The sequence below is a fragment of the Colossoma macropomum genome, unplaced genomic scaffold (assembly GCF_904425465.1).
Source record: "Colossoma macropomum unplaced genomic scaffold, Colossoma_macropomum, whole genome shotgun sequence".
NCBI lineage: Eukaryota > Metazoa > Chordata > Actinopteri > Characiformes > Serrasalmidae > Colossoma > Colossoma macropomum.
In genome coordinates, this window is record NW_023494788.1 from 9669262 (window position 1) to 9957619 (window position 288358).

The following is a 288358-nucleotide window of genomic DNA, read 5'->3' on the forward strand; positions in this document are numbered from 1 at the left end:
CTCAAGTTTGACACAGTGCTGCCAGAAACAGAGAAGGAGAATTAGAAGAGAAGTAGGGGATTTTTCTCTCCTCTACTTGACAGGAATAGGCTTTCACAAGAAAAAGAGTCTACATACATCACCCCAGTAAAACTGAGCAAATTTAATGGAAATATTCCTGATTTATGCATGAAATGTTCAGTCTCAAAAGGTACACCGTTGCATTGCATGTGGGGTTGCAGTGTAGTCCGGAAGTGCTGGAAAGAAGTATCTCAATCTGTTTTTCACATGGTGCCTGTAGATCTACCTCTGAAACCTGAACTTTTTATTTTGGGTAATGTCCTTGACAATCTTCTTATTGGAAGCAGCACTCGTACGTTTATTTGATGTATGTATTCAGTATTCTAGAGCCTCCATTATGCAATGGATAAAGAATATTTCCCATTGTTTATCGATGGAAAAAAGGCAAACATATATATTAAAAGGCAAACAGTTTAAATTTAAAAAGGTATGGAATCCCTTCCTATCCTATTTATCACATGTAGACATTAACAAGTTGTTGTAAGAAGAAGATGTGTCCTAAATCAGTGTTTATCTTTCCTTTAACTTGTCATTTTTTTTTTAAATGAGATCATATGTGTACTTGTTTACCTTCACAGGTCTGACCCTGCCTAAGGGCTTCTTTTTACTCATTGCTAATTAATTAATTTACTTATTTAGGGCAGCACGGTGGCGCTTCACAGCAAGAAGAGCCTGGGTTTGATTCCCGGCCAGGCGACCAGGGTCCTTTCTGTGTGGAGTTTGCATGTTCCCCCCGTGTCTGGTGGGTTTCCTCCCACAGTCCAAAGACATGCAGTCAGGCCAACTGAACATGCTGAATTGCCCTTAGGTGTGAATCAGCATGTGTATGAATGTATATGTCTGTGTGTCTGCCCTGCAAAGGACCTGTCCAGGGTGCTTCCCACCTTCTGCCCAATGACCGCTGGGATAGGCTCCAGCTCCCCCCTGTGACCCAGAAGGATAAGCGGCTTAGAAAGTGTGTGTGTATCTACTTATTTAATTCTTTACATAGTTATTTATTTTATGTGTGTTTGCTTAATACTTGTTTGCTCTTCAATAATTGTAATAGTTTAATTGCAAAACTTGTAAAACTCAATAAATATAATGTTTAAAAAACAAAACAAAAGAAAAAAGTCTGATGGATACACCCATTTCCTTATTTACATTTTTTGCCATATAGTGTTTACACCGCACACACATTCAAGGGTTCTCCCTTTAGGTGTGGACTGTTTGTTGTATTTATTGCAGGACCCCAAGCAATCCGTCCTTCTGTAGCATCTAATGAAATTCAGTGTGTTGAACAGCTATTATCCCAAACAGCCCTTTCACTTCAGGAATACATCAACAGATCTGATAATAGCTGATTAAAGCTCTGTCATCTGTACTCCAGATCACCACCTGACACAACGTTTCTCACATCTTCACTGCTAGTACTCTGTTTTGCCTGACACCTAATTCAGACACACAGTAAATGTAGAGGATTATCCAGACACCTCTTCTAATTTATGAAATCAGCAACCTGAAGGTACGCCCGTTGTTGACACAGGTGTTCAGTTGCTCCCTCACAGCTTATATATAGAAAAGCACTGACCAATAGAATAGGGTGCTCTGGAGCAGCCACAGATGAGTGCAAGGTTATCATGCCCGACGCCAAGCGTCAGTTGGAGTGGCGCATTGGATTTGCATTCTCTGGAGTCACGGAGCTCCATCCAATACCTTTGAGCTGCAGTGCCATTTGTACCAGTAACTGACCTCACTAATGCTCTTGTGGCTGAATGCAATCAAATTCTCACAGCAATGTCCCAAAATCTAGAAGAATAGAGGCTGTTAGTGCAGCAAAGGGGGGCTCCCTATTAATACCCTTGATTTCAGACAAAGTGCTGGATGAGCAAACTTTTAGACAAATTCAAATGAGCTCCATGTTCACTGCAGCATTTTATAAAGAATGAGCTCAAGCTGTCCTGTGATCACAGACTTAAAGTCATAAGTAAATGTTGCCTAAATAGAAAAGTAGGTCTTGCCCGTGAGGCTGGAACATCATGTATTATATTTGTTTAAACACACTGTGATGACGCTCTTTTGAATGTGACAATTCATACAAAAATAGCGTCATAGAGTCACGAGTGAAATCCATCATCATAATGCCGACCCACAGCTCTGAGAGGACAGGCTGGTCGGCGTCTCCTCTGCTCCACTGTGGTTCTTTAGTAAAATACACCTGCCATTGGGCATATAGGAAAACTTCACTCCCTGGTTTGCATGCTTAACCCATTTAAAATGTAAATAGCATGTAAAATGATGAGGCCACGATGATGAGAATATTTCCACGGTCCTTGGACGAGGGGACCTTTTGATAGGGTTTATGGTTTTATGGCATCCGTGTGATTCTGCAGAATCTGAATGTATTTGAATTCGTTGGACTCGTTGTGACCAAAATGAGTAGGTGTCAGGCTTCCCTTTGCTCTGGGGTGGTGTCAACTGGAAAAGAGCTTTCCAGCAGCAATCTTTCTTACAAAGATTTTTTGTTGTGTGATACCAAGTGTATAGCGTGTTAGCAGAGACATGGCACACTTTATATATATATATATATATATATGTTATTTTTATCCATAATCTGCATATTCACCTTGTTGGGGCATCAACAATGCAGTTTATCAGCTGTATATGACCCTATTTATTCATCAAGTTAGAAAAGCTGAAAAAATATTTATAGAGATAAAAAACAATCACTGTAGAAAGATCACATAATGTTTCATGACACTTCACCAGTAGGAAGCCTACTTAAGCCTTGGTAATTACAGGTTTAGTTCTATTTACTTACAACCCCATTTCCAAAAAAGTTGGGACGCTGTGCAAAATGTAAATAAAAACAAAATTCAATGATGTGTAAATCATTTAAACCCAATATTTCATTGAAAATAGTACAAAGACAACAAATCAAATGTTGAAACTGAGAAATTTTATTGTTTTTTGAAAAATATTTGCCCATTTTGAATTTGATGCCAACAATATGTTCCAAAAAAGTTGGGATGAGGGCATGTTTACCACTGTGTTTCATCACCTCTTCTTTAACAACACTCTGTAAGCGTTTGGGAACTGAGGAGACCCACTGCTGTAGTTTTGAAAGTGAAATATTTTCCCGTTTTTGCTTAACAAAGGATTTCAGCTGCTCAACCGTTCAGGGTCTCCTTTGTCGTATTTTTCATTTTATAATGTGCAAAATGTTTTCAGTGGTGACCGGTCTGTACTGCAAGTAGGCCAGTTTAGCGCCAAGACTCTTTTAATAAAGAGCAATTCTGTTGTAATGCATGCAGAATGTGGTTTGACATTGTCTTGCTGAAATAAGCAAGACCTTCCCTGAAAAAGACGTCGTCTAGATGGCAGCATATGTTGCCAAAACATGTATATATCATTCCGCATTAATGGTGCCTTCACAGATGTGCCAGTCACCCATGCCATGTGCACTAATTCACCCCATACCATCATGAATACTGGCTTTTGAACTGGGTACTGATAACAAGCTGAGTGGTCTTTAGCCCAGAGGACACAGCGTCTATAATTTCCAAAAAGAAATTCAAATGTTGATTTGTCGGACCACAGAACACTTTTCCACTTCCCCTCAGTCTATTTTAAATGAGCTTGGGCCCAGAGAAGGTGGCAGCATTTCTGGATCCTGTTTATGCAGTTTCTTCTTTTGCATTTGTAGATGCAGTGATGAACTGTTTTCATAGACAGTATTTTTCAGAAGTGTTTCTTAGCCCATGCAGTGTTTTCCACCACAGAATCACGTCCATTTTTATGCAGTGCCATCTGAAGGGTCAAAGATAACTGCCACCAAATACTGGTTTTTGGCCTTGTCCCTTGCATACAGAGATTTCTCCATATTCTCTGAATCTCTTAATGTTATTATGTACCATAGATAATGAAAAGCAGAAACATAGCTATTTTATGTTGAGAAGCGTTATTCTTGAATTGTTGCACTTTTGTTTGCATTTGATCATGCAGTCTTTCACAGAGTGGTGAACCCCTCCTCATCTTTACTTCTGAAAGACTCTCTGGGATGCTCATTTTATATCCAATCATGTTATTGACCTGTTGCCAATCAATCACCAGGTGTTTTTTAAGCATTACACAACTTTAACAGTCTTTTGTTGCCCCCATCCCAACTTTTGAGGAATGTGTTGTTGGCATCAAATTTAAAATGGGCATTTATTAAAAAAAAACAAAAAAAACAATACAATTTATCTGTTTCATTTTCGATGAAATGTACGGTTTAAATGATTTGCACATCATTGCATTTTGTTTTTATTTACATTTTTCACAGCGTCCCAACTTTTTTGGAAATGGGGTTGTAGTTCCATATACAAAAGTACAACCCTCAATTCCAAAAAAGTTGAAAAAGTATGTGAAATGGAAATACAAACAGAAAGCATTGATTTGTATGAAAATTGTACAAATACAAGACCTGTAATGCTAATTTAAGGTTTTACCTTATCAACTTCATTGTTTTGTAAATCTATGCCCATTCTGAAACTGATGCCTGCAACATGTTCCAAGAAAGTTAGGACAAGGGCAAAAAATTACATCTTAAACAGGTGATGAAATCATACTTGGGTATACAAGGAGCATCCAAGGCCTAGTCCATTATGAACAAGTATGGGTCGAGGCCAAAGGTCAGTGAATAATCGAACAGTTTGAAAACAACGTTCCTCAAAAAGGAAATGCAAGCATTTTAGATATTTCAACCTCAATGTTACATGATATTGTCAAAAAACTGAGGCAATCCAGATCTTTCTCCACAATCTCTGTGCATAAAGGGCAAGGCTGAGATTTGATCTATGGATGTTGTGTTCTCTGGGCCAAAGAATCAAAAGACTACTTAGATTGTTACCAGCGTAAAGTTCAAAATCCAGGGTCTGTCATGGTATGGAGGTGTATTAGTGGATAACTTGTGAAGGCACTATTAACACTGAAGAATACATACACATTATGAAGCAAATATGCTGTCTTCCTGTCTTTTTCAGGGATGTCCATGCTTATTTCAACATGACAATGCCAAACCACCTTCTGCATGAGTTACAGCAACAGAGAGTATGGGTGCTCGATTGGCCTACCTGTCTCGCTTTAAAAACATAAAGCACGTTACGAAGCTCAAAATGTGATAGCGAAAGCCACATATGGATGCACAGCTGAAGACTTGCATGTCTGTATGATCTACAAATGATTATTAAGTGCTGTGAAAATGAAAGGAGATGTAAATGTGCTCCTGCCCCAATACTTTTTGATCTTTTTGTTGCAGCCATCAAATTTGAAGTGAGCGTATATTTATCAAAAAAACAAAACAAAACAGTATAACTCATAAAATCAAACACCAAATGTCATGTTTTCAATTAATACAGGTCAAACAGAATTTACTGTTTTCTGTTTTTATTAGCATTTCACACATACTCTCCAACTTTAGGTTTGAACACCTCTGATGGATTTGTACTTTTTTCAAATTCAAATACTTTTACTTCTGCTCTGGTATATTTGTGAGGAAATGAATTGACTGTTTCTCAGTTCCATTTTAAACCTTCACATTTATTGTTTGGGGTTTCATTTCATTCTGTTTTGTTGGTTCAGTGCCTGCACTGCTCTGGTGCTGCTCACACCTCTCACTTTCAAGCTTTTTGGCAATTTATTACAGACCAAATGGATCCTCAAAAGAGAAGAATAGAGGCTAACAAAATGCAGTTCTTATGCTGATAAATGCTGGATGCACTGAGTTCCATTACAGATCTATGGGGAACTCATTACTTGAGGAGTTTCTGGATGTGATACCTTTTGCTCAAGCTGTTTTTTACTCAGATTTGGTAGCTACTTTACTTCCCTAGTTTTTATTTAATTAAAGGAACTATACTTTTACTACAGCCTGGTTTTAGGCTTCTCCATTCACTTATGTATTACCCATATGAATTTGGAAAGGTAGTGTGGGTTGCCATTTTGAAGACCAGCTCACACATTTGGAGCAAAAGTGGACTTCCCAACCCTGGCCTGATCACGAGGACGATTTCCAAACAGCAAAGGGTACTGCCACAAACTGACCCATTTTAATCCACGACACAAGCTTAGGCATGCGTGGGCTTGTCCGGCACAGTGAAATCGCGAGTGGATCATGCACTCAAGCTGATTTTCCAGTTTATCTGCTGTAGAGCAAAGTATTTAGATGACTTTTCACCACAAAAAGTGAAACATGTATCATGTGCATGCTAGTCAGGAAGAATCTAACCAGTAAGTGGGTCATGCACAAGCTTTTTTCCCATCGGCTTCCCTGGTGCACATAAATACTTACAATGGATGCTTTTCTACAGGCAAAGGTTAAATATTGGTGTTTTGCATGCAGAGGGAAGCAATGCAACCACTGCACAAGCCAGTTCCCCACTTTGTAAAGGAAAACGTGAACTGGGATGAGTGCAATATGGAGTTTCCATGCAGCAACTTGGTAATAAACAGCAGAATTTTGGGCTTCCTAGTGAGTTACAAAGGAAACAATGGAAAATCTTCTATACACTTCAAAAAGGTTCTTCAGTAAAAGCAGTGGTTCTGTTTAGAACCATGAGTTCTATATAGAAGCATTGCATGCTTAAATGGTCTTTGCATTGTGAAAGGTTTCTTCAGATTGTTGATGGACAATATGTTATATATGGTTCTATATAGGACCAGGTTGAAAATGGTTCTATATAACACCAAAAACGGTTCTTCTACTGTTGCAATCTCACATCGTAACAATGGAAGAACACTGTTAGAGCTACACAGAGCCAATGACAAAAACCACATACAACACATTCTCTCCATCAATCTGAAGAACCATTTCACCATGCAAAGAACCATTTAAGCATGCCAATGGTTTTATATAGAACTCGTGGTTCTAAACAGAACCACTGCCTTTACTAAAGAACCCTAGAAAGAACCATCGTTCTAAGTCTGTACCAACAAACGTGTGTTGTCGAGTTTCAGAGGGAGAAAAGGCAACGAAAAAAGCAGAGAAGTGCATCAGGGAGGGAGCGTTGTGGTTTTTTTTTTTTGTGTTGCGCCCCCATCAGGACAGATTTGTGTATGAAAGAACAGGAAGCGGCGCAGAGTCACTCCTCACCACAGCAGCGGGGAGAGGAAAGCCCAGTTACCGTTTGGCTGGAAGTTTTCTTCGGCTTACTGTCCGTTTTATCGATTCGTTTTGGATCGAACATGAATAGAAAGGGGTAGAATTGATTTACAGTTCGGCTTCTTCGAGTTTGAGCACTTCAGCGCGGGGTTTTACCGTTAAAACAGCAGAGCAGCGGAGGGCTGTCGACACCACACTTTTGTGAAAGAGAGTTTGGGCGTGTGGCTCCTTCATTTGATCAACTTGTGCATGTTTGGTTTTTGAGAGTTTTTTCCCTCTTACGTCGTTTGAAAAGAAGGCCTGGTTGAAAATGGGGTGCACACTGAGCTCGGAGGATAAAGTGGCTCAGGAAAGGAGTAAAATGATCGACAGGAATTTGCGAGACGATGGAGAGAAAGCGGCGAGGGAGGTCAAGTTGCTTCTGCTCGGTGAGTTTAGCTCGTTAGCTAAAATACGTTACGCACAACGTAACGGCGCTAGCTAACTAACTTCACTAACTTACATTTCTGAGAGGTTTAATCGCTATAAAGCACAAATTTAGACTGTTCGTTCGTAGTAAAACTTTTTAAAACGACTCCAGAGGGTGTCTTCTTGCTTCAGAAATGCTATAATATCGATATATTGGCCGCCCAGTAAATACGCATACAGAAGTGCGGTTGTGAATAGTTTTTAAACTCTCATCGTCGAGTTTTGGTCAGTGAGCAACACCGTGGACCGCTGAATATTTGTATTCACTTTATTCTTCTCCCATATTTAGTGTGGGGAATATAGGAATCCACCATAACCAGCATATAGGAGTGTAGGTTACGTTGCGGCGTGTCTCGTTTTTAAATGAATACAGAAACCAAACCCAGTTAAAGGAGCCCAAGCTCTGATGTGATCATGGCTAAGGGGACAGGGGCTTCGCTGTAGGGACTCCATTTTAGAGGATAGAAAGCAGACTTAATACATAAAACCGCTTAGACTTTTGAAACTTAAGATATTTACGTTAGTCTGTTGGTAAATAATATTGTGATTACGTAACTCATTTTTAAGATCACTTAATCTCTTCTGTTCAGCGTTTAACTGATTTTTTAAAGGAAGTGGTGAAGAAGGTGCCGTGTCGTCACTCAGTTAATACTTGACAAAGCCAGCTTAGCCCACTGGTTTAAAAATACAGACACAGTTTAAACTTAAACTATCGAAAATAAGTGTGGATAGTTTGAAAACCGACGTACATCTCACTTCGTACTTTTTACCTTATAATAAGTCAATAAAGCAGCCAAACCAGTTCACCGCGTATTGATTAACATTTACTAAGGCACATTGAAGCTAAAGGGGGCTAACGATAACTAGCTAACCTAGCTAGCTGGCTAATTCAGTGCAAAGCTGGCTTGCTTTGGTTTTTTGACTAATGATTCTAAGACAAAAGCCATATTACATAGTTTTATATAGATAGAAACGCTGTGTTGGAACGATTGTGATATCAAATACCTTACATTTGCGTTAGCTAACGGGGCAGAGAAGCAGTTTTCTCCTCAGATTTGCTAAATATGAATTAGCCAGCTTTTAGCCAAGTAGTGTGTTTTCCGGCCTTGACCTAAAATGCTGTTCGGCGGTTTTTAAGCAAATGACTGGCAGTCGACAAACAAGAGTTTAGCTTGGATTAGTGAATTAGGGCCAGTAGATAACGGATACTGTAGAGTACGGCTTCTGGAGGACCCCTTCTCTTCACACTTCAGGGTCTTACCTGCGCCAATTCATCAGATACTTAAACACTACATGAACGTGTCAGTACAGAGAAAAAGTCAAATCTGCAGTTAAGGGTCCTCCATGAGGGGCCTTAGGAAACACTGCTGAAGTTACTGCTGACTTTGGCTGCATTCAGCATCAGGCCGGTTTGGTCATTTCGTTTTATTTAGGATCCCAAAGTGACTAAATGTAATTTAAACCACTTTTCTATTAAGTCACATCTGTACGCATACACCTTGACCAAGGGTGCTGAAACAGAGCGCAGTGTTTGTGGTGCGCTGATGGTCACCAGACATTGTACAAATGCTGTGGTAGATTTCAAAATGACCTTTAACAATAGATTTTTACACTACTTTAATACTAAAATTCTTCAAAAATACAGTTATAATAGAGACAGAATGTAATCAGTTGTATTTACTATAAAATGTTTGTTTTCTAATTGGGTGAGTGGGTGGGGTTAAGTTTTTTTTGGTGGGCTAAATCGAACGTCTCCATGGACCAGCTTTGGTCAGCCTTGACGTAAACCCTCTATCTGACATTTCACTACTGATACATCAGTAACTCAGCAATACACATCATAACATTAAAATGTTAGTAATGTAGTTTGATTTAGATAACACATAACAAAGCAGATACCAAATATAAGCTATGTTGATCATCTACAGGTATCTACATACCTCAAGTGATCTTTTTCTTTTCTTCCTGAAAATTTGTTTTTTGTGAGAATTTGTTTTCAGTGCAACTTTGACATGTGACTGCTGGATATAAAAAGTACATGTCTACGTTATATATTTTTTTAGAATAGTTATTTTCTTTCGATTTGCTTAATAAAGTGTCTGTACTCATGAATTTCACTTTAGTCATAGAAACGAAACAAATGTGGGCCAATAAATCATCTATACGTTTGTTTGTTCGTTTCTATTTATTGAAGTGTTCATTTATCCCATTGGAGTGCCAGTTTGTTCTGCCCTTACTGCAGCTGAACTGTGTAGGCTTTTGGCGGAAATGAGGCTGGTATGATGACTTTCTTTAGTAGAGATGCTCCAGTATGAGAACTGTGGCTTCATGCTAACATCCAGTATTGGTCTTGTTCGTATCTGCTGATGCTACATGTTTTTTGAGGTGTAGAAATTATAGCTAGATTCACCTGTATTAACATTATGGAGTAATATAACCTTTATTTCTATAGGGTTACAAGTGCAGTAAAAATGAATAAAATGCAAATAATGTATCATTGTTGATTTTGAGCCAGGCTGACACTAAATGACTTGCAACCTGTGCTTGTAAGACTCTTTATTTTTTGCAGTGCTTCACTGGTATCTTACTTATTATCAGCTGGAAGTTTGCTTTGTCAAGCTTTTGGGAATAAATCCGTTTACCCATTAGGCAGATACACACTCCCCATAGGAGCTGGTTAATTAGCCAACCACTGGGTAGATTAAAAACTGCTTTAATGGTTGTGTTTGTTGTGGAGATTCGTGTCTGTCAGCACACATATTTGGTTCTATGTGCGCAATAAAGAAAGAGTTAAGCGTGTCTGAGGCTGAGGAGGATTTGGTTTGAGCCAAAGTGAACCCTTACTGTATCTCAGACAGGCAGCCAAAGTATCAGATGGCTAATCAAAAGGGTCCCTGACAGCAGCCTAAAGGGCAGTAACATAGTGGCCTGTCTCATGAAGCAGTCTTTGCCAGAAAACCTTCAGCTTAGTTTGATCTAACGCTGGATATTCTGTCTCATGACAGTGGATCACTTTTTACAGAGTTACATCACCATGGTAACTTGTGTTGCACGCCTAACCTGGTCCAGTGCAGGTTAAGTTGAGGATTATGGATCTGAGACAGACGATCTTCTGACCAATCAAGAACAGCCTTCTGACGGAGGTGGACATCTCTGGTCCTTTTCATTTTTGGTGTTAGTCATGTGAAATATGTTGAATTTCAGTAGAGGAAACAAATCGTCCTGCACAGATATCAAGAATGTAAAGCAGTTATTACTCCAGCAAGCGCTCATGGTGGCAGTGGTGACAGTGTTACTTGTTTCATGTGTAATTGCTTCACTTTCTGCGTATTTACGTAGTGTGATTTCATTTTCCTTCCTTAAAAGGTAAGCTGCCCTTCCTCATGTTTGATGCTATTGACTGTGACAGGTCAGAGAACGTTGTTAACCACTTTCCTGTTTTGTGAAGCTCAAATTTGGACCCCTGTCTTAGTTGTATTTGCTTTACGAGAGGCCCGTGGTCAGTGTGTTCTGCGTTTCTATGTGAATTGGCTAATGAACAAGAGTAAATACCGGACTGCACAATGCGATGGCTCTCATTTAGCCCACTTAATGACAGTTATCTCAATACTTCAGCCGAACATTATAAAATGACAAGAAAGGACTAATGAATAGAGCTTGATAATGGAAATAAAATACCACTGATAGGAGTATGAGCAGCACATATACACAGCAAATACCAAAAACAGAGAAATAAAGATGTGCACCATCAAATAAAAAAGAAACGAAATAGAAAACTCGTAAAATACAGTCAGCAGTTGGTCACAGAGTGAAAAGCACAGGGGAAAAGAAACATCTTCAAAATGTTCTTGAACATCTGTTGATTTTACTTTCTCAGCAGGCTGTTGACACAGCTGGACCTTTTTGTTACATTGGTAATTGAGTGTTACAGAATTAAAGCGAAACGTGTTAAACCTTTTGGTCAGGATGTGCGCTGGCAGCTGTTGGTCAGTTTACCCTCAGACTGCCCTCATACGTCTCCCAGGCATCGGGTGGTTGCCTGGTAACTAAATAACCAGCTCAAATTACCAAGCTATAAAAGTGGCAGGTGAAGCAGGCCAAACAAAAGGTGAAACTAGCACTCCGGGAATCAAGTTCACATGGAGATACGACGTGCTGTTCAGCACTGTTTGTACCTTAAGGGTGCATGTGTAGTATGTAGTACTATTTCTTTTTTTGGCCTAAAAGTGTCTGTGAATTTTCTTTTTTATTATTATGTATTAATACATTCACATTCATGATGAAGAAGTACATGCAGGGCATCATGAGGCAAAGTGGCCCCCAGAGAAAACCTATTTTTTCAGATTTACCATCATCAGCATTTACATATAAAAGCTCATGTGTAGGTTTTTTATACATGGTAGTAGTAAATAAAATACACATTTTGCATAAAACCACTGTAAATTTTGTATTTGTTTTGTTTATCTCAGCATTTGAGCTATGTAGCAATATTGACAAATCGATGGTATTCCCCTTTAAGTGCCCTGCAACACTGCAAGAGTTAAACGTAACATCTGGTAGGCTTTGTGACCTTTCATAACCTACCACACATCACCACCAGCTACAGTGCTGTTAGTCGCGTTCTTTCTCATACAGATGACAGTAACAGAAATTAATTAAGGAAAGTATAAATGCAAGTAATTTTATGATCATTTGGTAATTTCTACATTCTTTTTTTCAGTCTTATCAGTTGCTTAGGCTAACATGAAGATGCAGTGTTATCACTGAATTTACAGGCCAGGCGCCTCTCAGTCTTCAGTTGTTGACTTTCGTTGATTACTGCATCATAAAGAAAGGACATGTGACATGAATGTATGCAGATTCCAATGTCTTAAATGTAAGCCGTATGAATATCAAAAGCAGCGATTAACTTCACCAAATCGTCGAGCCTCTCTTGATCGCAGCTGACCCTTCAATGTTTTTGTTAAAAATACTTTATATTATAACGTGGCTGTGAATTAAAGATATAAAAGGTCCCATAATGGTGTTTTTGTTTTTGTTGGTTTCCACTTGTGAAGTTTCTGTTGTTTTATGTACAGCTGCACATAACACACCTTTTAATTTTTTATGTGACCCATTTTCTGGCCTGTCTTTATTCCTTAGAATTTAAGAAAGCTGTTTTTGTCACATTTATATGCAAATGACCTCTGTTCTGATTGGCTGCTCTGAATTGTACCTCATTTAAAAAGCAGTTCAGGCTGAAACACTCATAACTTCAGTGTGAGTAGACGGCGCTAACCTGCTGTAGGCTGAATAGGAGGATGTGCGTAACTGCGTTGGTTTTTGTGGCATCACAACAGGCTGTTTTTGATGCGTATTTTCCATGAGAATATATGGAACATATTCTCCCATATTTTGTGTGTGTGTGTGTGTGTGTGTGTGTATGTGTGTATATATATGTGTATATATATATATGTGTGTATATATATATATATATATATATATATATATATATATATATATATATATATGTATATGTGTATATATATCTGTCTAGATAAGTGTCAGAGAAATCTAACATTTATTTCTGTAGTTACATGTACAGTAACAGTAAAAATGTATCCATATTTATTGAGAATCAGTGCAGTATGTGAAGGTTTGGTTAATAATCATTGTGTTTGTGGCACTACAAAAAAATGACACAGTGTTATATCTTGTATTGTGAACATATCTTTAAGTATCGGGTTACCCAGGCATCGGGTGGGGTAATACTAGGGAGTCAATGAAACATATTAATATTTATATGCTACACTAGAAATGAAAAAAAGTGTGATATTGTGTTCCATGAAAATGGTGCAATAATTCTAAGAAAAGTAATATGGATATTTACCTGTGCATTAATGTACATTTCTAAATCCTCTTTAATAGCACATAGTTTTGAAATAGTCGCTGATCAGTGAATGAGCAATAAGACCATTGATGAATCCAGTTGACTTTTCAAACTGCTTGTCACCAAATCACTGTTTACAAAATTGCATGCTTGCGTCTCGCTTTAGGTTTTCTGATTTGACTTTTGTTACTTCCCCCTGTTACCCAAGAGAGAAGATGACTGCAGGGTGTGAACAAATTAACATCCTGGGCCGTTGACGACAGTGGTTAATTTCTCAGCTGTGATCCGTACTCCTGTGGCCGCACCTCTGAGCCTTCTAGTTTGGAGCTGTTGTGTTTTGGGCCATATGTGCGAGGTGCTGAGTTTGCCTAATTGCTGTTGTTTGTGCTTAGGGACTCTCAGAGAAAGTGCAGCAGGCCCCCTCAGGCCATCCCAAAAAAGCCGCTTAGGGAGGAGCTGTGACTAATTGAAACACGCTCGGCTGAAGTCAGTTGGCTGGCTTAGAGATCTGCTGCAAGTAAAAAAGTGGGAAACATTTTGCTGCTGCCTTTTTTCATCAGTCATAAGCAGCGTTCCAGACTCGAAAAATTCTCAAAGGCAAAAATGTAGGCCTTTGTTTTTGACTAGCGCAGTGGAAAGTTTTATTTCTTTATAAAAAATTAGCCTTGAAAATATAACTTAGTTCCCTCCTCTGTGGCTGTGTAGCATTATGCCTGTCCTGCAGCATCTCACTGAAGGAAAGTTGAGCATAACTCATTCTTAAGCCTGGAAACTTTTCACAACAGTTGTGCTTTGCAGGTATCTTGAAGGCATGTGTCTGAATCGGGTGCAGCTAAGATTCACTCTGGTTTGGAAGAACTTGTGTCGACTGTTTTCGCAGCACGTACAAACGTTACTTCAACGTGATGCTTAAATGTCATTTGATAGACACAGAATGACCCACTGGATATGATCGCTGAGCATTACCTCAGTTTGTGACTCAGTGTAGTTCATACTACAGAACGTCAGTGACTGTGTTCACTTCAGTTCAAACTGCATGATAATAGTTATCATATTTGTGTCTCAGTATGCAGCTGAGGTTTGAAGCCAAAATATTTTTTTAATTTTATATATATTTTTTATATTTTATATTTAATTTTATATATATATATATACATAACACACACACACCCACACATGTTTATATAATATAATATAAAAAACACACACACACGTGTTTATAGCTAGGCCCTGACTGATGTGCAATATTGATCCCCATTTTAAGAAGCTAATTCTTATAACTGGATTGATTATAATTTTATATGCTCAAAGATTAAACAGTGCAATAGTTTTAGTTAAACTGTTCTTTATTGATTATCTTTATTAACTCAGTTTATAAGTCTTGGAAGCGAAATAGTGTCACATTCCTGAATGTGTTTTTTTTTGTATGTAACATTTAAAGCGACGGTATCTGAGCCCATAAATTTGTGTAATCTTTATCATGTTCTGTCATTTGGGCGTTAGTTAAAATGGTTCCAAAATGTTCTAGAACTTTAATTCATAGTGCATAAAACATCTCTAAAGTTTTCTAGCTGAACACACTCTTCCTTAGCTGAACGCATACCTTTTGCTTGTGATTAAACCTATAATCGAGGCATGCATAATCAGGTTACAGAGATTTGCCTGTAATCCCATTGTAGCCAGGTTGTGATTAATTAATCCAATCAAGCTGACACCCACTTGGCTTTACCCGTGTTGTGAGACCAGTGGTGTGCAGACTACTGTTGAAACAGTTTACTGTTCAAATTATCTGCATGTTGCACATTTTTTAAGTAGTCTCTTGATTTTGCAGAGCTGATATGCTCATGGGGGGCCTCCCAACTGCTTCCATATAATCACCATAAGATTCCCACTTCCCTTTATTTCTCTTCCTTAATTGCACTGCGTTCTGTTTGTGGATTTGCTTGTGTGGCCTGTCTTTAGACTGCAAACTTTGCTTTGTGAACTCTCTGGGTTTTTTAGGCGTTAACATTTTCCCTGCTATTTTTTTAATAATTTATTTCTTTATTTTGGTTAAGGATATCCCAAAATGGGAATTGTGGGCTGATGCTAATATCCAATATTTTTCATGTACATATCTGCACATGCAGATACATGAACGTGACTAAATCCACATAGATCAGTGTTTACAGAGCGTAAATGAATTTCAAATATCTAACGATACCACTGTAAATCCCTGATTTTTGTCAGTTTTGCTGAACACATGTAGATTTGTTTGTGCTCTCACATGGGTTGGGATAAAACAAATGTTCCTTTATTAGATAGATGAAGATTTTGCAGCATCTGACTGTGTGGGAGACTTGTAGTCTGAGCGTGCTTTCAGTAGTTGACCTGTGTCAGAAGTCCGGGGAGCGTTAATGTTTGTAACTTTTCTGTTCTCTTATTTTGCTAGGTGCTGGTGAGTCTGGGAAGAGTACAATTGTCAAACAGATGAAGTAAGTCTGCAAACCATCTCCCTTCAGCAATAACATTCTGAAAATCTGTTGTTTGTGCTTGATGCCAAGCGTAGCCTCACTTTATTTATTTATTTATTTTGTTTTCAGAATTATTCATGAGGCAGGCTACTCAGAGGAGGAGTGCAAGCAGTACAAGGCCGTGGTGTACAGCAACACCATCCAGTCCATCATTGCCATCATCAGGGCCATGGGCCGTCTGAAGATTGACTTCTCCGACCCTGCCCGTGCTGTAAGTGCTGCTGTTAGTGCTGATGAAGGGAGGGGACCTTTGTGTTCAACAGTAGCTGTTTTCCAGTCATTTTCATCTCGCCGGTTAGGTCTGAACAGATATGACGAGATGGCTTGATTGCTAACAAAAACAGAGCAAGAGCACTTGATGGAAAAATGTCCTCAGCACAAACTGTCTGTGGCTGTCGTCAGACTGGCTGATTGTGATTGGCGTTTGTGTGTGTGTGTCTGTATTGCAGGATGATGCGAGGCAGTTGTTTGTGCTGGCAGGCTCAGCTGAAGAGGGCTACATGACTGGAGAGCTGGCTGGCATCATCCAGCGCCTGTGGAAGGACGGAGGAGTGCAGGCCTGCTTTAGCCGCTCCAGGGAGTACCAGCTCAATGACTCTGCTTCATAGTGGGTGTCATTCTTTCTGTTTGTTTTACTTTGTGTTCTCTACTCGGGACCTAATTCCCAATGATAATTGTAGCTTAACATGGTATTTTCAGTCACTCGATTGCACTTGAACACAGCACAGTCCACAGAGCACCTACACAGCTTACACATATTCATCCGTGTTTATTTATAACAGTGTTGAATGTTTTCTTGTTGGGAATGTGACACACAAACACTTATTTTAAAAATCAAGTTCATATTTGAATTTGCACTCAAGGCGAAAGTAGTTAAATGTCCATTAACAGTGATAAAACTCTTCTGTTTTCAATGACTTTGAAACATTAAGGCTGTTCTCTGTGTGTCTCCTTTTGAGACTGTTTGGGACACAGTTCCTATGCAAAAAATGTTTAATGAAATCATTCTGCCGTTAATGCATAAATCCACCAAATAAACAGTACCAAAAATGCACCAGTATTTCAGAATTACTTTAGAGATGCAAGAATGTGAGCAAAGAAAGGAAAAACATGCTTAAGTCAAGTGAGTGAAGTTATCAAGTGAGTTGTGCTTTGGGCCAAACAGCTGCACGAATAACCTTAGCATGTCCCCATCGCTCTGCATGGTGTCAAAACAAAGCAAAAAAAAACATTTTAAATGTGCACATCTCTCTCTCTCTCTCTCTCTCTCTCTCTCTCTCTCTCTCTCTCTCTCTCTCTCTCTCTCTCTCTCTCATAAATCTACACATTTTAGACAGACACACAGAGAGATAGATAGCACTGCTAGTCACTCACTTCTCTCAGAAACAGAGAGGTCACCAGAAAAGACTGATATGTTGTCCAGGTTTCTGCAATCATTGACACAGGCTGCTGCTGTGTTTTTGTTTGCTTGTATTCGACACATCATACTTTGACCAATCCAGTAAGGCAGTGGGCAGGATATTAAGCCAGAAAGTTTACTTTTAGCTGTGGTTGTGTTATAGATGTACGTAGCTTCCATTTAAGCTAAAATACAGATTCTAATGATGGGCAAAATACTAAATATCTAGTGCGATTATTGCCTGGGCTGATTATTGGTCGACCCCAAAGATGTCTTCTGTAAGGCCACCCCGCCATTTGGAGTAGAGAAGCTGCTACTGATGTGCCCTCATCTTTGATTGTGTATTGCTCATTTGTTTGAGCGGATTGATTGCAAGCTTAAGGCTGTTTGGTTAGACAGTTCTATTGCCACAATAAATAATTCCTATCACTGGTCAAATCATATCCTTCTCCTTCCAAACGTCTTTATTACAGAGCTAAAATATCATCTGAGGTGGAGTGTGCTCTTAGTGGAAGGGGCAGTGGAGTGAGCAGTCTCTGGAGTTGAGAATGGCCTAAGTGGTCTTAGTTTGGCTTCATGCAACATCTCCATCATTTCATTCTTTCACTCCAACAGCTTCTTTCTCCTCTGGCTTTCCTACTGTCACTGAAGTTTTTCAATATCAAGTGTTGAGTTATTGATGTTTTTTTCCCTCTCTCTCACTTCAGTGATCTCAGATTCAAATATACTTCATGCAAATTCTCAAAAATGCAAATAACATGGATGTGTGTTCAAAAGTATGATGTGACAAAACCTCGCCTTTTGCATGTGATATGCAGGCACACAGGGATATGCAGGGTAGTTCCTCTCTTTAGGACTTTAAAGTTCAGGATTGTACAGGGTGGAAGCATGTTGTTTTTAGATCTAGCCTGTTCTCACCTTTACAGATACAGTCTAATCTGGCTTTGGATTTTTTTTTAAAAAGTGTTTTTGATAACATGGATATGTAATAAAATGAAACAACCAAGAAATGACCAATATGAGCACAACATGAGCAGAAATGTCTGCTGACATACAACAGGCCTGTGTGAAGATTAAGCACCCATTAACATTTTTACTTTTTTGAGATCGATATCTTTCTGCTCTTCTCCTGTTCTTAGCTACCTGAACGATCTGGACAGGATATCGAGCGCTGCTTATGTCCCCACTCAGCAGGACGTGCTAAGGACCAGGGTGAAGACCACCGGCATTGTGGAGACCCACTTCACCTTCAAGGATCTTCATTTCAAGTGAGCATCTACATTACATCAAATGAAGCACCAGCCCATGTAACAAACAGTGTGTATTTATCCAGCGACCTGTAACTCAAAAATGACACGAAATATTAAAATGCTGCGGTGGATGCTTTCGTTTGCATGTTGTGTCTAAGGGTTTTGTGTGTTATCTCTGTATGCTGATTGTGTGAGCAGAGAATGGGCCGTTTGTTTATGCTATGCATTTTTGTTGTGGAATTTGTTCCTTGCCTCCAGCACATGCCTGAGTGTCTGGTGTTAACTTCCCTTATGTTATGTCTCGACCTCACCATAATATCTAGTTAGTCATAGGTGTACAGGGCAAAGAAAGGACAAGCTTATTTCAGTCACTTGGGAGCCCTGAAGAGATTGACTAAAAGATTGCAAACTAAGTCTCCATACTACTACTACTACTACTACTACTAATAATAATAATAATGATAATCATAATTGCTGTAGTAGTTATGATAAGCATTTTTATATGGCACCTTCTTAACATAAGTTTAAAGTGCTTTGGAGGGAGATTATAACAAAACAAATACGTCTAACATAGAGGACATTAAAATGACCCTAAAATAATTAATAGTAGACTAAAGTAATTGTGAAAAATTGTCATTAAACTAATTATATCACATAAAGAATATGTACAGTACTGCACAAAAGTGATGGACCACTCTTCATTTACTTAATTTCCAGTCAAAATGGCATTTAAGTTATTCATTTTTCAGGAGATATTTCTATTTCACACATTTCCATAAATGGGAGTTAAAAAAATGGAGATACAGAGAATATGGGATTTCCAACTGCGCAAGACCTGGTAGACCACCAACACTGTTACCATCAGATAACCAGTGCTTATGGCTTTCATCTTTGAGAGAGAGGAGAAAAATCAACCCCCACACTTACTTCAGATCTGAAAAAATCTGTGTTTCTCTCCATCCTTCCACTGTGAGAAGACAACTCAATACTGTGGATCTGAAAAGACGTGTAGCTGTCAAGAGGCCAGTACTAAGATAATTAAATGGGGGAAAAACAAGAACATTTACAAATCGAACAAAAGCTGCTGTTGTTCTCAGAACAATGGACTGACCACTCCCAAGTCCAGACCTCACTGTCATTAAATATGTTTGTAATTACTTGGATCACAGAAAACACAACCAGCTTCTGAGACTGAGCTTTGGAGGTCAAAAAAGCAGAGTGGACACATTAAATACTGAACAATTTGGTATTATATTTAGTTGTTGAGGCTTTTGTGTAATTTTCTGTTAAATAGCTATACGCCTTTTTTCCTGGCAATGAAAAACGAATGACTTGTACTTGATGGCCATTTTGAAACTTGGAAAATTAAACAAATTAAGGGTCTCAAAGTCTCTGACCTTTGCACAGTACTGGAAAAAAAACTATTAGTAGTGTTTTTATTTTTTTTTTAAACGTACGAGCTTTCTTCACAAAATCTAGTTAAACAGACCTAAATATACTCTCTTTGTAATCAAACATGCCAACCCCTTATTAAAAACCTCTGGGTTATGATGACACAGACTTTTTTCCAGCAGTGTGACGGTGCAGTATGAAAACAAACAATCTATGCAGTAATGACACTGATTTTTAAAATTCCAGATGACGTGTTCATCACGATGTATAGCAGATAACCTTAATCCCACAACTTGTGGGTGTTACGGAATCCCCAATGTTATGGATTCCCCCTTCCTGTGGTATTTCTAGGAAGTCACTGTCCTTTCTGAGAGCTCCATTTAGTGTGTTTAAAGCAACATTGTGTGAATGCTGCAGTGTTTGTGTTTTTCTAATGGCACTGACTCTCCTCGCAGGATGTTTGACGTGGGTGGCCAGAGGTCAGAGAGGAAGAAATGGATCCACTGTTTCGAGGGGGTGACCGCCATCATCTTCTGTGTGTCTCTGAGTGACTATGACCTGGTCCTGGCTGAAGATGAGGAAATGGTACGTCACCAAAACTTGTGCCTACTTCCCCACAACTACATCAGCTCTACCTGCTGACTCCACCAGATCATAGGACAGAAACGTTTCCTTCCAGTTGCGCTACTGATTTCTGCTTTTATTTATTTTTTTTTCTTCTTTTTTTAATGTAATTTTTTTTTTTCTTTTTAGAACCGCATGCATGAGAGTATGAAGCTCTTTGACAGCATCTGCAACAATAAGTGGTTCACTGAGACATCCATCATCCTGTTCCTGAATAAGAAGGATCTGTTTGAGGAAAAGATCAAAAGAAGCCCTCTTACCATCTGCTATCCAGAATATGCCGGTATGCTCACCGTCAGTGTTTATAATGCTGTTTCTGTATGTAGTGAATGTTTATTTTACTCTTTCCCTGTCAGAAACTCGATTTAACAAATCATTAATATTTACCTTTTTCATAAATTGACATTGATTATGCAACATACAAAATGGCAAATAATGTCATGACAACAGAGCCTGATAAATACAACTATTTATACACTTTTTCACATAGTGTAGACATACGATAGCTTGCAGTGGATCATCGACTGCCATCACAGATTAACCTGTTTCTCCTGCTTAAACTGGAGAAAATAAACATGCTTTCTAGACAGAAACTTATAGGCTAACTTTGTATGATTTGGCAGTTTTTGATGTAATTTAATTAGGGGTGGGCGATATGGCAATATATCGTGATAATTCTAGAAATTTTCACAATACATTTTTCTTCAGTGTTCTTTAAGTACTGATGATATCCATGATAAAGTCAGAAAACCATGTTTATTTATTTATTCATATTATCATAATCAGCCTAGGCATAGGTTAAATAAATTGCATATTGCATTCACAGCCTATAAATCGCTTTTTGTTAAAATAATAAAACAGCGAAAGCTCAACCTTGTGAAGTAGCCTAAAAGCTACTGTTACTGTAGCTGTGTACTGTCTGTTTTTGTTTTTTATAACTGAAGTAATCACAGCATAAAAATCTTTTGAGTCTTGTTTTGTGAGGGAAGCCGTTCTGAGCATTGAAGGCTGCACAGCTTAATCAGTTTAACAAGCACAACAATGGGTTGGAAGAAAAAATCTACCTCAGCAGAATGTCAGTGCTACAGAATGTCATAAAGCCAAACCACATAACAAGGCTGATTCAGAACATGAACTAATGTTTAACGTTAAAAGAAAATGGGGTGCGCAACGTATAATTACTTTTGTGCATTTTAAAGTCACGAGAAAGTGTCCAACTTGTTGACAACCAAGATAGATGGAAACTAGATACATAGTATTGTCAGTCAACTCAAGCCTAACAGATTCGTTGCTGCCTGAACAAAATGTTGTGTTCAATGGTAACATTCCAGCAGAAGGAAAAAATATTTGAAACTTTTTAGCCAGAGGTAATTCCAGACAATCTCTCTTGGTCTATTCATTTTTCCATTTGTACAATAGCTGCGTTCCAAAAAATGGCTGCAATGTAACTGAACAGCATTTATTAAAATTATTAAAGCCAACAATTCTCATATTATCCCTAATTATAAGTGTGATTTGTTCAAGTGTCTGAGGCATCCTATTTTTCTCGTGCTAAGGCTCCAACACGTACGAGGAGGCAGCAGCCTACATCCAGTGTCAGTTTGAGGACCTGAATAAGAGGAAGGACACCAAGGAGATCTACACCCACTTCACTTGCGCCACAGATACCAAGAACGTGCAGTTCGTCTTTGACGCAGTCACTGATGTCATCATCAAGAACAACCTGAAGGACTGCGGACTGTTCTAGAGCGTGTCGTCACACGGTGAGTAAAAACCGATTATGACTGGTTTGTCTTGCGTGGAGCAGCCAAGCTTGAAGAGCTTCACAATCCTCTAAGTACGGCATGCAAATCTAAATATAGTAGCTCTATTCTGGTGTCACTATCAGCCATCAGTTTTTTACAGATGACTTATTTTTACCTTTATCGCTTTGTTTTTGTCTCTTGTTTACAGCGAGATGAGAATGGGACAACATGGCATCCTTGGGAGAAGCAGGGCTGGAGCGAGGTCAACCATGAACACGATGCGTTACGTAAACATTTTATTTATGTTCTCTGAACATTTTTAAATGATGTTTTAGGAAAAAGAAACCTTTGTGTAAAATATTTGTACAACTGTAATTGTTGCTGGACTTTTTCACTGTTTTTGAAATAATTTGCAGGTCCTATTTTGAAGGGTATTTTTTCACTCTTGAGGTTTTTGGGAACATCTTTCTTTTATTTTCTTTTTTCCCCCCTCTCTCTTTCTACTCTAGATATGAAGGTACACGTGCCTTGCATGTTTGCAGTTAAGTTGCTGTGCTTGAGTTTGTCATCTAAGTTGTTCAAGCTGTAGCCGTAGTCGTCGATATGTAATCACTCGCCTAGCGGGAGCGCATTTTTGTAGGCAGGACCCAGATCATGAAAGAGCTCTATTGTTAGACCAAATGCAAATTTAAAGCCGACTTAAAATTCCAAGGTGTATGTGTGAAGCCTGACTGACTAGAATAGGTTACAGAGATTCCTCCGTGTGCAGCCCTATCCGCTGGACGGGCTCTTCCAGAGCAGCTCTGGAATTTGCATGCAGCATGTGAAATTCGCCTGTAGTTGGTATGATGACCAATGATTAAGATACACATTCAGAATGAAAATAGCTAGAGGTAGTTGGAATGAGGAAATAGTTTCGCTTTGGACAGTCAGCACAGTTTCAAAGAGGAACTAAACTCAAGACGTTCTTTAGGGAGATGTTGACCAGTGAGATGGGCATTTGTTGATCAGAGGGAGTAGGTTTGTGTTTTAAATATGTCTGTCTTTCTCCTTTATTTGACTTTGAAAGGGACCAAATTTACTCTTATTCCATCATTTCTGTAGCAAACAAGCACCCATTCTCATATCAGACTATTGAACTGCCTGTACATGATAAATTTGGTAGAAAACATGAATGATGTGATATGCCAGACATTCTCACAGTTATTTATGACAAATTTGAATGGTTTTATGCATTATGTCCCTCACTCTGTTCTCATTGGTTGGGAACAAACATTGACTAATATCCACTATTTTGCTAATAAAACGTGCTGTGATTAAATCATGGCATCTTGAAATAGAAGTTGAAGTGTTTGTGTTGTTTGTCTTCTTGCTGTTGTGTGTTTTAAGTGTGCAGGTGATTTTTATTTATTTATTTATTGGAGGTAGTGAACCAGCGAGTCCCTGTCAATTTTTTGAAAGCTCTGCAGTCAGCAGGGTGAAGGGCCACTGGCTGGTCAGCATGTGGCACTCCATTCTTATAATGCGCTTTTATGCGCCGGCATTCTTTAGCGATCTGTTTAGTTCTCTGTATTGTTTTTTTTATCCAACTAGCAAATGATGGGAGAGCTTTAAAGCCTGATTCCACAGATTTTTGGAGAATTTTTTTAAATAATCAAGATGTGAAGTGGTGTTGTGTAATGCCTCATTCAAGAGAAATTTACCAAGTTAGAATTGTTCACAGTGGTGGTGATAGGAACCAGACGTCCTCAGTGTTTAATGACTCTAAAAGCTCCTCACAGAAGGTTTTTACAGGAAATGGTTACAAGTACACAGACTGATTACTGAGAGACTGTTTCACAACAGTTTTGGCCTGAAATATTTTTTTTTTAAATCTGTTCATGGTGGTGAGGTACATGCTGGGCCTTCTGAGGCCAAATAGTCCCCCTAAAATCTGATTTTCTGGGTTTTTACCATTACTGACCTTACATATAAAGGTTCACCTGTGATTTTGGATGGTAAATAAAATCACTATATTTGTGTTGCGACGCCTGTTTTCAATCATCACTGTAAAGAAACCTGAGTTAGTATGTTTTTCAACCGCTGAAATTATGGAGAAATTCTGAAAAAATTGGTGCACTTCCCCTTTGAATGTGCAAATGAATCTTTTGCTTCCAGTCAGTATTTTAAACCTGAGCTCTCAGCTGTTGGTGTGTTTCTGTTTAATCAGTTACATTAAATTATAGTTCTTTTCTTTCTAAATCAGAGTTTGTAGATCTGAAAACTCTAAAACTGACCTCTGGTTAGTATTTCTTCGGTGCGGGTGTCTGACCAACTATTGGACCATACTGCCCTCTGCTGGTGGTCATTGCTGTTAAAACAGTGTGACTACATGAAGTCTTTATTCTGCCCAGTGATGGTAAATTGAAATGCATTGAGGAAACTTCTTTCCTAAAGTAATTATTGAAACCAGCTGCTATAGATCAAATACTTAAACATTGTGTTCTGGTCATCCCTAAATGTAATGAAATCCTATGAACGTGTGGCGCTAGCACACAATTTGTGCTTGAAGTGTGTTAATCTGGGTAAATGAGTTCTAATTCATTCTGTACATCTCTAACACTTCAGAAAAACAACTAATCCTGTTTTTTCTGCTTGAATTTACATGGCAATATCTTTCTAGAAAAACGTGTTTTGTCGTACTTAAACACAGTTTAAATCTTTAGAAAATGATAATCATCCTGTAATTTGTTTTTATTCTTTTTCTGCAGTGAGAAGCACCAAAAAGCACAAAGAACTTCCAGTTGTTCAGCTATTGGTGAATAATATTTTAAAGCATTGTTTATTATAGTAAAATATTAATTTGTGATATCCATATGTGGTCTCACCTACACTAGAACGTTCATTCTATATATATGTATGTGTGTGTGTGTGTGTGTGTGTGTGTGTGTGTGTGTGTGTGTGTGTTATATATCTAATATATTAAAATGCAAGTATCTACAGTGTTGGCAGTAATAGATTACATGTAATCTGATTACAAAAAGCAAGTTATAGTCAGAATAGGGTGCCACTAAAAAAAGGTAATCAGATTATTTACTTTTTATGCATTTCTGTTTTTCAGGATTACATCAAATATAGAGTTGAATCCTAAATTGCGTTACGGCTGTTTCACTACGACTTGTGATTTTAGTGGAAAAACAACAAAGAATGGTGAAGGGGGCACTAGGACCGTATGTCCAGATGGTTTGAACTTTATGAAAACAATTTACCATTTGTGAAGCCAACTAAAGTAAATAAATGTCAGAAATAGTCCAACAGCAGTCAGATTAGATTATGCCTTTTAAGCAGTCTGAAAGATAACGTTGCTTATTACATTCTGAAGTGGTCTTCCAGCAGAAATGAGTCCCGCCTCATTTTTCTTGAGTTAGTTGATGTGACAGAGACCTTCCAGTCCACATCTGGATGATTAACCCTCCTCACAGTCATCACCGTATTATGAACATCCATCTGTTGAACTATGTACTTTTTTCCTTCAGTAATGTTGATGGAATATTTTGAAGCGAGCTGGTTTTTTGTCTCCACAGGTGAACTAACAAGTCAGCATTTATAGAAGTGCCTGTGTATTGTGTTCAAATGCTATTTTTATTGTAGCAGTTGATATAAAGAAATCTGCTGCTATGCTCTGTTTTATCAGTACAGCTGTCTTTGTGGAGAAGTGTGAATGTTTCCACAGCAGGGGGTTCTCGCCCTCCCCTTTCACCCTCATTGCTCACCAACAGCTCCACACAGTCACAGCATTTCACACACAGAGAGCCAACAGTGACCTAGTTAACCTTATAACAGAGCTGCAGGGAGAAATGTTTTCTTTGATTATATTAATTAAATATATTCACGTCAGTTTCCACTCCACCTGCAAAACGGCCACTAGAGGGCCTGCAGAAAGAGGTTAACGGTGTCCAAACATTTCTCCCAAGAGGGCTGGATTGTGCTGTGTTAAAACACCTGACGGCAGACATATTTTTCACAAATGATTCAAAATATGAAATTTTCTAAAATATCAGTGCATAGAATCTGAGCTTTCTGTGAGCTACCATGTTTCCTATCACTGTATAAAAGATGCACAAGGTTTCTTTCATTGTTGGATTGTTCATTCAGAACAGTTTGAATCAATAAGCGCTTATAATAAATAAATTGTTTAAGAGTAACAAAACAACATGTCTAATGTATTAATCATATTCCTATTCAAGTGTTTACTTGTTGAGAAATATAATTTGTGAGACAAACTAAACAAAAATCTATACATTTTTGGTTTTGTAATGTTTGGTAATGTTCTTTACGTGTCAAATAAACACAATGTAGCCATGTTTTTGTTGGACCCTAAAGGGTTAATTTTTACGGAACTGCTGAATTTGCTCTGATAAGAAGTTTTCCATCTTGCCAAAATCGGCAGTTTTCAGTGTTTAGTTTGAGCTTTATGTCTGTAGTTCTGACTAAATGTCGTTCAGTAAATGAAGCTGCAGGTCTGGTCAGCTGCCACCATCAGGTGAATGGGAGAACTGCAACACACTGGCTGGTGGCCACTTATAATACACTATTACACAGAAGCCGGGGGCCTCATTTGGCCCTGGGGCCAGACTGGACACTCCTGGGTTAAGAGGTCAAATTCTCACCTAACTTTATCTCCTATAATACTCCCACCCCATAAACTATATCTAGTGAAAAACTCTTTAATTCTGTCTGCTCAGTCTCCCATGTAGGTCCATAGAGCCGCCACTCTATTTTGAGGAAGGTTGGGATTTAAAGTCGAGTGATTAGACTAATCTCTCAGGCCTCCCAGGCAGATCAAACAAATGCTTAATGGAGCAATGTACAAAAGAAAAGGTACCAGGAAGGAGATGATACGCCTGATCAAAAGCCCCCCGGTGGTCCCGAACCGGGCAAATAGTGTCGAACACAGCCGTACAGCAGCCCCCAGTCTGATCAGTCATATGACCAGTTATGCTGCTGTAGTGCTGCGAGTGATTACTCAATGTATCTGAATCTTATGTATGCAGTAGCATTAGCATTAGCATTCACCTTATAATGAAGAAGACACTTCAAATTTGGACTTGCAGAGCAGTGTTACTTCACTGGTACTTCACAGTCAGGGTTGGTGCACAGTGGTGGGCACAATGTTCATGTATGGGACAGAGGGGGAAATCTTGCAAAAATGTAACATGCACTAACTGGACACTTCATTAAGTACACCTACCTTGTATCTATGTCCATTTTAAGAGCTCCACTTCCCAAGTAGGTGCACTTTGTAAGTTTACAATTACAAACAGTAGTCCATCTGTTTCTCTGTATACTCTGTTAGGCCCCTTTCACCCTGTTCTTCAAAGGTCAGGACCTCCACAGTACTGCCACAGAGCAGGTATGATTTGGATGGTGGATTGCAGTGACATTGACACAGTGGTGATGTATTAATGTGCATTGTGCTGGTGCAAGTGGATCAGACAACAGCGCAGATATATGGCAGAGGCAAAACTGTGCCAACCGACCCCTTTTTGTCTTTCCATGACCTGGAGAAAGTAATTCACTATACATTGGTTAGGGCAAAATGCTGCTGCCAGGTTGCTTACTGGCTCCAAGTAAGACCATATTACAGCAGTCCTTGCATCGCTTCATTTACAGCCAGTTCATTTTAGGACGCAGTTTCAGTGGTTTAAAGGATTCAGTGCTTTTGTTTTTAAAGCACTTAGTGGATTGGCTCCATCTATTTTTGAGTTACTCGCATCTTCCACTACTCACAGATTCTTGTGATCTTCACATAATTTGCTGGCTGTTTTTAAGTCACGGTGGGAACTTAAGGGCGACTGTGCTTTTGCAGTTTGCACCCCAGGACTGTGGAACAACCAACAAACACTTTGGTCAAAGAAAGTTCTTTTAAAATGTGCTTTATAAATATATCCTACGTACATACTTACAAATTAAGAGGTCATAATTAGCCAAATCAGATATACTGGAATATCAATGCTACTTCAGTCCTTCATCCTAACAATCTGCAAAATACTGGAAAAGAACGGTTCTATCTGAGACTAAAGCATTTATCCAAACTGTAACCCATTCATTAGTTCATTCATTCATTCATTCAACCATTAATTAAACCAGGCAAGTCATTAGGATCAAATTCTTATTTACAGCGGTGTCAAGTGCCAGAAGGCCTTTGTGGGAAAGGAGGAACAATGTATAAAAAAGGAAAACAGACATGCTAATTATAGCAATAAGGACATAGCAACACAGGACAAAAACAAGCTAAATATGGCAACATGTGAAAATTAGGAATTAGGAATAAAACAAGTGCAGGAATCACCAAAAATGTCTTTGATTACACCCTTAACAACAGGAAATGGAATACATTTACTTGGTTAGAATGTTTTTGTAATGTGTTCCAGTCTTTAGCAGCAGCAAATCACAGTAATGAAAGACCAAAGGCAGCACCGGATTTAGAAAACTTCAACTGCACATGAAAGGAGAACCAGACGCTAGTTGCGGTACACTCTGGTTCGGACTTTAATTGGTGTAGAAGCTTCACATTATGTAGAGTCTTTAAACCTTCTTCACTCTCACACATCATCTCCAAAATCCCTCTTTAAAGAACCATCAAATAAAGGTTTTAGAAGAAAGCAAAAGTGGTACTTCTATTGTACAGGCATCCAATCCTGGTCCTGAAGATCTACCATCCTGAGGAGCTCAGCGACAACCCTCATCTAACACACTTGATCCAGGTAGTGAAGACCTTCAGGGGCATCCAGGTGTGCTGGATCTGAACTCTCCAAGGTGGTAGACCACCAGGACCAGGACTGGGCAACCTTGTTTTATGGCATCTCTCCAAAGAGAATATTTCTTGGCATCTTTATTTTTAAGGAGGTTAGTGATGCCAAGTTTTGATCACAACTTATGCTTGGTTCTCCGGTACAGTGGCTGCAGCGGGATAATGTAGAGAGCACATTCCACTGTGCACACAAATTTGGAGGATATCAACTTGTGGGAAATCTAAATACTGCTGGTACCACGTAGCTTTGGTAATGATCCAGTTACTGTATTACCACCAGTTTGCTAATAACTGTGTAATCACATAATGACTACATAGCAATGTAAGTAATGTTTTGTCTATGTGTTACATTGTGTCCCACTGAAGGCTTTATTAAGCTATTTTTACCTGTTTCAGTGAATTCCGAGTTCCTATAATGAGCTCCATGAGCATGTCTGAAGTATGAAGGCACCGAAACTGGAAATCTGATACTGAGTTACAGAACAGGATCATGGAAAGTGTTACTGGAGGTGATGAATACTGGAAAAGCCTTCACTGTAGTAAGTTCCTTGTCAGACCTCTGTTGTCATTTACAGTATTGTGCAAAAGTCAGAGACCACCTTCATTCATTTAATTTATTCATTATTCATATAACTCATCATTTGTTATTTATTTTTCAGGAGACATTTCTGAATAGACACAAGATGATCCACTTGCATATAAGGAAGGGGAAAGTCAAAAGGCAAAGGGTGAACACAGTAAACGTTAATTATTTAATGTAGTTATGTTACAACTGATGTTTGGGGGAGGAACATGCCTGAAACCCCTCTTTCTTCCAATCTAACGCCCTATAAATTCATATCCTCACCTTCTGTTCCTGTGATAAAGGGTTCGCAATCCCCACCGTCACCCCATCTCCTCCGTGATATGTTCCTTAGTCCTACATCAGTCCTGCTACAGGTTGGGGGGGGGGGGGGGGTTGGGGGGGGGGCTGGCCTTCTAGCTACAGGCTGCCCAGAGCTTCAGCCCAAGTTCTCAGAGCAAACACCCCACCCCTCTCCGATGATATATATGTTTTCTGCTTTTTTCCCTGACACTGAAAAATGAATAACTTACTTAATACTTAAGTACTTAAAGGCCATTTTGACTGTAAATAAAATAAATGAAGGGTGGCCTCTGACTTTTACACAGTACTGTAGTTCTTTGGATAAGCTGACTGATTTATATTTGAAATATAAGAGGTCATGTTTGGGTTTTAAAAGTCATAGAGTCAGTCATAGAGTCATAGAGACATCCCTTCTCCATAGAAAAGCTTTGCCAATAGAACAGGACACTCTAGAGCAGTCGTACATAAGCGTTCAGGTCACCATTTCCTTTCGGCTAAAAAGGTATAAACCCCCCATCACTGGGCTGTGGAGCAGTGGAACTGCATTCCCAGGAGTGATGGAGCTCCACCCAATACCTTGAAGATGAGCTGGAGTGATCAAGAACTGATTACCCAACATCAGTACCTAACCTCACTAAAGCTCTTATGAATGGCTGGATGCAATCAAATCCTCACAGCTATGTTACATCATCCATTGTAAATCCTTTCCAGAACCTTTCCTACAGCAAGGGGATGAACTCTGTATTACTCTGTAATACTCTTGATTTCAGCAGAAACGTTGGAGGGGGAAGATGTCCACAAACTTTTGGACATATAGATATTTTCCCCCAAAGCTCTGCAACAGACTGAAAGACACTTATTATAGAAGTTTCGGACACAGATTTGGAAAAGAATGCTTTATAACTGTATTATAATCCCCCATATAAATCTATAAATAGTAAATATGCCTGCTAAACAGTAGGCCTGAACAACGATGAGGATTTAAGGCCATAACAACGTCCATATAATTGTGTTTAGGCTCACAGTAACACTAATGCAGGACCTAGTGCATGATCCCCGTAATCCTAATCCAGACAATTCAAGATTAAAGCAGCATCCACTTTAGTAAGGCACACTACCCTCTAATCTGCATATTATCTGCCAAATCTAATTAAAGTTTAACCTTAAATAGTCCTGGGTCACATCATATTTGCCAACAGCATAATGAGTAATAAAGCATAAACAGTGACTTTAACAATATATGGTCATATAAGATCAGGAAAAATGTATAAACATGTTTAAGCCTTTCACCAGGCTGAGAAAGAGATTAATAAAAAGGTTTTTGTGAAGCTAAAAAAGTGGGGCATCGGTTCAGGGTTATGACTAAAGAGGCCTGAGTGCATTTTCTCATTCACAGCAAATGTTTCCAAGCACTCAACAGCCTCTTCAATATTGAATGAAACTATCTCTTGTCACCCTTGTATGGATATTAAAAAGTAATGACAACAAAGAAATCTCTTGTTTTTTTCGGCTTCAGATAAACGGCAGGGTGAAAGTTTAACGAAGCTCAAGTCAGCTTCTCGTTCGTCAGCTTCTAGTTGGAATTGCCCCGTTCCACCTTAAATGGTGCAGCAGGCGCCAGAATGGAACTGCTGCACCATTTAAGGTGGAACGGGGAAATTCCAGCTAGATGCGAGCGAATAGCGCGCCAACTTCAGCCTCGTCAAAGTTTCTCCTCACACTGTGGTCAGAAAAAGCCCATAGGTTCTCTTTTCAAACAACTGGTCATCTCGAGTGTCCCTTAAAATCTAAAACCGTGTCTGCGTCAGCGTTACGGTGCGGAATGAAGTCCGAACCGAACCGTCTGGACCACGTTTTCATTCTCCTTTTAGCTCATTCCTCCTTTCGTACACATCACATCCGGGTCACTCGCCAGTCATTTTGTGTGTGTGTGTGTGTGTGTGTGTGTGTGTGTATGTGTTTGTGTGTGTGTGTCTGTCTGGTCCTCCGCTGCCTGCGTTCTTTCTTCCCCCACCCGTATTCCGACAAGCCCCGCCCCTCTGTGCCAGGATTGGCTAGGAGTTCATATTCCGAGGCAATGAGCCAGATTAGCCCTGTATAACCTTAAAAACGTTTAGGCAGCGTTACTTTTCTGTCTTGGGTGACCATTTAGCGCTTAAATCGGGCAGATTAACTTTGTAACATTTGCTGACAGATATTATAAAGACTATTTAAATGCAGGACCATACAGCAGTCTTCCTGGAGGCCCACTGCCCTGTGTTGCCCCTGCTCCCAACACACCCGGGGGATATTCAACAAAGGATTTCTCAGTTTAGCTAGATAATTTAAGCCCAAAATAAAGCCTGTCCAATAGGAAAAGAGCTGAGGGGCATTCCCATTGGACAGTCATCATCTTTGGGATTCAGTTATCTTGCAATCTGAGAAATCCTGCTTCTTGGAAACCCCCCTGATCCTATTAATCAGATAATTAGCAGCCCATTATTGAGTTAAAGTGGAAGGAAAAGCACTATAATGTGCAGGACAGTGGGCGTCCAGGAACAGGGCTGAGAAACACTGACATACAGGACCACCAGGACTATTTAAGGTTAAACATAATTAGATTTGGCAGATAATATGCAGATTAAAGGGTAGTGTGCCTTACTAGAGTGGATAGTGCAATAATCCCGAATTGTCTGGATTAGGATTACCCTGGCAGGTGCGCCAGGTCCTGCAGTTTACAGTTATAGGCCTGAAGGCAAGTGTATGGACGCTACAGTCATCATGTATTTGATTGGCGGATTTCTTGTAACCACTAACCTATCTGAGAGGAGAATAAGGGTTACAAATAACCAATCAGAGCGCAGGACGCAGAAGCGCCGATCCAGGCGTACGCATTGGGATACTACAGCGAATCCCAGTGCAGAATACATGAGCCAATCCAAACGCAGGACGCGAGGAGTGACTATACTGGCCAGTCCGAGCGAAGTGGGCGGGGCTTGTCCGAATACTGGTGCGTAAAAAAAAACCCAAACGCGCTGCGCAGCGCTGCAGCTTTCGGTGAACCGTGCTGCAGCTGCATGCACTACGATACAGGCGTCAGGAGCGAGCGGCGCTGGCGTGAAGAGCGAGCAGCAGCACGCAGGCTGGCAGGCAGGCAGGTATGAAGGGCCACCCGGCACACACACGTTGGTAGGCTAAGACCGGTCAGTCAGCGATGTCCAAGAGCCTGAAGAAGAAGAACCACTGGACGAACAAAGTCCACGAAGCGGTGCTCACCAGGAACAAGGAGGGCGAGCTGGGGTTCGAGCTGAAAGGCGGCGCCGAGAACGGCAACTTCCCCTATTTCGGGGAGGTGAGGCAGGGCAAGGTGGCCATCCAGACCGGCAAGCTGGCCCAGGACGAGCTGCTTCTGGAGGTCAACGACACGCCGGTGGCGGGGCTCACCACGAGGGACGTGCTGGCCGTCATTAAGCACTGCAAGGACCCGTTCAGGCTCAAGTGTGTGAAGCAAGGTGAGGCTAACGGTTTACGGGGTAAACATCAGGGCTGCGCGCGTGTGCGCGTGCGTGTGCATTCCCGTGCTCTGCGTGTGTGAGTGTGCACGGCTGTCTCGGCTGTAGACGCTGCTCCAGTGTGATTAGGCCACATTATGGGCTGTGTTTACGCACCGGACCGATTCTGCCTGCTCGTACAGTGTGTTATCGGTACAGTAGGTGGAGCTGCTGGTGTCAGTCTCAGACCATCGGGCCGCTTTCATTGGTCATTTTGGGTTGTGTCAGCATCAGTCCGGCTCGCTCTTATCTAACAGCCTTAATGAATTTTGCAGCCCAGGTTCCTCTCTCTCTCTCTCTCTCTCTCTCTCTCTCTGTCTCTCTCTCTCTCTTTCTTTCACACACACACACATACACACACACACACACACTCCATCTGTGCTGTGTGTTGTGCAGTGTGTCTCGATGGTCTGGTTTTCTCTGAGCTCTCTTGCCTTTGGCTGCTCAATAAGGACACAAAGCTGTGTGAGGGTGTGAGGGGCAGTGAAAGGGGCTGTGTTTGTGATGTGAGACAGTAAGGACTGGAGAGGGGTGGTCTCACACATTGGTTTCCACTTTGACACCTGGAGCCCCACATGGATGTGGAGAGAGTGATCAGGACGGATCTAAATATATCAGATTTCTCACTATTCAGTGTGTCCAGTCTTTGCCTTCATTACGGCTTCCATTCCGTTCAGGAGTCTTGCTTCAGTTTTCCAAAGAAATCTGCAGGGATATTTTTCCACACCTCACACCAGATCGGTCTTAGAAGTTGGTTGTAGTTTCTACTTCTTACAATTAAAGTAATCCCAAACACATTCAGTGATGTTGAGGTCTGGACGCTGGGGCGGGCAGTACTTTGTTTTGAGAACATTTGAGCAGTTGAGCTCTTCTGCTGCTGTAGCCCATCCACCTCAAGGTTTGATGTGTTGTGCTTTTCGGACCACCACTGTTGGTGTGGTTATTTGAGTTACTGTAGCCTTTCTGTCTGGTCAAATGAGTCTAGCCATTGTCTTCGGTCCTCTCTTATCAACAGGGAGTTTCTAGCAGTTCCACAAAACTTCCACTCATTGGATTTTTTGTTTTTCGCACCATTCTGTGTAAACTCTAGAGACCGTTGTGCATTATAAATCCCATGAGAGCAGGAGTTTCTGAAATGCTCAGCAAAACTGTGACTCTGCAGTTTTGTGAATCAACATTTTATTAATTATGCCATCTAATGCAGTTACATTATTTGAGCACCGGAGTTCACCAGTCAGCACCTTACTTCTGCACTCTTCCTGCATCTCAGCTCTAGTGTTATTAGTAAGTTGTGCAGCAAAGTGTTTATAGTCATCATGTTTCTGTTCAAATTTTGTTCAGTGTTGTGAGAATACAAAATTGTGAACCTGTAATCGTGAACTGAATCAAATCAAACTATGTACTAAGTATATCAATAGTCTGCTATTGGCCGATTGGATGGTTGCATGAATGTACTGGTGAACAGTACATGTATGATTGCATGACAAGCCACCTAATAATATGGCTGGGCATGCAGTCATACATACAGTGCTATAAAAAAAGAAATTGCCGCTTCACTTTCTAAAGAGACTCAAGTACAGATGCGAAACAAAGTCAATGAATCTAATCTGTAAAAGGTTGCAAAGCCATTGCTAAGGCAATTAAGGTTTTGGAGTGTCCGAAGTCCTGACTTGAATCCCATCTCAAGACCCAAGACGGACAGTTCATGCTCGAAAACCCCCCAAAGTAGCCAAATTAAAACACTTCTGCAAAGACACGTGGGCCAAAATGCCTGAACAATGATGTAGAAGACTCATCGCAAGTTATTGCAATCGTTTGATTGCAGTGGCACAACCGGTTGTTAGGTTTATGGGGGCAATTACTTTTTCACATGGGTGATAATCTTCATCTTCAATAAATGGAATGGAGTAATGGAATAAAAGCTGCATTTTGTGTTTGCGCTCATTGTCTTTATCTTCTATTAAAAATATTTGAATGATCTGAAACATTTAAGTGTGATAAATTAGCAAACAGAAGAAATCAGGTGAGGGGCAAATACTTTTTCACGGTCCTGTACAAGCTAAAATCTAGACATTTACACTGGATATTTTTCAAGTAATTTTTTACAAAAAATACAGAGGAAATGAAAAAAGAAGTTATGAGCTTTTGAAGTGACAGTAGCTTTATGTGTGTGTGTCTGTGTGTAAACCCTCGCTATGTATAGAAAGAAAGAAGAAAGCAGTGGAGTTCAGGGGTGCCAACTGAATATGCCGTCGGCTGCCAGTGTGAAAATCAAGCTCTTGAGGACTTGCTAGAACACTGTTATGTGGGCTGAATATAAGCATTCTAACAGATCTTAACCAGTCAGGTTCCGTGTGGTGCTGTAATGATCAGACTTTGATGTAATGGGGCCAGACTGCTGTGTGTTCAGTGCGCATGTGTTGTTGGCACTTGACCAGGACTCACTCTTGTGGCTGAGTGGTTATAGACAGTTACATGCCACAGTTGTCATAATGACCCAGTTCTGACAGGAACTATTTAAATGTCCGTGAGTGTACTCAACTAGGACTGCTTCAGTTTACAATGAACATGTTTACATATTGTTCATTCTGTGTGTTTTGGTAGAAAATATGTTCCCCTTTGCAGTTATAATTCATATATAGTCCTAGTCAGACCTTTTTCCTTGTAGTTAAAACATCCACATCTTCACAGCAGTGAGTATTCGTTTCGGTTGTATTATAACCTTCACGATTATCTGTTTCACAGAGTTCATGATTTTTTGTTTTCATATTTTTGTTCACCAGAGTTCTGTTACTACAGTACCCAGCATTCTTCATGCAAATACATCATACAACAAATACATCATCCCTGTGGTGTCAACTAGGTGTGGGCAATATGACAATATTTTATCGTCATCATCATTCATCTTCTAAGATGCTTATCCTCCTGGGTCGAAGGGGGGTGCCCGAGCCTATCGCAGTGGTCATTGGGCAGAAGGCAGGAAACACCCTGCACAGGCAGCCAGTCCATCGCAGAGCAGACACACAGACACACACATTCACAAATTGGTATCTCCAGTTTGCCTGACCGGAGGAAACCGGGTCACCTGGAGGAAACCCACGCAGACACTGAGAGAACTCCATACAGAAGGGACCCTGGATGCCTGGCCGGGGAATCGAACCCAGTGCTGCCCAATGGACCATCATGCTCCTTATCGTCATCATGATAAATTATATTACAGTACGCTTTTCTGAGCATATTGTGGATATCGTCGGTCCTTAAAAAACACGGACCAACTATGTTCCACTACAAAGTGAGCACAGTTAGGCCTGTTAAATTAGATTTAGTACAGTACGCTTAGCAAAACACTGAATAAAAATGATTGTAGTTTAAATCTATTATTATTATAGTATTTTTGTATGTAGCACTAAAGGTTCTGTTTTGTCTGTACCAACTTATTAAGTCTCAGAACAACTAAGTACAGTGATGCATATTGTGTATTGTGAAAATGTCTCAAAGTATCACAATGCAGTTTTCTTTGTTATATTGTCCACCCCTAGCATCAGCCAATCCTGACTACAAGCCTAACCACTTATAGGCTAATAAATACAACCAAGCCAGCATTAGTGTAAGTCTTACCTCCACTGATGAACAAAACTGGAAGAAAAAAAAACGTTTTTTTTACCATTTCAGTCAGATAAAAAAAGCCAAACTGAGAAAATGTATCTTTAAGGTACATCATTAGAAGGGGAGTCTCCTAGTCCCTAAACCGGAAAGGTTCACTCTAGAGACTAATATGCCATGAGTGGGCATTTTTACAATGACTGCAGTGTTGGCTACATTGTTTATCTTGGCCCTTCAGTGTGCTGTCCTCACTGGGACGGTCTTGTGACTTTTTGCCCTTGTTGTCCTTGAAAGACGTCCTTGTTGTCCTTTCTTCCCTGCTGTTTTTTCCCCTAATTGTTATCAGCATGGTCTGTAGCAGGTCTCAGTCATGAGCGATCTTTTCCTTTGTGATTATGTAATACATTTAATTTGTATGAATAGCTTTGTAAATTGATTATCACAAACATGACACTTATCAAATTTTACCAGCCGGAGGGTCAAAAAAATGTGTTTTGCTTTGAAGTGTAATTTTCCCTTGATATTTCAGATTATTATGCTATGCTATGACAAATTATCCTCAGAGATGTTTGATATTTCATTTTTAATTTCGCAGTCTTTTAATTACAGCGTTCCCCTTATTGCAATATATTTTTCAATCTTCATCTTTGAACTCAGCTCAGTCTGTATTGAGTCATGTGCTGCTAAAAATGCTCCAGCACAAGTTGTATACACATGGGCAGAATCAGTCATAGACCCCGTTTACGCCTGGTCACTTCATGCGTCTTCAGTGTCAGGATTATATCTGGATAAGGCCAAACCACATAAAAATGCAAGTGTAAACGCACCCAAGACGCATTTAAAACAGATATATCTGATCACTCAGACCGCTTCAGGAGGTGGTCTGAGATGAATCTGAGCCACGTTATAGCAGTGTAAATGCATCCGTCTCTCCAAGATACATCGACAACCAAAATTCCTCCCAGTACAACCGAAACTCTTCCCCGTGCAGTATGTCACTGGGCTCGTGCTTCGTGACTATGACTGGACGAAACTAAATGTTTAATAGCAGTATGGACAGACACTACTTTGCAAAACAAACTGCGGACGAACAGGCTGAACGATAATGATATGATAATGATAAACAATTGGTAACGAGTGGATTTACATATTCCATCCCACACAGTAATCGGATTTCAGTCTGACTAACCGGAGACACATTTGACTACACACTAAAAAATGAGAAGTCAGCTCAACTTAAGATGATATAGTAACTGATTACATGGCTTTTCTTGTGTTGACTCAACTTGGGGACATCAGAGTTCACACAACTCAAACTTCTTAGTTGAGTCAAAAATTCTCCCAGCTACTGTTTTTAGGTCTGCATCTCAGTTGGATAAAGAAAACTGAACTTGCATTTTTTCACTCAATTTCCCCACTAGCACTTCTTCTGTCACACATTCCCATCTGGCATATTTTCCTCTTGGGCTTCCAGATATGGACAGCTATGTTGCTGGGATTCAAACTCACAATCTCCTGATGTTGGGCTGAATTATTAGACAGTTGCATCACATGAAACAACGCCATGCTTTAAAGATAAATCAACAAATATTTTCTCCAGTGTATTAAACATTTGTAGACACAAAATGTGAGTTGCTTCATGGGTTCCTGAGTGGTGCGGTGGACTAAGCCCTCACCCCAACAGAATGTTGTGAGTTTGAACCCCAGCAACGCCATAGCTGTCCATAAGTGTGTACCTGAGAGGAGAAATGTCTAGCAGGATTGTGTGATGGAAAAAGTTCTGACTAGTGGGGAAGTTGAGTATAAAAACAAGTTCATTTATTTACCTAACTGAGAAAAATTATGAGAACTTTTGACTCAACTAAGAAGTCTGAGTTGTGTGAACTCTGGTGTCCTCAAGTTGAGTCAACTCGGGAGAAGCCATGAAATCAGTTACTGTATCGTTTTGAGTTGAGATGACAGTGCAAGTGTAAATGCATGTGGCTAAAATCTTTTCAAGATACAGTCCAGATACTAGTCACATGAAGTAATCTTTTCTAGAAATCTTTTGTGATCATTTTAGAAGTAATTTGTAACCTGCTGCATGGACGTGGTACCTCTGCTAAATGGCAGTGATGGTTTATAAGGCTTTATTACTCATATGCACTAATTCAGGTCCAGCTTGGACATTTCAGAATGAATTACATCTTAAAAACTTCCAAAACTTCCATAATCAACACAGCTTTGGTTCCTTTGTAGTTCTTTCTTTATCAGTGCTGGTAACCTCGACCAAGCAACACTGTGACTTGTCAGAAAAACCCAGATTCCTGCACTCATCGTTTTTCTCAGATGCGTGACTGCAGACTGTGTAAGACACAGCGAGAGCTGATTTGAACTGATTCGATACAGATAGGGGTTAAGAGTACGCTGACATACTTCAGAGTGAGAAGCGGACCGACTCAGGCTGTATCCAAGTAATGATCCTCCTCCGATCTACACATAATATCCACACAGTGCTATCAGGGGAGAAAGAAAATATCTGAGGATCAGTGAACGTGAAATCCGCAGTGCTTCAGTGTTCTTTAAACTGGCTTCAAACTGTGACAGTCTGAATAACCATTTTTGTTATTTATGGTGGGGACACTAGGGACACGTCCTCACCACTTTTTTGAAAAGCTGCATATTGTCCTCACCACTTCTTTGAAATGCCCCATTTTATTTCCACCTCTTTGAAGTGGGGACAAAATAGGGCTTTTCGAAAAGTGGCTCGGACAAAATGGGGCATTCCAGAAATGCAGTTTGTTTAAAATGTCCTGAAAAGCAGCAGATTCTCTAAAAACTGTGTAAAATTGCACTAAGACTGTGCAGAGTGAAGTCATGCCTGCCTGGTCATTCCCTACCATTAGACTCCTAGATGAGAATGGGCAGACTAGTATGTTAGGCCTTCATACTAAGTTACAGCTGAAATGTGTTTCCTCAGCCGAGTCTGTAGGGCTCTGTCTTAATGCTTTTTAAGGCTTTATGTGGCTGCAGTGGTATCAGTTGCTACCTCACTTTGCTGCAGCCTGCACTGATAAAAGTGTTGCTTTGAATTTGCTCAAATGTGTATATTGGATCCCCATGAATAAAAATGCATTACATCACAAAAAGTGAGGAGAATTAATGACAGTAATTGTGTTGGTGTAATACATTTCATTCATGTGGAACCAATCGGAATTAAGTATATTAAAAGCAAGATTTTTTTCAGTGTGTGCCCCCAATCACACTCTCATTTCACATTCAAAATTCAGCAAAAACTCAACGGATCATCACAAGCTCCTTATTCTTAGAATTAATATCCGCACCATTAACAGACTTACAGTAATCCATCCAGTCATTTTGATAATCAACTTCAGCTCTTGTTAATTTATCATGGCCTAATATTACTACTTTCTGCTGGTGCACTGTAAGTCAGTGAGGACAGTTAACACGAGTCGGCTGTGCTAGCATTACTCCACAGTAAGGCAGGTTCATTTTGATGGTTGTTTTTGTTTGAGGCAAAGTTGTGTGATAACAAGCACATAATAAGCAACGAGTAATGAGTTATAGTTTAGCTGCTAATGTGCCTTTGCTTGGCAACAGCTCATTCAGCTAACTTGTTAGCATTAGCCTGTGTCCGATGTTAAAAATGATAAGTAAGGCAGTAGCATGTGTGTATAGCCTGCTGTCTTTTTTTTTCAGTGTTTTACAGTGGTGTGATAGACCCTGATCCCAGATGAGCTACACTGCCATTTCTGTCCTGCTGAAAAATCCACCTAAGCCCAACTCTTGCTGGAAGCCAGTTTCAGATGGTCTAGGCTGGTCTTTGATGGTCAAGGTGGTTGACAAGCTGGAGATCGAGCTGGATTAGGTGAAAATATACCTTATCGTCGCTGTCAGAACAAGATTTTTTATCAAAATAATTTTGGTCCATTTCTATTAGTTATGACAGTTTAACACATTGCAAAGGGTAACTGGAGTTGGTCAATCAGTTTTGTTGGTTAAGCTGGTCATGTTGGTCATGATGATCACAAGGTCTTGCTTGACTTTCTGGTTGACCAACTTCATAGTTTTTTAAATTTAGAATATTTCAAGTGTCCATGTAATATTTCAAGGTCTACTACAAGTGTCTGTATTTTACTGTTGAAGTTTTTGCGTATTTTGAGTAAACAATGGCCAGTTCTGGTTACAGCACAACGTTAATTAAAATAAGGACAAGCTGTTTTTTCAGCAGGGGTAGAGCTATTCATGTTTTATTACGTAGTCGTTTGCTGTTGTTACAGATTTATTGACCAATGTTTGAAACAATATGCCAGATGTTGAGAAGTACAGTAGGTAAGGAAAATATGAATAATAAGTAGCTCGCAAAATATCTGGCAAAAATATGGGATAATATGTGGTGATAGGTCCATTTGGGCCCATATGGCAGAAATTTCTTGTTAGTGAAAATTGGATTATTTTTATAAGAAAACCACTTTAAAGTGAGGCCCATTCAGTCTCACATTAAATGTACAAAATCCCATTCTGCTTTTATTCCATTTCTGAAGTGAATTAAAATACAGTAATCAGATGCATTGCATGTAACATTTACCACCTTGCTTTCTCTTCTCAACTTGAGTACAGCTCATAAACTCACAGTTGCACTTCTTTTAGATGGTCAACTTTGTGGGTTAGGTTGGACCCCCATGCTGTTCTCCCTTTGTGTTTAGACAGAAGTGGGACGGTGTGAGAACCGAGGGGAAGGTTATGTTTTTTGTTGTCTTATGATTTTTCAGTTGTCTTAAGATTGTCCAGAAAAAGAATTGACAAGCCAAATGAACCAGACTGAATGAGGAAGAACATTGACGCAGAATGGCACACTAACCAAACGTTTCTATTTGTTTGTGTTTGCTGGTGTTTGTTTGTCCTTATTGAGCAAACTGGCTAATTGTCTTTCCGTCCGTCTCCCTCTAAGAGCTGATAGCGTTGAGTTTTGAGGAGGCTTATACTGTTTACAGAGTCCTTTTATTTGGGTAATCATGCGGAAAATAAATGCTTAAATGGTTAAGCAGTTAAATGGTTAAAGTGAAGTCTGGTTTGCAGTGGACCTCAGGGGTATTTATTACCTTTTGCTTTACCTTTTATGTTAATTTTCACAATTGGTATTGTACCTGCATAGCAACATAATACTGACAATAAAAACAACAACAAAATAGAAGAAATAATTGCAATAGGAACACATGGGAGCACACACAGTGATAGCATGTGAGTTAAAGCTTAACCGTGAAATAAAACAATGCAATAAAAGTGCAGTTCATTAAAAGATGTGGTTGTAGTATATTGTCATCCTTGATTTGGCCACAAAACTGTAAATAATCTAGTAATAAAAAACAGCACAAGCTCTATCGTCTGAGGCCAGTTAGCTTAGCCTGATCTCAGTTTCTCTAAAGCCATCTTACCTGAGGCTGTGTGGAACAACTCGTTTCGCCTGACGTACGAGAGCTGAGACGTGATTTTACTCGTGAATTTCTCGAGACCTGAAGCTGTTTTTTCTGATGTCTGAAACCTGATGTTGTGGTCTGAGAATGTACTAAAATGTACATTAGGGCAGAAACAACTGCAGTGAATCATGTTATTGGTCAGACTTGATGACATTTGTGCTTCCCCTTTACATCATGTGACTGAAAGAGGGAAACGGATAGTGGTGATGGAAAGAAAAGGGTTGTGCACAACGCAATAAAATAAAAACTATGAAAACACTTCACTTTAACGTGATCTAAAAAGATGTTTCCTGTACGATGTGTAAAACTGGGCTTGGCGGGCAGCAAGACCATCAGGCGCAAACATGCACAAGATTATACGCTGCATCCACAGCAGAAACTCAGCATGACACTGTGGTATCTTATTAAAACCGCAGTGAAGAGTTAAAAGCAGTGCATCACTGTCTGCTTTTCAGCTGATTGTAGTTCGGTTTAGCTGATAGAATACGCAGCGCTGGCTGAAGGGATGAGCTGCATTTGGAAACTGTTGGTCTAAACTGCTTGGCTGAACTGTACAGTCATAAGAGTTCTCCATAAGCTGATCTGTGTAGATTAGCTTGGATGTTTATAGCTTTTTCTCCTGGTTTTAGCCTCTGTTAAATGAAAACGGAGCCTTTGATCACTGAGATTGTTTAAAACTGTATTTAAACGTATATATATTTGAAAATGGGTAGCGCTGTTGCCTCACAGCAAGAATGGCCTGGGTTTGATTCCCGGCCGGGTGACCAGGGTCATTTCTGTGTGGAGTTTGCCTGTTCTCCCCGTGTCTGCGTGGGTTTCCTCCGGGTACTCCGGTTTCCTCCCACAGTCCAAAGACATGCAGTCAGGCTGATTGGACGTGCTAAATTGCCCCTAGGTGTGAGTGAGTGAATGCGTATGTCTGTCTGTCTGTCTGCCCTGCGATGGACTGGCGACCTGTCCAGGGTGTATCCTGCCTTCTGCCCAATGACAGCTGCGATAGGCTCCAGCACCCCACCGCGACCTAGAAGGATAAGTGGTTTAGATGATGCATGTGTGTATGTTTGAAAATGGTGATGTGGGGGCATGGTTACTGCTGTTTTACGTGTGAGGAGCTGTTGTAGGTGTCCTGTCTTACATGACTGGTCTGATGTCTGGATGGTATTTTAATTACATAATGTTGTCAACCTTTCAGAAGGTAATTTATTTTTGCTTTATCATAAGAGCAGAAAAACAGAAAACCAGCCTGTCTTGGAGTGCCTTGTAAAATGCGTTTGTGGTATGTTGTTATTTTTTCTGCACCTTTCAGGAGCGAAGCACAAAATCCATTGCTGTGCCTTTGATGAAAGCCCTTTTTATGAAATATGAATAAGAAGATAGGGTAGGTGTTTTATGTTATTTAATAAAGGAAGTACAACCTTGTATTTTTAATTTAAGTGTTTAGTGAAACAGTATTGTCAGACTAATATCTGCAGGTGTTCATTTCCCAACTAATACAGTAATCAAAGTCATAATGGGCCAATTAATCGATTATGAAAATAGTTATTTGTTGTAGCCCTAACGTACACGGTACCACATAGACGGCTTTTTGTACAGGCAACTGTTTTGGTAAGTGCAATTTAACAGCCTTGTTTCTACATCAGTCTCATCTATGTTATGCACAATAAATGTGCTACTAATGTAAGAAATCACTTGTTTAAAAGCTCAGTTATGTTCATGTGTAGGAATATTGCTGTCTTGTTGTAGTTTGTGTGAAATAAAGCAATAAATGAACAACAGATTTTTAAACTGGTGGGTGAGTTTTTACCATTACTGAGGGCTTTCGCTGCCGTACCTGTCACCAGGTAAAGGCTTCGTGTTGAGCATTCTGGTGCACATGGACTGCTGTGGCTCCATCCAGCTACACTTCTCATAGTTGAGGTGGGAACTTGTTACGTAGCGCCTTGTATATCTGGAAAACATTTATTAATTCTCCCGTTCTTTGAAAAGTTGTCTCACAGACATCCATTGCTTGGCTTGTGAGGAATCTCACCAAGTACAGACCTAATCAACAGAAGTCGTCTATAGCCGGGTGTCATGAGCAATTCGGTACAAAGTGCTGGGCCTTGGCTCCGAGCGCTGCGCTGTGCTCTAAAAGCGTTATCAGTCTGACAGCCGTTGGTTTCTGTTGGTGTGATGATTATAACCTGCCTACATGAGTAAGAGGAGAGGCTGATTGCAATCAACAGGACGAGTTTCTGCGAAGGGCAATTCAGCCAAGAGAGTAAAGCTGGGACTGATGTTAGTTGTGTGACTCCAATGTTAATATACTTGTAACCTATCAGGGCTGAGGCTATTGGGTTAGGCTTGTGGATCATTCACGGCAGTAGAAAGAGCAGCAGGGGGGGCTGACGTTCCCCAATCAAACCAGCGCCGCTCTTATTTCACAATTAAAACCTGTCAGGTGATTGTAATAATACATGGCTGATTACAGTAAGGCTTCAGAACACGCGTAGTGTAGTGTTTAACAAGCTAGAGTTCGCATTGTATTGTTTTATACATGAGACTTACTAATTATAATTAATTAGAATTATTGAAATAGTTATGTAGTTTATGACAGTTACATGTAATTTGCATTCTGTAGGGACAAGTTCTGTCAAAATTCTGCCAAAAATGACAAAAATATGACAAAAATGTAAAGAATTTTTGTTCATTTTATAAAACAAGACTGTAACCACAACTGTTTATTAATTTCAGCTAGGACTACAACTAGCAAATATTTTATCTTTTGAATATTCTGTCAAATATTACCTCAAATATTCATATGTGTTTAATGGTAATTATGTTATATTATACTATACTATACTATATTATATTATTAATATTAAAATATGAATATTGTTATGATGTATTGCTATTTACTGTTCATTTGTTTCGCATGATTGCTGTTAATATATATAATCTATTAATATATTTTTTTTATTTATGCTTTTTGATGGAACTGGCAATACTATAAGGCAGGGGTGCTCAATGCTGGTCCTGGAAAACTGCCACTCTGCACAGTTTATCTCCGTAGTGGTAGGAACAGTGAGCCATCAACCGGAAGGCTGCGGGTTCAAATCCTATGACTGACTATGTAAAAAAATGTGCAGAAGACCAGTGCTTCACATGGCACGCTCATGCAGAGGTAAACAATCAAAGTGGAATCAACAGTAACAGCTGCTGCTGCACTTCCAGAGGTTCTAGCTTCATCTTTGCCAGCATCACAGGGGCTAGTGAGAAGTTCCAGTGGCTGCCGGCTGGGCTCATCTCCCAGAACACGTTTGAGCTTGTTGTAAAAAGGGCACGTTATTCAGCCACCGTCATTTCTTTGGTTCACATCCTTGTTTTTTTTAAATAGACTTTTTCAGACTTTTTTTCTGACTCTCCTGCGGCCATTCGGCCATTTCTTTTGAAATCTCTTCAAACATGGTTTGAATAAGTGTCTTCTGATTTTACTTGTACAGAAACATCACCCCAAATGTTTATTTAGTCTCAGCAGTGTGAAATTATGACGAATGTCGGGTTGGATTGATGTAAAAGTCGCATGAATTCCGATCTGGCTGCTCAGACTGAGTCGCATTGCCGCAGATCGGGATACGTATCAGATTTCAGTACCACATATGAAAGCGTCTCAAATCGGAATAGAAAATGTCAGATTCTGTGTGTTTTTTGCTGTTTACATTGACACACAGACACACATCTCACGTCACGTGAAGAAAAAGATCGGATTTGGGTCACTTTTACCTGCTGTGTGAACAAAACCTAGCATATCTGATTCAGGTAATGAAGGCCTTTAGGGGCATCTGAACATTAGAGCCAGATGTGTTGGATCTGAACTCTCTCCAGGGTGGTAGAAGGGCAATTTGGCTGACATGAAAAGCCTTGAACACCATTTTTACATGATGTGCTCGAAGATTCTCTGTAGATGTGCTGTTACTGTGCTCTGCTGGTGACTTGCTAGCCTTTAGCGTCATGAACAAAACTTTGCTTTCTGTGAGACTAATAAAAATTGATGCATAGAAGAATGTGGCTTCATAAAAATGAGTAAAAACACTAGTTATTTGAACTGCTTTTCAGTTTTCAAATATTTTAATTATTGAATTCATCAAAAATTACATTTATCATTCACGTGCTCATGCAGTGTCACTGAGGCAAAATCACCAAAAGCTACTTGAGTGCTAATAGCTCCCCCTTGTGGAGAATCTTCAGCCTGCTAAACATGAAGGAGTGAGTAAGTTACAAGCCAGATCCATGAGGTGCTTCCTATCTAAATATTGTTGGCATTGAATCTTTTTTTTTTTTGCCGTGACAATGCTTTTGCTACCCATCTGACATTACGTCACTTCAGTAAAAGAAAATACAGATATAATTAGAGGGGAGAAAAATTGTTCCTTTATCTTTTTTGCACATTTGAATAAATAGTGTTTTTCAGAGCAGTGCTATGCTGTATACTGCCATGTTCTTTATACAATTCTGTAAATCTGATTAAGAGATAGGGTGGGTGTTTTTTTGAAAAGAAAGAGCTTTGTGCAAAAGGAGAAATAATGCTTGTTTTGTATGTAAAACACTGGGTACGATGTATTATTTACAATGTAGTATTATGTAATCTCCTACTGTATCTATTGATACACTGCACCTTTTCTTTTCCCAGTTAATTGATTAATTGGAATCATAATGGACTGATTATTCGGTTGTGGAAATATTCGTCATTTACAAATGTGGTATAGATTGAAGCTACGAGTGAGAAATGAATGATATTTAAAATGACAAAATGCTGTTTTGTTATTACAGGCGATAACTTTGACTTCTAAGGATGAACTTATTTAAGAATGTTCTGCTTTTGCTGTATCTAAACCCCACCGAGTCCTTTCCCCACCGTGAGCAGCATAAGCAGGCCAGCTGAGGGATTAATTATTCAGTAAGTTGTGTTTGTGTGTTCTAAGGATATGTAGGAAAACACGGCTTGTCATCTGCTGCGAAGGTCACCTTTAAGTTAATGACGTTCATACGTTTATGCAGCGCCGGCTGTCGGCTTTGATGGTTCGGTCTTTGAGCTCAGACTTCAGGGATCTGACGTTGAGCGTTTGTCATGCAATAAGAGGCTGTTTCATTTACTTTAGAGCGCAAGTCGAGATTGTCATGCAAAAAAGAGCCTGTTTCAATTACTTTAATGCAGAAGTGGAGAGGCACATGTGCCGCCTTGTCACTCAGCTGGACATTAATCCTGGTGAATACAGGCCAAGGAAGAGAGTGGGCACGTGCCAGAGCATTTCATACACACAGCTTTGGCTTTTTTTGATTACTATTAATACTCTGTTCGTGATGCTACAGGAATAGATTTCAGCTTACACATCTCAGTAGCTTCTGCTGCAGATCCTCTTCGTCTTTGAAATCTTTGAAACTGGGAGAGAAACGGCGCTCGGGAACTGAGATGGTCAGTAACAGAAGAGGTTTGGCTCTCTCTCATTACGGTTCATACACTCAAACCCAGACATATAGCATGCTCAAATTCATTGACCTCATTTTTGCTTCATTTTTTCAAAGGAATTCTTTGCACTTCACTGTCTCTGTAGTAGTTTTCTGTGGATTTCTATGATGTTATATTCCTCTGTTCAACATCGTGAGAAGAACTAAAATCCTTGAACACTAAAGTATAAGTGAAACCTTAAGAAGTGCTGGAGCAAAATTAATTGGTTTTAAAGGCTAAGCTAACAGTAACTGGGTTTGCTTGCTCACATCTCTAAAGAACATCATATTCTAGCTTAGCATAGCAGCAGTAAGTAATATTACAACTGACATTTAGTTTCACTAAATATTATGGTAGATTTAACACTGACTGAATATTAAGTGTAGTTATAGGCGATTTAATGTCACTATGCATGATAAGTAGCACAATATTTTGGTTGTATTTGGGGTTTGGCAACATGTCCATGAGCTGTATTTTTCTTTTTGAATGTGCTGCAGATGAGTAAAATGTTTACGTTGGAATTGGTGACTTATTGCTAATTTAAAGAGGTCTAACTTGTTTGTGAATTGCTAAAAGGCTTTGGTTGGGCTGGCATGGAAGGACTTTTCTGTGGCATTAAATCGCTCTGTCGCTTTAGGCTCCACTGCCTTGTTCAATACCCCAAAGCAAGTGCTTCGTCAGGGCGATCCTAAATTGATCCCTACAGCATATTTACTTAGAAATTCAGACAGTTTTTTCTTTTCTCTTTTTTTTTTGAGATGGTTGTTGCTGACTGTGATTGCTTTTTATTGTTGCTGACTGTGATTGCTCGTGTGTCTGGCACTGCTGGTGTAACTTAAAGAAAGCTGAACTAATGCTTAATTCTGCTTCAGCTCCACCTTCTGTGATGCTGAAAATGAAATATGTCCCTTGATTAGACATGTTTGCTTAAGATTAGCATGTGTAGTCCAGTCTATTTATGAAGTTTAATCTGTTTATGCCATTAAATACATGTCATTATTAATATTTGCGTATGTTCTTTAAATGCTTATTTAGCAGATGGACTAATCCAAAGAGGCTCCCCTTGAAACTGAATACCACAACGAAGTGATAAGTAGGATAAACAGTGGGGCTGCAGCTATCAGTTGTTTTGATTTTCAAATATATTATATTGAATATTTGAATATTATATAAAGACAAGAAAAGCTAAAGGCATGTTTTTCAGTTTAATAACTGAGTGAAAACACTGGTGCCATATATATGCTTACTTTACTTTCAATGTAAGTCAATGGAATTAGACTTTGTTCCAAGTAATTTTGAGTTGCTTTTTTGGTTAATAATTAAATCTAACTGCAGTATTGTAAGAAATAACTCATTATTTTCATAGGAAGTGGCATGCTAATTTAAAAAATAAAAATAACTTTGTAGTCAGCTCTTGCCAGTGAACGGGGGAGTGATTACATTTCATCATCATCATCATCATCATCACCATCACTTTTATTTATATAGCGCCTTTCCCATGTTCAAGGTCGCTTTACAATCAATACATAATCAACAATACATAACACAGAACACACATACACACTCCACAGTTCCCACAGCTAGCGGAAGAAGTTTCAGTGAGAGAGAGTCGTTAGCGGCGGGGGAAAGTCTCCCGCTGCAACTACGGTGCATCATACAGGAGGCCGGACCGGGAAGCCTCGAAGACTGAAGATGTCCTTCGCCACAAAGGGGTAGCATTTTCCTGCAGCTGAACAACACCAATCCAGGCAGCCCCACAGCTGCGATGCAGCGTTACCCAAGCGGCCGACCCGAGAGGCCTTGTGGCTGCAGCGTAGCGCTGCTCGTGCAGCCGAACACTACCGGTCCAGGCAGCCTCACAGCTGTAGTGCAGCATCAACCAAGCGCCCAGCCCAGGTCATGCGATGCCACGTTGATCAGGTCCCCAGTCCAGAGAGCCCCGCAGCCACGCCGCAGCATCACCCAAGCGGCCAGTCCAGGCCGCAAAATAGCCGCGATGCAGCATCACTCAAACAGCCAGTCCAATAAGCCCCCGAGCCACAGTTGGAAAACCGCTCTCAGCCACTATCTCAGTGGATATAATGGCAAACATCAAAACGAACAATACAAAGCTAACAGAAAACCGAAAACAGAAAACATTTCAGATTATATGCAGTCAATGTTTTTAACCCACTCAAAAACTACTTTCTACAGGAGCTGCGCTAAACTCTGCAGTATTGACCTTAAGTTTGGATGAATTTCATGCTGTTACCTAGCTGGCAAGTTCATGCTCTTGGAAGTAAATACAACTGAGAGTGTGCTAACTAGCAGTCCACTGGAAAACTAGCATCCAGACTACTATTGACAACTCAGATTAGAGCTCTAAAATGTATAGTTTATACACACACAAACACACACACACACATACAAACATATACATACATATATATACACTATATATACCCATAGTGTGACAAACAGTTGCTGTTTTGGACCACACTCATGTGACACCATGTGATATGACTATATCAGTGTGATTTTCTGACACAGTTTGCAAAGTTGCTTAGTTAGAACCCAATTTTATCAGTCGGCCTTCACCATAGTTTATTACAGTACAAGAGGTACCAAAATACATGAATCTGGAACTGTCCCCACTTTTTTATTTCATAGATAAAAACATTGGATATTTTATTGATATACTGACCACCAAACTGGAAACATCCCCAGATTTCATTTCAGAAATCTGGTCACCTTAGCCTGGCATTGTTCAGCTTGTTTGCTTGATAACAGGTCAGAGCTTTCATACGGGCTGCATGAGCAGAGCGGCGTAGCATCCCAGACATGACACAGAAGACTAGAGAATAGGTGAGGAGCCTATGTTTTCTGCATGTATGCAGCAAAATGCAGTGAAATAAGCTATGAAACTCAATGAAATTAAATCAGAAAATGAATACATGCTTCAAGAAAAGTAAATCTCCAATTCATGTTATTCATGGCATCACCTTGTTTACATTATCAAACAAAGCACTAGCTAACTATTACATGCTGCATACACATTTCCCCAGTATGTGTACAAGGCTCGAAATAAAAGCCTAATGCCCAATCCAGTGATATGCTGGGGGAAATTGTAATCAGGACAAAGTATATCAGACTTGGAACGTTACTGTTTACAACAGGGCGCAAGAGCAGTGATTTTTGAAAATGCCATTCATTTTTCCCATAGAGAATTCAGCTTAGACCTGGACTTCCTAATATGGGCATGAAACTGACTAAGGAATGACGCACTTAAGAGGTCTATAACACTTAAAAAAAGGTTCATCAGAGGGTTCAGGTTTTTTAGTTGTAGGCAACGGTTCTATAGAGAACCGTGAACACTCAAAGAACCATTTGAATGCTGAATGGTTCTTTGATGGTCATATGGTTCTTCTGTATGATGAGAAACTGGTTGTGTATTGTTCTTGGAAAAAACCCTTTAAAGAATGGTTCTATATAGCACCAAATAGGGTTCTGTTTTTGTTACGAGTGAAAGAACCTTCAGTGCTATATAGAGCCCTTTTTGCTAAGACTGTAAAGAAACCAGCTTGTCATGCCACAACACTCAAAAATAAATAAATAAATAAACAAGAAAGAGTGCACTTTAACTCAACTGGTTTCACTCAGTCACTTTTTTTCTTTAGCCAATAACAGCTTTAAAGCTAAAAGGAAAGTGACCATCAAAATGAGAAAATGACCACAAAAGAAGTAAAACAGGGAGAGGGAGGAAGATGACAGCTCAGATGATGAGGAAATGGACACTTAAAACAGAACCAGGGTCAGCAGGATGGTCGGCCTGGCAATAATAACGAGGGAAGTGAAAATTAGTGTAATGACAGAGATGGCAGCGCCAGTGGATCATCACTTATCAACACTAATAACTAATAATGTTGCTGGCTTAGCAGTAAAAAAATTGAGTTTGAATAGATGTGTACTGCACTGGTAGGGCCAACTACCCCCCGTTTGCCCACCCCCTGCTGTAAGAGCATAGCTCTGCCACTGGAATGACTTCACCATTTTTCAAATACTTTAATCAGTGAATTCATCACCAATTACTGTCACAGCCTTGAAACAGTTTCAGCAGTGAATGGAGTGAATCATAAGTCACAGAGTAAAGTCTGTTTTGTTTGACCGTTTTTTCAAACGTTCAGCCCTTTCAAAAAACAGAATGATCTGTAAATCTGTGAGGTTCAGTTTTCGAGAAGGTTTTGTAAGAGGCTCTGACTGCTACATGGAAAGAGAGAGGAGGGAATTATGTCATCGGTGTGAAATTAGGTCAATAGTGTTAGTCATAGAGTAGACCATTTCGTGCTGTAATCGCCCCATATTCAAGATGTTTTCTGATTCGAAAAAAACAAAAACAAAAACTGACTTTTCCCCAGCAGATGGAGGGAGATTGCACCGTGGGCTGGACACAGGCCCGTGGGTGGGACTGCCTCCCAAATGATCCGCCACGAGGAAGGGACATATTTGACATGACATCAGCATCACCATGCTTAATCCGTGTGGTCAGGGCCAGTCATCTGAGCTGCTGTTATCAAACACTGTCGGCCTGAATGCGCCTCAAGACACAAGCTCTTCTGAAACACGAGATGCCTTGTGGCTTTTCCTGACAAAGCGATGAAACCTTGTGAACTTAACACATTTGCTAGAAAGAAATCAGACACTTTTTCCTTTTTCAAACTGAAAGCAGAAGAGTGTCTTTTCAGACCGTAGAAAAGATCATTTTAAAGGTGTTTTTTCGGTTAGTAGTCTGTCTGTGTTGAAGCATCAGCTCCTACATATCTCCTATGGACATGCAGTAAGGTTCGAGTTAAGTACCTTTATTGTCATTATACTTGCGCAGTACAAGGAAATCCCTTCTTCACATATTCCAGCTTAGAAAGCTGGTGCCAGCCATGATACGGCACCCCTTGAACAGCAATGGGATTGAAACCCATGACCCTGAAGAGACTGGCGCCTTAATCCAGCGCCTTAGGCCACTCATTCATGCTACCCGACACCATGTTTAAATGTCTGAGACCACATTGTTTTCTAATTTTGACAGAAGTAAAATGAAGACGCATAGAGACATTCAAAGTTCCGCACTGTTCGAGTTTAAGAAGATGTGTGACCAGGTTAAGGCCTTTGTACATCAGGTCAGATTTTGTTTTTCCAAGTCTCCTCTCTTTCATTGAAACATGTTTAGACGACTCCAACGTGGGTATGATTTACTCATCAAAGGCTTTTGCTGCAGTTGTAGAGTCCATGCCCACTCCAGTGCCCACTCCAGTGCACACTGTCATTAAAGCAAATTGGCGACATAACAAATACTAAGATGTTCTGGAATTCATGTTAAAAATTCAGAGATCCTACTTTCCACATCAGTTGTTATGCTGATAATGTGTTTTGTAATGGAAAAAACTTACAAATTACAAAGAAATACAAAATAGAAACATTTTCACTAGTGGTCTCAAACATTTAGACCCCATCTTAGGTATACAGTACACAGGCTATTTGCATGCAAGGACAGCACATACTGTGGGACCCTATATATGACCATATCAGAGACCATATGGCTTGCATACGTAAACAGACTTCTCTGTTTTCCAGGGACGGTCCCCATTTTTGGCTGAAACTGTCCCCGGCTGGAGCTGTCCCCTGACATGTCCCTGTTTTTAACTGTGAACTAAAAAGAAACCGGAGAGTCCTGGCAGTAGAGCAGACCTGATTGGGGGGCCGGCTGCTGCTATCTGCTAACCACTTCCACCACTTGCTTGCATAGTTTCTAGAGAACACTGCTGTGTGAAACTCGACAAGAAGCTAGCATTTTCAGAAGATGTTTCACATCACAAACATCTGGACCCCACCTTAGGTATACAGTACACAGGCTATTCGCATACAAGGACAGCACATACTGTGGGACAGTCTTCTGGAATGGAGTCTTTCCATGACAATGATTGGATGTGATCCTCTTTTTTAAGCCATCTAACCTCTCCCATTACCCCAGGTTTCAGTCCAGTCCTACTCAGTCAGCTGGATTAATGTACGCAACGTCTTGAACTGATACATACTGATGAAATGAGCCCCTCCTTCTTAATAGACACCAGCCTGAATACATCAGCGTACTTGGTTTAATCTGAGGAGCGGAAGTCTCCACCGCCGTTCATTCATTGCATCCTGTCCAAGCGCTATTGCACACATTCTCACTGATAGCGTTCAGACATTGTCTAAGTGAGGACACTTTATTCTTATCAGCGGATCCTGAAACTGTCCTCGGCTGAAGAAGACCTGAATGAAATCTTAATCTCTGTACTTGCTCACTCACGCTCCTCGCTGATCGTGTTAAGCTTACAGAACAGCAGAGAAATTTAAATACAGGCAGAAGATGTTCTCCTGCCCGCAGTTCCCTTAATGAAGCAGACCTGATTGCACGACAGCAGACAAAAAAGTGTTTAATGTAACAGTTCATTACTGAATCGAAATATCACAACAAAGGTGCTGTGCAAAAGTCAGAGACCACCCTCCATTCATTTAATTTCCACTCAAAACGGTCATTAAGTTATTTATTATGTTTCTGAGAAGATGTGCTTATGTAACGAAGGGAAAAGACAAAGGAAAATTATTTGAAAAAACAGGAGTTTCAGTGTAAGACCTGGTAGACCACCAAAACGGTTCCCATCACAGCACTTAAAGCTTTCATCTTTGAGAGAGAGGAGAAAATTAAGCTCCACTCTTGATTTAGATGTGGAAATGTCCACAGGTGTTTCTGTCCATCCTTCCACTGTGAGAAGACAACTTAACACTATGGCCCAATCTTATTTCACTCCTTGCCACTACTACTTAGCCCTTACTCCTCCGTTTTGCATGTTCACGTCAAGGGGTAGGGTGTCCCGATTTTTCATGAGATAGAGGGGTAGGGTGAAGTGTTAGGGCTACATGGCCCTCCAAACAGAGGTTTTTCAGAGGCAACACTCCAAACGGAGTGTTGTGACAAGATGGCTGCCCAAATGACCAAAGAAACCCACAAATGTGAGAATTTCCTCAGTTAAAAAATTACAGTAACCATTGTATTATTTCAGTTTGTCATTTCAAGGTATTATGGTTCTTCATAACAAGCGTACAAAATCGCTAGTAGTTTGCTGATGTCTTGGTAGCTAGCTAGCTAAATTTACCATTCTACCTTAAATGGTAGCAGTTACATTCCGGCGCCTCAGGCATCAGAACTGCTGCACCATTTAAGGTGGAACGGAAAAAATTTGAACAAGAAGCTGGTGAATAGTTGACTTCAGCTTCATATCACCGAAGAATTAAGGGTGTCACACCCCCCCACCTTTGAAAGCATATGATTCCCTAAATTTAACTAAAGCAGCTCTGCTATCACTATAGACTGTCAGGGTCGCCTACAGAGCACCGCTAGTAGCCTGTTGATGAAGTAATGTTCTTTTTATTTGAGGGTCCCATTTCATAGAGGAAGATTTCAACCACTACCCCTTGTAACTCAGTTCCAAGGGGCAAGGTGACACTCGAAAACAAGGGGTAGGGGTAACAATAAGAAATGGGATCGGGCCTGTGAGTCTGAAAGGATGTGTAGCTGTCAAGAAGCCGTGAGAAAAGAAGGGACATTTGAAAATAAAACAAAGAAGCTGCTGGTTTTCTCAGAACAGTAGATTGAACACCCCAGAGTCCGGTCTTCAGCATCACTTAATGTGTTTGGAATTACTTGGATTGTGAGGCTTGGATTTCCCTAAAAGAATGGAAGGTGTAACAAAGGCAAAGAGTGGACAACTAAATACTGAAAAATGTTCATATTTTGTTTAGTTATTGAAGCTTCTCTGTAATTTTCTGTTAAATACATATTTCTCCTTTTTTCCTGACCATAATTAATGTACTTAAATATAAATAATGTACTTAATTGCTGCTGGAAGTTAAATATATACAGTATACTATACAGTATACAGTGTTAATACTGCATATGTATCAGAGCGTGTTTGTACTGCTGCTGCTCTACTGATAGTGATGGCCCAGTGTGCTCTGGAACTCTACACTGTAGAAATTACTAAATTTTCAGTGAATTCACTTCAATGAAAATTCACTAATCTACTGTTTTCCTCAAATACAGCAGATTGCTGTAAAAATGCACCCTGGGAGAAACGGCAGGGCTCTTGTCAAAGAGGTTAATATATCAGATTTTACGGTAATTAGCATTTTATTTGCAGAGCACACTGGAAAAGTGAGCGTTAATGTGTGCAGTCTTGAGCAGTCTGGTTCTGAATATGGTAGTGCTGGAGGCGGCACCTCGACATCTTTTGCAGTCTGGTTAGTGTCTGTTAATTAGCTTTCATTTCTTCATCTACAGTTACTGTCATGATCATATCATGATATCCGTGCTGAGAACATATAAAACCACATAAACTGAACAAAATGTTCCCAACAGAAATCCCAGTTTAACCCCTGGTTATAAGTGAGACATAATATAAAATTAAGCACGCGTGTTGCCGTCGGTAACTGCGACTTCTAAAGGTTAATGCTTTTTAAGTGTCATTAAGTTATTACTCATTAATCCGCTGTGATGCAGCAAGCGTAATAAATGGATATAGAAATGGTTACAGCCATATAATGTAATAATACTTATGAACATATGGCAGTCTGGTTGTAGATATTGGATGTCTGTAGGCCTGGAGGGCCTCATCCTGCAGCCCACCACCGCAATGAGTTTACCCTCAACCCTGATGTAATATACCTGCCTCTATAGTCAGATGCTCCTGAAGCTCCTGAGAACTTTGATTTGCTGTGTCGGGTTAAATCAGGGTTGGAATGAAAAACTCGTACATTTATTTTTTTTTCTCACGTCTCCATCATCAGGTTCGGCCACCTTGAGTGTCTTTACTTTAACACACCTGACTCAACTTGTCTGTTAATTACTGAAACGTTCCTGGGCTGAATCGAGTGTGTTAGTTCAGTGCTGTGAGTTTGACACCCCTGACATGAGGCGTCCTGCTCCGAACGGCCTTTATTTAGCCTCTTGTAATGAGACTGACAAGTGGCTATACAGTGTTATTCACTCAGTCTCAGGATAAACAGAGTGAGTCAGAGCCCGTGGCTGTTCCTCTCCTGCTGCTGCACACTTTGATTAGGGCTATTGTGTTCGCTTTGTTTAGGGGGAAGTGATGAGATTGATATTTAAAGAAAGCCAGACAACTTTACTGCGTCCTATCAAAGCACTTCAGCACTGATGGGGTTCGGATATTTCCACTTACAGTGTCCAGCTGCGGCCATTCTTTGGAATTATAACCCAAATGAACCCTTGGGATGCACAGTTATTACTAGCAATGACAAAAGTTTCACCCACTGCCACATTTGGGTTTTTAAGCAGAAGAAGAGGTGTTTCATCATGATTTGAATTTGATGGTTTGGAGATTTGCTTGTGTTTGTGTTTTTGCCATTGTTTTGTCATTATTTAACATCAAAAAACAAAAAACACAGGAGGGTAGAGTGTAGAAAGTAAATTAAATCTAAATACAATTTGATGCCGTGGGGTTTGGTAGAAACAGGCTTTAATAACGTACTTTTAATGCTTTTTCATCAATAAGTGAGGAGCAAGAAGAGAGAACGAAAAATCAATCGATCAATCAGTCAACCTTTATTTTGACTCTGAAGTACATTGAGGGTGACCCTCATTTACAGTGTAGCTGAGCAAATGACAAGGGATTGAAAGAGAAATGAAATTAAATTTACCAACTAAAACAAATGAAAATCATCAAGACAAAAATATAAAGAAAATGTAAAAAATAAAATATATATTTTTTTTAAAGTAACAGCTCAAATAGAAAACAGGCATAAAATATAAATCAATATATAATATAAAACAGACTAAAATTAAGTCAAAGAACCAACTTAGATAGTAAGCAATACAAAAACTAAAATTTTAGAAAAATTATTAAAAAATTATTTACTAGAACAAAAGAATTAACATTAAATAAAACAGTTACAAAATAAAATTAATTATTAATAATAATAGTAATAATAATAATAATAATAATTAAAAAGGAGAAAGGAAAGGTTAAACTCTAACCTAAAACAGTTACAGGCTGTCAGGTGGTGGCTAGAGACTAAAAGTTTAAATGACTTAGTGACTCCAGCGAGCCGAGTCACAGAGACTCCTGTGGTAAAGTCCAGCTCACTGGTGCTCTGTAGCTAAAAGCAGATTTTCCCAGCTCAGTAAAAACTCTCAGTACCTGACAGGTAATCCAGTCACTACAGCGGGTCTGATAACTACTGTTATTCATAGAGATCATCGATGAGACATAAGCTGGCATACAGCCAGAGAGTGATTTCTAAATAAAAATAAGCCAATGTGATTCCCTTTGTGCTGCTAGTGAGGGTCAGCCAACTTTATCATACAGTCTGCAGTGGTCAGTGTTATAAGGGTCGCCAGTAATGAATCGCAAGGCAGAGTGATAGATTGAGTCCAGTGGTTTGAGGGTACTGGTGGACGCGTGTTTATAGACTATATCACCATAATCCGGTATAGAGAGTAAAAGAAGTAAAATGAATGTTAAACTACCAATTTAGTATATGTAGATTTCAAAATGTATTTTCAGCTGAATATAAATATCTAAATGAACAGTTAAATCATTAATTAAATAAAATTAAACCTGACAACTGTTGTCAAATCAGGTTATGGAACAGTAATAGCAGTTTATGGAATAATTGAGGGATGGAAGAGGAACACATTAAAGGAAAAGATGCCTAATTAAGAGTAAAAAAGCAGCAGTAATTTGGTATAATGAAAATTACAGCTGGTGTAATAAGCATATTAGGCAGTTAATGTACTCGCTATGTGATACGGGTCACTTTCTGCAAAACGGACCTCGCAAAAATTTTGATCCCAGTTACGTCCCTGTTTGGGAGCACCTGAAATTACTGGATGATGAGCGCAGGTTTCACAGTGAGAGGGTGGTGTACCACAGAGGCACGACTACCTCAGTGAATCATCTGAAATACATAGTACAGTATAGTATAGTGATCCTTATCCAATCTATATGCTTTACATAATCGCTTATAATCGATTCTAAGATACCGAAATCAATGCAGTTGAATCAGCACGTTCAAATCACTAGATCACAGTGCAGTTTTACTCCCGTTGTTTGCCCTGGGGACGAGACATACTCGAGAAGGGGGGGCTCTTCATCTCTTTTCCTTAGAATGAACTGTACTCATGTGTGTGTTTGTGTATGGGTGCGTGTGCCTGTGCATGTGTTTGTATGAGCTCTTAATCAGATGCGTGGTTTGACCTGTTGTAGGAGTGAGTGTCAGAGAAGGAGTTATCGATTAGATGGCATCACACATGCTTTTTTTCCCTCTCCGTGTCCGCGGCCCAGTGCGAACCCTTCCCCGGAGTCGCTTTCAGCCGCAAACGCTTTGCTGTCTGGCAGCGTACTGAGGAGGGAAAAAAACTTTCCCCGGATCAATAACGTGCCTTCCTGTTCGGTCGTCTTCCACGAGGGCAGGGGTGTCAACCATGATTATGCTGTCGAAAAGACACACTGAAAACACTGTGGAATGTTTTATTAACCTCTCCGCTGTTTACCAAAATCAATATGGAGCTATATTCTAGCCCAGTGCAGAAGAACATTGTTGGGCTGCACAGTGTATTGTTTGTTTATTGTTATTGCGATATTGGTAATATGCAGATGAGCATCTAACCAATCAATATTTTTTGTATTGTCTGCCATGAGCACTGAACACATTCCAGATGATAGAGCTGGCACCATATCATATTTTCCTTTCCCAGTCCCGAAGCTGATAATAAACCAAGCTTTAAAATGAAATTTGATATAATATTTATATGTTTATATTTCATGCTCTAACTACTCAAGCTCTCTGCAACACCACTCTTATTGTCATCGTGTGACGTTATTATGTGGGTGCTGTGTGGTGTAGTGCAAAATTCTGAGGCCCCCCATGGGTGCGAAGTGGGATAATCTAAAATGCCACTGACACGCCTGTTGGAAGTGAACACAATCTCAGATGACACAAACATAAATGAGTCTCTACACTCTAAACTCACGGCTGCTAGTTCCTGCTCTAAAATCTGATCCATGTTCACAGCAGTTAATATAAAAATACTCACAGTACACATGATCACACACAGTTGAATTCTGTTTTAATGCTTAATTGTAGTTATTAGCCCTTTAAAATCCCAGGCTTATTACATACTAAGGCTTATTATTCAGTGACTGCAGGGAACTTAATGCAAACTGGCTGAGCTATTTCTTATGTTCTAGAAGTATGTAATAAAACTTTGGGCTCTGGCAAAAATATCATTTCACGATTTTTTTTTTTTGCAGGATCAGGATCACGATTTTATCACAATTCTTTTTCATGTTGGTTTTTAACACCATTTACAAGTTAGTAAACAGTACAGCCAAACTAATCTCCCCTTTTAAAAATATAATACTAAAAGAAAAAAGAATAACAGACTAAAGTACCTTTTTGAGCAGATTTTAATCTGTGTGTGCAATTTTGGCATAAGTCAAAAAATTAACACTGGTTATAAAAGGTAAACAACACCACCAATCAGGTAAAGTGCACTCTGCATAACAGCCAGCATCACTTGTTGTTGCAAAAAAAATCACGTTTTGAACTTGTTTTCTATCTTGGCACGACATTCAGTGTACATCCGTGGAATGGCGGTGTTGGAAAAGTATTGCAGCTGAGTAACTCATACCGCAGCTCAACTACTTTAAGGAGTCTTTGGAACCCCTCGTTTTCCAGTGTTTTGATAGGAACCATATCCTTTGCCAGATAAAATGTTATTGCTTCTGTTACCTCTTTCCATTGTTTACTTGTCTTCTCATATGGAGCGCCTCCCTCAAATGCTTGTGTTAGTGTTGTTTGTTTTGGTCTTGCTCTAACGTTAACCTCTGCTGGCTGCAGTGTATCGGACCTCCTCAGTGCTTGACTTTCAGCGTACTGTTTGGGATGTTGTCGCTTTAAACGGTTGAAAGGTTTGTCGTGTTGCCGTCCGACGTGAGAACCTTCTCTGTGCAAACTTTGCAGATCACCATGGTTTGTGTCCCGTCAATTTGGGAAAATCCAAACCGGTTCCATATTACTGATGTTGACTTTTTTGGGGGACTAAGTCTTCGCCGGTGTTTTCATTCATGGCTTCCCACTTGTGAAAAAGGGGAGGGAAAAGCGAGGCATGATGGTACGCTATGATTGGTTTATCTGCGTGTCTCTAGGGTGGGCATGAAAGGGACTAGCAAATAGTGTGCTTTGACTGAGGGAAAATAAAAACCCACATCGCTTGTATGTGCATAGAACTGCACGTGCATTATAACACGATCCAGCGATCTCCCTGTGATGGCGTATCGTACACATTATAATCCTTCACAATCTGATATCGTCATATCGCACACCCCTTGCTCTGGGGTTAAAATTACATTGCTTGGCAAATACTGGTGCATTTTAACGGGTTGTATTTTGCGGCCGATTTCATAAGTGCTATGTCTTGATTCATAAACGCTAGTCTTACATTTTGAGGGGAAATCCTTTCACAGTGTCAGTCACATTTCTAACACTTACTGTAGACACAGTCTGGTCTGTGCCTGTGTTGACCGCATCGTCTATTTCTGGCACTTCTTCTCATGATGTCAGACTGGACGAAAATGTGGACATCTTTGGCTTTGCATTTAATTTCTTTCTAGGGTGTATTAGTTCTGCCTTTTTGTGTACCACTGAAAAAAATGTCATTCAGCCTGAGGTCAGTGACTGTCGTTAGATGGTAGAGCTGCTCCTTTTTCACATTCAGAATCAGGATTGAAGTATTTTGCTGTTAGAGTTGCTCACCACCCAGGTTCCTGTCCATTCCTTAAGGGGCACTCGGCCACTCAGACCCCCCTGAGTTCACTGCAAGCCATTCCCCTATGACAGTGTGGGGACAATGTGACATATTATAACCCAACTCGCTTAACTTAACTGTATGTTTAGTGGCATCACAAGCAATTTAGTGCTATTTCAGGCTAGATTTGTACCTGAATCGAGTCAGATTCATTCATTTTTCCTTTGATATCTGGTCCAACATTTTCTGTTAATTTAGGCCAATTGAGATACCCAGTACTGGATCAGTACCGTCACTACCAGATGAGTGTCTGTGTTTTCATAAATCACATGATACAACAAAAGTAAACCATGTGGTTCAAAATGAATGCAGACTGAACCGCGTCAGGATTTGCGAACGTGTTTTTAATATAGGGTAAGTTTAGTATATTGTAATTATTGTAAATCCTGCTGTATCTGTTTCTAAGGATTGAAGTGTATGTGTGTGTGTGTGTGTGTGTGTGTGTGTGTGTGTGTGTGTGTGTGTGTAGTATTACGTGCCAGATTCTCTGTCTTTCCTGCATGTGTGTGCATGTGTGCTTGATCTTATAAGTCCATTTATTGATCTGTTAATTAAGAAGCATCTGTCATCTGTGCTGGGAACAAGCAGCTGTGACAGGGCTGAGGATCAGAATGAGGGAGTGAGATTTCAGATGGTCATTTTACTGAGCGCTTGTGTTTTTTTTGTTTGTGCTCTTTCTGCTGTCCCTGTTGACACATGACGACCTGGAGTTTGAAGTGCCACCTTCAGCTGCTTCCTTCAGCGAGTTGATGATACTCATTTCATGTTTTATTTCTGTTGATGGACAGCAGAAGGAGTCCGTCAGCACAGCTTTTAGCCATATGTCTAGTGCTGAGTGATGTATATAGTCTGAAGCAATATAATATTGTGGACATACAATATTGTTTTTTAGACCAAGAAGATCAGTGCATACAATTTTTTTACATTGAACATTGAACATAGTGTATCAGACTGCCTGAAAGTTGTGGGTTTGATGTCAGAGCACATGGGTGTTTGGTAGTTTCTGATTGGTTGAACTCTGTGTTATTGGGGTAAATTTCCCCACTCAAAGCTTAAGACAGCATTGTCGATAATGTAGGACATAAAAAATTTGCAGCTCTTGCAATTTGAAAATTTCACTCTTTCAGTAATTCCAAAAAATGCAAACCCTCGATTGCACAATGTTGCCTCAGGGCAACAAACTAATTTTCTTGACTTTACAATAACGTTATACATATTTAAAGACAATGATAGGGTAAACAATAAAGGGAAGAGTTTGAGTAAGTCAATAAAAAGCATGCACTTACTCATACTGACCCTTAGTGGGCACTTTTAAACCTCTTTTTTAACATTCAGCTTTCAGTTTTTTTGTTATGAGAATTTGCAGAAATATGTTTGTTGCCTAGAAGCAACATTGCGTGACAGTGGAATGGATTTAGCCAGTCACAAGCCAGATCTCACCGCTTCAGGGAACATGGCTCTACATTATTTCTTCTCATTGTTGCACAATGTTGCATCAAGGCAACATATTCCAAAAGGACCCCTGTACACATTATTTTTTAAAAAATGTTTTTAAATATAATATTCAGGTCCAGAAAATAAATCAAGGACCATTTTGTGAATTGAATATTTTTTTTTCAGTTTGCTCTCATAGGTGGTTAAGGGAATGTTAGCCTAGCGTTATGTTTAGAGCAAAAGCTAAAGAATCAAACTTCAGACACCCAGCATGTATTAGGAAACCAGCTGCATTTAAGATAAGTGACAAATTATGTAAATGAGATTTTTCAGTGAACGAGTCCTTTAAAACATGTTATGGAAAGTTTTTCAGACATTGTAGGACATTAGTATAGAGTATCAGTACTCAGGAAGCACTGGGTCATTAATCATCATTATTGGTCAATTCATCATCATCATGGCTTCATGTTATAGGGATGGACATTTCAGTCAAATCTTAGATTCGAATTTTTAAAGCGTAGTTTAAGGCATAATTATTTGAAAAATATTCTAATAATACACTTCCATATGGCCACCCCGAGGAAGACCAGGGAATCTTGTCTACAGGCTTCCCCAAAAGCGGCAGGAGACAGTAACCAGAGACAGTGAGGCCACTAAGCATCTCTATTACTGTACTACATAAACCCAGACCTGTTTCTCAAATCCATAGTAGGTGACGTGGTTTGAAATTTATTTCATTAAATCTAAACAAGTAGAGTTTAAAATGAGCTTGAGTTTGATGTTTATTGACTTTTTGGTGACATTTCCAACGTGTTACAACTGCATTTTGTACTTTCTGCTGCCCGGCGCCAGAGACAGACCCTCTGATGGTGCAGTAGCGTTTAGCTGGCCACAGCGTGTGTATTTCTTTACCGTTAGCAGGTAAGAAACTCTGACCAAAACGTAAGCCGCTGACTCTGTGCTGCCCTCTGGTGGAGTATAGAGTTCAGAAATCTCATGGTTCTTTTGAAAATGTATAAGATTAGAGACAAGCTCATTTGCAAATCAAAAATCCTCATTTACTGTTTGATTGTTTTAAACTTTCATGACTATTTAAATATTTGAACATTCTGACCCATCCTTAGTTCATTAATGACCAGACACCTTGATACCAGGATATAGGAATGGGTGGTATAACTGGTGAACTTCTGTCCTGTTCGGAACTGTTGTATCAATATGCTATCAATAAGCGACATACAAACAGGGAGAAACACGCAGACGTTAACTTTAGCTGAGTAGCCGACCAGTGTTTCGGTCACATTTCAAATGAAAATGAAAGGCAGCAGACCCTGAGTCACCTCCTGCCGTCTAGTCTGTTGCCTCTGAAGTAGTCCACTTTGTTTTTGAGGACATAAAGCAATGGTCGTGGTCTTTTGGAGTTAGCCCTGGCCTAACATCAACACCAGAGTGATTGCTGCACATCCTCTTATACCACATGAAAAACCGCATGACTCAGTTAGCCTTGCGCAACAAACCATGGTCCAGCTGGTACAGATAGCCTGCATGACTGTAATATTTTCCAAACTCCAGCAGCGTCTGATGATCAGAGGCACAAGTGTGTGGGATGCATGTTTGAGACAAATGATGAATGAAATTCAACCAAGCTGAATTTGGCTTCTTAATCACACTTCATTAAGTACACCTAACTTGTGTCTACATTGTCCATTTTATCAGCTCCATATAGGTTCACTTTGTAGTTCTACAATTACAGATTACAGACTGTAGTGTTATTTGGGTGGTGGGTCATTCTCAGCACTGCAGTGACACTGACGTGGTGGTGACGCGTTAGTGTGTTGCGCTGGTACAAGTGGATCAGACACATCACTGCTGCTAAAATGAACAATGAGTGTAAATATAAGAAGGCATAGTGAAAGGAGCTTTAGCAAGCATTTAAAAAGGGTACTGCAGTCCAAATTCAAAATTTTGTAGAAAGTTGCCATCCCCGTCCTTCACAGATTCAAAGCTCTCGTAGGTTGCCAGGTTGAGGACACTGAATCTACATGAATGAGTGCAACTTTAAACTTTGACAAGTGACAAGGAGTCCTACACTGCAAGCTTCTCAGCTAATATAAACAGTGGTGTGAAAAAGTGTTTGCCCCCTTCCTGATTTCTTATTTTTTTGCATGTTTGTCACACTTAAATGTTTCAGATCACCAAACAAATTTAAATATTAGACAAAGATAACACAAGTAAACACAAAATGCAGTTTATAAATGAAGGTCTTTATTATTAAGGGAAAAAGAAATCCAAACATACAGGGCCCTGTGTGAAAAAGTGATTGCCCCCTAAACCTAATAACTGGTTGGGCCACCCGTAGCAGCAACAACTGTAATCAAGCGTTTGCGATAACTGGCAATTTTGGAATTTGAGGAATTTTTGCCCACTCATCTTTGCAGAATTGTTGTAATTCAGCCACATTGGAGGGTTTCCAAGCATGAGCCGCCTTTTTAAGGTCATGCTACAGCATCTCAATCGGCAGCAATCACTTTTTCACACAGGGCCCTGTAGGTTTGGATTTCTTTTTCCCTTAATAATAAAGATCTTCATTTATAAACTGCATTTTGTGTTTACTTGTGTTGTCTTTGTCTAATATTTAAATTTGTTTGGTGAAGGAATTTATTGTTGTGAAATGTGCTGTGTTGTGGGTGTATGTGCTAAAGTTGTATTTTAGGCTGCCTATTGTTGTCTTTCTCGTTATATGGTCATGTCTGTCACACCTGTCACTTGTCATGTATAAGCTGGGTCTAATCTTGGCATCAGTCCAGCTATAAATCTGTGACAGTCCATTGTCTTACGGGCTGGCTGGCTGTCTGGAACCTGTGCGCACAACGAATAAACTTCATTTGTCCAGACAACAGACCTAGTTCCCTGGTTCGTTGGGGTTTGGATTCTATCATTGGTGATCTGAAACATTTAAGTGTGACAAACATGCAAAAGAATAAGAAATCAGGAAGGGGGCAAAACTTTTTCACACCACTGTACATTTGCTGTGTTTTTATTGTTTGCAAATTATAAACCAGCTCATGTGGATTTTAGACTGTCAATGTTAGTTAGATGCATGACTGGCTATGTACGGTACCCAAAGCTACGTCCGTTATTATAATCCCACTGCTCCAAAAATTTTTTTTATGAATTTGTCTGTTTTACCTTAAATGGTACAGCACTTACATTCTGGTGCCTCAGCCTGTTCGCCAGCTTTCTGCTTGAATTTTGTCGTTTCATCTTAAACATTTAAGGTGGAATGGGAAAATCTGAGCAAGAAGCTGGCAAATAGGAAGCCAACTTCGGCCTCGTCTGCCTTGATAATCTACTTGCATGCAGACCATTATGAATGCGAGTACTCGAATGATGAAATGATTTAAAATGGCCATCCCTACTAGTAGCTGTGATAAATGACTTAAGGTTAGCTAACATTACCTGTTCAGGAGAAAATTAGCGAACCCAGCATCTGCCTTGAAGTCATTCTGGGCTCTAAACTGTCTGCATCTTTCAAAAGCATCGCCAGTATTTACTCGCGTTTTAATACATCTCTGGTGATGGAGCTTTTTAGAGGGATGCAGATGCTTTTTAAGTCAAAATCCAGTTTGTTTGCTTGCTTCCATGGCTGCATCATGCTGTGTTTGCCTGCCATTTTGTTTCATATCTGGCAACCCAGGGTGTTGAGATGCTAGTGGGAATTGGGCAGTGGGTGGGATCACAGGCCAAAACATAAACAGACTTCCCGCTCCGGAATAGAAACTTTAAATGAGAAGATACTGACTGTAGCACTGTTGTAGAGAAACCAGTATTTCAACTTACCATGTTTGGTTAATCTATGATGATCTCTCATGGTCATTTTATGATTTAGTACAGTAAATAAATGACATATTGTTCCTTTAATGGCCGGTCGGTGTATGTACTGTGATATGTATTAAAACCATTAGAAATTTTAGTTACAACACGCATAGATTTTTGGAAAATTCCATATATTGAACTATATCAGTACCACCCAGTTCTGCACGTGGCACCTGTGACTGCATCTTTTAGGTTTAAAAATGCTGCAAGGTTCCCACAGAGCAGCTAGAACCTTCCATCAACTAGCAGACATGCATGAGCGATCAGAGGCTAACTAATCTGGCCCCTCTTCCCCAGAAAGCGCTGTAGTGCTGCGCTAATCTCAGCGCTTCAAAGCTGATGCTCTCTCTGCCATCTTACAGTGATCTCTGTGCTGTGACGCTTGCGGGAAATGAGTCCCCGTCTGTTTAGTGTGGGTTTCTTGCACATTTGGATTCTGGCTTTTCACTTCATATGGCAAGGTCACTTTAGCCTGGTCTGTACTCCATTGTTTTGGTGCTGTGTAATCTGCTAGCCTACACATTTGGCTTGAAAAGAAAGCATCTAAAAAAGTGGAAACGAGCCAGAATGTTTCCTGAGCGTCTTACACTTGTGCTGTCATTGTGTCTAAGCCTCCCTGAATCGAAGCCTGTAGGGCATGAGAAGCTTCCAGCACGGTGACGTCCAGCCGAATGCTTGTGCTTTGTTTACAGTTATATTTGGCCTCGAGCGGGGCCGCAGTCAGCCATCCCATTCCTGTCAACACAGGCTTGTCGTTTTTCGTCTAGTAAATCTAATAACCAGAAACATAATGAGTCAAGATTTATAACCTTCTTCTCTCACGCAGGGAGTGGGCAACCAGTGGGACTGAGTGTCCTCAATTCCACAGTGAAATTGTACCAATGTGAGGTCACTGCGGAGATCAGGACAGCTGAACCTTGTCGGGACTGTAATATAATGCTTAACGTTTGTGAGTTTATTAACATGCTCGGTTGCATTCAGTATAAGTTGTGTCGCTAATTGTTACTTGTTGTATTGATTGTATCAGTGTAGAATAGTGCTTATGGCTGTATTAAAGAAATGGTTCAGAAAAAATCACAGAAAAGTCATATTTAAACAAATTTCTCTTTGCCCCAAACATAGTCAGTCTCACACACACACACACACACACACACACACACACACACATTTTCTAAGCCGTTCATCCTTCTGGGTCGCGGGGGGAGCCGGAGCCTATCCCAGTGGTGATTGGGTGGAAGGCAGGAAACACTACGGACAGGTCGACCAGTCCATCGCAGGGCCATAGTCAATCAGCCAAGACATATTTGATATCTGAAATTTGCTTCTGTAGTTCTGTGATGGAGCTATGAGGCTAATGTAGCTAACAAGTAAAGGACATATATATAATTTTTAGTGTTTTAGTTTTTGACATAATTTGAAAATGCCTGTTGCCTTTTACACTGTGTGCAAATTTAATGATGAATGGACCAAAAGAAAAAGCCCAAAATTACTTGGTTCCATTGACTTAAATTAAAAGTGAAGTATGTTTTTCCTTCTCCTGTAAAGTTTGAAGATAGAAGGTTTTGTTCAGACAGCAGCTATATATATAAATGTATATAATATATATATATATTAGTCCCAAGTCCAGCCCCAGAGCCAAATGCAGCTCACATGCAGATTTTAATTGGCCCTTGGCTTCTGCTTAAGAGTGTTATAAGTGGCCTAATACATTTCATCTAATGATGGCAGTAATACTGTAACATTACAGTGTAATGCACTGTACCAAAGTTATCTAAGTTCAAGAGCCTTTCCTCTCTGACTGGACCTGCAGCTTAAGTTATTAAATGACACTTAGTCAATACTGCAGCCATAAAGTGCAGATGTAACACTGAGAACCACCGATGTTGGAGATATGGAAGTTTGAATACTTTTTCAAGAGCCAAAGCAAATGCATGTGCATCAAATGTCATTCATTAATATCAGTAGCCATGAAATGAAGTATGGATGTTACGCGGAAGAGAAACTACTGCCAGCTACCCTCATCTCACAGCACCACCTTCTTATTATAGTGAATGAAGTAATCCAGTAAATGTGTGTAAGGTCGAATAATAATGTGGCTATTCTTGCTGTTTACTCTGCTGTTCTCGATTAATAAAGTGATTTCGGACTGCTGGTGCTGCTTTTATTTGACATGTAAAGAACATGATCTATCAAAAATGTGTAGATTTTTGTTTAATTTGTCTCACAAATTATATTCTTAAAAAAGTAAACACATGAATAGCAATATACTTAATACATTAGTCACATTTTGCTACTTTTAAACACTTTAATAATTTGTTGTAAGTGCTTACCGATCCAAATAGCTCTGAATAAGCAATCCAACAATAAAAGAAGCCTTGTACATCCGTTATACAGTCATAGTAAGCAACAGTAACTCACAGAAATCTCAGATTCTATGCCTTGGTATGTTTCACTCTGACCAGCTTAAAGACGTACCGTTGTAACTCCTCTGATGGCAGATTCATACGCGTTTAAGGGGTCATTGCCAAATTCTCAGAATGGATTGCCAGCAAAACACTTGGTTTGATTAATTTCTCTACAAAGTTCTATTTCCATATTTTAAAAACATAACGTTTTGAATCATATGTAAATATCATTTCAGCCCTGACATGGTACGATATGGCCCTCTTTATAAAAAGTTTGGACATCTCTACTGTAGATCATCACCATGATAAGACACGGCCTCAAGTGTTCTGTTGCTGTTTCATGTACCTCGCTGCACTACATCCAGTTAAACTGACCTCATCATCCACTCTTTGTAATGAACTGTGCAGTGGTCCAGTTTTCATTAAGTATGGACGATATTTACAGTATGCTCAGAAAACTGGATTGTGATGTAATTTTTCACAGTAACGGTAAATACTGTCACATTGCCCACCCCTACCTACATTTCTTTATTTTATTTAGTTTCTCAAGTGATTTTGTTTGGATGATAATTGCCTTGAGTCATCCGGGTTCATTGATTTGTTTACATTGTACCTATAAGCCGAAGTTGAATAGGAATCAAGAGATAACAGTCCCAACAAGTCAATGTGGTTCCTCGAAACTCAGCAGATCTGCTTCGGTAGCGTGCGATTTTTCCAAGTCGCGGCTCCAGTGTGAGCCTTCCAAAGATCACTGCTATTTCCTGTCTTCATGCTTGACAGTGATGTCTTCACAAGGTCAACAAGTTCACCCAGTGCCAGCTAACAGACAGCATCTGGTGTGAACAGGCTGGCCTTTTTGGTGTTGTGTCCAAAAGCATCTCTATCACACATACATTTATATATATGGAGCAGTTCCTTAAGCAGCAGACAGGGGGAACTGTAGGACCTTGCTATCTTTCAGGCCAATCAGAATACTGGCATCATTGTGATAGGCTCCTCACTGGCAAAGCTTTCTCTACACTGTTGTCTCCCGACTGTCGACGACTCTCCATCTCCCTCTTCCCCCTGCTCTCTCTCTTGCTCTCTCTCTCGCTCGCTCGAGCCTCACTCTCTGGCTCTGTTCTCCTCTCTCCCCCTTTCTCTCTGTCTCTCTCTCTCTCCCCCTCTCCGCTTGTGGCTAAATTAGATGCAGAGAGGGGGGACTCCATCGCTGCTGCTTCCATTGATACACGAAGGACTGGATTTTTTGAAATTGGAGCTTCGAGTGAAAGAGCAGGAAGGATTTTGGCCACGGGGACTGGTGAGTAAGTAGAGCATCATCTGTAGAAGCTGCTGGATTTACATCGAGGTACAATAGTTTCTGGGTTGAGGCGGAGGGGGGAGGCCGAAAGAGGGGGGACTCTAATTACGGATAAGGATCAGCGGAGGATGGACGTGTAATTTCCATTCAAGGAAATCTGCTCTAGGTGATTCTCCATGCTTCATTGTCTTTTCCATTGTGCTGGGAGTCGTGTGATGGCATGTTGGAAGTGGCATCTTGTCCGCTGCAACAGCTGTGCAAGCCTGGCCTCTTTTCTCGCCCCCCAGATCACTGCATTACATTGACAATGTCAAAGCGTCGCATGATTGATAGCCCTAGCAGTGCCTACCATGTGTCACCAACTGGTCGTGCGTCCGCTTGCGGGACCACAATGACATCGCCGCAGTGCTTGCTTAATAAGACAAAGCAGATGGGTCGAGGCTCAGTCTGTTGATGATGTCAGGGATACCGGCTTCTGCTTTTGTTCACCTGCGCGAGTGCGTGGGATACGTCGGCACGCTGTGTAATTATGCACTGGTTAACACCAGACGCTGTTACACCGAGCGCCTCTGGGAGACTGGCTCTTGTGTATTTGTCAGTTTATGGTGGGCCGTATTGCTCAGTTATGGTGAACGGTCAAGGTTATGACCGGCACACGGGTAGAAGACCAGACATGGGCGAGGATGACCTCCGTTCTCCATCCGACTTAATAAAAAGACAGGTTTTACAGTCCCTGTCTTGCTAAAGACGCTGTTGAAGGCGCTGAGAGGCAAGTGCTGGTTTGCTATTAGGTGCTGCATTACGTACATCATTTAGTTATGGTATTAATGTTGACAGTGCTGAACACTCAAATGCCTTGCACTCTCTTGAATCACTCTTTCAGGTAAGCTTTTCATCACTGCCAGTGGAGTAAATACCCCATTAATCAGATCTTTGGTGATACCCTGACAGGTTCCCGAAAGTTCAAATGATGGGCAGTTGAAGTCAAAGCTTCACTCTGGATCTCTTTTTTTTAACCATGGTTAGCTGTGGTCATTTAAAGCCCAACACATAGAGAGTTTGCTGAAGGGGTCTCTCGTGGACAAACCGACTGAGATGTTTGTCTGTTTTCACAGGAGGTGTTGTGGATAAAGACCTCCGCCATTACCTTAACCTCCGCTTCCAGAAGGGATCAGTGGACCACGAGCTCCAGCAGATCATACGGGACAACCTCTACCTCCGCACTGTGCCCTGTGAGTAACCCTGAGATGATGTGCTCTACTTAACCCGTCTGCTAGTAATCTGGAAAGGGGATTGGTTGCAATGTGGGGATCAAGTTTATCTGCTGATTATGCATTGCTGGATGTGGATGAAGTGACCTTTTGGAATTGCTTACTCTGAAGACTCTTTTTGAATTTGACTTATGAAATTGAGACCCACAAAGCGAAGCCAGCAGTGGCGGTTTGCTCTGTATCAGTACCAGTGATGATGAGATTGCCATTGTATTATTGTCATGGGTCCTATTGAAAGGAAAGAGTGAATATTTCTTCACTTCTTTTCACTTTGGGTGCTGCAAGCTGAGTGAATCGTATTTTAGACAGACGACCAAGAATTTTTCCTGTGATGGTTGTGGGATGGATCTTGTGCAGCCACCTGGAGATGGGTAAAATTCATTTTGAGCAGATGCTCCAGTTACATTCAATTGCAAGAATCCACACAGACTTTTTCTCAGGCAAGTATGTTTTGTAGTGATGATATAAACACAGTGCAAAAAAGCAGCCATTTCTCCCATTTAATCTGATCTTTTCCATGAATAATTTGCTGTTTCAGTGCTTTTGTTGCTTTATTCAGTATGTAAAGAATGTGATATAACAAAGCCAGAAACTCATCGATGTTAATGTTGTATCACAGACTGCCTTTTCCAGAGTGAGAATATATTTCACTGGCCTTTTATTGTTACTCTCACCAACCCAATCAGTAATAAGCATTTCCATAGCAATCTGAATTTGTGCTTAATCTCAGTCAATCCACCATTGAAGACACCATGGTGCTTCCTTCATACAGTGATAGGTAACACTGTAGCTCGCTGTTCCATATGCTGGTAATTTTCGCAATGGCCAAGTTGGACATGTACGCACTATCAACCACTCTGAAAGCAGATTCTAATGATTTAAAGGCAACAAAGACTCTAAATATGTGTATTCAGACTCTGAATATATGTAAGATGTAAGTATGATGGATGATTAATAGGTTTAAGGCTTTTCGTCTGCTTATTTGTACACCCTGTTTGTTCTGTAGGTCTGTGTCTTTTCTCTCCTGACTCACTCCCTGCAAGACTGAATTGGTTTGTCATTCTAACTACAAGTTTCAGCCGCTGTGTGTGGTATTGATGCTGCTTTGGATTTAGCTGATGCTGATTTGGTAAGAAGGAGGTTTAAACACTCAAGCCTTGTAAATTCCTTTTTAAATTGGTGCCATGACCCGGATAATATCTGAAGATCTGTATTCATCTGGGATTGGAAAGGAGAGGTTAAGTTTTAAAGACGTTTAACTGGCTAGCTATCATGGCATTGAACCCAGAGTGAGCCAAACAGCTGAAGCTATCAAGCAAGTTCATTTCAATAGTAATTTTTGCATTGTGCTGGAATGACTCCCTTGAATCAGCGCTTTGACATTCTTTTTGTTCCATGTATGTCTTTTCCTCATCCTTAGACGTTCCTCTTATTGTCTATATGCTTTTTCTTCATTCTTTCCGTCTCCCTTTTCATTGACTCTTTGATTCATTTGAGTCGTTCCTTCCCTCCATCCTCCTTACAGTGTACACTGCCACCTCAATATTGTCTTCCGCTCTATATCTATAGTTTCCCCACTCATTCCGCCTGTTCAGTCTCTCTCTGTCTCTCTCTCCCTCTCGTCCTCTCCCTTGCTCTGTGTCTCAGCCCGGGGTTTCCAAGGCAACCACCATCTCTTCTCTAGGCCTGCCTGTCGACGGTTCCCCCTCCCCCTCCATAGCACGGCACAAAACACATCACAATTACCGAGCGGCTGGCTAAAATGATGCCTTTGATTTATGCTCGTGCTGCGCAGTCATGAGCGCGCGGTTCTGGAAGTATTCCTCCCGTACAGAGAGTCATTAATGTAAGCGAACAGTCCTGCTTGGAAATGTAGAGGAGGAGGGATTGGAAGAGACAGGACAGGGTAACGCTTTAACTGTTCCTTAGACATACTGTGCATACTTGCCGAGGGAGGAACAAGAAGGCGACTTGGGTGGCTGATCCTGCCGGGTGATTAAAAACATTTCGGATTAAGGTTTGCTTGCGCTTGTTTTGCAACCCCTAGGGAAAAAAGACATTGACTGAGTTTCTATGTCACTGGTAATTAAGGCATCGTGAACTCTATGTGGATTTGTATCGGTTGTTTCCGTTCGCATAACTCCCCACAGCTTTGCTCTGTTGGTGGAGTCTAGCGCTGGCAGGGCTTTTTCTGTTTACTTTTAGTGTGTCTTTGTGTGAGCATTTGTTCTGCCAGTGTTTTGCCCCTTGTGGTCAGCTGTGTGCTTTTTGAACCCAGAGAGGCCAAAGCAGCCATAAATACACCATGTCATCTCCCTCTTGGTTCGAAGGTCGTAGGGTGGCCTGTTTAATTTTAGAAATCCTGTCCTTGTCACCCTCGCTTACCAGTCCCCATCTTAAAGCTTCTGCCTATGGCCGTGTGGGTACCACTCCAGTGACACAGAAGCTATTGTTGATCATGCACAGCTGCAGGTGGCTGAAAGACCCCCTGCCCGTCTCATCTTTTCTGTTTGTTTCTCTTTCCCGGTATAGCATATTGTGTCCTTCAAGTTTTCATGGGTCAATAATTACGCTTATTGTATACACGATTAGCCATAACATTAAAATGACCTCCTTCTGTCCACACTCATTGTCCATTATATCAGCTCCACTTTACATATAGGTGCGCTTTGTAGTTCTACAATTACAGACTGTAGTTTCTCTGCATACTTTGTTAGCCCCCTTTTACCCTGTTCTTCAGTGGTCAGGAAGCACAGGACTACCACAGAGCAGGTATTATTTGGGTCTCAGCCCTGCAGTGACACTGACGTGGTGGTGGTGTGTTAGAATGTGTTGTGCTGGTACAAGTGGATCAGGCACAGCAGTGCCATCGAGTTTTTAAACACTGTGTCCACTCACTGTCCACTCTATTAGACACTCCTACCTTGTAGCTCCACCTTGTAGATGTCACTCTTGCACTGTGTCAGATACAGTAGCTCATCTGTTGTTACACACACTAACACACCACCACCATTTCAGTGTCACTGCAGTGCTGAGAATGATCCACCACCCAAATAATATCTGCTCTGTGGTGGTCCTGTGGGGGTCCTGACCACTGAAGAACAGAGCAAAGGGGAATAACAAAGTATGCAGAGAAGGAGATGGACTACAGTCTGTAATTGTAGAACTACAAAGTGCACCTGTTTGGAAAGTGGAGCTAATAAAATGGACGGTGAGCGTAGAAACAAGGAGGTGGTTTTAATGTTATGGCTGATTACTGTATTTGTCTGTTTATTTAACCCCTTATCTGCAAAGACGTAGGCCTGGGATTCAGTTCCCACTCACATAACTGCTTGACTTACATGTTAGTTTTATAGTACTGAATGATTTAAATTTGTTAATGTAGTCTTAAAATTAAAAACTGCATTATAAGACTGCAGAGCTTAGGCCTTTTGGCAAACATGAATTCCAATACAGATGCTATTAGCATGCAAAGCCAAAGGAGTAGACCAAACGTCTGCTACATGCAGTACGAACAATCCCGAAGGCTGTTTCCGTGTGATAACCATTCAAAACTCCTGGGCTGGGAGCGGCGAGGCTGTTCTGCTGGGCCACTACACCGCTGCAGTGCTTCAGCATCATCCCACTGGCTCCAGCCCCAGTGCCCAAGCGGTCACAGCGCAGAGTCTGACTCTGCTTTCCCCCCTGCAGGCCGCCACGCTGTCTCTTTCTGTCAGTCACTTTGACGGGCGGACGTCAGGATGCATCACGAAGGGCCTGTTCTTCCGCAGGGCAGCGGGGGCCATGATGAGCGCACAGTGCTAGTTCAATTAGGCCTGCCTGTTTACCCCTCCGCAATTGGCTTGCTAAATCTCCCCCATGCATGAAGACCCCGCATTTACCTGCCATCAGGGGTGTAAAACTCATAGTGACATCACAGTGATTCAGATTGCCTATGATTCTTCAGGAACTGATTCAGTGCATCGTCAAACCTTGATTTGAATTTGTATGAATATACAGATGTAACTAGAGAAATTATTTACATATTAAAAGTGGGCAGTGTGGCAAAAAACATAGTATCATGGTACTTTAAGACATTGTCACAATATATAATAACAATAATTATTAGTAGTTTGTGAACATGACAGAATACACCAGCAAAGCTGTAGTGCCTCATTTTTTAAAAATGCTATTCAAACTGTGATTACATTAGGGTTGCATGATTATATATTTAAACAGATCATTAAGAGTTATGACCCACAGCACAGGAATGATGTAATTGGACGGGCGAGAATATAGGAGACCTGTCTAATATTAGAGCAGTGGTGTGCTCTTCTAAACTGGGCTGTAACCTTATTCCCCTGCATGTAGAGTCATTTAACCACTCTGCTATACAGGCAGTTCAAGAATATACATTTGTGCGCAACTCAAAAACTGCCCTGTCCTTAAATAACCAACCTGTAAAAATACTTTAAACGTAATTATTCAGCCCCAGTGTTGTGTGTAAAATGTGCAAAGCCCTTATATCTACTATCGCAACAAACCTGCAACACTATAAGCGGCTTTTTAAGGAATTAAACATATATTGTATATTTTGTATTGTTTTGGTGGACACAGAAATAAAAATTGTGTATATTAATTAATTATTGCAGCTCTATATGGAAAAAGCTATTCAGTGAATGCTGTGTTTTTCTTACAGCCTTACATTGCACAAAAATGATAAGAATTTTAATAATATTAATAATTGCTTCCAATTATATTGTAGCTTTTAGTAAGTCGTTTTTATTTTTCACTTTGCACACTAGTGAATGGTGCTTTAGTCGTTTTGTTTTTTTTTTGCTTAAAAGTAAGTTATATTTCTATCTTTCTTCAGAAAAAAAACTGTACTTGACACATTCTTTTGATCATAATTTCTCACATTATCGTCATCATGATATCTGAGAACTTTAAAACATTGCGTTTTATGTCCATATTGTGCAGCCTTAGAGTACATAAATGTTTTTTTTTTGTTCATCCGCATTGCTAAATCCAGGTAAACTGAACCAGTTATCCTCTGTTGAAGCCCTTAGCCCTGATACGTCTCATTTTAATGAAACATGAGGTTGACCTCTGTTCTTTAAGTGCTCAATATATACTCGGAAAGGCATATTATAATGTAAATTGTCATATCGTCATATTTCCCACCTCTAAATAGAACATGGACAATGAAAGAAGTACACCAAGCTTTTTTATTCTATGGTTATAGATTGAGAATTACTATTTGGGGCAGAAATAGCACTTTAATGAACATAAACTGATTAGAATTGATTCTAACATTCCAAAGTTGATGCAGCTAAAATGCCATCTTTAAATCGATGCACTGATGCTTTTTTGCGCCCCTGACTGCCACAAAGCAGCAAAAGTCTCATAAGCTGCCATCAGCTGTGGCACAGTGATATATTACCATACAGGCGTCTCAGGCTGTTGGGAGCTGGAGGAGAGGGGGAGATGAAGACAATAGGAGAGACAGCTGTGGGGCTGAGTGTGATGCAGGAGAGGATTCCAGTATATTTTGGTGTCGTCGTGTGTCAGGCTGTTTGAAGCCTTCACTTTGCTTGTCAGTGCAGTGACATGTTCTTCAGCAGAGAGTTGTCTTGATTTCCAGGTGACTGAGTCGCCTCGACTTACAGCACCACTGAACCGGCGTAGGCCCCTCCCCTTTAGAGGAGGAGAAGGAACGCTTCCGCACATGCCCCTTGTGCTGTCATTCTTTTACGTCCCCTTCCACACACTTCTGCTCCTGTTCTGTTGAGATTCCTCCAGATGTTCTCAGCACCGCTGTGGCACTAGTGACAGCTGGAATCAATAGTGTAAGGGTGAAAAAAAGAGATTGGAATTTGAATTGGTAATATTTGCATATCGCTGTCTAGATTTTTATTTTAAAAATGGAGTTCAGATTAGAGATGCGCAGCGATGCACAGCATAGGAATGATGTTTAGACTGCCTGATATTTCATACCGATATTTGATGATGTTTTTATTGTACTCTGGAGGAGGAGAATTCTAAGGCAATGCTGGACTGCTGTGCTCGAATTTCTGTATTTTATTCATTTTGCTGCATTTGGAAGCCTCCACAAACAAGTGTTTCATCTCTCTGTAATGCAGGTATATTTAGTGCCAATTTCTACAGTTTGTCAGTGTTTATATATCAGTTCTAGCAAATATGTACATTAAAAATATCAGATATTGGCATCAGCCCACAGTTCCCACGTCAGTACATCCCTAATGTGGAATAAATTAACTCTTTTTATAACTATCTTTGAATAAATAAAATGTGAATTTTAAACTGTGAAAGATTGCTCCTACTTATTTTCAAACATGACAAAATGCACCAACCACATTTTTTAAAAATGCTGTCCAAACTGTGAGTATGCAGGAGCTCCGCAATTAGACTGGCAAGAATGCATTAGGAAACATGTTGAGTTTGCTATAAAGCATCGTACATATTTTCAATGTTTGAATGAGTAAAATGTGAATTTTGAACTGTGAAAATTGCTCCTACATATTTCGAAATATAAAATGAATGTTTCAGAAATTCAGAAACATGAAATATTCAGAAAAAAAACACAAATATGGGTGTAACTTTTGATTAATATTGTAATATTATTATTAATATTGATATTATCAGGGCTGGCATGGGACTTGTTTTCAGACCGGTAGTTATATGATGCAGACCAGACCGGACCACCTTAAACTCTAACTGTATTTTTCCTGCTACCCACACACAGCAATGCCTTCGTGCAGCATAATTTTTATTTTAAACATCATTTTTCTGAAATATGTGCATTTTCATCTTCTTTTTTACTCTTATCTCTTATTTCTTATTTATATGCTATAGTGAGATAAACAGGGTGGCTAGATAGTGATAGAATAAAAATAACTGACTAAAGTTTTTGTCTTAAATGTGGCATAATCATCATGACAGTCAGTATGATACAAACAAATGCTAACATTAGCTAAGTAACTTGTGAACACTTCTCATGGCACATGTGCTCAGATATCTCCTCAGCTCCTTTTATACCTGTTTATACCTGCAGTTCTTACTGCTACTGTCCATCCCCACATAATTCACGTATGATAGCTATGAAAACAGTAATAAACTCAGTGTAGCTCTGTCTGCTGTGTTAGCAGCACCACATTGTAGCACTTAATTTGATAATCACTTGAGGTTGATGTTAGTTTCCTATTGGAATTTCACCATAAATAGTACCGCATTTTCTGCCTTTACACACTAGCGACTAAATAGACGTCTGAATGCAAGTGCTACATCATTTAAGGTGGAACAGGAAATGAGAATAGGAAGCTGACATCAGCTTCGTCTGATCTCTATCCACTGTGTGAGTTACAATCAGTAAACCAGGGCTGTACAACGTAAGGTGGGGCTGCTGGTTTAGCCTTTAAATCGCTACATATGCACTCTTGGATGTTATACTTTGTCTGTGTGTTCTTTTATGCGTGAGTTTATTCATTAGCTCACAGTAAGTGGCCCAAAACGCTATCGGACCTGCTATCACCAGGAATTCTCCTGACTCTCCCAAATACCCACTACAGCATTTCACACTATAACAGTTCAATTTCAGACATATTGTCTACATTCTACTTACATAATTCTGAGACTATTTGGTTAAATTTTACACTGGACGCTGTTGGCTGGATATTTTTGGTTGGTGGACTGTTCTCAGTCCAGCAGTGACACTGAGGTGTTTAAAAACTCCAGCAGCACTGCTGTGTCTGATCCACTCGTACCAGCACAACACACACTAACATGCCACCACCACATCAGAGTTACTGCAATGCTGAGAATGATCCACCACCCAGATAGTACCTGCTCTGTTAGGGTCCATGGGGGTCCTGACCACTGAAGAACAGGGTAAAAGGGGGCTAACAAAGTATGCAGAGAAACAGATGGACTTCAGTCTGTAATTGTAGAACTACAAAGTGCACCTATATAGTAAGTGGAGCTGATAAAATGGACAATGAGCATAGAAACAAGGAGGTGGTCATAATGTTATGCCTGATCTGTGTATAAAATATATATACAAACAATTCCGAAGTCTGTTTTCATGTTACTTGATTTAAGGAAATTTACATTTAAATCCACAAACAGAAAATAATAATAAAGAAATTATATATATATATATATATATATATATAATTAGATTTTCTGTTTGTGGATTTAAATTTAAATTTCCTTAAATTAATTAACATGGAAACAGACTTCGGAATTGTTTAGTTAATTTAACCCCGTTTGCAGTGCCTATAAAGTGCCATTTCCCCCTGTTTTAGAGGAGGTCCCTTAGTTTAACTACGCATTCAGTGACATTGTTATATTTAATTGGAAATGTGTTTACAAAACCATAAGAGAACTGGACTTTCATCTTTGTGGGTGACCAAGTCAACATGTATAGAAGTGTTTTTATTTTGTTAAAGTTTTAATTATTGCAGCAGTTGTTCCTGATTTTTGATATGAAAAAGCTGCAGTTTGCCCGTTTTGTCTCAACATGGCCGTCTTTGTGGAGAGGTGTGAAATGCTCTCACACCAGGGGGTCCTCACCTCTGCCCTTTTACCCCTCAATGCTCGGTAGCAGCTCAACAATGTCCCAGTTAAGCTGCTAACAAATTTAGATGGAAAAATATTTCATTTGCTTATAAATATTAAGGGGCCTGCTGAAAAAATGTAGGTAAATATCTTTGGTATAATAGTTTACTGTGTATGGGTTTTGGTTCAGGGCATCTTTGCAGTTAAATCAGGTGAGTGTTTGGAGTGTAGGCCCTGGCTGTGCTTGGGTGTTGGTGTCTTTGACCCTGGTGTAGGAGAGCAGTGCGGCAGTAGAGGAGTGATGGTGGTGCAGGGAGAGCAGTGGCCACAGGGCACGTGCATTATGCATGCTGTGGGTTTGCCCTGCTACTCTGTCAGATGGGTGAATTATAGAGCCGTAGCTTGTCCTGAGAAAGACGCTTACACTGGAACTGGCACCCCTGAGACTCAGAGCCACCACGTGCTGACAGAGGTACTTGGCTGCCGTGTTTGGAGAGAAATGGTCTATGAACTGGAACGTGTATGTATTTCAGGTTTCTAAAAGCTTAATCCTGCACCGAGACCGCTGAACAATACTCAGTATTGATTTTCATGCTGGTTGCTTCAAAAGTGAATGCTTTGAAATGTGTTTTGTACAGTATACATTTACATACAATGTTGTTTTTCAATTAAGTAAGAAAAAAATTCTTGCAAAGGTTTTCTTAACATAATATAGTGATTTAATGATGCTTTAGGTGTAGAGTGGGGTCCAGAGCTCTGTGACCACCAGAGAATATGCTTTTATTTCATATTCTTTTCTAATTTAATGCAAATGTTTTAATTACTAATTATATTACCAGCAAAACACTTTGAATGAATATTAGAATCTTTCAAATATATTTAATTGGAAAATCTCTCATGGTTGATGTTAGTTTCATATTAGAATTTCCATTCCACCTTAAATAGTGCAGCAGTTACACATTAACGCCCGAACAGGCGTCTGAATGCAAGTGCTACATTATTTAAGGTGGAACGGGAAGTGAGAATAAGAAGCTAACATCAGCTTCATCTAATCTCTAACTGTACGAGTTACAATCAGCAAACCGGGGCGGTACAGCTTAAGGTGAGGCCGCTGGTTTAACCTTTAAAAACTACATATGCACAATTGGATGTAACGTTTATAGTTTGTGTGTTCTTTTATGCGTGAGTTTATTTATTAGCTCACAGTAAGCGGAATCTTTCTATTTATATGAAATTTATATTTATATGAATTTCAGAATTTCTTAGTATTTGGTACTATATGTCCCGCTTTGGTGTGACTGGCATGGACTTCACAAATGACATTAAATGAAATCAGTAGTGAGCCATACAGCAAAAATATAACATCATGATACTTTTCACAATACACAGTATGTTATATTTATTTTTTCTTACATCTGATATGTTGGAACAGGCAAAAAAAGGACCAGTACCCCCATTAAAATGATGTCCATTTCCCACCTGCTAGCTCGTTCTTCCCCTATCCTGTGATGCTACCAGTTTGGAGAGTGAAGGATGACATATGCTTCCTTCAAGACATATGAAGTGCCTCTACATCTTTTTAAAATGGTGCTATTGTAACATCATTGGACGGCTTAACATATTTGGAGGAGAACCATAACAACCAGTTCTGTTGCTAACAGACGGCTGCGTTGGTCAGCATCCTGCTGAGTGATTGAGGAATAGAGAGGACCAGTCCTCCAACCCCGAGGGGGGAAATGCTCTCTTGGACTCCCAGCCATGGACGGCTGTGGCATCGCCAGGGATCGACCTTGTGATCATCTGACAACAGGGCCAACACCTAGACGTCCGTACCACTCCCAAACTACTGTTAAAACCACAGATTGAAGCTCGTTTGATTCAGAGGTGGTTTAAAAACCCCGAAAGGTTTAAGTGCTGCTGAGTGCTGATATCATAACAAGAGGATTTGTCATTATTCCCAAGACAGCACTTTTGCTACTTCACTTTTCTCAGAGATTTATACAGCATTCTATTTAAAATGTTAATCTATTGCGAACGGAGGAAGAAAACACACCCATTAGTTGTAAACATTGGAAAAGCTTGGTGTCCCCAAACTTTTGATGCACAGCGTTCATGTAAACTCTGTGTGCGGCTTCAAATTCTCCCCTCCGTTCATCTCCGTCTGTGAAGCGAGTTGGACTGTAGCGGCTCCCAGTAAGCCGCGACAGACGCTCCAAAAGGGCCTCAGCGCTCTTCCAGACAAGCTGAAGGCAAACAGTCTGCAAAGTGACGAAAAGCTCCAACTCAGAGGTTTCCAGTCATCTGTTCCTGGATCAGTCCCTCTCTTAATCTCTGAATGGGCCGAAGTCGCCCATTAAACTCCCGGCGAGCACCCTCATTAAGGCGGATCCTGAGCCACCGGCCGCGCGGGGCTCTCCTGGACGACGGCGGCGGATTTAAGGGCTCGCGGATAAGAGAGTGAAGGGAATATGGCCGAATCGATACGTGCAGATGAGACCGAAAGAAAGGAGAGTGGATTTGAGCAGGCTTTGAATTCCTCGAGGGCTTATGGCCCTGTTTGAGTCGGTTCTCTTCCTAATGAGGCGAGCCGCACAAAGCAGCAACACTCTTTAGCAGCCAGTGCTGTGGATCATTGGTTCGATTTTTTTTTTTTAACCGTTTTGTTGCTCAGAAGATAATTAGTGTGAGTACCAGACTGTTTGTGTGTTCTCAGATGAGCAGGTAAATATTTGTCTTTGAAAGGTTGCGCAGCTCATTCCTGGAACAAATCTACTCAGGCAAACAGGTCCTCCAGGGATAATGAACTGTACCGTAAGGAGCAAGGGTTACTTTGCTTTTTAGACACAAAAACACTTACGCTGGTAGCAGCGAGCTGAACCGCATCCTATAAATAGCCTTAGCCTCTGAATATTAAAAATAGCCTGCTGTGTGGCTATACGTTATGTGTTCATGATTATACGTTCCCTGCAGTAAACACTGGAGCTGCGGATCTTGTGGCGGATGCTTTCCTTCACCATTAAAGAACAGAGTCATTGCCATTACTAACCTGCCACGCTCCAGGGCAACACCATTTTGCTTAATGAACAATTTATATTCCTGCCTCCCACTCAGCGAGTGATCGTCATTTAGTTGGGTGTTTCACTCAAAGCAGCCGTAGGTGAGTTTGCAGTTATTTGAAAAGGAGCAGCGCAGATGATGGAGCTTCAGCTCCTCTCAGGGTCATTTGGGCCTCTTGTCCGATGCTTCACTTCCACGTTGCCTGTTGTCTTTGCCCTCTTCAAAATCCCCTTTTATGGGTTTTTTTTACATGCTTTCCTAATTCGTTTTTGCTGTTTTGGCACCATTAGCTGTGCTATGCTAAGTTTGTGAGCTGTAAAAGTTCTGGTTCTTAGATCTAATTGGCTCAGCCACATTCAAGGCCTTTTATACCAGCCTGGTATACCATTGGCATATGTCTGTACACTAATGAATTATGTATTAAAAGGCCCGTACCATGGAAAACTGAATTCTGCTCACTTTCTTAAAATAAAAGAGTTTGATGCAGTATGTAAACATAGATGCAGTTTCAAAGCATCAAAGCATTCACTCCCCAGTCCGTACAGTCCATATGGACCATTCCACTGACATAATAAAATAAAAAACAACTAATTATTCAGATCTTAGAAATATACAAGGATTATGTTATGACCTATTTAAACCCAGTGCATTAACCAAGATAATAATAAGCCAAATATATACAAAATCACCATTTATGTGGTACCTTCAATTGGGAGGTGACGGTCCCAAACCCTAACCCCTAAATTTCAACTTGTGAAAATAATACTTTATTATTTTTTAATTCATTATTTTTTTTTTTCCCAATTAGTTTCTAAATTTTTGCAATGAAACATCAGTTTGATTTCTTTTAAAGTCAACCTGAAATCAAAATGTACATTTTTACTTTGATAATGTCTTTACTCATTTAAAGCACGATCTATTGTGTCATATCATTCAAAAGACTAAATTCTTGTTTCTCCATAATCTTTGATTAAAATGTGCTGACTTTTGCCCGCCTCTAAATGCCCCCCAATGTTTGGTTGTGTCACTGCCTTCCAGCGGCCTCTGGGAAAAATATGAGCGTAAGAAAAATGTAGTACATTGGCTCTTTAAAGCTAAATGCTTATTGCTAATGCTTTAAGTTATTAGAAAGACTTTGTTGTGTTGCTTAGCAACCAGAGCCTACTGTTAATTATATTACTTGACAGAACAATTATGTTTGTTGTTGTTGGTGGAGTAAAAATTGACAGAATTCACAGTTTGGTTCAATACACAATGATGTCTCGATATACATGATTTTGGATGCCACAATAAAGCATAAGAGTACCTGAAAACCTGTGTGTATTGCATTGAGAGGCTTGTATTGAACAATAGATACATTGTAATGTGTTGTTACACTCATAGTGATTATTACTAATGATAAATTGGATGATTTATTAAACATTATTATATTTTATCATATTGTAAATTGTCACACCCCTTAACCATGGCCACTTGTGGCTTATTGCTTTGTTGCCTGTTGGTGGCCTTTGTCTCCGTCAGCTCCAGAGGTTGTGGATGGTTCAGGCCACAGCCTAGGCCTCGTCTCCTGTATTGATGGATAACGTTCTGTGTCCATTTATACAGACAGCTTCCTACATTTTAGTAAATAAGTCATCATTTAGAAACAGTGCATACTGCTGCCCTAAAGACTCATATGTTCATAGAACATTGGGTTTTAGCAAACACATCTTCTCATACATAGATCTTCAGTGAAACCAGCTCAGAAAGGTTGCTTATGACTAGCTACAGGGGTGGACAGTATAGATGTATTCCTTATATTGTTATAGCTGAGCAGAAGAAGCTGTTCATGAAAGAAATACTTCAGCCAGTGATGCCAACATGACCAACATTGAATGAAAGCTACTGGGGTACCATTAGCATGATCTCATTTACATAATACTAAACAGATTAGACTTGATTTCATTTATTCTGAGCAGCATTAGCATATTTGGGTATTCCTTCAAGTAGCCCAGTCTGTCGTGGCAGCAGTGTGGCTTACCCGGCAGACTGGGGTAGCCCTGATGTGAAACATGCCTTGTGTGTTGGTCGTGTCGTATCGATTATTCTTTTTGTGCCCGGCCTCATTTAACGTGCCGTGCTGAAATATAGATGATGAGTGTGTCATAAGCCGTCTCTGCTGCTTCTGCTTGTTAAGAGGGCTGCTTGCCTCCGCTCCGCTTTGATGTGCTCATAAGCTCCCGCGGTTTGATTGACGATAAGGCTAGAATCGCTAATTCCCTCAAAAGAATGCCATATGCATTTAATTTCACTACAGTGTGGTAGTATTGTTTTTTAATATCTTTCTTGCAGTGTTCTGGGTATGCGAGTGGTCACTCCTGGTACTGTGCCATGCCCTTACGATTCATTATGTTGTTAAAGGTCCAGTATGTACATTTTTCTTGTATTTCATTTTTTTAACCAAAGGTACACATAACATTTAGGTGGGTTTATGAACCAAATAAATTCTGTGTGACCATTTTCAAACATCTCTTTATCCCTTAGAATCGAACAGGCTGCCTTTAAAGGTGGAGTAGGCGATTTATTTTAGAAGCATTTTTGTTATATTTCTTGAAACGCTCTTTATATCCTGATAGCAATAAATAATTCAAATGCTTTGATAATAAAAAGAAAAAAAATAGTTATCTGTGGAGGCCACAGGACTGTAAAACACCTGTCCAGTCATTAGCCCCCTCACCTGTCTACCTCTCTACCTCACAATCTGCCCACATGCACATGCTTTGCACGTGTACATGTTTACACATGCGTGGAGTCCATCGTACAGCTCCACACACCGACACACAGCTGAGAGGTAGTGAGCTAGGTTCACAAGAATTGCAGAGAAAGTTAAACAGGTACCTATAACAGCTTACGCTGCTAAAGAAATACAGAAGTAGAAAAAGCAAGAGGCCAAACCAGAGTGACCATCAGTGTGGCTTTTCAGCTGGGGCTTTCCATTTGGGGCAACACCAAGCTTGCTATTTTTCTGTTGGACAGGTAATTATGTGGTTTGTTTTCTTTATGGGGGAATTTGTTACTTTCCTGAATTATGTAGCCAACGTAGCTAGCTGGTAGTTAAATGAATGAGACGTGAGGTGGGTGGATACAGTGATGAAAACAGCGCAGCTCTCCAGCGCTGTCTGGGGTGATTCGTCAGGCTGTTTTCTAAGTGAAAATAAGTTAAGTGACCCTTATTAGTCCCACAGCGGAGAAATTTTACCTCCACATTTAACCCATCTGTGCAGTGAAACACCCACATACACACTAGGGAATCACACACACTAGGGGGGCAGTGAGCACACTTGCCCAGGGCGGTGGGCAGCCCTATCCACAGCACCCAGGGAGCAGGTGGGGGTTAGGTGCCTTGCTCAAGGGCACTTCAGTCATGACCTGTTGGCTCAGGGGATCGAACCGGCGACTTTCCGGGCACAAGGCTGGTTCCCTAACCTCCAGCTTCCAGAAAAATAAAACATAAAATGTTAAATGTGCTATAACTTTTGCACAGGCCACATTTTTGTTAGTTTTGTTCAGAGGTTGTAAAATTCAGCAAATAACCAGTAATTGTGCATTGAAGTGTGCAGTAGTGTGTTCGCTGTAGAGGATTTTTATTATTATTTTGATTATTTATTATAATTTATTATTTTCACTTAAAAAATCAACATAACGTCATTTAATCAGGGGTGTCCAAACTTTTGCATACCACTGTATGAACTGTACATTCAGAAACTTTAACAGTGGTTTCATACTACATCCAACAATTTTTTTTTGTAACATGGGCCCCTTGTGAGATTTCTGGTTCTGTTTTATACTATATTACTAGTTAGATAAATTGTTTTATGGAAATTAAATGATTCATTCGTTTTGTTCTTTCATGTCTTTGTCAAAGTGGCTAAAAAATAATCTAAACACTAGTTACTGACATACTCCATTATTTTACATATTACATTACGTTTTAGACGTCTTTGCTGCTCCGTTCACACCATCTTTAAACAAACAAGCAGTGAAGACGTGAACGCTCTCCCTCGTTTTCTCTCTCTGCTCCTCAGCTGGAGTGCGCTTGGCAGGGCTTAGCCGTCTTACAGCTTCGCTGGGTGACAGAATGAAACTCTTTAATAGCTTTTCAATCCGCCAGGGTCCTCTCTCCCTCAGCCGCTGCCGCTCCCAACTCCACCCTGATATATGAATCGCCTCATCCTTCATGGCAGCCGGGCAGTGGACTGAGCACGAGGAGAGACGAGGCAAGGCGAGGCAGGGAGAGAGAGGGAGGGAGGGAGGGAGAGAGAGAGGCGGGGGGTCAGCACAACTCAGGCAGAAATGTAATAGAAAAGACAGAGCATTCTGTTTACTGAACTATCTCCATATGTAAGTTGGGGACTATAAATAGCTGTGTAGTATGAAATATTGATAAAAGGCAGCACGAAGCCGCTGTGTTTTTGTTGACTGGAGATTGAATGAATTTTGTTGATGCTGTTGTTTATCATACGGCATCTGCTTTGTCTGTATATATCAGCCTGAGTTCTTTCTACAATATTTACTGGATTTTCTGTCATGCAGAAGAACACTACATGTTATAGAAGAAAGTGTTACCCAGTTATTGTTTTTTTATTGAGATTGTTGTTTATTTAGCCCATGGAATTAATTATTTCAAGCTCGAGCTCTTTCCTCAAGGAGCTGGAGCCTGAAATAAGCTTGTTTTAGGTGTTTTCACACAGACCAGGCAGAGATGAAACAGTGGTAGGTAGGCTTGAGATTTATGGAAAAAGCAATATGTAGGATTTCTGGACACTAGTCTTAAAGCTAAAAAGGATTTTTTAAGACTGGGGCATAATCTATCTGTGGAAAAACTGGTCTGCACTGGATTATCTGGTGGAATTTCTGTCCAGCGCTCCAATGAAAGCGTCAGGTGTCAGGATTTGTTAGTGCCTTCTGTTATTCTCTGTGGAAATTATATTACTTTGATATACCAATAATTTATATATTAGTATGTGCTAGTGTTGTATTCAAGACCACTAGAGGCAAGTCTGAGTCAAGACTGAGACCTGGACATATCAAGTCTCAGTCAAGACTGAGACCTGGACAGATCAAGTCTGAGTCAAGACCGAAATCAGGAGTGGCTGAGACGAAGACCACGTTAAGATTTTTTCAGAATGTGAAAAAATCATTCAGTGTATACATGTACTAATAAATAATATTACATTTTATAAAATATGTTTATCATTAATTATTATTATCGTTATATATTAGTCTTAGTCCAACTTCGCATTGTAGTATTTGGAAGCAAATAATGGTGAAGTTCTTCTCTGTCCTTTCTCCTCTAAAATGTATTCAGAGTCAGCACCTAAAGTCAGCTGAATATAACCAAACAGCATATTTCCATGTTTATTATTAAAGGAAAACACAGTAGTAATATTCTGCTCTGCCCTCAGGAGGTGTTTGAATTTTGGAACCAATGAATATCAACAAGCAAATAATACTCAGTTAAGCCTCCATGGAAAGATCAATTAGATCCTCAACTGTGCAGCAAAAAGATTTGAGTTAAACATGTATAGAAAGGACTGATTTATTCCGTTTGAAGGTTTTGTTGATATATAGTTATGACAGAAAAAAAGTTTCAGTTTCTGATTACTTTAGATGGAGGCATCGCACTCGGCTGGTCTTATAACAATTTCCGAGTCCACCTTACCCCAAGACAAGACAGAGTCCAAATGAAGTTGAGACCAGGACAAGCCTGAGACCATTAATTTATGGTCAGTAAAGGGTAGATTTAAGTACTATAACTCTAGTACATGCAGCTGTCACCAAAGGAAAGGGGTGGCACGGTAGTGGCCCAGTGTCACAAGAAAATGAGGAGCTGCTATTTATATATATATATACACACACAATTTAAAAAGCGACAGGCATTTCATGTCAAAAACTATATATATATATATATATATATATATATATATATATATATATATATATATATATATATGTGTGTGTGTGTGTGTGTGTGTGTGTGTGTGTGTGTGGATCCTGACTGTTTGTCTACCAACCAGTGTTTTGCACAATCATGGATGAGGCTTGTGTAATTTTGCTCTTTTTTGCTATTTGCTTAAAGGAGATGATTTCAGCTTAATTACACAGCTATATAAATAAATAGAAAATAAATAAAGAAATAATCAAACAAACAAACAAACAAACAAACAGAATCTGTACTTGTAAGCCCAGTTAAAGACATAGTACTTAAATGAGAGTCATGTGTAAACGCCTGGGTGGCTCTGGTCATATTACATGTTTTGTTGATTTTCTGAATGAAAATAAGTGACACACCCTATACAGAGAACACACTTCTGCACATACTGTTTATTTACTGAATCTAACACAGTGGGATTCAAAAAAACATAAAATGTGCCCTGTGCAAAAATGCCACATTTTATATTTTATGTTTTTTCCAATATGTTTGGAAATAACTTTGCATTCAAATTAGCAGAAAAATGTCATATTTAAGTGTGTTCTCTGTAGAGGATGTGTTAACTCTTTTAATTGTAATTTGACCAGGGGTGCATACAACTGTACGTACTTTTTAAAGGAATCAGAATGGCATCGGTATAGGACAATATTCAAGATTTCAGTATCAGCATCAGGAAAGAAGAAGTGGCATTGTGCCATCTCAGGAAGGAATCATTCAGAATGCTAATGTTGCTAATAAAAGTTCACATTCACCAATTAACATGGTGCTGTTTGCTTGATGGTGACTAATGTGTGATGAAAATTCTGTATAACTACTCTTTCCAGTACTTTATTATTCCTCAATGATCAGTTTTCATATTGCTAATTTTCTTAATTAGTTTACTGACAAGCTGTTTTCGCCCTGAGCCTGCAGATGTGTTTGACAGTGTGCTTAAGCGGAGGGAAACCACCTGGCTCGCCCCAGACTGAACTGAGCCAGCTTCTCACGCGTTTATGTGTTTGGACTTGCGAGTCGGTGAATGACAGAATGAGTCATGAATCACTCAGCATGGGGTGAAGCTTCACCTCTCGCCTCTTCACTGCCCATTATGCAGCACTGCAATCACAGGCGCTCTCTTAAAGTGAGAGTTCGATGAAAAATCTCTTTCACGCCATTTTCCCCTTACTTCAAACGCAGTAGATTGGTCAGCTGATAAAGCGTCAATATGGACAAAATTCAGACGGCTGCTGCTGCTGTTTTTATGTATGTGATGTATGGGAGCGCGGAGAACAACCTAAAGCGGGGCACGATTTAACACAGACTTTTTATGTTGTTATACAAGGTCAAGCAGCGTGAGCTTCTGGTCACAGTAGCACATTTACTAGCCACAGTCTCCTGCGACAATCAGAGCGATTCGTCAGCATTTTAAAGAGATCTGTGCCAAAGAGTGTTTTCAGGGTTTTCAGAGTTTTTTCAGTTACTGAGCTGTTTGTGTAAATCACAAAATCCAACCTTGTATTACTTTTATCACCATTTTCTTGCCTACAGTGTAGCACAGTTTTGAAGCAGGTGACAATCTCACAGCAAGTGCCAGCTAGCCTTAAGTACAGCCTCCCTACTGCAGGGTTAATTGTTATATGGTGTTAAAACTAAACCACCTTTTAGTAAACAAAGACAAATAAAGTAAATTTAGATTTTTTGTTCAGTTTTTTTTACACATTTCAAAATGAAAAAGAGCATCTGAGATTTTCTTCTACTTTATTAGTATCTTTTACATATTAGTATTTATCATTTAAAATGGACATCAGTTGGTAAAGCTGTAGGTATTCAGAAGTAATATTCCATATTTTACTGATGTGTGATGTTTTTTATTTGCTGTTCTACACTGGACAAAAGATAAATTTGCCATTGTTTAACACACAGGCCCAATCCCATCTCTTATTTTTACCCCTACCCCTTGTTTTCGAGTGTTAACTTGCCCCTGAGTTGTCCCCTGGAACTGAGTTAGAAAGGGTAGTGGTTGAAATCTTCCCTATGAAATGGGACCCTCAAATAAAAATCATTACTTAATTAACAGGCTACTAGCAGGGCTCTGTAGGTGACCCAGCAGCCTCACTTCTGGGCTTTAGTTACATTTTGGCAATCATATACTTTCAAAGAGGGGGATGCGATAATTATTTGTTTCCGCCCACTTCTGATTCTTCAGTGATCTGGAGCTGAAGTCAGATATTCTCCAGCTTCTTGTTCGAATTTTCCAGTTCCACCTTAAATGGAGCAGCAGTTACATTCTGGTGCTTCAGGCGTCAGCACTGCTGGAGTATTTAAGGTGGAACGGGACAGTTAGCTAGCTAGCTACAGAGACATTCGCATACTACTAGTGATTTTTTAATGGAGTATGCCTGAAAAAAACCAAAATGTGTTAGGTTGTGCCCTGCTCTCCCTTACTTTTGTCAATTTTTATAAAAAACACGAGGTCATACTGTGTCAGAAACCACATAAACAAATCTGTTTGAGGTAACTTGACAGTTTTACAGAGTTTCAGGTGAGTCATGCAGTTTGCTCAATGCTAATTGATTAGGTGGGTTTACTTGTTAGCTGTAGTAGCTTTGAACTTCAGTACAACTAAAAAAGCAAACTTCAGACACCACTCATGTCCTGGCTGATCAGCATGTGGGGTAAGGGGGGAAACTGAATTAGAGTAATTTGCCAAACTGTCGCTTTAATTACAGCTGCTTGCGGGACGAGCTGATCTTGTCATCAGTGTAAAACAGCTTTATCCGTCTAGAGTCTGCGAGCGTTTATCCTGAGCCTCTAGCTCACTCTGCAGCCTGTTTACCTTGTTCAGACGTTAGTGATTCAGCATGCAGAGCGGCGCGTGGCTTCAAGGTTGGAGTGACCGCAGAATGAGGGGAGTGCGGCTCCCCCTGTCACGGGGGTTTCAGCGCCGGAGCTGCAGACGATTACGGGCAAATTCCAGGCCTTCAGGCCTCCTGGACTTCTCAAGCCCTGCTAACAGCCCCACCGCTGCACTGCAAAGGCTGCACTTCAATGTCAGCCTTCACCTGACCTCAACCTGCAGACTTACTCTGCTCCTGCTTCTGAAAGGAGTCACGTTCACTGTGAAAACGGAAGGAGGAGGTATTAGCAGACAGACTAGAGAAACAGAAACGTATCAGAAACTTCAGCAATGTGTAAATCAAACGTGAGAAGAAGCTGTTTGGCCAGATTACCAGAACTTTTTTGCATTGGTGTGATTTGGTTCATACTGTGCAAAAGTCAGAGACCACCCTGTCATTTGTTTAATTTACAGTCATTATGTACAAGAAATTCATCAGGAGGAAAGCAAGGAGAAAAGCAGAAAACATATATACACTTTATTGTCAGCTTTCTCTGAAATTTTTCTTGCATCATAGAAAGTCTGACAATGAAGTGTATCATAATGGTAATATTAGAAAATTACACAGTGGTCTCGACAGCTAAATATAACTTCAAATGATTTATTAGGTATTAGTATTATTATTTAGTATTTAGTGTGTCCACTCTTTGCATCTTCCATTCTTTTTCGATACTTGGCTTCTGTTTTTCAAAGAAATCTGCAGGGATATTTTTCCACACCTCCAAAGTTCAGTCTTAGAAGTTGGTTGCATTTTCACTTCTCACAATGCAAGTAATCCCAAACACTTACTGTGATCTTTTTTTAGTGTGCTTGGAGTTTTTATCTTACTGTAGAATTAATTTTTCCCCATCACGTTTTCCAGAGAACACTGCATGGTGTTTTAAAACTACGTTGTCCCTATCAGCATTCATGATGCTGATCCTCCTCTGTGCTTGACTGATGGTTGTAGACAGTCTTTCATTTCTGAGTAGGTGTACACACTGCCTTCTGTTTCATCCACAGATCTCAAATTTAGACTCATTAGCCTATAAAACTTCACCTCTCAGATGTCCAGTTTCAGTGTTCTGGTGCAAATATTTTTCTTTTGTATCTGTTTCCTTTGCTCAGTGAGGCTTCTTGACAGCTACACACCCTTTCAGACTCATAGTGTTGTTGTCTTCTCACAGTGGAAGGATGAACAGAAACACCTGTGGATGTTTTCAGATCTGGACCAAGAGTGGAGCTTGATTTCCTCTCTTTCAAAGAGGAAAGCTTTAAGCCCTGCTTATCTGATGGTGACGGTATGCTAAGTCTTATGCAATTGTGATCATTATTTGAGCTTCAGTTTTGGAAACTGCTGTTTCTTCACTAATTTTCCTTCACTAACTTTCTCCTTCCTTATGCAAGAGGATTATTCTCAAAAATATCTCCTTTAGCATTTTCGATGCACATGAGAAATTTGTGAGGCAGGTGTGTTTGGGTAGTTGTGTGAATTTACATAGTAAATGTGTGACCAGTGTCTGTTTGGGAACAGCTTTTGCTGGGAGGACACAACTGTAACTGGTTTTAAGATTGGAAGGGTTGAAGAGTTAAAGTGACAGTAGGGTCTACAAAAGTAAATAGTGGACAAATTAAATACTGTTAGATTTGAGTGGGTAAACTGTAATGACTGCTGATTTCTGATGAAAAATGATAAATGCTATTTTGACTGTAAACACACAAAAGGGTGGTCTCTGACACGTGGAATGTACAGTAACCTTAGAAAAATGAGGAAAATGGGATAGTTGATGTCTCAGAGGTATTTATTAGTTGAACCATTTAATTATGAAAAAGCTAAATCATAACAAGACGTATTTATCAAAGTGTTCGTTGCTATTGTGCCGGCTCAGATGTGCAGCTTACAGTTTGAAGTTTGACTCCCTTCACACTGCACTAGTGAACTAAGGCTAACATCCACTGCACACGCATGACTGAGTAAGGCATGTCTCCGAGTCGTGATGAAGAGATGTCATGACACTTTTGGGTTAGCGTTTAGAGAACTCTGCCAGGTAGAACCCTTTCTTTACAGTTCTGTACAGAACGTCTATGAGAGGGTTCTGCAGGACGCCATCAGGGCAGCAGTGAAGCTCAGGACAGCTTTTTCTTCTGAAGATTGTTAGTGTAGATTGTTTATTCGGCACCCTGGGTTCAGATGAAAGCCTTGTTTCCTGGGTTTGTCCAAGATCAAACGCCTTTAAGAGCAAAATAATTTTGCATTTAAAAGATTGCGTCTCTTTTGAGTTCCTCACATCGCGGTGTAGAAGAATGAGAACAGGTAAATCTGCATGCCGTCTCAGAACTGTCATCATTCCTAATAATCACATCAACTGTAATCGTGCGTGTATGTGTGCGTGTGATGGGGCACTAAACCACCCTCTGTACCCTTTGTAATCAGATTTATTCTGAGGATCTCTTTAATCACTGTCCCAGAGGTCGAGATACAGATGGGTTTTTTTACTGACGCTCACCTTGGGCCTTTAAAAAAATGAAAAATAACACAATTCAAGTCTTAGGTCATTCGAATTTAAATACCAAAGCAAGACAGAAGGTCCCACATGTGCAGTAATACGCACTTAACACAGGCTCCTCTCTCCCAGAAACATAGCCTGCCGTGCCTTCTGTCCTTGCAAGAAATTAACATCAAAATAAACAGCTATATCCGTCTCAGATTCTAGTCTTTGGCTTACAAAAAGGAGCCATTTTTCCTTTTCCCGTCCAAAAAGCTGTATGGAGGGCACTTCATATTAATCCGGCCGATGAGGCTCATAAATATTCATGGCGCACATGCAAATCAGCGCGTTTCCTGCGTGTCATTTTCAGGCCTTTTGTGAGGGTGCGAGCGGCGGGGCTGCACGTGCGCCGCGAGAAGAAGCGCGCCATCATCCTCAATAGCCACTCATGCCCTTCTTTCTCTCTCTCTCTCTGTCTCTTTCTCTCTCTGGACACCATGAAAAGCGCGTCGTCAGAGCGGCGAGAGATAAACTCCACAGGCCCTTTCATCTTCAGCCACGGTTCACGCAGATTTGTCATGTCATGCATGAATAAGGATGTATGGAACGAGTGAACGTATAGCAACAGCTGTTGAGCAGGAGAGCGTAGCAGCCGGACACTGCTGTAGTTCAGACTCACCAGGCAGATGGGTTTGTTGCTGCATTTGCTTTTTCTTTTTTTTTTTTTCTTTCTGTCTTTTTTCTCGAAAGGTTTCATAATGAGACAGCAGCAGCGAGCGGGAGTGGAAGTGTCGCCGAAGACAAAAGGACTAGGAAGTGATAGGATGAGTCACTACATATGCAAGATAATCTCAACCTCTTAGCAATCGTATGGATTGTTTTGATGTTTCATTGTGTTTGTGTGCCGCTTCATCTCTTATTTTGACTGAAGATGTAGGCCCAAAGCAGTCTGTAAAATAGCTTGGAGGGATGAATTCTTGGTTTCAGATGAGTCTAATGTGTGCGCATTACACGTCTGCTACCCGACCCAAGCCTGACGGGGCAAGCAAAATATCCCATATATGCCATAGATCTGGTCAGGATTCGGGATGACTCTTCCTGTACAACATAGTTCTCAGGTCCTGCTTAGGTTTGTATTCTTATGAGTGATTTTTTTTATGTAGTAGATTTGTTTATTGAAGGAATATGCATGTCTCAAGCATTTTAGCATAGTCTAGTATGTGTACAGCAAAGCTGGTCTTACCAGCTGTTCGCCATGGATGAAATAAAAATAATAAAAAATGCTTGCTAAATGAAAACTGCTTAAAATAACCTCCAAATGAGTCAGTGACATCTTCATTGTGGAAACATTGTGACCTGGTTGTTAATTCACATAAAAAGCACACTGATCATGAACAGTGTAGCTCCAGTGACAGTATTTTAGCTACTGACATGTCGTCTCTTCAGCAGTCCATTACTGTAGATGCAGCCGTTCCAAATAGCTATTAGCCAGAAACAATTATCTGTGTCAGAGAACTTCCTCGAACCCGTTAGGTCAGTATCTGCTGGAGTTTTTTGGGTTCATTTTCTGTCAATCAACTCAAGAGTTAAGCATGAAAGCGAAGCTCTATGAAAACAAGTCAGTGATCACGTATCTCTGTTAGCGTGCGAGTGGGTTCAAATCAGTTTTTTGGATTTGAAATTTGGGTTTTCGACTGCCTTTCACCCAATTACATTTGTCTCTAAATGTTTCCCCCTCTGTCAAATACAAAAGAACTCCACAGAACTCCTCAAAAGAAACCTGCAGTGAGAACGGCAGTGGCAGTAAATCAGTCAGAATTATTAGACTGAGTAATGGTGAAAGGTGTCGCTGAGAAATGTGTCCTGGCAGTATCCTCTTCGTCTGGAGGGTGGTGCTTTTTTTATTTATTCCTGAAGATCTACTAACAAGAAGACTTATACTAGCTCCAAGGTGAGGTAATTCTGGGTTACTATGTTTGCAAAAAATTATTAATGATGTCTAGTGATAAATAACGTTACAGAATAGTGATGAGCATTTCTTCATAGGACTTTACAGCACTCACATTTGTGCTATATTAAAACATTGTATGTGAAGATAAATATTAATACACTGGGACACATGCTATTTTTATAGTGGATTCTGAAAGACAAACCCCTCTCAGCATCTAACGCTGATCTGGTTAGCTCCAGTGTTAGCTTTAGTGTTTTCTCATCTGAAGGGGCAGCTTGCTTAGATTGTAAACATATATTGGTCCACTGGCTTGATAAGGTCGCCACCCCTCTGACTGTATGGCACTGCTGGTCCACCTTCAGACCACCCAGGTTATTGCTCTGCAGACAAGGTCTAGCTAGTCTTTAATCCCCTTAAACAGATATTAAATGCACATAGCTTATTATTTTGGAAAAGACAATTTTTACAAACCATTATAATGACTAGGCCTAATAACAGCCGTGTAACTGGCTTCATTTATATGTTGCTGTTAAAATTATTTACTAAACTAATTGACAAAGGATAACGAAAGAAAAAAAGGAAGGGAACGTAAGTAAATTGGACTGTGGCAAGTGGAAAATGTCAAGTCAAGTCAGGTCAAGTCAAGTAAGCTTTGTTGTCAATACTACAATATGTACAGGACATACAGAGTATTGAAATTGCGTAACTCTCAGACCCCATGGTGTAGCAATAACATTGAACAGACGGTAAACAGGAAATGTGTGAATTAAATAGAGACTAAATAAACACTAACACTAGTTGTAAAAATAAGCACTAATTGTAGAAAAATAGAATAATAAAAAATATATATATAAATATAAGAAAATCATTGTGAGCTGAAAAGTGGCATTTGACCTCTTCCATATTAGACTTGAAAACCTACCGAGTGACTAAAGGATTACCCTGGTTCGATTGGAGTAAACATGGTGTCCAGCATCTTTTTTGTTGGCTGTAAACTGGTCTGCATGCATACTTTCTCAGTTCTCAGACGTATGTCTGTGCTGAAGATCTTGTAAAGCCGTTAAAGCTGCCTCCCTTAGATACTCCCGTATCTTTCAGCTCAGGCTGCCTGGTAGCATTCGAGCACTTGTGCTAAAGGACTAAAAAGCTCAGTAGCACAAAGGAGAATGTTGAAGCACGCAGAAGAGTACACTAAAACATTTTATTGTTCAAAAAATAAACTGCCTTGACAAGATGTTCACTGGAGAAAAACATAACTGAGAACTGACAATATGAATGTAGGACAAATTAAAGCAAAAAGGATTCTGCAAACTATGTTTACATTAAACTCAGCAACATTTTTAGCGGCTGTTTAATCTGTGATTTATCAAGCAAACTGTCAGAAGCTAAGTAAGTAATGAAACTTAACGTCTTAACATTGTTCTCTAACATTATCATTAAACATCATTTAAAATGTATATTAGCAGTACAGTAACCCGGTTTCACTTACCTCATATCCAGCATAAGCCTGCATGCCATGCAAACTTAAAAAAGATGGTTCTTCAAGGGTTCTTTAAAAAAGGGAATGGTTGTGTTAAGAGCCACGAGTTCTATATAGAACCATTTCATTCTTAAATGGTTCTTTGCATGGTGAAATGTTTCTTCAGACTGATGTTGTATGTGGTTTTTGAAAATGGTTCTATGTAGTACCAAAAAGGGTTCTGTTATTGTTACAATGACAAGTGTGTAAAAATAGAAGAACCCTTTTCCGTGCTATATAGAACCATTTTCAAAAAGGTTTGATGTACAGCCTTATACAGCACCTTCTCCATCAATCCGAAGAACAATTTCACTATGCAGAGAACGGTTTAAGCATGAAATGACTGTATATACACTGTTAAACAAAGATGGTTCTTCAAGGATTCTTTAGGAAAGGAAATGGTTCTATACAGAACCTTGATCACTCAGAGAACCCTTTGCATGAGTTTTTTTTTGCATCATGCAAGGGTTCAGCAAATAGATGGAGAATGTGTTGTACATGGTTTTATGTAGAACCTTTTTAAAAAGAGTTCCATATAACGCCAAAAAAGGCTCTTCTATTGATTACAAGCTTGACATCATAACAATAGAAGAACCCTTTTGGTGCTATATGTAGCCCTTTTAAAAAGGTTCTATATAGAGCCATCTACAACACATTTTCGATCAATTTAAAGAACCCTTGCATGATGCAACAGAACCCTTAAATTATGCAAAAGTTTCTTTGAGTGTTAATGATTCTATATAGAACAATTGCTTTTACTAAAGAACCATCTTTTTTAAGAGTGTGTAACCCATGGCTATAAATAGTACCATTTTCTTTACTGAAGAACCCTTGAAGAACCATCTCTTTTAAGAGTGTGGAACTCATGGCTATAAACAGAACCATTGCCTTTACTGAAGAATGCCTGAAGAACCATCTCTTTGAAGAATGTAGAACTCATGGCTATAAATAGAACCATTTTCTTTAATAAAAAACCCTTGAAGAACCATCTCTTTTAAAAATGTAGAACTCAAGGCTCTAAATAGAACCATTTTCAAACCTTTTAACGTCTCTTAGTCTGATAAGTCTGATTAATTTACTTCCGCTGCCGTTTTCACTGCGGGTTTGTTATGAGGAGTTTTGTCTGATTTCTACATTGTTTGATGGAGGCAGTAGCATTTAGAGCGCATTGTTCTTGGCTGAGAGGCATGCTAATCATTATTTTACCATCAATTTCATGCCCGTTCAGACCTCCAGCGTGCATATGTGTACATTAATGATCACTGGATGACATGTTGAGTGCAGAATGCCTGGGTTGATGTCATTGGGCGCTTAATGTTTTCATTGTTTGAACACAAACAGGGTTTTAATATCCCGCCATTAGGCGTTCTCTGATATCCCAGGGCACACATTGAATATTCAAAAGGATACACTTTCCATATTTAGGTCCATTTAGAATATTCTAGATAAGTGACATAGACAGAGGTGCTTCTTGAATATTCAGGACCACAGAATGTCCTCCTGTGCTGCATATTACATAAGCTGTGCATGATGCATCTCTCTCCCTCACTCACTCTTCACCTCTCACTGCGTCTCTCTCTTCCTCTGTACATATAGTTAAAATGAGCTTATTTGAGGATGGTGTCTCGCTTTTATTCTTCCTCCGTGTCTCGGCCTTTCAGAACCACATAGATTTTTTTTTTTAGGCCTGTGGTCTAAATGGACTTTTCTTGTTCCGATTGCACATAATGATAAAAAAAGACACCTGGACTAGCTGTGATTCCTTTCAGTGATGTAACACGCACTTCTCCTCTGAATCATGAGTGAGTGTACCGACAGTCGCCGAAAAAGAACCAGCACCTGAGAGCGCCGAGCCGAGGAGGACGGAGCCTACTGTACCAGCGTCCCTGTTTTCAGGCTGATCTTTACGTAATCTGTGCTGGGTGTCATACATAAAACATGACAATGAGCATACAGTGTGTAACTGCTACATATGCATATACGCAAATTCTTTGCTCTGTTACAAAATAAATAAAGACAGAAGCCTTGATGCTTCGGCTTATTTCGCCTGATGAAGGAATGGCCTATTTAAGCAGTCTTTGTAGATCTAAAGTAGGCTTGGCTGTGCCGTCCATTGACTTGCGTTGGTTGTGCATGTGGAAGTAGAGCTGAATATCGGCGGGTAAGCCTGTCGCAGTTATTACATAGCCTAATTGCAGTTATCTGACCTGATCAGGAGGAAAAACAATATGCTTAAATATGAAAAGTCAGAGGCGCTGAGACAGATTTTGCTGGAGCTTTTCAGACCAAGTTGTACGTCTTTATGTATTAACTTCACACGCACAGCCTCAAAAAGAAGGGCCGGCTTTATGTCTCAAACGCAACATCAACGTTGTACTGGTGAAGATATGATGACAAAAGTAGGTAATTCACTTGGAAGACCGGGTTTGACTGAGTTCTCTTTGAATACTCTTTGAACACGCTTGTGAACATCAGATTCAACCGCTCTTTGGGATCTAAAGCACAGCGATGTTACAAAATGTTCTTCTGCACAGAAAGGTCTCCAAATCCCCAAAATTTATGTATTGCAGCTTTAATCTGTCCACAGTTATTTTCCACAGTTTTTTAATTTTGTTATTTTTCATTGGGTTGAGGCAAATGCGTGTAATTAAAAGAAAGCAGAACATGCACTGAGACACATCATGGGTCTTATAAAAACAACAAAAGTTCTAACGTCTGACTTGGTGCTTATCAACCAATTTGTACATTAATAGTTGCATCAAGCAAAACGTACAAGTTGTTAATCATAGTTATTTATATGGCAGTTAATCTTCAGCTTGTGGCAGCTCTATTGAAGGGAAAACCAGAATGAATCCGATCCAGTCCTGTAACAAATCTATCCTGTAATACCATACCCTCACACTGCGTGATGTGTAGTTGTTAGCTGTGTAGTTCTTCCTGTTGGGTAGTGGAGTGTTTGAGTAGTTTGAGCATGAAAATCTACTTCTAAATGCTCATATTTTAAGGGCCCATATCATGGAAAACTGTATTGTCCTCACTTTTTTAAATAATAAGATAGATATAGTATGTAAATATTGTTATAATTCAACTTCTCAGTCCATGTAGTCTATATATGGCAATTAAGCTGCTAAAAACATTTGAATCCTTTGTTTTTGTGATGTAACTCATTTGCATATATCTGCCTATACACCCTACATCAGTTTAGCCCAATCATATAAGTTCTGAAGAGTTTGTCAGCCCAGACTGTGGCACAATACAAGGCAGCCAATCAGAACAGAGCTCACTTGCATATATAAGTCAGAACAAAAACAGCCTGTTTAATTCTAATGGATAAAGAGAAATTAGAAAATGAGGAAACTGGAAATTGGAAAATTTACTTATTAATATACATAATTCTTTTTTTTTTTTGGCTACATTAACCCACACATAATGTGGAGCTCAGGGGAAACAATATAGGCCCTCTAAGTAAAGTACTTCAAATAAAAATAAAAATAAAAATAGCTCACATTGGATTAGTATCAGCCGATACTCAAGGTTTCAGTATCAGTTTTGGAAAAAAAGTGTTATTATGGCATCTCTAGATATAATACATCTGTTATAGTACTGAGCATGATTTCCTTCTTGTGTGTCTCACCTTACTGTTCACACAAAGAGCTATTTATCCAGTTAATGGATTGTAAGAGTGGGTCCATCTATGTGTACTAAACCTAATCGCTTATTGCTGCCACTTCCAATCGTGCAGCAGTAATGGTGTGTCCAGTGTCTGATTGTTGTTGCGTGTGAGCAGCCATCTCGCCGTTAAATGCTCTTTTTATCCTTTCTGTCAGTTCGGCGGCTGTGGGACTGCAGTGAGGAGCTTGGCCTCAGCGCGCAGGGTGCCATTGGCTATCTTGGTGGCAGCTGCAATTTCCTCTACCCACTTGAATAGTTATGGTCGTTGCTTTGCAGAGCAAGACTCTCTCTTGGGGAACATTCAGTAATTCGTCACTCCTGTAGGCAGTTTAAAGGCAAATATTTGTCATCTGTTGCACAATGATCTAATTTCTCATAAACAGTTGTGACAGGTGTCGCGGCGTATTTATGATGCAATTATGAGGGCTCCGTGACAGAGCATTGTCTCTGATAAAATGTGATTAGAACGTTCTATCTGAGTGATTGCTCAGGCTGGGATTATGGTTGTCAAAAGCTCGAAAGGTTGAGCATAATGCCTATAAGAACAACCAGCAAACTAGTTGCACTAATTATGTGTATCTGTAAGTCAGAAACAGTAGATAGATTAAGTTAAGCATACTTGGTTGTCTCTCTTGGGAGAAAACTGGTCTAGTAGTAAATGTAGAGACTGATGCATAAATGAACATGTTGCAAAATACATACCTTCATTAGAAACTCCACCTTGCTGGTGTACAGTTAGAGACTGTAGCCCGAAGTCAGTCCTGGGGACCTCATTGACGGCACATGTTGTGTTTTCTCTGCTCTAATAGCAAAAGGAGCTTGTTAATTAGTTAATGAGCTGAATCCGTTGTGTTATCTGAGGGAAAATTGTGCATAGTGTGGGATCCCCAGGACCCAGATTGAGAACCACTGTTGTAGCTTGTCTGTTGATGCCCAGGGGTCTTCAAATCTGGACCTTGAATCCAGTCTTCGGTCCTTGATTTTGTTATCACTGGTAAAGAGTTTAGCCTAACTTAGTCAGTGTCAGCAAAAGCTGGACATTCCAAGTGGTTTGATGTGAAATAGTTGATTATAGGGAAAATTACAGGCTTTCTTGACAGTGGTGGTGATGGGAACCGGGGGTTAGCAATGTCTACAACACAAATATCGCCATTTTATTTACTATCCAAAATGGCCGGTGAACCTACACGTGCCTTCTGAGATTTATATGAATTGTTGATGATGGTAAAATAGTCATAAATTTGAAAAAAAAGTTTTCTTTGGGGACTATATTGTCTTACCATGTTAAGACTAAAGGCTTAGATTTTAAAGTCTGTCCTATCCTAAAACAATGTCTGAGGCATCAAGCCATTTCATGTAATAACTTTCTGTAAGGAAGCTTTTAGAGGCATTAAACACTACAGACGTTTGGTTCCCATCACCACCACTTTGAACAATTTTGACTTAGTAAGTTTTTCTAATAGAACAGCAAACCACTCTGTATAACTGTTTACATCTTTACATCCATTTAATTATAAAGAAAATGTATTAAAGTTGGTGAAATTTCCTTTAAACTGAACTGTTCTTGTAGTTAACTGGCCACCCGGCTCACCTATCAGTGATTATGAATTCTTGGACCAGAAACTGGATTTAAACTCTCATTTGAAGGCCTCTGCTATAGCCCTTACTTTATGGTCAGAGAACGGTCCAGTACAAAATAATGCAACACAAAAGTGGAAACTGCAGATCCTGGATTGCACATTTAATAGCAGAAAGGCCAAACTGACCACTTTGACATTTAGATTTTTTAAGATGTGATCATTTTGACAAAATGAACCCCTCGTGTCAACTGTTCCCTGACTTTTACTAAATTAGTACAGATTTTAGTCTGACATTGTTATGAGCTCAGCATCACAAAACGCAGAAAGGTTCAGAGTATTTCTACCTCTTAAGGCCATTAGTGGTCATTTGTGTTTAGTCTATATGCACTCTTTTACCTGCTATTGCAGCAAGTCAGGTATTTATTAGCAGTGATTCAGTAGTTTACTTGCCTCATTTCATTTACCTCACAAAATATCTGCAAAGAACTGGCAAATAGTTTACAAAGTACAATCTAGAATAGACTTAAACACTAGCAATAAAATGGGATAGACCTGACAATACAAGCTATGGCACAACAACCACATATGCTTTAAAGTGACTATGAAGGAGTGTAGAGCTGATGATTGTTGCTTTGTGTTCACATGTGAAATTAATTAATTTTTGTAATAGAAAAACACTTGTTTATTAATTGTATAAACAACATTCCACCAGCATGCTTGTGGAATAATTAATGCATAATCAAAACTCAAAACTCATGCTTATGGCTTATGCCACCATAACATAATTAGTGGTTTTCTTTTTCAGTTTTTATGACAGTTATATATTGTGATATAAATAACTATAGTCTAGTGTCCATCCCCCAGTCTGTCTTTCCGTCTGACACAAGAACAAACAGTTTGCATTCGTTTAATCCCTTATTAGCTTTTAAACAGAGCTAATGAGTGGTGACTAAATGGATATTCTGGAGCTAAATACACTTTGTGGCACTTTTTCTTGCTAAAGAAGCTATTCAGTTGGAGAGAACAGTTGTTTGTGTGCCTCACAACTCCAGCTTTCTTCTTCTAACCCCGATGCAAATCTCATTTCTAGTTCACGATTCAATCTTTCGTCTCGGTCAGAAGCTGCAGGGTTTCATGTAATCATGTTTCGCTGATTACAGGTTGCCTGTTGTTATTGATTATGATCATTAAGCTTCTCTGAAGATGTGTAATAGCATATCTGTTCTCATGCTGTGAGCGCCGATAAAATCTCGTCCTTAATTTACTCACCTTACTCAAGCTTCTTAAAGCAGAATGATAGATAAGGGTTTGTCTGTTCGCTCGGCCTCCCGAGATTGAATGGTTAGCGATCGTGTCTGGTAGAAATACTGTAGAAAGTTGAGTGCAGTCGCTGGCCTCTTGCCTGTCCCTCTGATCAGGTCGTTTGTCACTGCCTTGTCACTGCGTGAGAGTGACTCCTCGGGGGGGACTCTGTAAAGCTCGCTGGCAGCCGAGATGAGACGGCCCTGACTATGAAGCTCTGTCTCACTCTGAGCGGTTCAACTCTTCTAGACTCTATTTCAAAACTCATTTCAGGCTGATAAGTCTGACTCGTGCTGCAGATTGCTTGCATTTGGTGGGCTCAAGGAAGATGTGCAGAGTGAGAGAGTTTTAAGGATTAAATTATATCAGTAGTGATATATATATATATATATATATATATATATATATATATAGCATGTGTAGAGTGAGGTTACAGATTATATAGCTTGTGTATTTGATAACGTGTACCTTTTTGCATGAATTGCATTACCTTCCTGAAATCTGTGCTTTCTTTGTCATCAGGTACCACACGACAGCCTAAGGAGGGTGAGGTCCCAGGTGTGGACTACAACTTTGTCAGTGTTGACCGGTTTATGGAATTAGAGAAAAGTGGGGCCTTACTAGAGAGTGGAACATATGAAGGTGAGTAGTGAGTGATTTTTGTGGGGGCTTTATGTCAGTATTCGTGATCTAGCAAGACACAAGCATATGCGTTTTGTCACAACAGATCCTAAAACGTGGCTACCCAGCAGCCCAAGTATTGCTATTCTGTTATTTAATTATTAATATTTTAACATATATGAAGCCTTGGGCTAATATGACATGTGACAGAACTGCTTTCTTAGTACACAATATGTCACTCAGAAGACTTTTTTTCTTTGTGGTTGGTCGAAGTGGCTGAATCGCATAGCGAATAGTTCTGACGCCTCTCACACAGGAGACTGAGGTTCAGTTCCCTGTTCCAGCTGTTCTGGTATTCGTATTCTTTGGGGTATGCTCTTAATGCTGTTCACCTACCACTGTAAATTGCTCTGGATAAAAGCGTCTGCTAAATGTCTAATTGTGGAAGGAGGGCTTGATTTCACAATTCTCTTTGCCTCTATAAAAAAAGATTGAAGTGAGACAAACTCTAGGTGAAACAGAATGTTCTCATTTGCAGGTGTAATTTGCAGTCAGAAGTAATAAATCACAATAAGTTTTATCCCAGTCCGTACGTTTTATGGTATTTGGCAGAAGCTCTTGTCCAGAGTGACTTCCAAATTGATCGTGTCACAGAGGTAGGCCAACGTAACATTAGTTCACTGGCTTCATCACAGAAAGAAGGACAAACTCAGCAGGCTTTTATGTTTAACCATGACTGTAAAATGTGAGTTTTATGAATGTGTGTAGTATACTTTGCTACTGTGAAACAGAAGTGCCTGAACGTGAGCGCTTTGCCAAGGATGCATTGTTAAGGACATTAAGGCTCTGGTGCGGCTTTTTCGCGGTGACTCTAGCTGATGTTAGCTAGATCCTGTCCACTGAGGAGAAAAGACCAAGTCTAGGAGACAAAGAGTCCTCATCAGCATCCAGTGTTGTTAGTGTTAGCCAAAGTCCTTATAGTTAAAGTCTGTTCACATGGAGGACATCTTTGCAGTGTGTTACCTGAGTTTCCAGCTGTGCGCTTGGGTTTTTAATTACTTCAAAATGATGTCAGACTCAGGAAAATGTACTTCACATGTACTTATTAAAGAAGGGCGAGAGGAAGACGTCGTGTTCTGAGACACATAAGCTGGACGCCCGACCCACCGCCGTCTTTTAAAGATCAGAGCATAAACTTTGTCTCGCCTGCAGACCAGTTTCTGCTCCGACATGTTGAACGTTATAAACTTTTGCTATGATGTAAACGCACATGCTCAGAGCGTACTTAAACTTTCCGGGTGGGAATGTAATCAGATACAGGCGTTTGCGCAGATATTATTCTTCTATTTAACGGATTATTTACAGGATTAGCCACCTCGTTCAATCAGATAGAATTTGTATTCTGAATGGCCTCAGTCGGAGTAGTCTACTCTGATTGAGTCGTGTACATGGACGTATTCTGTTCCTATTGAGCTGTTAGTTGGATTATTAACGGATTATCAGGCTGCATGTAAAGGTGACTAGTGACCGGTCTCTTCCTTTATAATGTTTCTGGTGTCAGCTCATTAGCTCCTCCGAAGAGGCAGCTTTGGTTACGCATACAACATGAAAGCCTACTGATTTCCCTTGGCTTTGAAAAATAAAACTAACATCCAGTGTTATTATCTAATAAGTAAGTGTTTTTTTTTCCTCCTTTTGCTGTTGCTTTTTTTAATACCAACCACTACATACATGATTAGAATGGATATCGCTCAAGATATAAACATCGATACTCAAGACTTTAATATGAAAATGTAATAAGTCTGGATTTTTAAGGAGTAGAATTCCAAACCGAAAGTGAGTGTGGTGTAGTTGGGCGGTATTTAAAAAATATGCTGGTATTTAAAAATGATGATGACATGTCAAAATTATGACGTGCCAAATTTCTGTTCCAGTTTATATTTTAGAGGGGTCAGTGATCGTTGGTGTGAGAGCTCACCAACAGGTGGTGCTGACAGAAAGAGGGGAAAATCAGAGTCAGGAATAACCTCAGGAATAAATTTGTTTCAGGAGAGCACCAGTTAGTCAGAATCAAAGTTATACTGTGCTGTGTGGCACTGTTTACGTCTGTAGCCCACTTGCTAAGTTAATGTTAAGTTAACACACCACAGAACTTTAATTTTGCCTTTCTGTCCCTGCAACACCAGTCGCTCGACTTCACTCCTTCAGAATCATTGATTCTGAATAATCTGAATCATTATTGTCTAAACTTGTGTCTGTGCTTTAGTTGGCCAGAATTGACATGATCTGTGGTGAGCAGAGCTGTTATCATGCTAGCTAAGCTAATGCTAACCAGCTCTCTCCTGTTTAGCATTTAGCAGTTAGCAGTTTTTTTGGATTTTTACCCAATTATCTCCCCAATTTAGTTGTCTCCAATTCCACCCGCTAGTTAGGACTCGCCCAATCACACGATACCATCAACGCTAGGAGGGTGAAGGCTAACACAGGCTTCCTCCGAGACCTGTGAAGCCAACCACCGCTTCTTTTCGAACTGCCGCTCACGTAACGTCATTGGACAGCCGAACGCGCTCGGAGGAAAGCGCCAACCGCCAGATCTGTTACGTCAGCTAACAGACACCTGCGCTGACTAGCATCGCGTTGAGTGATGGGGGGAGAAGGGGGGGCCATCCTACCCACCCAGAGAGAACGAGGCCAATTGTGCTCTCTTGGACTCCCGGCTACGGATGGCTGTAGCATCACCAGGGATTGAACTCGCAGTCTCCTGATGATAGGGCCAACGCTTAGACGGTTGCGCCACTCGGGAGCCCAATAGACATTTTTTAAGTCTTTTGTGCACTGCATTCACTTATTTGGTGACCATATAAGTGAACTAAACTTTTGAAAATTGTTTTCTGACTACTTAAATATTGAAACATTTTATATTTAAATGACATTTTGATATCCAGCCCTAATTGTATATCATGAGGCTTCCAGTGATCTCTTGCATATGAGTGCCAAGAGCGTTTTTAATCGCTGGAAAACTGTGCACAAGCCTTACATATGTGTCAAGTGTTACATTTGGCATCTAAAATGATGCTGTGCAGATGTGCCTTGTTTCCCTTTTGAAGATATTTTCCGTTTCACAAAGCTGTGTAAGATGGAATTATCATCGCTGATAATTACACATCGCTGATGATGGTCGCCGCATATCTACTTCCAGAGTGTTATTCAGGTTTTCTGATATAAACAACATCTGTTCACCTGTTAGATCCACTGAAAATACACAAGCGCGCTGTTAATGCGCTCAGACACGGCTGGCTGTAACCGCAGCTACACGTTTCTCTTTGACATTGAGGAAGCGCATTCAGAGCGGGTGCAGCATGGGCCCGAGGGAGCAAACTGTCAGGTGTGTGGACTAGTTTCCGAAGCAGATGCAGGTTTCTTTTGGGCCATTAGGAGGGGAGGAGGGAAGGACTTTACCCTGATTCTCTTTCCCGCGGAACTGGCAGCCACTGCATCATAATGCTGTGAGTGCCAAGCGTTTTGAGAGGCGGTGTGTGGGAGATGGGGGTCGGCTGGGCGCTCAGCCATGCCCGCTCTTTTAGAAATCAGCTTCTTTCATTTTGATGACGCATGTGTTTTTTTATGTTTCTCGTTTTAACGTTTACTGTACTCAGAGAGGGCAGAAGACTACTCATATCAATTACTAGCTTACCATGGTATACGATTAAGACATTTCCTGAGCACTTGAGAAGGATTTAAAGAAAAAAAATTCATTAGGATGTTATGCCATTCTTTGGCACAGATTACTAGGTATATCCACTATTACCCTTCAGATTAATTGGTTAACCCTTTCGAACCTGAGCATTAAAGTGGCTGTCTGGGTGTATCTTTATATTTTTGAGTGTTATTTACTTTTTTTTTTTGTTTATTTAATTATTTAAGCCAAAAATAGTGTGCAAATTCATTAAAAAATCTAAACCAGAGATTTTTTTTTTTTTTACATTTTCTCAAGACAATGAAAATTTACAGAACAAAACTATTTGAATGAATAATCCACACAATCAACCACTTACAAAAGTCACTGGAAGTCTCTACTGTCTGTATGTACTATCTGTGATCATTTTCTCAGGTAGGCTTTTTCAGTTTATGTTCTTACAGGTGATGTGCTGCTGTCTAGCTGTACAGAGCTACATCGCACTTCTCAATTTGTCAGTGTCTTTGTCATCACCTCGAAAAGCATTTGTACTATCTCATCACCCATCTTAAGGAAAACGTTGTTTTTCTAGATTCAGAAGTCAAATATTTTGAAGTTTTCAAAAGTTGCACTAGAATTTGGCAGTCACATTTGAGCCCACTACCACTGTGTCGACAGTCACGAAAACCACAGCGGTGTTGGAGGGTCTCTAAAGCTTTGGTTGGATCTGCTGGATGGTGTATTTTTTGTGATTGACTACAAAACAGTGATAAAAATAACAACAAAAAGAAAATGTGTAGAAAGTAATCCACTGAACATTGATCTGTATATACTGTATTTTAATGGATGAGCAATACAGCAGATTAGCAGTTATACAGCAGATGTTATATAGATCAGACCTAGGATTCCAGAGAGACATATGACATACAATACTACTTACGACATAGCTTAGCTTCTGTAGTTTAACATGGTAAGTTTGTTGATATCTCAAATGGTTGTAAGTTATTTAAGTAAGTTATTTAAGTTTAAGCACAGTGTGTTGGGAATGATGTGTTGAGTCAAAAGTGAATAAGTTTCAGTGGTTTATTTTATATGCATTTTCCTTACAGGAATTTAGCTCAAACTGTGTCAGAGAATGTCCACAATTTGGTCCGTCTTTTCTTCAGCAGATGAGGTTACAGTATATTTGTGAGGACTATAAGGAGCTCCGCTGTAATTCTGGGCCACAGTACATAATTGAAATCAGACTTTTCCTCACATCTCTGGACTTCCACAGCCTTCTACTGATTCCCTACAGACCTGCAGATGAATTCAAAAGCCTCTGCCTCACACACACACACATACACACATACCACACACACACACACACACACACACACACATACACACACGCACTTGCATGTTTAATTTTTAATCATTAAACAGATTCCCCCCGATACACATGATTTCTTTTCAATCTTGAATGAAAGATTTGAGGGTCTTGTGAAGGAGGTCGCCTTTAATAACAAACATCACACGAAGAAGAATAAAAAAGGAAGTGGGCAAAGTTATTGAAAACATGATTGAAAAGTTGCTCTAAGAAGTTACAGCAACCTTCATGGTGCATACTAAGCAGCTCTCAAAGTGATGTGACTCCTAGCAATATTTTCTTCACTAATACACCAGTGAGCAGTGGTCTCTGGGATTGATGCAACTGCAGTATGAACCAGCAGTGTGCCTAGAATGTACTTTCAATCAGTGGCGTCTCTGCCACAGAAAGCCTGGTGGGGCACAATAAACTGTAGAGGCATTAGCCGACTCGTCAGTGAAACTACACACAAACCTGATCCAAACACAAACGCACTCCATCAATGAAATCACAAATTCTTACATTAACGTAACGTGGTGCAGGAGTTGGTGGAAGTGGAGACAGGAATATGAGTGATATAATAGCAACATTAGATCTCACAAAACCTTGTTATACAGCATCGCATTACAAATACAAAGTTATCTAGCAGTTACGATCATTGTGGTCTGCAACTACACATCCAAAGCAACATTTCAGAGCAGGGAAACACATCATTGCTTTCCAGGCATTAGGAATAACATGCCATGTAGTAATGCAGAATGACTCACCAGTGATGTTCACTGCTCGAAAAGAAAAATGGATGACCATCTTTCATCTGGACAAACTTGACAAAAACTTTTCTCTCAAAGTCACCAATCCATTAATGAATTCAGGTGATAGCATAGCAAGGGCAGGCAAGGAAAGCAGAAGAGTGTTTTTAGTTACCCTCACAGTTAGCCATGTTTTTCTCTTGAACCTCTTTGGATTGAAGGAGCAGTTTTTGTCCTTTCCAGACTGAATGGTGTTGAAATCCTCTGGCTGGTGTGTCCCAAACGTTTGATCTCTAATTTCTGCTCTAATGACAGGGTACCAAATTTAACTTTTATTACATTTTCGACTTGACTCATTATATTGCCTTGCTATTAGGAGTGGCTACCACAAATGATGATGAACAACAGCTAGCTGCGTAGCTACAGCCACACCGTAAAACAATGTTTAATAAACATCTGGACATATGTAAATGTATTATTTTTTATTGGCTGCTCTCATCGTGGGGCCAATGTGATTGTGCCCCACAGCTGGTTATTGAAAGTGCATTGAACATGTGCAGAGTGTTTTTTTACTGCTCACTTGGTTAGACGAGCGCTGACGGGCCCCACGCTCACCACACGAAGACTGCTAGGAGAAACAGGTAGCCCACTGGCATTTACACGACAGACACAAGAAGATATTTGGAATGTATCGGACAGCCCGACCACTGTCATATGTAATAAACGCGCAACAATGATAGTTGCGAAGAAAAAAAAATATATAGTTGACTGAGTTATTGATTATGTCGTGCACTGCTCCACAGCGACATCTGGAGGGACCAGGCCCCACCAGCCCCTAATGTAGAGACGCCACTGCATTCCATTCAGTCAGGCCTACTATGGACAACTTACTAACTGCACACTCTTAAGACACAAAGTTTAAAAGCTGCAGGTGAAAAGTTCAGTGATGTTGGAGAGTGGCGCTAATAAATGAAGTTATTTCCCACTAAAACATTCAACAGGTGAACGATTCGACTCCAGCTTAGAAAGTGTGGAAAACAGTAACGCAGATTACGTGTGAATATTGCATCCGCATCAAGGCGCATTTTGCACTGCAACTTCTCACACACATTCATCTACTCCTGAGAGTTTAAATAGTATTATTCTGTTGGTAAATATTCTTTCAGCATGTATTCAAGGTTTGTTCCTCTGTCTAGTCGCTGTGTCCACTGCTATTGTTAAAGAACGTCTCCCAGCAACACACATTAGAGACATTACTGCTAATTTAAGGCTGATTTAAAGGCAGACAAAAACAATAAAAAAAAATAAAAGGCCACCGCTTCTTGCCCAGACTTTTGTAAATCAAGCAGAATATGTAATCAGTCACACTTTCAATATCTCTACCAGTTCCCCCCCATTTTATGCCGTCCTCATTAAAATACATATGTCTAACGGAAATCTTGTGTTTTTCCATGAACATGGTCCTTAAACTGCACTTGTGGCAGTTTCGTATATCACGCAGGCACAATGCGTCCAATTTGTGCCTGAAATTGGTGCGAAAGGCTCAGTACATCGAGCACATTTTTAATGTAGAAGGCAGTGTGTGCCGTTATAACTGAAAACTTCTTTCAGAGATTAGTTGATTTTGATAACGGTTAGCTGTACGAATCATGAGTGTCTCACATGTACTGTAATATATTGGATCTTCTTCCGTTCTAGATAACTTCTATGGCACGCCCAAGCCCCCAGCCGAACCCACGCCCATGCTGTTTAATGTGACTGACCAGCTGCTGCCGGGTGCCCGCCCCAGTGCCGAGGGGAAAAGGAAGAGGAACAAGTCGGTCAGCAACATGGAGAAGGACAGCATCGAGCCGCCCGAGGAGGAGCAGGAAGAGAGCCCCGTCGTTAATGGCAACGGCATTGCAATCACGCCAGGTTAGTGCAAAAAGCACAATAAGCCTCAAGCCTCAAAAACCTGCTCTTCATATCTTCATACCAAAGAAGACACTTTGATGAAGTATTAGGAAGGAGCTGTTTTATACTATATAAACCTTTGCTGTAAGAGTAAATGTAAAAGTGTAATTCAGACATTAGTCAGAAAATGTAAAAGAATCCAAGGCGTCCCCAAACTTTTGACAGAAGGAAATTAAGCCATATTGAAGCTGGATTAGTTTTAGCAGAGGACGTTCAGGAGTATAGTTTGTAAGAAATTTGACTGACTGATTTGTGTGGCATAAAGCATTAACCTCTTACATGGCCAGGGCTCGGTGGCGGACCTAGTTTTATTACACACTTCGTTAACCTAAGAATAGTTTAGTCCCTGTAGTTACTGAATAATAAGCCTTAGTGTGTAATTAGGGATTTTAAGAGGTTAAAATTTCCCCAAATTACTCCAAATAGCCTGGAAGCTCTCATCAGATTTAAGATCCTAATAAACAAACAAGAAAAACTACCAGAGAGAATAACAGTAAAGTGGGTTCATTCAACTCACCAAATAGCATATAAGATTGAAATCACTCTGCCTTGTGAGACGTACTTTCAAGATATTTCATTTTCCTTCTGTTTCTAATTAGGCAATCCCAAAAATGTTCCAGATCACAGTAGTCTTGTTTTGATCTTGAGGATAAAGGAACTGTGTCAATCAGCCCCCCATTTTAGAAGTTGTCCTCATCTACCAGTCACCAAAAAAGGGGTGGGGTTGTCTATGAGCATGTTTTGTTATTACATTATTATTATTATTATTATTATTATTACTATAATCTTTATTATTACATTCAATGAAGTTGATTTGAACAGGACTACTATTACTGAGAGAGCTTGGGCTTTGGCCCTGTTATAAGCCATTATAATTTGACTGGCCGATTCTTAGAGAAAAAGTGTCTGAGTAATTTCTCCAAATTGCCTCAGACAGCTTGAATCAAAACATCAAGTCCCAGACATTCTCTTCAGTGTTGAGATTAAAATGAAATGAAACCGGACAAAAAAGACAAACTAACTTCCAGTTAATGCCATGTTTACTAGCGTTAGGTCAGTAAAGTGAGTGCCGCCCAGCAGTTCACAATCACGCTGCCTGGTACTTTGAAGATATTCAATTTTCTTTCTCTGAATAAGGCCTTCACCAAAACGTTGTAGATTACAGTAGACCTATCTTTCAAATATGAGTGTAAATGAAACTGTGCCAAGTCAGGCTTCATTTTAGCAGCTTTTCTTGTCTTCCAGTCAGCAAGTAATGAGATGCTGTTGTCTATTAGCAGGTTTTGTCATTATGCTATCAGAGTGATTCAAAGCTCCTCGTTGGCGAATTATACTGTGCCTTGAAAAAGTAAAGTCATGAATTTAATCTGGATTACAAGTGACACTTGTACCTGTTGTTCCAGACAGTATTTTTTATTGAGAACAGTATGTTCTTAAAGTAAGAAGTCTTAATTTATTACTTGTCAGCAGATTGTTTTCCAAAAGTGAAAAACTGAAAAATGCTGCTTGCGTAAGTGTTCAGTGCCTTCAGACTAGTACTTGATAGAACCATCTTTTGCTGCAATAAAAGCTTTAAGTCCATTGGAGTTTCTCCCAGCTCTGCACACTGTTTGAGGGTGATTTTCGCCCATTCTTCCTTGCACATTTGCTCTGGGTTATTTATGTTGGTTGAATCATGCTTGTGGGCTGCAATTTTCAAATAGTGCCACAGATTCTTGATTGGACTGAGATGTAGACTTTGACTTGGGCACTGTAGAGAATTAATGTTTTGTTGTTCAGCCTCTCCTGATGACATGATTCTGCCCCCATGCTTCACTGTTGGGATGATGTTTGGACAGTTTTAGGTTTGTGCCACATACAGCATTTTGAAATTTGGCCACAAAACCTTTTTGTACGTATTAGCTGGGTCTCTCTGATGCTTTCTAACAAGCTCTAGACGTGCTTTGATGTAGTTTTTCTTCAGTGATGGCTTCTTTCTAGCCGTCCTCCCATACAGGTCAGTTGTATCCAAAGCTCTTGTTATTATTGACTGGTGCACTTTGTCTTTAAGTGGCTTTCCTCTCAAGTCCCCTTTTTGCTCTGATGCTGAGTTTTGAGGGATAACCTTGTCTAGGCAGTGCCTGGGTGGTACAATGCAGCTTCCACCTCCTCATAATTGGTCTCACTCACTGGGAAATTCAAACACTTAGATATAATTTTGTAGTCTTTCCCTTTTTTGTGTGTCTGTATAACTTTATCTTCCTTAGAATGCTCTTTGGTCTTAATTTTCACACTTTTCCTTCAGATTCACAGTCTGACCAGTGGTACTTAAATTAAGGAAGTCTTTTACCCAGAAAAGATGAGCTTCTTTAATGATTTACTGGTAAAGGCCCATTGTAAGCCAGTTGTACCCTCGTTAGGGCAGTATCTTCCATTTGTGTCAACTAGGAGCTTCTACAGCATGTATATACTTATATAGGAATACTTATAAAAGGATACTTATGCAAGAGCATTTTTCAGTTAGTAATTTTTATCACAGAATATTTTCTTTATGAAACCATTGCCACTTTAAATGAATTAATTTTGAGGCTCAGTCTTTTAAAATAAAATATGGCATAGTACAAAATATCAGTGTAATTTGTAATCCAGATGAGTCTAATGACTTTTAAGGGGGTAGAACTATTTATCAGACTTGTAAGAACTGGGGAAATGGATCTCATAATTAACCTCCCCTCTTAAAACCAATCACACTTAAATAGGGCACAAAACACACAGACTTACACACACACTGTCCCTCCCACAGAGTCAAGTGAACATGAAGACAAGAGCACCGATGCTTCGGGTGATGTGCCCCCCCAGTCGTGTCCACCTGAGACCCCCACCCTCACAGCCACAGACGCCCCAGAGGAGGAAGGCGAGGCCCCCAAATCCCCCCCAGACTCGCAGGGCAACGATGATCTGGGACCGCTGCCTGACAACTGGGAGATGGCCTACACTGAGAAAGGCGAAGTCTACTTCATAGAGTGAGTGAAGTTCACTTCAAAGCACGCTTCAGAGAAAGACACAAAGCATGTGGAGCCGCCCGCGGTTGGGGAGTGGAGCGCATCTGTGCAGTTCCTGAGAAATGTGTGGATAAATGAGGGTGTCCTCTTTCACATGGTGTCATGGATACATGAATTACTTATGGGAACATGAGTAAGAACCGACAAAACATCCTATACGTTTGCCTTTTTCCTCTGTAAATTAAATTGCTGTTCTTTTTTTGTTCAGCGTCTCTGAGTTTGACTGTGAATTGACACAGTAGATCGTGTTGAGCTGTTTCTGTATCGCACGGCTGAATGAATCACCCTAAAATTGCAGCAAATTGGTTTTGCAGACATGATATAATAAACATCAGCATTAGTGAAGTGGAGGAGAGAGAGAGAGAGAGAGAGAGACAGAAAGAGAGATGAGTGAGGGGAAAGAGATATAGGGAAAAGGAAGGAGAGAGAAAAAGAGGGATAAAGGAAGAGAGAGGGAGAGAAGAGAGAGATACAAGAAGAGAGGGAAAGAGATGTACAGACAGAAAGATACAAGGAGTGAGAGGCAGAGAGAGAGATGCAAAGACAGAGACATACAGAGAGAGAGGGAGAGAGATACAGCGTGAAGGAAGGAAACATAGAGAGAGATACAGGGTGAGAGAGGGAGAGAAAGAGAGAGATACAGGGTAGGAGAAATACAGGAATAGAGAGATACAGGTTGAGAGAGACAGTGAGGGGGAGCTATATAGAGAGATACAAGGTGGGAGAGGGATACAGGTTGAGAGAGATACAGAGTAAGAGAGAGATACAGGGTGAGACAGATACAGGGTGAGAGAAGGAGACATAGAGAGAGATACAGGGTGGGAAAGATACAGGAAGAGAGAGATGAAGGGTAAGAGAGAGGCACAGGTGGAGAGAGTTACAGGGTAAGAGAGAGATACAGGTGGAGAGAGATAAAGGGTAAGAGAGAGATAAAGGTGGAGAGAGTTACAGGGTAAGAGAGAGATAAAGGTGGAGAGAGATAAAGGGTAAGAGAGATACAGGTGGAGAGAGATACAGGGTAAGAGAGAGATACAGGAAGAGAGAGATAAAGGGTAAGAGAGAGATAAAGGTGGAGAGAGATACAGGGTAAGAGAGAGATAAAGGTGGAGAGAGATACAGGATAAGAGAGATAAAGGTGGAGAGAGATACAGGGTAAGAGAGAGATACAGGTTGAGAGAGATAAAGGGTAAGAGAGATACAGGTGGAGAGAGATACAGGGTAAGAGAGAGATAAAGGGTAAGAGAGATACAGGTGGAGAGAGATACAGGTGGAGAGAGATACAGGGTAAGAGAGAGATACAGGAAGAGAGAGATAAAGGGTAAGAGAGATACAGGTGTAGAGAGATACAGGGTAAGAGAGAGATACAGGTGGAGAGAGATACAGGGTAAGAGAGAGATACAAGTTAAGAGAGATAAAGGGTAAGAGAGAGATACAAGTGGAGAGAGATACAGGGTAAGAGAGATACAGGTTGAGAGAGATAAAGGGTAAGAGAGAGATACAGGGTAAGAGAGAGATACAGGGTAAGAGAGAGATGCATGGTAAGAGTGAGGAACAGATATAGGAAGAGAGAGACAGGGTGAGACAGATACCCGAAGAGAGAGATACAGGAAGAGAGAGAGAGACAGTGAGGGGAGAGATAGAGAGGGAAATACTGGGTGTGAGAGAAATACATGATGAGAGAGGGAATGATAGAGAGAGAATTAATGCGTGATACAGGGAGAGATGGAGAGAGATACAGGAAGAGAGAGATAAATAGTGGGAGAGAGATACAAGGTAAGAGAGGCACAGGGAGAGAGAGAGAGAAACAGAGAGAGATACGGGGTGAGATAGAGAGACAAGTAAAAATAGGGGTAAAGAGAGGGAGGGAGAGAGATACACAGCGAGATACAGAGAGGAGAGAGAGATTCAGGGAGAGTGAGAGTGAGAGAAAGACAGTGAGATATAGGAGCACAATAGGGGGAGAGAGACAGGAGAGAGAAAAGAAGATAGAGTGAGAAACAAAGACAGATACACAGAGGTCCTATGAGGGAGAGGGATAAAAAAAGAGAGGGAGAGAAAGAGCCAGCGAGAGAGAGAGATAGGGGCAAAACAGGGAGAGAAACAGAGATTCAGCGCCAGAAGGAGAGAAAGAGGGAGAGTTATTCTCCTCCTTTCCCCCTCTTTCTTCGTGTTATGGGAGGCAGGGGTCTCATTAAAATTATTGATTGCCATTCTGCTAACTGGAACTGTGCCGCCCACCGTAGCGAAGGCTTGTGGGATATCGAGTCGTGAATCTTACTCATCATGTACTTAAAACCGCTACGGCAACACTTTATCTAACTGGAAATCCTTAATAGCTCTTTATAACCTGCTGGCTGATGAAATCATGTATAGCCAGCTGTATTATGGAAGGAGAAGATGGAGTAACTCCTCGCTGGTGTAAATGTAGAGATCTTCAGTCCTGGCGAAGTGATCCCATTTGCAGTCTGAGAAGGCTGTAGGAGAAGTTATCAGTGAATGCTTTAGCAAACAGTCAGTGGTAGATGCATTAAACGTGTTTCTTTCTCTGTGCCTCCTCAGTCACAACACCAAAACAACATCATGGCTTGATCCACGATTAGCGAAGAAGGCCAAACCACCAGAGGAATGCGAGGACGATGGTAAGTGTACTCGAGTATTAAAGTGTGTTGATGTACTCGATTTCCTCTAGTACATGTCCTAGCAAGAAAAATCTGTACTATCTTAATAAGGTACAGAATTTTTGTATGTTGGCTATGGTTATAGCTAGCTTTCAGATTAGGCCTGCAGATGCAGTTCATGCTTGGTGAAGCATCCATCTCAAGCAATCTGATCACAAGTGGACAGCGAGATGTGTAGCCACTTACATCTGGCATTCCCGTGTGTCTCAATTGTGTCTCTAGTGACCGCTTATGAGTGCTGGTTCTTCCTATCGGCAGACTACGCAAGCTATGTAGGGTCCCCACCTGCTCAATGATGTCATACATTTTACAGTTATTTATTAGATAAGTCTATTACACATTTCAAAAGACTGCTGGGGAATTTTAACCCCAGTTTTGACTGATGTCCAGTCAAAGTGTGGCTGGTCACGTGTACCAACATTGAACTATGTTTTTTTTCTGCTATCCATACGAGTGTAGTAGCGGCAGACGTGACAGAATGGCTTCGAAGCGCCATCGCCCATCAGAGGCCAAAAAAACGACAAAAAGATGCAGGTAGCTACACATTGTATTGCTATAAGTTATCATTATGGTCTCTCGTCTCATGAAAGTGTGAGCGACTGATCAAAGATGTTTGAAAGCTTTCTGTCATTTGCTTGTTGTTGCTAGAGTTCACAGGAGGACGATGTTAGCTAACCTTGTACCATTAGGTGAATCTGAAATGGCTCCAAACCCCCTATGTAGTGAATTACGTAGGGGATAAAATTGTGAGCTCTACACCCCAAATAATGCAAACCTTAAAGCCATTTGTGTTTCAGTTACACAGTATAAAGCCTTCTATAGACCTATAGACATAAAATACATTATTTATGTGAAGAAGACCTATTAGACAGAAGTAGTGCCCTATATAGAGAGGTACGGGAAAATACGAATATAACTTATCATCAGTTTGCTAACGTTAGGTTACTAGCTATAGTGCTGTGAAAAAGTATTTGCCCCCACCTGGTTTCTTCTATTTTTGCTAAATTGTCACATTTAAATGTTTCAGATCATCTGACTAATTTTAATATAAGATAAAGACAACATGAGCACAAAATGGAGCTTGTAAATGATCATTCCATTTATTGAAGATAAAGAGTTATTCAAATCCTAAATCATCCATGTGAAAAAGTAATTGCCCCCCTAAGCCTAATAACTGGTTGTGCCACCCTTGGCAATAACAAAAGGAATCAAATGTTTGTGATAACTTGCGATGAGTCTTTTACATTGTTGTGGAGGAATTGTGGCCCACTCTACTTTGCAGAATTGTTTTTATGCAGCTACATTGGGTTTTCGAGCATGAACTGCCACTGTTTAAGGTCTTGCCACAGCATCTCAATGGAATTCAAGTCAGGACTTTGACTCGGCCACTCCAAAACCTTAACTTTGTTTCTTTTGAGCCATTCAGACTTGCTTGTGTGCTTCAGATCATTGTGCAGCTGCAAACCCAACTGTGCTTGAGCTTTAGGTCACAGACTGATGGGCAGACATTCTCCTTCAGGATTTTTTTATAGAGAGCACAGTTTATGGTTCCATCAATTATGAAGAGTCGTCCAGGTCCTGCAGAAGCAAAGCAGCCCCAGAGCATCACAGCACCACCACCATGTTTGACTGTTGGTATGATGTTCTTATGGTGGAATGTGGTGTTAGCATTATGCCAGATGTAATAGGACCCATGTCTTTCAAAAAGGTCCACGTTTGATTCATCAGAATATTATCCCAAAAGTCTTGGGGATCATCTAGATGCTTTTTTGGGAGATGGGTCTTTATGTTCTTTTTGGTAAGCCGTGGTTTGCGCCTTGACATTTTACAATAAATGCCATTTGTGTCCACTGTCTTACTTACTGTGAAACTGTGTACATTTACAACTGAGGCAAATGAGGCCTGCAGTTCTTTAGATGTTTGTCTGGGTTCTTTTGTGACCTCGTGGATGAGTTTTTGATGCGCTCTTGGTGAAATCTTGGTTAGCTAGCCCGGCCACTCCTGGGAAGGTTTACCACTGTTCCAAGTTTTCTTAATTTGTGGATAATGACTCTCACTGTGGTTTGCTGGAGTCCCAGAGCCTTAGCAATGGCTTTGTAAGACTGGTAAATTTCAGTGACTTTATTTCGCATCCGTTTTTTTTTTTAATCTCTTGGCAACATGGCATCATATGTTGCTTTTGGTGTGTCTGCTTCACATTGTCAGACAGGTTCTATTTAAGTGATGTTTAGATTCGAAAGGTCTGGCAGTAATCATGTCAGGGTGTGGCCAGTGAAATTGAACCCAATAGTCAATTGAATTTGGTTAGCTGGTTGATTTAGTAGACAAGGGTGCAGTTACTTTTTCACATAGGGCAAGGTAGGGCTGAACAACATTTTTCCTTCAATAAGTGAAATCATCTTTTAAAAACAGCATTTTGTGTTTACTTGTGTTCTCACTGTCTAATATTAAAAGTAGTTTGATGATCTGAAACGTTCAAGTGTGACAAATATGCAAAAATAGAAGAAATTGGAAAGGGGGCAAATACTTTTTCACAGCACTGTAGAGACCACTGTTGAATAGTTGAAGTTAGAAACTATGAGTTTACAACCTAAACTTTGTGGTAGCTGGTTGTTGTCATAAACGTTCAGTAAATTAATCTAACTTAGCCAGACATATGAAGATGTATCTCAGATTATCTACGTCCCAGGAACGTTTGAGTGGTCACATGGCTGTCCACTTATGATCGGATCACCCAAGGCACATGTTCATGTCAGGTGTGAATGGGCTTAGAGTGAACAGTGGGTTTGGGTTTCAGGTAGGACTGGCTGATTTATTGAATAATTACAATATTATTCAATATACAAAAGATACAAAATTGGGCAACATTGTAAATATTAATGCATCTCATTTTGCAGATTTTAAGCACACAGTTGATTTCCTGAAGACAGCTGCTCTGGATTAGAGTGTCTGCTAAAAGCCTACTGAAAGAGAGACTAGGGAGGGACATTCAGTACCAAAAAAGAAGCTTGTCCACTACAAAACAAATACTGGATTGGATATAATTCATAGATTGTTTTAACTACAGTTCTGTTCTTCATGCGGTTGGATTTTGTTGCACTTATGTAAGCTGTCCAGTCAAAATGATGACTTTTCTGAATTTAATCCCACAAGTCATTTCAGAGAGAATGTATGAATATTGAAATGCATATTGTTTATTGCCAGAAGGCTGAAAAATATTGAGATACACTTATTGCCCAGCCCCAGCATCAGATCAGAGTAATAAGGTTTACTGTTGATTAGGTCCTCAAAAGTATAGTAAAGTATTACAGTGGGCTTGTTTTTATAGATTTTCAAGACAAAAGTGTTCTTTGTAAACCAGAGAACAACAGAGCTAACCTACAGAACCACAAATACTTTTAAAGTGCTTTTTTTGTGAAGTTCCATGTTTCACTTTTTAAAACTGAAACAATTTCTTTTTAGTTGTTAAGGTTACATTTGTTTGTGTACTGAGCGTATGTTTGACCTCATGTCCTGACAGAGTATAAAAACAGACGTCTGTGTAGGCTTGGATGACAGGGCAATGTAATCGGATATTATTGATTGACAAGTAAGCTGATGACAATGCTTCAAAAGCCACAGTTGCTGTGTTGGAGAAAAGAACTGACAGAGAAGAAGAGAAGACTAATTTCATTTCAAACAGCGTGATAAATAATACTAAACAATATGTATATATAATGATTACCTGTTAGTGTTAAAACAGTGGATTATTACGGGGCATTAAAGAGCCCATATCTTACACTTTTGTTGTGTTTGAATTTTCTTCTGAGGTGCACTTACAACATTTTGTGTGATTTATGTACCAAAAACAGTCATAATGCATTTCTACATGACATTTTTCCAACCTCTCTACATCCCTCAGAATTAAACAGGCTGTTTCTGTTACTGTGTCTTTAAGAGTGGCATATGTAAATGAGCTCTGTTCTGATTAGATGTCCTATATTGTGCCTTGTACAAAAACCATTCCGGGCTGAAACACTCTTTATTGCTCCAGCATGAATGGGTGGGCCTAAAGTGCTGTTGGCTGAATAGGGGGATGTATGTTAATATGTTGGTTTACTTGACATCACAAACACACTGAATTCAAAATATGGGCCCTTTATTGAGCTGTTAGGATGTGACAGAGTAAATTTTGCACTGGCTCTGCTCAGGTTCTCCCAGAGTGTGACCTTCCATCTGATGAAAATTCTCAGCATTTTCTGTTCAGCTAAAGTGTCTCGATGGTTCGGATGAGTACAATTATGAATGTATAATGCTTCTTGGTTTCCCACAGGGATCTATAGCTGAATTCCAGAGTGAATTCCCTATAGTGATGGAACTCACCCCTTTTTAATATATAAAGCATGTGGATGTGACTTTGGAACTCACTCTTTTACTTGTGTGTATGTGACAGTCTGGAATTTCTCCTCAAGGGAGAGCAATTAGTGGAATGTGTGAATATCATTACAACTTCTCATTAAATCATTTAATGTTACAACAGCATTTTTCCTTGAAAAAAATGCTTTTGAGTCACAACATGGAATTCAGTGTATAAGTGACACAAATCTGCTAATACCGTTGTGTGCAAAAGTTTAAACACCCCCACACAACTGATACGTTTTGTTGATTTTCTAAGTGAAAATAATTGAACACATCCTCTGTGAAGAGCACACTTCAATATGGCTTTTTTCATCACAATTTCTGTTTATTTTGAGTTTAACAAACTGAAAAAAATAAAACATAAAATCTAAAATGTTTCGTAGTTTTGCACAAGCAACATTTTATGTTTATTTTTTATTTTTAACTTTGACGTATGACGGTCTGAAAAACTCCCGCGAAATCCATCCCGATGCCTCTGACTTAAATTATTATTTCAGGCTTTACAGGTGACTTTCAGCAGCGCACACACCATATTTTAGCAAGTTCTTTTTTCTCCTGCCTCAGTAATGCTACTCCTTTCAGTTTGAACAAAAGAATCTTACATTGTGCAGCTTTAAGAAAAATACAGTAATTTATCATGTGGCTTCCATCTCGTCACACCACTAGTCATACAGTATGGCATTTTGTGACATGATAATGATTAAATAACTTCAGTTAAGCCTTTAAGGGAGTTTAAAAGCTGGTAAATTGTGTTTATTCAACTTTGATCATTTGTTGTTTTCTTCATCTACAGGGTGTGTCAAGCATAACACGTCCACCCCGTCACACAAAATAGCTTTTAATGATTTTTTGTGTTTGTTTTTGCAGTACTCACAGAAATGTCATTTCAGAGTAACGTGGTTAAAAACTGACATTAGAAGGTCTAACCTTGATAACAGGGACTGTGGCAGCCAGTTTAGTCTGAAATGTTCCTGTCTGTTTCCATCCCAGTTCAGCGTGATGGAGTTGGACTTTTCTGTGTTATTTGGCACAGAAAAAATAAAATGCTTACTGAAGTGAACTTCCTGAGTTAACACATCGTCTACAGTGAACACACTTCTGCACATTTTAATACACACTTTCAGCAGTTTATTTACTGAATTTAACATATTGGGAAAAATGAAACGTAAAATGTAGCCTCTGAAAAAGTTATGGCACATTTTATATTTTATATTATATATAATATATAATATAATATCATAATAAAAATGGAAAAATAATAAATATATGTATTTATTATGATATTTTTTCCAATATGTTAAACTACACAAACAAGTGAAAAATGAGCACTAAAAGAGAAAAAACTACAAACTGAAGAGGATGTTTTGACTTATTTTCACATAGATCAACAAAACATGATCATGATTACCAATGGTATTCAAACTTGCATATGACTGTTTAAAATTGAACTATAAAGGAGAAAAGTGTTTTTTCTTGACATGAAAATGTTCGTGTTTGCATGCCCATTTGGCACCAACCTAGTAGAAAGATTCATGTGTGCATTGCTGTACTATGAATAATAATATATTGATGATAACCTGATAAATAATTTTTGATGAATTTTTGATATTACTCAGGTCTGCCTCCGTATATTTCCGTGCTTGTCTCTTTCTCTGCTTATACTGCTGTTGTGCCGTAACCTGATTTTCCCTTTGGGACACTCTGAGTGGGCTTTCTGTGTTGAGAGAGCTGTAAGGAGAATGATATGGGTGTTTGGGGAAAGCTTGCTTTTGTGCTCTTACGCAACGCGCGATTAGGGCACACTATCGCGCTGCTTCAGTGGACAGGAGGGTCATTCACTACATATTTGAAAGTTATGTCTCCCTCAGCTACCGTGGAGATGTTGACTGTGCGTTCCTGAAGCCTGAGTTCAAGGCACAAACAACAGTTTCTCCAGTCTGTCATCCTGTCATTTCACAGCACGTCGACTTAAGTGAAAATTAGCTGTAATTACTTTGAAGCCTCTCCTGTGTGTGTCGCTGAGTGGTTATGACTGTTAATCATCAACCCAGCTAAGAAGAGGCTTACGGATAATGAAGCGTCATTCTGATGTCTCCACAATGTGGACATACAGACAGTGCACATCAAGACTGAAACAACAGATGGTATATCAGTACATCAATAAGAAAGAATGAGTTGGGCTGACTTTTGAAGAATCTTTTGAAGCATCCAGGAATTATTCAGGATTGTGTGATAGAGCTTTCTCACCGCACCTGTTTCCTCACACACTGTTTTTTGCAGTGTTCCTCTTCAGACACCGGCCATTTGTCTACTTTCACAAACCTCAGTCGAGTCAGCCGCCTCAGATTCCTTTAGAAACATATTAAAAATTAATCAAAGTGTAGAAGTCCTGCAAATGGCAGATAAGGTTTTTGTGCCGAAGGAGTTTTCAAATAGCAACAATTACCCCACCAAAATGTACATTAAGAAGGTTTACCATGCTCTCTGTTTGTAAGCTTGGACATCACTATGGAGTGATTGTGATTCTGTGCATTTGAACCTTTCAGCCTTTTAGTGTGTTCACACTTGGCAGGTTTGAGCTGATTAAATGACCCCTGGTTCACCAGATTTCTTATTATATTCATTAGAACCGTTGAGAACACCATTCAGACTCTGTTTTGCACCAAATAAGTGGACCAAGACCCACAGTACGGATTTAAGATGTCCATACAGACCAAACGCAGAACGAACTGTTGTCTCTTCTCTTCATATTTTCTTTGGTACCTGCAACTAATTTTGCTTTTTTGCATGCATTTTATCATCTCTTCATAGCTCTCTGGTGATTCTAAAACGGATATATTCCGTTTTAAAGAGAGGCAGAGGCATGGTTGAGGCCATTATAAAATGCTCCATATACACTCATGTTACCGCCCACAGCAATTATATTATGTATTAATGCACAGTGTATCCACCTTTTATGAAAGCTTTGAGAGTCCATGTGTTACAGTGGTTTTAATCCACTTTGAGTCATGGAAAACCATGATAGTGTATGGTCTCTCATGTCTTGTAGCTTTAGAGTATCACAAGACATGCAGTATTGTACAAAAGTCTAAGATCACCCTTTTATTTACTTAATTTCCAAAATGGCCATTAAGTACAAGTTCTTTCATTTTTCAGTGTCAGGAAAAAATGGGAAACATATTTAACAAAAAATGACACCAAATATATATACACAGAAACATAATCGCATTTCTTCAGTGTTTAATGTGTCGATTCTTTTCAGAATTTTTGCTTTCAGTTGTTCAAAGAAATCTGCAGGGACATTTTTCCACACCCCCGAAGTTCAGTCTTAGAAGTTAGTTGCATTTTCTACTTCTCACAATCCAAGTAATCCCTAACACATTCTCTGATGTCGAGGTCTGGACTGTGGGGTGGTCAGTTCATTGTTCTGAGAACACCAGCAGCTTCTTTAAGTATGTTTAGATCTCCTCAGCGGTGTGCTTAGGTTCATTACCTCACTTTAAAATGATTTTTATCCCTAATTAGACATTTTCCATGGGGTATTGCATGATGCCTTTAAACTTGTTTGCTCTTATCAGCATTCATGAATGCTTAGATCAAAACAAATCACCAACTCCAGATGGTGTTATACATCCTCTAGTCTCAGACGCTCTGCCTACACAGAACTGGGCGTCTGATATCTTTTGCACACAAAGCTGGCCACGACTATCAGGGTTTGGTTGGTTGCACTCTGATTGGCTGTCTGCATGTCCATGCATACACACTTTTGTGCAGTAGTGAGCAGCTGCCTGCGTTGGTGACGGGATTTTCATTTTTTACATGCTGCACCAAAACAGTGGGCTGTGATTGGTTGTTTGCATGTCAGTTGACCAGCCTCTTCAAGGTAGGCAGTTCTTGGCCAAGTTATGCAGTGAAAAGCATCAGACTCTCTGTTGATAGGCAGAAGTCTGGCTTGTGAGACTGTACATCCCCAGACTTGCACTGATCCTCCACTATGCTTGTCTGATGGTTGGAGACATGGTTAGAAGAGTCTTTCATTTCTTTAGTGACATACATACTACCTTCATTGCTTACATACACTATATGGACAAAAGTATTGGAACACCTACACAGGAGCTTTTATGACATCCCATTCTAAGTCCATAGGCATTAATATGGAGTTGGTTCCTCCCTTTGCAGCTATAACAGCTTCCACTCTGCTGGGAAGCTTCCTACAAGATTTTGTAGAGTGTCTATCGGAATTTTTGCCCATTCATCTAGAAGAGCGTTTGTGAGGTCAGACAACGTTGGACGAGAGGGCCTGGCTCACAATCTCTATTCTAGTTAATCCCAAAGGTGTTTGATGGGGTTGAGGTCAGGGCTCTGTGCAGGCCAGTCAAGTCCTTCCACACCAAACTCACCCAGCCAGGCCTTTATGGACCTTGCATTGTGCACTGGGGCTCAGTCATGCTGGAACAGAAAAGGTTCTTCCTCAAACTGTCCCCACAAAGATGGAAGCATAGAATTATCCAAAATGTGTTGGTGCTGAAGCATTAAGATTTCCCTTCGCTGGAACTAAGGGTCCTAGGCCAACCCCTGAAAAACAACCCCACAGCATTATCCCTCCTCCACCAAACTTTACAGTTTGGAACAGTTCAGTCAGGCAGGTAATGTTTTACTGGCATTGCCAAACCCAGACTCGTCCATCAGACTGCCAGATAGAGAAAGGTGATTCGTCACTCCACAGAATGCGTTTCTGCTGCTTGAGTTCAGTGGCGGTGTGCTTTACACCACTCCATCTGATGCTTTGTGCATTTTGATCTTAGACTTGTGTGTAGCTGCTCAGTCATGGAAACCCATTTCATGAAACCCCTAATGCGCAGTTGTTTTGCTGATGTTGCTTACAGAGGCAATTTGGAACTCTTTAGTGAGTGATTCAACAGAGGACAGGCACTGTGCACCCACTCGGTGAGTTTGCTTGGTGTGCCACTTTCTCGCTAAGCTGTTGTTGCTCCTAGATGCTTCCATTTCACATTAACACTTACAGTTGGCAGGGGCAGATTTAGCAGGACAGAAATTTCACAAACTGACTTGTGGCAGAGGTGGCATCCTATGACTGTGCCATGTTTAAAGTCACCGAGCTCATCAGTACGACCCATTCTACTGCCAGTGTTTGTCATTTGAGACTCATGGCTATGTGCTTAATTTTATCCACCAGTTAGTAATGTGTGTGGCTGAAACACCTGAACTCAATAATTAGGAGGGGTGTCCCAATACTTTTGTCCATACAGTGGAGATCTCATATTTAGGTTTATCCACTCATAAAACCTTACTCCACATCTCAGACGTCAATTTTCAGTATCCTAATGCAAATTTTCTTTTTTTCTCAGTAACAGCTTCTTGACAGTTTAGTGGATATTATCACAGTTATTGTCCCAAATGTGTCATAAAGTCTGTCCGGCTCGTTTGGTGCGGACCAAGGGAACCAAACCATAGACAAAATCCCACCCTTAGGGTGAGAAAGTGGAAATAATGGTTTAGGTGCTTGTTCATATTCATAGCTTCATACAGTATTGGTGACTTTAGGAAACTAATCAGTATTATTTTCATTAGTACTTCTTAACCCATCTTGCTTTTACACACATAGCCTAGGATAATAATAATAAACAGTTCACCTACAGACCAGCATCTTCCCCCATTCTGTCCTTCCATATTTTCAATCATGTCCAGGTTCTTTTCACCCTGTGGAATTTTCTGTCATTTTCACTGCACTTAGTGAAATAACGTAGTTCCCATGCATGAGATCCCCATCAAGACGCCTTTAATAGAACAGGTGCACAGATGAGAGCACCTCGCTACAACTTGAAAGCATTTAGGCTCACGCTGGCAGCGAGTTCGGTCTGCAGGCCCAAGGCGCATTATCCAAAAGCACAAGACAAATGGGGGTGACAAATAGGTGTGAGTGCTTGTTTCGGAGTGGATGCCTGCCATCCACAGCGGATCGTTGTCTGTAGACATTTCCACACGGTGGTAAAGGCTGAACACGCATTTGTTCGTTGCTCCTCTTGTGTTTTTTGTGTAGCATTGTGCTCTGTACCCAAATCTACCATGTATAAAACCCTCTGTTGAGTTGGGATGCAATTTAACAGTGCCAGAAAAATCAATATCTCTTTCTACCGGCCTGTTAAGTGCTTCTGTGTGACATGACTGCTAATACTCCCCTCCCTATCAGAGCCCAGATCTATTTTTCGCCGCTCTGTGTGGCCGAGTACATTCTCCGGTACACTTATTAGTCAGTGCAGCCCGGTGTAATCTGTTGTGTTGAGGGCGCCTTCTTTCCTGTGTACAGTATGTTCCTTCCTATTACTAAAATTACCATTGAAGCTTTTCCACTGACGTTTTAAAGTCGTCCCTGTGAGACCTCCACAACCACCCCCCCACCCCCCACCGGAGCTGCCTGACCTGGGCATGATCTCCCTCACTGCTCATTACTGTCACAGCTCCCACATAAGGAATGACCAGTACGTACTGATCTCATTTTACTGGACACATGATTGCTGCTTTTAGTGGCCCAAGGCAGGAATGCTGTGCTTGAACTGTAAAGATGTGGATGAATTTGGCTGCCACTTGCATAAATGTTGATTGTTATTTTTATCGTCTTTATCGTTTATCTGAAGAAGATACAATCATTTTGTACGCAAGTTGTACTTGATTTTAAAGGACGTTTCATATTTTGCAAGATTAGTACGCAGAAATGTATTTCAACATAATGTTTTATTCATGTTTATCAACACATAAAAATCCTGAAGGATGATGTAAAGTTCCTCTCTCTCTCACCCGCACACACACTCTCATACAAACACACACACACACACTCATATTTACACTTGTGCACGCTCTCAAATATACATAAGGCACTCGGTGAATGAAAGAGCCTGAAAACGAGACTTCTTCTGTAGTTGCTATGGCAACTAGCGATGGAGGACCATTGATTTAAGGAGGTTCGCGCAGGATGGATATTTAAGGTCGTCTATTTCACATCTCTCTCCCTTAATGGACTTTTAATTCCAATTTGTGTTAATCCAAGTGTATCAGATATATGATGAGTTTGGTGTTTTTCAGTCCATTTTCAAATTAAGCAGTAAGACTTTACATTAAGGGAATAGTGCTGCATTTTACCAGCTATAAGAGACTTTTATAATTTGGCAGTTTTGTTTTTTTTTATTGCAGTCTAACATAAGATATGGCACCAAAAAGATCTCACACAGGACTCAGTGCATCACGTTTTGAGTTCAGAGCAGTGTACAACCACAAACATAAAAACAGTTATGACATCACATCCTCGGGCTAATGTGTGAATAATGAATGAGCGTCTTAACCATAAAATGGTTTCGCCATTAGCTTGACTGCGAGTGTTCTGGCCCTGCTTTTCTCCTCTATTATACTTTAAAAGCATTCATTTTACAAAAAATAAAAGACTTTGAGGACAAACCGTTACCATTACCAACTTAATATCAGTTTTTCAGTATTTATTGTGTTCACTCTTTACCTTTATTACAGCTTCCATTCTTTTCAGGAGACTCACTTTCAGCTTTTTAAAGAAGTCTGCTGGGAGATTTTTCATTTTGTATTGTTTGCTTCTCACGATCCAAGTCATCTCAAACACATTCATTGATGATGGTCTGGGCTCAGGGGTGGTCACTCTATTGTTCTGGGAACACCAGCAGCTTCTCACAGTGGAAGCATGGGCAGAAACATCTGTTTTTCTTTTTCAGATCTGAAGCAGTTCGATTTTCTCCTCTCTCTCAAAGATGAAGGCTTTAAGTGCTGTTTATCTGATGGTGATAGTTTTGGTGGTCTCGAGTTTTAGAAACTCCTGTTTGTCACCTATTTTCTTTTGGCTCTCCCCTTCATTATGAAGAATATCTTCATCTGAACTCTTCAGAAATATCTCAGACCTAAACTTTCAGTGTTCTAGTGCAAATTTTCTTCTTTTCTCAGTAACAGCTTCTTGACAGTTTAGTGGATATTATCACAGTTATTGTCTCCAAATATGTGTCACAAACTCTGTCCAGTTGGTTTGGTGTGAACCAATCCATAGACAAAATCCCACCCTTAGGGTGAGAAACTGAGAGGAATGGTTTAGGAGTTGGTTTCACTGAAGAAGCATTACAGTTACCAACTAAAAATTGGGCTGTTTTGACTGGAAATGAAATGAATGAAGGGTCATCTATGACTTTTGCACAATACGTGTTTAAAAATATTGGACTATTTCTTGAATGTTGAAATCATGTGAGTAAATTTGAATGGAACATTATGCAGCAGTTCAACAAAACTATTATTTTAGAGATATTATTAAGATACATTAAACTTTAAGACATTCTACACATATTATATTTTGTGGAAGATGGTTTTATTCAAACTCCTCAAAAACCGAAGCTGAGGAAATTCCCTCTCATCCGTGGCTGAACTCTCTCTCATTCTTCTTTACAGAGTTTTAATTCATAGAGAGGACAGCAGTCAAGCTAGCTTATGAGAGCCCTCTCTCTTTTCCATTAAGAAAGTGTCGTTGTCTAGAGTGACTCATTTCTCTCCCACTTACAGGCTCACAGTTGAACTTCTGGTGCTGGGCGAGCACTTGAGCAGTAACCCATGTACTCTTAATGTAAAGCCTGAAAGAGCTCAGCTTTGAGGAACTTTAAAAAGGGCCTGGTACTTGTGTGTGTGTGTGTGTGTGTGTGTGTGCAGGGGGGGACTGATTTCTATAACCCTTCAGGAGAAGTGTGAAGACTCCTCCACCCTCATCACTAAGCCCTGTCAGAGCTGTTCAGTTTCTGACCCTCCAGGCTTCAGGCGAGACCACTCACTCTGCGTAACCAGAGTCTTTACAGCTAACGCTAATGTTCGCTGCCCCAGTAGGAGCTAAAGGACAGCAGTGACCAGGCCAGAACACACACATGGCTTTTGGCTGGATGACCGCTGTGATGGTGGGGTTGTGCCAGTTGTTTGAATGCCTGTAGATTGTCAGTGGCTGATACTGTGTACTAGATTCATTATGTATCAGGTGAAAGTGGGCTTCTATGGATTTTTAGTATGTTAGTGAATAGTGTTTAATGTGTGTGTCTGTTAAGGGTGTGACATTTTCAGTACAATATAAAAAAAATGGAAAAAATTAACACTTAAATCAGTGTATAGGAATTTAAAGCTGTATCGACTAGGGTTATATGATATGGAAGCAAAGTGTGTTTCTGTAGATTAGTTTGATATTGTAGTACGATAAGCAATAAATTATAGTTCAAATAGTGCGTTTACAAGTGTGTGTGCAACAAGTATAGACTCCTTTTTCCTGTATATTAAGAAGAAATCTAACTACCCTCACCTTTAAGCAAATTCCAAAAATACATTATTACAGAAGCCCCATAAATGCTAATAGTTACTTACAGCACACGTTTGCACTGTACAGCTGAAAAACACTCAGCATTCGCTGGACAGATTTTTCCATACAGGTCTACAAAAATGCATACATACATCCATGCCTATACCTAGATAGGCCTAAGAATTCCCTAAAAAGCTCCTTATACTGATGCAGATGTGTTGTGAAAGTAGCCATTACTTTGACACACATTTTACGCACCACACAGAGACTGAATAATTATCAGGTTTTAACTTGATTTCACAGGCTGGTAGTTAAGGATAGAGTAGTTTTTGAGCTGTGCATGTATGTGCACACTCATGCTGTGGATGTAATTTGATCTGCAGTCTATCTCAGCCCTTAATGATGTGTTCCTTGAAGCACTTCACAGGCTGGAGAAGTTTTTAAGCTGTTTATGTATGTATACAATACATATGTAATTCAAACTGCCATCTCAGCCCTTAAAGATGTGTTCCTTGTGGAATCTTGTATTGCAGTAATGGTAAAAACATGATTATTGTTGCAGCTTGAGTAATGACAGTACACTCTCTTCGCTCTCTCCTGAGCATGATTCATTTACAGTGTGTTTTGTGGAAACTTTAAAAAACAGAAACAGTAACTTTGATATCGTTAATGCTTAGTGTCAGGCTTTGTATAGGTTTTAATTGCTTTTGTGACATATTAATGATGATATTTGTGTTTTAGGTGGTAGAAAATAAAGAGTTTCATTCTGAAATGCTGTAAATCCATTTTTATTGGACAAGTTTTTGAAAGGATAGTAGCTGAAATGTAATGAAAAACATGTATTTCTTTTTCTAATAAATGTGATATTAATCATAATGTCATAATAATCAAAATAATGGATTATTGTTATTTGTTTTACATATAAAGTCCACTCCCAACAATGTATATCATGAAAAAAATCTTGAAAGTGGTCCATAATACATTTAGCAATTAAACCCTTCAAACAGAGGGATGTAGGTATTTATATGAGGCAGATCAGGTTTTTGTGTTATTTATAGCTCAGTTCCACTATCACTATTTTGCAGAAGGACATGCTACTTTTCAGACTTTTCTTTGTAAATAAAATTTGTAAATAGAGCTCTTTAGAGACCTCTTAACACGTAACACATCTACAATCAAATACAGTATTGACCTTAGAATCAAAAATACTGTCAAACCTGAACATACACCGACATGTAGGCATAACATTATGACCGCCTCCTTGTTTCTACGCTCATTGTCCATTTTATCAGCTCCACTTACTATATAGGTGCACTTTGTAGTTCTACAGTTACAGACTGTAGTCCATCTGTTTCTCTGCAAAAGTTAGCCCTTTTTACCCTGTTCTTCAGTCGTCAGGACCCCCATGGACCCTCACAGAGCAGGTATTATTTGGGTGGCGGATCATTCTCAGCAGTAACACTGATGTGGTGGTGGTGTGTTGGTGTATGTTGCGCTGGTACGAGTGGATCAGACACAGCAGTGCTGCTGGAGTTTTTAAACACCTCAGTGTCACTGCTGGACTGAGAATAGTCCACCAACCAAAAATATCCAGCCAACAGCATCCTGTGGGCAGCGTCCTGTGACCACTGATGAAGGACTGGAGGATGACCGACTCAAACTGTGCAGCAGCAGATGAGCTATCGTCTCTGACTTTACATCTACAAGGTGGACTGACAAGGTAGGAGTGTCTAATAGAGTGGACAGTGAGTGGACAGAGTGTTTAAAAACTCCAGCAGCACTGCTGTGTCTGATCCACTCGTACCAGCGCAACATACACCAACACACCACCACCACATCAGTGTTACTGCTGAGAATGATCCGCCACCCAAATAATACCTGCTCTGTGAGGGTCCATGGGGGTCCTGACGACTGAAGAACAGGGTAAAAAGGGCTAACTTTTGCAGAGAAACAGATGGACTACAGTCTGTAATTGTAGAACTACAAAGTGCACCTATATAGTAAGTGGAGCTGATAAAATGGGCAGTGAGCGTAGAAACAAGGAGGTGGTCATAATGTTATGCCTGATCTGTGTCTATGTGCTGCTACACCCCTAGTGAAGGTGTCTGTCCAGGTAATGAGGTGCAAGCTTAACTTATATGAATATATCCTAATGTCACAATTATGTATCACTGTCAGTCGCACTCAAATCCTTGTGATTTTGCCCCAGTCGCTCTGTTCATCCTGCTGTGAATATCAGTTTTGAATGAAATGAAACACATAAAACAGGAACGAATATCTTACAAAGGCTCTGTTGGTTCTTGATGCCATCTCGCTGCACGTTATGCCTCTCTGGTCGTCATGGTGATTCAGCAGCCTCTCATTATTTGATGTGCAATTTAAAAAATACCCAAAGTACACAGACCGTTTCAAAAACATTAATACCACATTATTATCAAAAGTCAGATCCATGTGGGAAGTGCAAAATCTAACTTTTTTAGAGCAGATGTCATTCAGCCTCCATTTCACTGTTTACACAGCAAACACAGCTCAGCTCAGCTTAATGCTTCTGGGCCATTTACGTAGGTCGAAAGAACAAAGAGCGTGAAATCCTTGTTTAACAGCGCACCAGTGTTGTAATGAACCTCAGACCTGAAGCAGTAATGTGTCATTTGAATCTTCTTTCTTTTGTGTTTCCAGAGCTACCGTATGGCTGGGAGAAAATAGATGACCCTATATATGGCAGTTACTATGTTGAGTAAGTGTTGTCAATCCTCGTTCTCTTTCAAGCGTATAATCGTGTGTGAGAGCGTGAGTATGGGCATAGAAAGAACAAGTGTTCGAATGAGAGCTCTGCCTTTCCTCTCTACAGCCACATTAACAGAAGGACGCAGTTCGAGAACCCTGTACTGGAGGCCAAGAGGAGAATCCAACAGCAGCAGCAAATGCAAAGCCAAGGCCTCTCGGCCCTGCCGCTGCCCACCATCTACAGAGGTACGCTACAAATCCGTGAGAACTGTATTGGAAATCAACTAAAAGATAAGTAAACAACATAGGTGAATAACAGTAAATACATTAAGAAGTGAATAAAATCTCTATAGACTCTCTATAGGAAAATCCTCCAACTTTTCAGCATTTGTATCACATCAAGGCTTTCAGAGTGTTTTGATGTGATATTTGTTTTTTTTTTTTACAGTGGAGGTGATAGGAAGCAGGAGTCGTGATATTAACAAAGCAAATACAGCCGTTTTATCTACTATCTAAACTGACCAGTGAATGTACATGTTTTATATGTAATGTTGATGATGATAAAATCAAGAAGTCATAAGTTTACATAAACTTAGTTTGAAGACATTAAAACTCAGATTTATCCCCTGAACAGATTCCATAGTTTTAGCAAGTTGTTTAGGATATCTGCTTTGTACATAACACAAACAATTTTCCCAACAAATGTTTACAAACAGATTATTTCACTTATTACTTACTATATCAAAGTTCCAGTGGGTCAGAAGTTTACATACACCAAGTTGACTCCCTTTAAATACCATGGAAAATTCTATTATGGCTATTAAAGTGTGTGCGAGCAAGGAGGCCTACAAACCTGACTCAGTTACACCAGTTCTGTCAGGAGGAATGGCAAAATTACAGCAACTTATTGTGACAAGCTTGTGAAAGGCTACCTGAAACGTTTCACCCAAGTTAAACAATTTAAAGGCAATGCTACCAAGTTCTAACCACGTGTATGTGAACTTCTGAGCCACTGGGAATGTGATGAAAGAAATAAAAGCTAAATTAAGTCATTGTCTCTAGTATTATTCTGACATTTTACATTCTGGGAAATCCTAACTGACCCAAGAGAGGGAATGTGTACAAGGATTAAATGTCAGGATTTGTGAAAAACTGAGTTTAATTGAATGTGGCGAAGGTGTATGTAAAATTATGACTGTAAATCTGAAAAAATGATCAAATTTGGGGAACTATTTTGCCTTACAAAACTCTGCATGTACCTCTCCCAAATTAATACATAAAAATGCCCAAACCCTCTCAAAACTGTCATAAAACAACATCTCAGGCTTCAGTCAGCAAATAATAGCTTTCTGTGAGGGAACATTCAATGACATTAAACGCTTCAGATGTCTGGTTCCTATCAACAGTTCTGACTTGATTTCTCTAGAGTGGAGCATTTCACATCAAACCACTCTGACTGACTTTATTTCCATCTGAACAGTTTAATAAGGAAGAAACTTAGAAAACAAAGCAGAATTCTCCTTTGATCAATAGCTCTTAAAAAACAGGGTGGTCATTCCAGCAACCATGGCTCAAGGAGGTTTAAGCAGGATTGCATATTGTATATGGAACAAAAGATAAGCAGATAGCAAATCAAAGGGTCGGGACACACCAACCTGACAAGGAAGAACTAGTGCCAACTAAGGTCGACTGATACTTTACAAGCTTAAAATGTCTGTGTTTAGCTAAACCTAGAGTGTAAAAGAGAAATGTGGTGTTAATGTTGTGCTGGGTGGCTGAAAAAACTCATTAAAAGAGAATATTTGTACATAAAACAGTGAAATAAGATGCACGCTAGGCGCATGTGCATAATTATATGATAAAATGATCATGAAATGACTGAGTATCCTATTCTATATTTTAGGTCAGTGTGTTATCAGATTATATTCAGAGCTAACAGTGTTTTCTCATTGGGAATACGATATTCAAACACTGCTCCTTAAAAGGGCCCATATCATGGAACATAAACCAGCACATTTACATATATCCACCTATACAGCCTACAGCAGTTTAGCCCGCCTGCTCACACTGTTCACACAAGTTATAAGGAGTGTTTCAGTCTAGACTGTTTTTTAAATACAGCACAATACAGGGCAGCCAATCCAACAGAGCTCATTTACCGATATCAGTCGTAAAGGCACAGCAGCAAAAACAGCCTGTTTAATTCTAGGAGATGGAGTGGTTGTAAAATGGTCATGAAAAAAGGAATTATGACTGTTTTTGGTACATAAAACTGTACAAATGGAATAAGTGGACCTGAGGGGAGAAGATTAAATACAAGAAAAATGTAGAATATGGGCCCTTTAAAGATTCAGACACTCGAATAGCAAAAATTCTGTTTGTCCTCTTGAGAGTATCGTTTACCTGCGTTGCTCAATCGGCCAAAACAATCGACTCGCAATGTCGAAATACTGGCTCGCAAAACAATACTGACGAGAGCTAACTAGAGCCAATGGTGCACAAACTACAGGTGATGGTCAGCTACCAAGGGTCTGACAGTCTTGGTGGACCAGGGCCTAAGAGAGTGTGTATTGTGTGTTTCGAGGAGTGAGAAGATCATGTATTTCAAAACAAGAAGAGATTGCTGAATTGGATTCTCCTGGATGGTCAATGTAAAAATGGTATAACTGGGAAAATAAACATTTCTGCAGTTTTATTAAAACACATGCTGCAGAGTTTTGGACTTACTGTAACGTCTGGATGCTGTTGGTTGGAAGACCAGCCATCAGAGCAACACCGTAATCCAGTCCAGAGTCAAACTGCTTGTATCAGCTTCTGATAGATCTGAAAACAAAAGAAGGGCAGTGAGACTGAGTGGGTAATCTGTTTCTGTTCTAACTCTGTACCCTCTCACCTTCTGGAGATCTGTGGCCCTTTTCTGCTTCCTTTGCTCAGGTGTGCTCAAACCTTTCTAAAAAGCGTCCTTGGTGTCTTGTTAACAGTTGGTCGGGTTCTGTTTCTGTGCTGGTGCTGCATTCATAAATGAGGATTTCATTTCCACATCACGCCAACAAATCCCATTTGAGGATCCAGCGTGATGTTGTGACAAAAGGAGTTAATTAAAAATACAAAACCAACATGTTAAATTCGTAACCAAATTCATCACCCCGCCTTTCCTTTTTTGGAGGTGCTTTTGGATTTAGGTCGTGCTCTAACTGGGCCACTCGAGGACGTTCACTTGGGTAATACAGAGCCACTTGTTTGCGTTCAGTCGTGAATGGGTTTGGTGTGATGCCGAAAGTTGAATTTTCCTTGAAGGTTCTGATTTCTACCAGGCTACGGGCTTCATCTGTTATTTTCTGCAACCCACTGTGTGTATTTGAGCCTTCATCCTGACAGGAGCTGCCTACCTAACTTTGCATAATAAAATGGGTTCTAAAATGCACCATGTTGCATCTTTGCCAGATGTACATTTACATTTAGCTCTAAGAATTTGCTACAGTTTAGTCACAGACTTCCTACATGACAATAGAGCCTTCTGAGGTTGTTTTTGCATTTCATTGCTGTCGTAATGCAGCGCTTATGACAACCGGAGAGTCGCACACAGTAGAAAAAGCTCTTGGAAAGTTTTTACATTGGAGTTTTTTTCTTTATTTTGAAAGTGGATGTCGGATATGAGAGTTCACTGTTAATAATGGAGACTTAACCTTGCAAGTATCCAAGTATCCCCCCTGTACTTAGCAACATTGTGCACAAACAGCAACTCACAGGTCTTAAAAAAGATTAGAACACTCTGGGCTGAACGTACGGATCAGCACAGGCACAGCGCAAAAATGTGCCATGATGCGCCCACAAAATGTGCCCACAATGCACCTGAATTTAGGGTTTGATTCACTACGACTGCAGCTTATCACACAATCTGCATGTAGCTCCACCCACTAATTCTGCAGGACTGTTACTTTACTCTGGCTAAGAGCTTGTGATACTATAACATGGACTATGTGCACGTCTTGTCACGCATGTGTGTCTGGTCCCAGAGGTTAAACAGTGTTAATCTGATGCTGAACATTCTTTCAACATGTTTTCAAGGCTCATGCCTCCGTCTAACCACTGTCTCTGGTGTCATTATTAAAGGGAGACTCTCAACAACACATCTTTTGACACCCTAAAGCACTTTCACAGCTGGTTTTAAGAGGCGAAAGAAGAACGAGGGCAAAACCAGCCATATCGAGATGCTCAAACTTAATGCATCAAGCAGAATATGTGATCACCCACATGTATAATATCTCCACACACTTACATGAATCTCTCATGTTTTGTGCAGCCCTGTTTCAAAAGCTCATAAGGAAGAGAAGTGCATTTTGCATTTCACCTCACATGCAGCCCATAAACAACACAAAAGGCTTAGCACACTGGGTCCTCAGTTACTTCTCATTCTGTGGACATCACCATGTGGAAGTGGTGTCATGCATTTGAAACTCAGAGCTGCAGCTTCTCAGACTTTCGCATTGGAAACTTTTCACAATTTTCTCTTTCATGCAAAGCAATGTTTTCACAATTGTTCTGTCTTCTAGAAAGATGTGAACAGTATAGTTGGAAGCTGATGTTCTTAAGCTGTGACTGCTTTTGTCATGTCATGGATGAATGACACCACACTACGTGGTCACTTCATGGAGCAGAAGACGTGTTATCCAGTGCCATTAAATGCCTGGATCTCCTTTACAGCTGATATTGACCTCCTGATAGCTTCTCCTGATGGCCTCCTCCTTTCGCTGTAGTCCACTTTTGGAGGAATGCCCAGTTCCAGGCAGGGTGAGGCTGCTGGCGTGTCCTGTTCCCCTTTAACTTCTTAATAACTCTTCAAAGAGTTTCCAGAACTTTTCTAAATCCATCTTTCATTTGTTCTTCTGGAGAACTTTTGGAGGTTGTTTTGTTCCGATGGTTTAGTACTGCTTTTTTTCAGAATTACTCAGAAGGAACTTAAAGAATCCAGGTATCATTCGAATGCCAGCTGGATGCAACAAACTTGAAGTGTCTGGAATGTAAGACAGTCTTTTTAGATTTTTTTTGAAAGGAGATCAATAATTTGTGATGCTGTAGCTCACTGGAAATGGATTACATCAGCTGAGTCTACAAGAATTCTTCCTTCAAACCTAAAGAAAACATGTAGCGTCTTTAAGTAATGTGAGTTCATGATAGGGATGTACTTGCCCAACTTTTTCTCGCCTGAAACTGATTCTGATACCTGATACCTAACTCAGGGTATCAGCCGATACCAAGCACCAGTCCAGTACCGGGGCTCTGTTATGGCAGTGTTCTGTACATATTTTGGACATGAGGATGAATATTTATTATAAATATCTGACTTATAAGTTAAATATGACTTGTATTTGTTTGAAGTAATTTTTCAGACCCAAAAAAAGATGCAAGTTTTAATGTCATAGAACCTTTTCATCAAGTTCAGTGTGTTTTTTTAAGCTGAGAATGCAAAAACAAACTGGAAGAGGATGGAAAAAATTGATTGCTCAAGTAAAAATGTATCTTTCTTTTAAATTTTATCACTTATCTTTTAAGCACACAATTCTATATGGGCATTAATTACTTGTATACATTAAGATATGCTGTGATGTCATGAGAACCAGCTCATTTACATCCATCTATTCATCCTATATCCAGAGCTGTTGAGCCCTGTACCCTCACTACACATGTTGCATAGGGCCCTGCAATTTACACCTTCGCCTCATGCCAAAGCTGTTTATTGTTTACAACTTCGATGAGAAGATAAACGGAACTATCCATCTTGAAAAGAAAAGAAACACCATAAGAGTGAATTGCAGGAACATCAATCAAGTAAACATGTATTTTATCCTCTCCAGGTGTGACGTCAACAAATAACAGTAACGTTTTACAAATAAAGGCTGATGTGCTGGCTGGGCAGTGCATCTCTCTCTAGTCTGTCTGTCTTGCCAACCGAGCTGGACAGTGCATCTGTTGGTCTGTCTGTGTCTTGCTTGCTTGCTTGCCAGCCACTTCCAGGGCTGTGTTCTGTGACTTTGTGCCTGACGAAAGTGAGACTGAAGTACAACTGTATATTACCTTTGGTGAACATCAGTGGACAACTGTGTTTACAAACTGCAGCTCTGGAAGATAATCACATCACGCATAAACGTGTTCATATGTGTTTGTGCGTTTTGCAGCAGCAAGCCTCTATGGAGTCCAGTCCAGGCAGTATATGGGTGTGATGGCACACTCCTTATAGGCGCACATCAGTTTAAAACAAGACAGTTTAAAACTTGTCTCTCAGTCAAGGTTTAGTTACAACTCTAACTAATGGAATGGACTAATGGAAAATGGAAAGCAATGGACTGACACCGACTATTGATTAAATATTGAATTTAAAATGCTGATTAGCTGGGCATACTGGGCAAAATGGATACTCTCTCAGTAAATAACTATCAAGAAATCAGCCAAGTCATAGTATAAATATTATTTTCTATTTGAAAATGTATAAAAGAAAAGCTGGGGAGCCAGTCTGAATGGGCCTGATGCATCTGATAAAATTAATAATAGCATTATCTTATTATGTTCTGTTTTTTGTATTGTGCATTTTATTAATATTCACTTTTCTTCAAGATTCTATAGCAAATATTCTATCCAATAAATATGATCTGTTCATACCTCATTCTGTTCTGTGTGGGTCTACTTAGTCTTAGTCCAACACGTGGAGCAAACTGTTTTAAAGGAGGGAGGATTGTAGTGGGAGCACTGGGGTGTCAGGTGTGACTGTGTGGCGCTTGCAAATGGTTTACATGGCTTATCGGTCAGGTAGGAGGGCCACTTTGCAGAATTTTGCTTAGGGCCCCAGGAAAGCCAGGACTGACTCTGTCTGCAGGAGTTTAGCCCTGCTCATTCTCATTGAAGTTATAAGAAGTGTTTCCATCTAGACTGCTTTTTAAATAAGGCACAATACAGGACCCAATCAGGACTCAAGGAGTTGAGGAGAGGTTGGAAAATGGTCATGTAAAATGAATTCTGAGCATCTTTGGTACATAAACTCACAGAAATGTAGGATATGGGACCATTAGTAAAGTTAGTATTTGTGCCAATACCGATCCAGTGTATCAGTTTGGTTCATGACTAGTTCATAATGCATATATGTATGTGTCTGTGTATGTGTGTACATGGTCCTCACAGAGAAGCCTCCGTTCACGCGGGACGCCACCCAGCTGAAGGGGACATTTCTGTCCACGGCGCTGCAGAAAAGCAGCATGGGCTTCGGCTTCACCATCATTGGCGGAGACGAACCAGACGAGTTTCTACAGGTCAAGAGTGTCATACCGGAAGGACCGGCTGCGCAAGACGGCAAGATGGCAACTGGTGAGCCATTCAGACCTCTTGTTTTCAGTCAGATTGCTTGGATTTTAACCTTGTAAAACTCTAAGCTTGTTATTCATAATGTTGTGTTATTTATCTTAAGGCTTACTTTGTGACAACTGCTATGAATTATTCAGTACAACTGTTTAACCTCTGATGGGTCCAGGCATCCATAACTTATACTTAACACTTCTGTAACTCCTATAAAAGAATACCTCAGCCAGTTTGCATTGTTTTTCATGTTCTGGTGGGTGATATGAAAAAAAAAAACAGTGTATCACGATACAATACATATCACAATGTTTTGACACACAGACAGAAGTGCTAGAAGTGTCACATTTAAAAACTGCTGTCAAAAACCATCAATAGAATGATGATTATTCATTTTACATATAGTATTGCGTTAAATCTGGTTAAACAGGGCTATTTAGCTGGGCCCACCCTTCCTTACCCAGTCAGATGACATTTTTTGTGGATTTTCTAAAGTAAAATTAGTTAACACATGGTATACAGGGAACTAATGTAAATATGCCATTTTCTACACATTTTAAAGCAAAAATTGTGTTTGTTTGCTGAGTTTGGCATATTGGGAAAAAATAAAATGTAAAATGTGCCATAACTTTTGCACAAGTCACATTTTATGTTTTTTTTTCCCCAATCTGTTAAATTTAGCAAGTAAACAGTAAATTTGCATTAAAATATGCAGAGGTGTGTTCTCTGTAGAGGATGTGTTAACTTATGTTCAGTTAGAAAATCAACAGAACATGCAGTTTCACCAGTGGTGCCAAAACCTTTGCATATGACTGTGCTCTCTTTGTAATGTTACCTGCTGTCAATTGTCTTTTAAGTATTGATGATATCCACAATATGCTCAGAAATGGTGGTATAAAATAATGATAACACATCGTCATATTGCTCATCTCTATTTCCATGTAATTACTAGAATAATTACTATAATAATAATAATCTTCTGAATATAATAAGCGTAGCAATTTAAGGAGTTCAAGTATGTAGTTATGAGAATGAGGAACTGAAGTCTGGATCACCAGCAGGTCCTTAGTGTTTAAGGAGCTAATCAGACTGAAGTCTGATCTTGAGCAGTCAGACTGAAGTTCAGTTGTCTTTGTGTAAGAACGCTAAAGTTTCATGAAGGTTCTTCACTCAGAGGTGCCAGAGGCCTGATCTGGGCTCGTCAGCTGAAAGAAAAGACATTCGATCAGATCTGCTGCCCATCTTGCACTGGCCTCATAAAAGTTTGAACATGTTTACAGAGGCAGAGGTTTCACCCTCTCCGTGGGCACTTGTGCTCTCACTATAAACCAGGCAGTGTAATGGTAAATCCTGAGAGAGAGAGAGAGAGAGAGAGAGAGAGAGAGAGAGTCCCATATGCACGTATACAACAGACTTGCAGTTGTCGTTGCTGTTGCAACTACGTGGTAACCGTTCTTGCTCGTACACACCTTGTGCAAGATTGCATTTGTTGTGGGAGCCTGTTCTCTGACAGAAATGTGCTTTTATGAAGCATCACAGGTTGATTCCATGGTATTTTACCTTTTACTGTCTGAGGAGCGTGTGTTCTGAGCGCTGGAGATGCAGAAGTGCTTTGTTTTTTTTCCTCTTTTATGTAGTCACTGTACAAGTGCTTTAATTTAGCTTTGATTTCACCCCGAGCTCTCAAACGGTGCTCAGTAAGTGGGCTGTGTCTATAGGCTCCAGTGGAGACATCGCTTCCTGAGGCGTCATGCATAATCATACATATTGGCTGTGCATTTACTTCTGCATAAAGCTGCATGACCAAAGTTCAGGTTTAACTGCATATAATTTATCTTCTTTTGATGGGGAGAATAAAGGCTACTTTGGACATCTTCTCTCTCCCTCTCTCTCTCTCTCTTTCTCTCTCTCTGTCACTCTCTCTGCTGCTTCAGTATGGATCACCCTCAGGTTGTCCGTAACACTGAGTTCTCTCATTATGGGCCAGATGGCTGACTCATCCTTTATCCACACCCCTTGATGCCCCTAAAATGAACCTGCTGTGTATGTGTTTCTGATGGGGTTGGTGGGTAGAGGAAGAATTGTGGGGGTGTTTCATTGCCATTATTGCCATAGACCTGAGGTCATGTGTGATTTTGTAGTCAGCAACATGCCCAAATAAGGACTGTATTGCTGATACATTTTGTCCTATATAACCAAACTACTGACTGTCACATGAGCTAGGTGGACATCCCATTCCAAAACCATAGGTGTTAACATGAAGTTAACCCCACCCCCCACTTCCCAGTAATAACGGCCTCCATGCTGCTGGGAAGACTTGACATAAGATTTTTGCCCATTCAGTCAAAAGAGCATTTGTGAGGTCAGGCACTGATGTAGGATGAGAAGGTCTGGCTTGCAGCTGATGTTCCAGTTCACTGAGGTCAGGGCTCTGTGTGGGCATCTGGAATTCCTCCACACCAAACTTTTCAAACCATGTCTTTATAGACCTCACTTTGAGCACAGGGGCACAGTCATGCTGGAACAGGAAAGGGCCTTTCCCAAACTCTTGCCAAAGTTGGAAGCATATAATTGTCTAAAATGTCTTTGTAAGCTGTAGCATTAACATGACCCTTCACTGGAAGGGGATGAGCCCAAACCCTGAAAGACAGCACCTGACTATATACGTCCTCCACCAATCTTTACTGCTGGCACTGTGCAGTCTGGTAGAGAGCGTTCTCCTGGTATCTTCCAAACCCAGATTCGTCCTGTAGACTTATCTGAGGCTTGTGTGTGGCTGCTCGGCCATGGAAACCCAATATAGGATGCTCCTGACGTACAATTTGCGTGGTCTGCTGCTTTGTGGCTGCACCGTTGTTGCTCCTAGATGCAACAGCACTGAACTTGTGGCATCCTGTGACAGTGCCACGTTTAAAGTCACTAAGCTCTTTAGTTCAACCCACTCTACTGCCTTTTTTTGGAGATTGCATGCTATGTGCTTGATTTGGTGTTGCTGAAACAGAGGAATACGATAATTAGGCGTGGTGCCCACATACTTTTGACCACATTGTGTAGTTTGTGACACAAACTAAACAAAAATCTACAGATTTATTTATTACACATCAGAATAAACACAACAGCAGCATTTAGAAATCACGTGGGAGAAAAGCAGCTTAAACAGCAGACACAGTCCCTTGTTTGCATTGGCCTGAAAAGGTTAGGTGGTTGAAATACAGGTATTGCTACACACAGTACATGCTACAAGCAAACTAACAGTCCTGCACATTTAACTGACTAAGTTTCATGAAACTAAGGCTGCTGCTATAACTGTACCCTGCTTCAACACTATTACATAACAATACCAGATACTCAGATTGCAGCCCACTGCCAAAGCTTTTTTCCCTCCACATTTAACAAAGCTTGCTGGTTAGTGTAGGGTATTTTGGTGAGATTGCCAGTCTTATTATGCCTACTTTGTACGAGCCTACTTTCACATTGCTATGCTGAAGTGGCGCAAATCAGATTTTTTGCAGCTATCGAGTCAGAACAATCAGGTCTGAGCATGAAATCAGAGCAATGAGCCTTGCAATGTGAACGTAGCCTTAAATGCACAGGAATGTTAGCTTGCATGTAGCATGATGGCTTTATGACCTCATATTTCCAATGATATACAGTCATATGCAAAGGTTTGTGTGCAAAATGCATGTTTTCTTGATTTTTTATGTGAAAATAAGTTAATATTTCCTCCACACACTTATGCACATTTTAATGCACAATTACTGTTTATTTGCCAAATTAAACACATTGGGTGCACATATGGCACATTTCATATATTATGTTTTATTTTTTCTAGTATGTTAAACTCAGCAAATAAATAAAAATTGCAAACTAAGGCTTGCAGAAGATGTTATATTGAGGCTTGTTAACTGTAGAGGATGTGTTAACTTATTTTCACTTACAAAATCAACAAAACATGTTTACAGTTTTCATATGACTGTAGTAATATACAGGGAAAAAATGTATATTGGACAAAATGTGTAAACTTTGGACCATTTCTGTTCAACTCAGAGCACAGTAGGAAAACACCAATTGTTTTATCCTTATTAAACTGGACTCACGGCTCATCTGGATGCTGATAGCAAACTATAAAATGTCGACACGTCCTCAGAGATCCATTATGAATCAGCAAGAATACACACTTGCACAGATGTTACATGCTGCACGAGCTAAATTCCCTTTTAAGTACACTGGTGTAGGATGTCAATTAGATCATCTCCTCAAAATGTTTCGAGTTGTTTACTCGTTTATAAGTGGTTGGTTCTTTACGTTTAATTTTGATGTTGTTTAGGTTTGATTTCACAATGTTGTTACATTGTTTTCCTCTTCCATGTAGGTGACGTCATTGTCTACATCAATGACATCTGCGTTTTGGGCACCACGCATGCGGACGTAGTCAAGCTCTTCCAGTCAGTTCCTATTGGTCAGAGTGTGACCCTAGTGCTGTGCCGAGGCTACCCGCTGCCCTACGACCCCGGAGGACCCCTCGGCCAGTTCCAGCATGGCCCCTCTGGGTCTGGTGGACCACCCGCTCCTGCTCAATGGAAGAAACACCTATGATAACTACATGGAGTACATGTCTTTGACTGGCCGGTTGGTGCCTGAGCATGGCGAAGGTCTGCCTCAGGCGTCCCATCCTGGAGACACCCATCTGGACGGCTCACAGCCGCCCTCCCTCACCACGCCTGGAGCCCCGCCTGACGACAGTGTCTCCATGGCATCGTCGTCAGGGGCAACAGCGGGGGCCCAGGCAGCTCCGGAGCTTCTGAGCCTCACCATGACCAAAGGATCAGAGGGCTTTGGCTTCACCATAGCAGACAGTCCTACAGGCCAGCGAGTGAAACAGGTGCTTATTCACACTTTTACATTTTTATAAGAGTCAGTATCAGAGCAGAGCAAGGTATATTGGATGGTTCCGGCTATGTTGAGCCCAATTCAGTTCCATTCCTTTCTTAAGGCTGTTTTACCCCATTGTACTCTGTTTATGCCGTGATCATAGAGGTAATATAAACAGACATTCTCCACAACTTGGAGCAGTGAAGCATATTTTCTGACATTAACATGCAATTTAAATGACTGAGGATTGTAGCTATTTTGAAGTAGAAAATGAAAGCATTCCAACAGCCATGTGTATTATCTGCATTGCCAGTGTTTCAACTGCAGTAAAGCTAGCAGCCTTTCACCAAGACATGTTAAAGTAGCCACTAAAATCTGGCATATATGCTGCATGTACGTGTTGTTGTTGAAAGACTGTTGTTCCACACCTCCTAGCTCAGGGGTCGGCAATCTAAATGTCAAGAAGAGCCATTTTGTCCTTACAACAAAAATCAAACCACATTTGGAGTCACAACATTTTATGTCCGTTTTGCCATCTTGGCTGTAAATATATCTCAATATGCGCTGATGTACTAGTACAGGCTAAAAATATAATATAAACGAAAATGCCGACTTGCTGAGCTTTTTCACGTATCTCCAGTAGGAAACTTTTCCTGAAAAGTAAAACAGGTTCTTGTAAGTCTATTAGTCTCTAAATTATCGATATTCATCTTAAATCTTTCTCCAGAGCCGCATGTTGCCGACCACTGTCCTAGCCGAATTGGCGACAGCACATGGCCAGCGGTGGTATGCAGCAGTGTAAACATTGCCATGGTAATAGTGGTGTTTCTGCTCGTGTGTGGGACGATAGTGTTAGTCACTATTACACTATACTAAAGCTATGAAAAGCGAGTACATTGTGACTGCTAGTTAAACTTGAAATACCAAAGTAGCACATTTAAGACACCATGAAATGATTGTTTCAAAAAGAGCAGTTCAGAGTACAGACTGACTAGAATGTCAGTCAACTCATAATATCTGCTGATATTAATAACCTGCGGTTTTATCAGGATCGGCAAATATATTGCAGATAATGTGCCAGTGATAAGTGACTTAGCGACTTGTGATATCCCTATGGCCCTGTTCACACTTGGCATTGTCATGCATCCTGGGTGACGTGATCAAAAGTGGACAGCACTAAGTACAGGTATGAACAGGGTGCTGTGCATTTTGGAGAAACACTGTGATCTGATCTGAGATGAACCAGCTGAGATGAAAGCAGCTGTGTAGCTTCATTTTTTGCCTACCATTCATTTACCAGTTGCGTTAGCGGTGCATGTGGTCTAATTGTTTGTAACAGCCCTTTCATTTACACAAACAAAGACTCGCAGTATATTTTTGTCAGAGAGAGACTCGGTCATGATAAATGTGGGTGGTACCTTTTCTTCCGTCAAGAAATCCAATCACTGGCGTATAATAATTTTGGCGTTGGTGACACATGGAAATGCCAAGTGTGAACAGCGGCATGTCTCACTGTCCTTTTGATCAGATCACTCGAGACGGATGTTAATACTAAGTGTGAACAGGGCCTGTGATTGGGTCAAACTTTAGTTGTACAGGCTGAACTGGTGATTCCGCCATCATAGTTAACTCGTTAAGCGGTCAGGGTCCACCGGCAGGCCCAAAGTTTTATCACACACTTTGATAACCTAAGAATAGCTCAGCCAGTTTTCACTGAAGTCCCTGTTGCTACTGATTAATATGCCTTAGTATGTAATAAGCCTGGGATTTTAAGGTGTTAAAATGATACAGACATGGTAAACCTTTATCATAGGAGTAACATGTTATAACACAAAAAATACTGAAAATGAATAATAATAATAATTTTATTTATATAGCTATATATACTTTTAATGCCGGTGGCAGCTCAAAGGGCTTCACAGACAGATGATAAAACTTAACAGTGATACAAGAAAAAAAGTATTAATTTAGAATCATGTAAGAAAATGACACAGATGAAATTAAAAGATAAACACCATGAGAAATAGAGTTTTAATTAAATGCTAAGTTAAAGAGATACGGTTTTAGATACTTCTTAAAAGTGAGCACTGAGCTTGACTGTCTAATAAAAGGTGGAATTGAGTTCCACAGTTCAGAAGCAGAATAACTGAAAGAGTCCATGTTTTCTGTATTTCTGTGTTTGCAGATAGTCAGTATCTGCAGATCTAAGATCACATGTTCAAATATAAACAGATTGACGCTCTGTGATGTAAGCGGTGCTTTATAGTCATTTAGAGCCTTAAAAACTAGTAGCAGAACTTTAAAATCAGATTGCCAGTGCAATTCTTCTGTTCTTCAAATTCTTTTGAAGTGCTGTTATTACAGAAATGTAAAGTCATTTTCGGTAAATGTTTTTACCAAATTCAGTGTGCTTGAAATGTGCTTTATGCAGATGCATTATCTACAAAAATACAAACATCGTATTGAACTGAGTGTTCAGTACAGATACTGAGTATTAAAGAATTTGTATCAGGATTCTCAAAAAAAAATTCAGATTTTTTTTTACATGCTGTACAAGTTTTCCCACATAGTGTAACTGCTTCATTGTGTTTCACATATTATCACATAGTACTCAGAGAACATTGTGATGTTTATGAAGCAGCGAGTGCGTATTGATTGCGTCCCTGATGAGATAATGGTTCTGTAGGTGTTGGAGCCGCAGGGGTGTCCAGGGCTGTGTGAGGGAGATCTGATAGTGGAGATTAACCAGCAGGGGCTGCAGGGACTCAACCACTCACAGGTGGTCCAGATCCTGAAGGACTGTGCGGTGGGCACAGACGCCACCCTCGTCGTCCACAGAGGTGCAGGAACAGGTATGAGTTTCTTCATTTCTTTTCTTAAGGGTGTCGTTAAATTCTTGAAGTTTGTTGTATCTGCTGTCTTCGTTTTTCTGTCCTTGAGGTGAATCTCAGACGTTTTGACGTTTAATTTAAAAAGAGCTTTATCTGCATTAAACCTCCAAACACACAAAAAGTGTTGCTTATTTTGTTTTTATCTCACTTGCAGGTGAAAACATTTCCAAATTGTTATGTTCAGTTGGGGACATTTTCTTTAAACAACAACATTTTTATCATTCTCTTATCTTCTTCATTCAGGGACTTTTTAAAACGACTGTTCTGTTTTCTGTTTCCTGCACGTACTCACATTGTGTCGTGCTGGTCAGCTTCATGTCCAGCCCGAGGATTATCTGGGTTTCAGCCGAGCCTATTGTAAACATTCTTTGGCATGTGATGCTCTTTTGAAGTGAGGAAGTTGCCTGAGGATAGAGTATGCAACACCACTCGCTGAACTCAGGCTGCACTGCCCATCTGAACACGAACTGACCGAACAGGTCCAGGTTACACGTGTCTGTGAGTGTGTGCGTAAAATTTCATGGCATTATTTCAGAATTGTTTGGCTGAGTTAAGGATTTTTTTAAGCTAATCCTGTTGAGAGACTGCAGAGCATCTTGGCAGATGTTAGTGATTATTCTCAGTGTATTCTGATCCAAGCCAAAATAATCTCTTAATTTGAGCTGACTGATTTGAATGCCCTGCTTCGCTTTATTGAAATATCCATATAGTATTGCTGCACATATTTATGATTTTGTTCTTGGAACAAACTCCTCGTTATTAACACATATTTCACTTTTGCTGCAAAGGCATATTCATCAAGTTTGTGTTTTATCAGAAATAGAGTTGGCACAAAGCCACTTTTCTTTTATGATACTGATACCAACACTGCAATTGAAACTTTCACTATAGGCTGAAACTGATCTAATATTTTTTTTCCTTAAAACTATTAAACTGTAAATTGAGCTATTTTTACTTAAAGCAGTTCAACCCTTTAATCAGTCAAAAAGCATCTGTTTGTGCATTTTGATCTGCTTTTCTCTGTTAATAACATGACTTGTCAGTGCCATTGTTGTATTTACTTAGACTTGTAAAGTAGAATGTGAAAGTCAAATGTTTGTGTGTGTGTGTATATATATATATATATATGTATATATATATATATATATATATATATATATATATGTATATATATATATATATATATATATATATATATATATATATATATTGGTGCTTGAAAGTTAGTGAACCTTTCAGAATTTTCGCTTACAATGTAAATGCTCATATTTCCACGCAGTTGACCTAATTGTAGGTCCAACACGTGCTTTGATGAATAGATAGCTACTTAGTTACAGCCTTTTTAATTTTTTTTGTATAATTTAATCATTGAAACGTCAACAAAGTCACTAGAGGTGGTTTGATTTCTTTACAGTGATGGTGGTGGAAACCAGGGGTTGCAATGTCTACAGCACAGAAATAAACTTTTTCTTTACTATTCAAAATGACTAGTGAACCTACACGTGTTTTCTGAGTTTTTATTTGTAATGTTCATAACGGTAAACAAGTGGTAAAGCTGAAAAAAAAGTTTTGTAGTAGTTTTCTGTGAGGGAGCTTTTAGAGGCAGTAAACTCCTTGGATGTCTGGTGCCTTTCACCACCACTGTGAGTAATTTTGAATCAGTATGTTTTCCTAGAAAGGGCTTTTCATGTTAAGAAACTCTGAATGACTTTCTTTATCTCTTAACCCTTGTGTGGTGTTGGTGTTTTTGTTACTCAGTGGTCTGGTGGACCCCCCGCAATATTGTTTTTTTAAAACAACAGTCATAACAATTTATGTAAAAATACCAGATGTTTAAAATATCACAAGTGGTCAGCGTAGGGCTTTCCTTTTGCAGCTGTAGCCAGTCGGCAGCCTGTCCATGTTGTCCACCGTCACACACACACACACACACACACACACATATACAAATACATACACACACAGACACACACACACTAACAGCAGGCCATGTAGGTGGAGAACAGAGTGAAGGACACAGCACCTCCACACTTTTATTCCCTGCGGGTTCACCTCAACACCACGTGTGTAATATAAATGTGTGGGGGGTGAACAGTGTGAAGTCATTGAAAATGTGTTGTTTTATATGTTCTTTGCAGAAAATGAGCAAAAAAAGGAATCTGAGGTTGAAATAATAATAAATCACATCAATTTTTCTTTTGGTAAACATTGTAAATGGGTCCCACAGACTGAACACCACACAAGGGTTAATGATTTATTTGTGTTTCAAGCAATTTAGCGATACAGAATCAGATCAGAATCAGATTGTTTTGATACAGAATCAGATCAGACTTGTCCAGCTTTTTCTGCTGGTATCGCCCTGATACTGAAACTGGGAACCAGACCGGTGGCGTCTCTACAGGGAATGCTCGGATATGCATGGTGTTCAGACCGGGGATCAAGTTCCTCTAAGCGATACATGTCTGACCTTTTCCTTGAAGTCAGAACAAACAATCACGCTGGACCAGATCGAAGGCAAGGCGAGTGTGTGAGGCTCTGTTTCCTATTCGCACTCCAGCCCGCACTGATGTACCAACACAGCCCTTACACATGCTTCAGCTATTGCAGTCTGCTGTCAGAACAAAGCCGCATTCAGAGCCGTGTTCCAATCTGTATTCTGCTTTTTCCTCTCCGTCCCCTCCCTCTCGGTCTCTTTTTCTCTCCTCTTGTCTTGCTCTGTCCACTTTACTGAAGGCTGTGGCCCTGGAAGACCTCTCTAACACACACACACACAGCGAGGTTTGAAGTAAGCAAGCGAGAGACAGTCGAGTGACTCACAGGCTGAGTGAGAGACTATTCAATTCCAGAGCTGGCACTCTGCCAAGGTCCCAGCCAGCACCGGCCATGTTCACAGCTCTCTCTCCTCAGCGCTGCGATTAGCGCACAGCTCTCACACTGAGCCGCACACCGCAGACCGACAGCACTCTGCACCAGTTAGGATGCAGGCGTTTATTAGAAAGGTGGGACGGTCACGGAGCGGACCAATCGAGGGCCGACACATCACAGCAGGCCAGTTTTTGTAAGAGAGGCTTGTCAGTAATTCAGAAATGCTTGTAGGGGTTTGATGTGATTATTGCTGCAGTTAATCTTAATTAACATGGTTATTTTCAGGAAATGTCCATGTTTGATAACCTTCTGTGAAGCAGCAGCAGATGCTAACTCCATCAGCTCTAGGCTTATTACGCAACTACTCATTTTAAGACTTAGGATGATTATTTTGACAATAAATCAAAGAATCGCATTTAAAATAAATGGACAAACTGGACTTAAAATGGACTCTCAGCAACAACAATAGTATCAATGCAATGCCAAAAACAGTACATGCATAACCAAAGGTTACACAATACCTGATTGGTAATAGTGTTTAGAAGGCTTCATTAAAAATGCCGCTGCTGTCGAAACGACACATCGTATCTCCAAAATGATAACTTTACAGGAGAAGAAAAAAAACATACTTTAGGTTCAGTGTAAGTCAGTGGAACCAGACTTTTTTCCAAGTAATTTTGGGCTTTTTTTTCGGTCCATTCGTCATGAAATTTACACACAATGTAAAGGGCAACAGATATTTTCAATTAATGTCAAAAACTGAAAAAAAACAAAAATGGCAATACAAGGTTTTACTTTGAAAGCAGCAATGTATAAAACTAGTGGGTCAAAGTTAGAAATGTAAACAGTTGTACGCTTTCAAAATTTGCTTCCACCTTCAAGATACATCATCAGAAGAGGGTATTTCCTAGTCTTTAAACCAGGAAATCTCACTAGAGACTGCTGAGGAACAGCTGGAAGAGGCGAGTAGGCATGCTTACAACAGATGTAGTGATTTTTCATTTTTTTATTTTGGCCACAGTGTCCTTTTAACAATGCGCTGACATTAATGTACTTCATGGTAGCAAAGTGTGTGTGTGTGTGTGTGTGTGTGTGCGTATATATATATTAGGGCTGCAACAAACGACTGATTTCATAGTTGAATAATCTATTGATTACTGAAACGAATAATCGGTTATTCTGATTAAGAATCACTACATTACGAAACAACTTTTATGTAGCTATAAATTTTTAATTTAGCTGGAGGTTGTTTTGGGCGGCACGGTGGCGCAGTGGGTAGCGCTGTCGCCTCACAGCAAGAATGGCCTGGGTTCGATTCCCGGCCGGGCGACCAGGGTCATTTCTGTGTGGAGTTTGCCTGTTCTCCCCGTGTCTGCATGGGTTTCCTCCAGGTACTCCGGTTTCCTCCCACAGTCCAAAAACATGCAGTCAGGCCGATTGGACGTGCTAAATTGCCCTTAGGTGTGAGTGTGTGTGTGACTGTGTATGTCTGTCTGTCTGCCCTGCGATGGACTGGCGACCTCTCCAGGGTGTATCCTGCCTTCCACCCAATGACAGCTGGGATAGGTTCCAGCACCCCACCGCGACCCAGAAGGATAAGCGGTTTAGATGATGTATGTATGTATGGAGGTTGTTTTATTCATTTGCTAACTAACAATGAAGACAATAAACATGAATAACATTCAAAAATTCACTGTTTTAATGAAGTTTCCTGCTAATACAAATGATAAAAAATAAATCTCCAATATATTTTTCCTGTCAAAATGTTTAACCAAAGATGTTCAAAGTAGCAGCAACAAAATATAACAAAACTAAATCAGTTTTCCTTTAATCAAGTAAACAAAAAAACTAAATTTAAATGTTAAATATAAACAGTGCAGTCTGTGCTCTGTGCTCTGCTGTCTGTCTACACTTTACTGCAACTAAATTCTACAGTCACAGGTCTTTATTGATACGGAGGAAAGTCAGTGTCTCTCTGTGCTCCTGTAGGAGTCTCGCCCTCCTCTGAGAGCGGATACTCCCCGCTGCAGGGAAGATGCGCTGTGATGGAGCGGATGGGAAAGTGGCGGATGTTTGTGGCGAACTTGTCTGTGAACAGTTCACTGTGAATGATTTTGTGTAAACGCTTCATTTCAATGGTGACCCTTTGTCCAGCTGCCCTGTGTGTTCACGGAGAACTACCTCCTTAAACTGTTAGCGAGTGGAGCCAAACGTTCACAGAGAACAGAAACCTGTTTGGATCTCCCGTGTTTGCCGAAACTGACCGCACCGGCGGCCTCGACGTTAAGACGACGATACAGTGTTGAAACTGTGAACGTTATCTGGAAAGTGAACAGAGTCGCTGTGAATAACAGTTACTCGCTTCTCTGTTCCAACTCCATTAACGATACCAGACACCGGGCCTTTCTAAACAGAAAACGTTCCAGCTCAGCTCAGAACCTGAAATAGGACTGAATTTAACATTAGCGTTAGCTAACCAGCTCGCTAACACAACTATCGCCGCGTCCCAAACCACACACTTCTGTACTTCGCACACTACACTAATGAGTGCACTTCTGATGGTATATGCGCTATTTTACACACTATTCAGTGTGCTAGTATGCGGTTTGGGACGCGGCGTATCTTACCGAGATGAATCTTCTTCTGAGCCGACGAGTTTCCTCTTCAGACGCTCCAGCATGGAGGATGTGCTCCCGTGCCAGCTAAGGTCGGCTTTACAAACAGCACAGCTGACAGCCTTTTTTCTGAGTTTAGCTCCCACACTTGAGGCTGCCGTCGCGCTGTTGTTAACTTTCCAGTCAGCGGTAATGTCAAAACATTCCTAGTGAGCGCGAGAAAGACGCGTAATGACGTCACCAACTAATCGACTACTAAATGCCAACTAATTTGATCGTCGATTTTAGTCGACTAAGTCGAATAATCGTCGCACCCCTATATATATATATATCAAGAAGACACTAATATGAGAATATATCACATTAATACCATGTCATAATTTTATATATTTCAATATTTTTGTTCAAGCCTGGCGTTATTTGTAGTTATCATCCAGATCCCAACTACAGCGGCTTGTATTGTAATGAGTGATTTTTTTATGTAGTAGATTTGTCTTTGTTCTAGGCATGCATGCTCTTATGCTCTCTCTCTCTCTCTCTCTCTCTCTCTCTCTCTTTAGTAATAGTGTAGTATGTATGCTTTGATATTTGCTCCAGAGTTTGAGGAGCAAGTGAATGTGCCCCTGAATAAAACCGTGGATAATTAGAAGGATGTGCAAACAAGCCAGGGTAAAACCTATGCAATGATAATGTTTTAAAAAATACTCAATACCTGGAAATAGACCTGTTATTCATCAACTATGAATTATGCAACTAATATGTAAGTTATTCAGTTTTGGAAGTGAGGAGGTTTGAGGCCTTTAAGAGATTGAAAAGCCTCCTTTTGCTCTTTCTTGCTGTCTTACCACTCTAACCTTTCTGCAAAGGCAGTCCCTTTGTCAAGGCTATTGACTGCGCTGTTATGATAGTGGAGGCAGGTTTGTGTTGATAGGTCCACTCCCGCGTCTCTGCAGACAGTGTGCGGTATCACTGGGGCCGTGGCATTTCAGCACGGCGGACAGCTCCGCTCAGTCCCGCGGCATTTCAGTACCTCGGACAGCTCCCTCCAGTCCTCCAGTCTCTGATCTCATCTGAACAGCTCGTCACTCCGAGGCGTCTGTGAGCAGGAGGCGTCCTCCACATCCCTGATGATTCACTCAGCGACAGTCTGGAGCTTCGTTCCAGCTACACACCAGAGAAGAGGCAGGGAAGGAGTGTCTTACTGATAGTGTTATGAATGAAATCTGAGACCCGAGACAGCGAAGCATCATCTGCGTGTCATTTTAATCATGCTTGCCATCTCTTTCTTTCAATGAATGATTCGCCTTGTCTGTAGCTGTGGTTTTAAATGCGTTATAGTCGCTGAATTATACATAAACAGTACTTGACTCTTCCTTCAAAGTATGTAGGCTAAGACTGCTAATGATTTTTTAAACATACATAAGGCCTGCGGCAACATCCTCCATCATGTTATCCGTTTTCAGATCTCTCTCGGTTTGTCTCGGGGCCGAGCTCGTGCTGAGTGAGGATGGAGGCTCAATGGCTTGGCAGGAGTGCACATTTGCTAAAGGCTTCACGTTCGGCTCGTAGCGATGCCAAGCTCCGTCCCGGTCAGATAGCCTCTGATGTAATCCTGTTAGCTTAAGCAGGCATACAAATGTCTTGCTCTTGCCTCTTCCTCTCACACGTGTGCATGCAGACACACAAAAGACAAACACACACACACAAAGCACACTGTGTATCTAATTAGAAGGAGCGCAGAATATAACATCGTGATACTTGAAGACGTTTTTATGACAAACGATATGTGGCTTGATATCAGAATGCACCAGCAAAGCAGCAGTGCCACAGAAAAATGTATAAATTAATAAAATAAACTGACATTCAATCAGCTACTCATTACTAAACACTTTATGCTGGCTGTTGCTACTTACTTGCTCTCTAAAATTGGTCCAAATCTTTAATCTTTTGTAGAACAGAAAATTATGCTCCAAAGTAAATATAATTTATTTCAGTATATAGTGAGTCCAACTTTTTTGCCTTTATTATAGCTTTTATTATAACCTGCAGGGATATTTGTCCACACCTGCAAAGTTCAGTCTTAGAAGTTGGTTGAATTTTCAACTTTTCACAGTCCAAATAATCCCAATCACAAATTTAAACTTATTAGTCCATAAAATCTTACTCATCTTAAAAGTTTGGTTTCGTTGTTCTAGTCTTCTTTTTTGTCTTTTCTCAGTAAGGGCGTCTTGACAGCTACACATCCTTTCAGACTCATAGTGTTGAGTTGTCTTCTCACAGTGGAAGGATGGACACACCTGTGGATTATTCGGATCTGAAGCAAGAGTGGAGCTTGATTTTCTCCTCTCTCTCCAAGATGAAAGATTTAAGTCTGTTTATCTGATGGGGGCAGTTTTGATGGTCCATTGTCTTACCCCTTCCTTATGAAAGTGGATTCTCTTATATCTAATCCCCTCAGAAATATCTCCTGAAAAAAGACTAACTTGGATTTAATGCCTAGCTTGATTAGAAATAAAATAAGTGTGATTTGTGACTTTTATTTTGTAATTTTTTTCTTTGGTCATGGCCAATTCCCAGACACTAACTAGGTCTCCTCTACCACACGATGCTACCAAGCTAGCACATGCTTCCTCAGAGACATGTGAAATGACAGTACATCTTTTTTAACCTGCGATGTCATTGGACAGCTCGACACACTTGCAGGAGAACACTAACTGCCAATGCTGTTACGTCAGCTAACAGATGCCCAGAGAGACGAGGACCATCATACCTACCCAGAGAGAGTGAGACCAATTATGCTCACTCCTGGCCACGGATGGTTGCATTACCTGAGAATCCCTGTTGTGACATACATTGTCATGATAATACAAACGTGTCATCATATTGCTCACCCCTAGTGCTTGGATCAGGATACAGAGAGCAGTGTGAGGTGGAGCCACACGTCATGGTGTGAGAATAAGAGGCTGAAACGTACTCAGCTCGCTCATAAAAACATTGCCAGCTTCTGCATTTCTCTGTTTGCTCTCTAATTTGTAATCTTCACAGGTTTTAATTAAATCACAGAAGCATCCCCAAATGTCAGCTGCACACATCCAGCATAATTACCCTAACCTGCTTTAAACCACTGTCAGCTGCTCTGAGGCTTTTGCATTCTTTTTTCTTATCAGCGTGGCCTTTTATGAGACTGTGATCAGCATTTCACTGTCAATGTATTTTGCACACGTGCACAGTCGAAGACAAGTACAGTCGTATGCAAAACTTAAACTTAAATGTGACATTTTTTCTGCTGATTTTAGTGCACAGTTTCTATTTAATTGCTGAGTGTAATACATTTGAAAAAAGAAGATTAACTATTAAGGCCCATTCTTGTGTTTACTGTTACCTCTTGTTTTCGAGTGTCTCCTTACCCCTTGGAACTGAGTTACAGGGTATTAGTGGTTGAAGTCTACCCCTATGAAATGGGACCCTCAAATAAAGATGAACATTATTTCATTAACAGGCTACTAGCGGTGCTCTGTAGATGACCCTGCCAGTCTGCAGTGACGGCAGAGGAGAGTAAAGTTCAGCTTCTCGCTGCTGGGCTTTAGTTGCATTTAGGGAATCATATGCCTTCAAAGGGGGAGGGGATTATTTGCTATCACCCACCCCCCAATTCTTCGGTGATATGAAGCCGAGGTCAGCTATTCGCCAGCTTCTTGATTGAGTGTTCTCATTACACCTTAAATGGAGCGGCAGTTACATTCTGGCGCTTCAGCCGTCAGAACTGCTGGACAATTTAAGGTGGAACAGGAAATTTAGCTAGCTAGCCACTGACACATTAGCATGCTATTAGTGATTTTTTATGCTTTTATGAAGAAAACGATCATAATACATTGAAACAACATTAAACTAAGATAAGACAATGGCTATCGTAAATTTTTAATGGAGAAAAGTCTCACATTTGTGGGTTTCTTTGGTCGCTTGCACAGCCTTCTTGCTGGTTTTCTTTTTTTTCTCGTTTGGAGTGTAACTCTGAAAAACCTCTGCTTGGAGGACCATGTAGCCCTAACACTTCGCCCTACCCCTCAGTCCCAATGAGAATCGGGACACCCTACCCCTAGGCATGAATGCTAAGGGCTAAGTGGTAGTGACAAGGGGTAAAATGGGATTGGGCCAAAATGTGCTGTAATTTTTGCACAGGCCACATTTTATGTTTTGTTTTTTTCCCCCAATATGTTCAGCAAATAAACAGTGATTTTTGCATTAAAATGTGCAGAACTGTGTTCTCTGAAGAGGATGTATATCTTATTTTCTAATATGTAATGTTGCATATGACCGTATGTTGCATATTGGCTTCTCCTCTGTATGTACTCTGTGGGGTCACGTTTTAGGACAAAAGTTTCCACACAGTTCTGCTTGTCCTCGCATGAACTCGGGTCTGCTCTAAATAAAAAACAGCCTGGACTCTCAGTGCCACTGAACTGGCGTATGCCCTCTCCTTGGGGGAGGAGAGAGGACATTTCAGCCACGAGAGTTTTCATTTCTCTTTCCTGCATCACACATAACTGCCCAAACTCATCAGACGCATTTGCTCACCTGAGGTGAACGAGACCCGCCCGCTTTGCCTCTGTTTATTTAATCCTTAGAAGCCACAGTTATTGTGGCCGATAGCAAAAGCATATTGTAATTAAATATTATGTTGTAGCTTGTTGAAACAAGCGGGGACGTTCTATTGAAAGTGCAGGTTCTGTACTTTCAAACCAAACTACATTTCTGTTTGTAAGGAGGAGATACTTTTAGAGCATGAACAGCATTTTAAAGACATTATATACATGTTTCTGAATGAGTTCTCAAATATTTGTCCTCAGAATCACCTTTAAAAACAATCACATTTGAAGGATTTTTGGTTTTCTGTGCGATGGAACAGATATTCCATTTTAATCAATAGTTCAGTATCTAATGTCCAACAAAACGCACACTTACAAACTGTCATTTATAACTTATGTGCAAGGGAGGCCAAAACTCCATGTTTAGTCTAATCACTCCCATTGTATGTAGTGTTGGAAACTAAATTTAAAATAGTAATTCACTATGTGATGACCCTCCTGTTGTGGTAGTTGCAGAGCAGCTCTTGCACTGTACTAACTGTGAGACCTTTCTCTGATGCCACCGTAAAAACTTGCAATGGTGATGTTGTGAGTCGAGGCACTGTGGTCTGGATGGCGGTACTCTGATGAGGATCACTAAACTTACATTTACAATGATTCATAGCAGGGTATAGCAACCTCACAAATTTTGCACTGACCATTTTTCTTATCATCTGATAATTTAAGCTGCTCCCACATGTGATTTCTGAGGCATCACAGATTTTTTGGCTTCAGTAGCTACTTGGAAAGCGGAGCTGTTTGCTGAGCTATGAGACGAGGTGACATGGCATGATTTTATGATGCATCCAACAAAACCAGCTATAGTTTATTCATTTTTAACAATATCCTTATGAAACGTTTCATTCCAAAATGCTAAATATCTCTTTGTAACACTTTTGTATATAATAAAGAATAATGGAGTTTTTGAAAAGAATAACAACTGATGAAAAATGTATTTTTATTTCTCTGATAAAGGCGGTATTAATTATAATATAAAACTGATATTTCTTGTATGTGTAATGGTCACATCCAGCAGCGTATATCACGATAAAAGAAAAATTCTTAAAAGTGGTCTGTAATGCGTTTTGGGAACTCCCAAAAACTCCTCATATATTAACAATAACTGTCCTATCTAAAGGCTGCTTATCCTCCTGGGTCGCTGGAGCCTTTTGCAGCAGTCATTGGGCAGAAGGCAGGAAACACCCTGGACAGGTCGCCAGTCCATCAAAGGGGAGACACACAGACCTTTACACACACACACTTAGGGGCAGTTTAGTATGTTCAGTACACCTGACTGCATGTCTTTGGACTGTGGGAGGAAACCCACACAGACATGGGGAGAACATGCAAACTCCGCACAGAAAAGACTCTGGTCACCTGGCCGGGGAACCGAACCCAGGCCCTTTATGCTGTGAACCGACAATACAAATAACAAATATATTATCATTAAAGTTGCAGGTTTTATGGTTTAAAAAATAATCAAAGGGTATCTGATTTATTAGGCCAGCCCTCAATATTTTATTGTGATTTGAATTTGATGAAAAATGATTGTTGTAGGTACAACGGAAGACAACAAATCAGAAGTACAGACTTGATCCTATCTGTACAGAATGTACATTGAATGGAACAGTTCTTAAAAGTTCCTGTAACGTCTTAAAATCAGTATTGAAAACTTGTCAAATGTGAAATGTCAAATTCATTATTTTTTTTTTATTTGCTGTTAGAGGTATTATATTTAGGGACGTCCAACTCGGGGATATTTTAATGCATCGGGTATCTGCTAAAATAAACTTGATCCAGCTCCGATCTTTTGTTGTGTTCTTGTGCTGTTTTGTCTTGTTCTTGTGCTGTTTTGTCTTGTTCTTGTGCTGTTTTGAGGCGCCATAAACAGATGTTATTCACAATCTGCAGTGGTGAGGAGCACTTACACTGTTGAACTGTTTTAAAGAGGAAGCTTAAAAGATAAAATCTGCAGCTCTAGTGTTTCCGCTCTGTTTAAACTAGCCGCCTATCTTCCTAACGTGGCTAACCGGGCTAGAGAGAGTTTTCTGCCATTACTAATTAAATTGTGAGATGATGCCTAAAAAACAGAGTCATCTTTTATACTAAACTAATCCAGAATTGTCCGCCTATCTGAATATCCAGGACTAGAGGACAGCAGAACTAACTGTCAAACACACTGAAAAGACCAAGTAAGAATCATGCAGTCTTAAAGTAAATGTGCCAATAGATTTGAATAAAGTAAATATTTAATACATGCCATATTTGAGAGTGTGCATTGTTTTGCGGTTGGTGTTATTTTTATTATGCTGAAATCTTAAAAGGGTATTAAAAATTGGATTTTTAAAACTTTGCAGCAACCTGTGTAACTGTGACATATTTTATCTGGTGTTTCTTATGCAATTATGCAAATACATTTGAATAGCATAGCAAAATAAGAGTCATGACTCTAAACCTCAAAGGATTAATCATACAGCGCACATCTAATTTTGCCTGGTTTTGCTTTATTTGTTTTTGATTGTGTTGCATCAATTTGCACTGATTTGCTGTGTACCTACAGTACTGTAGACTGTCCTGAACTCTCAGTACAGCATGTAAGACTCTGTAAATCTCTGTATTAATTATAATCCTGAGCCCTGCCTGAAGCTAATGATGTAATTATCTTGCAAATAAACGCAACAAAACTCCACTCATTTGAGTGCAGGCCACATTCAAAAAAATAAAAAGGAGAGAAGATGGATGGTGAATGTTGTGTGGCTGTTATGAAACCGCATTACCGTCCTCCTTTGTGGAGAAGCACGGCCCAGTTGTAGTCAGGAAGGGACTGACAGTTCAGCACTGGATTGTGATTTAATCCCTCTCTCTTTCTCTCTCTTTCTCCATTGTTTTTGTCTTTGTTTTTCTCTCTTTCTTCTCTTTCTCGCTCTCTTTATCTCTTTGTTAGGACACTTCGCTCACTGGGATGGCGCCAAACAGGTAAATATTTGCTTGCTGTGTTACTCTCTGTAAAGTCTGATGTGTGATGTGTTCAGCTACTGTGAATAAGTCAGCGCTGTTTGACTTACCGCTGTAGAAAAGCTTGTATTTTCTTCGCACTTGACATGGCTGTGTTCACGCTGCATGTAAACGGCCCAAATCTTATTCTTCGTATTTGACACGTGACGTGATTAGTTTCTTGTGTGACAGTGTAAACAGTAAAAAACACCCTGAATAGGACAGTTTCAACTCTAATTTGGCCCTATTTCACGTTACTAGAACCTATACGTATCTGATATGTGGATATTAGGGATGTGCATCTGTACCCGAGCACTCAGTTAACTCTTCTGGGTGCCAGTATTTCAATATTGAAATCACTATTTGGATATTTCATCAAAGGAAGATGAAGAAAATATTCAGCAACATTATACAGCTGATTTTATCTTTAACTGAACTGTAAAACATGAAAGTTTAGTTCGTATTTGTGAGTAGATCTTATGTTACACTTTGAACTGCGAGTGCCTGAACGTGAGCGCACTGCCAGGGATGCGTTGTTAAGGACGTGACTCAGAAGGCAGAGATGGATAGACTCGGCTGATGTTAATGTAAGGTCCAGAAACAGTTCAACTATATTTCTCTGGCAAACTGACAAGTTGGCACATCGTCCACTGAAGAGGAAAAAAACTCCCATAGAAGACACGGTAGTTTCAGCTGATTAGCTCTGAGGAGTCTCCGTTGTCTTACTACCTACCTATGTCCCTCGGCTATTTTTGAATAATAAAACGTGTTTTGATATGCTTTCCTGTGCGTGATGCTAAATTTTGGTGCAGTACGAGTGCTGTCACCTAAAAGGTAAAGCACAGCTCTGCATTAGTTGCAGCTGAAATTTATTTTTTTCATTTTTGGCTTTGTCTTTTTTCTCTTAATTCTCTGTAGGTAACCAGATATCCATTCAGGAACTCAAATGCAGATACTTGAATATCAAAATTAGTTGGCGTGCACATCCCCAGCAGCAATGCAACCTCAGTCTGAATAGTCAGATTAGAATTCATGCAACTTTTATGTCAATTCAACTCAATTTTCATCACACTGTTGTACATGCAACAAGAATAAAAACCTTCACAGGCTGGCAAAACAGATACTGAATGTTGTCTGAATTTCTACAAAGCTGAAGTTGGCTTCTTATTTGGCAGCTTTAATTAGAATTTTCAGTTTCACCTTAAATGGAGCATCAGTACATTGTGGCACATGTACAGGCACATAAATGTAACTGCTGCACCATTCAAGGTGGAATGGAAAATTCGTTGAATTTCGATAGTGATTGGTCTCATACATACCATCAGACACTGTGGGAATTTGCCAAATAATATAGTCAACCATGCTATTAGTACCAACTTGTCCACAGCTTGTTTTACACAAGGCTCCGACTGTTGTGTCGTGTGATGCAGAAGACTGAGTAAGGGAGCTTCTCAGGTGGCAAAAGCACAGTAGTCGCTGTGCTGTCCATGTTAGAGTAAGGCTAATCCCAGAAGTCTTTTGTTTCTGCTGCCTCGAAAACAAATGGACTATTTGAATGTTACAGACTAGACAGTGGGCGGTGATTGAGAGTCTGCTGCATTTGGTTTTCATTTGAGATGTGACTGAAACATGCCTGACACAGCCATTCAGCTAAAGCAGGGGTCGCAACCCAAATGTTAAAAAGGGCCATTTTGTCCTTTCAACAAAAATCTAACCACCTTGAGAGCCACAACATCTTATGTTCATTTTACCATGTTGGCTGTAATTATGTCTCAGTATGTGCTGATGTGCTAGTATAGACTAAAAAATATAATATAAACAAAAACTCAGACTTACTTAGCTCTGCTTTAAGCTTTAGCTCAGCTATAGCTGCTTTTCTCTCATCTCCAGCAGGAAACTTTTCCTCAAAAGTAGAATAGTTTCTTGTAAAATGTCTCTCAACGTTTCACTTTTTGCGAGGCTGAAGTCGCTTGTTCTAATTTTCCCATTCCATTTTCCTTAAGTGGTGCCTGAGGTACCAGAATGAAACTTCTGCACCATTTAAGGTGGAACGGGAAAATTCGAACACAAAGCTGAAGTCAGTCTAGTTGCAGATTAAATGTATCAGGAAACCAGTTGAACTGCTTATAAATACAAATAAGTCCAATCGTCTCCAAATTTTCGATGGCGATGTTCGCCTTAAATCTTTCTCTTTGCCTTTTTGTTAGCTATCAGCGAGGCAAGACTGTTGTCTACGTTGCTATGGTGACCAGCAGTCTGCTCGCCAACCTTCAGGGTCAAAAGTTGGTGAATTAGAAGTTATAGGGTACATTACCTCCAGTGTTTAAGACCATTTATTCCTAAAACTGTGTTGAACAATCAGCAGAGCTTTATTTTACTGCAAAGGAGGATAATTTTATTTTTATCTAAAAATCTAATTCTGCTGTGGAGCCACAACAGGGCAGTAGAAGAGCCGCATGTGGTCCCGGAGCCACATGTTGCTGACGCCTGGGCTAAAGAGAATAACGTTAGCATGGTTTGCACTGTTTGTCTGTTTCATTGTCTGTATTTTTTGTGGCAAATGAATCTTAAGGAAAGATAGAGCACAGCTGTGTTTGTTGGATGAGCATGCTGATTAGATCTGTATTGTTTTGCACATGTGGGTCGGTTATTGACGGACGACTAATGTCAGATATAGGTCACGTTACAAAGATTATGTGAACAACCAAAAATATCGGATTTGGAAAATAAATCGGATTTGGGCTACTTGAACCTCCAGTCTGAACATAGCCATTATTTCAGAAAACAAAGTCCTATTAAAAAGCTAAAAAACCCATCCAAATTCCAGTCATGGATATTAAGGAAAGATATCATTGGGAGTCTTATAATGGCAGTGGAATATGAATACAGATATTACGCCTTTCTTTCCCTATCTGCACTGACAGTGCTGGAAGATCTGACGGCCTCATGGGGTAAAGGATCAAATCGCATCTTTGTGTAGCATAATAGGATTTGGCTTCCAGTAGAGGTTGCCCTTAAATACTGATCTGGGACCAGCTCTCCCTCCTGCAGCCTGATCCAGGGTTTGTTCCAGGAGACGGCTCAGAGCTGAGTTTGAATCTGTAGTAAGCAGGCGATTTCTGCCTGCACCACTGGCCCAACTGGTTACTTCCATCCTGTATCGTCTGCTTTACTGGGTGTCGAAAAATCTGAAAGGAAATTGAATGGGGTGACAGACGCATTAATGCCGTCGCCACGGGTGGCCTGCCCAATCAGTATGCTTTCCATGTTACTGCATTAGCAAACAAAGCCCTGTAACTGATGGCGAGGTGTGTGTGTGAGCGTGCGCGTAAAGGCAGAATGTGTTTGTCATGAAGAGAAATTATTCCGATTCCAACGATTATGCAGATGATTCTCAATTGATATTCCTCTACCTCTGTCCCTGAGATCTCCCTTTTTCATCATGCTGTCATAGGAAGTGAATTGCTCTGCCAGACCATGAACAAGCTTTCCCAGCCTTGCCTCTCAGCTGAATCTAAAACGCCACAGCTGTCTTATTGTGATTTTCGGCCCCCCCTCGCTCCTGAGTGTGGATTATGGTGTAGTATATTCCAGTGTTTTATCATTGCTGAAATGTGACCCTGAGCCTTCCAGCACTTTATTCCCAAGAGAGCTTTGTAAGATTTTTTCCAAGAAGAATCAAGAGTTTTTTTTTACAGTGTTATGTTATATAAGGACGTATGAGGTGTGTATAGTGTGTAGTATACTGTGGGTTCATCTCGTGTCTTTAATTTGCCTTTCCTTCCTTTAGTCTAGATGTGAGGATGGAGGAATCGACGGCAAATGTATTTAAGAAATGAGACGTATCACACTCTGTCATCATTTTCATCACCTGTTTCACCTGTTTCATAACTACCTATATTGACACTTCTATTTTATTATCAACTGACTTTTCACATAGGCGTGTTTATTGAATTTCAATCTCATCAACAATTTAATTAACTTTGATTAACCTTTTGCAGTACCATCCCATTACTTCTAATCATCTGGTAACTACACCAGCCAAGAGGAGGTGGGAAAAATGTATCGCAGGCCTATGTTGCACATGAACAAGTGAGATATTGAAGCAGGATGTATGAGCATGTGTTTTATTCGCAAAGCAAAACACACTCAAGACAAAATGAAAATAATATAAGAAATATATTGATAATATTTATCTACACACCAATCAGGCATAACATTATGATCCTTGTTTCTATGCTCATTGTCCATTTTATCAGCTCCACTTTACTATATAGGTGCACTTTGTAGTTCTACAATTACAGACTGTAGTCCATCTGTTTCTCTGCATACTTTGTTAGCCCCCTTTTAACCTGTTCTTCAGTGGTCAGGCCCCCCATGGACCCTCACAGAGCAGGTACTATTTTGATGGTGGATCATTCTCAGCACTGCAGTAACACTGATGTGGTGGTGGTGTGTTGGTGTGTGTTGTGCTGGTACGAGTAGATCAGACACAGCAGTGCTGCTGGAGTTTTTAAACACTGTGTCCACTCACTGTCCACTCTATTAGACACTCCTACCTTGTCAGTCCACCTTGTAGATGTAAAGCCAGAGATGACAGCTCATCTGCTGCTGCACAGTTTGTGTTGGTCATCCTCTAGTCCTTCATCAGTGGTCACAGGACGCTGCCCACAGGACGCTGTTGGCTGGATATTTTTGGTTGGTGGACTATTCTCAGTCCAGCAGTGACACTGAGGTGTTTGAAAACTCCAGCAGCACTGCTGTGTCTGATCCACTCGTACCAGCGCAACACACACTAACACACCTCCACCATATCAGTGTTGTAGAACTACAAAGTGCACCTATATAGTAAGTGGAGCTGATAAAATGGACAATGAGCGTAAAAACAAGGAGGTGGTCATAATGTTATGCCTGGTTGGTCCTGATGGCCCTGAATCTTCTACCAGAGGGGAGTGGCTGAAAGAGGTGATGTCCAGGATGAGAGGGGTCAGATGTAATTTTACCGTGCTTCATCACGCTGCTGTTGTAAAATCAGCAATAATAGAAAAAGGGGTGGGGCCATACTAGGGAAAACATAAGAACATGCAAATAAGACTTCCACATAGGATGCACACATGTTTCCTTGACCTGGAGCCTCCTCTCTGCTCACTACTCAATTACTCTAAGCTGAAACGTCCTTAAAGATGGATTTCCATTGATTTCCAAGCTGGAGGATATTGGAGCGAGGAATCGAGGAGACATCAATTAGAGTAATGAGATGAACCTTACATCTCCAAAAGTACTCAGACACCCTTCTCATTGTAAATTCAGCTACTTTCAAGTCTGAGGCTCTTACCAAAAGGATACTTCATCATTAGTAATGTGATATATGGATCATTCCGTTGAATTAATTCGAAGTCGGAGTTGAAAATACTCTTTTAACTGACTAAAATCATTTTGCTAACCTAAGTTACACTAACCTTAATTATGTTTATTTATTTAAAAGAAAAATCGCTACCAATACAAAAACAATGGCTCAGAAGTTTTACCAGCTGTTTCGGTAGTGACTGTTTCGGTAGTGACAACGTTAGCTAATTTTAAGCCTAACTCGCTAAAAATGCTAGCCAGTAAATTACTTATAGGCACAGCTTTGAACAGTTCTACACACATAACAAGTTTATTTAATTGAAGAAAAATCTGTGTTTCAGTAGTGACAGTTCTGAATGGTACTGGTACACACTTTTCAGACTTTGGTGCACATTCACTTCAAAACAATGGGATCTAACTGCTCACCAAGTGACCATGAGGGACAGGGATGCAGTCTCATTTCCTGCTCGAGTTCAGTCTGCTGTTGACATCACGTCACATTGCAGTACACTGCCCACGCTGTTATATTAGCGTTGCATCATGTGGACACGTAGCATTTCTGAGGAAGTGCATACCCAACTCTCCAAACAGCCGCAGAATATGTGAGGTAGACATCCTGCACAGTGGTGTACGTAGTTAAAATGAAGCATAGGACAGCTTTAAAGCAGGTTTACTGCAGACACAGGTGTCAGAATCTCTGCACACAGCCGTGTAATCTCCATAGAAAAGCATTTTCAGTTGAGCGGAACACTGACGCAGCCAAAGCACAATGCCAAGTGTTGACTAGAGGGTTGTAAAGCTCTTTGCCGTTAGACTGTGGAGCAGTGAAATTGCGTTCTTTGGACTGATGGAGTACCATCAAACACCTTCAGGATGCTCTCATGGCTGAATGGATTCAAATCCCAGCAGCATCATTCTAACGTCTAGTGTAAAGCCTTCCCAGAAGAGTAGAGACTACTGTTCCTGCAGAAAAGAGAGACAAACTGCGTTTTAAAAATATAATAATAATTATAATTATATTAATAATTAAAAAAAATTAATATAGCACATTTCATACATTGAAATGCAGCTCAGAGTGCTTTAGAAATGTTAGAATGATAAGGATGAGTAAAATAAGGCATCCTGCTTCAGCAAAACATTAAAAAGATTTAAAATTAATAAATAGTTGAAATGATAAAACAGTTGCATAAAGAAACTATTGAAAGATAAAGCATATATAAAATAGAGAACAGCTAAATTCAAAAATGGTCTTAAGCTGCTTTCTAATTCAGTTCAGACAACATAGCCACAAATCAGCTTTACAGAAAATCCAGGTCCAAGTACCAAATGAACAAGCCAAGGGTGACAGTGCAGAGAAAACCCCAAAGAGCAGGACTCTTCAAACTCTGCTAACTGAGGATGCTGGTATTAAAACTCTTATCTTTTGAAAGTGTTGATGAACAGGTGTCTGGATACTTTGGAACATAGCATACTGTGCAAACGACAGAGAGCCCCCTTTATTTATTTATATGGTCTATATATATATATATAGGAAGAATGCAAAAAACATATATAACAGAAAGTTACACAGAAGCCTCAACCATTCTATCAGTTTTTAGTACTTAGTGTGTTTCACTCTTTGCCTTTATAACAGCTTCCGTTTTTTTCAGGAGACTTCAGTTTTTAAAGAAATCTGCATGAAGATTTTTTCACACCTCTAAAGTTCAGTCTTAGAAGTTTTCTTTTCTAATGATCAAACTCTGGGGTGGTCAGCCCTTTGTTCAGAGAACACCAGCTGCTTTGTTTGATTTGCAAATGTTCTACTTTTTTGTCTGTTTTCTTTTCTCAGTAAGGGCGTCTTTGCAGCTCCACATCCTTCCAGACTCATAGCGTTCAGCTGTCTTCTCACAGTGGAAGGATGGACAGAAACACCTGTGGATTGTTTCAGATCTGAAGCAAGAGTGGAGCTTGATTTTCTCCTCTGTCTCACAGATTAAAGCTTTAAGCGCTGTTTATCTGGAGGGGACAGTTTTGGTGGTCTAGCAGGTCTTCCACAGTTGTTAGGAGTCTCATTTTCTCTGTATCTTTTAATCATTTTGCAGTTGTTTTGGAAACTTTTTTCCATGTACTTTCTTCTTTCTTATGAAAGTGGATTATCTTGTATCCAACCTCCTCAGAGATATCTCCTGAAAAATGAATGAACTTGTCTTTCATGGCTGTGTTGACTGGAAATTAAACTAACGAAGGGGGATCTCTGACTTTTGCACAGCACTGTAAAAAGCTGCTTTCTGTAGAACTCCACCTTCATTCAGTGCGAGTAGCATTAGCAGAGCAATAGAAATGGAATGAAGAGCTAACAGGTACTGGGATTCGTGCTGCCTGAGGCGTCTGACTGAAGCACTGGTGATCTCCTGCCACACTTCACACACACTCTCTCTCAGCGCTCAATCCGTCTCCCGCAGGGAGAGCCAGGTCTCTCCGCTCCACCAACATCCTTAATGGAGAGCGAGGGAATAATGAACAGGTTCACTTTTACCATGCACTTCACCAGCTCATTCGTCATTACACTTACTCGAACGCACTCACTCACTCTCCCTTGCGCTCTCTCACTCACTCTCACTCTCTCACATACGTGTATATATTTTGTATTTTGACATTTTTACCAGCATGAAAAACAGAAAAGCGTTCTTTTTAAGTTCATGTTTCCCTGCTGTGAGTTCACTTCTGATGCAATAGCCTGTTAAGCCTTTAGCCTTTCTATGTAGCTCACAGCTACTGTGCACCGCATATAAATATTGGCATGTTGCTCAAATCTCTAATAACGTGCACTATAATGACACATGCTAAACTGTCTGCAGCCTCACAGGCTTCATTCTGTACTGTACAAAAGTCAGTGACTGCCCTTTATTTAATTTCCAGTCAAAACAGTCATGAAACAAAATCTATTTCTTTTTCAGGGGGTTGTTTCTGAAAACATTAGATATTAGATAATCCACTTGCCTAAGAAGGGCAAAGTCGAAGGAAAATAAGTGAAAACCTGAGAGTTTCCAAAACTGGATTTCAAAAAATTATTAAGGGATACAGAGAAAATGGGACTCTTAACAACCATACAAGACCTGGTAGACCACCAAACTGTCCCCCTCAGATAAACAGCACTTAAACCTTTCATCTTTGAGAGAGAGGAGAAAATCAAGCTCCACTCTTACTTCAGATCTAAAAACTCCACAGGTGTTTCTGTCCATCCTTCCACTGTGAGAAGACAACTCGGTTCTATGAGTCTGAAAGGATGTGTAGCTGTCAAGAAGCCTCAATGGAAAAAGAAAATAGACAAAAAAGAACATTCGCAAATCAAACAAAGAAGCTGCTGGTGTTTTCAGAACAATGGACTGACCAACTCAGAGTCCAGATTCAGTATAGAATGTCTTGGGTATAACTAGTATGGTAAGAAGCAGAAAATGCAAACAACCTGTAAGACTGAACTTTGGAGGTGTGGAAAAATGTCACTGCAGATTTCTTGGAAAAACTGAAAGTAAGTCTATCAAAAAGAATGGAAGCTGTATTGACGGCAAAGAGTGGACACAGTAAATAATGAATTTAGTGATATTATATTTAGTTATTGAAGACTTTGTCATTTTATGTAATTGTTTAGAATCACTTATAAATGTGTTTTTTTTTCCCGAAAAAAACATATATCACATTACTATATAGATAAATAAACATAACTGAAGAGGGTAAAGTAAGTAAAAATTAACAAGAATTGTTTTTTTTTTAGTCATTGGTAAGTTGGTTAGAAGAATGCATTTAGAAGAACACAGGTTTGGTTCTTGGCATCTCGCTGCACTCCAGTAGCGTGACCTACATAACTGGTCTTAACCAGTTTGTGCATGTGTGTGTGTTTACAGTGGGACCCCCAGGGAAGCCCCCAGACCAGCCTCTCAGCCCCTGGCTTATCGCACAGTGCCCCCCACCCTGGCCAGCCGCTCCACTGCACCTCAGCCTCCGACACAGAAGGAGTCCACCTTAGCAAGCCTGACCCTTACGACCTGTACGAGAAGTCCCGTGCCATTTATGAGAGCAGACGTAAGTCAGGAGGCCTTTCAGATTCTGTAGGAAACTGTCAAACAATATCATATTTCTGTTCATAAGCAGCAGATGAGAGATGTTATTATGATATCAGTCTGTTAAAAAATATTGTTGTTCTTTTGGGGAAAGTAAAATCTTTAATCTTTTTTGCAGTGTTTTAGTCTGTTTTGATATTGAATCTAACAGAAAAATTCAAAGGTGCAGAATCTGTGTGTTACATGGACGTGAGTGCAAGTCCTCTTTATTAAGATTTAAACAAACACTACAGCAGCTAGCAGAACAAACCAACAAGCAAGGGGAGAGCAAACCTCTGGACAGACCTGCAAGAACCAGGGAGTGCAAAGGCTAACAAAGAAACGGGAAAATACAGAACAACAATATAACCTAAAAACACGGAGGGAACAAACACATGCAAGAAATGAAGCCTGCCTCATGAAGCTGGTTAACTTAGACAGTGTTCCTGATTATGTTTAAGCTTCACAAAACCTTACAAATGCAGCTGTGGTTTACAACTGCGATTAACAGCTTTCTCTGTTAACCCAGGCTGTGTCTGATTGGTCCAAGAGCTGAGCTGAACCTGCCCTGAAGCAAGTTAGGCATGCAACATAAGTTGCCATGGTGATAAAGCTCGAAAATCCACCATCATGGACAGAAAAATCCAGGGTCACTTCAAACTAAGTTTAAAGTTAGCTGGCTAAGAAAGAAACCCATGAGTCTGTCATGACACAGACTTGGCGAGACTGACTAAGGACTAAAAGCTATTAGAGCTTTAATTGGGCCTGAAATTTTGGTCAGAACTCACAAACAGCCTGAGAATTTGCTGCCCGGGGCTGGACCCGAACCCAGAGAACCAAGTTTTGAGTTTGAACTAGATCCAAGCCTGACCTAAACCACAACCTCAAGCTTTGAATCCAAAACTGAACCAAGCCTGACAAAGTTCTGTCTGAAACTGACCAGAACTGGCCCAGCATTACCCAAAAACGCAGAATAAAACCTTGTATTTCTAATGATACTGATGGTTAAACTGCTACATAGTGACAGTAAGACTCATCATTATCACAGATAAAAAATCTAAAATTACAAACTCAATTCCAATTAATTTGAGATAAAAAAAACAGAATCATTTCATATTTTGTGTGTCCCATCACATGACAAACGCTGGCTTTTGAACTTCATGCTGACAGCAATCTGGACAGGCCTTTTCTTCTTTGGCTCAGGGAATACAACCTCCGTTATTTCCACAAACAATCTAAAATGTTGACTCATCAGCCCACAGTACACGTTTCTGCTGTCCATCAATCCATTTCAGATGAAGTCAAGCCCAGCGTATCTGGATGTTGTTGACATACGGCTTCTGCTGTGCATAGTGCAGTATTAACTCGCATTTGTGGATGCAGCAACGGACAATGGTTTAAATTCTACTTTCACAATTTATTCATCACACAATGCTTTTGAACAACATCCTAAAGTTCTTTAATCTGGATAAACTTTCCATGTTCTCACTCTGTGCTCTGCTGATATGGGAACATACTTCGCTGATTTATTTCACCCACTGTGGGCCTCACAACCTCAGTGCTGAGTTTCGTCAACAACACAAGCAGCATGCCAGATTAAAAACTTGTAATGAAACCATTAATTAAGGTAATGAAAGTAGGGAGGAAGAATAAAGAAAAGAGAAAAACTAAAGCTGGGAGAAATACAAGGTAAACTCCGTAAGTGGGAGGCAGACTGTGAGAACCCAAACATGAAATTTAAATCCAAACTGAGCTTGACACACACAAGTTAAAATCAGACAGCCAAGGGGAAAACAACAGAGCAAACTTAAAAACTTAAACCTAATGTTTATCATGCTAGGCCAAAGCACACTGATGCCACAGGCGGACCCTAAGAAGATGACGTGACTGAAATAAAATCAGACAGCTAAGATGAGGAAAAACAACACAGCAAACTTAAAAACCTTAACCGTCGTAGGCAAAAGCATACTGCCACAGCGAGCATGAAAAATGTTTTTGATCCATTTGTGTCTTACCTGTGATGAAGTATTGAATAACATTAGGTGTTTGCATTGACATTTTCACAAAACCAAATTCAGTCTTTGTAGTAAAAGAGCAACGTGACAACGTTTTTAATATTTGTTTGTGACTTTGGATGGGTAGAAAACAACAGACTTTTTTAAACACCCCCAGTTATTTATACTGCAACTTGAGCTTCAGATTTAAAGAATGGCGTGCTGATAACAAACTGAAGGCTTGAGGCAGTGGCAGATAGCAATGGGTGCTAAGCAGTGATTGGAAGATTGAGAAATAAAAACAATAATCAAAATTTCATTATCCAAAAAAATCGGCTTAATAAACATTCTTTCCTCATTTGATAGGGTAGGCCTGTGATCAGTCTGGGCAGGCCTGGGTGTGCCTGGGCTATGCCCTGTCTGCTACACAGAGGCTAGCTAGTTTGTGCTGGGGACCACTGATTAGGAAGGCGAGACTAGGACAGAGACTTGGGCAGAGAGAGAGTGAAAGAAAGACGTGTCGAGAGTGAACTCGGGAGTTATTATATTTCAACACTATAGCACAACGACAGTAACTGCTCAGGGTAAAGACGTGTAGGGGAGACTTTACAGCTTCCTACGTCCTTAAATCAGCTGAACTCAGGTACTCTGAGGTCAGTGTGACTGTGCGCTGACCTGTTTGCACCTCTCCCCTCTGAACGGAACGCAAGCGTGATTGCAGCGCATGTTTTTCTCCAAGGACACTTCTGCATCACACTGCCGTGCTCTCCACTTTCACGGTTCGTCTGGTTACACAACTGAAAATGTAAGCTCTGTTTGTTTTCCGTATTTGAGCAGCAGCAATAACCAATGCCCAAAAGGCTTCTAGCTGATTTCATTAGCTCGAACCGGTTGCTGCACCGACAGAAGCCTGGCCTCCCATATGTCCAGATTTCAGCTGCGATAGGCAGAGGTCATTACAGCACACATTCATCTTGGTGCACAGAAGTAATTCCGTTCACATTATGCAAGCGAGAGGAGTTCGCACGCACGTCTTACTGTAATTCCATGTGAATGAATACCAATCTAAGCCATTCATTCTCATAAAAATCACCATTTAGTGGCATAAAGCCTCGCTGATTACGATCTCCTCATTATTTTCCATCCAGAGCCTGGGCCCCCACGAACGCTGACTGACTCCACAGGCAAGTAGATTATCCTGCAGTTTGTTTTCCATGTTATGATGCATATATCACGCTGTTCCATATCGAGTAGTTAATGCATTTGTCTATGGTGAATTCCCAGTGGATAGCAGGTCTATATTTAACTCCATATGTACCAGCCTGGCTCTGCTTTGTACTACATCATAAGGTTCAGCACTGCAGTGTATATGATACTAGATGACCTACATATGTGCACAGAGCAGAAGTTCTTTAACGACTGTTGAATCCATGAGGATTTTGTTTATGTAGAATGGCTTGGTTATTCCCAGTTAATGGCAATTTCCTTGTTCCCAAGTGAAAAATGTTAGTTTGATTTTTATGGGCCATAGTCTGAATGCAGCATGAGAATGGTTGTTGTTTATAGGACAGGTTGACCAGATGTTTTATGAGCCACTAGACTGAATTGTCTCACAGCAGGTGCAAATGTTGGTGTACTCTAAATGAATTGCCACGTTATTCTCCTTATTATTGCTGTGATCCTGTCGTTTTCTGTTGAGTGAGAGTGTGAAGATGAGTGTGAGTACGTCATTTTATTTTAAAACCTCTGTTTCAAGCGTGCTAATGTACAGTACCAGTCTACTGAAACTGAAATTCAGGACACACTGGGTCAAAAAATAAAACAAAAAGAAAAGTTTTTTTATGTTTGTTTGTTTTTTTTGCACTTTTTTGCACATCATCATACAATCAATAACATAAAAATAGGTTAATAAGGAAAAGCATTGTCATTATTTATACCGCCATAGTCCTTTCAATTGGATAAAACTGAGCTGACAATAAATAAAAACCTAAACTGAACATAGCGTAGCTGTTTGAAAATTATTAATGTGTGCATAATAAGTCTACAAAATGCAACATCCTTAACAACAGGGAATGGTTGGTCATCTAATTATTCTGATACTTAATCTAACATGTAAGGACTTCTCTTCAAGTCCTAACTAACAGAAGAGCTTGCTTAGCTATGTCTACCTACATACAGGGAAAAGTAATTCCTGAGAGGCCCATTTTATACTGGACATTTCATGAATTTAAACCTTATTTTTCCATCCAAAAGTTAACAATGAAACAAGAATAGTGCTTTAATGCTTGCAGAGTTTAAATCCAAGCATGTTTCTATTGAATAAAAGGCCCTAAGAGTTCCTCTCTGGATTTCAAATAGTATCAAACCTATAGTGGAGATGTTTCTGGGACTGTTTTATACCCTATTTGATACTCAGTATGAACAGTTTTCAAATCACTCATCTAATGAAATGATTCCACATTGCCAGCATTTCCACTGCTGATCTGCTGCTGCTCAAACTGTTTGAACACATCTGTGCTGATTGGCGCAGGAGAGCAAAGGAACCAAACGTTTTCAGTCACTGTTTGTAACTTTTATTTCTATTAAAATTGGTTGTTAGATTTTAACACGTCTCTTTAGTCCTATTTAACTGCACTTATTTTAGCCATTTTTGGTGGCCAGAATTTTAGTTCATCCCTAAAAAAAAGAGATATGGAATTATATTATTACCCAAAGCATCTTTTATTTTATCTTATATTTTAGATCATTCAAAGTAGCTCTTTTTGCCTTGAAGCAGATTTGCATACTCTTGACATTATCTCAAGCAGCTTCATGAGGAGCCACCTGGGATGCTTTCCAAGAGTACTGAAGAAGATAGACATATGCTGAGATTTTTTTGGCTGCTGAAAACTAGTAAACCACTTGATGGTGGGGGGCAGAATCATACAGAGGCACAAATAGTCTTGTTACATTTTCTATTACATGATTTCTCAATGCCTTTGTCATACTCATACAGCCATTCATAGATTTCTATTTTGTTTGTGTCCCAAACTGCAATTCTGATGAAAACACATGAAAACATTGTACTGTTACTCTGATTAAATCAAATGAGTAATAAGTTTCCACACTGATGGGGGTTGACTTCTAAATGTGTGTATATGCTCACAGAAACTATCACTGTGCATCCAATAATAAAAGCAGCATAGAGCTTATTTTATACATTGATGGATGGATGGATGGATGGATGGATAGTAGCAGCATGCAAAAAGCTCCAATTCCACATGCTGATCCACATTACTATAACTATTGTGGACATGCATGCTCACCAACTTCTCTGGGGGGGTTATTCTAAGGGTTACTGTACCTTTAAGACTGATAAAGGTTAGTGACCTCTGGCTCATTTAAATTGCCCTCATTCAAAAAGCAATCCTGGCTAAAACACTCATTATAGCTTAAGCATGAATGGACAGGGATAAACTGCTGTTGGCTGAGTAGGTGGATATGTAAATGTGTTGTTTTTTGTGATGTCACAAAAACTATTAGTCAAAATAGCTTTTCCAGCTTAATTTCCATATATGGACTGCAGGGGAGTCACCTGTACTTTTTGCAAACTTTAGCAGTGTTAATATTCTACCACTATCAATCCCTTTCATTTAAAATGAGGAAAATTCAGTGTTGAGTGATATCGGCCCTTTAATGAGTTAAATGGGGCAAAGACAAAGTTTCTGAATGTGTTGCCAGCAACGTCTTAAGTTAGATATTGTTAAGATTATGAAAAACACTCAGTAACATGTGTGCAAGCTTTTGACTGGTGCTGTAGGAACCACACACTACAGCGAAAGTGCATGGCCTGAGCTGATGTGTACTGAGCTCTGCTGCTTCCTCAGGTGTGGAGTACCAGGAGGTGGAGGTGCACCTGCTGAGGGAGAAGACGGGTTTCGGCTTCAGGATCCTGGGAGGGGACGAGGCGGTGCAGGCTGTGAGTCCGGAGGCCCGTGACAAGGCTCGTATGGGGCAACTGAGAAGCTCCCAACGATCGCTTCATCTCATTCCAGCTTGGGAATACAGAGAAAAGCAGACAGAGATGAGAAATATGATCTTTAATGGGCATTCCAAACAATAGCAGAACAATAGACGGCTGTTGGAAGCTACAGTGCTTCCCTTTCGTTTCTTTTGGCAAGACACAGCTTAGCGCCTTCTTGCATAATTCTTGCTTGTTATTGTGGGTAGAGCTACCCACTCGATTGCACCTTTTAAGCTAGCTGTGGCTAGCACTCCAGATAAAGCCTACTCAACCTCAAACAATTTAGTATTAAAACACTGTCTGGGGTATAAAAAACAAACTGCTGCTTTTCCATGCCATGTGCACTCTAAGGATCCGTCTCTAAGTGCAGATTTACCTTCTTCACTCTCACACTTACAAACCTTACACAGTGTTTCTGAATAATTCATAGTAGTTAGTATATAATAAGCCATAAGATTAATAACTGCATAATAAGTTTAGAGTTTAAGGGGTTAATATGAAGACTTATTCCCTGTCACAGATCGTCATTGGAGCGATAATCGAGAACAGCCCTGCAGAACGGGACGGGCGGCTGCGCCCAGGCGATGAGCTTGTGTCCGTGGACAGGATGCCTGTGGCAGGCCGACCACACCGCTACGTCATAGACCTCATGCACGCCGCCGCACGCAATGGCCAGGTCACCCTTACTGTGAGACGGAGGGTCCTGCCTCAGCCCAGTGAGTTCCACATAGTGTCAGACTGAAACAGACACTTAATCCTTACATACTCAATACACTTATTCCATATGTACAGTACTGTGTAAACGTCAGAGCCAACACTTCCAGTTTCCAGTGGCCATTAAGTAGAAGAAATTCATTATTCAGGAAATGTTTCTGAGGAGATTAGATGGTAGTTAATCTACTTGCATAAGGAGGGAGGAATTCTAAGGAAAATAACTGAAAAAATGAGTTTAAAAAATAATTAAGGGATGCAGAGAAAATGAGACTTCTAACAAGCACCTGCAAGACCTGGTAGACCATCAGAACTGTCACCATCAGATAAACACTAAGGCCCAATCCCATTTCTTATTTTTACCCCTAGCCTTTGTTTTCATGTGTCACCTTTCCCTTTAGAACTGAGTTACAAGGACTAGTGGCTGAAATCTTCCCCTATGAAATTGGACAACCCTCAAATAGAAGAACAAGAAGAGCATCACTTCATTAACAGGCTACTCGTGGTGCTCTGTAGGCGACCCTGCCAGTCTGCAGCGACAGCAGAGGAGGGTAAAGTTCAGCAACTTCACTGCTGGACTTTAGTTACAGTTAGGGAATCATATTATTTATCATCGCTCACTCCTGTTTCTTCAGTGATATGAAGCTGAAGTCAGCAATTCGCAGCTGCTTGTTCAAATATTCCCGTTCCACCTTAAATGAAGCAGTAGTTACTTTCTGCCGCTTCACTGAACTGACCACCCTAGAGTTCAGACCTTAGCATCACTGAATGTGTTTGGGATTTTTTGAATTGTGAGAAGCTGAAAGTGAAACCAACCTCTAAGACTGAACTTTGGAGGTGTGGAAAAATCTCCCTGCAGATTTCTTTGAGAAACCGAAAACAAGTCTACTGAAAAGAATGGAAGCTCTAATAAAGGCAAAGAGTGGACAAACCAAATAGTGACAAAAATGATACTCAGTTCAGACCTCTGTGTAATTTTCTGTTAAATATATGTTTTACTTTTTTCTGATGCTGAAAATGTAATAACTTAATATAAATTTAAGAGCTTAATAAATACTTAATAGCTGTCTTGACTGGAAGTTAGTAAGTCTCTGGCTCTTGTACAGTACTTCATTGATTATGTCAATAAAACTAATTGGATTCTTTTTCATGTTAGCAAAGTTTTAGTGTGCTACACAATAATATTAGATAAGTGGGGTGGGCAATATGACAGTAATTTTATCGTTATCATGATAAAGTATGTGACAGTATGCTTTTCATATTGTGGATATTGTCAGTACTGAAAAAACACTGACCAACCATGTGCTTCATTTCAAAGAGAGCGTAATTAATCCTTTTTAATCAGAATTAGTACAGCGCAGTATGTGAAACACTGAATAAAAATTATTGTAGTTCAGAAGAACAATATTGTGATGCATATCGTGTACTGTGGAAATATCTTGAAGTATCGTGATATCATATATTTGTCATATTGCCAACTCCTAGTAGAAGTGCCATTACTTTCTGTATTATATGCACTGACACCATAGTGGCTATGAAGGAGCAGCAGCATAGTATTTCCCTCGCCCGAGGCAAACCAAGATACCTGACAGCCTCTGGATAGCTGCTGCTTTGGAGTAAAACAGTTCAACTTGAAATGCTTTTAAATATCTAATGTTCTGTAAATAGCTAATGTTCTGTTCCTGGAAGACAGAAGTTTAAAGAGAGAGCAGGCAGAGTGGCCTCGATTAACCACGGAGCATAGGGAGTGGGAACCAGCAACATATCTGACTGGATAAATGGGCCAAAGCACCGACCTACTTGATGGGGAATCTCATTATAAAAAGCTTAACAAAAGAGTTGAAAAACACACAGCAGTTTTTACAGTACTCGTATATATGCAGTACTAGTATCCAGTGTGAGTGGCTATGCAGACTTGAGCAGTATTAAGATGTTATTGTGTAGTTAAGAAGCAGCTTGTGGTCGTGATCATGGCAGTGTTTTTGGTCAGGCCATGAACCAGGCTACGGTCAGTGTGGCCATCCTGAGTCCTGCTGCCAGCATGATTTGGCTCTGTGCTGAATGTGTAAAGGAAGATTTTGCAGCAAAGTATCTACTTGCCTTGCCAAACTGGCCAGAGCCAAGTGGCTAGCAGATCTCACATTTAAAACCATAAAAACATTTTTGTCACAGTGGCTAAATTGTTGATTCATTCATCAATGTTTGTTGGCACATATTTGGCCAACCATACTGCCACTGGCCAGAATGACAGCAATAAAAAAAACCTTTTCTTGTTATTGGTAAGCTGAAGCAATAAGCAGCGACTGAGACTGTGTCTACTGCCCCCTGCAGGCCAGCCGTGTGGAGAGAATGGTGCAGTGTCCAATCAAAGCAGCTCCCCCCGAGGCCATGCAGTGTGTCCAGTCAACCTGCCGCCCACCACCGATGTAGTCATCCACAGGAAAGAGACTGAAGGCTTCGGCTTCGTCATCATCAGCTCCCTGAACCGACCTGAAAACACTGCCACAATCTGTCAGTCTTTCCTCCTCCATCACTCACTTTGTTTTTGTTTTTGTTTTTATAGACTCATTTTAGGATTTTAAATGTGAACTGTAAAGTCTAAATTGTAAAGCCAAAGGGTTGGTTTCTCAGACAGCCATTAAGCCCAATCCTGGACATTTTTTCTGAAGGAAAATCTCTATTCAGAGTTCTGTGTAGCCTAGGACTAGGCTTAATCCCTGCCCAATGAAACCAACCCTGCTCTTAGTGTTTGGCCTGTAACGTTGCTTTGCTTGAGTCTGACATTATGCCTGACCTCAGAATGGAGACTTAAATTTGTTTTGGTCATATTTTCCCTATTCCTTTGCCTATATCTCTGTATTCATCCTTACTTTCAGAAGAAGGAAATTAATCAGTGATTTTTATATATACTTTATTGTAGCCGTGCCACACAAGATCGGCCGCATTATTGAGGGCAGTCCGGCTGACCGCTGCGGAAAGCTGAAGGTTGGCGACCGCATCATGGCCGTCAACAGTCAGTCTATTATCAACATGCCACATGCTGACATTGTGAAGCTGATCAAAGACGCAGGCCTCACCGTTACGCTGCACATCATCCCTGAGGAAGGTCAGAGAGAACCATGCTTTAGGAGTATTTCTGTGTTACTGCTACTGCTTCTGTGTTATGTAATATAAAATGGCCTGTAGATTAACTTAAAGGGGAATCCCACTGTTTTTTTTAAATGTGTGCGTGAAAGAATTATTGAGATGTTATCAAAGTCATTCAGACCGGTTTGATGTGGTTCACTGAAGAGAAACTTACTGGTTTCTTTACGGTGGTGGCCGCAGTGTTTACACCTCAAATATATCCTTTTTATTTACTATGCAAAATGACCAGTGAACCTACATATGTCTCCTGAGAGTTTATATGTAATGTTGATAATGGTAAAATAGTGATAAAAATGTTTGTATTTTAAACTTAGCAGGAAAAATGCCCTATTTAACTGATATTAAGATATGAAGAAACTTCGTCTTAAAACCCGCTTACGCAGTTTTCATGAAAATCCTGACATTCACCAGTGTTTTCTTATTTGGGGTTTATACTTAAGAAAGAACAGAATCTACACACACTCAAGAGCACAAAGGTGTGAACAATTCTGCAGTTTAAGAACACATCATGAATATTTTGTGGCCTTTTCTCAAGATTAAATTTAAGAAAAAACTAGGAGGATATTGGTGAATGAGGCTATTGTGTTGTGAATGGCAGACAATATGTTTAAAGTAAACAGTGTTCCACTTGAACACCACTCATTCTTCTCTTCCTTCACAGACGTGAGTGGCCCCCACTCCGCCCCTACCTCAGAGAAGCAGAGCCCACTGGTGGCACAGAAGCACAGCCCCCAGACCCAATCCAGCCCAGCAGCCCAGCAGAGTCCCACTGTGGTACACCCCAGCCCGCCAGCTCCCCATCCCAGTCCGGCAACCACTCAGCCCAGCCCCCAGCTGGTGGAGCCAGGCCCCGGAGGCCCTCAAAGCAGCCCAGCCGTTACTCAGGCCAGCCAGCCTGTGAGTCAGCCCAGCCTGGAGGCGGTGCAGTCAGGCCCGGTGGTGACTCAGACAGGCCCTGTGGTGGATCAAGGCATTCCGGGTGTTACAGGAGTTCCAGTTGTTTCGGGTGTTCCGGTTGTGTCGGGTGTTCCCGTTGTTCCGGTTGTTTCGGGTGTTCCGGTTATTCCAGGTGTCCAGCTCAGCTCCATTGGTGGGGTACCGGTCCCAGTGCCCCCTCAGCTCTACCTCCATGACAGCAGGTACAGTGTACTAAAATCTCATTGAGGGAAAAAAGTAAACAATATGTGGATCTGTTGACTTTTTTCCACAGTCCTTTACAACCTTAATTTGTATGATTTTACATAATTTATTACATCTGGAATGGTTAGAGAGGAACACTCATGTTTAAAAACTTAGAAAAGCCACAGATTTGGATGATTTGACCACCTGAAATGTGAAATAGAGACTATACCTTCTATTCTAGCCTCATACCTTTACACAAACTGAATGCAGAATAGGATGGGGTTTCACTTGGACAGCTCCTGTTGTTCTTTGGGCTGGCAAACATTTGGGTCAAGTCGAAAACACATTAGTTACACCAGCAGACCAGCGTGCGGTTTGTCCACTGATGTGCACAAAATTCTCTGCACAAATCCTGGGGTTGAGCTATGAGGCCCGAGGTGGTGAAAAGGTTTGCCTGAAGCAAGCACCACTTCTCTGTCTCTCTCACTCGGTTGTGTAACGTCGCTTAACTCCCCATTCTGAATTATTTACCTGCGGATACCTGCTCAATAAAACATGCCTCTCCGCCCAGGGAGCCCTTCACGAGTCTTACACTGAAGCTCAGCTCAGGTCTGCTCTGATTTATGCCTTGTGAAAGACGGGAACTGAGACTTGGCAAACTTGGCTCCTGCTCAAAGACAGAGGAAAGTGAGGTTTCCCACTGCTTATGTTAATGCGTTGTGCACATTTGTGAAAAAGCTCCGTTGGGGCTGCTTCTTGATGTAGAAGATGTTACAGCCATACCTGAAACACTGGCTGGAGGGATTCAGAGTTATGAATGACAGACAGACATTTAGATGACATAATACATACATTTAACATAACACTACATGTACTTTATAATACATCAGTGTTTCCTAGTAGTGAAGTCAAACTCAAAACTCAGATTCAAAACTCTTTAAATCCATCAAAGTGCAGCATTTCAATACATTGTTTCAAAGTCCATATCAAAATGTAAAAGTCAAGTTGTGAGCCCAAACGAGGTTTCGTAGACCTCTGAAGTCGTGCGTCATGCCCATATTAGCAACTCCAGGTCTAAGCTAGACTGCACTATGGCAAAAATCAATGAGCAGTTACGCCCTGTGTTGAACATCAAGGTACCAAAAACAATACATTTTGTCCTGTGTACATTTTTCCACTAAATGTCACCGGATCCTCTTAATTACAAGCTCAAGGAGTCGAAATATGCACATCCATGCTAATAGGAAGCTGCCACTCCTGCGTGTTGAAGTAACGTTGCATGAAAATCTATTAAACTTCAACACTGTGTAACAACAACAGCTACTCCTAATATACTACTACTGCCAAAACGACTTAACTACCACATTTGAAGAAGCTTACTGATTTGTTTGGGGTATTTTTTTGTGCTTGCCTGTCTTATGGTGAGCTCACATGTAGCAAAGTTCATATTTTGAAGACCTGTTCAGTTTGGAACCACAGGGTGCGATAGTGTGAAAATCGCCTTCATTTTTGCCATAGAGAGATCCAGCTTGGACCTGGAGTTTCCAATATGGGCATGACACCAACTACAGAAAGACGACACACCGGAATGCTTCGAATGTTCCCCTGAGTTTTTGGTAAAAAAAAGAAGTGCATGATACTGATCCGGGATCAGTGTGTTTTGACACCTGAACGAGAGTCAGAAACTCCTGTTTCTGTTTGCAGATCTGTGTCCACGTCATCATCTGATTTGCCACACTCTCGCAGACTTCTTTAAGTGATGCAAAGCAGTGTTGCTAAAAAGAAAAGACATTCCAAATTGCATTTCATTATTACCATGCAAATCAATAACATAACATAGTGAAGCAGAACATGTTTCTTAATAAAATGGTTGATGAATGATATTGTTTAATAAAGCATTTAAAAATACAAAACCATCATCTGGTTCTCTGCACAATGACGCATATATTTTTCATGCATATATTTAGTTTAAATAGCCCATATCCTACATTTTTCTTGTATTTGATCGTTTCCCACACTTATATGGATGTATGGTTTTATGTACCAAAAACAGTCATAACTCATTTTTATATGACCATTTTCCAACCTCTCTTTATCATTTAAATGTTTTTGTTACTGTGTCTTTAAGACTGGTTTCTGCAAATGAGCTCTGTTCTGATTGGCTGCCCTGTATTTTGCCTTCAGAAAGCAGTTCAGGTTGAAACACTCTTCAGAACTTCAGCGTAGATGGGTGGATATATTTAAATATGTTGGATTTTGTGACCTTCCAAAAAATATAGTCAAAACAGGCTGTTTTTGCAGCTCAGTGTCCATATACAGACTGTATGGACTGGAGCGTGAATAGCATGTTTTGAAACAAACTCGTTTACAAAAAAGTGAGGAACATTTGGTTTTCCATGAGTTGAGCCCTTGAATAAGAAACAGAACCCTGTAATTAAGTAGTATTTCACATTTATTTTTTTCCAGTTCTTTGACTAGAAAGCTTTAATGTGAGAATGTTTCAGAACCATCTCGAAAGCTCCAGATATCACCGTGGTGCGATGATCTGAACATTTAGAAAAAAACAGATTTTTTTCTTCATCAGTTTTTTCATTGTTTCGATCTCTCACACCATCACGTCTTCTTAGTCATCAGTGTGATGTCTTAACAAAATGCGATTTGTTGCTAGAAAGGCTTTCCTCTAACTGGAACATGTTGGCAGCTACAGGTCGGAGGTGAAAGCCAGACAGGACGTTAAGCCAGACATCTGCCAGCCTCCGTACACAGACTACAGACAGCCTCCTGTGGACTACAGACATCCACCAGTAGCAGACTACAGACAGCCTCCAACTATGGACTACAGACATCCACCTCCTCTCATCGACTACCGACAACATTCAATCCCAGATTACAGACCACAGGTAGGACTACTACTCCCAGTGTGCTGTTAACTCCATACAGTATTATGTTCAGATATAAAGAATTCTATACATTTGTTGCAGTGCCTGAACTATAATAGAGACACTGCAGATTTAGGACTTTTGGTGGAAAGTGCAGTGTAGTGCAAAATTTCATGATACCAGTACCGATTTTATAGAGCTAAAGAACACTCAATCACTCACTCACTCATCATCTAAGCCATTTTCTGCTCCTGATGTCCAACTTTTTGCTCTTTAGCACTGGAGCTATGAAGGTCATGTTGCTTCAGAAGTCGATAGTCAACCAAATATATAAAAATATCCCCAAAACTTCTCTCAAACCACTCAAACCACAACCAGCTCTTCATTAAAGTTATTAAAACTTCACTGTGTACCTGACTTATGGACTACAGACTATATTCGCAACTTTTGTTCCATTTATTTTAAAATAATTGTTTATTTAGAATTTTCTAACTGAAGATATATACTTATGAGTTTAAACAACAGAAATCAGTGCTGTACTCTAGCATCCATATGCCTGTGTGTTGTGCAGTGTTGAGCCACACAGTGAAGTTTGGCTCAACACTGTAAGTCATACTTCCTAAACCACATCCACAGGTCTGCACGTCTGTAATGAAGAGCAGGATGTGGGTTGAGTGGGTTGAGAGACGTTTTGTTGCATGTATTTACAAAAAGATTTGGGTGTCTGTTGACTTCTGGTGTAGCAGAGTCAGACTCCTGTAGACTCCTGTAGCTCCAGTGCTAAAATAAAGAAGCAAAATTTGGACACCAAACATGTCTTGGCTGTTCAATTACATTTGGGCTGAGTGAAAAGTTGCGTAAATTCGATTTTTCACTGAACCATTTCATGTGGTTAATATGGCAAATAGTGTAACTTTAGACTTAAGTAGTTTCGGTTATACAGTGTTTTACTGACTGGACTGTCAAATATGATCAGCAGTTCTCAATTTTCAATTGTCAGCAGAAACTCACCAAGTTTAATATAAAACAAACGTCTTCCAGGGTTTGGAGCTTTCTAGAGTTCTTGGTTTCTGTTAATTAACTCTTTATTTTTTAATTTTTTGCCAGTTCTCTTCATGTAAAGTTTGTTGTGTTTTAGGTATGAGTGCAGTGAGTGTGTTTTTTTTTAACCATTATGATGTTTTGTGTTCAGATGTACCAGTTCATCCTGTATTACCATAATAGAAGTGTGCAGATGGTCACTGTCAGCTTAGCAGTCTGTATAGTTTACCTGACTTCTGGTACAGTTTGGCTCGAATGCTGTAGAGACCGCTTTGGCGACTGGATGAGATCAAACACATTAAGCAACAACTCTAACACAGTGACTAATAACTACTAAGTGCTTATAAAATAAGAGAAAAATCTGTGTCTTTGATAAAATCTGCTCTGAATTAGTTCATTTAGTGTAAACAAAATTGTAATACAACATACGATAAACATGTAAAATGAACTCACCTAAAACTCAGGTTAAATGACTGTGGCAAACTGGTGTTCTGCATAATTTAATCATTGAGATGTAGACAATATTTGATAGGAACCAGACCTCTGACACATTTCATACCTCTGAAAACTCCCTCACAGAAAGTTGTTACATGAAATGGTTATGAATACACTGCCTGATGTCTGAGACAGTGTTTTATGATAGTTTTTGGCCTAAATTGTGTTTTTTACAATGTTTTATGGTGGATATGTACTTGCAGGCTGTTGTAAGATAAAATAGTCTCCAAAGAGTATTTTTTCAGATATACCCCTATTTGACTATTATCAATAAAAACATGGAAGTTCACTGGTGGTTTTGGATAGCAAATAAAATTGTTACATTTGCATTGTAGACATCGTGATCTCTGAGTTTGGTTCTCTACGGTGAACCATTTCTCATCAGACCACTCTGAATGACTAAATGATTTTTACATCTCAGCAATTGAATTATGCAGAAATTTAGACAGATTAGTGGAATGCCCCTTTAATGCAGAGGGCTAATATTATCAAATAAATGAGCATACCTCAGTGTGCTGACCGTTTCCTCATGTTTGTGTTCTTTGCAGGACTATGACTACTTCACTGTGGAGCTGGAGAAGAGTGTGAAGGGCTTTGGCTTCAGCATTAGAGGAGGGAGGGAGTACAAGATGGACCTGTTCGTGCTGCGGTTGGCTGAGGACGGTCCTGCTATCCGTAACGGCAGGATGAGGGTCAGTCCAGCATGTGCTCCCACTCACTGCTGCAGAATGATCGAGCATGTATTCCAGCAGCCTGCCTGCCAGACTCGGTTTTGGCTGGAGCTGATTGTACCAGTCTGACCTCAGGCTATGTTCTAGAGTTTGGACCCTCCCATGGAGGCTCTCTGTAAATGAATTTAGACGTAATTTATTCACAGACAGCATGGAGGCATTAGAGCATAGAGACAGAAAATATTATCAATAATAAGGGAGATTTTGCTCCAAAGCATTTCTCATAAGCGCTGTGTGTGTGTGTCTGTGTTTATGTTTGTAGGTGGGCGATCAGATCATAGAAATAAACGGGGAGAGTACGAGGGACATGAGTCACGCCCGCGCCATCGAGCTCATCAAGGCAGGTGGCCGACGGGTGCGTCTGCTGCTGAAAAGGGGCACAGGACAGGTGCCCGAATATGGTGGGTGTCGCAACAAAAGTTTCCATACAATAAGCATGTTTAGCGTATTAGCTAAGAGTTCAACACTTCAAGATCTCAGTTATCAGCAGAGATAACAAAAGCATGCTGTAAATGAATGTTAATTATTTCTCACTAGTAACTCATTGATACAAGCAGAGAAATTCTGTTGAAAGTGCAGATTCTAAACGTTCAGTCAAAACCACATTTGTGTTGGTGAGTAAAAGAGGAGATATTTTATTATGTTCTGACATTTCTTGACATGGAAACAAACTGAGGAAAAGTCAGAGGTTATTGACACAAAATGTAAATCAAATGTAAATGTAAGTCACTACATAATAAACTATGTTACTGAATAATTACATTCAAATAATGAGGCAGAATTACAGTAATAACCCCCAACTTCTAAAGGTTAATGTAAGAGTGGTGAAGAGTGGTAAAGAGGGGATGACAAAGGGAAATTTGCCTATAAAGACCCTCAGCCTTATCAGTTTGCCAGAACTCATGATCATGATTTTCATGTTTTTGTTCATTAGTGTTTCCCTCCACTACAATGCTCAGCATTCATTACGCAAATACATCATACGACCATTAGGAATCCCTGTGGTGTCATCAATTCCTGGGGCCAGATTCACGAAAGTGTCTTAAGAAAGAAAATCTTCTTAAATATGTTTTCTTACCTTCATTCTTAAGAAAAACGTTGCGAGAAATTGCTATTCTTCTTATTTTCTTTCCTTAACTATTTTCTTAAATAAAGAATAGTTCTAAGAACAAGTGGTGTTCTTGAAAATATGTTCTTTTAAGCAAATAAGTGTTTTCTTAACCTTACGATAGCCTCACACTTGTCTTGTAAGTGTTGACAAGGTCAGCGTCTAAATTTATTACAGACGCTGCCTCTGCTACTCCTGCCCATCCTCATCCGTCACCCCACAATTATTATTATTTTTTTATATCATGCTGGCTGTTTCTTCCACCATCACCTGTAGTTCTTGTTTGCTAATGCTTGGTTTAAGGTTTTTCCTCCATTTCGCTCTGATCTGAGTGGATTAAACTGAATAACGGAAATAACCGTCAACACAAATTCAGAATGTATCCACGTCGTTTATGGAACATGGTAAAATGCAATGAAGCATACAAAAGAAAACAATGAAGGTTTTCTTACGAAAATGGTAAGAAAATAATGAAGATTATCTTAAGAGAATATTTATTTGTGTTAAACTGTGTTTAATTGTGTTAGTCTTAAGAACTTTTGCAAGTTTTTTCTTAAGAAAGCTTTCATGCCCCTGACTGCTAGCCTGGCTACTGATCTGTAGGCTAATACATATAACCAAACTAGCATTAGTGTAGCTCTTACCTCGGCCATCGAACAAAATCATAAAGAAAACAGTGATGCTGTCTTTATTCAGCACAAAATGGACATTCTACCCTTTCAGCCAGAGAAAAGAAGCTAAACTAAGGTAAGGTATTTAGATAGGCAGCCAGATAACTAGCTTTTAGCTTGTTGTCCACCTCTGTCATTTGTTTTGCATTTGTCAGCCAGTATGAAAAAAATCAAGTAGCCTGCCCCCAAAAATCCACATCAAAGTAGTTTTTTAAAGGTTACCTTCAAGATACATTATCAGAAGGTGGTGTTCCTAGTCTTTAAACTGGAAAATCTCACTCTAGACACTACTGCGGCACCACAAAAGATATAGTGGCAGGTAAATGTTTTATTTTGGCCGGGGGGTCCCTTTAAACGCCCAGGTGTAGATACTGCAGGCAGTCATTGGTTAGTGAACTTATAAAGTGGTTGTTAAGTACAGTGTATCTGTATGTTTTATGTATAGAAAGCTCTCATTTAATGCTGTTTATTGTAGAATTTGCTTCTAAATGGACTCTAATCTTATGCTGTCATGCTACTGGCTGTGTTCACTCAGCCCACAGACTTGGCATGTCTGTTAAGTCAGATGTGTCTGCTGTGTCAGTCTTGGCTGCCTCTCTGTTGTGAATAAAATACATCGGAACGTCAGCATTAATACAGAACTGCCGTTGACTGAGGACTCAAAAAGTTAGTAACAGCTTTAATTAAGGCAAGTTAAATATAATATCTGCTTCCTCAGGGGAGAGAACGGTGTTAAAAAGCCAGCTAATTTGTTTTTGACTGTAATTTTTGTTGTCAGTGTGGCTACCTTTGTTCACATCGCCTCACTGAACATGAAGCATGTGTGTGTGAGGTGGCACACCTATCTCTGGCTTGCAGCCAATCAGCTTCATTTGCACGCCTTCCAATTTGGGTCAGGAAGTAAAAGTCTGCTGACTATGCAGCGTCTCAGCAAGGTTCAGGTTGCTTGCACAGGGTCTAATGACAATGGAGATGCTGGAAAATCAGCAGCCATGCTGTGGTCTGCCTGAACCTGGCCAGTAGAGATAAGGCATTAGTTTGTACCACTCTTGTAGTATTAGCTGGTCTTTTTTCTCTTCTTCTCTGCTTCTGCTCTAATGCCAGTGATGGTATAGATATTTACTCCCTATCTTGTAGGAATGGTTGCTTCCAATCTTTCCATGTGCATGAAAAGCGACACTCTCGCCTCTCCCTATTTCTTCATAATGGGACACTCTAAAGACACGGTTTGTGGCAAATTGCATGTTTCTCTGATTCTATTTCTGTTTCTCCTTTTATATCAGAAGTCATGTCTGTTTTTATGTGTGATGTGTTTGCTTTTAGTCCACATTGAGCAGCTTTGCCGATGGGCTTACTACTTGTATTTGTAGTATGCTGTCAAGGACAGGAATGTGCATAACAGGATCTGAGTCATCGGTACATCTGTGACTCAGCCCTGTGTTTCAGTGTCAGTGCTTCCTTATCTGACCATACACTACATACAGTACTGTGTAAAAGTCAGAGACCACCATTCATTCACTTACTTCCAGTCAAAATGGCCATTTCGTACAAGTTATTCATTTTCAGGAGATATTTCTGAGTAGATTAGATATAAAATAATCCACTGGGATAAGGAAGGAGAAGGTCATAGGAAAATAAGCAAAAAAAAAAAAAAACAGGAGTTTCCAAAACTGGAGTTGAGAAAATGAGATTCCTAACAATTGTGCAAGATCTTGTAGACCACCAAAACTGTCCCCATCAGATAAACAGTTCTTAAAGTAGGGATGCACCGATATGGGAATTCTGGGCCAATACCGATATGATTCCAGTACCATAATGCATTCCTAGCCTAAAGCTTCCACCTTTGACAGATCAAGCTCCACTACTGCTTTTAGATCTGAAAAAATCCACAGGTGTTTCTGTCCATCCTTCCACTGTGAGAAGACAACTCAGTGCTATGAGTCTGAAAGGATGTGTAGCCGTCAAGAAGCTGTTACTGAGAAAAGAAGACAGACAAAACAGAAAATTTGCAAATCAAGCAAAAATACTTTTGGTGTTCTCAGAAGAATGGGCTGTCCACCCCAGAGTCCAGACTTTAACATACTGAGTGTGTTTGGGATTACTTGGATGGTGAGAAGCAGAAAATGCAACCAACTTCTAAGACTGAACTTTGGAGGTGTGAAAAATATCCCTGCAGATTTCTTTGAAAAACTGAAAACAAGTCTCCCGAAAATAATGTGAGCTGTAATGAAGGCAAAGAGTGGACACAGTAAATATTTTATAAAAATTGATATTATATATAGAATTATTGTAATTTTCAGTTAAATGTTTTTTTTGCTTTTTTTCTTTTGCTGAAAGATGAATTGCTTGTACTTAAAGGCCATTTTGACAGTAAATTAAGTACATGAAAGGAGGTCTGACTTTTACACAGTGCTGCAGCTGTTAGATCTTTTAGTTCTGTTAGATCTGTTAGTTCTTATGAGGGTAATTCAGCCAAACTGCTGTACAGAAGCTGATCATTACAGTTTTCACAATAACATTGCTGTCACTAGACATAGAGATTAACATTACTTAGTTCAACTGTCCCTTTAAGATTATATAGGTCATTAACTGTCATGGTATGTTTTCCACTAGACGGTGCCGCCCCCTGGAGTTTCTGTCCCTCCAGCCCCCCCTGCCTTGCAGAAAGTAGTGTCGCCTCACTAGCGCGACTCAACGCCCTTCACCATCGCCCATCATCTCACCCAGCCTCCGCTCCGCCGGCCCCCCTCATAGGCACTGCATGACGGGTCCTGGACCAGACAAGGTGCTCCCTGGAGGCCAGCTTCGCTTGGTGCCACCAGCTTTGTGAAGTTGCACATAGAGAAGGGGTGGCAGGTCCATCCAGAAGAGCTGTGCTTAAAAGTGGCAACCAGACAGGAAGGGAAGAACAAGGGGAGGACAAGGGGGAGTTATATGAGTGCAAACAGCGTGTGACAAGACATGACGTCCAAGGATGAAGGGAAGGATTGCCGTCATAGATTGTCTGATCCAGGCTTTTTGTTTTTTTACGATGAGGAAAACATGGTAGTTTTACCAGGCCGGATTTAATGGCAGCTCTAGCAGCCTGGCTTGCACAGACGCGCTACGGTTTGATTCTGGATCCAGAGCAGAGACGCTGTCCGAGAAGACCAGACCGGACTCTTCACGTCTGGTCTTCCTGCCCGTTGGATCCTCGCTCATTTTGCTCCTCCCGCCATCTGAGAGGGAACCGATCCCCTTCATTTGGTTTCTCATGTAGAGGTTGTTTATTTTTTCTATTGTTTCGAGTTGGCTCCTGAAGCACTCCTGAAGCTCCTGAGCATCCAGTGAAGAAAGGTGACAATTCAGACATCTATGTGTAGCATGAAAGGGGATTCCAGGCCACCAAGAATCTGCGATGAACTCGAATATTACATGAGTGTTGTGTTTCATTATTTGTCAGTGTGAATCCACCGTAGACCTTCTGATGTGCACTGATGTGAAGGTAAAAAAGGCAAAGAGAACCATTGTGGTGCTTTTCCAACGAGAGTTTAGACAGGTGGAGGTGGAATGATATATTTTTTCATTTTTTGTTTATTTTTATTTAAGTACCGTAATGGAGAGGGGGAGAGCAAGAGACAAAACATCACATAAAAGAAACATATCAATCAGCAACCCAACCATAAAAAGACTTGTAGCTCTAACCATCTGTAATACAGTATCTCTGATGCTATGGAACATGTGGTACTACGTTATATTCCTATGAAATGCAGTCCATTTATGAAGGCAGAATTTTTTGTAACTCAGTATTATCTTGACTGTGGACTGTACCGAACCAAACCTGCTTACCACTCTTCTCGCAGGATTCCTCGAAGCCTCAGTGTGTCATTCCAGCCTCATTCTCCCTGTACTGTGCTTCATGAACCACACCACTGTGGGGCTGGGGCCCCGTCCCAATCCTTACGAGCAGCCCTCCCTCGTCTCCTTTCCTTCAAGGCCTCTAACTTGAAGGGACCTTAGTAGGTGGATGCTGAACGGTTGAGATTACATCCAGACAGTGGGAAAGCAATGGATTGCTTTGCTTGAACTGTGCTACCTGAGACTTTGGGAGTTTTAGTAAAGAATCACCTGCAGAAGAGGGGACGAGAAGGTGTTTGCCTCTGGGTATTGGGGCAATAGCTGAGTCTTCATAGCTGAGCATGGCTGGAATGGGACCCAGTTGTATGGGGCAGAGTGCCTTACTGGCAGGAATGGGTACAGCATGAGAGCCGTTGTCCATCGAGGCAACTGAGAAAGTTGAGTAACTTTAAGTAGATCCTGTTGGCTTTTGAACAAGCTCAGAGTTTTTTTTGCTTTTCAGTATCTCATTGAAACATGCAGCTGTAGAAGTTGTTGCTAATGTTAAGTCACTTTTCTCCAAGCCTATAGTGTGTCTGCTCGTGGATATTGAGTTCAAACATTGTTAAAAATATACATTGCTCCAGGCAAGGATTCAGAGTAATTTGTTCTATCAATGGTCCAGTAGACTGGTGGCTGTTTCACTAGGGAACTAATATAGACACTATATGAGATAGAGAAGACTGCAGTTGTGACCTGCTCATTTCTCCACATTTCTGTTCATAGTGAAATCATAACCGCACAGACGTTTTTGTTCTTGAAACGTGGAAGAGCATAAGAATGGCAAGAACAAGATCTTTTACACATGTAATTGATCACACTGTAAAAATGATTTAATTTTAAAAAGTAAGAAAATGTGAACGCCTTAAATTTTAGATTTTATTGAATTTCAAAAAAGTTCATAGAATTTATTAGAATGTTGATCTAAGCTAGTAAAATAGATTTAATGGTCTGTTAAAGGTGGTTTGGCAAAAAGAAAATCAGATTTTATTTTCCACTTTCCTGTTGTCTAAAATGACCCTCTAGCGTTCAGCAATAAGTTTAGTTCATTTTAATAATTCACAATAAATCATATTGCGTCATAAAACCACTCTGACAAGTTGGGATGTAGGGCTCCCTGAAAGTTTCATGCAGGGGCTGCTTGGCTCACCTCACTTCCTCAGCAAAACATGACAATTTTGATAATCCTACTCTCTGTTTTGTTATAGCTCCATAATTCCCTCTCCCACTTAGGATGTATCAAGCTGAATATAAGCAACATATGAATATAAGTAACATGGCTGTATATCAATATACTGTATGCCAGTGGTTTCCAACCTGGTCCTCAGGGCCCCCAGACAGTCCACTTTTCCCTTATTTCCTATGTGTCACGAGTTGGTTTGGAGCAAAACTGTGGAACGCCTTGGGGGTCAGAAACCACTACTGTATGCAAATGGACTAAATTGTAATGGTTGTTGCACCTTGGCTGTTGAAGTAAAACTGTTTTGTTTTTAACCAGGATAGGACACATACATTACCTAAAGCCCACTAACATCTCCACAAACATACATTCTTCACGTTTCAAGTTAAAACAGTCTCAAAAATGCTAAAATTTGCAGTTTTGTAGATACTCTAGCATAAGCTTTTTTTTTTCCATTAGCAGCTTCAGTATATCTTCATAATCCACCTTTCCCTCTGAAAAACTGGGAGACACTGTCTTCCCTGTTTTTTTTTCTTGTTCCTTGTTCCTTTTTGTTTTTCACGGTGCTTTTGAAAGCCTAATTGTGTATCAAATTTACTTAAATAAAAAATGGAATTATCATTCTTCTTACAGACCAGGCTAAAAAAACCCACAAAATTCTTGTTTTTCTTACAGAGTGGGACCAGGCTACAATAAATCGAAATTCTCATTCGTTCTTGGCATCTAATTAATCAAGAGTATCAATTAAGAGTCTTTCAGTAGTTTTAAAAATTACATCCAAAAATAAATTGGAAAGATACAATCCATGTGGGGCCCCAGTGTCTTCAGAGCCTTTGGAGTACCACCATTTACAGAAAACATGTTGTCAATATTAGCTCCAATGCTAAACTAAGGAAGCAAAATTTGGACGCTAAACACGTGTCTAAGTAATTCTTTTTTTTGCCAAACTGTTTCTTTAACTTACTGTTTGAAGTTCAACAAAGTCATCGTTTTAAGACATAACTTTTTTAAGGTAAACCAACAAATCTTTACAGTGCAAGAGGAACAAGTCTGTTGTAAAAGATCTGTGTCAGAGGCCTACAGTGATTAAACCTGCAGCTGCTGCCTGACCTGCCACATTAATTATCCTACGAAGCTCTTCTTTAGCAGCAAATTAGTCACCAATAATAGAGTCCAGCTTCCTGAAAGCATCGCATCATTAAGATACAAGATATAATACCAAAGGTTATCTTAATTACAGAGTGTATGATACTCGCTCTACCACATTAAGATGGTCTTTGTCACATAATTGATTAAGATACTGAAGAAAAGATATGTAAAGTGAGGTAAAGATGGTAGAGACGAAAGACTTTCACTTCCTGCAGAAGTAGTGGCTGTACTGGCCTTTTCTGTAGAGGCCAGTCCACTGAAACTGGTGGCTGAGAATGAGTCCCATCTGTTTATATACCCTGAAATCAACCAGCTGCATCTCCTTCACCCTTGCTATGAACTTTTGACCGGTCTGATATCAGTCACCATCTTCAGTCTTGCTGATACTCAAAGCCAAGCAGGAAGGAAGGAGAACGTATGTTGTGGTTCCTGTTGCTGGAGGACCATGTGCCATGAAAGACAAACATTTCTCTGTTTTGCCTTTACATGCAGTACGATTAGCTTAAAGTACGACAGGCCTCTGCTGCTTTCCTCACAGCCTGACAACCGTGCCAACCCACTTCAACACTGAAATACGCAGAATGTAACTCATGAAGATGTGAGGTTAAAGTAGGATGGTGACCCAAATCAAATCACATATCAGTTTGAATGCACCAGATTTGTAGGGGGGCAAAAAGTAGAAAAAAACATGATGAAACTGCTCCCTGGTTCATAAGGCCCTGCAAGTTTTGTACCTAGCACATCCATTTGTACCGGTTCACACGAGTGGGTGCAGTGTGCTAGATTTAATTGCTGTTTACATGAGGCGATGTACGAAGAAAAAGAGAGAGCATTTATTGCACAGCTCTAGCTTTTACTGTTGAAGCTGTATCCTGCCTGCTGTGGGGGAAAAAAGGAAAAAAAAAAACATTTTATATTACTAAGGAAAATATTGAATCTGTGAAAGATGGCACATTCAAGGGGCCCATTTCAGATCGATATTACTGTGTAGTGTTAGATGTGTATTTACCTTGTACAGCTGTACTCCTATAAATATGGTTTAATGTATTATTGATAGTTTCAAAGACTTAAGTGATCAAATATTTTTATGAAATGCAACAGTGCGGATATATTAAATTTTGCTAAACTCTTGTTTACCTGTACGATATTCTGAAATACTGTCAAATAAACTCTTGACATGGTGTAAAGTATTCATTTTATAGTACTCATTATACTCATGTCCGTTTATCTGAGTGTGAGCGGTTGTTAAAGGTACTGAAAGACAACAAAATAAAAGAAATGCTCAGAATTGAGAGTCGTATTTTTGAAGTGATTACCTTTAAAAAGCTTTGACTTTTATGTATGAAAATCATATTTTTTTGGTCTTTTATGGTAAAATATGTAGCTTAGACTTGTAAAAGCTCTGAAACAGCTTTAATGAGGGTTTGACTGCGTATCTGCAATGAAAGCTACACAATATGTCAAAAGTTGGCAGACATCTGCTCATCCAACACTTCTTCTGAAATCAAGAGTATTAATGGAGTTTGTCCCCCTTTGCTGCAATAACAGCTTCTACTCTTCTGAGAAGGCTACACTGCATGTTGGAACATTACTGTGAGAATTTGGTTGCATTCAGGATTTGGTGAGCATTAAGGAGCTCAGCAAAGGGTGCCCCTTAAAGTAGCTGAATTCACTAATTAGAAGGGGTGTCTGAATATTTTTGGACTTTTAGTGCAGTCTGGAGATTTTTCTTTAAGTCATTCAGAGCGGGTTGATGTGAAGTTTACAGAGTCTGAATTGTTCACAGTGGTGGTGATAGGAACCAGACATCCAAAGAGATTAGTGCCTCTAAAAGCTACCTGAGACTTGCTTTTAGATAGTTCTGAGATAAAGTTTTGGCCTAAAACTTATTTTAAATTGCATTCAAGGCGGAGAGGTAGATGTAGAGTGTTGTAAGAAAACTTAATTACTATTTTAGGTTCACTGGTGATTTTGGATAGTAAATAAAATGGCCTTAAATGCCCCCCCTGGTTCCTATCACCACCACTCTAAACAAACGCAAACCGACCAGTTTCTCTACAATGAACTATTCAAAACTTTGAAAACTTTCTGAATAACTTTAACATTTCAATCAATGAATTACGAACGAAAAAAAAAATAGGTGGAATACTCCTTTAAAATTGGATATAAAGCTTTCCTTAACGTTTATCATGTTTCCATAATTAAAAAGAAAAAGTGGAAGGAAAAGACAAAGGAAGAAAGAAAGGACCTTCATTCTACGGCAGATTGAGGACAGACGTTGGGACTCCAGACCTCGCGGTGGCGCTCTTGTTAATGAGCTGTTCAGTCGTGGAGTCAGAGAGAAAGCTGTGAGTGAAGTGAGAAACGTGAACTGTGTCGATTTCAGACGCAAAACTGAATAATTGAGGCTGGAGGGCGCGCGCAGCGCTGCACGAGAACAAGAAACATGCTCAGCACTGGAAGCCCATAAAGCTAAACTGAGTTAGGCTTAAGTGTTTCACTTAAAATCGGCTTTATTATGTCTGCCAAACGCAATCTCCCGTCCTGGATGACTGACTGTGGCTCTGGAAGGCGCAGAGAAGAAGAGCCGCTCAGCAGCTGCGCCAGAAAGAGACCCGAAACAAGCGCAAAGAACAGTGCAAGAAAAAAGAGGCCCGAAAGGTGAATGAGGCTGTGCGGGCGTCACGGCTAACCATCCGTTTTTCACTAAGCTGAAGTCTTCTTGTTGGAATTTTCCCGTTCCACCTTAAATGGAAATTCCAACAAGAAGCTGGCGAATTGGAAGGCAACTCCAGCCTCGTCTGTTTTTCGGTTTTCGTCCTGAAAGCAGACGCTGACCTCATAACTAGAGTCCTTTGTTTACTGATCAAGTTTTGCTTCTAGGATCATGATGTACTGGATGAATGAGCGCGAGCTCATGGAAACAGCGCTCAGCGTTTTAAAGAAAAATGACGCAAAAGTAATATGGGACACTTAGTTTGGAATCACTGTTTCAATAATATATAACCAGTTTTGTTGCAGATACATTTATAAAATGACTGATATGATGCGAGTATTCTGTTTCAAACAACAGGTAGGGAACTGTAAAATTAAGAACTTATTGATGAGCGGAGCTGTAGATGGTTTCACAATAACTTAAAAAGCTGTACAGCACTGAAAAATTGATAAAATTAATATCTAGAATTCTTCATATTAGAAATGGATCTATATTGGATCTTCGGTATCAGCCGATGTTATCCACCAACTAATATCAACTGGGCTTCAGTCAAGAGTGGCAGTTCTATAGACAAAACTAGTAGAAAACTAGCAGAATTATTAGACAAGAGGTCTTACTGATCAAATAGTTATTCATAGTTATTCTGTCACAAGAAATTACTATGAATTGATTATTTACAGTCTACTATATAATAGTATGTGCAATTTTTTATACCTCAATTTCTTGTTCCCCAAATACTTGACATTGTGAATAAACCACTGGTTTATGTCATGGTGCCTAGTTAAAAATGTTTGTCTACACTATATAAGTTATCAAAAAACCTATTGTCATTTCCAATTTTTGAACAGTATTGTAATTTTATTTTTAAATGTATTTTTTATATTTAAAGATGATGTAGTTTTATACACTTTCACTTATTAAATATTACTATTGTTTACACTGATGTAATATCATTAATCAATAGGACTGTCAACTGAATTGTGAAATATGACTCAGTTCTCAGTGGTCACATTTCAGATAAACAGCAGAAACTCAGTCTTATAAATATTGTAGCACTGGGGGAGGAGTTATCTAGAGCCGTTGCAGTTTTGTGTTATTACATCATGTTCTCATGTTAAAGTTTAGGTTTGGAAACATTTTTAGTTGTAACCATGATTGTGTTTTGTATTCACCTTTATCAGTTTAGCCTGTACTGCTGTTGTATAGTGGCAGGTTTTGCCCCATCATCAGGAGATTGCGAGTTCAAATTGTAGTGATGCCATGACCAATAAAACCGCAGATCATCACTATCAGCTGTTATTCACCAACCAATACATCAGTTGGGCTTCAGTCAAGAGTAGCAGTCCTATACAAACTTCAGTAGTCAGAAAGAACAGTAGTAGCAAGACTTGCAGCTCATAAAACTTAACGGTTTTATGTGCTATATGTGGACAATCCATGTTAAATAAAGCAAACCCCTTTGGTTTAAGTAGCCTGTTTAATTAAGCTACATATATGAACATGATGGGTCTGCCAGTTTATCATCATTGAGATGGGTCTGTATATCTGGACTGTGTATGCCATGTTCCCTCCCACAAATCAGCCAAATTGCACAAATTATGTTTATCAAGGGAAAAAAAAATTCAGTAGAAAACCAATTACAAATGTGTTCCACCAGTTTCCTTATACATTTGTATTACAGTGTTACTTCTGTTTTTTTAATGGTGTAATTAAAGCATCATCCACCTACAAATGTTTTAAGACCACAGTTCAGTCAACTAACTGTAAACAGGTACACATGATGTCATTTGACACAGATTCTTCTTCCATATCTTATCTGCATGATATTTTTAACCACCAGTCATCTCACTGAGATGATTTAGGATAAAAATAAACATCATGCACATTATCCTGAGAAAAGTGTCCAGCTGATAAAACCTTACCCCCTCCAAGCATCTAAACGAATTCATCTGAATACCATCTGAACCCAATGCAAATCATAATACTGCCAAGATTAATTTGTGTTGTACAGGGTTTACTGATTAATTAAACCTGATTTTTTAAAATTAAGCCTAATATATCTATAATGATCATAATCATAGGGCCGGTCTCACTGGTATCAGATGGATAAACAAGGATGTGTCTGTAAGTAAAAGACCATTTTGTTGTGATGGCTGTTCTGAGATGTGTCATGGTGTGTAACCCCTCAGGTTACTGTTGGGATGAAAGAGCTGCCTCTCACAAGCACAATAACTAACTGCATATAATAAATAAATTAAATGAACATATGCAGCTGGTGTGGAAATGGAGTGTAAACAAACTGGACTATGATCAAACCTCCTTCTCAAGAATAACATATCTTGCTTAGACAGGCAGAAATGATTATTCATGCTGTTGGTGATAAACGATCAATTCTTGTTTGTTTACAGTCTGAGTTGGAGTTTTGTGCTTTGTGGAGACGGCCCTTCACGATACCACAATGGCAATGAGGTGGATAATACAGCGGGGTCCGTGGGTGTGCTTGTGTCGTGAATGGAAGAATCTCAGGACCAGAGCAGGGATGCTAGTGCTCGTTGTTCTCGGAGAGTAGATGTGTTTGGCTGTTCACGTGGCCATCGAGAAGGCTGATCTATAAGAAGAGAATAGAACAGAACACCCCTGTTTAACATGAGACCCAGACTCCCTGAGTTTGATGCTCATTGCTAAAAATTAAAGGGGAATTCCACTGATTTTTCTAAACTTCTGCATAATTCAGTGGTTGAGATGTAAACAAAGGCATTCAGACTGTTCTGATGTGAAATGACTCATTGTAGAGAAATTACCAACTGTTGATCTCTTTACAATGGTAGTTGATAGGAACCAAGGATCACCATGTCTAATCTGATGTACTATCCAAAAAAAATTGTGAACCTACGTGTCTTTACATGTTTGCACATGTAATGTTGATAATGCTAAAATAGTGGTGAAGCTGAAAAAAAATTTATTTGAGGACTCTTTTACCAAAAAAAAAAATAAATAAAAATCATGTAATAACGTACTGTGAGCTTTTAGAGGCATTAAACTCTTTGGACGTCTGGTTCCAATCACCACCACTACTTTAGAGTAAGTTTCTCTAAAACTGAGCATTTCAAATCAACCCACTCTAAATGACTTTGTTTACTCCTTAACCAGTACTTAAAGACATACCATAATCATAATTGTATGTTCATGACTGCAGTTCAGAATATATCCAGATGGCAATAGTGTTCTAATGGAACAGGTACCCATTTGTTATAATTATTAGTAATGTTTTAGTCCATACCGACTGTGCTAGACATACTTCTTACATCTGTCAAAATATGGGCCCTTGAATCCTGCTGAGTCTTTTAAGAGTGCTCTAATAATAATAATAATTTACTATTAGGCCTGTCACAAATATTCCATAATCACAATTATTTGAGCTAATCACAATTACTTTACACAGTTGCTAGTTTGTGTTAGGTGCATTTTTCATTCAATTGGTTGAGGCAAATACATGTATATATAAAAAAGAAAGCAGAAAACATTTATTGATGCATGTCCTGGGTCTTATGAAAATAGCAAAACTTCTAACGTCTGACTGGAGCAATAATACGTTTAGAGGGCAGTGCACAGTGAAAAAAGGAATTAAATTGTTAATCCCAATTATGTGACAATTAACTGTCAGCTAAATTTTCATGGTTGTGACGGCTTTATTTAATAAAATGATCTGATCTAGTTGCCATACAGCTCCTGTGCTGTTCTAACGGAGTGTGCAGGCCACTCTTCTCTGACACAAATAGCTTAAAACCTCTGATAATGAGTTTGTTACAAAGAAAACAGATCTGCTGTTTGTGCCTTCAAGCTTTAAACCTGCTATAAAATCTTCACTTAAAAGAGATGGAAAAGAGCTCATTTTTCCAACTGAATTTTCATGCCTTAAAGTTTTAAGTTTCCAAGTACTAAGCAGAAAAATAAATACAAAGTAATGAATAAAGTATTTAAATTACTCAGGCCAGCCCTAGTAAAAATAAGAGTAAAGAATAAAATAATGCTTAAAAAAAAAAAATAGAAGCCAGAAACAAAAAATTACTCATGTCCAGGGTTTTAAATTTTCTGGGCGTGCTCACACAATACATTATTCCAATGCAAGTATCTTCCTGAAGTGCACACTGATTTTACCAATCCCTCATCTTTTCTCTTAAGAGTTAGAAATATACCTGCTTTACTTCACAATGTTATAATTGTATAGTGACACTGGGGTTGAAAAATAGCTCATTTATAAATAACTTACCCCTTTGGGCTTATAGACTCCTAGTTTGAAGCGACAGCAGACAACATCTACACAGAAGCCAACCAGGCCATGCAGCATACCTAAGAGACCACAGAGCACTCTTACTCAGATGTAGGTCATTTCACCTCTCAGTGAGGCATATTTTAACAGGTACATTTCCAAAATACAGCTGCCATGCTGTTACGGTACCTGTGGTGGAGAAGATGCCCCCAATGATGCCACATAAGCGCACCAGGAACTGCCAGAGTGGCATGTGCTGCTCTGTCACCAACACCCTGAGGGAGCTGACATCGTATTTCATAAAGATGCCTGACACGCCGTGACTGCCCGCTGCATGGTTTATCACCCGCTCCTGTGGACACAACGTCAAAGTGTCTTTCGTTAGCTGTACATTGCTACATAGTATTTCATAAAAGTCAGTCACGATTAATGATTTAAAAATAATTGATAAAAATTTCCATTTGTCATCAGTGAGTAAACTGCATGACAATATTGTATATTTTATACACTTTTTGCCACTTTTTTAAGGCTCCTTGTTCCTTGTTCATCTTTTTTCAGTGAACTACTTTGGAATATTTAAAAATGCTAAAACAAACAAATGCATGGTTTATTACTGTGCAGTTAAGTCCATTTTTACTGTTTGACCTTTTTAAAAATATTGATTACTTGATTTAATCATTAAATGAATTGGTAGATATAATTCACAGTAAAAGCCCCAATTTCATTAAACTGTTCATTTTGAGGCCCAGGCAAAAACGTACTGTAATTGCCTAATTAGTATCTTAAAGCCAACATGAGTTGGAAATCTTAACACATTTTCCTTCTGTACCATAACATTTCTGAGTGAAACACAGTATGAGAGAGGGTTTCTGAGCTAGCTGAGGGTTTTCTCTCACTGATAGGTGGGGGAGGAGAGAGGGGGATGTGAAATATGGTATTATTGAATAATATTATTTGCCCCACTGGTGCACGGTGACGTAATGAAAATCTGACGTTTTAGAAGCGGAGCAAAAGTAGTTACATTTAGATGGAAGATGACAATAATTTTATCTTTCAAATGATATGATTTGATGATTCACGACCAGGACATGAACAAACAAGGTTTAAAAAAGTTCAAATTTGATTTCAAGTTTAGAAGGCAAAAAGCATTTTCTGTTTTAAGCAGGAGTTTCAGTTATTTTCTTCATTTAATCTGGTGCTATTACAGCAAAACCTGTTACTTCCTCATGGGAAGCTTTATTTACATTCTAAACAATCTAATACACTCTTTTTTGTTCCTGGTTCCCCAACACATACCATGGGTGACATTGAAGCCTTTAACCTACCCGTTCTGTAACAGAGTACTGATGTGTATCAGCAGACACCTTGTACGTTTCCAGTTTGGTGGGAACAATGGTGATGAAGTACTGAAACATCTGATTATCTGACAGCAAAAAAAAAGCATAAGATTTTAAAAAAGGTTAAAAAAACAAGAAAGTTTACAAAACATAATGTAATACAGACAATATTAACGGAATTAATGAGAAACAATGACTTCTTTTCAACGTTACGTTACTGTTAGAACTGCAAAACCTGTTTTTCAGGTCAAGCTTTTGTATTGCACTTACGATCTGTGCACACTTTTTCTGTTCCATCGAGTGGGTTCAGTATGCCCGGGAGTTCTTCACCAAAGGACAGGTGGTCTATTCGATGGGAGAAGTTGTATGCTGTGGATGGACAGTACAAACACAACTAAGTCTGATATCTATTTGGGATTATGGCATGGTTAATACTGTAAGAACCTAATCTTGAAAAGAAGGCAAGATACTCAAGACATTTTCACAATAAACATGATATGTGTCACTACATTGTGTTTTTTGAGGTTTGAGTTGGAACAGAGAAAAAAGTGCCACATAAAAAATACTATCAAAAAATATGAATATAACGATTATAAGTGTTTCACAAACTGCACTGTACAAAATGCAACTAACCAGTCCTAATTATGCTGTTTACAATGAAACATGCAGTTAGTCAGTGTTCTTGAAGTACTGACAATATTCACGATTTGCCTAGAAAAGTATACTGTGACATAATTTATCACACTAACAATGAACATCATCATAATGCCCACCCCAAATAATACTACATTACTGCATAAACACTTGACAGACTGGGCATTTCCTTCTCTCCACTGGAAAGCTCTAAACTCTTAAGAACAAAGTTTTGCACATCAAATTTGCACATTAAAATGAACGAAGTCAGTTTCACCTTTAAATTCCTGAACACAGTCCTCTGTTTGCTTAATCAAACATGAGTCAGCAATAAAATTAAACTGACAAACCTTTAACATTAATGCAAGATCACTTATACACTGATGTTTTCTCTGAAAAACACAGTAACAATGTGATGGTAAGAAGACAAGCAAACTTACTTTCATGGCTGACCAGCGCAGCGAGGTGCGCATGGCCTCTTGGGTGCGGGATGGCCCTTTAATAAACAGCACATATAGTATACGTTAATGCTTAAAGAAAAGTCTGCTATTCAGATCAATACTGCAATCTAGCACTGACAGCCACCAAGTCAGCTCTACATCATTATATTTATTTATGCTCTAATAAATTACAAGCATAAATGCAAACTGTTACCCTGATATATGACTAGAGACTAGAAAAACTACAGACCATGCATAATTCCTTACATAATCAGTCTGATAAAGACAACACATTTAATTAAGTGATCAATAAATGCCACACACAAAGCTCAATACATAGTAGCAAATCTGCTGCTATATATTAAAGGAGGATTTAATGGGAAATGCCAAGGGGGCAAAGGATGCGTACTTGCCGACTGTGATGTGGAAATTGCCAGCCACTTTATTAACATAGAGGTGTCCGTGTATCCTACACGCGTTGAGTGGCTGCGTGGGATCGTCCTCTCTAAGGAGAGAAAAACAAAACTGCTTATCCTCACTAACGAAGGCTGGACTATATTTCTGTGTCTGTGTATCTGTGAATATGTGCAGACATTGTATGCCTATACTAGCATGTAACGTGAACATATGTACTAGCGGGCAGTGTCCAAACTCTCCTGTATTTTTCATGTTAAGTTTATAACATTGCACTTCTTCTGCCAGCTGGTCCTCAAGATGCTCCAGTTGATTTTGTGCTAACTATCTCACAAAGCTAATTCAACTATCAGTAACAGTATCAATAACTTTCAGCGTCACAATTTAACAAATGCAATTGAAGTTAACTTGTTTTATGACAGCAGTTCACAACTTTCTCTTTTAACCAAGTTTTAGATGCAATTGAAATTGTGACGTTTACGACGAACAGCCAATCACATGAAACGTGAGGAGTCGAGCAGTTTACTTTTCAAAGATGGAAAAAGACACTGAACTGCTTAAATATGTAAAAAGGAAAACACTTAACAGTAAAAAGCAACACTATTGCCACTGCTACTGTGTTAGCGCTTTACGGAATAGTAATTTCTTTGCACTCTTCATATCTATGCAGTCTGAGTTATTTCCTACACTGAAATAAGTGATTGTAAAAACCCAAGGGCTGTTGGGTGTGTAACATAAGTTGCCATGGTGATGCAGCAGAGTAAAAAGTGATCTACCATCATGAGGCAGAAAAACATACCATTTACTTTCCAGTCCATATAAACTCTCTAAGCAGCAAAACAACCTGTTTAAAATTCATTTTTATTCCCTGTTTAGTCCACTGCAGTTTAGTCCCACCCATTCATGCTAAAGTTATAAGGACAGTTTCAGCCTAGACTGTTTTATGAATGAAGCACAATACAGGGCAGCTAACCAAAACAGAGCAGAACAGAAGTTAATGTAAAAATGAATTATGACTGGTTCTCGTGCATAAAACTGCACCAATATAGGATGAGGGCTCTTTAATAGTCTCACAGCAGCACAGACATGTTTTGGCACAAGGCATTCCTCACCTCACTGAGGAAGACTGTGCTAAAACGCATCTATGTTGCTGTCAGACTATCAAACAAGCATTAGGTATTTGTCCTATATTTTCTATTGTTTTTGTATTGTTGATAAGCCTCTTCATAAGATGGCCATCTTCTCTTTCATTATAAATTTCTTGAGCAACTTTCTATTTTTGTTTTATATGCTCACAAAACCACTGAGAGAACCCAACTGGGCGACAGAATCCGTGTCCCTAACCTAATCCATGCTATTATTCATAGGGCGTTACGGACTGACCTTGGTGGCAGTGCGGTGGGGCCTACTTTCATGACACTCTTGAAGATGACGTCCTGGAGGGAGTGCTCCTCCCGCAGCCGGTTCTGAACCAGCAGAAGTGTCCTGGTGGAAGACCAGAAAAGGAACGGATGAGTCAGAGTTAGCTGTGGGTTAGCTAAGTTTGCTACAGTGCATGAAAAATTCAAAAGCTTCATTGCTTTCAAGTGCAATAATGAAGAATTGCTTTGGGCTGAGTTTGCACACAATCTTAATTCTGCACTGCCTTTGGAAAACCAGGCCTGAATCAATAGCAGTATGAAAACAATATATACCCACCACACAGACAAAGGAATGAAACTTTGTTATTAAAGCAAAGTAATTGGGTTACCTGTGCCACAGCCTCTGTTGAGGGGACAACTCAAATACAACCTGTAAAAGAGTCATAAAACGTCTTATAAACTATAATATTAGGCAAATACACAATAAGTATTCTAGCAATAAGTTGATGTCTCCACGGTGATGCTTCTCACCGGTTCATACTGAAGGCCATCTGATGCTACCATTGTTTCAGCCAGATCCAACACATCTGCACCTACAACTGGAGGAAACAAGGTGATTTCACAAGAGCATTAGACACAATGAATGAGACAAAGTTCACCAAAAAATAAATAAATAAGAATAGATATATCAAGTCTAAACCACACCTTAAATTGCATACTTTTCAAAGAAAATCTTTTGCTGTCCAGGACCAAGCCTAGTGTGTGGCCAGCCCAAAATAATCAGAAAAGAACTTCTGTGGGTAAAAATACTTACATTGGCACCTCATGGCGACTGTAATATCTATGTTGATTCTTAATTTACTGCAAGAAAGAAAAAAACAAGTCAAGTTTCCTGACCTTTCTTCCTTCATACAACCTTCTCAATCAGATTACATTTAGCTTTTTACATTACATATCCTAGTAAAAGCCTTACCTTGAAAAATCTTTATCCACCTCATATTCGTATTTCATCCACGTGTCCCGATACACAAAAAATTCAAAGAAGGCCAGGAGTGCCATGGCCGTGAAGGCCACCAAAGACACTGTTAGTGGGAAAAAAACAACATTTTGATTCACTATAACTGCTGTGCCGAAATGCCAAAAAGGGCCCATATCATGGATAACTGTTTTGTTTTTTTTAGTTTTTATTTTAAATAAAAGAGTTTAATGTAGAACGTAGACATTGTTAAAGTTTCAACCCATACTATTCACTCCTCAGTCCAAACAGTCCATGTAGGGAAACTAAGCTGCAAAAAGAGCCTGTTTTGAATTCTTTTCTGTAATGTCATGATATACAACATACTTACTTATACCCACCCCTTTCGGTCTACAGCATTTTAGCTGTAGTCACACTAAAGTTATATAGACTGTTACAAACAAAACTGCTATTAATTGAGGCACAATTCAGGGTAGCCAATCAAAACAGAGGTCACTTGCGTGTATCATTCTTAAAGCCATGGTAACAACAAATCTCTTTTTAATTCTAAGTTATAAAGACAGGCTGGAAAATGGTCGAGTAAAAATAAATTTACTGTTTATATCTAAAACCATATAAGTGGACCTCAGGGGGGCATATATAATACAAAAATAAACGAGGGCCCTTTCAGACTTGAGAGACTGAATGAATGTGAAATAAAATTTTTTGGTAATCGTGTGAAAGCTCACCGGTTCCACCACTTGCAGATGTCTCAACATAACTCTCGGGAACTTTGGGGAAAGCGTCCAGCTCCTTCACAAAATTGAGGGCTTTCTTTCGAGACAGTCTCCGCATCTTCAGAGCGATCCACCTCCACTTCCTTCAGGAAACTGCAACGAGACAAAGCGTCATAATGTCAAAGTTAAAAAGTCAATGAAGAGTGAGTGATTTAGCTCACTAAATCAAGCTACTAACCTAAATGTACTGACAGTGCTATCTCTGAATAACAGAATTGAAGTCATATGTTTTAAAAGACTGAACTGTTTTATGTAACAAATCTTTCTTTTTCTTCTCTAAAATGGTCCCTACAGTGAAGTCCCTGTCCTCTTAGCCACGATCACTTCAGAAAGAGCTGCTTGGGCTGTTTTACCTGTAGGATATGTGTTTCTGTTAAGTGTTAATCTAAAATGAGATAAGAGAGAGATCAACAGCAATGTGCACTCCTACATGCTGGGGACAATGCATTATTTCATTTCCCACACATACTGTTCCTGAATAATAATGAGAATAATAAAAAACAGCCGATAGTACACAATATCAATGACCAAAAGTTGTCGATGTCAATTCAGAAACATTTCACATCTGCTCTTTTGATGTATCTTCATGGGGAATTCCAGTGATTTCTCAAATGTTCTGCATACTTCAGTTGCTAAAACATAAACAAACTCATTCACAGTGGTTTTATGTATAATGGTTCATTGTGAAGAAACACAGTAAGTCTGATTTCCTTACAAAGTTGGTGATCGGAACCAGGCGTTGCAATGTCTGCACATATGTGACTGTTTTATTTACTATCCGAATTGATCAGTGAACCCACAAATGTCTTCTGAGTTTTCATATGTAATGACAACAGTGTTTAAACTGAAAAATATATCTTCTTTAGTGACTATTTTGCCTCACAACACCCTGCATGTACCTCTCCACCATGAAACAATTATAAAAGGTTAAGCCAAAATGATCTCAAAAGAATCATCAGGCACCAGGCAACATATTCATAACCATTTGTGTAATAACTTTCTGTGAGGGAGCTTTTAGAGACATTCTTCAGACGTCTGGTTCCTATCACCACCACTGTGGGCAACTCTGACTCAAAGTTTCTCTAGAACAAAAACTGACTGAATGACTGTTTACATCTTAACAATTTAATTATGCAGAGATTCACCTTTAAAATAGTGAAAAAATTAACAGTAAATGTATTTAGAAGGGATGCACTGATACTGGAGTTCAGCTGATGTTAATAACTTCATCTTTCAATGTCGAAAGTGGGACTGAGTTCACCTACAATAGCATTACAGAAAGGTGTAACAGTTAGGCTATCTGTAAAGGCTTTGACTGCAGTAAAATTAATAAAATGAGACAGTGTATGAAGCCAGCACTGTCTGGACATTTCTCTTCCAGAATATAATAAACGCATCGTCACATATCGGTTTGAAATACCAGTCAAAACTGTTCGATGACGATATTTTAAACGTGCAATCATCCGCAGTTCGACATGATCCCGTTATAGTTCGTGTATTCACAGTATTTAGCACTACTGAAGCATGGAAATGTCTTAAATGTTTTACTGCACAGCTTTGTGGCTTACAGTAACCAGCCTCTCAGAAAACGACTTTAACCAGAGAAGTCAGAGAAGCTGCTCACCCTGTCCTAAACGCTGTTAAGTTACTTGCTTGTAAACTAGCAATATTTCTCTCCATTAGCTAGGAAGCTAATTACTCTTCTCCTACTACAGTTCAGGGGATATATTCAAACTACGTGCTACTAGTCCGACAACGAGATAAGATAATAAACTACAAGTATCCGTTAATGCAACATATCCGAGCTCTCGTACGGAAAAAATGATAGAAGATGCTAAACTAGCTAGAGCTAACACCTGCAATAACACAGACTCACAGACTGAAACGTTACCGCTATTTCGGAGGTCTAGATACTTACCTTTAAATGTTCTGATCTGAACATTCGCTTATTTGGTTCTGTAGCCAAATGCGACCCGTCTTATCCTGTGTTAGGAATCATCAAACGGAGTGAAAATGAAGAATGCTCTTTCGGAGGAAGACGCTAGTCCATTTGGACTTGTGACGACTCCTTGCTGATGCATTCTGGGACTTGTAGTACGTCTGAGGTATGTTTAAAATCATCTACTACAACGTGTGTATATCGCCCCCCAGTGTACTATGCTTTTAATGTCTAAGGCAGTGGGTCACTAATCCTCCTCCTGGAGATCTACTTTCCTGCATAGGTTAGTTCCAACCTCCATGCTGCCCCCCGCCCCCTGCTTATCTAACACTAATGCATCTGATCCAGCCAAGATGGTGGGTGAAACTAGACTCCAGAGGAAGGTGGATCTCCATGACCAGGGTTGGTGACCACTGGTCGTGGCTGGATCTACCATATGGGCAACTGCCCAAGGGACCCAAAAGTTTCCTCCATGCATACATACATACCTAAATAAACATATATACATGAAAGTCTCTAGTTAACTTTATTCAGTTTAGATATGAAGAATGAACAGGATAAGCCTCTAGAAGACTTATGGAAGCATTCCCAACTTTTATGCGAGTTCTTGCAATATCACAGGACACTGCAAAGAATAGGCTATGCTTTGATCCCTTATCCTGTTTATACCTGGCAGTTTGGTAATTTGTTCAGTTATGTTGTTTTGTTGGGTTAAATTATGTAAAGACCTTAATCTTTCAGTACTAAGAAGACTTAGGGTACCTGTTACACACTGACAACACACACACACACACACACACACACACATCTTCTAAGCCGCTTATCCTTCTGGGTCGCGGGGGGAGCTGGAGCCTATCCCAGCAGTCATTGGGTGGAAGGTAGGATGCCTGGACAGGTCACCAGTCCATCGCAGAACAACACTGACAACACTGTATATTTTTCAAACACCTGTGCTGTTTCTTGACACATTAAGTTTTTGGCTCAATATTTTAGTGATGTGTTTGGTCTTATGCCTTGTCTAATGGTGTGTTATCATCAGTAAGGTTGGAGGATGGGGTACCAGATGATCTTTGGTGACCACTGGCCTGGAGCAGTGGTCACCAAGCTTCCTATAGACTTTATTTTGGCAAACTGTTCAGTATGATAGGACGTGGTTTTGGATCCAGACCTTAATTAGCTGAACAAGGTGTGTTACATCCAAGTTGGAGGTGAAACTTGCAGGAAGGAGGAGGGTTGTTGACTACTGGTCTAGAGGGCAGAGACTGTGGGCTTCATCTCTATATCAGTATGAAACACTTTCTCTATGTGTAAATCCTAAAATAATACAACTTTTTCTGTCTACAAGAATCCATTATTTGCAAGACAGTAATGAATGAGTCTTAAATACCCTTAATATGATTGTTCTCACTGGACTACTGGCATACTACTTATTTAAATGTGAACTGTTTGTGATAATGTTATCTTGTGAATCTTATCCTTGGTGTTCTTAATTATGCCAACACATAAATACAATCTAATACACAGTTTTGGGAGTTTAATAAAATAAAATGCTTAGGAAGCATAAACAATGCAACGTTTACAGTATATCATCTTGTGAGTTTCAGTATAGAGGCAGACCATCCCTTACAAACATGACCTGTAGGAGTCCTGTAGTTCTACAGTAATCCTACAGGGTTCATTATAGATGCCCAATGTTCCCGTATGAATGTTTGCAAGGGATCAAAATCAAGTTCAGTTCAAGATCAACCTTAATTAAAGGCTGCTTAATTTCCCAAAAGCTTCACAGAGGACAATTACCACTTCAGAGTTATTGTCTCATTTTCACTTTGAGCACTCTCTCAAGCACTGATAATTGGAACAGTATGATAATTTTGGGAAACTGTATTAATGGTAGCTCAATTACCTGCGAATGGATACTGAATGGGTACCTCTACATGGGCATGATTATATTTTTGGTACAAACATAGAAACATTTCTTCATCACAGAACATGTTCATCATCAAAGTTATCATCAAAGTTATCAGTAAAATCTCAACAAACATGTTTTAACAGACTGATGATGTTACAATATGCCCCACATTTCCCATATGTTTTCAGTCACAGATGCAAGGATTAATATGTGCTGGATTAGAGCTTAAAAGAATGTATTTGAAGTAATATGGGGCAGGTTATGCTACTTTCATGTGAGGTAAAAATAAATAATCTCGCATTCTGATATGGTAAAACACATACACTGTGTAACAGCATTGCCCACTAACACATAAAAAATATGAAAAATAAAAAGTGACCAAGACGTGTCATTCACTTCAAATCCTAATTTAAATAACTGCATAAAAGCACATTTGGCAAGCACTGTACCATTTTCAGGCAACACAGCCTACTTAGTTAGCTAATAACTTGAGGTACTACAGTATCTGCAATGTCTACAAAAAGACTCTAGATCTCAGCTGAATCTGGCCCCTCATCCAGCAGCACTGCCCTTTCGGGGCTGTTAGACGTGGGTGTGTCGGGATTCTCCTGGGAGAGCTCCTCTGAGCAGCGGCTAATGGTCGGCGATATAACATCAGGGCTTGTATCACACGACTCTGTGCTCTGTTCCGTTGTGGTGGCGGTGGTGGCCACACTGGGAGGAATGGGGTCAAACTCATCGTCATCATCCTCCAGACTGGGAGACTCATGAATGTCTGTAGGCAAATAAATGATAAACAGCATGAACAGAAGCCAAGTCAGGACACTCAATGCTCTAGACCAGGGTGACCAAACCTTTTGTCTTGGGGAGCCAAACTGAAATGTTTGTAGTGGGCCGAGGGTCAAAAAGATAAAATAATATAGAAATATATAAATACAAAAGCAAGGTATGTTTCAAATCAAGCAAGTTTAATAAGTGACATGCAGCATAAAAATGTGTTTATTCTCTTATAAGAGGGTGGGGTTAGTGAACATTCTGGAGGGCCGAATTAAATGTTCTCACAGGCCAACTTGGTGCAGTCCTGTTAGACAAATGTATGTTATGTGACACCAACAGAAAATGATTATTAGTACTGTAGTGTGAATACAATACTATTAAGAAAGTCAAGGCAAAACTCACTGCTGAAAGCCTCAGGATACTGCTTAGCAATCTTGCCTTTCAATGTCCTAGACAAAGATACAAGCTATATTAAAGTATTTCATACATACATGCTACTTCCAAAAGTCTGTAGACATCTGCTCATCCTTTTTCTTCTGAAATCAATTGTATTAATAGAGAGTTTGTCCCTCATTGCTGCAGTAACAGCCTCTACTCTTCTGGAAAGGCTTTACATTAGAATTGCTGTGAGGATTTGATTGCATTCAGCCACAAGAGCTTTAGAGAGGTTGGATACTGATGTTGGATGATTAGTTCTGGAACACAAACCCCTCCAACTCATCCCAAAGGTACTGGATGGAGCTCCATCACTCTAGAGAACGCAGTTCCACTGCTCCACAGCCCAATGCTGGGGAGCTTTATACCATGCCTACTGGACATAGTGACCTTGGTTCATGTGCAGCTGCCCCAGAGTAACCCATCTTATTGGTCAAAGCTTTTCAGTGGAGATTTTACAAACAGTGTGCATGCAATTAACCAGCTGTATCAGCAATGGATGCACCTTAAAGTAGTTGAATTCACTAATTAGAAGTGAAGTCTACAAACTTTTGGACACATACTTTATAAACGCTGCCCAGCATGTGTCCCTGTTCCAAGAAAATTGGTTGCAACTTATGTACACAGTACCTTATTCGACGGAAAATACTGTCCAAGTCCTTTTTCATCTCAACTAAAGTGCGTGTATGGAGCAGAAAGCGATCGTTCATCTGTTGCAGTCGCACATTGGACAAGCCATTAAAGTTAATGAGCATCTCGTTGGTCTTTTCAAAGCGGTCCAACCTTAATAGGGAGAGACAAACAATTATGTATCATATAACATCTGTATTCTGTGCTGTTCGACAAGAACGGCTGAAATCTGTTAATCTTGTAACTGATTTAGTTGTTGGGTAAAGAACTTGCATGTGTCTCTGGGCTTGAATGATGGCGTTTACATCCTCCGAGTTGACCATGCTCAGCATTCTGTTGCAGAAAATGCCAGAGGCAGTCGGATCCATACTGAAACTTTAAAAGGAAGACGAGGGGCTGTATTAGCTAATATTTAACATTTATTTAACATTTGTCCATTCATAGATGAGTGGATATATGATTGGCACAGACAATTTTAAAAAATGATTCAAAGTGTTTAAGTACACAAAGTCAGTATAGTCTACTGTCAAGAACACATTAAAGGGGAAATCCACCGTTTTTTCATAAAATACATTGTTAAAATGTAAACAAAGTCAGTTTTAGTGGTTTGATGTGAAATTCTCCATGCTAGAGAAACTTACTGAATCAGAGTTGCTTACAGTGGTGGTGATAGGAAATGGTTATTTGCGTTGTAGACACCTCTGGTTCCTATCACTACCACTGTAAAGGCAAATTCAATTCTATATGTTTATCTGCAATTAACCATTTTGCATCAAACCAGTCTGAACGACTTTGTTTGCCTCTTAAAGGGGAACTCCACCGATTTTTCAAAAATTCCACGTAATTAAATGGTTGAGACGTAAACAAAGTCATTCAGAGTGATCACCCTCAACATTACATATAAGACTCAGAAGACACGTGTAGGTTAACTGGAGATTTTGGACAGTAAATAAAATGCCTATATTTGTGGTGTAGACATCGTGAGCCCTTGTTATTATCACAACCACTATAGCTAAAGAAATACAATGAATCACTGCACATTAAACGACTCTGTTTACATCTCAAGAACTGAATCATTCAGACAATTATTCAGAAATTGGTGGATTTCCCCTTTAACGTGGCAAATGAGAGGAAAAAGAACAAGCAACGCGGAAACCTCCTCAACAAAAAACAGCGGGACACAGAAATCCTACAGTTAGACTTCTGCTAATCGAAGACCAGGGTACTGGATTTAGAGCGCTGGCTACACGTAAAAAGACCTCTGTTACCTGGCTGGCTTCCTAGCTCACCTCAAGCAGGATCTTCGAGTATAAATCTTAAAGTACAGCTACAGAAATCGCAGTAATTCTCTCAAACAGCAGCCGCTGGCTTGGTTAACTGTTAGACTGTTAGCAGACCGAGCTGCAGAGCAGACATCTTTGTTGTTGTGTTGTCATGTGACGAGAATGTCAGAACAGGAGGCGCGGTGTGCATTAAAAAACACAAATTCTACACAAATTTCGTGATTACCTTTTTAGACACTTTGTTTAAAATGCAGTAAGACGAAACACAGTTCATTCATGGTTGTATAAATATCTCTCTCTCTCTATATATATATATATATTGTGGTGCTCTGATCTCGTTTTGTCTCCTGAACTGCAGGGGGCAGAAACCGTGTCGAGCGCACTCGAAGGAAGAACACAGAGGAAGAAGGTCAGCGAGTCGAGAAGCCGAGCTACGCGAAAATATCAGAACATTTTCTGGAAAAAAATCACAGCTTAGAAAACTTGTACATATATTTATAAGACTGTCGGTTTACTATAGGTATGTATATAAACTCATCAATCCATTATAGCGTGCATAAATTACAGTGTTTAGCCGAGCCGCTGGAGTGCTAACGGTAGTTAACAGCTACGTTAGTTAGTACCGCCAGGTTATCAGGCTAACTTTGATAACTGCATTCGTTCTTTTACCGGTAAATAACAGCGCATTAGCTACAACGTTATTGTGTCTTTGAATTGGCGTAGATGCAATCTGTTTATATATTAGTATCTTTGATACAAAGTTGAGCCTTTGTTGGCTGTAATGTTTTGTATTTTCTGTTAGGTTAGGATACCTTGTGTTTGCTAGCCGATGCGCTTAGCTAGCCTGCTAGTACGAGTCTACGGGGCTGAAGTCGGCTTCTTAGTGGACAGCTTTTTGTTCGAGTTGTCCCGTTTCGCCTTAGTTAAATGTTTTACTCTTACTGCTGCGCCATTTAAGGTGGAACGGGAAATTTGAAAAAGAAGCTGGCGAGCAAAAAGCCAACTTTAGCCTCGTAACTAGATCATTAATAGTAGGCTAGCTAGCGTAGCTGAGTGCAGCGGTAAGCAAACTCCGCCTCAACGTGACAGAAAATACAGCACATCACATGGAACCGCTGCATCATTTAAGGTGGAACGGGAAAACTCTAAGAAGATGCTGGCAAACACTAAGCTGACCTCAGCTTCGTTTATAAGTGAACGTGCGCTGTTCAGAAGTCAGTCAAGCCCTTTAATCCATCTTGGCGTGGAGAGATAGATAAATTAACCCACATGCTATTGACCCATTTCGTAAAAAAGTATTTATGTCTTTGCACCTTTAGACTAAAATGTATGGATGTAGCAGCCACCTGTTGATGTCGAAGAAGTTAAATAGTGTTATGTCCGTTCAGGCCTTTTATCTGTGGCGAGAAAGGAAAAGTGCGCAACTTGGCTAGTTAGTGCAAAACAATCGGAGCACTTGTTTTTGAACTGAGATGCCTAAAGTCTTGTTCTTGTCTACATCACTCAGCTTTCATTTGACAGAATGGCAGCAGACTGGTTGGGCAGCCTTGTTTCAATCAACTGTGGGGTGACTTTAGGAGTATACCAAGGAGAGGTCTCCTCAGTTGATCAGTCCAGCCAAACCATCTCCCTCAGACAGCCGTTTCACAATGGAGTCAAGTGTCCAGTGCCTGAGGTCACTTTCAGGTAGGTGCTGACTTTCAGTTCCAAACTACCCTTTGCAGGTTTTGCTTTGAAAAAAAAAGTCTTAAAAAGATATTTAATGTCACTTTTACACAGTAGTAAGATACCAGAGTCAAGGCAGTGTTACAACCGTTCTTAATTTGCATCTATTTGTTTCTTTCTATTAGTGATGCGTCATTTGCGAATCAGTTGGCTCCTTAGATGAATGTTGGGAGCTGACTCGCGTTGAGGAGCTGTTTTTTTTGTTTTATAAACTAAGCCAAAACAAATGGTTCCACCCTTCATTATTTCCAACACCTGCCTTTGTGTTAAGTTTTTGGCCTTTTTCCAAAGGCGGTTTCACACTTGTCCTTAATACTTGAATCCGCACCCAGTACCGATTCTGGGCTTGTTTGGGGAGGGGCTCATTATCGCTGGTTTGGTTTCGCACACAAGAATTCCATCCGAACCATGGATCGTTTGCACAATTCCATACGTTACTTTTCTGCACGCAGATTTGCACAATGGTAGGCACTAGCTTCACCCATTTGCTAGTTTTTATGATTTTCCTTGGATGCAGTCACTCAAGTGGCAAAGAGCAGCGATTTTTGTCCACAACAGTTCTTTTGCTGCCATCACGAAACTTGGAAAGGGACGTAAAGCGATAGATCTAACCAGTCACATTGCAGAATGAACCAGTCACGCAATCACTATTCTGGAAAAGAAGACTTATAGGTTGTTTATCAGTTAAAGACATTTGGTGTGTATTTGTCTTATTTTGTGTTGGGTTTTGTGTTGTAGAGTAGTCACCGCAAAGTTGAAGTAGGCTAACAAAAAAAACCCTGATAATTCTGTTAAATGAAGAGCCGTTAGGGAGCCGAAAGAGACGACTCTTATTGGTGAGCTGAGCCGATTGATCTGACTCGCTGAAAAGAGCTGTAACGCCCATCACTAATTCTAATGCTAATTCTCCTCTGGTGTCTTCGCAGTGCTATGGACATCAAAGAACTCAAAATCTTGGAAATCCGTAATGGCTCCAATGGAGTCACAAAGCGGAGTGTTCCTGACACAAACTCCTCCTCATTTGGCTACAATGGACGCAAGGACAAGGGAGGGGGTTGTGCCCAGGTCAACAGTGCTCCCGTGACCGTGCCGAGTAAAGCCGAACCCAGACTCCAGGAGGGGGGAATGTCTCCTGCACAGCACTATTCCAAAAGCTATGGAGAGCGCCATGTAGACATGGCGGGCCAGAATAAAGGGTTCAGACGAAGACACAATTCTTGTGAGTGTCCAGAGGAGCACAAATAACATGCAGTGAAGGTTTCTATGCAGTTGTTTACATTTAATTTGCCAGCTTTTATTGGATGAAATGCTTTGTCTATTTGTGTGCATATTTTGAGGTCTCATGAATTTTTGTACCAATGAAATATCTTAATATTAATATTACCCTAATCCATCTAATGGATTCTATGAGTTACTCTCTTATGAACTGATCAGTGGAATGACTAGAGTATGTGTGACTGTCTCGCTTTTTTTGCAGGGTCCTCTAGCAGTAGGGGTCCAAATCAAGCCACCCCGAAGAAGAACGGGTCTAAGAATGGTCAGATGAAGAATAAAGACGATGAATGTTTTGGTGACGGCATGGATGATGTCCTTGATGAGGACTTTGACTTTGAGGGCAACTTGGCTCTCTTTGATAAAGCAGCTGTCTTCTCACAGATTGAGTCGTCAGATCGGCGAGGAAATGGTGCCCGGTCACGGGGAACTCCTGCAGAGCAGACGCCCTCACGCTACCGCCATGACGAGAACATTCTAGAAGCCAAGCCTGTCGTCTACCGGCAGATCACTGTGCCTCAGCCTGGGACAAATGAATATAGCACTGGTAATTGGGAAAACGTAATAATTGTTACTCATTTGTAAAATGTAGGTTTTACTTGTTGTACACCCTGTCAAACATAAAATGATGCTACAGTCAAATCATGACTTTTCTCTCTTTTCCAAGACTCGGGGCTGGTGGTCCCCAGTATTTCATACGAGTTGCACAAGCGCTTGCTAAGTGTGGCAGAAAGTTATGGTCTCTCTCTGGAGCGCAGGCTGGAGATGACTGGTGTGTGTGCAAGCCAGATGGCACTTACACTGCTCGGAGGCCCAAACAGGTGAGTGAACTTAAAATAATATATATTAAAGTAACTGTGTAGAAAGATGTGTGAGGTGTTATGCTGGATGTTAGAAGTCCCATGGAGCCAGTGTAAAACGTTAATGTTTTTATGATATGAAAATATGAGTAGCATCTAGCTAAGTTTGAATGAAAAACATGACAGAACTGTAATAGAACATGGCTTAAAAGTAATTAATCAGACCGGTTTAAGAACTGTTTAGATGCGATCCTAATATTCTAATGGACATGCATGATTGATAGCCCTAAATTGAGTACTCCCATCCTGCTAACAGCATGGGAGAAATAAGTGAAACAGGCACTATATATATATATAGATTGTGTTGTAGACCATGCTGTGTCTATGATTTGTTTAAAAATGTATCAGACTCTTACATGGTGACGTCTTAAAGATGGTAAAATTCTTCTTCACTTTACTGCTGGATGTGCATTTAGGAAATGCTGGCGTGACCGGTGGAATGAGTGGACGGACGACAGGCAGTTATGTTTACTAGGTTAGCTTTCGCTTGATTGTTAGCTTTCCCTCAGTCTGTTTCTCTGACTCAAACAAGAGAAACCATAGGGGAACACAATTTTGTTAAACTGTCTGAAACAAGCCACATCAGCCTTGTGATAGATGAGGATGCTGCTTACGTACATCTGACCCAGATTAGGACCACCTGGTTTACATTGAAATAGTAGAATTTTGGCAAAATACATCCTTTTAGTGGACAATGGAACGTTTTTTACAGGACATACTCTATACATGTGTATTGCTTGCCAACAAGAGCAAGATTAACCTACTTAGAAACAAACATGGACTTATTTCCCTGGAGCTTTAAGGTGTACATATTTTTCTTTCTTTTTTTTTCTTTTGAAAAATGCTTACGGTATTTTTCAATTATTAGTGCTGAACTCTGAAACATGTTTCTTCTTTTTTTTTGTCTAGGTTGACCCCTAAGAATGTACATCAGCGGCCAACTGTGGCGCTGCTTTGTGGGCCACATGTACAGGGAGCTCAGGGAATCAGCTGCGGCCGCCACCTGGCCAACCATGAAGTGGAAGTTGTCCTCTTCCTCCCTAACTTTGTCAAAATGCTGGAAGCTATCACCAGTGAATTAACACTGTTCAGCAAAACGAGTGGAAAGCAAGTTTCCAGCATCAAAGGTAAGAATGTAATGATTTCAATATAGTATTGAAAAATACAAAACAATATATTGACATTATATCAGATATTCCCCCTGCATATTCTGGGCATCTTTCATGGTAATCACTGTTAATGATCAAAACAATGGGTCTGGGTGCATCCAGTGAAAGTGAAACAGGTGGGGGAAGGGCTTATGCTTTACACACACCTTTTATTATTGAATTGATTGTTGACCTCAAAATTGAAAATTATATTGTATCTAAAAATGTGTATATTGTTACATCTCTAGTCAAAAATTGTGTTTCCTTGTGAAATTGATTTTTGTCATGAATGGAATTGCATATTGATGCGCTTTGCATCACCAGTAACGTGTTTGCATTCTCTCAGACTTACCAGATACCCCAGTGGACCTGGTCATAAACTGCCTCGACTCTCATGAGAACACTTTTCTGAGGGACCAGCCGTGGTACCGCGCTGCTGCTGACTGGGCTAACCAGAACAGAGCCCCTGTGCTGAGTATAGATCCTCCAGTGAACGGGCAGGAGCAGGCTGTAGAGGCTAAGTGGTCTCTGTCCCTGGGGCTTCCACTTTCTCTACCTGAGAGAGCAGGCCGTGTCTACCTGTGTGACATTGGCCTTCCCCGGCAAGTATTTCAGGAAGTGGGCATCAAGTACCACTCCCCCTTCGGCTGTAAGTTCGTTATCCCACTGCACTCAGCATAAGCAGACTGTAGCCCTCATCCGTGACCTCTTCTGTCAGGGTAAAGGGTCATTGAGCCAGAACCTGCCTTAAATTCCTTTTCTTTTTTTATTTTCCAAGCTGGTGAACAGAGGTAAGTTGCAATGCCTTGCAATGATTAAGCTCCATTATGGTACTGAATCCAGCATGTGATTTTCTTTGAAGCGACATAATGATTCACAAACACAGAAGAGAGGTGGAACGTGAGGCTCCGTTGAAAGGGAAGAAGAGCAGAGGACAGCAGCTTGCTTGTTGCTGTGTCCTCCCACCAGCCTTCTGTGGAACCAGTATTGAGCCTCTGCCACCTTCTGCATTTAATTTTAAATTGAACAGTTTTTTGGGTGATACTTAATAGTCTTTCTGGACTAAAGGTGTGGTTTGACCTTTTAAGGCTCAGATCTGTTTGCACAGAGACACAATATTTCAACTTTTGTGTAACAATCACATTATAACGGACTTAGAACAACACTGCTTGGGACTCACCTTTTCAGTGGTCAGTCTGATTTTCTTAGATTTTTTTTTTTTATGTTCATCATCTCAAGTTCTTTTGTGGACAGACTCACTTTAGGTTCATACTGAAAAGATAAATATCTGTAGCATATGGGGATTTCCTTTTTTTTTTTTTCTTCAAGCTGGTGCCAATATGATCAAAGTCAGCACTAAAACACTGAAAGAGCACAAGGCGGTTTATTTCTTTATTTTAAAGGCAGAAGTCAAAGCCTTGTTTGGCTGTCTGTTGACCAAGCATTGTGGGATCTACAGTAGCTGGCTTAATGTGATCAGAGCTTTTTCAGTACTGCACTACCTGGTTTTATTTGTTGGGCAGGAGTGATTGGCTAATTTAAACGAATAAGTTTCTTTTCGGCAAAATTGATTTATACCAACAGATGTTATTCAGAGAGTTTATTGAAAGGCTTATTTTTATGAGAATTGAGGAATAATTTGTGTCTGTCTGATACGACAGTGTTGTATGGCATTAAGAAACCATTTTTTGGAACGACAATGTACACACAACCATGATAACATTCGGACCCCTTTACATGGGGAATTTCATGCTGAATGGGTATGCAGATGATAAGCTGTTTCTAACTGAAAGGTTTAAAGCGACGTATCTCTTTAAGAGGATATTTCCATTCTAAAATTGGATTTAAAAATGATTCAATGGGGGAAAATAATTATGAACTTGTAAATTGTTAGAAATATTTCCAGGTAAACACACAGTTTCAAAAGAAACAAAGATTTGTGGAAATATTTCATGCTTCAGCTGTTTCAGGGGAGTGATGTCTTGCTTTCCTCACACTAGTTATCTTTTGCAGGATACATTTTTTTTTAAGTTTGTGATAATTTTCTGATTCATGCAGCTGTTATTCTACCTGTCTGTTTGTATGACATTTTGTCTTTTTGAAGTTTGCACTTAGACTTGTTTGTTTGTCAGCTGGGGAACCTGGAGACTTCACAGCTTGCGATTTTACTTGGTTGAACTCCTCATATAATGCAGTCTTTTGGAAAGAGTGATGGTGTTCAAGAAAGATGCCTCAAATGCCACTGTTGACAGTGATCTATGTCTAAAAGGAAACTCATAAGCAGCCCTTCTGTTTTATTTAGAAAAACTTTCGCTTCCACTTTCACATCTCCTGCGTCAGTGGTACTAAAGCGGCTGTATCGTGGACCCCAGATGGGCCAACGTTTGTGAAATTTGCAAAGATGTTGCGTACATGTTTGTGTACATGGTTGTGTACATGGTTATGTGGCAAGCGAAAGGCACACAAGTGCATTTGTACATGTTACTTCTTTAATGGATATTGCATATCATACGTTCTTGCAGTAGTCTCCATTATATAGTACATATAGTGTTTGCTGATGCAGTGAAGATCTTGCATTAATCAGTGGAGAGGAAGGATCTTAAAGGATGGTGTTCAAGATTACACTGTCTGTTTTAATGGAATACAAAATGGTCAGCTACAATGTTCCTATCTCTTACTTATTGGGAGGAGTGTAAGAATGTGTATGCATGCTAGACATCATGCTGTCATTGTGAAAATACCGCTGGAGGCAGTTGGAAAAAAGTGCCAAAAGCACATCATGGTTTTGTCTAGTCATTGGTGTATTTGGACATTTGAATAGGTCAAATATGATAACTACACTAGCACTGGCTGCAGTACTATATGTGCATAATTAAAATTTCATTTTTCTGGCTGAAGGGTGATATATAGTATCAGGCAGGGATATTCAAGCAATTACTCTGACTTTGTCCAGCTGAAAATGAGACCTCAGCCTTCTAATTCAAGGTCAACTGTTTTGTCATTCACTGTAGGTCATTTCATGACCTTTCACAATATTACATGTAGAGTGAACCTTCAACCTATGCAGTGATGAAGCAATGTGGAATCAAAACACTCGCTAATGTTTGATAATTTGTGTATTTTAAGCCAGTAAACTTTAATCCCATTGTTTATTTTCTTTTTTCTAGGGCTGTACGATTTGTGCAAAACATCTGACCGGTATTGTGACTGCGATTTTAATTGTGATTATGTTCTAGAAATTTACGTCTAGGCCAAGAAGACGAGCACATCCACGTTACTGGCTTGAATACTGATTGTAAGTGTGCCAGACTGCCAGTTACTTTTACAGTTGTGTCATCATTTACAGATCATGGTTGTTTCTGATCGGTCTAACTCATCTATAAGCGTTTAATAAGCTCCTTGATATTAGGTAAACTTCCCCAATTTAAGACATATTGTTCATAAATAAAAAAATTACACACCTTGCGATTTGAAAATTGCACTTTGTTGTTTAGCTGCAATATAAAATAATGAATCTTCCAGCCCTGCATTTTTCTAAAGCTGGCTTTCTACAATCTAGGTCTGATTTGCTGCTTGTATAATGTAAGATTTTGTATCTGCAGCCCATCAAGTGCTTTTTAAGCTTCATTTTGTGGAGAGGACACAATGTTTCCTCGTGTTGTATGTCTTTTTTTCCCAGCCCACACCAGTTGGCTTTAATTCAGCCAGAAACCACTCCAGAGGTCACTGCTGGTTGATTTTTGCATTTGAACTGTAACAGTGCACGCGATGTCCGTGCACTGAGTTTACGTAGTTGAGTGTAAAGGACGCAGTTGTATGTCAACCATTCCTAAATGTGAGGTTTAACTTGTTTTCAGAGGGTTTTTTGTTTTGTTTTTTTTAACGTTACTCCTGAAAACAGACCAAGAACTGACTGAGCCTCTCAACTGTTTTGGCATTTGGCTATAAAGTATAGCTCTAATGCTTCAATATTTCATTCTCTTGTCATTTGCTGTTCTCATAAGAAGAACTGATGTCTATTTCTGTGTTCTCAAGGTTTCTTCTTTTTCTCGAGTTGTAAAGAAGTTTTGTTCTTTCATATGTGAAGTGGACGGCATCAACCAAGACAGTTGGTGTCAGGCCCTGGCCAGAACAAGCCAATATTAGTTCATGGGCCTTGTATTGTGTTCAGTCATGTTCACTGATCAGATTAAAAAAAGGTTCTGAATATGCTTCATTTTTCTCTTTTGCTGATATTTTCTTTTTTGTTGTCTGTTCTGACAAAAGCATGCAACAGAAGTCACTTCATATTCTGATTCATTGTTTTGAACACCTCTTTATAAAGCATCACAAGCTATAACCTAGTACATGACTACTATGTGACTTGTTTTGGGGGAAGAACAGATCTGGTGATCATGCATAATGTTGCTGTTCTAAATGGTTTGGGTGTCGATACACAGGTATTAACCCCTTAACCTCTGTCAGTAGGATGTTAAAACTGAGACTGAATGAATAAAGGGAACGAATAAGCATTTATGACTCGAGCATTTTTTTTTTCTCCTTCATAAATCTTAAGCTTGCCTTTCAGTGTGTATTTATCAAACATGTAGCCTAACATTTGATCCCTGTAAAGGTTTGGTGATAGGTCTGCTTTTTTTATTGTTATTCCTATGTTTTGATATTTTTATTATTATGCTCAATGCTAAGAGACAGAAATTTCAGTCTGGGGAAAATATAAACTTTTTTTAAAAAAGTAAACTCAATATCAGCAAGTCAAATGGAATTGTTTAATTCCTCTGAACAGTTTATGTTGCAATTTATTTAAAATGAACGGTATAGAAGTCTCCAAAATCACAAAGAAATCCCCCTTTTCGTGCACAAGAAGACTTTAATATACCAGTATTGTTATCAGATATCATGTCAGCTTTGGTATTACTAGGTACTGAATAAAAATAAATAAAAAATCTGCTATCTACCCTCTATCTCCCTTTCACGGCAGTTCAGCTGAACGGAGGGTGTCGCTGTTCTCAAGTTTTTTGTTTTTTTTCCAGCGTCATTAGAAACGCGCACGCGCACTTCTGTGTTTTGTGGGGTTCAGACGTCCTCACGATTGTGGAAAACAAGAGCAGTTTTACATTGTATGGAAAGAGCTTTTTACTACTGATTGAGTCAAATTCTACTTATGTTTAAAATATATGCACAATTTAGTCATTGAGGGTTGAAATGACACCCAGTAGAGAAACTTACAGACTCTGCATTTCTTTACGGTGGTGGTGATGGGAACCAGGGCTCACAATACAACTCGAATATAGCCATTTTATTTGCTGTGATGACTACTGAACCTACACGTGGTTTTTTATTGTTTATTATTTTTCAATATGTAATGTTAATTATGGTTAAATAAAAAGGAAATACACGTTTTCTTGGACCACCATGAAACTCTCGTAAAATGATGTCAAGGCATCAGACAGCGTATTCTTACCCATTTCATGTAGTATCTTTATCTGTAAGATAGCTTTTAGAAGCATGAAACACTTCTATCACCACTACTGAGAACAATACTACTCAGTAAGTCTCTCTATAACGGAGCATTTCACACCAAATTACTCTATACTACTTATACCATTTAATTATGCAGAAATTTTGGAAAATCGGTGGAATTCCCCTTTAAAGTTAGGGTTAGGTTAGATGTACACTCTTAATAAAGGGTTCTTTAGTAAAGGCAACGGTACTGTTTAGAACCGAGTTCTAAATAGAACCATTTCATGCTTTGGGTCATTGCATGGTGAAATGGTTCTTCAGATTAATAGCACCAAAAGGGTTCTGCTATCGTTGCCAAGCTTGTAACAGAACCCTTTATTGTGCAATATAGAACCCTTCTCAAAAAGGATCTATATAGATCGATATACAACACATTTGCATTTCATCATGCAAATAACCATTTAAACATGCAAATGGTTCAGCATAGAACTCATGGTTCTAAATAGAACCATTCCCTGTACTAAAGGGCTCTTAAAGAGCCATCTTTTTTAGAGTGTAGCACAGCAGCGCAGAGAAGCTAATGTAAAAACCCGACAAAGACAGGAATACAAGCTTGTGTGTGTAGAGAGAGAGAGAGAGAGAGAGAGAGAGAGAGACAGCTGGAGCAGCAGGGCAAACCCCCCGTAGCTCTGCTGTCGTTGCGTTTATAACCTGCACGCGTTCAGTAACAGACAGAAACCCTCGTCCTTCCTTCTAGTGGAGTATTTTCTCCGCCCAGCGTCGGTGTTAGTGTACGAACTGAACCCGTAGCTCGGGGTTTTGACAGTAAAGCCTCTCTTAGCCTGTCCTCGGTTCACGCCTCCCGCTATTGTCTCGCTGCACGTCGGTTAGCTGCTGTGAAGCGAGCGCTGTTTTTCTCTTCACACCGGAAAAGCAGGCGAGACCACCGCTGCGTCCTGCCGAGGAGCTGCTGCTGTTTCTCACTGTTGCTTTCAAGAGCCACACATGAACGAGCTGACTGGGAAAGCTTGAAAATATCCCTCATTCGCTTCTCTGCGGTCTTCATCTGGAAACCAACAACAACAACGACGGGACACAGGTAGCGAACGTTCCTCCCTCAGGTTCTTCTCTTCACCACCATCCACTGGGACACGGTTCCAGCAACCATTAGCTTTGTTTTGGCTCTTCATTTTTCCCACTCTTGCTTAATGGATGAGAATTGTAGATGCTACAGCCTCGAGCTGCTCTTGTTTATTGCTCATGCTTATAGTTGGGCTAGGTAATGTCAGATTCTGGGTTACTCTCACTGTTTTTTTACCCTTCTATGCTGAATGGACTCATTGTACATTGGGATACTGGGATAAATTCAGTGTTGGAGGGGCTTCTCTGCTGCACAGCTGTCCCACTTAGAGTCTCAAGTGGGGATCTTTGAGTTTCAGGGTAATGGATTAAGCCTAGTCCTGTACTCCATTTTCCTTCCCTCTCCACTCAGAATTGTGTGTAGTCCAGAACTAGGCTTAATCCCTGTTCAGGAACTCGATCCTCAGTGTCTTTTCAAGACTAAACTCTACTACGTCTCATCTAGGTGGTTCATTAGGCTTTGTTAGGCCTTACAGAGCGGAAACAAGTGTTGACTCCATAAGGCATGTAATAATGCAGTATGTGTTGTAATAGTGGTGTGTTACAGTAAAAATGACCCCAGAGTGTATCTGAAGCAATTATGTACAGGAAGTGAGTGGTTCGCTTTTTGAATGTACTGTAGTGAACCCCAGTGCACTGGAGTGACCCTCGGCCCCGCAGCGGAGAGGGACCGCCTTGCTCTTGTGTTATGTTGTCATGGTTTCTAGCAAGTGTTTTCTTCAGACAGTATTAGTATTATTTGGTATCCAGAGGACGGCCAGAGTTGACAGTCCAAGTGTGGTGGCGGGGTGATGTTGGACGCGTTGCAGGTTTTAGTAGCTCTTTATTGATGGTGTGTATTACGTATATATGCAATTGTAACTTGTGTAACGTTTCCTTGAAATGTAGTTTGAGTTCCAGGTGGTTTCCAAGGGTCTTTTCACACCATGACACAGGACAATGCTTTCACACAGGTCTAGTTTTATTACAATCGAATCAGCAGCCCATCAACAATGGGACATTTAGATCTCTAAGTATAGCACATGGTACATGACATGTTCCATTCCAAGCTGTCATTTAGGATAAGCAGCCTGTTATTTAGAGAAAATGCCTCCTTTGTTTTTTGAAATTTTATATAATATATTTAAAAATGTCCCACCAGTCAAATGACCAATTATTCAAATGCTGGTCCTCTCATGGCGTCCAAAACCCCAGTGTGTTTTTGGAGCTGATTTGAATTAATGAACAAGAGATGGATTTAGACTTGCTGGCCTCAGAAGGTCACTTCCTCCTCTTCAGCGCACAGCGCAGACTTTGACCTGGCTGGCTAGTTCCAGTCTAATCCCACTTCCAGAACCACGCAACAGTGTTAGCCCTGTCATTACAGATCTGTAACGAACCAAACACAAGCAAAACAGTCTGGTTAACGCTTTATTGCATGCATTATGAGAGCAATGTTAAAGGTTGATTTACGTTTCTTGCATAAAATAGACCCAATTATTAGCCTAACATCAGAATAATATTTAGAAAATAATGTCTGTGGGGTCCTTTTTGGGGTATGTTGCCTGTAGGCAACATTGTGAGAAATTAAATGATAATGGTATCTAAATATTTGGAATGAAACTAATAAGCCTGATATTAAAAGATCAATAAAGATCTTTGATCTTAAAATCCTAAAAATACTTTAAAAAATAAAAAACAACAATTTAATTTTCCTTTCAGTGTAACCATGTTACTGTGATGCAACATTGTGAAGTAATGTTTTGATTTTTCGCATGCCAAATTATCATTTAAAGCCACAATTAACATTTAAAACCATGCTAAAACTTAAAAAGAATTGAGTGATTTTCATGTAATCAGAAGTGACTTTTAATTTTTTAAACTAAACAGTTTATACTCGTAAAACATACCGCATGCTAATTGCTAAAATGACAGAATTTATTGTTTTACTAGGTTAAACATTAAATGTGTTAGATTTCCTAAATAAAAACACAAAAATAATTATAAATAAAAATAAATGATGATCTTTCAAGTGGCCACATAAGTGACACTTCACATGCTACTATCCATTTCCATTCCAATGTCACACAGTGTTGCTTCAAGGCAACAAACATATTTAATCGATTTCTAATAACAACAAATTATTGTATGATCCTAAATGTTAAAAGACGAACTTCACTCTCTGACAGATGTGATTTTATTGGTTTATTCAAAATCCTAACTTTATTATTAACCCTTTCTTTGTCAATGAATAAGTATCAATTTATTGTAAAGTGAGGAAAATGGATTTGTAACTCTGAGGCAACATTGAGCAACAGAGATTTAATGCATACACCATTTAAGAACATATGTCCATACTGTAATATTTACTTGGCAAAGGCAAGCATATACTTCCATACGTTAAACAGATCAGGTCAGATGATTAAGCTGATCTGTATGGCATGGCAGCTAATCAAGACCAATCTGGTTTTCTTTCACACTTTTCATTGTTCCACAGAGGACGTCTTCGTCTTGCAACAGCCAGGCTCATTGTGCGTTTAAAACCACTGCAGAAGACTATGTCCTGGATATACTGTTTGGACGCTGATCCCTGTCATTTGCTGTGGGATTTCCCCTTTTCTGAATTACTCTTTATTTGCTCTGCTTCCATTCCTTACGCTCTGAAAAAGACTCTGTGGTGGAGTGGCCTAACTTAAGCTTTACAGGCCTCAGTTTGTGGTATTTACAGTAGAGTGAAACCATTGCTTGTTTACTGCTTCTGCACAGCACAAGGGCTACTTTTCAAGCCATGGCTTTATGGACGTCTAAGGAGTAGTTTGAGTTACTGATATATTTCTGCCCTATATAGTGATTACTTCCTCATCATCTGCATCCCCCTGCAACCTCTTCTGTGGTTTTAGAAAACAGAAGCGGCTTTGATGCTTTGATCACTTGCAGCAGCTACCCCGGGCTGCACTTGTGCGCAGTGCCTTGAAAAAGCCTTCAGTTGAAGCTCGCCCTCATATGTACAGTGTAAACAGGATGTTGCGTTTGGCGTGTGTCCCCCTAGGCCTCTGGCTTCATGCAGCCGCCTTCTCCCAAGAAGGATCCCACAGAGAGGAACCGTTGAAAAGGCAGAGCGTCGCTGGGTGAACAGGTTGTCACACTGCATCAGCGCAACACAAAAAATGTCAAAGTGCGTCCAGCGATATGCCATTAACCGTTAATTAAGATCTTGGCAACGCAACATCAAGCCAAAAGTGTAGCTTCTTGAATTGTGTCATGGCAATGCAGTTTATTTAGATTAGGGTCTGACCAAGGTATCGTTTAGCTGATAAATTCAGCTAATATTCAAATAAAATGAACACATAGGCAAGAGTTTTTGTTTTGCAGCCCTATTCAAGTGTAATTATGTTATTAGATAGTTAATTACATACTGAGGTATGCAATTAATTACACTTATATTCAGTTTACGTTCAGTATTGACAGGTTCGAGTTCTTCTGACTGTTTTCTGTTCTGTTTGATGTCAAACATGACAAACATGACAAAAATGTTAAGTTTTTCTTCCCAGAACGTAAGTCTATAACTAAATTTGCATGTAAATCAAGCTATAAATAATAAAATATCACCCCTTCTGTTTACGAACATAAAGGTATTTGTTGTTATAACTGACTTCTATGGGTTAAAGGGGAATTCCCCCAATTTTGCAAAATTTCTGCATAATTACTGTGAACAAAGTCATGCAGAGTGTTTTGATGTGAAATGCTGAGTTCCAGAGAAACTTACCGAGTTTTTCACCGTGGCTGTGGAAGGAACCAGACTTCTGCCTCTTAAAGCTACTCCGCTCAAAGTTATTGTATGAAATGGCTATGGTTATCGTCGCTGTCCAGTGAAAAACATGTATTTCCATTTTTTGCGATTTTTACTTTTCTGCATCATTTGAGCTCAGCAGCTTTCACCATTGTGTGAAAATTTCATGATGATTGGACCAATAGAAATGCTCCAAAATTGCTTAGAATAAAATCTCTTTCCTTTAACTTACATTGAAAGGAAAGAACGTTTTTGACCTCTCCTGTAAAGTTACTATTTTGGAGACTTGTTTTTCTTTGGACAGCAACAATATGCTGCTTGATGCCTGAGACATTGTTTTACAGTAGTTTCGAGATAAGAATTACGCCTCCACCTTTTGTTTATTAATTTATGGCAGAGGCTCATCAGTCAATAAAGCATGGATTAACTTAAACTAGGCTGTTTTTATGTTTGACCATATAAAACTGTATTGGACAGTGTTATCAGTGCACTTTAAAATCTGTACCACTAACGGTTTTCGTCAGTCAGGCCCTAATTTAGATGTAAATTAATAAAATACAGATATTTTAGGACCATAACCCAGCATCACCTGCACATTCTAAAAGTAAAAGTACAATTAATACATCATCAAATGTAGTTTTGAAATATTGGTCAAATCAAAACACCTGCCTAATTCTGATATGTTTTTTAAGCACTGACATTGTTATGATTACAGTGTCGTTGTGCATCATTAGATACTAAACCGGCGGTCTTGATTCTTTTGGGACTGATAAATTAAGATCATGCACAGTCTCGCAGCCTGCGGGTTTCACTTCAATCTATTGATCATTTTTGGAATTTGCACGCCACACTGCTGCACAAGGCTCTCTCACTCCTCATCATTAACTGTTTTTATTTCCTTAGGCTCTTTTGTCATGCTTGAGTTTGTATTTGAAGTATAGTGCGTTAAATCCCAAACAGACGTGGTTATGAGTCAGGGTCAGGTGCTGCACTGTTATTGCGTGGCTATATGCAGCTGCTTTTTGCCGTTTTTCAGTTAAAGGCCCACAAAGAAAAACATCTGAAGCCAGTCAGGGTGGAGTGAAGTTGGCCACCTCTCGTTGCCACACATACACATGCACACACAACACAAACCCACGTCGCTTCCTTGCTTGTTATTGCGTACACTGCCCTCTCTCTCAGATGGTTTGAATTGAAGTGGAGCCCTGTTGTTTTCTGCCGGTAGCTGTTTTTCACAGCATGCTGGTACATTAGCAGTGTGGACGATTCAGGCCGCTGGAGGAACTGCGCTGGCCCGAGGGGGATGGTGTGTGTGTTGGGAAAGGCCGTTTAGAGAGAGACTCCCGACTGTCCCGGCTGACCGCTGACCTGGTGTTCAGTGAGAATGAGGCAGGGAATGGGAGCGGTTGGCTGGGAATAATTACTCAGGAACATGCCTCATACACGCACTGCAGAGCTTCCAGTAAGCTTCTGCTTATTGCTTCTCAGGGGAGTACAAATGCATTGTGATGCAACGATCTGAAGGGGGAAATTGGCCTGCATTGATTTTGTAATGAATGAGTTTTATAAAATGGATAGCTTCAGCTCTGAAAATGTGATTGGCTGAGCCACATTTAAAGCTGTGGTAAAATAATTGATATATGCACATAGAAGGGCACACAAAATAACTATATTAATGCATCAAGTTATTCAAAAAGAATTATGTTATCGACATAACAGAATTGGCAGTTAGCAATCTCCTCCAAGCGTGTTGAGCTGCCTAGTAATGTTGCGTTAGCAGCAGTTAGGAAACGTGGTAGCAGCTCGTGTTTCTCAGGGGAAACACATCTTCACTGACCAAAGCGTAAAACAAGTATCACCAAAATGGTAACTTTACACAAACGTTTTTTGGTTTTAATGTAAGTTAATGTAACAAGATTTCATTCCATGTAATTTTGGGCCAATTATGTCAGTTCATTTATCATGTTGTGTTCAAATTGTGTTGAAAAATAAAGGTCTAAAAAAATTTGAGATACATGTTTTTGGACAATGATATGCTAGTCCTGACCCTCCCAGCTTGGTAGCATTAAGTGATAGGGAAACCCAGTAGCGGGCAGGAACATGAGTAACACCCCCCCCCACCAACACACACACACACAACACATCCAATCAGGGACTGATGAATATGAACACCTTTGGTTTTCTTAACTGGAGTATTTAGTTCAGTGTCCCTGCTGTAACACACCTGATTCCACATCTCTTTAACAATCCCTTGTTGAGCTTGTTGAAAACAGTCAAATATACAAGTCAGGGCTGCTCCAGCATCAGGGTAACATTGGGTAACAGGAAGTTTCATTTTTGCATTAATGGCTAAGTTTGCTCTTGTTTCTTACTAAGTTTGTAACTTTGTCAGTACCAATGGAGTCTAGGCCTGCACTGTGGAGACCTTGTAGCTGCTGTCTGGCGCTTTTAATCCCACTCTCCGCATGCAAATGCAACTTTCACCCGACACTTCCAAAGATGTGGTCTTTCCTCCCGCTGCGCAGACAGCTCTAATCTCCAGGCTTTCACTCTCGGCACCTGTCACTAAATCATGAATGTGTTTTCTGGAGCAAAACAGGAGTCAACTCCCCTCAGATTGAGCTACTTGAAATGCATGCAGCCATTCTCTTGCTTTGCAAAGACGGCCATACCATCTGCCCTGCCTGGTGCTCCACTTCTTTCCCCTGAGCTGAAAGAGTTTTAGCTTCCATGCATATTGATGAAATGCAGGAATAATTAGTGAAGAGGGTCTTCAACAGGCCTTTTTACTGCTACCACCATGTCCTCTGGAGCAAATTTACGTAAGGATCTTGTCCTAAGGTTACATGGTGGAAATTGTGATGTAAAGTAAAGCTGAAAGTACATTTAAGTAGCACACTCTTCAAAGCCTTCGCCATCAAAAGATACTGCCAGAACAGTGAAATGTTCATAGCAGGTGTGTTTTGTGGTCATGTAGCAGTTCCTCACATAGTTCCTCACACCTCTAGTCCAGAGTTAAGCAGAAATGTCTGGGCCACAGACTGGCTAGCGGTATTACTATTGAATTGTACACTTAAAAATAAAAGGTTCTTTTGGTTCCTTGAAAATAGGGAGGTCTTTAGAGAACCATTTTTATAAATGACGTGTCCACATAAAGGTTCTAAGAAGAACGCTTAAAGATTCATCTACCGATTACTTTTATGATTAATTGAGTCATCAGAGTTAAAAAAAAAAGGCTAAATAATAAAAATGAACCTGACTGAAAGGTCTTCTAAACAAGGAGGCCTCTGCCTTCTACGTTGTAGACTGGGATTCAATCCCTGCCTGGTTAAGCACCCTACACTGTACCAATAAGAGTCTTTGGGCAAGACTCCTAATGCTATCTTCACCTACCTGTGTAAAAATGATCAAATTGCACTGCTAATTCAGTGAAAAGGTACATTTTAATTGATGCGGAAAATAAGGACTTAAGAAGTTATATATAGTAAGCGTAGGCAATGTGATGATACTTCTCATTACTAGGTGCTGCAGTAATTATTCAACAGTATTCCATGAAGTTGGTCATTCAAATATTTGAAAATGCAAAAAAGCCTTTCGAACAACCAACACGTACCACTTTATTGAACACAGGCACTTCAGTGGGGAAGCAAACCTTTATCAAGCTAAGTGCTACCTTCTCACCAGTAGCACGCACCTGCAAACTGGACTCCAGACTCCTTGTGATTTGGCACAGCTTGCGAGACTCATAATTCCAGGTGACAGTATCAGTTTTAAAGAGGAATTCCAGTGATCGTTCAATATTGTATGTATAATTCAATCATTGAGATGCAAACAGAGTCATTCAAAGTGGTTTGGTGTGAAATGGGTCATTGTAGAGAAACTTACCGACTTTACAGTGGTGGTGACAGCAACCAGACATCACCATGTCTGACACAAATATAGCCATTTATTTACTATCCAAAACCACCAGTGAACCTACACATGTCTTCTAAATTTTAATATGTAATGTTGATGATGGTGAAATAGTGGTAAATATAGAAACAAAAAGTTTTAATGGGGACTGCTTTGACTCATAACACACTACATGTATCTCCACCATTGATAGATTTTTAAAAGCACATTGGAGCCCAAAGGTTTATCTCACAACTTTCATAGAACGATGTCTCGGGCATCAGGCAGTGTATTCATAACCATTTTATGTAAAAACCTTTAGACTTTTAACCTTTAAACTTTTCAGATGTCTGGTTCCTATCACCACCACTGTGAACAATCCTAACTTGGGAAGTTTCCCTAAACATTGTTACATCTTAACAGTTAACTTCCCCTTTAACTCCAGGTTCAGTCCAAACAAGCTTCTGCTTCTCCAGATTGCTGCTAGCTAGCAGGTGCTCACTTGCGTTTATTACTGAGAATTAATGAGAGCGTGCCGGCTAGCTAGCAGTCCAGAGCTGCTAGCCGTTAAAGCAGATAGGGCTGGATTTATTGTGTGCATCAGTGTAAAGCAGGTTTGAGAGGCGTAAAAACCTTCATCACTGCCCAAATTCACTGACATAAGTTTACCAAAATGTTTTTATTTTTAATACGATGGTTAAAAAGACACTGTTTCTGCTCTCCGGCTCTGCTCACAGCTGTTCAGAGTCAGGTCAGGGTTGCCAGATTGGAAAGAATCAAAAAATTAATTCAACTTGCTATGAAAGTTTATTATAAGAAAACAAATAAATACAGTTTATGCAGTAGTGCAAACAAGGAAAAATACAAATAAAAATCAAAGAATTAAGCCAACAATAAGAATGGAAACGTTTTTTATTTTCAGTTATTAAAATGTGAAATGTCTTTTTATTGTTATAGAATATTTGAGATAATATTCAATAGAATATTCAAAAAATGAAAACGTTCCATAGAACCATATCGTTTTTCTTATGAAACCTCAGAAAAACAAAATTGTCATACTTGGTATGTACTGTGAAAACGTAGTAACGTGAAGTAACATGATGTGTCTGCCATATCACTCAGTCCAAACATACAGAATAAAATTATGTTTGCTTTGTTGTGGTATGAGGGGGTGGAGTAACTCTGTAGCAGGACAAATCAAATGTCTTCATGGACCAATTTTGGGGCAGCCGTGTTGTAAATGGAGTGCGAGTATTTTTCTGCTTTTTATTTTAATTTGCTCTGTACTTGAGTGAGAAGGAAACACTGGAGTGAATGCACTGCACCCAAAACTGCACCACTCTGTTTTGTGTCAGGGTCGAGTGGTTAAATGGTTGCTAGGAGGAAATTACAGTTTTGTATTTGAAATGAGAAGTAGAGGGAGAACGAGAGCGAGAGTAAGAGCGAGGCTGAGAATAAGAATGCTGTGTGACCGGAGGTCAGAGCGGTTGGCCTGTCTGATCTTGCCCTAACACACACACTGGAGAGACAATCGCTTGTAGCTAACTTCTCTCTCTCTCTCTGATCTTTACACATAGAAGGCATTATGGTGGAAAGTGTGGAGAGACAGATACAACTGCTGGCTTTCATGTGTTGATTTTGTAGAGAAGGGCGGTCATGTTGACCTCATTCGCTTTTAAGAACGTGCAGGGATTTAAGTTGACTTTCTCTTGCAGTAGGAAGTAACTGATAAATAAAATATGCATAAACTAATATACATAAACAAAGGCTGCCTATGAATATTCAGTGTTCTGTTCCTGTAACAGATGTTTCACCACACAAACACACCTTTAAAGAATATTAGCACTGACTCTTGAAACTAGGGCAGACAGGACGAACTCCACCAATGATAATGATGATTATTAATGACGTGATTAAAAATAGTGATTAGTACATCATCAGTACATCTTAACAAGCTGCAGGAGAAGTTTTGTACCACCAGTTTTGACAAATGCTCCACAAAAGCATCTGAGATGAGTAGGTCATCAGGCTCAGAATTCTGCTGGTAGATTCTGCTGATCTGTAAATGTGCAGGCATATCAGCAAAATAACCCCTGAAATCCCATATAATAGTTACCAATAATAGCCTTAATTGTAATAGCTGAATAATAAGCCTATTAATAAGAACCCATTTTGTATATATATATATAGGCTTCTACTCCCAATTCCAGTAGGTTGTCAAATTTACATTTTGTATACATAGCAATTAACATCAGCACTTTCTGATTGATCTGCAACCTGTTGCTGTCAGTACCCACTTTCAACACCTCACACTTATTTCTGGTTTAAACCACATTCACTTTCAGTTTCAGGCCCAAATCTTACACTTATTGCATTTGTGTAGTTTTATGTACTGAAAATGGTCATAATTCATTTCTACACGATCATTTTCAACCTCTCTTTAATCCTTAGAATTAAAGTGTTTTTGTTGCTGGAAGACGGATATATGTAAATGAGCTCTGTTCTGATTGACTGCCCTGTATTGTGCGTGATTCAAAAAGGCAGACAGAGCTGAAACACTCCTTATAACTTCAGTGGGCAGGGCTAAACTGTTGTAGACTGAATAGTTAAGTATATGTAAATGAGTTGGTTTTTATGACATCACAAAACAATGAATTCAAAACAGGTTGGTTTTTGCAGCTTAGTTTCCATATATGGAAACATTAACAATGTTTACAAATTACTTCAACCTTATTTATTTAAAAAAGATGAGGAAAATGATATGAGCCTTTTTAGACAACGTACCAAAAATGTTTAATTGCTACCTGCAGTGGACAATGTATAAACGATACCCAGCTAGTTATGGCTAACCATGTTTGTCACACACATGTAAATATGTTAAATATTTATGCTTGTCAAAAATGCCTGGAAAATCCCTGGAAAATGTTTTGTTTTGATGAATATAACAAAAACTATCAAAGAAATCATGTTCAATTATCAGAAACATAAAGCCAGGTGTCAGGCAAACTTTTATAATCCTCCATTCCAAGTTTAAAGTGATCTTCCACATTAAAAGCATTGCTGGAAGCAGTTTCTGTGCATGTTTTGGGAAGATGATGGTGAAGTGGATGATCTTTGCTGAAGGATGAAAGGCTGTTGCCCTGGACTTCTGTTCCACCCTCGCTATCTCCCTGCACATCGTGTCTCCATACTCACCGCTCCCATTGAAGCTGGCTTCCTGGTTCCTCATGTGGCCTAAAGGCATTTTACTCTGTCTTTTACTGTCACCCGTTCTTTTTCACTCTCTGTTCTTTCTCGTTTAATACGGTCTCAAAACCAGTCAGCCAGTCTCTGATCTGCTCAGTGTGACATGTAGTGATCTCTTGGCCGAGTTTATCAGTGAGCGCGCTACGACAAACTTCAAGACTCAGGCTGCAGCTCTGATCTTTTTCTCTCTTTATGAGATTTAACTTATCTGTTTTCTGCACACTGGTGCACGTTGCCTGCACGAATCGCTCTGTGTGCTCCTTTGATCACACTCTCTTTATGAAATTCACTTATCTGCTTAACGTGCACCTTCTGCACCCTGACACATATAAGCAAATCTGTTTTTGCAACTTGCAGCACCATAATAATTTCCCAGGAGTAAGCAATTTCCTGTCTAAACATCTTAGCTGTAGTGGGTGGCCCACATTTGTTTTACACAGGCAGGCAGAACCTGGTCCATTTGCTCAAGCCTGGCACCAAGACCAACCACATTTCATCAGTACCACCAAGTATCGAAAAATTCTGTCATTCGATACCAGATCTCAGGTATTCAGTCTTATCAGCTTTGGGGATCCAATAAGCTTACTTGTATCGAAATCTAGAGTGCTTATTGGCTGTCTAAATTACACATCACCAGCATGTTATTAACATCAATTATATAGACGTAGTTTTTGTCATGTGTATTATTTGTATTTAATATTTCAATATCTTTCATAATTCCATAATTTTTGGGATGTAAACAAAGTCAATCAGAGTGATTTTGATGTGAAATCATTCACTGTAGAGAGACTAATATAGCAATTTTATTTACTATCCGGAGCAACCAGTGAACGTGTCTTCTGAGTTTTTATGTGATGTGCAAATGTTGAAATAGTGGTAAAGCTGAAAACCTTTTTTAAAAGTTTTGTTTGGAGGCATTTTTTTTCTTACAGTGCCCTGCATGTACCTGTCCGCCATGAACCTTCTCAAAACTATGCAAAAAAAAAAACAAAAAAAAAACAGTGGACCTACACATGTTTGATGATGGTAAAATAGTGGTAAATCTGAAAAAATAAGTTTTAGGGACTATTTTGCCTCATCTCTCTGCATGAATGCCTTTTACAAATACATTTTAGGCCAAAACCTTCTCTTAAAACTATCAGAAAACATTGAGTATGTTTACATGCACTCAATAATCCGATAACTGCAGAAAATCAGATTTCATCACTAATCCAATCAGTGCATTTATATGCACTTGAGTAATCAGATAATGTGAAACTCTGGGTCTACATGAATCAGGCAGTAATCAGATTTCTGCTTTGCAGCCGGCCAATAAACTCATAGATGACGTGACGTAAATGTAATGTAAAACTCAAACTTCATGCCGCAGCTTTTTTTTTTTTAAAACATCCAACCATTTTAACCGAAAATATGAAAATACATCATCTAAGAATGAAGATGAACATGAAGAATGTTTGAATCCTTAATTTCATCAAGCATATAGTTGGTTTCAGCGTCGCTCCAAAAGTGTTTTGCTGTCATCTCATGATAGCACTGCTTGATGATTTACGGTACCATGGTCTGTTTTCGCACATGTGCAGACTGAGGAATCCAAAAGAAATCAGAGTAAGAGTTTACATGTACTGAGAAATCTGATTATTGAGCTAAAATCCAGCTCTCTTTATCGAATTTCTTAATCGGATTTCTAGGCCTTACTCTGATCTAAGAAATCAGAGTATGCTGTTTATATGATCATTTGAATAGTCAGATAACTGCAGAAATCCGATTATAATTGGATTATTGAGTGCATGTAAACACACTCAATGTCTCAGACGAGTAGCATATCACTGTTGTTGAAAACCTTGTATCTCCATTTTTGATGTTTTTCAGTTTTTGACAGTCATAAAAAATACATATTGTCCTTTACATTGTGTGTAAATTTCATTATGAATGGACTAAAAGAAATGACCCAAAATGGCTTGGAAAATAGTCTGGTTCCATTGACTTACATTAAAAGTAAAATATGTTTTTTCCTTTTTCTGTAAAGTTACCGTTTTGAAGATACAAGGTTTTCTTCTGACAACAGCGATATTCTTAACCATTTCATGTAACAGCTTTCTGTGAGGGGGCATTTAGAGACATTAAACTCTTCAGACTTCTTATTGCTTTATGATAGCTTTGAGAAGGTTTTGGCGTTAATGGCATTTTTCATTTGTATTCATGAGAAGAGGTTCATGCAGAGTGTAAAAGGCAAAATAGTCCACAAAGAAAACTTGTTTTTATGAGTTTGCCACTGTTATAAACATTACATAGAAGACATCTGTGGTTATTTTGGATAGCAAATAAAATTACTGTATTTTCCACATCTCTACCTCTGGTTCCTATCACCACCACTGTAAAGAAATGTGAGTTGATAAGTTTCTCTACAGTGAACCATTTCAGAGCGCTCTGAATGACTGAAAATTTGGTGGAATTCTACTTGAAAGCCATCTGCTTTGTCTGGAAGGCAGTCATGAGAAGTGCTCTTGTGTTAGGTGGAGTAAATTCCCTGAGTGATGATATCATTTGTAATGGGGTACTTGCCCAGGCACACCCCACATTGCTGCTGTCACAGAAAATATCTCTCCTCAGTCTACATCTCATTCTGCATTTGTGAATGGATCGAAATGATAAGGTCAGGCTTCTTCTCTGGCAGTGTGTGCAGTTTGCGCTGGGCTGTTCTGCAGAACTCTGCAGCATCCTGCTTTTTTGTTGCGGTGTACAGAATTGTATTTTTATGTCTAGGTGTTTTCATGCGATTGCATCATGTTTCCCTCTCTGCGGTGACGTGCATGTGCTTGTGTTTGTGTGTATGTGTGCAACTCTGACTGTAAGCTAAACATCGCCATCTGTTAGGGTTACTCAGCTTGTTCTCACTAAAACCGTCAGCTAATTTAATGAAATAACCTCAGGCTTATTGCAGTTATGTGTCATGCTGCATTCTGTAATAGGGCCTAAACAGCTTCCAGTCTGTTTTGGATGTGTGTTTATACAGCATAAACAGCACTTCAGTTCTCTGAACAAAAGACTGAAGTTATTCTCAACACAGCTACTTCTTGCAGCTTCTCCTAAGACTACTGTGAGATGCTTAGTGAGTTTACATGTGTGGTGTTAGTATGTCCTCTTGCTTAGTGTAGTGAATGCCTCAGCAAGTGGAGTGGTAACTGGAGCAGAGTGACTTCTGCCATTCCAGGATGAAAAGCAGCTGAAGAATCCCCCAGATGAATGTGCTGCAAGTGCATGTCCCCTTTGGGGCGACTGCTGGCATTGCTGAGGATGAGCTGTTCATGCTTTCAGATGCTGAATTTCTAACCATGGAGACCGAGATTGTTCAGTAACTTTGAATAAACAGATATTTTGGGGTGCAGAAAAACCATGAAAGTGTATTATTATTATTATTATAATAATGTTTATTATATTCAAGATTTACATGTGTGTCCAAATATAACTAGACTAGTTTATACATTTTCTGTTGTAGTACAACTTTAAATTATATATATTTTTAAATATTTGGTTGTGCCACCTGACATTTTCTAGGTGGCAAAATAGATCATTCAGTTAAAAACATGCATTTATACCATTATAAAAGCCATCAGGACATTAGAATAGATGCTGGCAGATGGACATCATATCCTTTTTAATAAGAGAGCATAATTTTCAAAGCTATATTTGTCATTGACCCATATGTGATTAATTTAAATGGGTCCTCTTTTGTACCATAAATTAGTCACACTTAACTTGGTCCAGGAGACTCTTTTCCTTCCTCTGGCTATTATAACCCTCAATATCCACCAGCAAAACCACTCCATTAAAGCAGACTGTTTGTTGTGGAGTCTCTTATGAGGCTGGCCGAGACATTTCAGCCAACAGGCCAGTAAGCGTCTGAACTTTCGACTTGTCTGAAACAACAAGTCTCCCTTCAGCCCTGACAGTCTGTTTCCTGTCTTTAAGTGATTCATGTTATTCCTGTCGAGGTGGTGTAAAATTAGGCAGTCGGAACAGTAGAGGAAGAGGGTGTTTTTGAAGGGAAGCGGCTTATATCCTCACTGTAAGGGCTCCTGGGGATGGGGGCTGTGGTTGGCGCCTTGCTCTGTGTTGCTCTAGCCTACACCCATCACATAGCATTCGCTGCCTGCTAACGGCTGTGTGTGCCTCTGCCACCAACAGCACAGGATGTGACATCATAGCATAGAGCTCACAACAATGCCCAGCTTTCCGACAACTCTAATATCTAACTGTAGCTGCTTTGTGTCTAAGGGTGGGCGATGCAACATAGAACATCATAATACTTAAGGGCATTTTCAAGATGGCTGTTATGTATCCTGACTTTTTTATGAGGTTTAGTAATGATGGGCAAGAAAAATGCTTTGTTGGTCCATGTCCCTGATCATATTAAGCATGATTCATCATATCATATCCTTTAAAAGATAAAAACATCTTCCGATAACATCACTGTGCACCAGTGTCTGGGAAAAATAATATTAACAAATAATATCATATTTCATCTCCCCCTCCCACCACCCACACTTACGCTCAGCTAGCTCAGAGACCCTCCCTGATAGTGTATTTCACTCAAAAATAAGCAATGGAATAAGGAACAGGAAGGAAAAAAATCAAACAAAAGAAAATAAATAAATAAGTGAAATAAGATAATATTATAATAGACTGACATCCAATTAGCTGCTGATATGCAGTTTAAGAAGTCATTGTACAGCAGTGGATTGATGTTTTAGCAGCAAGATCTCATGCCCTGCTCATGCAGACCTACACAGTCCCTGAAGTACAGTTTAGTAATTAAGGTGTACAGTGATGACTCTTTGTTCTATAATGTCTGTGACACTTTTTGAAAATGTGTATAGTCACTTTGTCTGGAGAGAAGTTCAACTTTAAAAGAATGTGCATAAATCTTTGGAAATAAACTGCAACTGCAGCCTAACACATTAAATATTAAAAGGCCCCTATCCTACATTTTAATTTTTCTATTTGTGAGGTACCAAAACAGTCCTAATTCCATTTCACATGGCATTTCAAACCCCTCTTTATCCCTCAGAATTAGAAAGGCTGTTTTGTTACTGTGCCTTTACGACTGATATATGCAAATGAGCTCTGTTCTGACTGGCTGTTCTGTATTGTGCCTCATTCAAAAAGCATTCAGGGCTGAAACACTCTTTAGAACTCTTCAGAACTCAATATAACACTGTGAATGGGTGGGGCTGGGCTGCTGAAGCCTGACTGTTTGGAAATATGTAAATACACTGGTTTTTGTGGCATCACAAAAACAGTTCATTTTAACTGTGTTTGCAGCGTAGTTCCCATATATGGATGGTATGGAGTGGAGAGTGAAGGGTTTACAGAGTTTACATAACACACAGCATACGTTTTATTAACACTTTTATTTCCGATTAGTAAGGAAAGTTAGGTTTCCATGATATTTTATTTTTTCAATTAAGACATTTGTATGGTTTTACGTGCCAAAAGTATTGGAATTCATTTTTACATTGACATTTTATGACCTCCCATTATCCCTTAGAATTAAACAGGCTGTGTTTGTTACTGTGCCTTTAAGAGCCATAGGCAGATATACAAATGGGTTGGTTTTTGTGACATCACAAGAACAATGAACTGTTTTGGGGCTGTTTTGGAGCTTAGTTTCCATATATGGACTGGGAAATGAGTGATATGTTTTGAAAACAATGTTGACATACTGCTCTTTTATTTTTAGAAAAGCAAGGGAATTAGTTATTTTTTCATAATATGGGCCCTTTAAGAAACATTAACTATGTTCCATTCAGTAGTACAAAGTCTACAGAAGCCAGGGTTACAAGTGTAGTCAGAGTGCAGACAAAGTACTGGCAGCATAGTTTTTGGGGCACTCGCACCTCTGGGGTAGTTTGAATGACATCATCAGTGTTTTGTTTGTGTTCTACTGTAATGAAGCTCTTTCATAATAATGACATAATGGTTTCCCTGGAATGGTATCTCACCATGACTTACGCCAGTAAGTGCGTTTTTTTAAAGAACCATTTCCCAGTTCTTTTTCTGGCTTTGGCTATAGGTTGCAGTCTCAGCAGGCATACACTGTGATAATGTGGCCTAGTGATACCTTGTTGATGTCAGTTTTCAAATATTACTTTTACAGTAGGCTGATTTAGGGCTTCTGTGAATGTTGCACGGTTTTAGCTAGAATAATCCACCTTCACCTTTTGCCTGCGTTTAAAAGCATGCTTCACTGTGTTCGGTAGTTAACAGCACCCTCTCGGCCTCAGTTCCTGTCTGAGGCATCGGAAAATCTGCAGCCACCACTTCCCCTTTGAAAGTGTGCGTGTGTGCTTCCTGTTATTAAGCTGCTTACGCTGACATGCTAGTCAGTTTTAGAGTGATTGGTTGATTTGATCGTTTGATTCTGTGAAAAGTACGGAGGCTTCTAACGAGTCTGGAGCGGCGCCTCTTTGTATGCGGATGCTGATCAAAGTTGCTCTCTTATCACCTTGTGCAGTGGAATGAGGCTTTGACTGAAGGGGTCTTTTTGGTAGGTGCTATTAAGTGGATGGCAGTTTCACATCTTTTCTCTTTTCATTAGTTGCACCGACCATTCATCATGTTTTCTTGCTCTTTTGATGGTGTTCTGTGAGGAGTATGTTTTAATATGTATGGTTTTTGGTGTTGTGTGCAGGTCCTGGATCTGTTCTGGCTCTGCTGGATGTTTTAGCTACAGCTCTGATGGTGTTGCCTGACCTAGTAGGACACTGAGAGGGTCTTCTCCTTCCCCTCTCGCTCCTTACTTTCCTCCTTTCACCTAAACATGTCTGCCCTACAGGTGAGAACAGACATTTATAGGAATATTTCACCCAGAAAACATTGTGAATGAAAGGTAGTGAGAACCGGATAGTATGATCTACTTTGCAAGTCATTAGTGTCAATATTAGTGTATTAAGTAAAGCGGAATTGGTGCTTATAGCATTTGTTGTAGACGATGAACTTAAAGTAGTATGCAGTCGCGTGAGAGTTCAGACACTCTTGTGAAAGGCAGAAATATATTCCTGCACATCCTCTACAGAGAACTCATTTAAATACAGCATTTGTTCTGTTGTTTATTTGTTTATTTAGTTCAACTCAGCAGTATAAGTTTAAAATGTGCCGTAACTTTCACACAGGGCATGCACATTTTAACAGAACACATAATTCGGGCTCCCCAAACTTTTGCATACGACTGTATGTAGCAGTGTCCCACAAAATAGGGGCTCAGTGCCTCACTCAGTGGTTTGATTTACCTAGACTGGTTTTGGAATGTTTTATCATAAAATTGAGCTGCATGGTTTTGTCTCGATCTCTTTAGACCACCTGGCCGCCCGGCACAGAGTGTGTAGCCAGGTACAATTTTCCCGGCACGTCTGACCAGGACCTGCCCCTCTGTAAAGGAGATGTCCTGACCATTATAGGAGTCACTAAGGTAAGCAGCACAACTTCATTCAGATATCGCAGGCATATGAGGAAAGAATAGCACATGGTTATACTTTTTATGGACATTTCTCCACAATCTCTGACAGATCTATAGCTCATTTAAACTCTCATTCTAACTCATCTCTGTAGTGCTTTTAAACTGAATTCGTTTTGGGGTTTTGCCATTTCAGCCTATGTGATGACGCATATATGAAGGGTTTCATTTCAAAATGCATTAAACGTTCATGAATTTTCTTTTTTTAAATGATATACGACGTTGGGAGTGGGCTTTACACAACCAGGAAGTATCACTGCTATATTATGATTGATACCATCTTTATTAGAGAAGTGTTTTGACAAAGTGTGTTATATGGTACCTGTTATCTTTTTCAAACCTTCATATATCAAAAGCTTTTAGAAATGGATATATAGCATTTTGTAAGGACAATGTTTGTGTTCAAGTCAGTGATTCTCAGTCATGGTCCCAGAGTGCCATTGCTCTGCGTGTTGTTTTCTGCTGTGCTCTAACTCACACAGTTTGCCTCAGGAAGGGCTGGTTAAAGGGGAACTCCACAGATCTCTCAAAAGTTTTACATAACTCGATCATTCAGAGTGTTTCAGTGTGAGATGTTTCATAGTAGAGAAACATATGGACTTGGATTTCTTTACAGTGGTGGTCAAGGGGTCACAGTGTCTACAATGCAAAATCTAAAAGTTCCTTGTAGTACAGTTTTGCCCTACAACACCCTGCAAGTTCCTCTTTACCATGAATGGATAAGTGAATGAACAAGTTCTCATACTCAGACACCAGGTAGTGCATTTGTGACCATTTCGTATAATAACTTTTGGTGAAGGAGCTTTTAGAGCAGTTAAATGCTTCACACGTTTGGTTCTTTTCACAACCACTATGAGCAGTTTTGATTTAATAAGTCAGAATCTCCCTGCATGAGTTTGTATTCAATCCTAACAACTGACTTATTTAACCCCTTAAAATCCCAGGCTTATTATATACTAAGGCTTATTATTCAGTGACTACAGGGACTTCAGCTATTATTAGGTTATAAAAGTTTGTAATAAAACTTTGGGTCCGGCAGGGGGTTAAGGGGTTACAAAAAGTGTGAAATTGCCCTTAATTAGTTGGGTTCAGGTGTGTTAGGAGCAGGAAGAACTCCAAAAAGGTGCAGGGCAGTGAAACTCCAAGACCAGGATTGAGAACCAGTGCTCTAAGACACTTCTTGTTTTCAGGAAAACTGTGGTGCTTCTGCCCGTTTCAGAGTATAGTGCTGTTGTCCCTGAGCCAAGGGTCCTCAATCTTAGATCTGGTGACCTCATGCTCCGCACATTTTGTATTTTCCTTGCTCTACACACCTGAGGTTTAATTATATTTATTTTTGTTTGAATGACAGGACCCAAACTGGTACAAAGCCAAAAATACAGTGGGACGAGAGGGTACCATCCCAGCAAACTATGTTCAGAAACGAGAAGGGGTGAAGTCCTGTGCCAAGCTTAGTCTCATGCCGTAAGTACTGAGAATACTGCATGTTTGAGTGTGCATATGTTTGTCTTTCTGTTAGTGCTGTCAAACGTGATAACAACAATTTTTTTTGTTTGACCATATGACCATCATTGAACCATCCGTAGTAGCAGACTGAAGTAGCAGGCTGAGGCCCAGCTGCGGCATGCTGTGTGTTTCTGTGATAGAACTCATTCAGTTACCCCTTGTGTCTTTTAAAGTGATACCTTCAGAACTTTCAGCAGACTAGAACTATGGACAAATCAATGAGCAGCACACTAACAAAAGCAGCAACAAAGTTGAATGCTCCAGTTTCCCTCAAGAGCTTCCACTGTAATAAGAATTCACAAGCTGTATGAACGAGACAGAGAGCACAGAGTGTGCAGCCAGGTTCAGTTTTTCCTGCACAGCTGACCAGGACCTGCCCTTCTGTAAAGGAGATGTCCTGGCGGTTATAGGAGTTTAAGAGGCTATAAACACAGAGTTGGAACACTGACAGTTGGAACGATTTTACACTATGTTCACTCTATGGAAATCACATCATTTTCATGTTCAAGTTCATTTGGACTTTGTTCACACAATGAAAATAATGTTAGTGAATCATTGAAAGTTATAAATACATTCTGATGAAGCTTTCACATCCTTTCTTTAGGGTCAAATTGGAGCAAAAAAGTGATTTATGATGACTAACTACACAAAATAATGTGATAAGCAGCAAATATTTTTATCATTTGACAGCTAGTTTCTATTCTTGTAAATATTAGATGTGCTCACAAAAACCGTGAAATTCTAAGTGATATTTAAAATATGTATTATATTTAATATATTTAACATGATGTATTGCCTATAAAGAAACTAGTAAAGTCTTTTTTATGTGTTTGAGCAGATTTAGACTGGTTGGTTAGTGCTGGTTAGGTTTTAGTGTGAAGAAGAGCTGTAGAGTGAGAATAAACTACAGATCGTTACTCGTATAGGGGTACAGAAATGTAAGTGCGTGAGAGACTTGCTTTCGCATGTGACCAGGCTGTGGGTGAGCATGTTAAATATGGACAATCATGCAGACAAACATAGACACACCACATTTAGCATGTATGGGCTATATTTGGAACATATGCCCCTGATATCATCAGTGTTCACTCACTGTACCTGCGCTCGTGACACAAGTCTTCCTGCTGATGCGCCTAGCGCTCATGCCTGACGCCTCATTTGAATCGGCACTTAGTGCAGAGCTGGGTCAAACAGGAGGAGAAGGGAGGCAATGAAACAAATGACCCTGCTCAGCTGAATCAGGGAAATGGAAAAAAAGTCAGTCATTCTGCGTCTGATATGCAAAGCCGCTTGTGGATATCTCGGGTTGAGAGACCGTCTGAAAGAGGACACCTGTCATTCTTCAATTACTGCCTGCTTTACTATGAAACTGCCACAGATGTTCTTTTATCTGCTGCTGAATTTATCCCTCCGGTATTTGCTTAACAGGTTCTATTTACACCTGCAGTATAGTGCTGGCATATTGTGTTATCAGCAGCTCTGAAAAAACAGCTGCTTGTCCCTTTTGACATGAAATAATAAACTTTTTATCATAAAGGCTTTATACCTGGATATAAAAGTGCACCATGATGCACCGTGCATTATTTAAATGCATCTAAATGTTAGAATTCATTGTAATCAATTATAATAATATTTAATAATGTATGCACAGGCTATTTAAAAAAAACAGATTGGTATATTGTTTTTAGTATCTATGTATTATAAATTGTCCGTTAATGACAACCTGCAGTTTTATCAGTATCGTCACAAGTTTTGTAGATTTTGTGCTGAAAATAGCATCTTAAATAGCATCTAGCTGTGGCATCTCTGGGAATCCAATTCCAAACGTCATATCTGTTAGCAAAGCGCTGTTTACTAAACTAACTAAAACTATTGGAGTGTTATATTTCAATCTATAATAATATCAGATAATATCAGTTATCAACAGTTTCAGCCCTTCAAAATGGCTACTGGTATCAGACACACACATTTCATATTGCTCAGGTCCTAGTAGAAAGCAGTATGCATCTGTGGCTGTTGTGAAATACAGAGTGTGTGCTTTCATGCCAGAGAGGCCGCAGTAGAGTCTGACGCTGTGCTCGTTTTGGAACCTTGTAATTTAGCTTCTCTTGTCCCGGACTCTGACTTTGCCACGCATGAGTGTGTGTATCCGTGCAACTGTCCACGTCCATATGCTTCCCTGTTTTTTAAAAAATACATTAAACGCACCCATTTTAAGCTCTTAAAGCAGCATGTATAAACTGAATGAATTTGTCCTTCAGTGGCAAAGAAACTGCTTTAGCCAGCGTGGGTTGTTAATGTTCCTCAGGGCCTTCATGACCATGTCCTTCATGTACATGCCAACAGTGCATTCTTCTATACTGTATCTTCTGTGTTCATTATAGGGCTAAAAGAACATCTCAATGCAGCTCCATTCAGAATGGAAACCCTTTTCATTCTGAATATATCCTTCAGATTCCTGGCTGTCTGTAGAACTAAGCCAACATAGAAATGTGAACAATAATATTTAAAGAATTCTGGAGGCTGTAGTCTAAGCTGTGGCTGTGGTGAAATGCCTCACTTCCATAACTACAGTGTTGCAGGAGGAAGTGTTTTCCTTTAAGAGTGCATTACTACAGTACCATTCAAAAGTTTGGACACACATACTCATAGAAGAGTTAGAATAATATTCAAGACAACTAAGAAACAACACACATAGAATCACACAGTGACCAAGGAGGTGTTAAACAAATCAAACCAGTTGTGTTGTTTATTATATTATTTTTATCTTGATGCAGCTTTAGATGCTCAGCTTTGCACTCATTCTCTCAGGCAGCTTCATGAGGAGCCATCAGGCTTGAAGATGATCTACATGTGCTGAGATCTTTTTGGCTGCTGAAAACTGCTTTTTTGAAGGGAGCATTAAAAAATTGTAAAATATTTTGATTTGGAAATAAATGCATACATAGACATCTTCACTATTTTTATTTGCCTTTACAATTATGGAAACCACATCAGTTCGGCTATGTCCAAACATTTTATTGGTAATGAATATTTCATTCATTCATTTCTGCTGTTGTCAGAAGAAAACCTTGTATCTCCAGAATGATAACTTTACAGGAGAAGGAAAAAACGTACTTTACTTTTAATGTAAGTCATTGGAAGCAGACTTTTTTCCAAGTAATTTTGGGCTGTTTGTTTTGGTCTATTCATCATGAAATTTACACACAATATTAAGGGCAACAGGTGTTTTCAAATTCTATCAAAAACTGAAAAACGACAAAAATGGAGATACAAGGTTTTCTTCTGACAGCAGCGATATATATTCATTATACAGTAATATAAGGATGTAACGATTATTTGATCTTTTTAAAAAAATTACAATTCACATTCAATTAATCGGCTTTGAAAATAAATGTGCGAGCAGGTCTTTATTTGAAATTAGTTAACACCTTTAGAGGGCGGCAGTGAGTCTTTATAAACCTGTGTACTGTGTTATGCCATGTGATATATTTGCAGTGTGTTGAGACTGTATTGTGTCCTGCCTTCCTCAGATGGTTCCATGGGAAGATAACGCGAGACCAGGCGGAGAGGCTGCTGTACCCGCCTGAAAAGGGACTCTTCCTGGTGCGAGAGAGCACCAACTTCCCCGGAGATTACACACTCTGCGTCAGCTGCGACAACAAGGTGGAGCACTACCGCATCATCTACCACAACTGCAAACTCACCATCGACGAGGAGGAGTACTTTGAGAACCTCATGCAGCTCGTGGAGGTGAGTTTAATAATCAGCCTCTCATTATTAAGCAGAGACATCAGCCTGGAATTTTGGGTTTCTTTGGTCAGCTTTGAGTTTCTGTTGCCGTTAGGTCTACATTATATTTGTGTGGAAGCATCTTAATTTAATGTTTTTTCAAGCCAGCTTATATTTATTTGATGTTAGTTGATTACATCATTAGAGGGTAGCAGTAAGTAATGTGTGTTTATGTGGTGTTTATTAACAACATCTTTGGAGTGCAGCAGTCAGTAATGTTTGTTTATTTGTTGTTTGTTAACAACACCTTTAGAGGGCAGCAGTCAGTAATGTTTGTTTATTTGAGGTTTGTTCATAACACCTTTAGAGAGAAGCAGTCAGTAATGTTTGTTTATTTGAGGTTTGTTCATAACACCTTTTGAGAGAAGCAGTCAGTAATGTTTGTTTATTTGAGGTTTGTTCATAACACCTTTTGAGAGAAGCAGTCAGTAATGTTTGTTTATTTGAGGTTTGTTAATAACACCTTTAGAGGGAAACAGTCAGTAATGTTTGTTTATGTGATGTTCCGTAATAACACCTTTGGAGTGCAGCGGTCAGTAATGTTTGTTTATTTGAGCTCAAGCTCTGTCATCTGTCGGGAGCTGCTGGATCTCAACAGCTGGGAAGTAAGACAGTTAATCAGCCAGATTAACTGTACTTTCATAATTGCACACTATGAACAAAAAAGGCAAATAAATTGATATTTACAGTTATTTATATCGTAATTAATAGTCAGCTTAAATTTCATGACCATAAGAAGACTATTGGGTAATATTGTTTTCAGAATTGCTGAGTGGTCAACTTTCCTTGCTGTTTGTACTTTTAAGAATAAACCCCAATCCTGCTTGCAGAACTTTCTTTTCCTCCACCACCTCTTTTTTATTGACTGTCACATACAGGCCCAAAAATAGACAAAACAGGAAGCAGGTCCACGTCAGGCAGGCCCACAGAGATGGAGAAAGCGTCTGAGTCAGGCTCCAGGAAACACACACACACACTCTTGGCCAGGGGTCAAAGGTTCTCTTAACAGTAGTTTTTGCTGGAATGGCTTAACACACCCCTACAAAGTTGGTCAGTGAAATTAGCACACGTTTATGAGGGTGTATTTTACCCCATGGGTTTATTTTGGCTACATGTCACACTACGTGAGGTCAAGCTGGAATGTAGACCTGTAGTCTCCTTTAGATTACTCTGTTGACTCAAGCATTTAAAGTGCTTTATTGCAGTATTATAGTTATTAAGTAAAGTTGCTTATTCAAAGTGAAATAAAGCTCCTGTGTATGATGTGATCTCTCTGTATGGTGTGCTTTATTAGCTGTCAGACTTTGTGGTCCCTGGCAAAGCTGGAAAGCCAGTGGTGTATGTCAATTACCATGGCTATGCTCTGATAAAGCTTGGTGCTGAGAGTGGTCACTTGACCCTGTCCTTCCCTCCGCAGCTCTCACACTCCACCCCTCTCCTTTTCTCTAGGGCCAAGCCTGTTGCTTCATTCCGTAAATTCTTATGTGTAATTTTGGATTCTCTTTCTCACACACACTCACAAACACACACACACACACACATACTGGTTTGTTTTCATACAATGTCAGGACATGCATAGAAACCTATGTACGTACAACAATAATATGTCTCAAATATATATATATATATATATATATATATATATATATATATATATATATATATATGTCCAATAATGTCACTGACTTTTCCACAGTACTTTCAGTTCCTTTCAGTTAAAAAAAAACATGCACACTCTCACACTGTTTCTATCTCTTCATTCTCCCTCTCACAGACTCTCACTACTCTTAAATTGCTGCCTTTCTGTTGCTGTTTTTTCTAGTTTGCCATAAGTAGATGGCTTTTAAACTGTGGGCATAGTGAGTGACGGTTTTTGGTTTTGGATCAAATTATAGTGTCGGTTATCTCCTCCTAACTCTACTCAATAACACGCATTACCTGACACACTAGATGATCACCAAATGACACTACTGACCACGCTCACAGTGCGCACACTGTGCAGACCTTATCTCTGTCCCCTTCAGTGGACCTAAATGTGGCTTGTCTTCATGCTGTGCAAACTGTGAGTAGGGGTCCATCACAGGACATGGCATCCAGCTGTGCAGCTCAAAGTGTTTTTGTTTAAGCATTTCTAAATACAGTAGCGCAGGCCTGACAAGTGTGGGTGATTTGCCATAGAGGCGTAGTCTTCCCTCTTACCCCCAAGCCAAGACAGTATGCTTCTTTAGTTTCACACTAGAGCCTCAAGACTAGTGTAGCTAAAAGGTAATGAAAGCTTTATCCTGCACCAGTTAGCGCTATGCAAACTGCAGGCCTAAAACGTCATACACGTGCTTTGGATTGTGACAAGTTGTTAAGCAATCATAAATAGATCTGCTTGTGTGGTTTCTGACACTGTATGATGTACTGTTGTCTATAAAAAACAAATATTTTTGCATAGCTAACAGCATAGTAGCAGGCATCTTAAAGCCTGAGTTTTGTCCATACTTTTTGTCAGTTTTTTGGGCGATGCACCGATATGGGAATTGTGGGCCAATGCCGATATCCTATAGCCTTCATGTACATGTCTGCCAATGCCGATACATAAACATTAAAAAATTGCGACTATATCCACCTATATTAGCATACAGAGCAATATAATATGTGTTCCTGTAGGGTTACAAATGCAATAAAATATATAAAGTGTTGACATTTTTGTATAGTAGCCCAGCATCACCTAAACATTCTACTTGAAATATCTGGTAAATCTAGAGATCGATCCATTAGCAGTGTTTTTTTCCCCGTCATCTGCCAGTACTGATATGTTTACAGTATCATTTTACATCCCTGTCATCTACAAAATGGTGTGAATTTGAGTTTTGGCTGAAATATTCCTTCAACCTGTTAAATGATTTCTTCCAGGCTTATGTAATGGTAGTTTGTATTTTGTTTGCATGCCAGTGCATAATGCATATAACTATTACTGTCAGGGATCAAGTAATATGTGCATCTGTTTAAGTATATGTGTTTGTCTGGTGGGCTATCTGCTCTTGGTTTGTTGTGTGTGCTACTGTCTGTGTCTGGGTTCATGGTGTGCGAGTGAAGCGCTCTGTCTCACTTGCGTGGTTTGTTCTCACCTTTTTGACTGCACTACAGTTCCTGGAAAAGTTGATGAAAAGGAAGTGAGAAAGAGGAAGCTGCAGCACAGGTTCCAGCTCATTTAAGAGGCTGGATCGATACAGCTTTGTTGACTCCACCACCTTATCGTTCCTTCTGTCCTCCAAAGCTCTGGCAACTGACTGGGCTGCTTTTCACTTCTTCTTAGGCCATGAGGGTGTTCTGCATGTGTCGACATGTGTGTTTGCAGGATGTTGCACACAGTGCTGTAAGAGTCGCTCTCTGAGAGTCAGTTGCCCTCTGCCGATGACTGATAATCATCATTCTCAGTGTTAACTTGACAACACTTAAAATGACAATTCGGTCAGAATACAAATGTATTCCCCCCCTACCGCCTTACCCCCAGTGTAGTCTGTCAGCCAAGACATGTTTGGTGTATGAAATCTGCTTCTTTTGTTTTGCAAAAACAATGAGCTACCCACTTGACCAGGCCAGCCCTGGCACACTGAGCTCAGCCTTGGTGGGGCGGATGCCGCGCTATGGAAGGTCATGTGGGCAGGGAGTTTTCCAGTGGGGTACTGTCGGGATATCAAGATGTAGGGCAATATCAGAGCACAGGTTTCCATGTCCTTCTGTCACCCACACAAAGGACTAGGTTTTTCAGGTCTCCCAGTGACCAGCCACTCTGAGTGTCTTGTTCAGAGGCTAAGTCCTAAAGTTAGAGGTGATAGGAGCAACCAGCTCCCCCAAACCACTCTGCCTTGCTCTTTGGCAAGCTGTTTGCCTCAATCCAAAAGGTAATGCAAGCATTGGGTTTCCAGAGGGGTGGCATCAGGATATCAAGGTGTAGAGCACTGAGAGTACAGGCATCTGTGTCTTCTGGTCACCCACACAAAAGATGAAGTTTTTCAGTTCTCCCAGTGGCCAAAAAATCTTGTCCATGGGGAAAGTTTTCTTATTATGGAGCCCTCCAGAGAACCGGGAGACCCCATGCCTTATCCCTCGTTCGAGGGGTGCTTGCATTTACCTCATGTTGAGCTGTTAAGTAGATTTGTTTATGAGGTTTCTGACTATAAAAAGTGAACAAAGTAAGGGCCAAACTCAGGCTTCAAGATTCAAGACTGCTGCTACTGTTAATGCAGAGTACTTTTGTCTAAACGCTGCAGCTGGTTGTCTCCTTCCTCTTATATATAAAGTACATGAAAATATTATATGGAGATACACATTTATATTTAACTATATTCAACTATATGACTTGCTGATAATACCAGTTTGCACAGATCTGCATAAGATTGGCTGAATTTGTGTGTTTTTTGATTTGTGAAAATGCAGTATTGATATATTCTCTAATTCAATTACAATCATTTGCCCCTAGCACTACACCAAAGACGCAGATGGGCTGTGCACCAGACTTATGAAACCCAAACTCATGGAGGGGACAGTGGCAGCACAGGATGAGTTTTCACGAAGTAAGACTTTGTTCTCTTTTCCATTCATCTTTCTGTCTCTGCTCCAGGATTTGGAGCCACACACTTGCACAAAGTACTGCAAGTTCAATCCTTTTTCAATGCTGCAACATGACAAACAACTAAATACTCTGTTTAATACTTTCAAAACCTTCAGTTCTTTATTTTTTATAGGCTAGCACTGGATTTATGTTGTATTTTGCCAAAAGGGTTATTTGGAGCAATGACATAGAAAAACAAATTTTGCTAAACCAAAGCACTTTTAAATTAATGGTTCTTTAAAAAGTCATTTTGGAGCAGGAGTGAGTATGAAGAACCATTTTTTAAGTTTAAATAACATCCACATACAGTAAAGCTTCAAATACCAATTTTTTGGTTTTATTAGTATGATTTATTTCGACATATTAAAAAATGAGATGAAGAAAATAGAAACATATCAGATTAGTTAAGCTGTAAAAATGGAAATATTGTTCTTTGCTCAATCCAATAAATATTTGGTGTTCAGACAGTGATTAGTGTGTTTCATTTTTGCCATAATACCGTTTGGTAGCGAGACTTGTGATACTACATTTGGTATCGGTATCAAAGTCAAATTTCTGGTATTGTGCTGACTCTAGTTCCTGCTAGAGTACACTTTGAAAGGAGCCGTGTTGATGTGTAAAGATTCAGCATGGTGTTGTTCTTGTTCAGTGGGGTTTGATAGCTGTAGTAATGTTTCATACTTTAATGCTTCTGTGTTGTGCAGGTGGATGGGCATTGAACCGCAAAGAACTGAAACTTCTTCAGTCCATAGGGAAGGGGGAATTTGGGGGTAAGTTTCACAGCACTAAAGCGGAACAGAATGAAGAAATAAGTATTTACTTGTAATGTTTGTGGTACTTCATTTCATTTCATTTCGTCTGTATGCCTTTGATTTTCTTTATTCAAATTATTAAATTACTGGCAAAAAAACCAACTAAGTGGCTAATTGTTCATGGCTAATTATAGGGATGACAATTAAAAGTTAGCCATGTGGCTAAAAATGGAACATTTACATTTGAGCTAAGCCCTTAAATGGCCAAGACCTGACTAAACTTCTATTGTACATTTCTACAACTTCTTAAAGTCTGAGACATTTATTACATTATTTTTCAGTAATTACATGAAAAACAATGCAAACTGAGTTATTCTAAAGTTATTTTAGCACAGTAGCCTAGCTTTGCCTATGTTCTGCTCTTCCAGAAAACAATGAATATGGCATCATATATCAGTTTGAAATATCAGCCAAATCTTTTTTTTTTTTGTCTGTCGATACTGATATGAGTCCAATATCATCGTGCACGCCTAATAACAAGCCTGGAAATGTAAGGGGTTCATTAATTTGAATTGTTCCTAGTAATCCTTTTTTTCAGTGTTGTTTTTTAAAAGATCTTTTTGATTTCTTTTAAAATAAGGAAAAAATTGGTGTCCCACAATTTTATTTTACTACAGAAATACAGAGTTTCAGTCCATAGATGAGCTGTATTTTAACCACACCCATGCATTTTAGTGCAGGATGTGACACTGCATCCTTGTCCCTCAGGCCATTTTTTTGAAGTAAATGTGTAGTAAAAGTCTGAAAATTAGCGTGTAACATTAGTTGTAACTGTCAAAAATATTTTCTGCAATTAAGTAAACTGTTGTTCTTTAAACGTTGGTGTTTTAATGGAAACTTTGTGTGATTTTGTGTGTGTACAACTGCTCAAACCTGTGTTTGCAAGTCATGTACTGGCTAGCGTTTTTGAGTTCTAGCTAAAATTGTCCCTACCGAAACAGTCACTCCTGAAACATTTGGTTTCGGAGGCATTAGTATTATATAACTAGTAATTCAGTCATTTGTTTAATAAAATCACCATAATTAAGGTATAATTAAGGTCATTCAGAGCAAAAGGATTTTAGTCTATTGTCAAAATTAGTTAAAAAGTCCAAAAAGTGTTTGACGTTGAATCAGTTTTGTAGGATGATCCATCAAGCTGGTGTTTCTCAATTCCAGTCGTAGAAATCTAGTTTAATGCTGTTGCTGTTTTAACAAACCTGTTTCACCTCATAAACACCTATAAACCTGATTAAAACACTGGGCTGCAGCAGTCCTTAAAAATGAGATGTGAGAAACACTTTATGCCCCTATTCTTTGTATAAATGTGTTTCTCTTGCTTGTTTTTTTTTCAGACGTGATGGTTGGCGATTACAGAGGCACTAAAGTAGCTGTGAAGTGCATCAAACATGATGCCACCGCACAGGCCTTCGTTGCTGAGGCCTCCGTCATGACGTAAGCTATTTATCTCCTTCATGGTCTGCTTATGAAACCTTCTGAAACCTGCAGCATTTCCATGTAGCTTTCTGAAGTCAGCTTGCAGCTTTGATCACATGTGTCTGTACTGATGTGTGAACTGCAGTGTGGGAGTCATTTTCAGTGGAATTTACAAAGTATCCTTTGTGTATCCAGGCAAATGCGGCACAACAACCTCGTACAACTTTTAGGAGTGATCGTGGAGGAGAAGGGCAGCCTGTTCATCGTCACGGAGTACATGGCCAAGGTCAGTGACCCAAACACTGCTTAACACTTAGAGGTCTACAGTTATTACTGTCTGTTATATAATTATTTAAATGGAAATACATACTTACACAATTAATTACCTAGTTGGTTAAATAATGTACATTGGTTGGTTAAATAATGTCAGAAACATAAACATGGCAAAAATATATAGGGTTTGCATACTCAGCAATAAATTGATCAAACTCAAATCTCCTCAAATGTGGTATGGATTTAATGTTTACAGTCTCCACTTGAAAATGACAGCTAATGATTTTTACACGTTTTTTTTCAATATTTGGGATGCTTAATGGTGCAAAATGTGGTGAAACAGTGGACAAAGTGGATGCATTTATTTACTGGGGTCAAACATGACATTATTGGTTAATATATATTATCCCTGCCCATTGGTGAACAGTACACTTTAGAGGTGGGTGAAAGTCAATTTTGAAGGAATTTTGTATTTTAAATGACACAGTATGACTGATAAATTTTGCTTAAAGGGCCAAAGTTTGATGTAGTATGTAAATATTGTTAAAGTTTCAAAATGTACCTTTCACTTCTGAGTCCATACATCTATATATGGAAACTAAAGTGCAAAAACAGCCTGTTTTCAGTTTGTTTTTATGACGTCTCACTAATTTACATACCATACCAGTTTAGCTCCACCCATTTGTATTAAAGTTATTAGAAGTGTCAGCCTAAACTGCGCTTTGAATGAGGCACAACACTGGGAATCAGAACAGAGCTTATTTGCATATATCAGTTTTAAAGGCACAGTAACAAAACCAGCCTGTTTAACTCTAAAGGATAAAGAGAGGTTGGAAAATGTTCATGTAAAACTAAATTATGACTGTTCACATGTGTACATAAAAGGGGACCTCAGGGAGAAAAATAATACACAAGAAAATCTAGATGGTGGCTAGATGGTAGAAGAGCCACCAACTGGAAGGTGCGGGGTTCAAATCCCAGGATTGGGACTGGGCATACCTGGTTGTGCCCATGGTAAAGGAGCTTAGCCTCTGTTGGCATTCCTGTTCTTCTCTGTAATTGGGCATTGTTAGGCAACCAAACATAAGTTTCCCCTGTAGGATCAATGTAGGCCCTTTAACATGACTAGGGACGTGAAGTAAGAAAGTAAAAAGTTTGAAAATAAGTAAAGAAGTTCTGTTTGTATGAATGTGAGTGATTTAGATTGCACCCTGTCTAATGAGTTCTGGGCTTGTTTCTACAGGGCAGTCTGGTGGACTACTTGCGTTCCAGGGGGCGCACTGTTATTGGGGGAGACTGTCTACTCAAGTTCTCCATGTGAGTTTTACAATTGTTTAATTACTTTAGCTTTTTTACTATATTAACCCCTTGAACCCTTTGCTTATTATTCAGTTGTTCATGTTAAGACTCATGTTACTCCCCAGTAGCTACTATGAATTACTCAGTAACTAATAAAAGTAATGTGTTGGTTAGAATTATGGGCAAACAGACTCTCTCTCTCTCACACACACTCTCTCTCTCTCTCTCTCTCTCTCTAGGGATGTATGTGAAGCCATGGAGTATCTGGAGGCCAATAACTTTGTGCACAGAGATCTGGCCGCTCGTAATGTTCTAGTGTCTGAGGACAACATTGCCAAAGTCAGTGATTTTGGTTTGACCAAGGAGGCATCGTCCACTCAGGACACAGCCAAGCTCCCTGTGAAATGGACAGCTCCTGAAGCCCTGAGAGAAAAGGTAAAGGGAGTGAGTGTATGTGCGCTTGCCTGTGTTTACACGTTATAGTGTGCATGTCTGTTATTGCTCAGACAGATACAGATTTCCTACAGAAACATGCAATAGTAAGACCAAGGCTGAATCCTACTGTTCCTGTTTGTGTCCGAACAGAAGTTTTCCACTAAGTCTGATGTATGGAGCTACGGCATCTTGCTGTGGGAGATCTACTCCTTCGGCCGTGTGCCATATCCAAGAATCGTGAGTTTTGTCTACAGTTCCACTTTTTAAAGAAGTTCTTCACTTTATTGTAAATTTGTGTTCTTTAGGGTCACAGGCTGCTTTTAAATATTGTAGTATACAAGCACCAGCTGTTGTGTGAAATATTACATTTCATGTTATAACTTTCTGTGAGGGAGCTCTTAGAGGCATTAAACTCTTCAGACATCTGGTTCCTATCATCACTCCTGTGAACAATTCTGATTCAGGAAGTTTCTCTAAGTTTCTCACATTAAAACACACTGAATGATTTTGTTTACATCTTAACAATTTAATAATGTATACATTTTTAAATATTTCTGGAATTCTCCTTTAACTTGTGGTTGTGGTTAGTATGTTAGCTTGGGGTTAACATATTGGCTTGTGGTCAGTGCGTTAGATCAGGACTCTAAAACACAGCTTTTGTTTTAAATATTGTACTTTTATAATGTTAAATGCCCTCAGAAACTGAAAAATTCATATTCACACAAGCCACAGTTCAGCCACTCTGTTTTATTGCTGTATCAAATCGAGACACTACTGCATCATAAGAAACTGAATAATGCATTTTGTGAATCGTTACAATCCTACACTCTTAAAAAAGATGGTTCTTCAAGGTTTCTTTAGTAAGAAAAATTGTTCTATATAGAACCATGAACTCTCAGGGAACACTTTGATTTAAGGGTCATTTACATCATGAAAGAGAAAATGGTTCTATATAGCACCCAAAAGGGTTCTTCTGTTGTTATGATGTCAAGCTCTCACAATAGAAAAACCCATTTGGGTGCTATATAGAACACTTTTCAAAAAGGTTCTATATATAGAACTGTCCATACCACATTCATGCACATTTTCCGTCAGTCTGAAGAACGCTTCTGTGATGTAAAGAACTCTGAAATAATGCAAAGTGTTCTTTGAGTGTTCATGGTTCTATATAGAACCATTTTCCTTCCTAAAGAACTCTTGAAACCATCTTGAACCATCTTTTTAAAGAGTGTAGTCAATTTGAATACAACCAAATGGTATTTTACTTTTTTCACTAGTTCAAGCATTTTGTGAACAGCATTTATATTTAAATGATAAATAATTTACTGTAATTATTTATTTGCACTATTTTTTGCCAAGTCGCCAGCAGTTCTGAAAAGGAAAGTCATATACATTTTATCAGTTGTGGATAATAATTTACAATATTGATTGTATTTTAATTGAATTGTTGCTGCTGTACAGCTTTCTCGTCATTTTAGAATCTACAGTTCAGAGTTCTGGACATCAAAACATTTCTTCTTACAACTCACTACTAATTATTTGAAACCTGTTAAGTTGCACGGAACTAACATGTTGGATACATTAATCATGTTATGATGTCATCACATTGATTCCAAACTTATGGTTTACAGTGTACTGCATTAAGTTCTCTCTCTGGCTATTGCCTGCGCTAGTCCTACACACAAGTCACCAGCAGAGGGCAGCATTGTCTACTGATTTGACCTGTTTGTTCTGCTGAGTTTCATCAAACATGATGCAAACTAACACCATCCTTCTCCCTCTCCTGTCCCCTCTCAGCCTCTGAAGGATGTGGTTCCGCGAGTGGAGAAGGGCTACAAGATGGACGCCCCAGACGGCTGCCCACCCGTCGTCTACGACATCATGAAGCAGTGCTGGACCCTGGATGTGGCTGTGCGGCCCAGCTTCAAAGAGCTGAGAGAGAGCCTGCAGAACATCTGGACCAATGAGCTCTACCTGTGAGAGCAGACACGCAGATGGACACAAAAACGCAATGAGAGAGAGAGAGAGAGAGAGAGAGAGTGGAGGAGGACGACAGCAGCTCCTCACTGGGACCATATACACATCCTCAGACCAGCACTCTGACTTCACACAGAAGACTTTAGACAAAAAAGACATGCACAGAACTTTTAATTATGGCCAAATTCTGTTATTGATCACCACTTTGTTTTTGTTTAGTTTCTTTCACTGTGCCTTCATGATTTATTTTACAGAATCGGGGAGGCTGGGCTTCTCTAGAGTATTCCAATGTTTTTGATTTAAACATCAGCAGCCTTGTAAAAACCCTTCATGTCCTCACCTTTCAATGTCCCCCAGTCCTGAGGGTTATTGTCATAAAGCAAGACTGCTCAGTTAGCCATGTAAGTAAAACCTTTCCAACAAGGGGAAAAGTATGGGACGTTCCTATTGGACAGTCTTCACTTTGGCTGAGGCAAGAAACTTACCTCACGCAAGTATGTGAACCCAAACGCAATTACACTGTTACATAATGAAAGACATGGTTAGTGATGTAACGAATTATATTTACATCTGATTTACAGTCTCTATTGACAGATGTAAGTCTGCACTTTACACTGTCAAGAAAAAACAAAAACATGGCCGAAATGTGCCGAAAAAGCTTTCTTCTTTTTCTTTCCACAATATGAAAATCATATTTTACTTCAAATTCAAATTATAATAATATATCTCCTCTTTCACTTGCGGAAGTGTGTTAGCGATTAAAAGTTTAGAATCTGCTCTTTTGACAGAGTTTCCTCTGCTTGTTTTGATGAGCTACGAGTGAGAAATTATATCAGATTACAACATGCTTTTGTAATTGCCAGCAATAGCTGCAAGTGAGGGTTGTCCAATAGGATTTGCAGAATAAAGCTTCCCCTGAGTCTCAGGTACAAGCATGTCATTTAATAAAAAAGAAAGGCTGGACAAAAGCTGACCAACTTAAATACCCTTAGGTTCATGTATTTATCAGATACCACATGCACAGTCAGAGACCATCCTTTATTTATGTGCTTTCCAGTCAAAATGACAATTAAGTACAAGCATCAGGAAAAATTACACAGAAACCTCGATGACTAAATATAATGTACAATTACCAGTATTTGATGTGTCCACCCTTTACCTCTATTACAGCTACTATTCTTTTCAGGACTCTTGCTTTCAGTTTTTCAAAGAAATCCGAGGGAATATTTCTCCACGCCTCCACAGTTCAGTCTTAAAAGTTGGTTTCTTACAATCCAAGTAATCCCAAACACATTCAGTGATGTTGAGGGCTGGACTCTGGTGTGTCAGTCCATTGTACTAAGAACACCGGAAGCTTCTTTGTTTGATTTACAAATGTTCTTTTTTTGTATTTCCTTTTCTCAGTAATGGCTTCTTGGCAGCTACACATCCTTTCAGACTCATAGTGTTGAGAGACATAGAGTTGTCTTCTCACAGTGGAAGGATGGACAGAGGTTGGATTTTTTTCTGATTTGAAGCAGCATGATTTTCTCCTCTCTCTCAAAGATGAAAGCTTAAAGTGCTTTTTATCTGATGGGGACAGTTTCAGTGGTCTACCAGGTCTTGCACAGTTGTTAGGGGTCCCGTTTTCTCTAAATCTTTTAATAATTTATTGAACTCGTTTTAGAAATCCTGTTTCTTGCTTATTTTTCTTCAACTTACCCCAAGTGGATTATCTAATATCTAATGTCCTCAGAAAAATAAATAAAAAAAAAATTCTGTTTTGACTGGAAATTAAATAAAGGATCGGTGTTCATTTTCACAGTACTGTAGTGCGCTGGAGGAAAGGTAAAGGGTGCTCCTATTGGACAAACTTGAGAGAAGGGTTGCTTTTTGAAATACCCCCAGGACTGCAGAGCAGGCTTCCCCCCCCAAACCCCAGGAAAAGACGTACTTTTCTTAGGGTATGAAGCTCCGTGACAGTGCCGGATAAAACAGGCTTGTTTTTTTCTCTCCCAGTGCCAGCTCATGTTCAAACTGCTGTTTGCACTCACTGACCTCAGTGTGATACTTACACAGCAATTCCTCTGTCTATTCACATGACCACATGCATCATTACAGTCCAGTTGTGTGCGTGTCTGCCTGCATGCGTGTCTCTGTGTACTCCTGCTCTGCGGACGTTTGTGTGATGAGTCTTTCCTCTGTGCTGTAGTGCCTCCAGAGCACTGGACTGTACTCTGCCCCTGAGCTGTTGATGTTGTTATTATTTAGTTTTTATATATTGTTTACCTCTTGATTTTTTTTACATTTCTTTTACATGACTTGACTGAAAAGAAATTGGCAGTGGCAGTCTGATCCTTAACCCTAAAGACTGAACTTGGACTTGGAGCATGTTTGCATTCACACAGGGAAAAGACAGACCTATTAGTTACATCTTTTTGATCCAAAAATACATATTGAAAGAATTTTGTAATGAGAAATGTGAGGAGGTGACGAAGAAAGAAAATATAAGAGGTTAAAATATGGACCATGCAGCTTTTGTTTCTTTTTGTTTAAAAATTACACTATACATTACCCTTTGAAAAGACTCAACTCCACAACGACCATAATGACATCTAAAGCTAAAATAATTTCAGTTAGAATGTAAAGTGGTGGCTAAAAGGTTAAACTCATGGGTGGAACCGAAGCGGTACTCCAGTATCTTGTTGGTTTTTCATTCACACAGGGCAAAAAAGAAAGAACTCTCCTTCTTCAAATGGAAATTGGTAATGCATCATATCTAACTGATATCAGAGCCAAGTAATCCAGGCAATTCAGTGGCTTGGGTTCAGATAAAATGGGACAGTGTGTTAGGTAATATGTATAACCTGAACGCCAAAGCCATTATTTTATCCTATTAATTTAGCAAACATTGGGGTGGATGATATGGAATAAATGTAATATCATGATATTTGAAGACACGTTCACGATGCAAGATATATCACAATGTTATTTTTTTCTGAGGGAGCAGACAAAAATCCCCAGTAGTGATACAATTAAAACAAAAAATCGAAAACTGAGTACAATGATTTCTATTTAATGTTTCACATATGGCGCTGCACTAAGCCCAGTTAAACAGGCCTAATTATGCCTTATTTATAATAACATGCAGTTGGTGATTTTTACCTTAGTACTGATGTAATGAATTACGATACAATAAAAGATCGTCATGTTGCCCACTCCTAAGCAAAACTTTTCTTTTGCTGATTTAGAATCAGCTAATATTTAAATAAGAGTTTTCTTTTAATAGTGGCCCAAAATACATGAATCCGGTCTATACAGCCCAATACAACATTTGTATTTCATGCACCCGCTGCTGAGGAATCAGCCCCTATTTATCATGTATTCTAGCAGGTCACAGCAACAAAGCGTTTGTTCAAAAGCTGGGAATACAAACATAAATGGATACTAATTTCCATTTGGAAACTGGGCGATATTGCAGCCATACTAAATCACAAAATTTCAAAACATTTTCACAATACGTGATATGTACCTTGATACTTCGTTTTTTTCTGAGATGAAACAGATAAAATAGAACCTCTAGTGCCTCATACTATAAATAGCCTACTACTAAAAATACTATAATGAACATTTTTTGTACAGCCTACAAAACTACAATCATTTTTTATTCAGTGTTTCAAAAACTGCACCACACGTATCCAATTAAACAGGCCTAGAAGTACTGACAATATCCACAATATGCTCAGAAAAGCATATTGACACATAACTTATCATGATAATGATGAAAATATCATCATATTGCCCACCCCTATTTGCAAGCAAAAGCATGAATGCAGTCGAATCCTCTTTAATATCCACCACTCACTACTTTGGATGGTTGCACAGGTAAGGTTTCTTCAGAATGGAAGCTGTTGGGATCTCTATTCAATTCCATATTTTCCTGTCACCCAAGGTTCTTGAGGAACTTGAGGCAAGACTATTCAGTATTTGACGATTTTCCCGAATGGCAGTGGCTCCACAGTCACCCTTGGAGTTTACTTAAAAATGATACTTGCTAACAGTATTTTTAGGGGCATTTTTAGGGGACATTGTCATTTGCTGACATGAGAGCTGTACCAATCATAATTGGGCGTTTAAAGTGATAGTTCAACAAAAAATCAATACTTACAATATTTGAACAATTTTCTCATTACCTCAAATGTAGTCACTCAGCCAAGACAAAGTCTGCTTTACTTTTGCACAGGAGCTATGAGGCTAAATTAGCTAACAAGTAATGAAAGCTTACACTTCAGTCATTAGCATTGTGCCAACCACATGCTAAACCATCACACACTTCACTCAAACTGCATAGATAAACCACAAATGGACACATTTCTGGCAGTGTATGAAATAGTTATCTAAAACGAAAAGTTAGTCATAGCTAAAAACAGTTGCATCTGCCATATTTAAAGGCTGTAGACTGTATTTACTTCCATTTTTATGACTGGCTCAAAAGGAAAATCTTTTGCTAAACTACCGCTTTAAGTCAGGTTCATCCTTTTGACGGATGCCACTTTAAGGGCTTTGTAAAGTGTTGGGCTTCTTTCCACAGAGCGAGGTTAGATATGTGATGTAATTCAAGCAGAAGTGAAAGGAAATGCCGTGGCCATCCAGTGTTCCCCGTCTCAAACTGTCTGTACCTGCCAGAGCTCATTGCAGACCTGGCCTTCAGACTGCGGTGGGCTGCATCTCTGAGCTCTGCTTTGTACAGAATGGCACACATGTAGTCAGCATGGCTTTTCAGCAGCAAGATCTCAAGCAGAAGAGAAGTGATGACAGTGCAGTCAGCCTGGAACATAAACCTTTATACCTGTGCATTTTGCTGAATCCATAGTGTAGTCGTGTGATGCTACGGCTAAAGCCACACATGCTGGCTCAGAGAAATATAAGCACCGCCGAACGTTTTTACACCAAAGAAAAACACATGTTCTTGTTTACTATACAGAAATATGAGATGGAGATCATTTTGGTGCAACAGAAGGGAACCAATGATCAGACTCACAAATGGAGTTTTTAGGGGCAGCAAGAATTACATTCTTCACTGGCCAGAGCTACAGTTACAGTTTATTGTAATAATAAGTGAAATTGTTCTGTTTAGGCTAACAGAATAGTGTGATTGTGGGGTGAATTGCATAGTATTGCAGTTGAAGAGATGCCTACTACACAAGGTAGGTCAAGCACAATAGTTTGCTGCACTGACCGTCTACAATGTCTGACAAGTCAGACTCCACAACACCATTGTCATTAGGATCAGTATGGTGTGTGTTTGAATAAAATTTTCCTCAATATCACATTCACAACTCTTAGGCTGATAAGTTCTGAGTTCTGAGCAACTTACTACCACCGATGTTCTCACTGCGGGTTTGGTTCCGAGGAGTTTTGCTGTGGTTTGTCCTTGGCTTTAAGAAAACAAGCAGTGATTGGCTGAGAAGCCTGTAAATCGGTATTGTGCAATCGTCAATTCATGTGAAGCAAAAGCACAGCGGAATATCTTTAAAAGCGGCATAAGTAGTCTAATGTATTTGTATAAACAAGCTGAGGAAAACACATAATGAAATGAAGAGTCTTATTCCAAAATGCTGTATATTCATTTGTAACGATTTTGGATATAACACATTTTTGGAAATAATAGAAAAGAATAACAGCTGATATATAATGGAAAACACACTTTTATTTCTCTAATAAAAGTGGCATTAATCATAATAGAACACTGATATGCCTTGTATGTGTAAAGCCCACTCCCAACCACATAGATCACGGAAAAAAAAGAAAATTTTTGAACAATACAAATGTATTGTTTTGTCAGGTTTGCTATGACAGACCAGGTATTCAAGTTGGTGTTTTACTCTGAAAGGTTAGCAAAAAAACTCACACCCCCCCCCCTTTCTTCAAGACATGTTCGGTGTCCTCACCAGAGCTTTGCACTAGAGCTAAGGACAGTAACCAATGAAAGATGATGTTCACCAGTTAGCATTAGATCATCGCACAGTTGCCACAAACTGTGTGAAAGTTGTTAAATACTCTCAAATATACTTGTGAAAAAGGCATTTGACTTTCAGTTAAGCAACAGAACACGAGAAGGAGTGTGTTATTGCGAAATGACATCACGGGTGTGATTTGGTAGATCATCACACCCGTGATCTTATACGCGATAACACACGACCTCGAGTGTTCTATTGCTTTTATACAACAGTTAAATAAATAAAGTAAGAAATTAATAAATTGGGCCGTGACCGTAGCATTTAATGTGTTTTAATGTTCGCAGTTCCTTCAGCCAAATTATAGTTCCTTAACAAGCAGCTTGTTGCTACGTCAGAGTCGCAGCACAGCCGGCAGTTCGTTCTCCAGCTCCTTACACCAAATTCCGACACTGTCATCACCACTGAGCAGCTTTTTGTTTTTTTATTGCGGCCGTTTTATGGCTCAGTCTGATTTGGCCAGACTCTGAACATCAGACTACACGTTTGGCGAATAGTATTGGGTTCATTTCTGGCTAATTCCAGGTTGTTTAGCTGTTCTTCTGTCAGAACTGCCGACTGAACAGCTGCTCAGCAGTGATGACAGTTTGGGAATTTAGTGTAGTCTCATCTTCAGAGTCTGACCAAATCGGCTGTGGGTCAAATGTGATCTTAAAAGTGTCCATTTTCTGTTTGTGCGCAAAGTAAGAAGTAAAAACGTTCAAATGGTTTGAGCGTCTCCTACAGCTGTCAAACTTGTTGCTTAGCAACGGCGTCTCAGCGGAGTGATACAGTGTTTGTGAAAAACCCGTGATGTAATGGCGAAATATCAGCGCGGTTAGAACGCCTCTCAACCAATCAGCTTGCGCGGCCGCCTCCCCATTGAAAGAGACACCAGTCTGGTCTTGTATAGCTGGAGATAACTGCGTTGCAAAGATGGCCGCCGAGTGAACAGAGGTTCCTCTAAGGACTCTGAGATTACTCAGCAACTTCTTACAGTTTGAGGCAAGTGTGGTGATTTAGTCATGCGGTTCAGTTTGACAGTGCTAACCTGGCAAACATTAGTTTGCGTTACTTGTTAGCAACAACCTCTAGTGCAAAACTAAAGCAAACTAGGCCAGTTTCCCAAAGATGGATTAAGCCTAGTCTGGACAAAATTGCACCACCTGCCAATGGTGAATCCCCATTGGGAATTCTTTTTAGTCTAGGACTTAATCTTGGTCTGGGAGTGTCTTGGCTAAGTGACTAAAAGCTCTAACTAGTTTTTTAATCCCCTCAAACAGATTTTAAATGCAGTCTTTTAGTCGGGAAAATAAACTAAGACAAATGTTACAAACAACTCAGAGAAAAAAAAGACTAGGCTTATAAGTCATATAAAATGATTTTATAGAAAGAGTTGTTGCTGACACTGTGTTAGATTAAAATTATTTACTAAACTAATTTACATGTAAAACTAAAGAAAGGAAACATAAGTAAATAAGAACTGTGAGTGGAAAATGAGCAACGATAAGTGGAATTTTGTCTAATACTCCGCTTAACTACTGGCAGGCCACCCGGAAAACACTGAGCAAAATGCCAGTGGACCACCAGCTTTGCCATCAGTGGGCCAACAGTGGCTCACTATCCTCTTGCTGTCAGAGGTGTACAAATTAGATTTTCCAGTACTATGACTTTAATATAATTGTAAGTAGCCTCTGCTCATTGAAGGAGTTTTGGTAGGTTACTGGAAATATCATGAACGTCTGCATCTCATATGGTAAAATGAAAAAAAAATCACTTTAGGTTTTCTTAAACAGTGTTTTACCTTTTACGTTCAAGTAGCATCTGTGCCCTTCCAACTTGAGTACACGTAGACACAGAAAACAGCAGTAGATCCCCCTCACCCATGCTCTGCCATGTGCTTTAGGGTGCCTGAGGGGTCAGGGGGCGACTGGAGCTGACATGCTAACTTTGATTCGCTAAAATATCAAGGTTCTTCCAGCCGGAGCTGCAGATACCTTCCACTGCGCTCGTCAGCCTCTGTTTGCGTCTCCTCACTGACATCTGGACCCTCCGTCCCGCATCAGCCTCGCCCACTCCCCGCCTGAGGGGACCAGCGTGCCACACAGAATCTCACTCACCGTGCTTCTGGACCTCAGGGTGGACACATTAGTCCTCTCACACGAAGAACCAGGCTTTGTTCTCTGCAGAGCAGATCTGAATACGGCCGCGCAGTGTAGTGGAATTCTAATAATCGGATTTTGTTACTACATATTGAAAATATGTGAAAGGAACACTGCAGTCCTTTTTTACCCACTCTCTGTCTGCCACATCTGTAGCATAGTGAGGATTACCACTGATGATGATGATTATATTTCCCAGTTCTTAATAAAAGAATACAAGATCTTTTAATTCAATGGAGACTTATACTAGAAGGCAGTGGGAAGATTCTATTACTGACTTGAGTGTGTTTTGAGTCAACAGCTTTTCTGTTCTTTTACTAAGTACAGGAAAGTGTGTCAAATTATTATTATTGGTAATAATAGTGCTCCTTTAAAACCACATGTAGTGAATCATTGATGTGGTTAAAGATTAGCCTGCATTGTTAACCAATGTAATTTACTTTAATTGGATCATCATCAAAAACACACATCTGGATCTGTGATTGGTCAGGATGTGTGTATCACACAAAACAGCTGTAACACAGGCACATCTGCACATTGTTGCCTTTTGCAAAGTCAATTCAACATGTGAAGACCAAATTAAATCATGATTTGAACAATATACTGGCTTTGTGTGTCTTTTTCTTGAGGGATTTAAAGCTTGTGGTGGTCCGAGATGTGAATGTGGAGGGAGAAAGGATGCAGGTGAAGATTAATACAGTGATTGACTGACAGTAATGAGGAGTGTGTGCGTGTGGGCTTAAAAACCTCACTAGAGAAACTTGTAATGCACGTTTATGTGCCTTCAAGTGACAAATCCTTAATGAAAATAAACATTTTACGAAAGGACTGAGCTAATTATGTTTTGATGAGTAATGCAGAAGGTTGTTGGGCTTAGTTTCAGCCAGAAGTGCTTTTTCGGGTGAACACGTGTGCGTGTGTTAAGACTTTTTTACTATTAAAAATAAAGGTGCCCAAAAAGGGTTCTGTGCGTGATGCCATAAAAAACCACGATACATTTTTTCCTTAGGGATCCATTTTATAAATGAGATGTGCAAGTGTGAAGAACATAAGTTTAAAGAACCTCCACATAATGTAAAGGTTCTAGGAAGAACCCTTAAATTGGTATAGAACAGTTATATTAAGTATATATATAAAGTAAATTCTTCACTTCTGCTCAATTTCTACTCAAAGTGGTACCTTAATTTTTAAGAGTGTTAAATTTGTAATAAGGCCTGTTATATTAATAATAATAATCATCATCATCATAATTATCATCATCATTGTTATTATTATTTGTATTAATTCATCTGAGGTAATTAATAAATAAATAAATTAATTAATTAGTTAATTATTATTGTTATTATTATTTACCTCTTTTTTACAGAGATTAAACAAACAAAATGCAGAAAAAAACTTTCAACAAAAAGACAAGTAAATTTCCTAAAATATAAATAGAGAAAAGAAAAAAAACCCTGATAATTAAAACACAAAAAGTAACTCCAGATTCACTTGTTTGTTTTTTTAAGATTGAAAAGTGCTAAGTGTCAGCTTCTCAGGTAGAGAACTGAAAGTATCCTGTATTGTTCAGACATGCACAAGTTTAAAGGGCTCATATCATGAAAAATCTCATTTTTCTCACTTTTCTGAAATTAAAGAGTTATGTAAACATAGTTAAAGTTTCAAAACATACCATTCACTCCCCAGTCCAAACACTCCATTTATGGAAACTAAGCTGCAATGACAGCCTATTTTTAAATGTGTTGTTCTTGTGACGTCTCAAAAACCAATGCATTAACATATATCCATCTGTCAGCCTACTGAAGTTTATCTCCACCCATTCACAATGAAGTTAAGTTGAGGAAGGAGTGTTTCAGCCTGGACAGCTTTTTGAATGAAGCATAATACAATGCACCAAATCAGTACAGATCTCATTTACATGTATCAGTCTTAAAGCAACATTATGTACCATTTTTACCTCAAAATTAAAGCTTCAAAATCATTTTGATGGTACACTGATTTATAAAATAGAGAATGGTGTGTCATTGCCACTCTGGGCCTGGAACGCTTGCTATAGCACTATGTAGCTTTGGAGGAGCGGACACGAACCCACTCAGGAGAACTCTGTAACATTTTATGGCACCATGTCACACACCAACAGCTACAGGTCTTCAGCTTTTATAAGAAGTAGCTTGGTGTTCTCAGCATGGACATCACAGCAGAGTAACTCTTGGACTGGCTTTTACTCGTTGGCGAGAGCTAAAAGAGATAAAATGATGCAAGACAGTCTCACAGCTAATAGAAGAACATTGAAAGTCCGACAGCAGAGTGTTCATCCCTGTGAGTGTTATTCGACTGTGATGTATGCTGTAACCTCATCTGTGTCATCCCTGTTTCATGGAGTTTTATAGTTTTTGTGGATGCCAAAAGTCTTCTAACCTCATTTCAGTCTAGCATAAAAAAAAAATTAATCTCACGGCAAAAAGTTTGGTCAGTCTTTATTAATCTCACGCCAAATAAACCTTGAAAGCTTGAAACCTCCAGGAATAAAATCCTGTGATATTACTCTACCTTGTAAGTCCACATGATCTTCTGATCTACTTTTCCACTGTTGTGCTGAATTTGGTCTCGCTGGCAGAATCTGCATGTGTCCCAGTTCAGGGGCTGCCTTCGTGGACCGTGTCCTTCAAAGGCCGCGTAGACCCGCTGAACCGAAATGAGACAGTCTACTCTATGGCAGATTTCCTGTTTGTGTCACAGCACCGCTGTTCCCGCCCTTACTGTTCCGTCACGAAGCGCTGCTCTTGTCAAGTTCTTTTAAAGTTCTTTAAAGATGGAGTCAGAAACTTTGATTTTAGTTTCTTTGGTTTTTCATTTATTAGAGCTGGAGATGCTTCACTGCCAACGCCTGCACTGGCGCGTGATGTGTCTTAGACTGATGAGAATGGCTTTTTTAAACATTCGTATCATTAGCTACTCGACTCAGTTTAAACCCAACACTTACATTTACTCCTCAGCTGCCGTTCGCTCCTTCTGATCGCCACGTTTGACTCCATGTTCTCAAATCCTTGCCGGCACACAATGAACCTTGGGATATGTTGGCTGGCAAAGGATCCACCCATTGGATCCTTTTTTGCCATGGAAAAGTTAGACACATTTCTCAACTGCATATGAAGGAGCCTTCGAAATGGGACAGGCTAGTCGTGCCGCTGTGGTGCAATCGGCCTTCAAATGCGGCCTCTGAAGGATGCAGCCTCTAAATTGGGACACAGTTTCTGACTCCCCTTTACGTGACACGCTTGACGCTACAGATTACACTATGTTATTTACACATAAAAACATAGAAATCATTAGTGTAATGTGTAGCGTCCACATGTGATGCTCATGCACACAAAGGGGAGTCAGAGTCTGTATCCTTTGGCTTGTCAACAAATGCCCATGAGGAGGGCTCACAGAGCAATTTGTATTTACGACAGTGCTGTAAAAGTGAAATACACTCTGAAACTGTAGGGGGAGCCCAAGAGCAAAAAATACCAATTCTTGCATAATGCTGCTTTAAGGGCATAACAAAACACACACACGCACATTTGCTGCTTATCCTCCTGCGTCATGGGGGTGCTGGAGCTTATCACAGCAAACATAATAAAACAGCCTGATTAATCATAAAGGATAAAGAGAGGTTGGAAAATGGTCAAGTGAAAAAAACAAATTAAGGCTGTTTTGGTACATAAACCAACATACACCCTGTAAGTGGACGAAAGAACTGTAGAATATGGGCTCTTCAACAAGATTTGTTCATGAATCTCAAATATCATCTGCATGATATTTATTAGCCCAATTTAAACCTTACAAATTCATAACTCATTGTGTGTTAGCTTTTCATGCTGCACAGATACTAAAAGCCACCTGTTTTCCAGCCTGACTTTAAAAATAAGGGCATCCTGAGTGAAAAGGAGAGAAATACAACTGACTTCAATGATAATGTAGTCAGCAACATACCTTTGAATAAAGCAGCTGATATCATCGGAAAGAGCAATAAAAGAGCCGTGAAGGAGATGAATGCTCAAAACTAACATGAATACAAACTAGGATAAATAACTGATGGGACAGACTCTTTGGAGCAGAGCGGTGACTCACGGCTTTTTCACAGCAAATTCATCATCAACAATATCACCCCGAAAGAGGACACACGCACATGCATAATGGAACAAACTATAATTCATGTTCATATCTTTCACATTCATGTCTTGTCAAAACATTAAGTTCAGTGTAGAGCCCAAAGCTGGAGAGATAGAGAACAAGAAGTCAACAATGCTGAATGTAGTACTTCTGCACAGCCTTTAGTGTCACATTGTTGAAGTGCATGTTCAAAACAGACAAACAAGCCCAAAACTGAAAACAAAGAAAAAAGATGCATAAATTAGTAGAATGAATACAGTAGAGGTTTTGCAGTCTTGACAAGAGACTAAATGTGCCTTATGGGCAGATTGAAGGGCCTCTCATTATCTCCATCATTATAAACATGCAAGACCCTCGAGGTCTATTCACAACCTCACACACAGGCCTTCTTTAAGAAAAAACGAAGAAGAAGAAGAAGCAAGAGGCAAGATTGGACAACAGCTGACCAACAATATCAATAAGTAAATATTGATCACAGGAATGCATCATGCTTTTGTGATGCCTCTGGGCAAGCATGTTTGAAGGTCCTGGACTTATAATAAAAATGAATAAAAACAAGATCTGATAGTGAGATTAAGCAATTGTGTATATGTGCACTTTGAGCAATGCAAATTTGTTTTTGTTATGAAAATAAACAAAAGTAGCCTTATTAATGTAACAGTTTGTGCTTTGTACGTCTAAAGTCAAACTTGAATCATGATTTCTTTGCTCTTTCTTTAATGCCTGACTGAGTTCGATGCAAAAACAAAAACATCGCAGGGCGCTAACACCACCATCACACACCATGTAAAACATCCCATTTGGATAGCAATAGCAATTTCTCTAAACCCAAAAGTAATATTACTATATTCTAATATATACTTACATGAGAGATCTGAGAGCAGATAACATTTATTCATTTACAGTACTGTGCAAAAGTCAGAGATCACCCTTCATTTATTTAATTTCCCAGTCAAAACAGCTGGTGATTACAATTTACTCACTTTTCAGCACAATGAAAAGGCAGAAAAATGACACATAAGTCCCAACAACTAAATATAATATACATTTTTCAGTATTTAGCATGTCCTCCTTTACCTTCATTACAGCTTCCATTCTTTTCAGCAGACACACCTCCAAAATTCAGTCTTAGCAGTTGGTTGCATTTTCTCTTCTGACAATCCAAATAATCCCAAACACATTCAATGATCTTTTTTTTTACGTTGTCTCAGTAAGAACTTCTTGACAGCTACACATCCTTTCAGACCCATAGCTCTGAGTTGTCTTCTCACAATGGAAGGATGGACAGAGTCACCTGTGGATTTTTCAGATCTGAAGCAAGAGTGGAGCTTGATTTTCTCCTCTCTCTCAAAGATGAAAGCTTTGAGCCGCCTCGGGCCCTATGATTTGAGGCCCCTGGTACACAGAGGCCCCTGAGTACTGGCCTTACTGGCCTGGTCAAAGTTGTATTCCTGTACATAGCGTAGAAATGACCCTAAAGTGCGGTCAGAGCTGTTATGTAATGAAATGAACCCACGCACACTTGAGCCGTCTCTCTGCTGCTCACTTTAGTAGCAGCAATTCCTTGGCAAAAGTGGCAGGAGAGAGCAATGCAGCGTGGGTAACACTCAGTAACTCATGCTTACTCATCAGCATGTCCACAGAAGAATGCTTATGGTTAGTGAACAAACATTCAAAGAAATCTTTCAGTCGTGGCAGAATGAAGTTTACTAGCCACTGTAAATGACAGCTCCACATAGACACACCCTGTAAAAAAGATGCAGGTTTAAATCATTCATTAAATGCAATGTTAATATGAAATTGTAATCATTCCAAGTCTAATCTGTTATTATTCATTTTTCCTGGTTTCTCGAGTGCCTTACAACAATGCATGTGGTTTTTTTTGTGAAATGCATGCAGATAAGTCAGATACAGTGTAATAAATTTCCATGGGGAGTACAGCAAATCAGCAAACTCTAATACAGGCAATAATTTCCTTCAGTTGCACATCTTACGGTACAATCTATTATAGAACTGTACAACTTGCTAAGGATCATTTTACTGTTCTGTGCTTGTGTGAACACATAGTAATGGCCTGGGCTGACTCTAACCATCTGGGGGCCCTAGGCAGGATTTTTTTGGGGGGCCTAAATATGTACATGTTTGAAATTTACATTTTACAGTTACAGTTTAAATGATAACTGTCGGGAACAGGAGCTACTTCTCCTTGCCCAAGGTCCAAATATATAAAGGGTATCTCTAACGCGCTCTGTACTATAGCCCTGTTTTCTTAACTGTAGTCTAACTTCTTCAAAAGAAATCAAAAGAAAAAGAGAGTAAATCAGTAAAAAGTAAAAAGAGCAAAAGGAAATAAAAGACTTCAGTGGCTGAGTTCTTGAGGAAGGAAGGAAAAGGCTTTTTTCTTTATTGAGCTTGAGTGGCAAGATGGTCCCCGGACAACCACAATGCAAAGAACATCACGAAACATCCTTTTTTATATCCTGTTCCTCCCTTTTACACAGTTCCATATCATCTTAGTCCCCATTATATCCAAACTCTGCACTTTTCTTGGAAACCCTTATTTCCAAACATACATAGTTTTTTTTAAAATCATCTTAGCTTGGTTGTACCAAGCCGTTCCATCCTCTCAGGGCTATTAATTTAACTATTGCATTATTGAACTGACTCCAAAAACTGGTTTCAACAGGTTCTTATCAGCTTACTCTGCTCTTTGAGGGTCAGCTTGCCCTCTTCTTTTACTGTGTCAGCAAATGCTTACAGGCTTCTAGAAGCTTCTGTAGCTTCAGGGACTCTTCAGTGTCAAAAATCCCTTATGCAGACAAACTAAGGCCTATCCTAACTCTACCTGTTTGATGTAGCCAGAATAAGAGGGTATCTATTCAATATTTATTCAAAATATCCATCATAACCTTCTCAGCGTTCTGGATCCAGGGGTCTGTCTCACCATGCAGTATTTCTTGCTTACCAGCTGATTTTAAACGTAGTTTGGCTGAACCCTGGTGGCACTGGTGTTTTTTTTTTACCGTTATTAATGCTTTAATTTTGACATATTTAGGTACTCTGATTTCTTTTTCCTTCTTTCGTGACTCCTCCTCATGTTTTACGCGATTGGCTGTAAATAAACAAAGCCTGACTATCTAAGCCTGATAATCGAAACCTAGATTTACAGAGAAAGTCGTTAATCACAGTCGTAAAACGAGTTAACCACAGGCATGTTTGTTCGGTTTTGTGAAGCTGAAACTTACTCTGAAAGTCTTTCTCAGTTGAACGTGCTGTATTACATGGACCCTAGATCCACTACTTCTTGTAGTCCAACTACAAGCCAAAACAAATGGCATAACGCTAACACCACAAGAAAAACAAAACATACTTTTGTAAGCTTTTTCATTTTTTTCTTTTGCAATTTTTGATGTAGATGCATTTGAGGCATGATTAATCAGTTGCTGTTCTACCTCACTCGAGCATCTTAGACAGCATAACAGTACAGTAATAACCCAGAAGTTTTCAAGGGGGCCCCCTGGTGGCCACAGGGCCCTAAGCAGCTGCCTTTGACTCTTTTTAGGTAGACAGAGCCGGCTTTCTGAGGAGTGTGTAACTGCGGCTAGTAGGGCCAGAATACTAGCTATCAGGGAGGTAAAGTTTTTATACTACTAGTGTTTGGTGAATGCATCAAAATACTCAAAATACTCAAAGCACTAATATACTAATGTTATAATTTCCCACTATAACTAATTGATGTCATTGTCTTCATGCAGTTCTATGCCCTGAAGAGGCCATGACACTTGTGCATTATCTTAGTTTAGAAGCTCCCACTTCATTTAAAAAAAAGAAAAAACATTATTTAAACATTATTTGTTTTTTTCAGAAATTTAAAATAACCACTGTAAAAGCCACTGCTACATTAGGAAATTAATGTTTACAGAAGTAAAGGGGAATTGCACATATTTGTCAAAGTTTCTGTATAATTAAGCCATTAGGATGTAAACAAAATCATTCAGAGTGGATTAATGCAAATTTCTCTGTTCTAGAGTCAGTGGTGGTGATAGGAACCAGACATCTGAAGCATTTAGATCACACTAAGCAATTACTGAAAATGGTTATAAATATGTTGCCCGATGCCTGAGACATTGTTTTACTACAGTTTTGAGAAAGTTTTTTTTTTTTGCCTGATGTTTAAAAAATATTAATGGAGGGGTCATTGCAGGATATTGTAAAACCAAATAATGTCCAAAGAAATTATATCTTTTAAACTCTACCATTAAAATCAACATTATATATAAATTCTCAGGAGATGTGTAACTTCACTGGTGGTTTGGATGGAAAATAAAATGGCTTTGTTTGTGTTGTAGAAATTGTGACCCCTGGTTCCTACCACCCCCACTGTAAAGAAATCTGAGTCTCAATTTTTTTTAAGTCTGAATAAGTTTCTCTACAATGAACTATTATAAAATTATGCATATTTGAATTTAAATCTTGTTACATTAACGGGCCCATATTGTACATTTTGCTTGCATTTTATTTGTTTGCCCTCTTATGAGGTTCTCTTATGAAGTTGATATGGTTTTATGTACCAAAAACAGTCATGATAAATTTTTGCATGTTTTATATTACCCTTTTGGGTGCCCTGTATTGTGCCCCATTTAAAAGCAGTCTGGGCTAAAACACTCCTTATAACTTTAGTGTCAGTGGATGTGACTAAACTATAAACTGAACAGGTGGATATATGTAAATCTATTGTTTTTCATGACATCACAAAAACAGTAAATCCAAAACAGGCTGTTTTTACAGCTTAGTTTCCATAAATGGACGGTATGGACTGAGGAGTGAATGGTACGTTTTTAACTTCAACAGTGTTTACATACAGTATCAAACTCCGTTACTTAAAAATTTGGTTTTCCATGATATGGGCCCTTCAATATATATTAAAATGCAGATTTTTTCTACAACAGAAACTATAAGCATAAACCTTTGAGAAAATTTAGTACTGTGGTGAAAACTGTAAAGATATCTGAATCAGTAGGTTTCACTACAGTGCACCATTTTACATCAGACCTCTCTGAATGTCTTTGTTTACATCTCAGTTAGCATGTTTACATGCACTTAATAATCCGATCATAATTGGATTTCTGCAGTGATCTGATTATTCAAATGGTCATGTGAACAGAATACTCCGATTTCTTAGATTGGAATAAGGTCTAGAAATCCAGTTAAGAAATCCGATAAAGAGAGCTGGATTTTAGCTAATCTACAATGGCGTTTTAGGGCCACTGTTAATAAAAATAAAAACAGTAGACTTCGAGAATAAAGTCGTAATATTTTGAGAATAAAGTTGTAATATGTCAAGAATAAAGTTGCAATATTTCAAGAATAATACTTTAGAATACTATGACTTTTTTCTTGAAATATTACGCCTTTATTCTCAAAGTCTATTATTTTTATTTTCATTAACAGTGGCCCTAAAACGTCGTCGTAGTAAGCAGATTTCTCAGTGCATGTAAACTCCTACTCTGAGTTCTTTCAGATTTCTCAGTCTGCGCATGTGCGAACACAGATGGCGGTACCAGAAATAAGCAAGCAGCATTGCCGTGAGATGGCAGCAAAACACAAAACAAAAAATGCTCCTCTCTACTAGTTCTCTGGTGGAGCGACACCAGAGAACTAGTAGAGAGGAGCATTACCACTCTGTAATGTCTTCTGGGTTTCTCAAAAACTAGAGGTCGCTCCCAGGCCAGTCCAAACTGATTGGGTTAAGATGGAGCATTTCAACAAAATCATAACTAATAAATGCTTAAACATTTTTAATGTAAAATAATACATTCATTTCCTGAACACAGAACAGCATAAACATTTTAACACCACTGTTATATGTCATGTATGTTCATGACGTCTGTGAGCGCAAACAGCCATTTAATCAGCACTCAGTAGTAGTAATGCTCGCCTTCTGCTGCCCAAAACCCGTTTACTGTATAGGAAACATACATGTAAGTATTCTTTGCTTTTTTAGTGAAATATATCCTTCTACTTTCTAAAATGAAAGGAAAGTTCTGGGCGAGTGATTAGAAACTATTTAACTTTTCGTTTTTCCGTTTAACTCCATTCAAACCTATTCAATGGGGACTCGCTCGCGAGCGCCCTCTGGCGTTTTGCTGTCATGTTTTTGATATAACGAGGGAAATAGGAGGAGGCCAGGCTCATAAACCGGCTCTAGCGACGTTAAAACCAACTACAAGCTTAACGAAATAAATAATTTAAATATTCTTCGTCTTTTAGATGATGTATGTTCATATTTTCAGGTGAAGTGGATGGGTGTTTTAAAAAATACCGCGGCGTGAAGTTCGAGATTTACATTAGGTTTACGGCACGTCTTCTTCTGTGGGTTTACTGGCCGGTTGCAAAGCAGAAATCTGATTACTGTCTGACTCACGTAGTTTCCCCAGTATCTGATTACTCAAGTGCATGTAAACGCATTGACTGGATTACTGACAAAATCTGATTTTCTGCAGTTATCGGATTATTAAGGTATATAAACGCACTAAATAAGGTAATTATCCAAAAAATTTTGAAAAACATGATATCATCCCCTTTGAGTTCAGTTCACTCAGCATATATGCTTTAAGAAAAGCACTCGCTCAGTAATACCAGCTAGAGAGCTGTATTCTGAATAAAATGACCCAGTGAGCTGCACATTCTCAACACCGTGTCTGCAAAGTCAGAGAGTGAATACCAAGTGCGAAATGAACAGCACAGCGAGCTACACCCACCCGTTTTCCGACAAGCTCCGCCTTCTGATTGTATTTGTAAACTACTAGCCAATCCCAGTGCGGAGGCGGGGCTTGTCTTAATACGGGCGAGAAAAAAAAATCACGTACGGGACGCAGCTTCATATAAAGAGAGAGATACAAACATCGAGTGTTCATATCCCCAGAGCCACAGCTGACAGACTGAGAAAAGGGAATGATGAGCCTTTATTTCTTCAGTTAGTCGACTAACTACACAGTGTGGACCTAAACTTTACACTTTGGTTACACTGAAGTGTTGCTGGTTGTAAAGTAAAGTCTGAAGTGTAAAGTGCTCTGTCTTGCAGAAGAAAAAGAAGAATATGGCGTTCATGGTGAAGCACATGCTAGGGGGGCAGCTGAAGGATCTCACCGGGGGTCTTGGGGAGGAAAAGGCTGAAGGTGAGAAGTCTGAGGCCGCAGCAAAGGGGATGACACAGGAGGAGTTTGAGCAGTACCAACAGCAGCTGGCGGAGGAGAAGTAAGTGTAACTCCTGTTACTCCAGGTCTCTGACTGAAGAGCCCAGGCACCCATCAGCTCTAACTTTCAAATGTAGCAAAATACATTTTCCATATGTTCCCCATAGTTTCAGTGAAATATTGATTTTACCACAAAGCAGATCTTCCCACATCTTGTATTTTTTTTGGTCAAATAACACTGGAAAGTCTAATCCCATCACACTGAGCTTGTGAGAGTGGAATAGAGCTCCCTGTTATCAAGGTTAGACCTTGTATGGTCAGTTTTTACAGTAAATGACCTGGGTCTTCTGTGCATATTGCTAAACTTAAAAAAATCATTTTTTTTCTGTCTATTTTGTCTGATGGAGTGGTCATATCATGCTTAACAGACCCTGTTCATAATGCATAAAAGAACAAATGATCATTGTTAAATAAAAACAAAATTTACTAGCTTTTGAATTGAACTCATCTGAAGACTTAAGTGATGTCACTGACTCTCCCTCATGCCTCTTAATATGATAAAGAAGTTGGGTGTGATGGGGTGGAAAGCCAAAAATTATTAAATATTTCTTAATGTTTTATAGTAAATTGAAATATGTATGGTTCATGTGGTAAGAGATTTCCATCTTTGTAAAGATGTAAAATGTTAAGATGTAATTTATTTAGCAATATCCACGATTGAAATTCAGTGGCTGTCAGTGTGGACATGTTCATGACCATTTAGTTCCTGTGCAATTTTTTGTATTTGATTTCTTTGTTAATTTAGTGGCAGCATCTGTGCTGCTTTGTGATTGGTCACACTTAGAACGTTTGAGGTTTATCATATTTATTTTAGACCAAAAGAATCCCAAAAAAGAGAAGAAGTCTAATAAACTTCCTCTGCTGATGGATGCTGGATGCTGTAAGAAGTTCCACTGTGGTTCTGTAGGGGGACTCAGTACTTTTACTGAGTTTACTACTTTTATAATTCTACTCAAGTTGTTTTTTGGAAAGTGCTTTTGCTTGTGTTATTATTACACCACAAACTACCAGTACTTCTGCTTGTCGATGGGTCTAGGTTATTCTACCCACCTCTGACATACTTTTTTGATTCACCTTTTAATGGAAATTGGTCATTTTGCTGCCTAACATTGCCCAGTCTGGGAGCAGCACAGGGATTAGGGGTTAGGCATCTGCATACAACAGTAGGCTGGTCATAGGAAACCAGGAGTACCCATTCAGTCCGATGACCTTCTGGTTGCTGATCGTCTCTCCTACTGTTAGTATAAATATACATTTATATCAGTGTTTCCAGCCCTGATTCTGGAGGACCCCTGTCCTGCACTTTTCAGTATTTTTCCTGCTCAAGCAATCTCAATTCAATTCAGGATGGGCTTGTTAAAGGGGAATTCCATATTTATAAAAATTCTGCATAGTTTAGCTGTTTAGATGTAAACAGAGTCATCCAGAATGGTTAGATGTGAAATGGATTTTTGTAGAGAAACTCAGACTCAGATTTCCGTACAGAGGCGCTGACTGGAACCAAGATTCCCCATATCTACAACACAAATATAGCCATTTAATTTACTGTCCAAAATCACCATTGAACCTACACATCATCTGAGTTTTTATTTGTTGATAAGGTAAAATAGTGGTGAATATAAACCAAAAAAGCGTTTTAGGTGTTACATTTTTCTTTATAACACCCTTTACCTCTCTTTGATTTTAATGTCAAAACCTGTTCTCAGAATGATCATATGGTTATAAACAATATCTCAGGCTTTAGACAATGTATTTGTGACCATTACATGTATTTACTTTCTGTGAGGGAGCTTTTAGAGGCATTAAACTCTTTAGACGTCTGGTTCCTATCACCACCGCTGTGAACAACTCTGACTCTGAAAGTTTCTCACACACAGAACAGAGCATTCAAACAGCTGTGAATGACATTGTTTACATCTTAGTAATTTAATCATGCAGAAATAATATTTGAAAAATAGATGGAATTCCCCTTTAATTAGCCGATTAGTAGGTTCAGGTGTGGTAGAGCAGGAAAAATACTAAAAGGAACAGAATGTAGAACGACTGATGCAGACAGCTGGATCTGAAAGTGAAAATCTTCTTCACAGAGTTTTGGAGCCTGGTGTTTATTTTCTGCTACCCAGCAATATAAAAATAGCATCAGCACCCCTTTCTCATGTGTAATAGGAGGAGAGATCCGGAACGATGGTTTTTATTTACAGTCCGCTGTACCTTCGATCAATACTGTATGTCACAGTGCCCTCTAGGTCCATGTTTGCCTGGCCCAGACTTTACGTCTGTGACTTCTCCCCAGAAATGCATAAACAGCCCTTTCTTTCTTTCATCTGCATCGTTTGGAATCATATTACACTTCTCTGTATTGCCTTTGATATAAATTGTGCACAGACTGCTATCTTGATCTCTATATTAAATGACGGATGCAAGAATACGTTAGGCTGAAGATGCTAAAAATTAGAGCAGATGTAGCGTTTTGTTTTGTTTTTTGCCATTTGCTTTTTTTGGGTTTTCTCAACACAAACAACATTCAACTCTTGTTACTTCTACAAAACATAACTATGCATATTTGTGCCATTCTGATTTTTGTGCTGTTCACTCAGGATGGAGCGAGATGCCAGCTTTGCTCAGAAGAAAGCAGAGAGGGCCACAGTCAGGAGCCACTTCAGAGAGAAGTACAGGCTGCCAAAGGTCTGTAGCATCACAGAACCCATCACATACCACAACAGATCTCTGGCAAAGAACAATAACTTCAACAACAGTTAAACTGAGAAAAGCAGGCTTCAGAGTTCTGTTTGCTGTCCTGTCAAACGTCAGCCAAACTGTGGTTATTACTGCAGTTTTCACACTATGTTCTCATTAAAAGGCCAATGTCCTTCTTTTTTGTTATATCTTGTTCCAGCCTGAAGTCCACATATAAAGTTTACATACAAAAAACAGTCCTGATTCCTTTCTATGTGTCCATTTTTTTACTTCTCCTTATACCTTTGAATTAAGGCTGGTTTTGTTTGTTTACCTTTAAGACTTATATATGCAAATGACGTATGTTCTGATTGGCTGCTCTGTCTTGCACCATGTTCAAAATGCAGGCAGGGCTGAAACACTCCTTATAACTTTGCCATGAATGGGCGGGGCTAAACCGTTGTAGGCTGAGGGTGCTGGTTCAAGTAAAAGTGATGGTTTTTGTGATGTCACAAAAACAAAAATTCAAAACAGACTCAACTTTTTTCCCAGAATTTCACTAATAAAGCCTGTGTGGTTTTATGTTTTAAAAACAGTCATAACTCATTTTATGTGATAATTTTCCAAGCTCTCTTTAGTCTTAAACAGGATGTTTTTGTTACTGTGCCTTTAAGACTGATACATGTAAAAGGTCTGTCTTCTGATTGGCTGATGTGTACCGTAGCTCATTCAAAAAGCGGCCCAGGCTGAAACACTCCTCATAACTTTGACGTAAATGGGCGGGACTAAACTGCTGTTGGCCGAGTGGGCAGAAAAAAATGGGTTGGTATTTGTGACTTCACAAAACAAAGAATTCAAATAGAGCTGTTTATTTATTTACTTTTATTTTTGTGCAGCATGGACTGCATAGACACGAAGGTGAAAGTTTATATTAAACAAAGTACATCAAACTTCTGTTTAAAAAAAGCAAGGGAAATTCAGTTTTCCATGAAACGAGCCCTTTAAAATAGAGTTTATATGAACCAGTAATTTTTATCACAAGATAAAGCTAATTGTCAAAAATCCTGATTCAAGCCAGAATTCAGTTTTGATCAATACCTCTGCCGTCCTTCGCCCACCTGCCTGTGTTTCTCCCCTTAGAGTGAGCTGGATGAAACGCAGATCCAGGGTGCAAATAAGGATGTGGAGCTGCCCACTGAGCTGGCGAAGATGATTGCTGAGGACAACCAGGAGGAAGAGCAGAAGCAGTCCGTCCTGGGTCAGCTGGCCAGCATTCAGAATGTTGATGTGGACCAGCTGAAGGACAAAGCACAGGCCACCCTCGAAGACCTCAAACAGTCAGCTGAAAAGTGTGAAGTCATGTGATTTAGATCCATAAACACAAGCCTCAGGGTGAGAGAGCTGATCTAGGATCGGATTTTTCTCATAGTTCTCTTGGTCATAATAATTAAGCATAAACACAGATACAGAAACAGCACATTCCTTGCAAAATCCTTTAGCCTCAGGGTTAGTGATCATGACTCCTGTTCAAAACACGCTTGCAGAGGAAGAAAATAAACACAAATACATTCAGTAAAACAATGTTCATGTTGCATCATCTGACAGTAAAGTTTTGTATGTAGGAAGCACATATTCCACCCAAAGACTTCATAAACGTTTCCTTCCTTAATGCACTTGTAATAACCTATTCTTTAATGTGTACTTGTGTTTTTGTCCTCCAACAGTCTATACATAAATCAAACATGATGTTAAAAAGGAGCTCCACCTTATACTTCTGTTTTTTGTACAACATGTATATGAATTATGTATGTATATTGTTTATATAATTTATTATGTTATTTGTTATGCTTCTTTGTTCTTTTTAATATCAGTTTAGTAAGCTAACTGCTGAAATACGAAAGCGCAAATAAAAAGGAACTAACTACAAAGGGTCAAAGGAAAGTGGGAATCATTTCACCGTCGGAACCTCGTAGTAGCTAAACAGACCTCTGTTTACAAAGCTGAGTTTAGCAAAAAATTTTATCTAAAAAACATTTTCTGTTAAAAAAATAAGTCACGAGGATGGACAGAGAAGCTGACCTCTTCTATCGACAGCTGCCTAAAGTGGTAAGTCATCAAAAGGTTTTTATTGTGAGGCTGAACGTGAGGTTTGTGTTGATGTTTCTAACTTGCCGATTAACGAGCGGAACGCTTTCGTGTTCAAAGTGTTAATTCTTTTATTGAAGAAATGTGTTTTATAGCGAACAAACTAGTTAGGCAGTCTAGCTGGTGGTTCACAAATCAGCTGACCGCGCAGACATTTTTGCTGGGTTAGATCTGAAACATGGACCGGTGTTCTGCCCATCGAAGGGCCCTTATGCGCATGCGCATATAGGGTAGGGCAGTGGTGCTGCAAACGTTTTAAGGTTAATTCAGTACAGATTCAGCTTAGCATTACTGTTTAACTTACCCCCTGATAAGGAGATTTAAGCTATCAAAATATCCCACCTG

The 288358-nt window shown here is 39.7% G+C and overlaps 8 protein-coding genes across 12 annotated transcripts in view; 6 read left to right on the forward strand and 2 right to left on the reverse strand.

The window, feature by feature from the left end:
* Nucleotides 1-7145: 7145 nt before the first annotated feature.
* On the forward strand, nt 7146-23396 carry gnaia (guanine nucleotide binding protein (G protein), alpha inhibiting activity polypeptide a). The gene is made up of 9 exons (XM_036568296.1): nt 7146-7608; nt 15949-15991; nt 16100-16241; nt 16480-16637; nt 18569-18697; nt 20527-20656; nt 20825-20978; nt 22252-22458; nt 22649-23396. The coding sequence occupies exons 1-8, from the start codon at nt 7491-7493 to the stop codon at nt 22440-22442; spliced, it is 1065 nt and encodes a 354-aa protein (XP_036424189.1). The 5' UTR covers nt 7146-7490; the 3' UTR covers nt 22443-22458; nt 22649-23396.
* A 9759-nt stretch (nt 23397-33155) lies between these two features.
* Nucleotides 33156-198896, forward strand: magi2b (membrane associated guanylate kinase, WW and PDZ domain containing 2b). Its single transcript, XM_036568297.1, is given in 25 exon segments — nt 33156-33589; nt 72221-72337; nt 105850-105969; nt 113420-113635; nt 116457-116676; nt 119275-119354; nt 119853-119927; nt 135826-135883; nt 135998-136119; nt 143047-143229; nt 147590-147726; nt 147728-148099; nt 150776-150941; nt 164030-164061; nt 173307-173484; nt 176644-176679; nt 179362-179453; nt 180019-180214; nt 182541-182720; nt 183130-183315; nt 184018-184495; nt 187180-187378; nt 189442-189585; nt 189887-190025; nt 194017-198896. Coding segments are annotated over 25 exon segments (4176 nt in total). The 5' UTR covers nt 33156-33291; the 3' UTR covers nt 194169-198896.
* Nucleotides 198897-201911: 3015 nt separating this feature from the next.
* ergic2 (ERGIC and golgi 2) lies at nt 201912-212632 on the reverse strand. Its single transcript, XM_036568298.1, has 14 exons — nt 212450-212632; nt 210484-210624; nt 209753-209861; nt 209594-209640; nt 209311-209378; nt 209169-209209; nt 208802-208903; nt 207414-207509; nt 207005-207060; nt 206202-206300; nt 205920-206017; nt 204784-204946; nt 204595-204674; nt 201912-202932 (listed from the first exon to the last, which is right to left on the reverse strand). The coding sequence occupies exons 2-14, from the start codon at nt 210587-210589 to the stop codon at nt 202867-202869; spliced, it is 1131 nt and encodes a 376-aa protein (XP_036424191.1). The 5' UTR covers nt 210590-210624; nt 212450-212632; the 3' UTR covers nt 201912-202866.
* Nucleotides 212633-213984: 1352 nt separating this feature from the next.
* Nucleotides 213985-217842, reverse strand: kxd1 (KxDL motif containing 1). Of its 3 annotated transcripts, none has more exons than XM_036568302.1 (5): nt 217731-217842; nt 216495-216596; nt 216222-216374; nt 215559-215605; nt 213985-215154 (listed from the first exon to the last, which is right to left on the reverse strand). In XM_036568302.1, exons 2-5 carry the CDS (start codon nt 216587-216589, stop codon nt 214907-214909), a joined length of 543 nt encoding a protein of 180 aa, XP_036424195.1. In that variant the 5' UTR covers nt 216590-216596; nt 217731-217842; the 3' UTR covers nt 213985-214906. The 3 variants fall into 3 exon arrangements, with proteins under 3 accessions (XP_036424195.1, XP_036424194.1, XP_036424193.1); XM_036568301.1 differs by lacking the exon at nt 217731-217842 and adding an exon at nt 217490-217665; XM_036568300.1 differs by lacking the exon at nt 217731-217842 and adding an exon at nt 217511-217664.
* On the forward strand, nt 217419-223368 carry edc3 (enhancer of mRNA decapping 3 homolog (S. cerevisiae)). Its single transcript, XM_036568299.1, has 8 exons — nt 217419-217470; nt 217863-218024; nt 219012-219190; nt 220156-220448; nt 220707-221048; nt 221169-221322; nt 222271-222488; nt 222856-223368. The coding sequence occupies exons 3-8, from the start codon at nt 219027-219029 to the stop codon at nt 223188-223190; spliced, it is 1506 nt and encodes a 501-aa protein (XP_036424192.1). The 5' UTR covers nt 217419-217470; nt 217863-218024; nt 219012-219026; the 3' UTR covers nt 223191-223368.
* Nucleotides 223369-228608: 5240 nt separating this feature from the next.
* csk (C-terminal Src kinase) lies at nt 228609-264292 on the forward strand. Of its 3 annotated transcripts, none has more exons than XM_036568304.1 (13): nt 228609-229068; nt 246707-246850; nt 247370-247483; nt 248880-248992; nt 252568-252787; nt 257298-257391; nt 258134-258199; nt 259576-259675; nt 259853-259943; nt 261174-261247; nt 261469-261664; nt 261815-261901; nt 263462-263644. In XM_036568304.1, the coding sequence occupies exons 2-13, from the start codon at nt 246836-246838 to the stop codon at nt 263642-263644; spliced, it is 1353 nt and encodes a 450-aa protein (XP_036424197.1). In that variant the 5' UTR covers nt 228609-229068; nt 246707-246835. The 3 variants fall into 3 exon arrangements, with proteins under 3 accessions (XP_036424197.1, XP_036424198.1, XP_036424196.1); XM_036568305.1 differs by lacking the exon at nt 228609-229068 and adding an exon at nt 229839-229941; XM_036568303.1 differs by lacking the exon at nt 228609-229068 and adding an exon at nt 246416-246562 and having other exon boundaries at nt 263462-264292.
* An 18549-nt stretch (nt 264293-282841) lies between these two features.
* Nucleotides 282842-287702, forward strand: cplx3a (complexin 3a). Its single transcript, XM_036568307.1, has 3 exons — nt 282842-283193; nt 285790-285877; nt 287009-287702. Exons 1-3 carry the CDS (start codon nt 283036-283038, stop codon nt 287231-287233), a joined length of 471 nt encoding a protein of 156 aa, XP_036424200.1. The 5' UTR covers nt 282842-283035; the 3' UTR covers nt 287234-287702.
* A 130-nt stretch (nt 287703-287832) lies between these two features.
* Nucleotides 287833-288358, forward strand: part of adal (adenosine deaminase-like) — a 4781-nt gene continuing 4255 nt past the window's right edge. Inside the window, exon 1 of the mRNA XM_036568308.1 lies at nt 287833-287974. Within this exon, the coding sequence (XP_036424201.1) occupies nt 287930-287974 (45 nt within the window). The 5' untranslated portion in view covers nt 287833-287929. The remainder of the gene's footprint in view (nt 287975-288358) is intronic.

Bases quoted from the DNA above. Each gene is read 5' to 3' on its own strand.
- edc3 (XM_036568299.1), top strand. From the start codon at position 219,027: ATGGCAGCAGACTGGTTGGGCAGCCTTGTTTCAATCAACTGTGGGGTG. The intron at 219,191-220,155 runs GTAGGTGCTGAC...GTGTCTTCGCAG, and splicing joins GTGCCTGAGGTCACTTTCAG to TGCTATGGACATCAAAGAAC. The intron at 221,323-222,270 runs GTGAGTGAACTT...TTTTTTGTCTAG, and splicing joins CTGCTCGGAGGCCCAAACAG to GTTGACCCCTAAGAATGTAC.
- gnaia (XM_036568296.1), top strand. From the start codon at position 7,491: ATGGGGTGCACACTGAGCTCGGAGGATAAAGTGGCTCAGGAAAGGAGT. The intron at 18,698-20,526 runs GTGAGCATCTAC...CTCTCCTCGCAG, and splicing joins TTCAAGGATCTTCATTTCAA to GATGTTTGACGTGGGTGGCC. The intron at 20,657-20,824 runs GTACGTCACCAA...TTTTCTTTTTAG, and splicing joins TGGCTGAAGATGAGGAAATG to AACCGCATGCATGAGAGTAT.
- ergic2 (XM_036568298.1), bottom strand. From the start codon at position 210,589: ATGCGGAGACTGTCTCGAAAGAAAGCCCTCAATTTTGTGAAGGAGCTG. The intron at 209,641-209,752 runs GTAAGGCTTTTA...TCTTTCTTGCAG, and splicing joins GTGGATAAAGATTTTTCAAG to TAAATTAAGAATCAACATAG. The intron at 209,210-209,310 runs GTGAGAAGCATC...ACTCTTTTACAG, and splicing joins ATGGCCTTCAGTATGAACCG to GTTGTATTTGAGTTGTCCCC.
- csk (XM_036568304.1), top strand. The intron at 247,484-248,879 runs GTAAGCAGCACA...TTTGAATGACAG, and splicing joins CCATTATAGGAGTCACTAAG to GACCCAAACTGGTACAAAGC. The intron at 261,248-261,468 runs GTGAGTTTTACA...CTCTCTCTCTAG, and splicing joins TGTCTACTCAAGTTCTCCAT to GGATGTATGTGAAGCCATGG.
- kxd1 (XM_036568302.1), bottom strand. From the start codon at position 216,589: ATGGATCCGACTGCCTCTGGCATTTTCTGCAACAGAATGCTGAGCATG. The intron at 216,375-216,494 runs GCAAGTTCTTTA...CTCCCTATTAAG, and splicing joins ATTCAAGCCCAGAGACACAT to GTTGGACCGCTTTGAAAAGA. The intron at 215,155-215,558 runs GTGAGTTTTGCC...ATTTGCCTACAG, and splicing joins GTATCCTGAGGCTTTCAGCA to ACATTCATGAGTCTCCCAGT.
- cplx3a (XM_036568307.1), top strand. From the start codon at position 283,036: ATGGCGTTCATGGTGAAGCACATGCTAGGGGGGCAGCTGAAGGATCTC. The intron at 283,194-285,789 runs GTAAGTGTAACT...CTGTTCACTCAG, and splicing joins CAGCAGCTGGCGGAGGAGAA to GATGGAGCGAGATGCCAGCT. The intron at 285,878-287,008 runs GTCTGTAGCATC...TTCTCCCCTTAG, and splicing joins AGAAGTACAGGCTGCCAAAG to AGTGAGCTGGATGAAACGCA.